Source organism: Nelumbo nucifera, chromosome 2 (genome assembly GCF_055504915.1).
Source record: "Nelumbo nucifera cultivar China Antique chromosome 2, China Antique-T2T, whole genome shotgun sequence".
Taxonomy (NCBI): domain Eukaryota; kingdom Viridiplantae; phylum Streptophyta; class Magnoliopsida; order Proteales; family Nelumbonaceae; genus Nelumbo; species Nelumbo nucifera.
The window spans coordinates 43291781-43521640 of record NC_142650.1 but is presented as its reverse complement, the minus strand read 5'-3'; the positions used below and the strand labels follow the sequence as shown (position 1 = coordinate 43521640).

Genomic DNA, 229860 nt, shown 5'->3' with positions numbered 1-229860 from the left:
TTAAGTAGGGCCCTTAGTGGCAGCATTCTTGTCGTTTGTCGCCTTTGCCTTCGAGTGAACTCAGCTTCGAGACTCTTCAACCTTCAACACTTTACTCTCACACTTTATTCCTCCACATTTCTTAGGTAACTTTAAACAATGTCTTTCTCAGATTTTGGTCCTGAGTGCTGTGATCTTCCGCATGAGTCAGAAGGGAGCTCTTCCTGTACCCCTTCTCCTCTTTCCCCCTTGAGTCCTTCTATTCTTGCCCCCCTTTGGCAGGAGGTCATGGTGCTCAGGGAAGGGTAACCCTTGAGGGTGCAGAAGGCAGCCATCAAGGCGAGGACCCTCCCTGTGAGAGTGTCGCTTCTGTGACACTGAGGGAGGCTGAAGGGGCCTGCCCAGCCGATGGAGAGGGAACCCTAGACCATGTTCCCGGGACGAGGGCTGTCCAGGTAGTAGTTGAGACTGATGTCCTCCGCCTAGGTTTCGAGAACTCTCTAGATGGCGACCAGGTCAAAGCTCTGGCAAGGCAGTACTTCGTTCCCTCGTCCTATGGTATGAGGGTGCCCGAAGTAGGCGAATGGTCGTGGACTCCTAAGGAGGGGGAGATCTATGTCTACCAACATTTTCTCCAGTTCGGTCTCCGGTTTCCCCTTCATCCGCTGATTTCTGAACTATTGATGGCGTATGGGATTACTCTTTGCTAGTTGGTGCCCAACGCCGTTAGGACTATAGTGGCCATGCTGGTGGTGGCTCGGTTCTAGGGGGTGGAGTTGACGCTAAGGCTCTTCCAAGCGTTGTTTGTGCCAAAGAGGCATTCTTATGAGAATGTTATGTACTACCTCCAACCCTGTAAGACCAAGCCGATAGACAACACTTCTTCCATGCATAACTGGAAGGGAAAATTCTTCTTTCTGTCATGCCCCGAGGGTTGGTCCTTCAAGTCGGGGTGGGGAGAGGTTAGCCAGGCTGCGGAGAACAGTGTCCCCGTGCTCACGAGTGCAGAGAATGATGATCTCATGTCATTTTTCCCCTCGGTAGGAGAGACCCTGCGGTCCTTTAACATGTCATTTTTCCCCCTTCCTTTTTCTTATCTTCTCTTTTTTTTTTTGCTGCCTTACTGATGGCTTTACTTTTCTTGTAGAGGTGCCAATGGATGCTCGCAAGGCTGTTTTAGAACGTGCTCGCGCCATGCAGAAGGAACGGGCTAAGACGCCTCAAAGGCCTTCTGATGGGTAGAAGGCGAAGGTCTCTACCCCTGCAAAGGGGGGGTTCTCTCGTCAGGCCCCAGGTAAAGGGACTACTCTAGCGGCTCCCACGAAGGGAGCAACTTCACAAGTCCCTGTCAAGGGGAAGATGCCCGTCGAGGCAGGAGTAGAAGGCCACTGAGGCCGAGAAGAGGGCCTAGGAGGAAAACAAGCGAGCCGAGGAGCTGGCCAATCTTGCCTCTGGGCTTACTTGGACAGGATCGAGGATACCAAGAAGGCACTCGCGGTGGCTCTGCCTAAACTCGACGCCGAATCTTTGGAGGTGATCCCTGATTCTCTCGATGAGGCTGCCAACTATGCTCTTCCCCCTCCTACAGGAGGCAAGGCCTAAGCTGGGCTTCTTCTGTTTTCTTCTTCTTCTTTCTTTTTTCTCCTTTTGACAATGTACATGTATTCGGCCTGAGGGGTCATGAAAAAAAAATTGTTAAGCCAAAGGAATCTTTGTGCATATTGAAAATCAGAGGAATTTTTTGATCTTTCGCTTCGACTGTTGCACTTGTGTTTTGTTGTGTTATCTTTCCTTGTATGTTTTTGCACTTTTACTTTTGTTGCCGAAGGGTCCTTGCCCCTCCAAAAGAAAAAACACAGTATGAGACAAGCGTAGTTCTCTTCAGTTTACTTTGTGTATCAAAAGAGTGGCAAAGGGGTGGCCGAGGCGAAGCCTCCACGGTTAGACCGGGGCTTGCCTGGCCTGGCGCCCTTCTAAGTGTCCACTTAGGTAGGGCCAAAGAGACTTGTGATGGAGGGAGGCTGAAGCAGAGTGTGGGGCTTGCCTGGCTCTCTCCCCTTCCTTATATTTGGATAAATAACAAGATGACCTGTCGACGCGAGAGTGAGGACCGAGGCTTAGTCGAGGCTCACCTGCCTCCCATTCTTCTAAGTGTTGAATTCGGCGAGGCCGAAAAGGCTTGCCGAATTGTGGGGTGACCGAGACAGAGCAGAGGCCTGTTTGGCTCCACGGGGCCTAGACAAAGCCGAGGCTCGTCTGGCTCCATGGGGCCTAGGCAAGGCCGAGGCTTGCCTGGCTCTCGTATCACCGCATACTTGTTTCGACGAGGTCAAGCGAAATGCTCTGTGGTGTTTGTCTTCCTTTGCTGGTAAGACTAAGTGTGAAAGTTCAGGAGGCTAGTCGCCGCCAAGGCGGGGCGCTGAGGCACATGGGGTCCTCAGCCGTCCTGGTGTATAATAACGCACAAAGTCATAGCTAAGGTGTCCGCTACTTATTCATTAAGTCTTGGCGTCAGTCTAGCGAGGAGGTATAGTCTTGGAGGTGTCCGTGTGCCCCTACCAGTAGTGAGGCCAAAGAGTTGTAAGGACTTAGTAGATACACGCGCTGAGCATTGAGCCGAAGAGGAACTTTGCTTCATTCATTCCACAATGTCAAAAAGATGTTACAATCATTTGTATTACATCTGGAGGTTCTCCGAATTCCATGTCCGAGGTACAACTCTTCCATCTAGGTGTTCCAAGTGGAAAGTGTCGAGGCCAACGACTCACTTGATTCTATAGGGGTCTTCCCAGTTGGGGCCCAGCTTCCCTACTCCGGGTTCGAGGACAATGACTTTTCTGAGGACAAGGTCTCCCTCTTAATTGTGACTTTCTTTTACCTTAGAGTTGTAGTAGCGGCCCACTCGTTGCTGGTAAGCGGCTACCCTCATCTGTGCTTGCTCTCGGGCTTCTTCCAGCAGGTCTAAGTTTGCTTTGAGGCCTTCATCGTTCTCGGCTTCATCGTATGCTTCAACTCAGAGTGTCAGCTGGTCGATCTCTATTGGGATTACTGCTTCTGTGCCGTAGGTTAAGCCGAATGGGGTTTCTCCCGTTGCTGTCCGAGGCATAGTTCAGTAAGCCTAAAGTATACAATTCAGTTCTTCAGCCCATACCCCTTTAGCTCAGTCCGTATAGTATTATCTTGTTGGTGACCTCGGCTAGGCCATTTGTTTGGGGATAGCCTACCGAGGTGTACTATTGCCTAATGCCAAGGGAAGCAAATCAGTCCCCGAACTTAGCGTCATCAAAATGCTTTCCGTTGTCAGTGACTAGCATATAGGGTAGGCTGAAGCGGCAGATGATGTTTTTCCAAAAGAAGTTTTGGTTGGCTCGCGCCGTGATGGCGGCCAAAGGTTTGGGTTCTACCCACTTGGTGAATTAGTCTACTCCGACAATGAGGTACTTTCTACTCCCCTGTGGTCGGAGGAAAGAGGCCAAGGAGGTCCATGCCCCATTTGGCGAGGGCCATAGGCTACTGAGGGCTGAGAGAGTGGTGGCCAACCTGTGGTAGAAGTTGGCGTTCCTCTGGCATGGGTCACACATTTGCACCAATTTAGCTACGTCCTTGTGGAGGGTTGGCTAGAAGTAGCCCTGCCTTAAAGCTTTTTGAGCTAGGGCTCTCCCGCCGAGGTGGTTACCGTAGATTCCTTCATCAATTTTTCTTATAGAACATAATTGTCCTCCAAATGGAGGCATTGAAGGTAAGGCAAGGTAAGGGACCTTTAGTACAGCTTTCCCTCCAGTAAGGTATAGTGGGCTGCTTGTCGTTTGAGTCTCTTTGCCTCATTTTTGTCTTCGGGCAGTTGTCCAGTTGATAGGAAGTTGACGATGGGATCTATACATGAAGGTTCGGCCTCTATGGGGAGCACTTGGACTTCTTCGATGGAGGGCCGAAGTAGCTTCCCGACGTGCACGGTCCGGTCGAGGGATTCGCTCGAGGTACTTGCAATTTGTAGAGAGCGTCGGCTCGTGCGTTCTCAGCTTGCGGGACCTGTTGCAGGGAGAAGCGCTGAAAGTGGTGGGCTAGATCGTGGACTTTGGCAAGGTACTTGGACATGGTTTGTTCTCTGGCCTCGTACTCGCCGTTCACCTAATTCACCACCAGGTGAGAGTCGCTAAAGACTTTGACATGTGAGGAGCCAAGGTCCCTAGCAAGCTGGAGACCAGCGATGAAGACCTCATACTCGGCTTCGTTGTTCGATGCTTGAAAGTTAAACCTTAGCGCATACTCCAGGACAATATCATCTGGGGTGAGGAGGATGAGGCCCGCTCCTTTTCCTTTAGCATTGGAGGAACCATCGACAAGGAGCTTCAATCGAGGTTGAGCCTCGTCGTCCACATGATCCCCCTCAGCATTTTCTAGGGACTGGCGAAGGGCTCGACTAAAGGTGCACTCCACTATGAAATCTGCCAAGGCTTGTGCTTTGATCACGGGCCTCGGTTGGTACTGGAAGTCAAACTCCGACAGCTCGAAGGCCCACTTCGTCAAGCGTCTCGAGGTCTCAGGTTTGGCAAGGACGACCTTGAAGGGCTGGTTTGTTAGGACCATTACAATGTGTGCCTAGAAATATGGCTGGAATTTCCTTGCCGAAATTATAAGGGCGAAAAACAACTTTTATATCTCAGGGTACTTAGTCTCAGCGTCGCAGAGGACATTGCTGGCATAGTACACCGGCTTCTGCACGCCATGTTCCTTAATGAGGACTGAACTAACTATTTCGTCCTCGGCCGAGAGATATTGGTAGAAGGTTTCCCCCTCGGTTGGCCAGGCAAGAAGGGGAGGCGAAGTAAGGTACGCCTTGAGCTCGTCAAAGGTGCGTTGACACTCCTCCGTCCATTGGAACTCATTCAGCTTCTTAATGGCCCGAAAAAAGGGTAGGCAGCGGTCAGCTGACTTTGACATGAAGCGATTGAGGGCTGCTTTTCGGGGATGTCAAATCTAGTATGGCCTATATCTTCTCAAGATTAGCATCAATGGCTCTCTGAGTGACGACGAAACCTTGGAATTTGCCTGATGTAACGCCGAAGGCACACTTGCTGGGGTTGAGTTTCATGTTGTACTTTCGCAAGGTGTTGAAGGTCTCGGCTAGGCCTGAGATGTGGGTCTCGGCCTTCAGGCTCTTCACTACCATGTCATCCACATAGGCTTTGAGGTTCCTCCCCATCTGCTCTTTGAACACCTTATTGACAAGGCACTGGTAGGTGACCCCCGCATTTTTTAAGTCGAAGGGCATCACACGGTAGCAATATGTGTCATGTTCGGTGATGAATGAGGTTTTCTCTTCATCATCTGGGTGCATCTTTATCTGATTGTATCCAGAGAAGGCATCCATGAAGTTAAGTAGCCCGTACCCTATAGTGGCAGCAATGAGGTGGTTTATCCTCAGTAAAGGAAAATTGTCCTTGGGGTAGGCTCGATTAAGGTCTCTCGGATGAAACCGACGTCGAGTATCTTTTCAACTTCCTCCTCTATGGATTTCCAATGTTCCGGTGCAAAGTTCCTCTTCTTTTTCTGAATTGGCCTAGTGTTCGGGTCCACACTCAACCAGTTCGGATAGGCTCTCAGGGGGAAGGTTGAACCCGATGCGGACTATTTTGTCGGGTTCGTCCTCGTCTAGGAGGACCGAGACAAAGTCCTTGCCCGGCTAGCCTCGACTTGTTGCCTCCTCCCTGAGGTCGAGACCTTCTGGTGGCAGAGCTTCTTTTTTCTTGCTCTTCAGCGCTGCCATATAACACTGACGGGTGGCATCCTGATCCCCATTAACAACCTCGATGCCACGCTCAATGGGGAACTTCAAGGTGAGGTGGTAGGAAGAAATGGCTACCCGGAGTGCGTGAAGGGTTGGCCTCCCCATGATGGCATTATAGGGTGAGCCAATCTTCACAACCAAGAACTCTGTCATCCTTGTCACATGTTGGGGCTCCGTCCCTACTATGACTGGTAGGGAAATATTGCCCTCTGATTTGATGATGCTGCTAGAGAAGCCGACTAGTGGGGAATCTACTGGTTGGAGGTGCTCCAGAGCTATCTTCATCTTTTCAAAAGCTTCGTAGAAAAGGATGTCAGCTGAGAAGCCACTGTCAACAAGGATCCTTTTGACTACGAAGTTCGCAATGACGGTCGAAACCACCAATGCATTGTCATGGGGAATTGCTACCCCCTTCAAGTCCTCGTCCGTGAAGGAGGGGGGTTCTTGCTTCTGCTTCTTGGGGGCCGACCCTTGAATGTTTAGTTGCTTGACGTAGGCATTGTGAGCCGAGGCTGAGGCTCCACTCGAGGCCGCGCCTCCCACTATGACGTTGATGACGCCTGCTGCTTATTGGCGCTGCTGTTGAGAGGACGAGAGGCCGGCCTCGCCCCCGACGTACTGCTTAAGGTGACCCTGACGAATGAGGGACCCTATCTTGTTTTTGAGATCATAACAGTCCTCGGTGTCATGGCCGGTACATCAGTGGAATTTGTAGTATTTTTTAGGGTTCCCCCGATGGGGGTTCTTCTTCAACTTTTCGGGCCACTTCATAAATTTCTCCTGCCCAATCTGCATCAATATATGTGTGTGGGTGGAGTTAAGTGGCGTATATTGATTATAAGCCAAGGCTAGGGCCAAAGGCTTTCTGTTGTTGTTGTTGTTGCGGCTCTGGTCCCCATTTTTTCTCTTCTTCTCGGGGGTTCTGTCCTGGTGCTCCGCGCCCCTCTCATGGGCATCCGTGACCGAGGCCTCTTCAACCGCAATATACTTCTGGGCCCTTTTTAAGAACTTTAGCTTCGTCTTCGGTTGGCTTTTGGCCACAGAGCATTTGAGGGCAGACCTGGGAGGAGCCTGCTGATAGCGGCATGCATGGAGGCCAGGGGGTCGAGTTCGCGGACCTCAAGTTCCTCTTTCTTGAAGTGGTCAATATATGACCCCAAGCTTTCCCCCCGCTTCTAGTTGAATGGACCGAGGTGGGAGGCTTGAGAACCACTGTCGAGCTACTCCCTTGATGGTTGCCTAGAAAGTTCAACAAGTCAAGGCGTCGGAGTACCCATATAGGATCATGAGTGCCCTGAAGCTCTCCTGGTGGTCGTCTGGGTCAGAGTTCCCGTCGTACATTTCTATGGCGGGGAGCCTTAAAGTTTGGGGGTAGAGGCTCGACGATGATATCAGGGGAGAAGGCATCCATTCTCCCTTGGCATCCATCCTCCTGCCTGGGGGTATCTCTGCTCGACACGCTGTGTCAAGTATTCCAGGCAGTCGAGCACGGCTTGGAACTATTCACTAGTGACAAGATTTTGCGTATTTCTTGTTCTTCGTACCATGTTGATTGGTTGGAGCTTGGGGACTTGTTAGCTTGTTAAAGTCCTTTTAGGAAGTGTCCTAGTGATGTTTTTCCACAGATGGCACCAATTGTTGATGCTCGGGATGGCCGAGGACAACAAAGTAATTTCGCCCCTAGACTCCGGAGGGTCGGCCAAAGGCTTTGAGGGTGTGAGGAGATTTCCGCTGAGGCCGAGGTATACAGGCTGAGGCAAAGAGGGCTCGAAAGACTTGTAGAATCTGAAGGCAGGTACCCGAGGTACTGCAAGACGGAATGTGTTAGAGGCCTCGGGTGAGGACCCGAGGTGGAGTCTCCGATGATCAAGTTAGTACGGAGTACGAAGAGGGGAACCAGGATCTGGTCTGTGAGCCTAGTTCCAAGTTCAGAATGTAAGGTTGAAAAATGGATCGATCCCCTTACCTGGATGGGGGCACCCCTCTTTATACTTGAACCATCTAGAGGTAGGTGGAGATGAACGCCTGAGATGAGTGCCGTATGAGGGCAGCCAGAGAGCTCTACGAGGCAAGTGGGCGCCCCGCGATTGGCTCTATATGAATAGCGTAGGATATCCCCTACGATCTCGCTCCGAGATCTGACGCTCATGGGTTGGGCCTCCTAGCCTCAAATGGGCTAGGTTGGGTCACCCCACATCAGTGAGGGATGCTAAGAAATGTTAGTGTGTCCATTTAATAGTCGATCCATTAATATTACAGGGGATTGTTTGTTGGATGGGGCTAGTCTGGTTTGATATCCCATTTTATTAGTAGAGTCTGGATCTGCTCCTCACAGTCTCACACCAATTTTAACATCTTTTGTAATTATATGTTGTTATTGATGTGGTGGCGGTGTTCGATAAATACCAACGGAACCAAACATCCCTTTAATGTATCGTCACGTGTATCCGGAGGTAAATCAAACTGAGACTGATTGGCTCGCGAGGCTCATTCTACTACATCGGATACATTGGCGTCCAATTTACATTTGCTCCCTTTGACTTTTTTTTATATTTCTTTTTGTTGGGATGGCTTCATCGGGTTGGGTTCAAAAACTTCATGCCAAACCTGACCTGCTGACATCCCAAGAAAATGTCATGTAGTCATTTTGACTTTTAACTTCTCTTTGATAGGATAGAATCAAATACAAATGTTTATAATATTTATTGGATAGACGACTTATGTAAATGGAGGTATTTGGAGAAGCTTCAGAAACTTGTCCCCTTAAAAAAAGAAAAGGTATTTTCACTTGGGATGCACTATATGGCGTCTAATATCGATCCTAAATGAAACATTATGCTTTGTTTTATGCAAAATTCATATTTGAAGAGTTTAAAGCTATTCGGAAACCTTTATTTTTTTATTATTTTGATTTGACACCTTGACAAATTATGGATTGCTCCTCACACAATGCGCCTTACACCGACCTTACAGCTACATCTCATCCTTTATTATAAATATTTCTTCATAAATAATAAATATAAATAGTGAAAATTTTTTCACTGTACGGCCAGAGCAGGCTGTGAAATCAGTGTGAGACACGATCTGTGAGCAGCAGATCCAAACAATATGAACTACTCAACTTGTATTATGAAATTACAAGGTAATGAGATTGTTGATGTTCATTTGAAGAAAAAAGCTATTTGGGTAGGGAGGGAGCTAGTCTTGGTGTGTCGTCGACTGTCGAGTTCCTTATTGTCGTTTCTTTTGTTTCCTTTTGGCTCAACGTCTCCGGTTAATCTTCTGTCTTCTTTATATTTTATATTGTTGTATGTCTGTATTTGGCTTAACCCTTGTCTCCTTATGATCAATGAAATTTTTATTACCAAAATTTAAAAAAGAAAAAGAAGAAGAAACAAGCTTTCTGGTCTAGGTGTTCAGTGAAGCTCCACCAGGGATATATTTCTGTTTTTTACCCCTGGGCTGGGGGACTGGAGTGACAAATTTGTAACGCTACAGAGAAGATTTTCTTGTTTCTGGATCAGTTTTCGTCACCTTTTGCGTCAGATCGATAATCCATTCTTTTTTAACCGTGCACTGTGTTAATCGAGAGACAAACCAAAACAAGTCGCAGGGCCCAGAGCAGAGCAGATTGTCGACATGCATCTACGTAGGTTGATGATAGACGTTGAAGGGTTGAGAAGTTGATATTTTGGCACGAGTGCATTGGTTGATAGCTCCTTCTCGCTGCAAGACACACCGACGGGGCGACGGGCGGCGAGAAGGTTCAATGGATGACTAGGGTAAGGTTGGTGCATGTGATACGAGTCGTGCCGTCGCATTGCTCATCAGCCCATCATCAATCCCTTTCAGCAGTACCAGAACCGGAAGCTCTCGTTTTCGTACGTCTGCCGAGTGCCGACCCTTTGCTTGTCAGCTTTCGCTTGCGTAGTTGTCTCTGCTTCATGAATGTATTTCTTTTCCATCAACCAATCAATCAGTTCCTTTCACAGCTTTGGTTTGTTTGGACTGAAACAGGAATAAGCTTCTACCAGTGACGGGGGAAAATCAAATCAAACGAATTCATTTGATACCTTAAGTGCTCCAATTAGGACCGTCCGTTGTTGCTGATTGATTGATTGGTATGATTCCTCAAAGGCTCAAACTGAAGCATTTTGTTGGGCTATGATTGTCCATGGAATTTTGTTTTTTATTAGGCTTAGTTTAAAAAGAGTATAAATATAAATATATACGGTATAAATACATACAGAATATAAGATTTTGCACTCTACATAGTACTCCTTTCAAATTAAGCCTTAGATATGGGTTGAAGAATCAGCCATGTCCATACTTAATGTGATCCAGCCCAGAATCAGCCCATGTATTTTTCTCATCTTTGAGCCTTTTCTAGTCTTTTAGAAGGCCTCACGTCCTCCAGACCTATTTCATCTCTCTCTCTCTGGCCATTCAACTGGGCTTGCTCTGCCCACAGTTATCTTGTCTGTTTGTGAAAAACAAAATAGGAAGTAATATGGTGGACGCCTACCTTATAATATGCAATATTATGGAGGTAGGAGGATTTTTTGTTTGAGAGTGAGGTAAGAAGCAAGATGATACAATCATTAGCAAAGAGCAAAATGAGCAATTGGAGTTTCTTTTCTTCCTAGTTTGAAAACTTGGCTCATGCTCTTTTTCTATACTTGATATAACATTGCGGAAAGGACTCGCATTCCCAAAATGAAATATGATGAAATTGGATCTCCTTGTCGAAGTCTCTTTTTTTTTCTTTTTACCTCATGGACACGATGAAGGAACTAAGGATCCGCTTGATTCGTAGTTGGAGTCGAAATTGAAATCCTCCAGAATCAGAATCGGAATCGGAATGGTCTATTCCGATAATCTGTTTTGTTTAAATAAGAATGGGAATGAAAATTTAGAATCTCATTCCCAAGGGAGAGGTAGGAAATGGCCATTCTCTCAAATGGGGAATGACATTCTAACAGAAATGAGAATGGAATCCTAATTCCGCCTAACCAAACAATTGAAATTAGAATAACCATTCCGATTTCAAACCCCTATTCCCGCAAACCAAAAGGGGCCTAAATATTCAGTCTCTTAGATAATTTGAGGCAAAATTTTTAAAAATCTAGAAAAGTTGGATAAACAAATGATGGTGTTTATTGTACTTGTTGACCATTGAAGAGTAGTGCAGTCATCCTTTCAACTTGGTCTGACATCAACGAAAACCATTGAAAAAAGAGATCGAGTAAATTACTAAATTTTAAATATATGTAATTCTTTGGATGAGTTGGCTAGTCATGTGTTTGGATTGATTGACAGAAAAGAAGAGAGAAAGAAAGTTGAAAGTTGTTCTTAATGTCGTGTTTGGCTACAGTGAAATTTTCATTTACACCGGTGTAAATAAGCCAATTTAGATTTGACCTTATCTTGTTTGTTTGTGAAAAAGTAAAACTGCAAGTAAAATGGTGGTCCCATCTTATATTCTAGGAGGTAGTAGGATGATTATTTATTTGGGATTGAGGTAGAAAAGATGATGTGGTCCACACAGAATGGAGGTAGGTGGAAAGTGATGTAAATTTTGCATCAGTTTTTTGAGATGTGAAATTGACACTGCCATAAATAAGACAATAAAGTACAAATCACGTATCAGGTAGGAGTTCAATCATAATTGTAAATAAAGAGATGCAAAAGTGAATTGGATGCAATTAATGTATCTAGTTCAGATTTGCACTGCAACCAAATGCAACCTCTAAGAAATTTCACAACCTATCCATGGAGATTTTCAAGTTCTACATGGCAATATGGTTTGTAGCACCTATTCATAGGACAAATTTTAGATTGAAAACTTTACCAATATCCCTATTTCTGTGGGCATTTCCTAACAGAAGATTATTCCCATATTATTTTCTATCCCTGTAACATCTTTAGCAAATACGGATACTTTGAACTTCCATCAAACTGAACTCCATAATCATTGACTAGATAAGCAGGCTCCTTTCTCAAGAACATAGTAAAATCTAGGCTGCATTTGGATTTGTTTGAGCATTTGTTCTTCAGGCTCTGTTTGTTTGGAGGGCAAATCTAAGTGGATACAATTTTAGTACGCAATTCAGTTTTACATCTGTTTGTTTGTAGTTATGATTTTGCACCCCTACTTCATACAATATTTGTATCTTTTGTCTCATTTATAATCATTGGCAGTGCAACTTTTGCATTTCAAAAATTAATACAAAATTTATATCACCTTCCTCCTTCAACCCTCTCTCATATAAAGTGGGAATCGCATCATCTCGATTCCTATTACACTTCCAAACAAATAACCCCCTCTTCATTCTCTTTCATATAAAGTGGGCACCACTTCATTTTACTTCTCACAAACAAATAAAGCAGTCAAATCTGAAACCAAAAAATGAATTTCCACTCTGTCTATTTGCCTTTCTATGCATTTACACCAGTTCCAATGAAATTCATAATACAAACAAACTGAACCCCATGAATATAAAGTGTAAGGGCATTAACACTTGGAATTCATTGCACCCTTTGTGGAAGGGGGATTGACAGAGCCAATGAGGTCCATCCCCCAGCACTGAAATGGCCAATAGGCTTCTACCAGGTTTAGTGGGAGATGAATTATGTTTCCATCATATTGACAGGCCTGGCATTGGCGGGCATATAGCTTGCAATGTTGCACACCGTGGGTCAGTAGGTGTTGATGGAGATGCTTGTCGCCTTGATGTTTGTTACAGACACAGAAGCAGTAGACACACTCGTTGGCGAACCTAACCACCGTGGCCGGCAGCAGCACGCACAGCAACGCGCCGCCTGACAACAGCATGCACGGCAGCACGCACAGCAGAGCGCGCCATCACGCACAGTAGCGTGCATTGCCCGACAACAGCACGCATGGCAATGCGCAACACGCACCGCACGGCAACAGCACTAGACAACAGCACGCACCGCATCGCAGCAGCACACACCACACGGCAGTAGCACTGAGATGCGCGCACCGCTCGGCAGCAGCAGTAGAGCGGGGCCCACACGACAGCTCATCAGGGTGGGTCCACACTTATCTTACCACAACAGCTCTACTCGCCAACTCGCCGCCAGCTACATCATTCCTCATCCCTTATCCTTATCTTATCTTATCTTCTTAGTAAGAGTTCGGTTTGCCACTAGAAGTAGGAGTTGTGTTACCATTAGAAGTAGGTAATTTATTTAGAAGTAGAAGTTTGAGTTTGATAGGGATTACCCTAGCTTAGCCGACTCCAACAAGGAACCCCCTTTTGTAATCTCCTATTTAAGGAGCTATGAGTTGAAATAAAGGATCTAGTTTCCAGTCAAGAGAAGAGTGAGGAGAGTTCGGGTGGTCTCTTGGACAAATCACCCATTCAATTTCCACAATAGGGTCTGCACGCAAGGGAAGGCGCAAGGGAAAGCAGGGCTTTCTCCCTGTGGACCGACCCGTGACGAGATCCTACGCCCGGGCCCATAACATTTTGGTATCAGAGCCAAACGTCATGGGCGATATGGAGCAGCTATCATCCAAGGTCCACGAACTGGAACATAGGCTGGCAGAAACCAGTAGGGAGGTTCGTGAAGTCAAGGAAGATGTCCGGGAGCTGCGATGCCTGTTGGAAGCATTCCTCTCCAACAAAGAAAGGAGTTCTGAGGGAATCGCCAACACAAACAGTCGCCATCCGGACTGGGCTGAGGCATCCAGCGAATAGCAGATCGCTGCCTCGATAGCTGCAGTTATTCCCAAGTATAGCCGTTTGGAGTTTTCCTCATATAACGGTAGCGGCAACCCACTGGAATGGTTGTACCGCTGCGAGCAATTCTTTCGTAATCAGCGCACGGAGGATGAAACTGTAAAGTCTCCTCCTTTGGCCGGGGACAATGTCATGAGCATTATATTGGTACCTGCAGAATGCGGTCCTTCGTCGAAGACAGGTGGACTTGGCGATGTTGCTGGTGCTTTACCGAAGGCTTTGGCTCGGCGTGGACATAGAGTTTTGGTTGTGGCACCACGGTATGGTAACTATGCAGAAGTCCTAGAAACAGGAGTGCGTAAGAGATATAAGGTGGATGGGCAGGATATGGAGGTAACTTTCTTTCAAGCTTATATTGGTGGCATGGATTTTGTGTTCATGGACAGCCCTATGTTTGGCAATATTGAGAAAAATATATATAGGGGAGGCCGAGAGGATATTTTAAAAATCATGGTTATCCTCTGTAAGGCAGCTCTTGAGGTTCTGTTATGTAAGTATACCCAGTGCGTTCTTGTGATCCACAACATAGCACACCAGGGTCATGGTCTAGTAAGCGATTTTCGTTATGTGGATCTTCCACAAAACTACATAGATCATTTCAAATTACATGACTCAGGAGGTAGGGAACACTTAAATATCCTTGCAGTTGGCCTGAAAGCAGCAGATCGTATAGTCACTGTAAGCCATGGTTACGCCCGGGAGCTAAAAACTAAAGAAGGTGGCTGGGGACTGCATCAAATAATAAATGAGTATGATTGGAAGCTGGAGGGCATCGTGAATGGGATTGATGCAAAAGAATGGAACTCACAGTTGGATGTTTACCTGGCATCTGATGGCTACACCAATTACCTGTGGAGACTCTTTAGACTAGCAAGCCTTAACGCAAAACAGCTCTACAAAGGGAGCTTGGTCTTCCTCTTCGGGAGAATGTTCCTCTAATGGGTTCATTGGCAAGCTTGACCATCGGAAAGGTGTTGATCTCATTGTTGAGCCCATTCCTTGGATGGGGGACCAGGATGTGCAACTAGTAATGTTGGGCACTGGGAGACTTGACCTGGAACAACTTCTCAGACATTTTGAGAGTCAACACCATGACAAAGTTAGGGGTTGGGTTGGTTTCTCTGTGAAAATGGCTCATCGAATAACTGTTGATGCAGACATCCTACTTATGCCTTCTAGATTTGAGCCATGTGGATTGAACTAGCTTTATGCACTGAGCTACGGGACAGTCCCTGTTGTTCATGCTGTTGATGGACTGAGAGATAGTGTGCAGCCGTTTGATCCATTGGCCGAGTTCTAAGCCGCGTATCCGGAATTCGAGCTTGAGGACAAGCTCGTAGTCCAAGAGGGGTGTAATGTTACAAACACAAAAGCAGTAGACACACTCGTAGGCGAGCCTAACCACTACGGTCGGCAGCAGCACGCACAGCAGCGTGCGCCACCGCACACAGCAGCACGCACAGTAGAGCATGCCACCACGCACAGCAGCGCGCGCCACCCGACAACAGCACGCACGGCAGCGCACAACATGCACCGCCCGGTAGCGCGTAGCACGCACCGCACGACAGCAACATGGCAGCAGCACTATGAGACGCGTGCACCGCCCGGCAGCAGCAGTAGAGCGAGGCCCACACGACAGCTCATCAGGGTGGGTCTACACTTATCTTACCACAACAGCTCTGCTCGCCGCCAGCTACATTATTCCTCATCCCTTATCCTTATCTCATCTTATCTTCCTAGTAAGAGTTCGGTTTGCCACTAGAAGTAGGAGTTGTGTTACCATTAGAAGTAGGTAATTTATTTAGAAGTAGAAGTTTGAGTTTGATAGGGATTACCCTAGCCTAGCCAACTCCAACAAAGAACCCCCTTTTGTAATCTTCTATTTAAGGAGCTATGAGTTGAAATAAAGGATTCAGTTTCCAGTCAAGAGAAGAGTGAGGAGAGTTCGGGTGGTCTCTTGGACAAATCACCCATTCATTTTCCACAATAGGGTATGCACGCAAGGGAAGGCGCAAGGGAAAGAAGGGCTTTCTCCCCATAGACCGACCCGTGACAAGATCGTACACCCGTACCCATGTTCTGCACATGTGCCCTCATGAGTGGGCTTCTGCCTTGGAAAGGCATCTTAGAAGGAGGCCATCCAGTGATCTCCTGTAGAGAGTGTCACTGAGCACACAAAAAATCATAGACTTTTTAGAGTTCAGTCTACTAATGCATTAGGAATTCTGAGGGGACTGAACTCATCTCCCAAAAAATCATTTAGGTTGCACATGGATTAGGCCAGATGGACTTGGAGGCAGAATTGGGTTTGTCAATTGCATGAATACCAGAACTCTGTCAGAGAGAGAGAGAGACCGGGCATTCCGTGTTTTAGCAAAGTTCAAGTTCCTTCTTAGGGCTAGTCATTTCGTTTGGTGGTATGAAATTCAAATCCACTTTGCTCCTGCTTACTCTCATGCAATAAAAAATGTACATGTTAGACCAAAATGAATTTAAACAGATTGGATGGTCCAGACATTGAATTAGACCAATCCAAATTGGTCCATAACATTCATTAAATTGGACTAGACCTGGTCCATTTATAATGAACTCGCATTGGACAGGATCGGATTGGACCAAATCCAGTCCGATTGATACCCCTAGCTGTACCCCTATCAAATAGTGTAGTGTTTCTCTTTGTCCTCGACTTAGGAGTTAGAAGCATCCCCCCATGGCCATGCCTGATCCCAAACGGCGCTTTGCCTCCTTGTTATCCCTCCTGTCCATTTATTTGCAAGGAAAGCAACTTGAAAAGTAATAAAGGAAGAAGAGAATTATTGATGCGCGTTATTAAGAAAAACCAAGTGCCGGTGAATCAAGTCCGCAAATTTTCAGGCTGGGCCCAGTTCCAACACGTCAAGCCAGGCCCAGCCCGCAAGGTATTTTAAAGTGCTTTTAGGTTTTCAATATATATGACTTGGATTTTCAAAAGAGGAGAACAATGGCCACATCAGAAATATATATATATATATATATATATATATATATATATATATATATAATTTTGCATAGATGCCAGTTAATTCAGTTTTAAACAACAAAATCATACATACTGCCGAAAACGTGCTTATTTTTATCGCATAATCATAACGGTATACTATTTATTAATATATTTATTTGGTCCATCGAACAATAAAAGATGATTTTAAGGAGCTAACGCCAAATTGAAGCCCTGGAAGCATGACGAGGTCTACAAAGAATCTCCCCAACTTGGATAGATTAAGGATATGGTAGGTTCAATAAGAAAGCTCTGTTTGGCATGCTTGACCAAGTATCACTTTTATGGGTTCAATACTCAATTGATTCTTTTAAGCTTAAAAATTCATCTTAAAAAAAAATAATAATCATTTTTTGCTCAGCACTCGATTCTTCAAACAACGATAACTTTAACCAAGCATTGCTTTAACCCTTCAAAATTTGCCTTGTCAGTTCTGGAGAAAAAAAACTTTCAGCTGCATCTGCATCATTTAAGCTTCTACAAAATGCAGTATTTCCTATTGACCAAAATCATGCTACAATCTTGCTCAAAAAAAGATAGTGAATTAGGTAGACACAACATACTAAATATTCATATGAGGAGAAGTAAATCGGTAATTAGAAATTGATTAAAAGAAACACACCATGGATGGCCTACCAAAGAACGAAAGCAAAAAACAACGAGGAACGAGTTAGAAGGCATCTTTTCAGTAATTCAAAACAAGATGGATAAATACCTCAGTCAATCCAGACATGGAAAATGGTTAATAGTAGTTTACTCTATCCGAAACATAAAATTTGAATCCTGATATGAATTATAGGATTGCAATTTCACTACAGAAACTTAGAAGTTTCCAGTCATCAATGGCATTACATATACAGGTAAAATCAGCTAATATAGATCATACACTGGGACAAGAGGTCATGAGATTTCACAACAAAGAGCATGTAGACATCAATTGTCGAGACTAAAATACAAACAGGAAGAGCTCAAGAGCAAAAAGGATGGAAAGTCTTGATCGAACAATAAACCTAATAGGGCAATTACCATCTTCGGTGGTTTAAGCAACTCCTTGCCAACAGCTTCAATATTTCAGACTTTGCAAGGAAACTGACACCAGTCCCTAAGCAGCACCTGAACTGGACAGTAAACCAACACAAAACTGTCAGAAACAAAAAGGGGAAACAAAATATAAGGCAACAGGAATGATCTAGCATTACAGAACATGACTTGCATGCAAGTGCAGGACCACAAATAGGGTGACTAAATATCTGGTAAACTACTAGCCACCAACACAATCGAGTGAAGCTGGAAAAACCTAGTCAATCAACTTAAAGGATGCTCGAATGATGATACTAAAGGTCAGTTTTAGGCCAATGATCATAGACAGGGTTGTCTAATCAAATGTCAACACCTTGTGCCATTATACTGCTAGAAAACCTTAACTTATGCCTCACATTTGCAGGATAAAGGAAGTAGAGAGAAAGTCCAACAGTTTTTTTTAATGAATAAGAGAATGTCCAACAATTCTAAACTAAGAGATCCCATACCAAAGAAATATGAAAAAGAAAAGAAGAGAAACCCCCATATTTGATAATTTCATGCCTAAAGGATAACTTATATGCAAAGAGCTAAATGTTATATAACACCTCGTATGCAAAGCCATATAAGCTGGATTTGGCAAACCACCGTTGTTTCCTAGTTATCAGTATTTCCTCAACAAAAATAAATAAAATAACTTCAATCAGCACTAAAATGAGGTGGAAGCTTCAGATGAGAAGACCAGGACTTACAAGTCATTTCCTTTTGTGTAGAGAAAAATCAAGTTCAATTGCCATCTGTGGAAATTGCAGCTCTTCTACCCTGTATTGTGGCACTTCCTGGCATTTTGGGAGGTGGTGATGATAAATACCTGAGCTGATAGCTAACAAATGCAGATCCAAAGATGCTAAACTTCCCAGCACTACTACAAGCCACTTCTGCATCAGCACGCCTCTTAAAGACCACCTTTGCAGAATTTGTTTCCTTTAAGACCTCAGTTTCTAATTCCTTCAAAGGTCCAAAACGTTTAAATATCTTATTCAGATTCATTTCTGAAGGGACAGAATCAACCTCAGCAAAGTTCAGTATTAATGCTGTTGGGGAGAATTCTTCCTCATACTTCACCTCCACAATTCCTACTGGCTTCTCCATTGCCAATTCATAAAAGCCATCAGAGTTCTGTTGTTTAGGGTCCAATATGGGGCTCAACTGAAGAGAACTTTCTGATTCAGCAATTAACATGTCATTCTTTGTGAGGCTTTCAAGCTGAGTTTCTCCTTTTCTCCTTCGGCCCTTCTTTGATAGCTGCTCCTCAGAACTGATATGAACAATCCTGTCAGTCCAATATGAGTCTTTGACATCTTCGTCAAAATCAAATGCTTCAGCAGAATCAGCATCAGAGGTAGGTGGTTCTTTATTTACATCTTCTGTTTTACCACTATTCACTTTCTCCAAGGATTTCTTGTGTTTTCCTGACCCACGCTTATAAACGATTATTGAATTCCTATAATCTGAAAAGAAACTAAGTATTACAGTCAGAAAACTGTATCCTTTTATGGGATCTCGTGCAGCCAAGCAAAGCTGGGATAGCATCTCACCTGGAGAAGAGCATTCTGTCATTCCACCCTTTTTGGACACTTCATGAGTATGAGAGACATCAGTACCAATTCCTTCAGATTTCTCACTGTTTCGACCTACTTTAGCTGCACTTTTCCTAAGACTTTGACTGCTACACTTGAGGATCGGCGGCGACCCAGTCAATTTGCTTGCTACTCTACGGATGCAGTCCCCAACCTTAAAAGACTGCTTATGATTTGGGGTTTCAGCATCAGCAGCTCCTGGTGAGGAAAGATTTCTTTTCCCATTCTCTACCTTTGAATCCTCAGGAATAGAGTCAGACTTACGTTTCTTGCCAGAAGACAATACCTTAGAAGCAGACTTCCTATCAGACTCATCACCATTTACAACATTTGAAGAAGCCTCCTTCTCATCCATCAACTCCGACAAGCTTCGTTCTTTTTTCCTCGGATATGAGCTTTCCTGTGAAATGCTCCTGCGTTTACGAGAAGAGCTACCTCGACCTGACAACTTTCCTTTTCCAGAAGGCACATTCTCTTGATCGTTCAAATTAACTGGGGTCAAATGCTGAGCTACTTCTTCAGAATAATTTCTCTCCTCTGCAAGCAATAATTCTGTGTCGTTCTCCAACAACCTTCCACAGAACTGGAACTCAGGCAACCTGGTATAACCCTTTAAACGACATAGAGCTAATAATTGAGCCTTAGCTATCACAAGTTCCAGTCTATCAGTTCCACCAGATGGACTACGTGCTAATGCTCTGATATACTCCACAAGTTTCTGAGATTGAAAGGAGCTCACACTCAGAGATCTGTCCACACCATCTCTTTTACTTGACTCTTCCCGTATTCCAGCATTTTCAATAATTTGTGATTTGATCTTTGTGTATACTTCTTCCGATGTGCAGGAACAAGACATCCCCAACTCCACCCGTCTGGAAACCTCATCCAAAGCAGAGTTGACTGCAGTACGGAATGCCACTGAATTGTTCTGCTTCTCCATCTCTGAGAAATGTGTGCCAAAGTGCTTCAACAATGATGCTTCATTCCAAGCAAAAGTTTGGTCCCCAAAATATGCTACAAGAAAGCTATCCTTTTTGCGATATTTCAGTGCTTTCTCTGATGAATCTGAAGAATCAAATATCTGTCCAGGCCACCAGGGATGACTCTTCACTTTGCCCCAAACCAAGTTAGAAACAGCAAAAACACTGTCTTCCTCTAGTGGCAAGTCATAAGCAGTACAGTTATCCTCATCGGAGGTGTTTCCATGATTTAAACCTTCCTTATTTGGAGCAGCCTCCTCCATTTTTTCCTGCTGTTCAACACATGTACCTTGTCCAGCAATCTCTATTTTCTTATTCTCATCCTGGTTACCAGAACAACCAACTGCTTGAGTCTCAACTTCCACTTCCATTGCATGATTTTCCACTGCATGAGTTTCCTGCTCCGATAAAGGTGGGCAAACACTTTGGTCTTCATGAGTAGAACTGCAAACACTAGCTACCCCAGCCTCTGCCCCCAGGCTCCCCTCAGGTAAAGGTTCAATAACTTGATCGAAATCAGCTTCAACCTTATCATGCAGTGAAGCGTCAGAAATTGCAAAAACACTATCTTCTTCTGGTGGCAAGTCATAAGCAGTGTGGCTATCTTCGATGGAGATGCTTTCATGATTTAAACCTTCCTGATTTGGAGCAGTCACCTCCATTTTTTCCTGCTGTTCAGCACCTGTACCTTGTCCAGCAATATCTATTTTCTCATTTTCAACCTGGCTACCAGAACAACCAACTGCTTGAGTCTCAACTTCCACTTCCATTGCCTGATTTTCCAGTACATGTCCCTGATCAGAGAAATGTGGGCACACACTTTGATCTTCATAAGTGGAACCACAAATATCAGCTACCCTAGCCTCAGACTCCTGGTTCCCCTCTGACAAAGGTTCACCAGGTTCAGTAACCTGATCAAAATCAGTTTCCACTTTATCAGGAAGTGAAGCATCAGAAACAGCAAAAACACTGTCTTCTTCTGGTGGCAAGTCATGAGAATTACAGTAATCCTCAAAGGAGGCATTTCCATGATTTAAACCTTCCTGATTTGGAGCAGTCTTCTCCATTTTTTCCTGCTGTTCAACACCTGTACTTTGTCTAGCAATCTCCACATTTTGATTTTCAACCTGGTTACCAGAACAAATTACTGCTTGAGTCTCAACTTCCACTTCCATTGCTTGATTTTCCACCACATGAGTTCCCTGCTCAGATAAAGGTGGGCAAACAGTTTGGTCTTCATGACTAAAATCGCGAGCATCAGCTACCCCGGCCTCTGCCTCCAGGTTCCCCTCTGGCAAAGGTTCAGCAGGTTCAGTAAATTGGTCAAAATCAGCTTCAGCCGTATCATGCAGTGAAGCATCTGAAATTGCTGCTTGAGATCCACCAACCTCGGGAAATCTGTTTGGAGCAGCTTGACCAACCGTATCTTGTATATGGTCTTGCATAGAACTACTCTCTTTGCAATTACCCGGGCTCCCCCCAGTAAGAGCTCTATTATCATCAGCACTCATAAAGGATTGAACACTTACCAAAGGATCTGCATCTCCAGCAATCTTTTCTTCTCTGCATCCCTCAACCTCCAAGCTCGGATTTCTCCCCAGGTCATTGTCTTTGGGTTCTAAATAGTCTGGATTTTGGACTACTGCCTCTGCCCCTCCATCCACGACCTGGATTTGTTCAACAGTTGATTCCATCTTTCCCACTTCAGCATCAGAAGCACAACAGTTACCATCTTCTTCTTGGTAACTGTTGATTCCATCTTTCCCACTACTGCCTCTGCCTGCAGTTACAGTTTTCATTTCTCTCTCCACATCCTCCTTGACCGAACCAGCATTTCCCACCTCTTCATTCGAATTACCATCTACTCCATGGATGACCTTCCCATCAACATAAACGTCAGAACCAAGGGTCAATGATTGCGCATTCCCTCCTTCACCACAAACCCCATGCCCGTTGAATTCTCCTTCACTGGGTGAGTCCTCGACAGGAACATGACCATCCGAGGGCTCCTCTGCTAGGGTTTCAACTTGGATTTCTTGAACAGTTGTTTCGGTTATAGTCTCCTTGAGCAAAACAACAGGAGGTGCTGCCTCTTTCACATCTTCTTCCGCCCCATGAGAGTTCGTTCCCTCGGGATGAATCTCAGAAGCTCGAAGCAATGGCTCTACCAGATTCTCTCCTTCCCCACGAGCTCCAAGCTCGTCACTTTCTCCTTCGGGGGGAGGATCTCCGGTCTGCCCATCACCTTTTGAGTGATCTTCCGTTAGGGTTTCAATCACGGAGGCACTGACAGTGACTGTAGATTCCGTAACCCTAATGCTAGAACTCTTGTCCTGCTCTTCGAGCTGGGCTGCGTCGGAGTTAAGGTCGAGGTTCTCGGAAGGGTCTTCATTCGTGGTAGGGTTACCGGACATGGCGAAACCCTAATGATAGTAACAATAATTATAAAAACAAATCGTTTAGAAGCAGAAGCCCTAACAACAAATCCGTTGAAGATAAAAACCCTAAATTTACACACAGCGAACTGACTACTGAGAGAGGGTTAGAGCGAGAGACATACCTGGCTGGGATCGCGGAGCTTGCGCCTGAGACGAATCTTGAAAGTTTAATTTGGTTGACGAGGGAGAAAAGTAGGAAGTAGAAATGAATTGAAGATTAGAGACTACTTTCGAAAGTTCGAAAGTTTCGGATTAAATTTTCCATAAATAAATCGGAGATGATTTTTGGAGTAGAGATCTCATAAATAAAGATATAACCGTGTATTCTTGTATTTACCAAAAAAAAATTAAAGAGGAACGCTAGTAAGTCATAAACAACGACTTTGTGCAACTCTTTCGTTCATCTCCTTTGTGTGGATAGGGGAATTAGGCTGACGTGGACTGAAGGCACCAATGATTAGATGGCACACGATGAATTGGGATCTGTTATTCATAGAAAGCGCTCCTTACGATTACATCCCACCGTTTATTAAGAACATCTCACATTAATAATAAACATGCTGTAGGGTCGACGTGAGGAATGCTGTGAGGAACAGATCCAGATTCCGTACAATGATCACATTGAAAAATATTAGATTAAAACAACTTGGAAAACATAAAACAACTTTTGATGCAGTTGTTAGAATATTTATTTAGTGCTCATTAAATCTACTTGCAACGTTGTATTTGTATCTACTAGATCCGGATTCTATTTAAGTTGTATTTGGCATTCTTTATTTTTAAGGATTTATCTCTTTCTTGTCGTTCAAAGGAACATTTTAACAGAAAAACGAAGATAAGTCCTTAAAAAAGCCAAATGCAGCCTTAGACAATTGAAATTTGCCATGGCATCCTTATAATTCTTGTGAGTTTGCTTCATTACCACGTATATAATCACATATGGAGTATTTGGATTGCGATTGAAGGTGGAGAAGGGCAACATTAGTGAATTTTTTTGAGTGGTGTTTGGTATGTTGCTTGAAGCAATATTTTTAAATTTGCAAATTATTTACTCTGGTTTAAGAAACCTAGGTGCAACATAGGCTGCATTTGGAAACAATGCAAATAGGTGTGAATGCAAATATGTAGAGTATAAAATGGCTCATATAAGTTGTAAAGTTGGGTTAATTTTGCATTGACAAATTTATCTTCCTAGCAAACAGATTTTTAGTTGTAATGGATGCAAACATAAATTCTAATAAAGCATATGCTTTTTTTATCAAAAGTCCACTTGAATGCAAACTTACTTCTTTTTTATTGATTTACTTTACATTCTTATTATCAATGTAAATATGCATTGGTCTGTCATTTATCAATGTATAAATGTAATGTTATCAAACACAGGCGAAAAATGAACCAGAGTGCAAATTTACCCTGAACCGGGATTTACACTCCATTTGCAATATTTCCAACTGCAGCCATACGGACAAAAGAGGTGAAAACACCTCAAAGATCAAGAAACCTTATAAAGAAATATAACTACTTCTACTTGAATTAGTCTAATCAAATAAGAAGTTGCTCAAAATACTTGCATGTTACTGACATGGCAGTTTTTTTTTTTTGAGAAAACAATCGCATTACCAAACACTAATTGGGGATTCAATTTGATGAGGGGTACTTTGGCAGGTCGCGCATCATCACAATTTTTTAATTTGGGGTGTGCTTCATTTATTAAAAAATAACTAGGGTTGTGGTTGGTTGGTGGGTTATTTTGCTATTTTTGATGTTTAAAAACAAGAATATGTTTTGTGCTACAAAACTATAAATAAATAAAAAATTGGGTTAGATCTGGAAAATTCTAAAAAAATGCTTTTATTCTTCTATGAAATCTGTTTTTTCTACATAACTATCGATACATGCTTATATGGATGATAAAAACAACTATAGTAAAATAATATCTTTTTCTCAATTTTCACTTAAAAATTTTTTGAAAAAAAAAACCAAAGTAGGAAATTGTTTTTTGTAACCTGGCTCTTGGAAAACAAACACATACTGAATGCCACCTAAAAGACTAAGGTGTGCATTTGATAAAACTGAAGTATAAAATCCAAAAACCAGAAAAAAAAAACTCTTTTTTATAGATCTGATTTTTAAAAACAGTAAATGTGATTTTTTTTCTTTTTCAGGGCCCCTGTAATATTTAAATCACTTTTTTGGAGGTATGTTTCAAGCATCAATACAACGAAATCCAACCTCTGAAAAAGATTCTCAGATATCAAACCCGGTTTCAATTGTATCAAATATCACTTTTTTTAAAAGAAACACAAATGTACTACACAACAGGGATAGGGTCTAGATCAGGTTCCAACAAAGCGTCACAACAAGTGTCCAACGAGGCATTGCATCCGTACATTAAGAACATCTCACCATAAATGATAATGGAGATGCTCCTAATGTGCGGCTGTAGTGGCATGTTGGGACAAAATCCAAACTCATAAAACTAACCAAAATTGTATTATTGTCCAAAATATCCACAATTACATTTTTCTTTCGATGTCATACTGTGGGTTTTAAGAGAGTATTGGGTTCACAACTTCTTTTTCATTTCCAACCAAGTTATTGCTCTGGTGTACACAGTTGGAAAAGAGAATAAGTCTGTTTGGTAAGAAAGAAAATTTGTTAGTGCAAAACTAACCTAATTTTTATATGAACCGTTTTATACTACATATTTGCATTTACATTTATTTGTATCTTTTTCAAACACAGCCAATGGAAAAAAAAAAAGATATATGAAGAAGTAAGGATGAAATTGTCTCGTTTCAAAGACATTAGGACAAGTGAATAAATATTTGGATATTACTTTTTGAGTGTGGCTGTATGGGGTGGCGTTTCCCTTGAGTTAAAATTGCCTAATTACCTATATATCTTCATTTATACTATATAAAGGGGGATTATTTGTATTGGTTTTGGTGCAGTTCATAAGGCTGTGTTTGGAATCAGTGCATTGATGACGTTTTACACTGAACCACCATTAAAGACTGTTGTGTTTTTGAAAGACATGATGCAATCAGTATAAAGTTTTACATTGATTCTATCAATGTAGTATTTACATCGATAATTGATGTAAAACTTTACATATGATGAGGTTTTGCATTGATTCACAACGTAAAACTATACTCCACCCAAATGCATATAAAACTGAACCGGAGTGGAGTTTTACGTCGATCATTATTACACTCTTTCCAAATGCAGACAAAAATTGGACTAATATAAATGTTTACATCATTCTTGATTTACACCGACTTCAAGCGCAGCCTAAAAGTTAAATCTAAGTATTATATCATGTACCATTCATACTTATTTGCATATGTACATAGTGCATGCTATTATACTAGCTTTTAAAACAAAAAAAACCAAAACCAAATGATGTATGATTTTGATTATGTCTGAAACCATATATTTTACCACATTAAAGCTTTAACACATTGCTTATATGCTTAGAACCATTGATTTAATCATGGATAGACATGTTCATGGGTTGGGCTCGAGCTTAGCTTTTGCCAAAATTTAAATGAGACCCAGCCCAAAGTCCAAATTCAACACAGTATAGATCAGGCCCAAAGCCTGGCCCGTGAACAGGTCTAATCATGGATGCCACTTTGAAGATCCAGATTTTTATTTACTTTGGTAATCAATTGAATGGATGAGATTAATTCATTGATCTAGGAGATCAATTTAATGACCGTGATTTCTAGGTTTCTTTGGTACATTATTTGAATGGGAGACCACTTTAATCCATTGATCTAGTAAGGCATGTTGAAATTAATCCTTTGATTTTGGGAGACCACTTTAATAGTTTAAATATATTAATTTTACACCTCATTTGAATGGAATAATTAGTTGAAATCAAAATGCATAATTTGTATGGCTGAGATTAATTCACTGATCTTGTGAAGCCATTAATGGTCCCAATCTTTTATTTATTTTGTACATCATTTTATTTAAGTTAGATTACAAAAAATGAAAAAAGAAACAAGTTACGACTTTTTTTTTCAAAAATGCAGTTACGGCTTTATAGAACAGCCAATATTCTTGAATCTTGGCAGATAACTTTTATGCCCTAGGTTTTTTGAGTTTATTTGATAAATTGCTTAGAGTCTTTAGACAGCCTATATTAGCTGAAATTTCGGTACATCAGTTGATGGTTGAGATTAGTTCAAGGGACCACTTTGATGGCCTAGAACTTTTGGTTGATTTGAAGATTTTATATGGGTGGGCCAGATTAGATGAAATCTGGGTATATCATTTGGATGGTTGGAATTAAACTGATCTTAGGATACCATTTTGATGATTGAGATTAATAATGGCCTAGATCTTCGGGTTAGTTTCATATATCATTTGTATAGCTTGTATTTTTTTCAAATTTCTATAAATTGATACATCACATACTATTCCACTTGGTAAGGTACCAACCAGCTGGTTGGTAAGGTCTCCTAGTAGTCGTAAGCTCGTAGCAATGACTTGGGACAGAATCCTGTCTATACCTGGGTTGTGGGGTTTATGGATTGGAGGTAGGGTTGGGGGATGGGCTACCCCCAAATCTATAACCTATGTTCCTTTTTCAGATTTATGTAGAATTCATGAAAAAATTATTCTCCTTCCCTGCATATCACTTACTGACCCATCTCCAAAGTGGGTAAATAACTTTCCTACCTTGGGAGGAGGGGAGGGGTAGGGGGGAGTTTATAATTGTCCTTTCTAATAACGACTTTTTACTGCTAAAACGGTCATTCTCTTATTTATTTGGAAAATAAAAGAGTATGGATAAGTAACTTCCCAAAAAGAGAGGAAGGCCTTAGTGATATTGAATGGGTATAAATGGGTAAAGAGCAAAATTAGCTTTTGAAATAAAACAGCGGCATTTTTAAGGATTTCAAAAATGTGTGACAACACACGTGACACAAATACAAGCATGTTATATCAACTCCCTTGACAAAATGCGAGTGGATGAGGCCATTCCTTATGACAGGAAAGCATGGTTTTCAAATCATTATTGGCCCGAATGGTCAGACCATTTGATCCAAATTTTGTCAAAAAACCATTGACTTGATCAATATTTCACTGATTCAAACAGTTGAACAGTTGGCTCATTTGACCCAGACAATGGTTTTTGGCATTTTTATTTTTTAAATTGCAACTGACTATTTGTTTGGACTATATGATTAAACCGCTGACTCGGAAACCACTGGCCAAGCCGCTAGGTGTCATACCCTCCAACTCCAAGTATAGGGGTCAACATAATTACCCTATTTTTAAGAAATTATGCTAAGATAAGCCATTTTAATTGTTTACAAAGAGAGGCATGGATCAAACCTGTGTAAGTATAGACTCTCCCTGGTAAGGTTAATGAACTGTGGATGAGTGGATGTCACATTAAATAGCTATGTTTAATGACTCGAGGTAGGTTATTTCTACATATGTAGCACTTGGATTTGCATGTGGCAGGGCACGAGGAAATTTCATGTTTCAACATGCGTTTATGGGCGATGGATCAAGGATTCAGTTTTGGAAGGATGCCTGGACTGATAGGTCGAAGAATACACCCACCGCTCTGATGTCTAAAGATGAAAAGAACCTATACCTAACTCATTAAGCCCTCTACTGGTGGTGGAAGGAAGTTCAGGAGGACGTTGGTTTCACAATTAAGACTTTCTAATAATCTTTGACAAGGAATCAAGTAATAACGTCTCAGGTGAGGAAAGTATGGGCTAATCCTGTATTCCTGTTCCTCTTCCTACGGAGGTGGAAACTTCTGTTTGAATCATTTCTTTGGACAGTATCCCAATTCTTTTTGAGCCTTAACCACTTGAAGATGTTTGTCCTCTTTTTATGTTAGGGTGCCAATGTTTGTGTAGTTATATTGCTCTGCACTCATTAAGAGGTTTTCATATCGTCTCTCCTAAGATAAAGATATATTAGAGTGCCACAACTTTGAGTTTATTCTGGGGTTATGGTGAGAGAGGAACGGAAAGAACAGGAATTTCTTTGAAGGAAATAGTATTTCTGAAAGGCGTATTTGTGCTAATAAAAATTAGGGTAAATTTCTTTAATTACCCTGGTTTAGTTAATTGACTAAGTGTACCCTTATTGTTTGAAAATTGATTGATGAGACTCTTATTGTTTCTGACAATTGTCTAAACATTACCAGGGCCGTTAAATATGGACGAAAAAATAAAATGACCGTTTTACCCTTAAATTCAACTTGATGGAGCCACCGGTGACAACGAAGATCTGAGAGAAGAAAAAAGATCTCTTCTATTGTTTCTAATCTAACTCAGGTCTGAGATAACCCCGATGACAGCCACCGGAGATATCAACAGTAGCAAAGATCTGAGATAAAAAACTAATCTGGAGATGAGCAGATATTTATAGGACAAAGGGAAAGAAAAGGTGGGATCTAAAATAATCTAAATCGTCGATGCTAAGAGTTGCAGTGGCGATGAGAGCCATCGGAGAGATCTCAAGACAAATACTAATCTGTGCGGGTATTTATAGGACAAAAGAAAAGAAAATATGAGATATGAGATAACCCAAATCACCGCTGTTAAGAATTGCAATGGGGATGATAGGGGAGGGTAAACAGGGAAGGTGAGATAACCCAAATCACCTTATATTCATTCATTTTTTTTATGTGGTCTTCTGAGAGTTTTGACATGGTTGTCTCGTCCATTCCATCCGTCAATTATGGCTTTTAGAGCACTGCTAAGAGCTAATTAGCGGTGATTTGGGAGAGTTGGTCTTCATTTATTTGTCTTTCCCCCCTTTGAGAACTGATACACTAAAAAATGCAGGGTGGTTGGAGTGCGAGTGGTATGGCGGCAGGAAGACAATCATTCACCATGTCAACTTCGCCGAAGATGAAATCCTTCACATCAACATCTGGTTTTTCTCAAGCTTATCATCAGACCATAATAGGGTAGGCCGTTGTGTTTGTTAGTGTTACTCTTATCGGAGGAGGGAGGGGGTTATATACTTGTATATTAGGAAGGGTGGTGCTACTAGTAGTTTGGTACTGGCTAGTGGCGACTGAGTATTGACACTAGGCAGGGCTGCGAAGGGAGAATTTGTTCCGCTGTACGTGGCAGGGATGATAATATTGTCAATAGGATTTTCAAAGACTTAATGATTTTCTAAAAGAAATCTCCTCCGACCATAGGTAAGAACAAGGTTCAAAGTATCATTTCGTATCGTTCCGGGACCCTTCCGATACGCCCTTATAGAGGGTGTATCGGGGATCTTACCGGTTCTGGGGATGGAGGGGTCCTAGACCAGCTCCCCTGAACCAGTTTTGAAAAAAAATTATATAAAAAAAAGTAAAAAAAAAAACAAGTATCGATATTTTAAACCTTGGGTAAGAGAGAAAAATAGAAAAAAGAAAGAAGAGACCGGAGGTATAAGGAGAAAAGGATTATCAATCAGAAGAAGGGGAGGAGGGAGAGATAATATTGGGCTTTAAAAGAAATTTAAACATCACGTGATCTCATGTGTATGTGAGTTTTAATGGAATATTAACGGATGCTAACATTAAGGTAAAGTTAGTCCATTGTCGAAAACAATAAAGGTAGCATATCAATTTTCAAACAGAGTACAGAACCATAAGGGGGATTTGAGAAATTTACCCTAAAAATTATTTGAACATTTGCGTTGGTCGAGATGCTGTGCGCAACATTCCGTCTCCGTGTCCACAGATCAATGGAAAAAGCATTGCCAACACTTTTCGCATGGGCAAATCATTAGACTTTGGCATCACAGGATAAATGAACGCATCATTGGATAAAGCCTAGCTTGCAATCACTTTTTCACAAAATGTAAGTGGGACTGAACCTTTTGGTGCTTATATTTATTTAATATGCTCGATCAAATGGAGATATACTGGAAGACCACTTTATCGCTCCTTTTCGTTAAATCATAGGCTCAGACGTTCGGTTCTTAATAATTCTTCGTATTGTTGAGACAACCATCTCGTTCTTTCTTTCATTTATTCGCAGTGGTGTCAGAAACAAATCCATGGATTTGTTCTGAAGAAACTACCAACGATAGCTTTTACCCCCAACAAGCCAATCTTTTTAGCTCATGTAAACCTATCTTCGACTTTCCAGATTTTTACCAATCGGACTGAAGTATCATTTTAGCTTTTAGTGGTCCATTGGCGATTCTGATTCTGATTCCACTACAGCCTACAGGTCTACAGTTGAAGCATTGACTCTTTACAAGTGAACTTAAAAGCTTCAGAGCATTCTCTCTCTCTCGCTCTCTCAAACAGGATTCTGCAAATGTCATCATCTGGTGTTAGGACAGAGAAGACTAAATATCTCAGTGAAGTTTGGGTAGCTTTTTCTTCCATCAAATGTGCAATTCAGATGGATTCAAAGATAATCTCCATGGATGATGGTTAGCACAGAAAGACTGGCTGTTGGGAATGTACACTTTTGAATCGATAAGAAAGGGGTGGTAAATTCTTCCATGTACACAGTACACCTTTGCCTCTTCTCTGAAATCTGAAGAACAGTGTACACCACACATGTAATAGGAACCTGTCACAGACAGAATGTTAGTGCAGGACAAGTACAGTAGATCTGGACTGCTTCTTATGGGGTGTTGTTTTTGCTGATCTGGCAGTTATTGTTTTGCAGAACAAAATCATACATATTGAAGAAAATCCCGTTTGTAGATCTAATTTCTAAGGAGTTCATACCAATTAAACGATCCAAAATTCCAATCTACAGCACAAAGATCAGAGCACATTAATCCACAAGTGTAAACACCAAATTGAAGCCCTAGAAGCATGACGAGCGCTAAAGAAAATCTCTCCCCAAGGTATAAAGCTTATAACATTGGTAGATTTAATCAGTATGTCTCCCCTTCAAAGTTTGTCGGTTATAAAAAACCTTTCAGCTGCACTATTTAAATTTTTACAATATGCAGTATTTTCTATTGACTATCTACATCATATTACACTCTTGATTAGTAAAAAGGGCAAATAAGGAGCACAAAACACATTAAATATTTCATATAAAGAGAAGTAAATTCATGTTATATACTAGAAATTGGATAAAGGAAAAAAGAACCATGAGGAACAAGTTATAAGGCATGTTTTTAGTAATTCTAAACAAGTGCCAGAAGGATGGATAATACCTTCTCTATCAATCCAGGCATCCAAAATGATTATCAATTTACCCCATCTGAAGCATGAATTTGAATCCTGCGATGAATTCTAAGGTTGCGATTCCATTAATGAAATTTGGAAGTTTGTATGTCAACAATGGCAGTACATATACGGGTAAATCAGCTAACAGAGATAATACACTGTGCCAAGACATGGTCATGAGATTTCAAAACAAAGAACATGCTAACATCAATTGTCATGGCTAAAATACAAACAGGAAGAGTCACTGAACAGAAAGATGCAAGTCTGGATAGAACAATAAACCTAACGGTGCAGTTACCATCTATGGCGAAGAAAATTTATGCAACTCCCTGCCAATGTCTTCAATGTTTCATATTTTGCATGGGAACTGACACCGTTCTTTGAGCACCACCTGAACTAGACAGAAACCAACACATATTATCAGAAACAACAAAATGAAACAGGGTAGGAAATGAAAGATCCCAGGTAGACCATGGGAATCAAAATAAGGGCATTACAGAACATGATTTATATGCAAGTGCTGGACCACCATTAGGGTGACATCTAGATCTAATAAACTCTTAGGCATACGAACCCAATCAAGTGAGGTTGAAAGAAAAACCAGTCAATCAACTTTAAGGATACCCAAAAGGATGACAACAAAAATCAGTTTTTTGGTCAATGAGTAATTTCGTAAGCAGGGTCATCAGGTAGTAATCAGATGATTTTTTTAGTAGGAAACTGTAACTTTCATTAAAAATATTAAAATAAAACATTACAACCCAAGCATTCCAAAGCTGGAATACTGACCCCGAATTCATAACCACTGTTATAAAGTAGCCCAGAAAAGTTCGCTCTTGTTTGATCCTTGTTTGGCTAGCATCAGCCAGGCCATTTGCTGTTCTTCTAACCCATTGGAAGTTTGCTTCAATTTCCCTTGTAGGGCACCAAACTTCTCTCATAGCTTGCCTGTGGTTCCAGCTTCCCAAACTTCCTGTTTTCATCCAGTCTATTACTAATCTTGAATCCCCTTCCACTTCAATCCGGTATAGTCCCATCTGTTTACATCAGTTGTAATTCAAGTAGTCCCATCTGTTTAGCCAGTCTCAAACCTTGCAGCAGTGCTTAAACCTCAGCTCTTAATGAATTGCCCACTCCTATAGACCCCAAAAAAAAGAGCCAAAGTTTCCCTTCCCCGTCTCTAAAGACTCCTCCTACACCTAAGGGCCCTGAGTTACCAAGAGAGCTGCCATCAAAATTGAACTTTATTTTTTGTTGAGTAGAGGCTGCCCAACTCTCTTGAATTGCTGGACTAGATCTTGAAGAGTTTACTACAGAATGCTGATAAAAAATTAAAAAAAAGAAAAAGAGTTTGCTACTGAATTCCAGCCCATGATAATGATGCCCAGATATGCATGGACATGGACACAGATATGGGTATGAGCATCCCATATAATATACTTGTACAATGTCTTCATATCTAGTTTTAAAGCTAAATGTCATTCCCCAAGACTTAGGTCTTGCCAAAGTTAAATAAATTTTAAACATGTCAGATATTTTTGTAATGTAATTGTTAATACATACCACTTCACATATTTTAGAAAAGTGTTATAGGGTACATCTAGAAGTATCCATACAGTATCTGGTATAGCATCCTTTAAGTATCAGATACGATGCTGGTATATTAGGCATTTACAGGTATCTGGGCATCATAGGTCAGAAGATATCAATACCTTATGTCATTATGCTGCCAGAAACCTTTAAGTTGCGGCTTTAATTGGCAGAGTACAGGATAGACGGAAGTCCAAAAGTTCTAAACTTATGAGATCCTAGATACCAAAGTGCAGAGAAGGAAAAAAAAAGGCAGAAAGTAACACTCCTACTTATTCCTAAAGAACAGTATGAACCCTATCAGCAATTCAGCATCACTTTCTTTCTGTGCAAAGGAAAACTAAATAGGATGTTCAAAGTATCGATACGATATGCCCCGTATCGGGTGTATCATATCGTATCTTTGGGCTTCCAATACACCTATTTAAAGGTGTTTTCAGGAAACTGATGTTTTTATTGATTACACAATACAAAAATGTGTAAAACTGAAATTTTGAAAAAAAAACAAAAATAAAATAAAAAGCATGGGGTAAAAAGAATTGATACACCCCTTCAGCTTACCAGGGTGTATCGATACTTTGAACCTCGGGTATATATATCTTGCATGCAAGCTAATACATGCTGGTTTTGGCAGACAATAACTGTTGTCAAGTTGTCAGTATTTCTTCAAAAAATAACTTCCATCAGCACTGCAATGAGGTGGAAATCCAGATGAGAATACCAGGACTTACACGTCATTTCTTTTCCTATAATGGAAAAATCAAGTTTGGTTGCCTCCAGTGGATATTGCAGCTCTTCTACACCGTCTTGTGGTACTGACTGGAGTTTTAGCAGGTGATGATGACAAATACCTAAGCTGATAGCTAACAAATACAGGTCCAAAGATGCCGAACTTCCCAGCACTACTACAAGCAACTTCTGCATCAGCACACCTCTTAAAGACCACCTGTGCACAGCTTGTTTCCCTTAGTACCTCTGTTTCTGATTCCTTCAAAGGCCCAAAGCGTTTAAATATCTTATTCAGACTCATTTCTGAAGGGATGGAATCAACCTCAGTAAAGTTTAGTATTAATGCTGTTGGGGAGAATTCTTCCTCATACTTTGCCTCCACAATTTCCAGTGGTTTGTCCATTGTTAATTCATAGAAGCCATCAGAACTCTGTTGTTTAGGGTCTAACATAGGGCTCAACTGAAGAGAATTTTCTGATTCAGCAATTAACATGTCACTCTTTGTGAGGTTTTCAATCTGAGCTCCTTTTCTCCTTCGGCCCTTCTTTGATGGTTGCTCCTCAGTACTAATATGAACAATCCTGTCAGTCCAATAAGAGTCTTTCACATCTTCATCAAAATCAAATGCTTCAGCAGAATCAGCATCAGAGGTAGGTGGTTCTTTATTTCTATCATCTGTTCTACCACTACTCACTTTCTCTGAGGACTTCTTGTGTTTTCCTGACCCACGCTTATAAATGATTACTGAATTCCTATAATCTGAAAAGAAACTAACTATTACAGTCAGAAAACTATATCCTTTTACAGGATCTCGTGCGGCCAAGAAAAGCTGAGATAGCATTTCACCTGTAGAAGGATATTCAGTTCGATTAACCCCTCCCTTTTTGGGCAACTCAGGAGTACGGGGAGAGACACTAATACCAATTCTATCAGGTTTCTCAGTGTTTTGACCTACTTTAACTGCACTTTTTCTAAGACTTTGACTGTTACACTTGAGGATCGGCGGTGACCCAGTCAATTTGCTTGCAACTCTGCGGATGCAGTCCCCAATTTTAAAAGATTGTTTATGATTTGGGGTCTCGGCAGCAGCAGCTCTGGGTGAGGAAAGATTTCTTTTCCCATTCTCTACCCTTAAATTGTCAGAAGGAGAGTCAAAGGCCTTACGTTTCTTGCCAGAAGACGACAGAGCCAACTTGGAGGCAGACTTCCTATCAGACTCATTTCCATCAATTACAACATTTGAAGAATCCTCCTTCCCATCCATCAACTCTGACAAGCTCCGTTCTTTCTTTCTATGATATGGCCTTTCCTGTGAAATGTTCCTGCGTTTACGAGAAGAGTTACCTTGACTTGACAGCTTTCCTTTTCCAGAAAACATGTTCTCTTCATCGTTAAAATAAACTGGAGTCAAATGCTGAGCCACTTCTTCAGAATGCTTGCTCTCCCCAGCAAGCAATGACTCTGTATCATTCTCCAACAGCCTTCCACACAACTGGAACTCAGGCAACCTGGTAAAGCCCTTTAAACGACAGAGAGCTAACAATTGAGCCTGAGCTATCACAAGTTCCAATCTATCAACTCCACCCAATGGGCTAAGAGCTAATGCTCTGATATACTCCACGAGTTTCTGAGGTTCAAAGGAGCTTGCACTCAGAAATCTATCCACACCACCTCTTTTGCTTGACTCTTCCCGAATCCCAGCATTTTCAATTATTTGTGATTTGATCTTTGCATATACTTCTTCCGATGTACAGGAACAGGCCATCCCCAACTCCACCCGTCTGGAAACCTCATCCAAAGCAGAGTTGACTGCAGTACGGAATGCCACTGAATTATTCTGCGTCTCCATTTCTGAGAAATGTGTGTGGAAGTGCTTCAATAATGATGCCTCATTCCAAGCAAAAGTTTGATCCCCAAAATAGGCTACCAGAAAGCTATCCTTTTTGCGATATTTCATTGCTTTCTCTGATGAATCTGAAGGATCAAATATCTGTCCAGGCCACCAGGGATGACTCTTCACTTTGCCCCAAACCAAGTCAGAAACAGAAAAAACACCATCTTCTTCTGGTGGTGAGTCATAAACAGTACAGTTATCCTCAATGGAGGTGTTTCCATGATTTAAACCTTGCTGATTTGGAGCAGTCTCCTCCATTTTTTCCTGTTGTTCAACACTTGTACCTTGTCCAGCAATCTCTATTTTTTGATTTTCATCCTGGATGCTAGAACCAACTACTACTTGAGTCTCAACTTCCACTTCCATTGCCTGATTTTCCATTACATGAGATCCCTGCTCAGAGAAAGGTTGGCAAACACTTTGGTCTTCGAGAGTAGAAATGCAGACACCAGCTAGCTGAGCCTCAGTTTGCAGGTTCCCCTCTGGCCAGGGTTCACCAGGGTCAGTAACTTGATCAAAATCAACTTCAACCTTACCATGCAGTGAAGCATCAGAAACTACTGCTTGAGATCCACCAACCTCAGAAAGTTTGCTTGGAGCAACTTGATCATCTGTATCTAGTAAGTTATCTTGCATAGAACTACTCTCTTCACAACTACCCGAGCTCCTCCCAGGGGGAGGTCTATTATCATCAGCACTCATAAAGGATTTAAAACTTACCAAAGGATCTGCATCTCTAACATTCTTCTCTTCTCTGTATCCCTCAAGCTCCAAGCTTGGATTTCTCTCCAGGTCGCTGTCTTTGGGTTCAAAAAAGTCTGGGTTTTTGACTACTGGCTCTGTCCCTTCATCCACGGACTGGATTTGTTCAACAGTCGGTTCCATCTTTCCCACTTCAGCATCAAAAGGACTACACTTACCATCTCCTTCTTGGTCAATGACTGCAGTTACAGATTTCATTTCTCTCTCTAAATCCTCCTTGACAGAATTAGTAGTACCCACCTTTTCATTCGAATTAACATTTTCTTCTTGATCAATGCCTGCATCTACAGATTTCATTTCTTTCTCCAAATCCTCATTGACCGGACCAGAGTGTCCCACCTCTTCATTCAAACTATCATCTGCCCCATGAATGTCCTTCCCATCAACACAAACATCAGAACCCATGGCCAATGCTTGTACCGCATTCCCTTCTTCGCCACAGACACCATGGCCGTTGAATTTTCCTTCGTGATGGGAGTCCTCGACCGGAACCTGACCGTCCGAGGGCTCCTCCGTTAGGGTTTCAACTTGGATTTTTTCAACAGTTGTTTCCGTTATAGTCTCCTTGAGCAAAATAACAGGAGATGCTGCTTCTTTCATATATTCTTCTGCCCCATGAGAGTTCGTTCCCTCGTGACGAGCCTCAGAGGCTTGAAGCAATGGCTCTACCAGATTCTCTCCTTCACCACAAGCTCCAAGCCCGTTGCTTCCTCCTTCGGGAGGAGGACCTTCGGCCTGTCCATTACCGTTAGAGTGATCTTCCGTTAGGGTTTCAACCACGGAGGCAGTGACAGTGAATGTAGATTCCGTAACCCTAGCGCTACAAATCTTGTCCTGCTCTGAGAGTGGGGCAGCGTCGGAGTTAAGGTCGAGGTTCTCCGAGGGGTCTTCATTCGTAGTAGGGTTAACAGACATGGCGAAACCCTAGTGATAGTAATAAAAAATTATAAAAGCAAATCATTTAGAAGCAGAAGCCCCAACCATGCATGTTTTGAAAAGAGAAACCCTAAATTTACACACACACGCACAGCGAACCGAGCCACCGAGGGAGCGTTAGAGAGAGAAATACCTGGTTGGGGTCGCGGAGCTGGCGCCTGAGACGAATCTTGAAGCTTTTATTTGTGCTGACGGCAATGGAGAAAAGAGGGAATAGAGATGAATTGAAGAAACAGAGACTATTTTTGAAAGTTCAAAAGTTCTGGATTAAATTTTCCGGAAATAAATAGGTACGATTTTTCGCATAGTAAACAACGGCTTTATGCAGCTCCTTCATTCTTCGACTTTTTGTGGGTCCCACGTTTTATGTTGACGAACCGGCTAATAAATAGTGTACAGTTGACGACAGAATGCAGGTGCAAAATAGGCTGATGTGGACTAAGCTCGTGGACAGTCAGAATTTGCCATGTCATCCTTATAAATCTTGGGAAATTGCTCAAATTTTCGATTAGTGCCCTTCACTTTGGGTCTAGTGACATTTTGGTCCTTAAATTTTAAAATGCAACAATTTAATACTTGAACTTTCAAAACCTGTCAATCTAATGCTTACCGTTAATTAGTTGTTAACCAGCTTTTAAATGGCATTTGAAAAATACACAAAGCCCTTCAAGTGTCATTTAATTTTTTTATCAACCATCTAAACGTTGACAAAAATTTAACAATCCCAAATCCTTACTTCTTCTATTCAATAAAGTTGGGGTCATCAGAATGGCCACTAAGAGATGACCCCAACTTTTTGGAATAGAAGAGGAAAGGATTTGAGATTGTTAATTTTCTGTCAACATTTAGATGGCTGATAAAGAAATTAGATTACTTAAATGGTATTTGTGTCTTTTTCAAATGTCATTTAACAATTCATTAATAACTGACTAATTGCAAGTATTAGATTGACACGTTTTAAAAGTCTAAATACTGAATTATCGCATTTTAAAATTCGGGGACCAAAATGACCTTAAACCAAAGTATAGGTATTAATTTGGAATTTTATGGCTTGGGATAAGCTTTTTTTTTGAGCTTTTTAACTGTTACTATTAATAATAATTGCTTTTAAAAATAAATAATCCAAAGGGAAACACTTCTAAGTAGTTCAAACTTCAAATTACAAAACCTGAAATCGAAGTGTTGGGCTTTTGGGCTTCAAAAGCACAATCTTAAAGCTTATCCATAAAAAACTCCCATCTAACTTTCCGATGTTGAAAAAAAATAGGGTAGGAAAAAGAAAAACAAAGGAAGGGATGAGAAGTGGTAACCAAAAAGCACTGTTTTTAAAATCGGATCGGACCGGACGATTGGACCAGAAAAATGGGAACCAGTCACTTGACCGGTTCTGTTTTTCTCCAAAACCGCTTTTCTTCCTAAAACTGTTGATTTTGGTCAGCAAACAGCTGAACCGACTAATTAACCGTTCGAACGGTTTTGATCATTTCCCAATTTTTTTAATTTTTAGTTTTTTTTTTGTTAAAACAAATCAGTCGTTCAAGTCGAACAATCAAATCGTTCAAATCGGTAACCGGACCCTGACCAATTCAATCACCAGTTCGATTTTAAAAACCATGCCAAAAAGCGAATTTATAGCGAAGATTGGTAAAATAGGCCTGCCATCATAAAAGTGGTAACCAATTACATGAATTTTTATCAAATTCATAGCGGACTATGATTGGTCTGGTATCATGTTTTTCGGGTATCGTAGGTTTTCCCAAACTTAAACATCATCTAGCATCTAGCATTCATGCTAAGTGCTCAGACCTCCCCTCTTTTCAAGATGACCAAAAAATCCCTCTATTATAGAAAAAGACAAATATACCCTTCGAATAACATCAATCTCCTTTACTACTCCTTGTAACAAGTTGACACCAATGAATTTGTTTTGGTTAATTATTTCATGAATAAAACTTATATGGTTGACCGTCAGCATCTTTCATTCCATTCTCTCGCATTTTTTGGCGATTGTATTATTTTTGACATAGATAATAGGTTGATGTTATATGTTTTGATGATGATAAACTTTATAAGAGTATTAACATTTTAAGTACAAGTGTGCAATTGTGTCAAATGATTCCATGAATTGAAATAAAATGTTGATAACTCTTTTGAGGAGTACAAATGATCTAAGAATAATAATTATGTCAAATGATGAATTGAATACTCTCTAATAAATAAAAATACTATCATAAAGAAGGAAAATAACGATGCATCAAATTTAGAGCTTCAACTTATATTTATCTCTTTTAGGCTTCGTTCGTTTTTTGGTAAGTTATTTACCCTGGTAAATGTAATTATTTGGGTAAGTTTTTCATGGGAAACACTTACCCAGGTAAGTACATTTACCCATGTTCTTTTATTTCTCAGGTAAATAAGGCAATGGCCATTTTAGACATAGAAATCCATCCCGTTCAAGTGTCGGCAACTTTCCCCCTATGTGAAAGTTATTTACCCACCTAGGAGATGGGTATCACTTTCTTGGGTAAGTGATACTCCGAAAAATAAACCTTCCATAGTCACCACATTAATTTGAAAAATGAACATGGGATTCTTGGTTAATGAGAACTAAAATCCTATTGACCAATTTTCCCCCCTCTCCAAATCCAAAAAAAGAACGCCCCCTTAGAATTTGATGTAATCAATAACATGATCCTCATGTTGGGCTCGATACAAACCTACCTTGGTTAAACCCAAACCTCAGTCTTATAGTTAGCATAAGAAATACGTTTGATTATTCTTAAATATTGAACTAGGTGAAAAGGACCAAATCGAGTTTTCTCAAAATTTGAGAACCTAAGGAGTCAACTCCTTAACCTTAGGAGTCAATTACTTTAGCTTTCCAAAGTTGTCTGCAACAAGCACTGGACTACTAGAGCAGTTGACAACAAGAGCTTAGAATTCGATTACTATAACTAAGCAATCGACTACTTAAGAAAGTAGGGTTGTTCATAACAAGACCCAAACCGACCAAACTGACCAACCCGGTCCGATCCAACCCGAGTTGGCCGGTTTTTCTTCAGCATCGGTCGGTTTCGGGTTACAAAAAAACATAAACCGATGGTTCGATTCAGTTTCGGTTTTCATGTGTGAAAATCGAAATCGAACTAACTTAGATATTTTATATATATATATTTCAGCTTTATTTAAAAAATATACATATTATATATAAAATTTATGATATGTAAAATATCAGTTTTAATCCATCAAATCATTTTGAATTTCTAAGCATCTAGCCTTTGCTTTCTTAGACTTGAATCCTTTATCGTTCACACTGAGAGAATCATTCACAAAACCGACCCAAACCAATTCAAACCAACCAGGTCGGGTCGGTTGGAAAAACGCTAGTAAACCGACCCAACCCGACCCATGAACAGCCCTATAAGAAAGCTAAATAGTCGACTACTCCATACAAAAAACTCTCACTTTATTTCTTTTTTGACCGTTTAAGCTATAACAATTTTTTCCTCGTTAAAAATAATCATATTGTTTCCTTGCAAATCCTAGTATAAAATCCTTGATAATGAGAAATAATTTGGGCAAGAGATGAAAGATATAAAGGGTTTAGCAAGAAAAACAAGAGGTAAACATTGGGCAAATAAATGGATAGATCTGTTGAGCTTTCCTTGAGCCGAAAAAGTGAGAAAATCCATTGGAGCTTAAACATATTGATTGAGAGAAGTTGAGATTTCGATGCAATGACAAGAAGCCCAATGGAACCCAAGTATTTATCGTGTTATCTCGTATACTAGGTTAGTTTTATTGTTATATCGGCTTGTTGAGAAGCACTGTTTGTGCATACATTGTTTATATTATATTTGTTCTTGTATAGTTAGTAGTTTGCTAGATGTGTGTTTCGAGATAGAACATGGTGAAGGGTTTGGAGAGGATCCATGAAATTTATTTAAGGGCATTGATTCTTTTAGGTGAGAAGGTGATGGCATGCTGTATGGTTTGGATAGCACTCTTAAGTTTGTTTATCCAGTTAAAGCTTTTATTAGCACCCAAGAAGTCTAACTAGTGTAAAAGTCTTATTGGCATTCGAGAAGTCCAATTGCTATAAAGGTTTTGCTAACACTTGAGAAGTCTAGCTGATAAGGTGGAAACTCTGAGGTGGTATGTATGGAGAGAGGACATGGACTGGATTTGGCATAACCTCTATAAAATTCGTATGCATTGATTGTTTACTTATTTAGTTGTTTTACATTTCTTAACTAACATTGTTTCATTACTTTGTTTTACAACACTACATATTATTGCTTTTATATAGTTATTGCATAACATTTGAAGTTTGAAAATATATTAGTTGGGGAGAAAATTTGTAGAATCCAACTCACCCCCTATTGGGTTAGACTAAATGGGCCAATGGTTTTAAAACTGAGCCAAACAACAAACCGGTCAGGGGTCTAGTTCCCGGGTTGAATGGCCCGATTATTTGAACCAAACAAACAGCCCATTCTGACAAAAAAAAAACAACGGCCAAACCGTTGAACTGTTCAAACGGTTTGACCGCCCAGGTCAGCGATTTACTGACCAAATCAATGATTTCTGACAAAATAATAGTTCTGGGGTAAAACGAAACCAATCACCTGATCTGACCATCCGGTTTAGTCCGGTTTCAAAAACCATGATACGAGCAACTGAATATGCAATGTCATAAACGTTACGCCAATGACTCTAAAAGCCATCTCTCCAATGTTTCAATTCGCTACACTCTTGCGATGTAGGAGTGGGGAGGATCCATTTTTCCAGACAATTATAGCAAACAATTGGTCAGTGTTGTTGCAAAATGTGTGCTAGCTGGGTTCCCCTTGCACAAGTAACCTGTTCTAATTCTATCCACTTTTGGAATGTCTGTTAAGAGATGACAATAATTGTCTAGAGTTTGACCAAAACCAGAATGGCAATCGCGTTTTTTTTGTTGAATATGGTTCAACTTCGTGGTGAAAAAACGTTGGTTCCTCTCTGTACGTTGGATCCTTGATGGTGGTGGTCATCTTCTTTTGCTTCTTATTCCCATCGCCAAAACAAAGGAGTTTAAAATATTTACTATTTAGATCTTTGTTAGTACCACGGTACCACCCCAAGACCCATCAATGTTGTCACTTCTAGTCTGCATGTACCTAGAAGATGATTGATATATGGTCGTAAGATCAAAATCCACCTCCAAGGTCTTTGATGCAATTAGTTGCAATGGTTGCACATGCAAACATGATTGAAATGAACATAAGGCTATATTTGGTTGCAATACAAATAAATTTGTACTGATGCAAAACTATGATAGTGCAAATGATTTAAGTGTAAATTCTGACATATCTTTATTTCAAATTTTTTAGTTTATTTTGTTTGATTGCAGTAAATTAAAACATGAAGTAGAATAGAATAAAACCCAAAACAAAATTAAACTAGAAGTTGCACTTTCTTCATTTGCACTCCCATGCATTTGTACTAGTGTGAATAAAATTGCACAGCAACCAAAACAAAATTAAATTAATTCATTGCATTAATCGACCAAAAAAGTTATATTGGTCCTATTCCGTGAACATAGAAATAGAGAAAAAAAGAAGCAACCAAGCAAAAATAAAATAGAAGTAGAGAAAAAATGTAGATAAAATAAAATAGAAAAAAGTCTTCTTCTCCCATTGCCATTGACGAACTCAATACCTTTTGATTGAATAAGTCATTATGAAGTTCTAATGTTTCATGGAGAGGGAATGAAAACAAGAATTGCAACAAGGAGATGGATAAAATAAATGGTTAGTTTTGGAAAGTTGGAAAAAAAAAAGACAATGTTAAATTGGTTTCAAAGGTGATATGAGCAGTGGTGGCGGAATCTCTATTAAGGATATTTTGTTGTGTGTGAGTCTTCTCTATGAGGGTAGGTCTTCATCCAATGAAAGTTAATCACAAAGAACTAGAGGGATCAAGAAAGGACAAAATTGGGATTTTGAAAAACATTTTACCACACGTGAGGTCACATGCAACTGAACCATTGACAAATTACTAACAAAGGGATGTTTTTTGTTGTCACTCAATATAGGTCTCAGTCCATTTTGAAGGGGAAGTCTTAGTATTTAGCATAAATTAAACTTATTTTCTTAGGAGGGGATATTTAGGTGGTGTTTGATAAATCTAAAAAGTTAAAAATATATTAGGTGGTGTTTGATAAATCTAAAAAGTTAAAAATATATTAAAAGTATCTAAAATCTAAAAAGAGGCATAAGTGCTTTTCTACTTTTTAAAGGCTCTAAATAGATGAGTTTGTTTGTGTTGGATCAACCCTTCAACATCTGAAATTCCCTAATTTTACCATTTTACCCATAAAACAGACTATTTGGTAATTTTGAGTCTAATTTGTATTATTTCATAAAAATAATTTATTAAATTTAAAATAATACTGAAAAATATGAATAAATTATAAAATAATAATATATATATATATATATATATATATATTAAAATAAGAATAAATTGAAAAATACATATAATTTTATAAATTATTAAGAGCTAAAATAATAATGAAAATAGTAATAAAGTTCATGAAGCAATGAACAGATATTTAATAATTAATAATGAACATAAATAAAAATATAAAAGTAACCAAATTATTAAAATAAGAATAAAATTGGAAAATACATATAAATTTATAGATTAAAAATAAATTATTAATAATAAAACATATGAAGTAATTAAAAAATATTTAATAATAAATAATAATTAATTTGGTGTACATTCGAATGTCGTTGTTGAAATAGGGCTGTTGTAACTACGGGAAGACGGGGGGAGAGAGAGAGTGAGAGGAAAATCGACTATTGTTGCTGAGAGTTGCAGCGAAAGTGGTGGGAAGACATGGGGAGAGAGAGATAAATCAAACAACTGAGAATGGAATCTACATTGCCAACGACTATAGGTTTTTACGAAATCTCCATCGCCATCTCCCTCAGAGTTCTCCATTTTCTCCCTTTGCTATCACAATTGTCCATTGTCATTGACCATTGTTGATCACTGGAATCGTTGGAATATAGGTTTTTTCGAGTTCTCCATCGCCGTTGATCGTTGGAATATAGATCGTCAGAAGAATGGAAACCTAGATTGTGAAGAGACTTGATTGTCGCGTCAAATTGGAGCTCAAGTGAGAATAAATCTGAGTTTAAAAAGGATGTCTATTCAAATATTACTAGGGGCATTTTAGACTTTTTGAACACATCTGAAACGCATTTGATCGTGTTCAATGATAATCCGCGGTCTAAACGTTTCAAATCTAAAATGCAATTTCATATCAACCTTCAGACACATACCCAAACACTTATGGAATTTCAAAAGTGTTTAGATACTTAAATCATTAAATTATGAGTGTTTAAGTCAAATTATGAGTGTTTAAGTCATTTATTATTATAGCCCCTTCAACTTGTAGTATACTACTTTCCATAACAAATGTTGTAGATAACTTTGAAAGGGCAAAATGATCTCTGTTCTACGATCTTTTTAGGGGGGGGGGGGGGTATTTGAAGGAATATTCCATGAAATAACTAATGGAATTCTCATAATAGGGTAAAATGTTGGAATTTATAAGTTTATGGGGTCTTATTGCAAGGCAAAGTTTGGGCACCGAGTGTCACTATGCTCTAAGTCTGGGGTGGATATCTATAATTTACCATTTCTAGTAGAGATAATTAGATAAATGAGATATAGTTCATTGATTTAGGAAAACAAAACAACTATAATCACAATATAGAAAGTCTCGGATTCAAAAGAACGAATGAAAAAGAAAAAAAAAATACTGAAAAAGCTAACCTAACCAGTTAATACCTAAGATTGCATTTGGATAAGCTTTAGGATTTGTGCTTTTAAACCATGCTTTGGGGCTTAAAAGTGGCAAGACTAAAAGAAATGCTTTAAATACCTCTTTTTTTTTTTAACCCAAATTTATTTTACATATCCATAAGCTAAAAAACACAACATATCCAGATAGATCCTAAAATTAAATTAACAATAAGTTTAAAATAAGTTATAGCAAAGGAAACCCCTTCCAGCTAAACCACTATCTCCTTCTCCTTCTCCCTCCCTCCCTCTATCTCTCTCTCTAACTATTTGTCACATAGAAACGGGGTGCGATGGACAACTAACAGAAGGGTAGTATTTGCCATATTATGTGATATACAGGCATTTTAATTAGGTTTCAAAACCTCACGAGTACTTAGATTAATTTAGGCTTAAAATTATTTATTGTAAAGAAGGGTAAATTGCTGAAATCTCCCCTTATGTTTTTGGTTGTTCGTTGAAACATTTCATGAAGTTTGGTAATTGCAAGCACCTCCCATGAATTTTCTGACATAGTTGCAAGTAGACCCTTTTTGTTATAATCCTCTAAAAAAATATTAAAATGTCAAAAATACCCATACATTTACATTTAATCAAAATGTTTATTTTCAAAAAAATTATCTCCTTATGAATTGCTAGCCTAAACCCTTCAATCTATCTTCTGAAATTGATTTATTTCCAATTTTCCCTTCAAAATATTTCTCTCCTTATGAATTGCTTAAATTCTCTATTTTTTCTTGTTTATAAAGTTTGTATTGTTTTTTTTTTGTAAAACCAGCCTCAACAGTAATTGTATGGGTATTTTGAACATTTTTTGTGCAACTTGTTAGAGGATTTTAATCATGGTTTTTAAAACAGAACCGGTCAGGGGTCCGGTTATCGGGTCGAACGGTCTGATGTTCGAACCGAACGCTTAACCCGTTTTGACAAAAAAAAGAAAAAAAATTAAAAAAAGGGTCAAAACATTCGAACGGTTCAAACGGCTAACCACCCGGTTCAACGATTCACTGACCAAAATCAACAGTTTTGGGGGGAAATCCGGTTTTTGAAGAACACCGAACCGATCACCTGACCGGTTCCTGAGTTTTCCAGTTCGACCGTCCGGTTTTGAAAATCATGATTATAATATAGGAACCTATTTGCAACTGTGTTACAAAAGATCAGAGGAATTAGTTGCAATTATTAAACTTAAAAGGAGAGATTTCAGCAACGATCAGAATTTTCAGGGGAGGTTTGAGCAATTTATTACCCTTTAACAGTGGAATTGGGAAATCTCTCTCTGTTTTTGGTATGAGACTTGGAACTCGTTTGTGGATTCTCAATATCGGCGTAGCCGCGTAGGAATTAATTAACTTGATGTGTAAAATTATGTCATATAAAGAGTAGTTGATGACACGCTAAAACTTTATATTGTTTTTGTTTTTTTTGTAATCCTTCCATTTGCTCTTTGTAAAAGGGAGGAGAGATTTCGATTCCGGTGGCAGTTGCAGAGCAAAAAACTGAAAACCGAGCGTTGGAAATGAACAAATAGACAGGCGCCTGGTTTCAGATCTGCAGATCTGCATTTCCAGGGAGAATTTCCTTTGTTCATGGAAAATGGATTTCGTCAACAAATTGCCGCCCATGGATTTTCTGCGTTCAGAAGAGATGACGCTCGTGCAGCTCATAATACCCGTGGAATCTGCTCACAGAGCTGTCTCCTACCTCGGGGAACTCGGTCTTCTCCAATTCACAGATGTAAGAGTCGAACCAGATCCGCCAGGTTTCTTCTATTTGATTCGCCTATGTTTGTCATGAAGCTGCTTTTGGGTAATTTATTAATTTGTTCCATTTAACGTAGAGTCGCAATGTTGCATTACCTCTCTTTGATGTTCAACTCTGCGGCAGTTTTTAGCTTCTATTGTTTATTGCATTAGTTGGTGTTCGGATATGGCGCTTGTCAAGCTCAAGCATCATAACTGTGACCATTCACTATTATCTTTTTTTTTTCCACGCAGAAAAATTACATGCTTGACTAATTTTGCATGTTTCATTCGTAACTTATATTGGAATTTCACATTTCATTTCCTTATTTCTGGATGACTGGTGAAGATGCAGATTATTTAGAAATTAGTTAGTTCTCAATGACATCTGTTGGAGACATTTTTTTTCCAAGATCTGCGCGTAAGGGTTTGCATGACGGAGTAATGTCAGAATAGTCAGGGAAACTTCAAACAAAGATATAAAACCAATGATGAAGTTAATGAAAACTGACTTGTATTACCCTCTCAAAAACAACTCATTAGGATCAAGTTAATGAAAACTGGCATGCATTACCTCCCAAAAAACAGCCCATTTGGCACACATTCTCTCTCCATTGCAATACTTAGAGCTAACACGATCCTGGTTTACAGGCACTTGATTGTTCTTTGATCCCTCATAGAATGGTATAGATGCTGACAGAATCTCAGCATTTTCCAATACAACTAATCTGGACAATTACGAGATGCAATATGGTTTGTATGAGTAACTTTGAAGGCAAGTGAAAACTGTATAAAGCAATGCTCCTAATAGATTGTGTCAGCATCAGATCAGTCAGGGAGTACAAATAATTGTCAATTTGATGGTTATATGTGAAGGTCAGTTATTGGATTTTCTTTCTTTTTCTTTTTCACCCAAATGGAGATGCAATTATGCAAACAGTTGCTGAAGCATGCCTTTGAGATTTAGCAGTACCAGCTAAGAGGCTAGATGCACTGATTCATTCAAAATAAAACCAAGGAAACATTTATAGACAACAATTAGTTGTGTCTCTCTTTCTCCCTAGATTCCTGGTGGATTTGGTCCTTCAAGACATTTGTTTTTTGGATCCCCTTAATGGTGTCATACTTGACCCAACTGGCCTAAACAACAAAATCTGGTTCGTTGAGACTAATCATCAACTAGCATTTTGGTGTGATTGAAGAAAGGGATGATACTTCTGTTACCAAGGCAAGAACTGTCCTCTCAAATAAGTTAAATCCTTTTCAACCGAGATGCAAATGGTTGGTTGGGGAATGTCTTAAGTAGTCAACAATTGGTAGACACATGCACTCACTAGTGGAACCTAGTGAGCATGCATGTTAACTACTTACTGACTTGAAGATCAATTTTGAGGAAAATTTGAATAATAATCCAGAATGTTGGTGGATGAGTCGGAGACAGGCTTGCATTGATGGTTCAAGGAATGTCCATATTTTAATTGTTGAAAAGTTATTAATTAACTTGTTGTAACAGTGGGTGAAAGAAGGGAACAGATTTTGAAAATGGTTTTAGGATATCACACTAACAATCTGATTCTCTACTCATTTGTTTGAACTTCTTCAAATCAGCGCTTGCCATCTCTCAGAATTTTCCTGAAGAGCATCAAAGCCTACAATTTAAAGAAAACCTTAATGACACTTTCAAAGAAGCCTGTATTGCATAAAATGTTCATAAATATAATATTGGGTGCTGGAGTATTCCATTTATCAAACACTCAAAGTTTCACTGGGATATTTTATGCACCTAATTCTCATCTTAAGCCAGAATTTGCAAAAAAAAGGGGATCTAAACTCTTTTATATCTATTTCAGCTATAAAGAATCATTCAGCCATGCTTTTTCTTGCACTATTTTCTCTTTGATCAATTGATCAATGCATATTTATTGAATTCCATGCTTATCTGTGAATTATTTTAATCAATATCCTCAATATCCTACTTTTTTCTTTATCACAGTTAAATGCTGACAAAAGTCCCTTTCAACGAACATTTGTTAATCAGGTATGCACTGCTCACATTTTTCCCTCCAGCACATTGAAAGTTTTCCATTTCACTTCTAAGAAATCATTAGTGTTTGCTTCAACTCAAATTTTGAGGGCTTCATTGATATGGCTGGATATATAGGTATTATCCAGAGTCAACTACCTGTTCTTAAACCATATTTTTACCTCTGTATTTTTTAGTTAGTTTGGTATTATTAATAAATAAATCTCTAATAAAGAGTTGGTGAATCCTGAAGAACTGTCTATGTACAATTTGGGATGCAAAGTGTGACCATAACTCAACCCGAAACTGAGAGTGATTACCTCTTTCATGCACAATAAGTTTATTGGGTTCAATTTCTTTATTTCTCTTTTGCATTATTTCTGCTATTTGACGAGCCATGGTTTTATCACTTTACCTTTGCCTAATTTCCTATGTCAAAGACTCACTGAAATCCTTCAATTTTGGCATCATTTGGATGATGATTTGTTTTCTAAGAAGAATAGGTAGAGCTATTTATAGACTGTAGAGTACACTGATGTGGACCCCACTGCTGTGGTCCCCACTATGTTTGTATGGCAGCATATTTTTTGTTAGTTATGTCAGTGTTAGTTGGTAGTTATTTCAGTTTGTTATTACAGCTTGTTATCTCAGCTTTATTATTAGTTTATTTGCCATGTAAGCAATAAGGACAATTCAGCCCTTTTACACTTAGTCAACATATATAAATATTAAGAGTGGGTCGGCAGATCTACTGATCAACCCTCTCTCTCTCTTTTCAAAATCTCTTCGTGTGCTTCTTCTCTTTTCTCTCTCTCTTCTTCTTCTCTTCTGAAATTTCTTCTTTCTTTTCTTTGAATTCAAGACTGATTGTAGTCTTGATCGACTACTTGGTATTAGAGCCGACCTAGGAGCTCTTATGTTAGTCTAATTAGATTGACTACATGAGAATTTCCTAGCTTTAGAAGTTTTTCAACAAAGAAGGAGGATCGACTGATTCTTGGAGGTTACTGGTAGTGTGCGGCTGCTACTAAGAAGATTGTAGAAGGCTGGAGATTAGGGTTTTGCAACAGGAAGAATCAGAAAAGGCTTCGGATCCTCAAGATTAGGGTTTTGCAACAGGCAGAAGGTGGCGACCAAATATTTTCTTTCATAAAGTAAGTTTTTTCTTGAGAATAACCTTGGAAAAAATCTTCTTGGTCTATTCTGAGAGGTGCGGCTGGAAAATCTGTTTTTTTTTTTTTCCTTTAGGGTTTTGAGAGAAAACCTATTCAGAATTGTTGTTGGTTTCAAATCAGATTTTGAACTGGTTTCATACAAAATTCTGTTTTCTTTGTTCTTTGGAAGACCTAGGCCGGCTGTTATTAGTTGTTTGGGTGTTTTTCTATTACAGTAGTTTAAATGGTTTTTTATTATTAATTCTTGACCAAGAATGGAGTTCAAGAATCAGGGAGAAGGTGTTTTTGGGACTAGCAATTCTGGTAACATGTCTAAGAATGCCTTTCAGATTACAACTGTGAACTTTGATGGATCAAACTACTTAGAATAGACTCAATAGGCCATGATGGCCATTGGGGGCAAAGGAAAACTCAACTACTTGTTGGGAGATGTGAAAGAACCAACTAAGGAAGACCAAACTTATACCACATGGGTTCAGGAGAACTATTTGGTTATGACATGGCTGTGCAACTCTATGCAACCACATATCAGCCGAAACTATTTGTGGGCAAAAACAGCCAAGGAAATCTGGGATGTCATGAAAGAGACTTATTCCCAACCCCTTGAAGTGTGAGGTTAACAACCTTAAGCAAGGAGAGAAACCAGTCTCGGTTTACTTCTCTACCTTGAAATCTTTGTGGTATGAAATTGACCACCTAGAAACACTTGAGTGGGAAAGTTAGAAGGATGCATAGACTCGTAGAAAGCAAGTTGAAACTAATAGGGTTTTTGAATTCCTAGCTAGTATGAATCTTGACTATGATATTGTGAGACAACAAATACTAACAAGGAATAGTGTGACCTTATCTCAAGCCTACCTACTCCTTAGTGCATAGTGAAGAGACTAGGAGAAAGGTTATGATGCAACATCAACCCTTCCCACCAGCCTTAGTAGTAGTTAAACCTAAGTCTGGGGGTGATACGGAGAGGGATATAAAGAAGGAAGATAAGCGGGATTTAGTGTGTGAACATTGCAAGAAACCTAAGCATACTAAAGACACATGTTGGAAGCTGCACCCTCATCTAGTCCCAACAAAACTGAGGAACAAAAGGGGTAATGCTCATATAGCTGTTAATACCGATTCTGCATCATCATCGGGCACAAAAGACACGCCTCTAGACACCCTATCTGCTGTCCGGGCTGCCCTAACTTAGTTGGAAAAGGAAGTTGAGAATTCAGCTCAATCATCTCAGCCACCATAAACTCCTCCCATATCAGTCTTTGCTCATTCAGGTACTTGGGCCTCAACTTACCATGCTTCAGCTCCAAGTAACACTGAAAATTGTTGGGTAATAGACTCAGGTGCATCTGACCATATGACTAGCTTGCCATCACTATACACTACCTACCACTTATCTTCTGGTAGAGATAAAGTGTCCATTGCTGATGGTTCCCTTGTTCCCATTTCTGGCAAGGGAGGCATCAAGTTGTCTAATACCACATTTCCTTATCTTCAGTTCTGCATATTTCTAAGCTTGATACTAACTTGTTTTCAGTCAGTAGTATTACAAAACATCAGAATTGTTCAGTAACTTTTTTCCCTGACCGATGTGTTTTTTAGGACTTGGAGACAAGGAAGGTGATTGAGACTGGCCGTGAGACGAATGGGATCTATCTGCTTGGAAAGAGTTCTCATTGGGAAGATCATGAAGATAAGAAGTCTTTTGTTTCTCAGTCTGTTAGTCAGGTTATGCTTTGGCATAATCGGTTGGGTCATTTATCCTTTCGGTCTTTGAAGAGCTTGTTTCCAAATTTGTTTGAGTCTGTTCAGATGTCAAATTTGAGATTTGAGAGTTGTGAGCTTGCAAAGCATTGTAGAACATCTTATTCCTTGAGTAATAAAAGAAGTAGTAGTTCTTTTGATATTGTGCATACCGATGTTTGGGGCCTGTATCACATCACTCCTATGGGGGGATATAGATATTTCTTGTTGTTTGTTGATGAATATACCCACTTTTCTTGGGTTTACCTTATGCGTTCTCGAGATGAGGTTCCTGCTTTGACCCAGATCTTTCATCAGGTGATTTTAACCCAGTTTGGGGTCAAAATCAAAATCTTCAGATCTGATAATGCGAAAGAATACTTTACCAACCCATTAGCCTCTTATTTGCTTGATCATGGGATTATTCACCAGAGTACTTGTCCTTATACACCGCAGTAGAATGGGGTTGCTGAGAGGAAGATTAGGCACATATTGGAGGTGGCTAGAAGCATTATGTTTAACTCCAATGTGCCTATTCGTTTATGGGGAGATGCTATTCTTACAACAGTGTATCTCATTAATCGAGTTCCTTCACGGGTTCTTGACATGAAGCCTCCATTTACCATTCTATACCCTTATAAAGAATTGTTTACTGTTCCCCTTAAAACCTTTGGTTGCACTTGCTTTGTTCAAATTCTTGGACTTCATCGTTCCAAATTTGATCCTAAGGCCTCCAAATGTATTTTTCTCGGTTATGCACAAACTCAAAAGGGTTATTGCTGCTATGACCCTACTTCTGGGAGGAGATTTGTCTCGACGGATGTTACTTTCTTTGAAGAGGTACCCTATTACCCTAGGGTTTCTCCTCAGGGGGAGAGTAGTGAGAGTGGGGTTAATTCATCAGAAGTTCCTTTACTTGTTCCATTGAGTGATGAGGGATGTAATGGGGAGGGTTGTCAGAGGTGTCAGGATTTACGAGTCTATCACAGGCGGTGGAGGCAGGTTGATTTCGGTCATCAGCAGTCCAGGCCAGCCCCAGTTCCTTCTGCGGATCCAGATCTAGGTACCACAGTCCCTTTATCAGATCCAGGTCCCACTGAGATACCTTCCACTATTGCTACTTTACCTCCTTTGGATGACCTTGACCTCCCCATTGCAGTCTGTAAAGGCAAACAACGTTGCACCAGTGAGGAGAAACAAAAGCAAACTCAAGTCTTGCTGCCTTCCCCACCTGACCCTCCTCCATTTCGTGTCTTTCGGAGACAACGTTATAGAAGTCAAGGCCAATAGAGTTCAATAGCCAAGGTACAACCTGAAACTACGTAACCAATGCCATCGAACTGTCAGGAGCTGAATCAATGCCCTCACCCAAGTACTATTATCCCTGTTGAAACTCCTGAACCTATTGATATTAACACTTCAAATTGTGATCTTGACCTTCCTATTGCAAAAAGGAAGGGGGTCAGATCATGCACCATACACCACCCCATGGCTCAATTTTTATCCTATGAAAATGTCTCATCTTCATTTCGTGCTTTCCTATCTGAAATTGATAATGTCCTAGTCCCTAAAGTGTCACAGATGCTCTTCTTTCTCCTAAGTGGATAGAGGCTATGAAGGAAGAAATCAATGCCCTTCACAAAAATGGCACATGGGAGCTGGTGGATCTTCCCGAGGGAAAGGAACCTGTAGGGTGCAAGTGGGTGTTCTCTGTGAAATACAAGGCAGACGTCACAGTTGAGAGATATAAAGCTAGATTGGTTGCGAAGGGTTTTACACAGGTGTATGGGGTTGACTATGTTGAGACTTTTGCACTTGTGGCAAAAATGAATTCTATCCGGGTTCTTATATCTTTGGTGGCAATTCTTGATTGGGAGCTTCATCAACTAGACATTACAAACGCCTTCTTGAATGGGGATTTGGAAGAGGAAGTATACATGACTCAACCTCCTGGTTTCTGTGCTAAGGGTAAAGAGTAGAAAGTATGCAAATTAAAGAAGTCCTTATACGGCTTAAAACAATCACCAAGGGCTTGGTTTAGCAGATTTCACCAGGCAGTTCAACAAATGGGGTTTAGGCAATGCCAATCTGATCACACACTCTTTGTAAAGAAGGAACAAGGGAAAATAACAACTCTGATTGTTTATGTTGATGATATTGTCATTACCGGTGGTTAGGTCTTAGAGATACAAAGGTTAAAAAGGTTCCTAGCTACACAATTTGAGGTGAAGGATCTAGGTCCATTGCGTTACTTCCTTGGAATTGAAGTGGCCCACTCCCAACAGGGCATCTTCATCTCTCAAAGGAAGTACACCCTAGATCTCTTGAAAGATACATGAAAACTTGGGGCCAAACTTGCTGACACTCCTATGGATGTGAATCATAAACTTGGGGACTGTGGTGGTGAGCTTTTGGAGGATCCAAAGCAGTACCAAAGACTTGTGGGAAGACTGCTCTATTTATCCATGACTAGGCTTGACATAGCATATGCTGTGGGGGTTCTCATCCAGTTTATGTATGCTCCTAAGGTAGCACATCTGGAAGCGGTAAACAGGGTACTGAGATATCTGAAGAAATTCCCAGGGACAGGCCTATTGTTCAAGAAGCATGTGCATATGAGATTTGAGACTTACACTAGTGCTGATTGGGCTGGCTCTGTAGATGACAGGAAATCCACCAGTGGTTACTGCACCTTTGTAAGGGGAAATCTTGTTACTTGTAGGAGTAAGAAACAAAGTGTGGTTGCTTGATCCAGTGTAGAGGCGAAATATAGGGCCATGCCACATGGAGTTGCAGAACTACTATGGATCAAGAACCTTTTAAGTGAATTGGGCTTCCAAACTAAAGATCCTATGTCACTCTATTGTGACAACAAAGCAGCTATCAATATTGCTGCAAACCCAGCTCTCCATGATAGAACCAAGTATATTGAAGTTGATAAGCATTTTATTAGAGAGAAACTTGAGAAAGGAGAAGTTTACACCCCTTACATCTGCTCAGAGGAACAACTTGCAGATGTCTTTACTAAGGGATTGAATTCCTTGCGGCATTATGATCTATGTGACAAGTTAGGGATGATTGACATCTATGCCCCAACTTGAGGGGGGTGATGTAATATTTGGTGTATGCCGCAAAGGGGTATTTTTTGTCTTTTCTGCCTTATTTAAAGTTGTACGGTCGCCCTAGTATATATAATAAAAAAGGTTGGAGCCGCTAGCATGAACTTGAGTCTCTCTCAATCTATTCCTCTCTTCTCCTTTTCTCTCCTTCTCTTCTCTTCTTCGCCCATTGCTTTGTTAATTTGAACAACCCTCAACATTTTCAGTTTTTTGTGGAACCACACTCCTTTCCATTTTACAGCCCTCAATTCCTCACTCCACCATTCTCCAACCTTCTTTACAAAATCCGGGTGCGTCAACCACATGTTCTCAAATCTAAAAGGTCTAGGTCCACCACCTAACCGTTCCTGTCCTAACATAATAGGGCAGTGATCAAAAGTGACTCTAGGCAAGGCTTTTGTTACCAAACCCCTCCAAAGATTCTCCCACGCTGCATTAAAGAGAAAATGGTCCAGCTTTGAGTAGGTTGGGTTTTCCTGAAAGTTAGTCCAAGTAAAGATGGCTTGAAGTAATGGGAATTCCTTTAACTCACAAAGATTGACTAAGTCATTGAACTTCCTCATACTGGTTGTAATAGTCTGTTGGGGGTTATTTGATTCCTCTATAAACTTAATTACATTAAATCTCCACCCAAGCACCAAGGGCCCTCCCATAATCCTTTAATTGCATAGAGCTCATCCCAGAACTCATTTCTCTCTCTTTATAGTTGTTGGGCCCATACACATTTGTTAACACCCACATAGAGCCATCCTCCAGGTTCCTAAGTTTCAAAGAAATTGAGAAATTGCCTTTTAATTCCTCTAGAGCTTCCACCACATCCTCTTTTCAGAAGGTGACTAGTCCCCCCGAGGCACCCCAAGAGGGTGCATAAATCCATCTCACTCTAATATTCTAAACACTTATTGCCCACCTTCTATCTAACCCTGGTAACTTAGTTTCTTGAAGCACTACATTCTCTTCTCAACAAATCTTTTATTAGCCTTCTTTTGCTAGAACTTCCAAGCCCCCTCAAATTCCAACTAACTATTTTCATTGGCAACGCATATAGAAGACCCACTTCAGTCACTCTCCCCCACTACTTGGAACCCTTCCTTCTCTCCCCTCTCCCACTAAATTCAATGCCCCCTCAATATCTGAAATTAAGCGCTCCACTTCTGATCTTTTTGTACTTTTTCCCTTCTTTCCCTTCATTGTCCTCAAGGACTCTTCACCTGTTGCTATCTTCTCACCCCCTTTCTCAAAGCAAAAAGGAACCAATTTCTCTGTATTTGCATCCAGAGATTCCTCTTTTTGTTTATATTCCTCCAGCAACATACAAATTTGGTCTCAAATCCTTTCTAGCTCCTCTTCCTTTCTCCTTTTCAGATCGAGTTCTCTCTCACCTTCTCCCAGTTGGAGGCCTTCACCCTGTTGGTTCAATTGGTTTAGTGTTTATGTTAGTCTTATTTATGTTTTTAAGTTCTTAGTTATTGGGCCTAAACTTGTTTTATTCTTTTTATGTCCAGGTGTCCCATCACTAATCAGGGGCATTCTAGTCCATTCTTGTAACATTACTTTGTAAACATCTATATAAGATTATAGGGCCGGCTGAAGTGAGAAAGCCGCCATTCTCAGATCTTCTTCTTCTTCGACTACTGTTCTCTAGCAAACATGGTATCAAAGCACTAATCGGTTTGACTGGTTACAACCGCCTCTTTTCTCCACTTGTCTATTCCTTCTTTTTTTCTCTCTCTCTCCTATCTCGGCCACTGTGAAGAAACCCTAGGGCTGATCGTAGAACACAACAAGGTCTGTATCTAGGGTTTCCCTTGGTTGTAGGGCCCAAGGGGAGTTTGTTCCAAAAGCTAATGGCCTACTAGAAACCCTGCAGCAGGTAGTATCCATTTGGCTGCTAAGAGAGATCTGTGTGGAACAGATCTAGGTGGAAGGACTGAGTTAGACAGTCCTAGTACAGATCGTAAGGATGGTCACAGTCTAGGTTCGACCATCGGAGGTGCCAAAGAGGTATTGCCCTCGGCTACAGCTATGACAGCAGAAGTCAAAGCCCAGTCCAGAAGTGTTCAGCATAGTACAAGGGTGGATTGTTCTTGGTTTTAGACCTGTTACGAGGGGTTCTCAGACTTGTAACAGCTTCGATAAGTCTCCAGTATCGGGAGAAGTGTCTTCTAGGGATAATAGAACTGGTGGAAGGTCTTCTAATCTGGAAAACCCAAATCTGCACAGCTTGCAGATCACCAGTGTATTGTTGGATGAATATAACTTCAGAGAATGGTCTGTTTCAGCCATGCTCTTCATTACTTCCCGGGAACTTACAGGTTATTTAGATGGACAGAAGCAGGAACCTGAAGTGGGTAGTGTGGAGTACGCAATATGGCGTAAGGAAAATGCTACTGTTATGTCCTGGCTGCTTGCTTCGATGACTCCATGAGTGGCCAGGACTGTTCAGCACTTTCTCATTGTTGCTAAGATTTGGGAGAAAGTGTCTAAAACTTATGGACAGAGAAAGAACAATGCAAGAATCTATGGGCTAAACCAAGACATTGCTGCATTGAGACAAGGAGATATGACAGTTGCAACTTATTTTGCAACCCTAGAAGGACTATGGGAAGAACTTGATCATCATCTTATTCTTGGTTGGGAGAATATAAGAGACAAGGAGAGGCATGATAAACAAATTGAAGAAGGTAGAGCCTTTAAGTTCTTGGCTGGCTTAGACCCAATGTATGAGAGCATAAGGTCTCAAATTTTGGGAAGGGATGAAATGCCAGATTTACACCATGTCTACTATCTAGTAAGGAATGAAGAGGTTAGGAGGAAAGAGATGCAAGTTGACACTCAAATACAGCCTGTTGAACATTCAGCCTTGATTTCTTCAAACCAAAAAGGGAGCAAGCACTCGGACAAGAGGCATCTTAAGTGCACTCATTGTGGAGGTGAAAGACATCTAAAAGAGACTTGTTGGCTTCTTTATCCTCATCTGAAACCAGCTGCGTTAAGGAAAGACAAGAAGCCTCAGAGGAATCAAACAACAAGTGGGAACCTTGTTACTAGTCACAGTAGTGAGAGCCCGAACACATCTACAGTTACACCTCCTCCCATGGGATAGATTGCTAATTCCCACACATCCGGGTCCTTGGATTTCACTGCTGATGAGGTAGAGGTCCTTAGTCGGGCCTTAACCTGTCTAAGGACTAATTCCCTTGCTTCCACCTCTCTTGCCAGATCAGGTATTGTCTCTGCTTATAGTGCAACTAGTTCTATAGAGTCTACTTCTTGGATTATTGATTCCGGTGCAACTGACCACATGACACACATGTCCTCTTTATTTTCTTCTTATCATTTGATGTCTGGCCAAGATAAGATGAGAGTTGCTGATGGTTCTCTCTCCACCATCTCTGGGAAGGGGGGGGGGGGTTGACCTAAGCAAGGACCTCTCTCTTAAATCTGTTCTACATGTTCCCAATCTTACTTCCAATCTCTTATCTGTTTCGAAGCTTACCAAGAATTTAAACTGTAGCATAACTTTCTTTCCTACTTATTATGTCTTTCAGGACAGACTGACGAAGAGAACGATTGGGAGCGGTCATGAGTGTGGAGGTCTCTACTATTTTGATGCAGACATCAGTTCGGCCTTACAATCATCTGCTGCCAGTAGTCAGAATAATGAGGAATCAATAGCTATGTTACACTTGTGGCATGCTAGGCTAGGTCATTTACCTTTTTCGTCATTGCAAGGGTTGTTTCCTGAATTTTTCAAGGGTATTTCAAGTCAAAGTTTAGTTTGTGAAGTGTGTCAGTTGTCAAAACAATGTAAAACTCTTATCCAATTTCTAGTAATGGAATTCAAGCTCCCTTTGATTTGGTCCATTCTGATGTTTGGGGCCCTTCACCTCTTGTTTCTGTAGATGGCTCTCGTTACTTTATCAGTTTTATTGATCACTATTCATGATGCACATGGACCTACTTGTTAAAAGGACGTGATGAAGTGCCACGGATAATCATGGCATTTGTAAAATGATTGAAACTCAATTCGACAAGAAGATAAAGCAATTCCATTCAGACAATGTTGCTGAATATTTTGAAAGATCCTTGAACCTGTTCATGGAGGATGTAGGCATGCTACACCAGTCATCTTGTGCTAGTACCCCTCAACAGAATGGGGTTGCTGAGCGCAAAAATAGACACTTATTGGAGACAACTCGAGTTTTACTATTTCAGCACAAGGTTCCCAAGCACCATTGGTTTCAAGCAGTCCTTACTGCATCATATCTGATAAATCGGATGCCATCCAAGGTGTTGGGTATGAAAACTCCTTTCTCTGTCCTTTGCCCTAATCTTCCAGACTTTTCTCTTCCACCTAGAGTCTTTGGTTGTGTATGTTTTATTCATGTAAAGGATCCAAAGAAGACCAAGTTAGATCCTAGGGCTACGAAAGGAATCTTTCTAGGGTACTCTCCTACATAGAAGGGTTACAAGTGTTATGATCCCGTTACCAAGAAGAAATACGCCACAAAGGATGTGGTATTTTTTGAGTCTTAATCCTATTTTCATTCTTCCCAGAATCCTCTTCAGGGGAGACTAGTGGGATGGAAGAGGATTCTTCTTCTCCCTCTTTTTTTGAACCCGTTAGCACTCTTGATGCTGTGAATGTAACTGAGGACACTAGTAGGCAACAAAAAGATATGAGAATTACCTACAACAGAAGGAAAAAAAGATCCTCCAACTCATGGTAGCAACCAATCGGACTCGGATCAATCTGTCTCAACAACTCCAGGTAATCTCATCACTCATATTTCTGATTTGGATCTCTCTATTGCTCTTCGTAAGTCTACCCGTTCTTGTACTATCCGACACCCCATTGCTGAATATGTTTCTTACTCGCGTTTATCTCCTCGTTATTATTCCTTTGTGTCTGCTCTCTCTTCTATGCATGTCCCTACTAGGTACTCAGAGGCAGTGTCTGATCCAAGATGGAGAGAGGCTATGAATGAAGAAATGAAAGCCTTAATGAAAGCCAGGACTTGGGAATTAGTGGATCTACCAGAAGGGAAGAGCACTATGGGATGCAAGTGGGTGTTCACTGTGAAGCATAGGGAGGACAGGTTCATTGAAAGATACAAGGCCAGACTAGTGGCGAAGGGGTTTACTCAAAAGGAAGGGATTGACTACCAAGAGACCTTTGCTCCAGTCGCAAAGCTCAACACAATCCGGGTTCTATTTTCATTAGCTGCAAACTTCTCATGGGAGCTACATCAGTTGGATGTGAAGAACACTTTCCTAAATGACGATCTACATGAAGAGGTATTCATGGATCCTCCACCAGGTTATGGTTTTGATGGGAAAGTGTATAGACTGAGGAAAGCATTATATGGTCTTAAGCAGTCCCCTCGAGCTTGGTTTGAGAAGCTCTGTGGGGCCATGAAGAGAGTGGGATACACTCAAAGTGGTGCAGATCATACTTTGTTCATAAGGAAACAGGATAGCAGGCTTACGACACTCATCGTCTATGTGGATGATATGGTGACTACAGGGAATGGTTTAGAAGAGATAAAAAGATTGAAGAAGTTCTTGGCACTTGAGTTTGAGATCAAAGACTTGGGCCATCTGAGATACTTCCTTGGATTTGAAGTTACTAGGTCACAAGAGGGCATCTTTATATGTCAACGGAAGTACGTCCTTGATCTTCTAGAGGAGACAGGTATGATGGGGAGTAGACCGGCAGATACTCCAATAGAACAGAATCATTGTCTACAGGAATCAGTGGGAGAGGACTACCTTGATAAAGAGAGATACCAAAAACTGGTAGGGAAATTGATATATCTGTCTCTCACTTGACCAGATATTGCTTATGCTGTACATGTTGTCAGCCAGTTCATGCACTCTCCAAAGATTCCTCATATGAGAGCAGCGGAAATGATTCTTAGGTATTTGAAGACTTGCCCAGGAAAAGGAATTATGTTCAAAAAACACAATAAAATTGAAATTGAAGCGTATACTGATGCATATTGGGCTGGTTCTGTTGTAGACAGAGTAGTCGATCAAGACTACAGTCAGTCTTGAATTCCAAAAGATTTCGGATTGAGAAAAGAAGAAAGAGGGAGAAGAAAGCAGAAGTACACAAGGGTTTTGAAAGGAGGGACACCACTCTCTCAATATTTATAGGTTATGTTCACTAAATGTAGGAAAGGGCAATTCTGCCCTTAATGCTTACATGGCAAATAAAACAAATAATAAACTGAAATAACAAGCTGTCTAAGATAACTACCAACTAACACTGACATAACTAACAAAGGTTACATGTGCTGTCATACGAACACAGTGGGGACCACAGCCGTGGGGCCCACATCAGTGTTCTCTACAGACAGGAAGTCTACTTCTGGGTATTGCACGTTCGTTGGAGGGAATTTGGTTACATGGCGAAGTAAAAAGCAGAATGTGGTTGCTAGATCAAGTGCAGAGGCTGAATATCGAGCTATGGCTCATGGTGTTGTTGAACTATTGTGGCTTAGGACCCTTCTTGGTGAGCTCAGGATAAGGGTCGAGTGTCCTCTCAGGCTGTACTGTGACAACAAGGCTGCCATCAACATTGCAAATAGCCCAGTGCAACATGATAGGACGAAGCATATTGAGATTGATCGACACTTCGTTAGAGAAAGAATAGTCTCAGGGGAACTCTGCATTCCTTATACTCCTTCCGAGATGCAGATTGCAGATGTGCTAACAAAAGGACTAGCTTCAATGAAATTCTTAGACTTGGCAAGCTAAACATGACTAACATCCATGCTTAGCTTGAGGGGGAGTGTTGGTTCAATTGGTTTAGTGTTTATGTTAGTCTTATTTATGTTTTTAAGTTCTTAGTTATTGGGCCTAAACTTGTTTTGTTCTTTTTATGTCTAGGTGTCCCATCACTAATCACGGGCATTCTAGTCCATTCTTGTAACATTACTTTGTAAACATCTATATAAGATTATAGGGCCGGCTGAAGTGAGAAAGCCGCCATTCTCAAATCTTCTTCTTCTTCTTCTTCTTCTTCTTCGGCTGCTGTTCTCCAGCAAACACACCCCTTTCACTATTGGCTGTTCTTTCTAGTTGGGAAGTCAGAGCACCTGCTTCAGGCAAAGAACCCAAGATAGTATCTGAAACCGAATGGACAAGCATACCTGGTTCCACGGGAGCTGATGGGAAGAGGTCAGAAGGTGAAGTTCCAATGTTGTGAGTATAGGCAGAATCCTTTCCCTGTGTTTGAACGAGCTGTGGAGGTGTACCATGTTCAGCCAACTCTTTGTCAAACTTACAAGTAAAATCAACCTCTGATAGTTTGTTCCTAGCTGGAGTCTTTGTGCAAAATTGCAAAGTATGGTCCTGCCTCTCAAAATCGGTAGCTATTTCTAACTAAACTCTACTGGGGGACTTGTTTGTAGGAAGAGAGGGAACCTGTGCGGCCTCCAAGTTTATTGGCCACATTTCCTTTTCCTTGTCGGCCAAGAAAGGGAATGAAAAGCTTTCCATTTGAATAGGATTCGAAATAGTCACTCCCAACTGGCTTTCACCCACAATCAACTGTTATTTGCTAATCCTGTCACCCATGGAATCACACGTCTCCTCTTCCAAGAAGGGTTGTTGTTTTGGAATGGTAGAATACTGATGTATTTCATTCTATTGCCAATCGGCATATTTATACAGTAAGCTGCTGCAATAAATAGAAAGAAGAAAAAAAATAGAAAGAAAAGAAAATAGAAAGTAGAAAAATAGAAAGAAAAGAAAATAGAAAGTACAAGAATTGAAAAAAAACTTTCTAAATCAATCCTTCCACAATCCTAGGAATATATACAATTCTATTTTTACACAACTACCAAATATAGATCTGCACCAGTAACCCCACGTTTTCCAACACTCCCCCTCAAGCTGGTGAGTAGAGATCCTCCATTCCCAGCTTGGCTATAATTCTTCGAAAGTCTGTACTATTGAGCCCTTTAGTAAGTACATCGGCCAGTTGTCTTTTTGTAGACACATAGGGAGTGCAAATCAACTTGCTGTCCAGTTTCTCTTTTATAAAGTGTCGGTCAATTTCTATGTGCTTCGTCCTATCATGTTGAACAGGATTGTGAGAAATATTGATGGCTGACTTGTTATCGCAATATAGTTTCTTAGGCTCTTCTCGTGGAATCTTCAGGTCTTCTAAAATTATCTTCAACCAGAGTAATTCACACACTCCTTGTGCCATAGCCCTGAATTCTGCCTCTGCACTTGACCGAGCCACTACATTTTGCTACTTACTCCTCCAAGTGACTAAGTTTCCTCCCAAGAAGGTACAGTAACCGGAAGTGGACCGTCTATCTACTGGAGATCCTGCATAATCGGCATCTGTATATGCTTCAAGAGCCAGCCCCCCATTTCTTTTGAATAAAATTCCTTTTCCTGGATTGGCTTTCAAATAGTGCAGAATTCGATGAACAACCTGCAGATGAACTTCTATAGGATTATGCATAAACTGACTTATTACACTTACAGCGTATGCAATATTTGGCCGTGTATGTGCAAGATAAATGACTTTTCCAACCAGTCTTTGGAACATCTCCTTGTCTACACTTCCATTCTCGCTGGCTTCTCCAAGTTTATGATTGGGATCTATAGGCGTGGAAGCTGGTATACATGCCATGTTTCCTGTTTCTCTCAAAAGATCAACAGCATACTTTTGTTGAGAGATAAAGATACCTTGTTTAGAATGTGCAGCTTCAATTCCGAGAAAATACTTTAGTCTCCCCAAGTCTTTTATCTCAAATTCTCTGGAAAAGGCAGTTTTTCAATGCTTCCTTCTCCTTTTTATCATTCCCAGTAACGATTATAACGTTCACATAGACTAATAGTGCAGTAACTCCCCCTGGGGCTGTGTGTTTGATAAACAATGTGTGGTCACCTTGACTTTGCTTGTAACCTGTACTAAGCATCACCTTTGTAAACCTTCCAAACCATGCTCTCGGAGATTGTTTGAGGCCGTATAGTGCTTTCTTCAACCTATAAACTTTGTTCCCCTTAATGCCTTCTCCAAAACCCGGTGGAATGTCCATGTATATCTCCTCTTCTAGATCACCATGGAGAAATGCATTCTTTACATCAAACTGTTGCAAATCCCAATTATAGTTAGTAGCCAAAGACAGCAACACACTTACTGTATTCATTTTAGCTACTGGGGCAAAGGTTTCCTGATAATCTACCCCATAAGTCTGTGTATATCCCTTGGCTACCAGTCGTGCTTTGTACCTTTCTAACGACCCATCAGATTTGTACTTAATTGTGAACACCCATTTACAACCTACAATCTTCTTGTTTCTTGGTAGATCCACAACTTCCCATGTGTTGTTCTTTTCTAGTGCCTCCATTTCCACTCTCATGGCTTTTCTCCACTCCTTATTAGAAAGTGCCTTGGCTAAAGTATTAGGAATTGGAATGGTGTTAAGGCTGGCTAGAAAACTTTTATGGGATTTAGAGAATCTTTGGAACGACACAGATTTGGCTAAAGGGTACAATGGACGTTTGGTACATTCTCTGGTTCCTTTTCTCAGTGCAATAGGTAGGTCATACTCAGACTGTGAAGGTGCAGGTTCAGGTTCTGCATATCCCTCAGTTCCAGGATTAGGAGTTGAATCTTGGACTTGCACAAGTTGAGGATCTGGATTTCTTCTCCTAGAGTAAACCTGCATATATCTCACATCATCATGCACATCATTGGTGGGGTTAACAGTGTCTGAATTTGGTTCAATGGTCGGGTTGTTTGACTCTTGTTGAGACTCGGGAATGTGGGGCTCAGAGGATTGTGACTCAGAGGGATGTGATTCTTGACGGTTGGATGACTGTGAGGAGGGTAATACATCTAAGGAGAGTAGATCCGAGGCCTTATCTTCCATTAATGAGGGCTCCCCCTAAAGATAAGGTTGAGTGAAATAGGATTGTCCCTCCTCAAATGTGACATCGATGGAGGTGTAGAATTTTCTGGTGGTTGGATGATAATATTTATAACCTTTCTGAGTTGGGGAATATCCCAAGAAGACACACCTGATTGCTCGTGGATCCAATTTTCCCTTATTATGGACATGAACAAAGGCAATGCAACCAAAAATTCTTGGTGTGAGATTATTTGAGGTTTGAATATCAGGGTAGAATTGAGAAAGGACTTGTGTTGGGCTTCGGTTGTCAAGAACTTTAGATGGTAGTCTATTTATGGTGTATGCAGCAGTAAGGACAGCTTCCCCCCAATATTGTTTTGGCACCCGGTTTTGAAAGAGAAAGGCTCGGGTGGTTTGCAAAAGATGGCCATTTTTCCTCTCAGCTATCCCATTCTGTTGGGGAGTGTTAACACAGGAGGATTCATGCACAATGCCTTCTTTCTGAAAAAATGGGGACAAATTCTGATTAAAATAATCTGTAGCATTATCAGATCGAAACCTTTTAATTCTCACACCAAACTAAGTTTGGACCATGTTATGAAAGTTGGGAAGAATGGTACCCACATCAGATTTTGACTTAAGAAGAAAGATCCATGTGACCCTAGTGCAATCGTCAATAAAGGTGACAAACCATCTAGAACCAGTAATGTTGAGAATTTGAGAAGGGCCCCATATATCCGAATGAATCAAATAAAAAGGAGTTGAAGATCTTTTATTGCTGATTGGGAAAGAAACCCTTTTGTGCTTAGCAAGTTCACAAACATCACAATGAAAGGTTTCAACATCAATTCCTTCAAACAAGGAATGGAGCATTGTTTTTAAAACAGGAAATCAAGGATGACCGAAACAGAAGTGATGACGCCAAATTAAATCTTTATTGGAGGTAGATAAGAATGACTCGTGTGTGACATGCATAACAGTGTGAGATGGTTTGCTGGTTGCTTCAAGGTAGTAGAGTCCATCCATTTCCTTGGCAAGTCCAATCTTATTCCCCAAAACCTGGTCTTGAAATATACAGTAAGAAGGAAAGAGCACAACATTGCAGTTCACATCCTGGGTGAGTTTATATATAGAGATAAGGCTAGTGGATAACTTAGGAACATGAAGCACATTTTTAAGCAATAGGAATGGTGTAATTTGAATATTCCCAATCCCTGCCACTGTGGTGAAAGAACCATTAGCAACATAAATTTTTCTATTACTAGGACAGGGTGTATAGGTGAGAAAATGTAGTGAAGAGGGTGTCATGTGGTCAGTAGTTCCAGAATCAAGAATCCCTGGAAAAACACTAGCCGAGGCATGTAATCCTAGAGATAAAGACTCACCTGAGAGAGCAAGAGAGGTAGAACCACTTCCTGGTTTCAAGGATTTCAGGAAGCTCCTTAGCCTTTCAATTTCTTCATCATTAAATGGTCCCTGACTTGAGTGTTCTTGCTGCGGGGTTGTGGAGACATTATGGGCCTGTTGAACTCCTTTTGAAACTCCTCGATTTCCCCATTCCTTGCTGGATGTGGGAGGTTTCCCATGAAGTTTCCAACACCGATCTTTTGTGTGTCTGGGCTTCTTGCAATAGGTGCACCAGAGGTTATCGTTAGAGTCACGGGTAGTTGTGTCACGAGCCAAGTTGTGATTGTTCTCACCCTTTGAACCACTGTAACTTCCTCCCCTTGCCACCATGGCTGAGCCTTCGGGATCTTTAGGCTCAAGCATGATTCCACGACGACTTTCCTCAGCTCTGACAAGGGCTATGACTTCATTCAATGGAGGCACTTCTTCTTTGCCAAGAATTTTTATTCGGACCTGATCAAATTCAGCATTCAGTCCGACCAAAAAATCATACACCCTATCTCTTTCAATAAAATTCTTCAAGATCACAACATCATCAAGGCACTTTGTCTCAAGAACCCGATAATGATCAAGCTCATGCCATAAATTTTGCAGCAGATGTGCATACTCTGTAACACTTTTGCTCCCTTGTTTGGCCGCCACTGTCTTCACTTTGACCTCATAGACACGAGCAGCGTCATGGGCTTTGGAATAGGTTTGTCGGACAGCATCCCAAATAGGCTTTGCAGAGGGAAGAAACATACAAGTATCACTGATCTCGGGTGTCATTGAACTCCACAACCATGACATAATCATGGAGTCCTCTTCGTCCCAAGCATCAAAATTTGGCTTGCCCAACTTTGGCCCTGTTCCAAGAAGGTGACTAATTTTTCCTTTTCCCTTTAAATAGGTACGCACTAGTTGTGACCACTTCAAGTAGTTCTGGCCATTCAGTCTATATGTTGTCTGAATATTCTGCAAATCACCAGTGTGAGGATGAGAATTTTTTGCTCCTTCATCGGTTTGGACGGGAGCACTTGTTGCAGTCATGTCGGACATTGTTAATGGAGGAAAAATAAGGCCAGCAGGAAAGGAGAATAAAAGAGGGAAGAACTGGCCGGAATAAAGGAGAATAAAGGAACACTTCTGGTTACAGATCAACACTGAAGGGTAGAAGAGAAAAACACGAAAAACTGGCAATGAAGGCCGAAAAAAAATCTCAAGGTTGACAAACCTAGAGCTCTGATACCATGTTTTGGAATGGTAGAATACTGATGTATTTCATTCTATTGCCAATTGACATATTTATACAGTAAGCTGCTGCAATAAATAGAAAGAAGAAAAAAAAAATAGAAAGAAGAGAAAATAGAAAGTAGAAAAATAGAAAGAAAAGAAAATAGAAAGTACAAGAATAGAAAGAAAGAAATAAAAAGAAAACTTTCTAAATCAATCCTTCCACAATCCTAGGAATATATACAATTCTATTTTTACACAACTACCAAATATAGATCTGCACCAGTAACCCCACATTTTCCAACAGTTGTTTAGTATTTAAACTTCCCTCATCGAGAGGATCCTTGGGAGCCTGCAACTCCATGGTATTTGCAGAAGCAAAAGATCTCCAATTGGGTGATCCTTTTCCAGAAAAAAAGCTGTACCCACTGGACTTGACAGTGTGAAAAATACATTTAATCCACAGAGTCTGGGATGCAAGAATTTTGGCTAGAGCATCAGCAACAGCACCTTGGAAAGCCATCCATGCCATTCTTCCTTGTTTTCTACCCTTTGTCATGTATAATTTGTGTTCTGGAAATATAGTAAGGTTTTAGGAACATGTGTGGGCGGGGGAGGCACCACTTAAGGATCAATATCTTTCCCTTTTATCCCTTTCTAGGTACAAAAACTTAACTGCCTCATCTTTAGTTTCTTCCGTTGGCCCAGGTCATCAGCTTAATTGGAATTTGGGTTTCAGACGAGGTCTCAGAGATTCTGAGATGGAGTTGGTGTGGTCATTGGTTCAGGTACTTCAAAAGGTTTTCTTAGAACCGTCAAAAGGGGATTCCCGAATTTGGATCCTTTCTTCTTCTGGCTCTTTCAGTTGTGCCTCCTTTTTCAATGCCCTGGCCCATTCTTCTTTTACTCCTGCCTTTTCCTTTCCTTCTAAAGAAGTGTGGGGAAGACCGGTCCCACCTAGGGTTGGAGCTCTTTGTTGGGAAATAGCTTTGGGAAGAATTAATACTTGTGGTCATCTTCAAAAAAAGTGTCCGTTTTGGTGCTTGTCCCCACACTGGTGTACCCTTTGTAAAGCTGATGGTGAATCTTGCTCTCATTTACTTATATCCTGCCCTTTTATTTCTTCTATTTGGGAGTGGTTTCTCTCTTTATTTGGTTGCAGGTGAACTCCCCCTTCAAGCATTCGTGGCCTCTTCACCTATCCAGTTGGTAGCCAGATTAAAAAGAGGGGAAAAATCTTGTGGAGGTGCACTAAGGCAGCAGTTTATTGGACGATTTGGGAGGAAAGGAACCAAAGGATATTTGATGAAAAATAAAGAAGCAGGGACACAATTATAGAAGTGGTTTCTTTGAGGGTAGCACAATAGGTAAAAACAATGAACCTATTTGAGGATACTTCAATAGAGACCATCATGAATAATTGGCATGAGATAGCAGTCTCGGCTCCTAGTAGAGTCAATGTCCATCCGATGTGGCTCCCTCCGATGGAAGGCTTTAACAAACTCAACTTTGATGGGAGCAGTGAAGGAAATCCAGGGCCATCAGGGGTTGGTGATGTGTTCAGAACAGAGGCAGGTTCGGTTATAGCACTTTTTTCAGGACCAATTGGAGTTGGAGATTCTCTGAGAGCAGAAATTCAGGCCCTTTTGGAAGGGGTAAAAAGGGCTAGGGAGTTGAATATAAATAGGTTGATTATCAAAAGAGATTTGCAAGTGGTAATTGGCTGGATAGAGAAGGCAGACAATGGGTTATGGGCATACATTAATGAAAGAAGGCAGTTCAAGTGGATAACCCAAGGAATGGATGTGCATGTCTGGTGGGTTAAAAGATGTGCTAATTCATTTGCATATGCTTTGGCCAAACAGGGGGTGGGAAGAAGTCAATTGTTTTGGGCTACTATGTAATTTTCCTGTTGGGGGGAGGGGGTTAAGAGGGTTTACCTCCCCCCACCTTTGTATTTTAAACTTTTTCTAATTAATGAAAGTTTTCTGTTACTGATAAAAAAAAGAGTGCTTTAAATTAATTTAAGTAAACAACTAATTTTCCTGGAGAGAGTAATTCTAGGCACGTTAATTCATCAAACTTGTAGCTGATATGAGTGAATCTTACAATTTACGTTAGGAATATTTTATAGAGCCCGATGCTGAGTCCCACAAAACATTCTTGATGTTTGCTGATTTTTCACTATAGTTGGTATGCTGAGCTTTTCTCTTTCCCGATTTTTCACTATCTTTTTGATATGATGAATGCCATTTCGTGCAACTATGAGCCATGATCCATGGAATTCATGTTTTGGAGCTATTTTGTAGGTAAAACGATGTGGGGAGATTTCACGGAAGCTACGCTTTTTTAAAGATCAAATCAGTAAAGCTGGTATGGTATCCCCTATTCATTCTTCACCACAACCAGATGTTGACTTGGAAGAATTAGAGGTTTGTTTCTTAATTATATACCAATAAATTAATATTATATTATTATTTAATTATTACTTTTTTTTTGCACAGATAACTTTATAGCGATGAGTTGTTCTTTCTTCCAATGAGGACTACTTCATTCAGAAACGTAATATGGATTATTAATTGCAATATTTTTTTTTTCCAGATACAACTTTCTGAGCATGAACATGAACTTATTGAAATGAATGCAAATAGCGAGAAACTGCGACAAACTTACAATGAGCTCCTGGAGTTCAAGATGGTTTTGCAAAAGGTACACATTTATTGTTTTTTGAAAGAAATCCTTTTTCTTATCTTTCGATAGAAATCATGTTCTAGTGACATCTTAATGATGGTCATTGTCATATGGTGGGGTAAGCAAGGTTGATAAAAGATAACTGATTAGGGGCTTTAGAGTTGGGGTCCTATTGGCTCCCATTCAACTTGGAGCCTTTATTCTAACTGGGGGAATTACAAGTTTTAGAAACAATACCATATCTTCCAGTACTTGTTATTGATATGAGCTTTTTTTTTTTGACTTGTATATTTTACTGATTGTGACTTGTGAGAAAAGTACAATGATAATGTGCAAGATGTACATTCTCAAAATCAATAAAACAGAGAGATTGAATACAGCTAAGACAGTGATAGTCCTTGCTCATTTGAGAGTTCCCCAATCTTACACAGATCAGTTTTTTGCCCATTGGATATTCTTCTCACATCAGAACCTGTATCTCTACTCCCTCCTTGGCTAGAGAATCTGTTATAGAGTTGGCTGATTGAGGGGTCCATAGGACTTCTGCTTGTACTCTTGTACAGAAGTGTCTTGCTTCCCTAATCTGATATTTGAGATTCCAACATCCATCCATTTCTCCCTTTAGCCAGCTGATAATTGATTTTGAGTCTTCTTCTACAAGCATTCACATGAAACTATATGCACTGGCCAATTTCAGTCCTTGAAATACAGTATGCAATTCAACTTCTATGAAGTTCCAAACTCCAACTGGTACTGAGAAAGCTAATATAGCCTCCTCTATATGGTTCCTGACAAGTGACAGCACCTCCAATACCTAACTCCACGGGGTTCCCAATGCTGCACCCATCAAAATTCATTTTTATTCTGCCTAGTAGGGAAGGGATCCACATCATGGTAGGTAATAGGTCTATTACATATGTAGGATGATGCAGCCGTTATGGACCATCCTCTTAAGGATATCTCATCTGTTTAAAAGTTGAACTCTTATTTTGTTTTCACCCAATGAATAACTAATTTTTGTTAGATTTATTACTGCTTCTTTGAATTAGTGTTTTTCTTGGTAACTTCTCACATTTCATTCCTCCCAAATTGTTCATAGCATAGCTGCTCTTGTGTTTTATGGGTATGAAAATTTCTTGTTTCCTTTTCCTTCAATTCAGTTTGTGGTGTTGTTGTTTTTTTTTTTTTTTTTGATGATTAGCCAAACCATAGAGTTCAAATTAATTAGAAGAAAACATAAAAGAGGGAATCCAATCTTATAGCCTATGCAGGGACTTGCAAGGACTCCAGGACTACAGACAAATAAAATGCATTGGGAAATATCCTGGGAGTACAACTATGCTCTCTCCACTCCTTGGGGTCAGATAAACAAACCTTATACTGTCATCGTGTAGCTATGATGGATGAGTGGCGAGATTAGGAGGGACAAGATTAGAAATGAGATATATGCTACTATGTACATTGTATATTACATTTTTTTGGGTAGGGGATAAAAGATTAGCTCAACTACCCTAATACAAGATTATGGAATTTAAGATTCTTTATCTCCTTTAAAATGCCCGGTGAAATAGAAAGTCCTTTCCCTTCATAAATTCCTTATATAATAATTATATACTTTTATCTGTCTGCATATGGAAAAAATGAAAATGAAAAGTAGGATGGGGACCCTGCACACTGTTATGCTAAAGATGACATGGCTATGCTAAATAATGAGAATAATCTGTCTGTTTCTCTCTCAAATATTATCCTCATCATTCACACAATATCTAAGATAGAAATATGTGCATTTTTCTTCATTCTTATGTGCACTCTTAACAGTTGTCTCTTAAGTGATGAATATTATTACCCTTTATAGTTCTTTTTCACATAGACAACATTCTTATGAATTTACAATAAGTTTGTGTTCTTCTGTATTCTCATGCTTTTTGATTCCAGGCAGGTGGCTTCCTTGTTTCTGGTCAGCACCATACGGTTGCACAGGAGAGGGAATTAGATGAAAACTTATATTCAAGGGATAACTATGCGGATATACCATCATTTCTTGAACAGGTGTTCTTTTTCCTGTTGTTAGATGATATCTCTTTACCTTCATAACATAATATTCAAATTAATAATGATTTAATATTTTTACAAAATTAATAATGAAATTATGTACTAATAGTATAAACTTTAAAACAATTATTAAAAACACAAAAAATAATTATAATAGATTTAATAATATTCATATTATTAATAGTTTTATATTTTTACAAAATTCATCATGAAATTATGTACTAACAATATAAATTATGATTTTCCAGATTATTCAAATTAAATGTTATTCAAATAATATAAATTTAACATTAAAAAATAAAATATTATTTCAATATTTCAATAACTGAATATCTTAAATAACAAAATACTAAAAAAAGATAAATAATTACATAGAAAAATGTTTAATTATTTAAATATTTCAATAACTAAATATCTTAAATTCAAATAATGAGTATTTTAAATATTTTATTTATTATTTAAATATTTAAATAACTAAGTATTTAAAATAACGAATTATTTAACATAACTATATTTTAAATAATTAAAATAACGAAATTATGCAATAAAATAAAAAAATCATAACATAATATTCAAATTAATAATAATCTAATAGTTTTACAAAATTAAAAATGCATTTATGTAACGATAGTATAAGCTTTAAAATATTTATTAAAAACACAAAAAAATAATTACAATAGATTTAATAATATTCATATTATTAATAGTTCTATACTTTTACAAAATTCATCACAAAATTATGTACTAACAATATAATGATTTTTCAAATTATTCAAATTAAATGTTATTGAAATAATAGAAATTTAACATTAAAAAATAAAATATTATTTAAATATTTCAATAACTAAATATCTTAAATTAATATAATGAGTATTTTTAAATATTTTATATACTGTTTAAATAGTTAGATAACAAAATATTTAACATAACTATATTTTAAATAGTTAAAATAACGAAATTATGCAATAAATTTAAAAATTTAAAAATAAAAAAATATAACATAATATTAAAATTAATAATAATTTAAATTTTTATAAATTAATAATGAAATTATTTAACAATAGAATAAATTATAATTTTATAAATTATTAAATTCAATTAATAATTAAAATTATAAAATTTAAATAATGATATTATTTAAATAACTAAATAATATTTTAAATAACCAATTTCACTTATATTCAAAGGATAACTACGCAGATATACCATCATTTCTTGAACAAGTGTTCTTTTTTCCTATTGTTAGATGATATCTCTACCTTCTATGGTTTCATTTACTAAACAACTTCTCTTTTTATAGGAAACACGGCTTGGACCATCGAATGAAGCTGGATTGAGATTTATTAGTGGCATAATTTGCAAATCCAAAGCCCTAAGATTTGAGAGGATGATATTCCGTGCGACAAGGGGCAATATGCTTTTTAATCAAGCACCAACTGAGAAATATGCCACGGATCCTATGTCGGTTGAAATGGTTTGTTTGCTTCAGTTTTTGTAAATTTCCCGAATACCTTTTTTTATATCTAATAATTATAATAGCTTTTCAATCTCATAGAAATACCACGTCTCTGGGCACACCATTTCTTTAGGCTTGCCTTCAACTCAATCAGTGAAGGCCCAACCAAAACATTGAATTAACTCAAGCCAGTTTGAGATTTATAAACAAAAATGCTACTCAGGGATATCCAGAATGTTTGCTCCTAGGGCTCAGTTTCAAATATCCTTTTACATTGCCCTTGCTCTTGTGGGATATTTGGCACTTAATTAAAATCTTTAGTTGGCAGTGGGTAATACCAGGCAACCTCTCCTCCTTTGATGCTTGGTCTCCATTAGAGGGTTTATCTTCTTGAAACTTTCTCCTTTTGCTATGTTAATGCGTTTGGAGGGCAAAAGTGAATCTTTGAAGGAAAAAGGTGTATAGAAGCAATGGTTATGGAAAAAGTTGAGCCCTGGTCACCCAGGTCACAATGGAGCAACCCAACCATTGCACCAAGGCCCAATCTCTTTCTCTCTCTCTCTCTCTTACTTATTGTTTGGGTTGTATACATCCATAACCCTTCATACCATTTAACTGCCAATTGAGATTATATCAATTCCTTTGGTTCTATCCATGCAGGTTGAGAAGATAGTGTTTGTAGTTTTCTTCTCAGGCGAGCAGGCAAAAATAAAAATACTGAAAATTTGTGAAGCATTTGGCGCAAATTGTTATCCTGTTCCTGAAGATATTACCAGACAGAGGCAAGTAACTCAAGAGGTATGCATGCTCAGAAGTTTCCATTACCTGTTCTTGTTATGCTTTATAGAATCAGATTCTGTTCACTAGAGATGTTCTCTGGATGAACTCGTTTGGTTACCATGTAAAGTTTAGTATATGCCACAGTCTGTTTTGGTTTTTGATTGTTAATCTGGATTTTTTTTGCAGGTTTTGTCACGCTTATCTGAACTGGAAGACACTTTGGATGCAGGTGTTCGCCACAGGAATAAAGCCCTCACTTCAATTGCTCTCCATTTAAGGAAGTGGACCATTATGGTAAGTTGTTGCAATCATACATGTGCCCTCCCCTAAAAAAACCCTGAAGAGAAGAAGAAGGGCCAATATCTGCCTATGTATTGAATACCAATGTTTTTAAGACTGATTTGGCAACAGAACCTATTTTCCATCCAGGTGGCAGGTCAGTGGTTCAATCATTTGGGTCAAATGTTATAAATTAAATAATAAAAATATAAAAATAGATAAAGCACATAATTCTTTTGCAGAGAAAAACTTTCTCTAAGCCTGATGAATGGATATGGACTCCCTCTCCTTTTAGATCCTTTTCTTGTGCTTTTTTCATGGCCCTAACCCAACCCTCCTTTAACTCTTTGCAACCTTTTCCTGTCAAGGAGGTATGGTATAAGCCTATCCCTCCCAGGGTTGGAGTTTTTTGTTGGGAAGTTGCCCATGAAAGAATAAATACTTGTGATTGGCTCCAAAGAAAGAGACAAAAGTGGTGCTTATCCCCCCATTGGTGTCTATGAAAAGCCAATGGTTAGACTTGCTATCACTTACTAATTTCTTGTTCCTTTGTTGTTTCTATTTGGGAATTTTTTATTCCGTTATTTGGGTGTAGGTGGACTCCTCTGATTGATGTCTCAAGTCTCTTTGCTCCAACAACATTTGCTTAGCAAGTGGTGATAAATACTGCCTTGCTTAGCAAGTGGTGCTGGAGATTTGCTGCTGAAAGAACATCTTGGTGGAGGAACTTAATTGCCTCTAAGTACGGGGTGTATTGGGGTAACTGGAAATCTGAAGACCCTCTCTCTAGTTGGGGCTGTTCAGTATGGAAAGGTATCCTAAAAAGTCAACCTGTTTTCCTGGAAGGTGTGGAATTCAAAGTGGGCAGAGGTGATAGGGTTAAATTTTGGAGGGACCCCTGGTGTTTGAATAGCCCCTTGGCTGAAGCTTTTCCTCAGCTCTTTCATTGTGCTGCAGAACAAGAAGTTTCAGTGGCTGATTCCTATATTTTATCCAACAGCTCAGTGACCTGGTGTCCATGGTTTAGGAGAGATCTGTTTGATAGGTAGCTAAATGAGGTAATGAATCTGCTGAATCTATTATAGGGCCAAAATATTGATATGCTTAGCGAGGACAAGTGGATATGGAAATGGAGTAAGGATGCGAACTTTTCAGACAAGTCCTTGTCTTCTAAACTTAGTGGGCCTGTTATCTTTCCCTGTAAGCAAATCTGGAATGCAGTTTCTCCCTCTAAATCCAATTTTCTGGTTTAGACTATGGTGCTTAATAAGTGCCTATCAAAAGTCAGCTTGGAAAGGAGGGGTCTGCAGCTCTCAAACCTTGCTTGTGGGCTGTGTGGACTGATGCCAGAATGTACAGATCATCTAAGTATCCACTGCTCAATATCTTCTATAGTATGGGAGCATTTTTTAAAGTCTTCTGTAGTTTGTTGGGTCATGCCGAGATCAGTCAAAGACCTCCTATTTAGCTGGAATCTGGCAGGACTGAAGACAAAAGGAAGACTTGTCTGGAAAAAAATTCCTGCAGCAATTCTTTGGTCTTTGTGGTCAGAAAGAAACAATAGAGTTTTCTCAAACAAGTCAAAAAATCCAGATGAGCTAGTACAGCAGTTGGTCATCAAGCTGATCTCCTGGGTGTCGGTTACTGCTGAGTTCAAGTACCTGAATGTAGCTGAGTTGTTTAGTTCTCAGTCCAGTTGGAGTCTGTAATTTCAGTTGTTTTCTGGGCTTCTTTTGTCTAGGGAACTGTTGTACTTTGTTGTTTCTTTGAAATAAAAGGGTAGGTAGCAATGGGGGGAAATTATGTGGACATGTAAAAGGGTAGCAATAAGCTGGACAATTTGTAAAAAAAGGAACTCAAGGATTTTTTTTTTTTTTTTTGGAAAAGGACCAAGGAAGCCATAATTGAAACTATTATGTTTAGAATGGCCCATTGGTTGAAATCTCTAGAAACCTTCTCACATGTTTCATTGGACGATATACTCTGGAAATGGAAGCAAGTAGTGGATTCAGCCATCAATAGGACTATAATCACACCTTCATGGTCTCCACTGGAAAAGGGATTTGTTAAACTAAACTTTTTTTTTTTTTGATAATTATTTGTTAAACTAAACTTCGATGGGAGTAGTTTGGGAAACCCAGTAATTTCAGGAATGGGAGGAGTGCTCAGGGATGAGGAGAGTAAGAAAATTGCCTCACATTCAGGCCTAGCTGGTGAGGGAGATTCCCTAGGGGCTGCAATCATGGCATTGACGGAAGGGCTGCAAAGGGCAAGTAATTTGAATATTATGAAGCTAATTGTCGAAGGTGACTCCCAAATTGACAGCAGCATGGCAACAAAGTAAGGAGGCAAAAATGTGGAAATACAACAATGAGAAGAATAAGTTCATGTAGAGAAGATGGTCCGAATGGCCCATAGGCTGTTACTTTATGTTATCTTTATGTTCTTCTTTGTAATGGGCCTTATTCTGGGCCCATACTCTTCTATGCTCTTTTTTTGTAATTTCTTGTCCAACCAAGGACCTCTCTTGTAATTACTCAAAGATTAACTTAATAAAAGTGTATTCGAGTGTTAGAGGGAGGTTTAGTTCGAACCTCTCATTCTCTAACCCTCCTTGCCGCAACTCTCTCTCTCTCTCTCATTCTCTAATCTTCTCTTGTTGTTTTTCTGGTTTTCTTGCACAGTCCCATACTTCTAGGGCTGTTTTTCAACTTGGTATCAGAGCAGGCCTGAGCTTGGCGTGGCTCTCATGTGGTTATAGTCCAACCGACTGCATGAGGGTGTTCTAGGGCTGGAAGTTTAGACTCATTTGCCTGACTCTTGGAGGTCATTGGAGGGTGCCCAAGACTCTATTCGCTTGGAGAATAGTTCGGTGACTAGGAAGAATCAGAGAAATAGGTTGTTCGGCCTGATTTGAAGCTCAAATCAGAGATTCATACAACTGTAAGTTGCTTCAGTTATTGCTGGGTTATTATTATTATTTTTTTTTTCTGATTTGGGGAGCTGTTAAAGTACTCGAAACCCCTCTATATCTGCTCTACTGTTCGGCTCTTGCTGGACTGATTGAACTCAGAGATTTCTGGGTTATTTTCTTATTTTGTTGGACTGCCAAGTGGCCGAAACTTGTTTAGACTCAGTGGTACGAGTCTCTACTTCATTTCAGCTACTTCTTGGACCTATACAGAGTGTTCTTGAAGTGATTCCTGCTAGTTAACAGTGGAGTGTTGACTGCTGCATACATAGTGTTTGTAAAAAGGCCTCTTAAGTACTGTGGACTGTATTTTTGCTCTCTTTGGGAAATTATTGTTGGGAACCAAGAATACATAGTGTTTGGAGGTCTGCTGATTGTTTCTTGAAGGCTGAATCAGGCCTTCTTCTTCTTGAAAGTGCTGCCACCGAACTTGGCTCTCATGGCTGTCAGGTCTGAACTGAGTTTGTGAGTGGCTGTGTTTGTTGTTGATTCAACTCAAACTGAGTTCTTCAAAATCAGTACACTAGTGGAGGCTTGCCGAAACCCTAATTGAAGTTTTTACATAATGGACTTCTCAGATACTGAGAGCAAGAGTACTGCTGAATATGGACATACTTTGGGAACCACAACTAATTCTTTGTTGGCTGTAACCACAGTTAAACTGGATGAAACCAACTATTTGGCCTGGTCACAATCCGTAAAATTCATATTTGTAGTAGAGGAAAGTGGGGGTTTATCTCTGGGAGCAAGAAAGCTCCCCTAGAGGATGATCCCTCTTATGAGAAATGGGTGCAAGAGAATTACACCGTGATTGGGTGGCTTGTGAATTCAATGCAACCACAGATTAGTCAACATTATCTCTGGATGAACTCGGCTAAGGAAATCTGGGATAGTGTTGCAGAAACCTACTCCCAAAAACTGAATGTAGCCAGAGCCTATAAACTAAGGAGTGATGTGAAGAATCTAAGACAGGGGGAGAAATCCCTTGCGGCATATTTCTCAACCTTGAAATCTCTGTGGCAAGAAATTGATCTGACAGAGGTTGTGACATGGGATACTCCCAATGATGCAGAAACCTACGGGAAATTAGTTGAAAGGAACAGGGTTTTTGAGTTCCTAACTGGGCTAAACCTTGAATATGACATCACAAAACAAAATATTCTGTCCAAGGAAAGTGTCTCACTATCTCAAGCATATGCTTTAGTCAGCAGTGAAGAAAGCAAAAGACAGGTACAGGTTCAAGGAGTTGGTACTAATGCATTTGCAAATATGGGGGTTAAACCCAAAGGAGTTATAGGGGCTCCCAGTGGCACTGGAAAGAAGGAGGTTGTCTGTGAATATTGCAAGAAGCCGAAGCACACCAAGGACAAGTGCTGGAAATTACATCCCGAACTTGTTCCTGTTCGATTCCAGAAGAAAAATGATAGTAGGAAGATAGGGAGTGCAAATGCAGCCACGGGTACAGATGCTGAAATTGAGTCTGCCTGTGCACAGTTGGCAGCCATGAAAGTTGAGTATGAAAAGTTATGAAAGATGATCAGCCATCTTGAAGGAGTGACTTCATCATCCAACCCTTCAGGAAATTCAGCCACCACTGCATTTGCTCACTCAGGTATAAGAGCTTCTGCTAACCATGCAACCACCTCAGGTAATCCTAAGACCCCTTGGATCATAGACTCAGGTGCTTCTGATCACATAACCAATCTTTCCACTTTGTTTGTTTCATATGATTTGCTTCCTGGTCGTGACAAAATCACATTAGCCGATGGCTCTCTTGCCTCTATTTCTGGCAAGGGAACTGTCAAGGCTACGAACTCCTTACTCCTATCCTCCATCCTTCATGTACCTAGATTAAATACCAATTTGTTATCTGTAAATAGCTTAACCAAGTTATTGAATTGTTGTGTAACATTTTTTCCTTCTCACTGTGTTTTTCAGGATCTGGAGTCTCGGAAGGTGATTGGGAGTGGCCATGAAGCAAATGGAATATACTTGCTTGACACTCCTGGACAATGCCTTGATCATCCTAAAAATGCTGCCTTTGGATCTACCTTGTCAGAGTCTGTCAGTCGAATCATGTTGAGTCATTATTGTTTGAGTCATTTGCCTTTTTCTGCTTTAAGTCATCTATTTCCTGAACTGTTTAAGGGAGTCAGTGTATCCAGTCTTAATTGTGAGTCTTGTCAGTTATCAAAGCATTGTAGAAACAATTACCCTTTGAGCAATAAAAGATCCTCTTTTCCTTTTAATATTGTGCACTCTGATGTGTGGGGGCCTTACCACTTATCTTCTATGGGGGGCTACAGATATTTCATCCTGTTTATTGATGATTTTTCTAGATCCACTTGGATATACCTAATGAAATCTCGTGAAGAAGTTCCAAGACTTGTGAGGCAATTTCATGAATTTGTTTTAACTCAGTTTGATACTAGAATCAAGATTTTCAGATCTAACCATGCAAAAGAGTATTTTGAGAAGAGTTTATCCTTGTATCTCTCTGATATGGGAGTTATTAATCAAAGTTTCTGTGTTAGAACCCCTGAACAGAATGGAGTTGCTGAAAGAAAAAATAGGCATATTGTTGAAGTTGCAATGAGCCTTTTGTTTGCCTCACATGTTTCCACAAGATTTTGGGGTGATGCTGTTCTCACTACTACCTATCTCATAAACCGTATGCCATCCAGGGTTCTAGGGTTTAAATCCCCCTTCAGTCTTCTTCAACCAGACAAGGATCTCTTCCCGATTCCTCTCCGTGTGTTTGGCTGCACTTGTTATGTTCACATTCCAAGTGCCTAGAGACATAAGTTTGAACCAAAAGCCCACAAATGCATCTTCCCTGGTTATTCCCCCACACAAAATGGTTACTGTTGTTTTGATCCAAAGACTGGCACTCGATATGTCTTAATGGATGTTATCTTTGATGAACTTTCTCCTTTTTATGGGTCTTCTCAGGAAGGACATTTTCAACAGGGGGAGAGCTTGTCACAAGTGTTTGCTCTTCCTCTCCCTGTCCCAGTTGAGTCTCTTGGTGAGCCTGTGTCCTCACCAAACGAATCAAGGGAGGACCAGTCACTTCATTCTTCTTGCCCTAGTGCCCCTATCTCTTTACCTCCTCGTCCTACCCACAATCCCAAGGTGTATCAAAGGCAAAGGTCCAGGAATGAGCAGGTTGTTTCCCTTACAGCAGATGAGCCTCATACACTTCCAATCACAGATGAGATAATAGGTGTTGTTTTAACGTCTTTGGAACCATCTTTCATAGATCTTGATGTTCCTATTGCTGTTAGGAAAGGAAAACGGAAGTGCACTGCACACTGCATTTCCAAACACCTTTCTTATGACCTACTTTCTCCTTCATACTTTGCCTCTCTCTCTTCAGTTGCTTCTAATCCTATTCCTAGATCTGTGTCAGAAGCTCTTGAGATTCCAGAATGGAGAGATGCCATGAAATCTGAAATGGATGCCTTACACAAAAATGATACTTGGGAAGTGGTGGATTTGCCTAAAGGGAAGGATCCAGTTGGTTGCAAGTGAGTCTTTACCATTAAATACCGGGCTGATGGGACTATTGAGAGGTATAAGGCTAGACTGGTTGCCAAAGGCTACACACAGACGTATGGGATTGATTACCTGGAGACCTTTGCTCCTGTTACTAAGATGACATCTGTGAGGGTTTTCTTATCTCTGGCAGCTCACTTTGATTGGCTCCTTTATCAGTTGGATGTAAAGAATGCGTTTCTGAATGGTGACTTACATGAGGAGGTCTATATGTCTCTCCCTCAAGGAATGTATGGAAGTGATATGCAAGGAAAGGTATGCAAATTGAAAAAATCTCTTTATGGCCTCAAACAGTCTCCTAGAGCATGGTTTGAGAAATTTAGAACATCACTTGTTAAATTTGGCTACACTCAGACACAGTCAGATCATACTTTTTTTGTGAAGAGAAGTGAATCTCTGGCAATATATCTCATTGTGTATGTTGATGACATTGTTGTGACTGGTAATGATGCCTCAGGAATTCGTGCTCTTAAGTCTTTCCTTCGTACATAATTTGAGATTAAGGATCTGGGGGAGTTGAGATACTTCCTTGGCATAAAAGTTGCTAGATCCAAGGATGAGATTCTTATCTCCCAAAGGAAGTATGTCCTTGACTTGCTCTCTGAAACTGGGAAGATGGGTGCTAGACCAGCTGCAACTCCTATTGATATGAGTCACAAACTTTCTGCTTCAGACGGGACATTGTTGGGAGACAAAGGGGGTTTTCAGAGACTTCTTGGGAAGCTCCTGTACCTGTGCATGACTCGACCAGATATTGCATATGCTGTTAGTTGTATTAGCCAGTACATGCATGCCGCTCGAGATACTCATATGGCAGCTGCAGAACGAGTTCTGTGTTATTTGAAAGGCTCTCCAGGAAAAGGGATTCTGTTTACCAAGCATGGACATCTGGAAATATTGATGACAGAAGATCTACTTCAGGGTATTGCAGTCTGGTGGCTGGTAATGTTGTCTCTTGGAGGAGCAAGAAACAATCAGTTGTGGCCCGATCCTCAGCAGAAGCAGAATATAGGGCCATGGCACATGGAGTCTCTGAACTGTTGTGGCTAAGTTCATTGATGGAAGAACTCGGGATTGATTATGACAAGCCAATGATGTTGTACTGTGATAATCAGGCTGCCATCAACATTGCCCACAACCCCGTACAACATGATACAACTAAACATATTGAGGTTGATAGACACTTTATTCGAGAAAGAGTCTCTTCGGGTGAAGTGTGTCTTCCATTCATTACATCTGAAGGACAATTGGTAGGTTTCCTCACCAAGGGTATTCCAAGGCAAGGCTTCAGCATGACACTAGCAAGCTGGGCATGATTAACATCTATGCTCAGCTTGAGGGGGAGTGTAGAGAAGATGGGCCGAATGGCCCATAGGCTGTTACTTTATGTTCTTCTCTGTAATGGGCCTTATTCTGGGCCCATACTCTTCTATGCTCTTTTTTTTTGTAATTTCTTGTCCAACCAAGGACCTCTCTTGTAATTACTCAAAGATTAACTTAATAAAAGTGTATTAGAGTGTTAGAGGGAGGTTTAGTTCGAACCTCTCATTCTCTAACCCTCCTTGTCGCAGCTCTCTCTCTCTCTCATTCTCTAATCTTCTCTTGTTGTTTTTCTGGTTTTCTTGCGCAGTCCCATAGTTCTAGGGCTGTTTTTCAACTGTTCAAATGGCTCACAAAGGACATGGATGTGAGGATGCAATGGGTCAAAAGGAGTGCAAATTCCTTGGTAGATATTCTAGCAAAACAAGGGGAGGGGAGAAATCAAATATTTTGGGCACAGTTGTTAGAAAACGATAGTATCTTGTAGGGAGAGATAATAGGATTTATCTCTCATTGACTTTCTTCTTTATTGTGTTCTCTTTTTAACTCTTTAATATTAATGAAATTTGCGGTTATTGATAAAAAAATTTGTAGAGAAAAATTGGGTATGTCTTATATTATTTATCCATCATATTAAATAAAAATGAGTTATAAATAAGTATTATTGTTATTAATGATGGAATTGATAAAATACAAAAACAAAAAAGAAAAAAGAACAACCCATGACCTTCTGGAGTCAAACGTTTTAATTGGCTGAGTTACCAGATCATTGACCAAGTCAACATTTTTTTTGCATGTGTGAATGGTTCAGGGTGAAAGAGAAACAGACCCAAACTTATTGCCATGTTATGAGCCAACTTTTCCAACCGCTGGTTGAACACAATGTTGAAAACATGACCTCATATGAACAATCACTAATGTCAAATAGTGAAATGGAACATTGGTTATTCCTTCTCTCTTTTTTCGTTAAATATCTGGTTAGAAGATATGCCATGTTGATGCCCTTCTCATTCTGAAAAATGGGCGGAAGATTGTCAAAGGGTTTCAGTTGCTATCAGATAAATGGGGTTACTTTGGAGTCCCACATCATCTTGTTGTTGTAGATATTCATTTTTCCTGGGGCCTGAGCACTTTATAGATATAGATTCACAACCATTGGACATAATGACCATCAGTTCCATATCTTTTTTATCAGTAATGGACCATTGGTTCCACACATAATAGGGTTGGGTTGTAGGTGAGATCCCCTTCATTCTTCTTATGACCCCTAAAAAATCACACATGGGTTGGTTCTCTACAATATTCAACATTTTCCATCAACAACATTCAACCTTTGATTTCAGAAGGATCAACCACCAAGTTGCATCAACTCAAGTAATTGGTTTTGGAATCCTCCAGTCCAGTTGGAGGATAAAGAGAGAGCCCCAAATCTTTTTTTTTTGTATTTTTGTGTTGCTAGAATAAATGACTGGCATCCTCCTTGGCTTCTTTGCACATAATACACTTGCTTGTTAGGCGGAATTTTCTATCATTTGAGTTGGCATGCCTAGGGATTTTGTCAAGTGCTGCTAGCCATGTGAAAGCCTTTAGCCTTGCAGGTACAGATTTCTTTATATACTTGCAGCTGGAAAATATTTGGTTATAGAGTCCTGGGTTAGAATGCCATTTTTAAACATCATCCAACTTGCAATCAATTTATTTTCAAGGACAATGCTGTTGTAGTTGTGTTTGGTTGTGAGTGTCCTTTCATCAGCATTCACTATCATCATGTTGATTATTTGTTGAGAGTTAAGGGTTGGATGGGGTTGAAAAGTGTTGAGTTGTGGGCCAATTTTATTTGTTTTTATTTACATGACTTAGTTAGGTAGTTGTTGGGCCTTAGGCCCATTAGTTTATGTTTAAGCTAAGTGTGACTTTTCAACTTCTTACAAGTAGCCGACTTAGTAAGGGCATACTTGTACTTGTACACTCTTTATTTATGAGTCTAATGAAAGGGGTGGCCAGATTTGATTTTGGCTTCTTCCCCATTCTCTTCTATCTCTCTTCTCTTTCTTTCTAGCAAAAACTTTTTCCTCTCTTCTTTCTCTTCTATCTTTTACAGATTTTATATCAAAACAGGTTATCCAAACCTTTCTACTAAAAGAACAACTGAAGACCTATAAAACTAGAGGTCCTAAGTAAAAGTCGAGGTTTTCTTTAAGTTTATCCAGGTTGTGGAGTTGGTTTCCTATGTTGTTGCTACTTCAAAAAGTGAGGAAAAGGAGTCATGCTCTTGTGGAGCATGCAATGGAATTTACTGTGAGGTGAATCATACACTTGATTCTTCGAGTGATAAGATGGGGTATAGGATTTTGAGGGCTTGAATGTTATGTGTATTCTTTAAGAAGCTAGAAGAAGGAACCAGTTAGTAGCTGGAGTTGGAGGAAAGAAACATGCAAGGTGGTCAAAGTGATCATTCTTCCATGGGGGAAGAGCTTCTTCAGTGGTGGTGGTGTTGGTGAAAGGATGAAGCAATCATTAAAATCCTTATCTTTGCTGGAGTTGGAGTTAGAGACTAGAGGAAGGAACCACTTAATAGCTGGAGTTGGAGGAAAGAAACATGCAAAGTGGTCAAAATGATAATGCTTATATGGGGGAAGAGCTTCTTTGGTGTTGGTGGTAGTGGGGGTATCAGTAAAAAGATGGAACTATCATTGGAATCCTTATCTTGGCTGGGAAGGTAGGGTTTAAGAGAGAAAAGCACAGGGGTGCCTAGAGCAGGGTTAGGGGTTGAAGGACTGTTGAAGGAGAGAAGTAGTGTAGTTGCTTAATTTCTTATGTTTTTGGGAGTGTTGGTGACATTGGGGCAATGACATGGAGATTTATGTCCAATTGAAGGGGCACATCACTTTGTGTCTCATGTTTTATATTTGTTTTAGCTGGTACTGTGCTTTTGGTGGTGGGATCTGGGACTAGCTCTGTGCTGAGGGCATTTTGGTTTTTTATGTTTATGACTTTTTCTCTTGGGTTTGCCTTTTTTTCACTCTTGCACCAGAGGGAGGGGGATTATTAAGGAATGCAAGGTGGGTATTGTATTTGATAAATCTTCTTTTATTTTTATTTTAATATATTATATGCTTTTGTTCTGATTTAAAACAAACAAACAAACAAACAAACAGGAAAAGCAAATATGTTGAAATTGAGATGTAGGATTTAGAAACTTATCTTTAATAAATATTCCTTCTTTTTCCTATTTTTACTAGTTTTTGCTATTGAAGCTTCCTTATCAATTTACTATTTTTTACTAGGTAAGAAAGGAAAAGGCTGTATATGATACTCTCAATATGCTCAACTTTGATGTTACAAAAAAATGCCTAGTTGGAGAAGGCTGGTGCCCTATATTTGCAAAGCCTAAGGTAATGTTTTGACTTCTACCACATCTTTTTTTTTCCCTCTTTGATGGATAGCTGTGCCATAAGACAGAAATTAATATTTCAGTACTTAAAAACCTTTACACATTGACATTAGCTTTAAAGGACAGTGTATTTTATTATGCAACAGATTCAGGATATGTTGCAACAAGCAACAATTGATAGCAACTCACAAGTGGGGATAATATTTCAAGTGATGGATGCTGTGGAATCACCACCTACATATTTTAGAACCAATTGCTTCACTAATGCATTTCAGGAAATTGTTGATGCGTATGGGTACGTTATTGGCATTTGCCAAACAATTACTTTTTTTGATGGACATGATATTTTTGTTTGTAATGCTATCCAAAAAGGTCATTTTGAAATTGGAGCACCAAGTGTGTAGGATAATCAAAGAGACATAGGTCTCTTATACTTTAAGGAATTTGATGATTAAAAGGCTGAGAATCTAACTGAAGAAATTAGGGAAAGAAAGCAAGAATGTTCAACTGGGGGTATTTTGTTAACTTCAGGTGTATTTAGATGGGCTAAATTTGGAATTTGATTGGATTGGTAGTTAGAGCAAAAGTATAGAGTTTGAAGAATTTAGAGTATTAGTAAAAACTGGAATATCAGTCAATCGCTAAGATTAAGCAATAGTAATAATAATAAATGATCAATGTTCAATTAACTAAAAGAAGAATCTCTGGGTAACAAACACCTTCTTACTTGTTAAGGAAATAAAAGGATTTCCGTGAATACATAGATGATACATGTTCTCCTCCCCAAATGCTAGATTGTCATTAACCTTCAATTGAGGTCCTTGATGGAGTCTTCACCACCAAAAATGCATGGAGTCTCACCAAGAACAGAAATTTTCATGTAGAAAACATAGTTGTCAAGGCGACGCTTAGGCGATAAGGCACTCATGGAGGGTCACCTTGATTAATTGCCAAGATGTTTTTTACATGGTGCTTGTTGTAAGGCTTATTTAATAGCTACAGTTACAGTTACAGTTACAGTTGTTTTTTTTCTTCTTTTCTTTTTTCTTATTATTTTATTTCTAGGATATGCCGCCAGGGGCATACTTGTAATTTCAGACTCTTTTATGAAGTTAATATAAATAGAAAACTGGCGGCTGCCAGTAGTGACTTTTTCCTCTCAACCGTACCTCTCTCCCTCTCTCTCTCTTTCTCTCTCTCTCCCAATCCCCACGAATCACCACATGGTATTGGAGCTGGTTCTCTGGGTTGAAAAAGACCTACGATCCCTCCTGCCCTGTTCTTAAAAGTGTTTGGATGTGGCTGTTTCTGCAGAAACCCTAGCAGGTTTTTGGCGGCTGGTTCTGCAGAAACCCTAGCAATGTCTGGCGGCAGTTTTTTTTTTTGGGAAACCCTAGTAGTTTCTGGCGGCAGCTTTGTGATCCCTTCTTCCTGGCTGTAACTGCAAGAAAACCCTAGTCAGAGAAGGGTGATGCTGGTGCAAACTCCTCTGTTCGATGCTGTGAAGTCAAGTTCAGATTAGCACCTTCGTACAAGTGCTGAACAGGTGTGTTTTTTTGTTTCAATGTGTTTCAGCCTTCTTTGGCCAATGGTGTGTAGGGTTCATGCCTTGATTATATAGCTATTTGTTTGGATGTTGGATGGTTAGAGTGTGTGAACTACAGTCAGACTGATTGTAATGTCTGTATTGGTTGTGCTGAACCGATTACCGGACTGGTTTATTGTTCTGTTTGGACGTTGTGTTGACTGAACCCCTTGTTCTCAGCAGTATTCCCTGTGTTCTCAGCAATATTTAGTGTTCTTTTGCTCACTTTCTAGGAGTAAAACCTGAGTTGTTCACATTCTGGTTGTGGCGGCTGTGTTTTTGGGTGATATTTGGACTGTTTTTCAGTAGTATTCAATGGCAAGTCATGAATTAACCTCATCAGGGGCTACACCAACCCGCAACACAACGGGGTTGGGAGGTGAAAACATGGTTTTTCCCATGCCAATACCCCTTTAAACGGGCTGAACTACCTGGAGTGGGCTAAGAGTGTAAAACTCTATGTAACGGCAAGGGGTAAAGATGGTTACATCAATGGAAGGGTGAAGGAACCCAAGGGTGAGACGGCTGAACATAATAGGTGGGACCAAGAAAACAGTATGGTGATGTCTTGGCTCCTCGCAGCCATGGAACTTGATGTGAAAAATAATTTCATGTGGGCAGACACCGCCAGTGAGATATGGGAACAGGCCAAAACTACCTATTCTGAGCAAAGGCATTACGCCAAGGTTTACCAGTTGCAAGTTGAATCCTCAACATGTAAATAGGGAAACCGTAGCTTGTCCTCATACTATTCAGCCCTTACCTCCATATGGAAGGAGTTGGACCATTATCAGGCCATAGAGTGGAAGCACGATGATGATGCTAAGGCCTACAGGAAGCTGGTCTCTCAGCAACGGGTGTTTGCTTTTTTGTTGGGACTGAACCCTACATATGAACCGTTGAGGGTGCAGATCCTAGGAAGCAAAGAGTTGCCTACGGTTCACGAGGTATACTCCCTTGTCCAATCTGAAGAAAACAGGCAGAATGTGATGGTTACAGCTGAGGGGGAGTAACAAGTTGCCTTGGCTGCAATGAATAATAGCTCAACAGGAAAGAAAAGTGACCCTAAGAAGGCGGATGATAAAGATAAGCTATTTTGTACCCACTGTAGGTGTTCTCGACATACTAGTGACACTTGTTGGGACATCCACGGGAAACCCAAGTGGGCAGCAAAGAATCAAGAATAGGGTAAAGGTCATTTGAAGAAAATGAGCACAACACATGTGGCAACCCAAGACACTCAAGCTGCCGGTAGCACCCAGGACCACCCTAATAAGTCTGACCCCAAGGAGGATATAATGAATTCATTCAGAGAGCACCTGGAATCTTATGGTAGGGCCTTGCGGCAAATGGACAGCTCAGTCACTGGTACTCCCTCTACTTCATTTGCATCTACTTTAGGTAATATGGCTTCTGCATTCCATGTCACTCCCACAAATTCCCCTTGGATCATTGACTTAGGGGCTTCCAACCACATGACCGGTAAGCCTAACTTATTCCAGTCTTATAGCCTTTTGTCAGGAGGGATAGAGTGAGACTTGCAGATGGTTCTTTTTCTTCCATTGCAGGCCAATGATCCATATCCCTTCCCCATGGCCTTAACCTGAATTGTGTATTGCATGTCCCTCAGCTTCCCATAAACTTGCTTTCAATTAATGGCATTACAAGCTCCTTGAATTGTAGTGTGACATTTTTGCTGACTCATGTGTTTTTCAGGATCTAACTTCTGGGAGGACGATTGGTAGAGGAAGCCTAGTGGATGGTCTCTACATTCTCGACAACAAAGCTGGTCTCTCGGTTTCATCCTCAGAGTCGCATAGTCAGTCAAATAAGAGTCAAATCTTCTTGTGGCATAGTCGTTTAGGTCATGTTTCTTTCGACATAATAAAATGTTTGTTTCCAGTTTTATTTAAGTCATGTTCAGTGTCAGAGTTCATGTGTCAAACGTGTCAGTTGAGCAAACAATGTAGAACAACTTTTCACTCAAGCAATAAAAGATCAAATGTTCCTTTTCATGTTGTGTATTCTGATGTATGGGGGCCTAGCAATGTAATCTCTGAGGGCAGATATAAGTACTTTGTTACATTGATCGATGATTACTCTCGCTATACATGGGTGATTCCTATGCATAACAGAGACGAGGTTCCGAAGATAGTGAAAGACTTCCAAAGGATGGTGTTCATGCAGTTCCATGTTGAAATACAGATCTTCCAATCTGATAATGCGAAGGAGTACTTCCATGGGGAGCTCAATGAGTTCTTCGCCTCCCACGGATCTATTCATAGGAGCTCATGCGCCAGAACATCACAACAAAATGGTGTTGCAGAAAGGAAAAACAAACATCTTCTTGAGGTAGCTTGCGAGATGATGTTACACATGAATGTCCCAAAGAGGTTTTGGGTGGATGCTATATTTGCAGCTGCGTATGTCATCAACCGCATGCCCTCCAGAGTATTGAACTACATGGCCCCTCATAAGTTGTTATACCCTTAGTCTCCTTTATTTTCCATCCCCATGAGTCTTTGGTTGTTGGGCCTTTGTCCATGATTTGTCTCCATCCCGAGATAAGTTAGACCCTCGGTCCATTCCTTGTGTTTTTCTGGGGTACCCCTCCTCTCAAAAAAGGTATCGGTGCTTTGACCCAGTTAGTCGTAAAGTCTTTGTGTCTATGGACGTGTCCTTCTTTGAGTCCGAGCCATTCTTCCCTCCTTCTCCTCAAGGGGAGAGTCGTAGTGTGGAAGAGGAGAAGCAGGTTCAGGTATCTCTTCCTTTTATTCCGGACCTTACTCCCTTCCGTGTCTTCCAACGTACACGTCGGAGAGATCAGCGGGGTGATAGAAATGTGGAGCAGCCAAACACTGAGCAACCGACATCATCAGACTCCCAGGAGGTAAGTCCATCCCCTCACCCTACTCCTACTGTGGATGACCTTGGCATCCCTCTTGCCCAACGAAAGGGAGTCAGGTCCTGCACTACCAAACACCCCATTACCCACTTTGTTTCCTATGACCACATTTCTCCCTCGTACTGAGCCTTCTTATTGGCAATTGATTGCATCCATGTTCCCAAAAATGTTATAGAAGCCTTAAAATGCCCTGAATGGGTAGATGCCATGAAGGAGGAGATTAATGCCCTCCACAAAAATCAGATTTGGGAATTGGTGGATCCTCCAGAGGGGAAAGACCCCATGGGGTGCAGATGGGTGTTCACAGTTAAGCACAAGGCAGATGGAACAGTTGAAAGGTACAAAGCAAGACTAGTAGCCAAAGGGTAAACACAAGTACATGGGGTTGACTATGATGAGACTTTTGCCCCGGTGGCTAAGATGAACTCGATTAGGGTTCTCCTGTCCTTAGCTGCTAATTTTGACTGGGAACTGCATCAACTGGACATAAAGAATGCTTTCCTGAATGGTGACTTAGAAGAAGAGGTATACATGGTTTAGCCTCCTGGATTCTGTGCCAAGGGGAGTGAAAATAAGGTGTGCAAGCTACGAAAGTCTCTCTATGGCTTAAAACAGTCTCCCAGAGCCTAGTTCAGCAAGTTTCACATGGCAGTTCAAGAGATGGGATTCAAACAATGTCAGTCAGATCATACACTCTTTGTGAAGAGATGTTAGGAGCAGGTTGCTGTATTGATAGTGTATGTAGATGATATCATCATTATAGGAAGTTGGAGCTTAGAGATACAAAACTTGAAACAATTCCTTGCATCAAAATTTGAAGTGAAAGATCTAGGACTCCTGAAGTATTTCTTTGGGATTGAAGTTGCCCGCTCAGAAAAGGGTTTCTTTGTCTCCCAAAGGAAATACACCCTTGATCTATTACGGGACACAGGTAAATTAGGTGTAAGGTTGGCAGATACTCCTATGGATGTGGATCACAAGCTAGGTGACTGTGTTGGTGAACCTCTGAAAGATGTGAAGCAGTTCCAAAAGTTAGTGGGAAAGCTGATTTATCTGTCCATGACCCGTCCAGACATTGCCTACTCCGTTGGGGTCCTGAGCCAGTTTATGCACTCTCCTAAGAAGCCACACATGGAGGCAGCAGAGAGAGTTCTTAGATACTTGAAGAAATATCCAGGAACAGGCCTACTATTCAGTAAACACAATCACCTAAAGGTGGAAGTCTTTATAGATGTTGATTGGGCAGGAGCTGTGGATGATAGAAAGTCCACGAGTGGGTATTGCACATTTGTAGGAGGAAATTTGGTGACCTGGAAGAGCAAGAAACAAAGTGTGGTAGCAAGGTCAAGTGCTGAAGCTGAATATAGAGCTATGGCACATGGGGTGGCTGAAGTCCTTTGGCTAAAGAACCTTCTAGGGGAGCTTGGAGTTGTTGTTCACAGTCCTATGTCCCTTTACTGTGACAACAAGGCTGCAATAAACATCGCCAGCAATCCAGTCCTACATGAGAGGACCAAGCATATTGAGGTGGACAAACACTTCATAAGGGAGAAACTGGAAAAAAGGGAAATTTGCATCCCTTATGTCAACTCCAAGGAACAACTTGCTGATGTCCTTACAAAGGGGCTTCCATGCTCACGGCACAATGAGTTATGTGACAAGCTGGGCATGATAGACATCTTCAGCCCAACTTGAGGGGGAGTGTTGTAAGGCTTATTTAATAGCTACAGTTACAGTTACAATTACTTGTTTTTTTCTTCTTCTTTCCTTTTTTCTTATTATTTTATTTCTAGGATATGCCGCCAGGGGCATACTTGTAATTTCAGACTCTTTTATGAAGTTAATATAAATAGAAAACTGGCGGCTGCCAGTAGTGACTTTTTCCTCTCAACCGTACCTCTCTCTCCCTCTCTCTCTCTCCCAATCCCCACGAATCACCACAGTGCTCTTGTATACTTTTATATTCCTAACTTTTTAAGATTATAAAAATAGAATAGACATTATTAAACTAAATTGTTCAGTTTTAATTAGAACAGTAATTCCTTTTTTTGTTATTTTTCTCATTTGTTAGTGTTCAATCAACATGTACATTACTTTGGACCCTTGGAGAATACAAAACTTGAACTGATAAGCATGGAAAAACTCAAAATCTTATCCAATCAACTCATATTTATTTTCATCATCTTCTTCCACCCTTTCTTTTCTTCTTCTTTTCCTAGGACAAAAATAGAGGCTTAGACCCTCTATTTTCTGAAATTTCTTTTCTTCCATTTTTCATGAATATGTTGATTTTCTATGTTTCAAATGAAGCTTATACATTTTTTTGTGAAGATTATAGACAATTAATAGCAAAAGATGGTTGTTGCTTGCCATGAAACCTAAGGAATTACCCTAGGAGGCTAGGATTCATGGTTATTATTCAAAAGAAAAAAACATCACCTAGGAGGCTAGGCAACAATTAATAGTGAAAGATGGGATTTATTCAAAAAAATAAGAAAAACTATCACCTACCCTCACCTTGATACCTTAAAAACTATGCCTCTAGGGTCCATTGCCTTTCAAAATCAAGAAATACAAAGATAGCTTAACATGTGGAGCAATGAGTTTGCATGGCCACAACACTTTCTTTTGGAACTCTAATAAAACACGACATGCTTGGTTTTTCCTTTCTATTGTTTTTGGGTCTGGGAGTTTGTTTTTTCTCTTATTTCTTTTGCTTGTTTTTAGTGGGTGATATCTTATCACCTTTATTGTACTTTTTTTTTTAATAAAAATCCTTTTATTTTACTTCCCCTCCCCCCCCCCCCCAAAAAAAAAAAAAAAAAAAAAAAACGACATGCTATCAACCAAATGAAAAAACAAATAACCCAGTGAGTGCTTGCTTGGTTGTTTTGGTTTTGATGTGTTTACATGATTACAACACTTATTTTGTGGTCCTCTAATAAAACATAGAGATGATATTAACCAAATGAAAAACCAAATTATCTAGTGAGTGCATCCAGCTGCTGCTACCCCAAATGACACAATAACAACCCTGTAACATATCAAAAAGTAAAGATTGCCTCTATGGTTTACCGCCTTACTATGACAATTTCGAAATATAAAGGTAGCCTAACATGTTTTTTTTTTCTTTTTTTTATCAATAACAGAAAATTTTCATTAAAAAGTAAGAATCAAGTACAATGGTGGGGGGAGGTAAATTCTCTTAAGTTAACTCTCCCCCAAATAGATACAACATTATAAAGTAGCCCAAAGCAACTGATTCCTTCCCACCCCTTGTTTAGCGAGTTCATCTGCAAATGAATTGGTGCATCTTTTAACCAAATGCACTCTCACCTTCATACCAATGGTTTAATCCACATGCTTCTTTTTTTTAGTTTGTTTTCAAATTTTACAAGGGGCCAGTCTTAGCAAGGCCCTACCCCTTGAAAATATTAAAAATATAAAATACTTAATATTTTGTATATTGGGTAGGGCTTATACGTCCGATATGTGATGAAATTTTGTACCTTGTGTACATGTACCATGTGTATATATAGTTTATTTTAGGTTTAGTTTATATTTTTATTTTAGATATTAAATTTTTTGTAAACTAAAAAAAGATAAAAATTGAAATTTGAGGCCAAAAGTTTTTTTTTTTTGGCAAAAATAGTGAGCCAAGGCACTTTTAGCTCCTTGGGAGCTCATAGATCTTGAAAAGTTACCCAAAACTAAAAAGATCACCCCAATCTAATAATTGAGCGCAAAGTTATGGCCTCTAGAAGTTTCAATACATTTTGGTATGCAACCCATGACTTGGCGACTGGGTTGAATGGGTCAATGGTTCAACTGCCTGAATTGGCATGTTTCTAACCAAGTCATTGGTTTATGACTGATTTGTAGGTTATGGGAAAACTAGACCTGGAAAAGGGGCCAGGTGATGGTTTGGATGGTTTGACTGTTTAGGCCAATGACAGGTTGAAAACATTGACTATGGCAGTCAAGTAATGCCAAGGTAGCCTAACATGCAAAGTGATGAATTTAACATTGTCACAACACTTCCTTGTGACTCACTAACCAAAAACGAACATGCTGACGTCAAATGAAAAAAAACAAACCACCCACTAAGTGCATTCTGCTGTTGTTACCACAAATGGTACAAAAGAAAAAACCGCTATCATATGAAAGAAGAGACTTCCTTTGGTCATAGTTGTCAAGGTAATTCCTAGTTGATAAGGCACTTATGGAGGGTTGCCTTGCTTAATCACTTTTTATAGGGTGCTCTTGGGTACTTTATATTCCTAACTTTTTAAAACAAACATTATTAAACTAAATTATTTGGTTAAACTCTTCCTGATATTACGAATAACTCTCACTGAGATCTCTTTGGTTTCATTTAAGAAACTTCAAATCTCCAAAGACCTTTCTAAGAGCTTAATAATGTATAGACTGCCTTGATAAAACTTTTGTACATCTTTCCCTTTCTTTTGCAATAAAACTTATCCTTTTCTCAAAAAATTATTCAGTTTGAGTTAAAATACTAGTTTCTTTTTATTACCTTATTTGTTAGGGTTCAATCAACATTTACAGTGTCTTGAACACTCAAAGACTTCAAAACCTGAACTGGTAAACATGAAAGAACTCAAAATTTTGTCCAATCAACACATATTGGTTATTTTCTTCTTCCTTTTTTTTCTTTTCTTCCTTTTGTAGGACAAAAATAAAGACTCAGCTCCTTTATTTTCTGAAATTTCTTTTTTTTTTTCTATTTTTCATGAGTATGTTAATTTTCTATGTTTTAAATGAAGTTTATACATTTTTTCATGAAGATTATAAACAATTAATACTGAAAGATTGTTGCTGCTTGCTATGAAACCTAGGGAATTGCCCCAGGATTCATGGTTGTTATTCAAAAAAAAAAGTCATTGCTTAGGCAACTAGGCAATAAGCCACCCCCCTGTCGCCTAGCCTCATGGTTTTTATTCAATAGTGAGATGCTACTTTTTAATTATTTTAAGTTAATCTCCATGTGAGTGTCCATCTACTTCCTCATCAGTTAAGTCAGCAAGTTTGATTAGATCTAAAGTATGTTTCTGTTGATTTCACAAAGCATCCACAGTGTGAAGTATAAACCTCCAACCCAAGAAAGTAATTGGTCCAAGGTCCTTCATCTTGAAGGAACAATATAAGAGCACTTTGAGGTGCTGGATACCCTCCTCATAATCATCAAAAATAGGATGTCATCCACATTGCTGTTGATCAGTTGATGAGACATAAATAATGATGAATCATGACTATTGTTAATGGACTCAACATTGTTAATAACCTTAAAAAATTCTCTATGTGGTTTTAAGCAAGCTTCAAGAGCATGGTTTGAGCATTTCTAGACCAAAGTTTTGTCAATTAAATAGCCAAGTTGAAGGTTCATGTACATGGTTTCTCTCAACATGATTATGGAAGAAACCATTCTGACATCTTTCTGATAAACCATCCATTGAGTGGGACCCTGAGAATGGCCACCTTGACTACTGAGGTCAAGTCTCATCATAGGCATCTCTAATATTCCTGTTTGTATTCCTAAGCTACTCAATGTGTCTTATACCAATAAGCAGTCCCATAAAACTTCATCTTTATGGAGATCTATTTTCTTCCTATTACAAATGCACCTTGTGAGGAATCATCTCCTAGTTATCATTATTCAAGAGCTTGCATTTCTACAGTAATGGCTTCTTTCCACCAAGGGATAGATGCTACTTGCTAGCAAGTGGTAGATGCATATATATGGAATCAAGAATAATAGATAAGGAGCTATCAGTGGAAGGAAACCTATAGCAATCTGGAGGATGAGAGATGCAGGTAGAGGTAGAATGATGAACCATGATAGAATACTCATTCAGGAAGATCAAAACAACTTATTAAAGGTAAAGAGTATTACAAGGAACCATCCATTGGTAGTTAAGGGTAAAGGCCTTTAGGTGGATTAAGTAGTTATTGCTAGCAAATTAGTTGCTTCTTTGGAGCAAGAGAAGTGATTTCCAAAATGGGCTCTAGGATTTCTAGGACATCAAAGTTGTGAAAAATAACTGTAGGTGTAGTAGAATACTTTGCAATAGACCCAAAATAATAAACTTGTTCAAGAAAGACCAAATCTCCAGAAATATGAATGCAACAGATGGTAAGATCATAGCAGAGAAATCCTTTATATTCAAAATTACATGCAACAGGAACAGACATAACAATTTGTGAGGAAAGCTTAGTGCATACTTATGGGGGTAAGCGCACAAACTGAACACAACCAAGCGCATGGAGCATGGAATAGTTAGTAAAATGATGTAAAAACTTAATTTGCACTGGGAAAACTTGTAATCTAGCAATACTAAAGCAAAGATTAGGGGATAAGGATGCAGGCAGCCTATATACAAGGGATCATTAGCATATTGTATTTATATCTTTCTTTCATATTAGATTAATAAAATTTCACTGTTACTGATAAAAAAGGAAAATCATACAACACGGAAGAAGAGAGGTAATTGATGAAGCACAGAGGTGTGGAGACTGCTTCCACCCAGAAGGAAGGAGAAAGTGAATTAAAAGTTTGGAAAGTAAACTGTTTCGAATGCTGCTACAGTAACCCGAACCAGGAAGAGAAGGAAGAAGAAGAGAAGAAGAAGAAAGAAAATAAGGGTCTGTCGAAATCTGATGGACGACCCATTCAGTCGACCCCCTTAATCTTTATTAGATTCTAATGACCTTTACAAAGACTAAACTACCCTTAAGTGTGGGGCAGAGTGTCTCTAATAAAACTGCCACATAAGCAAACTACTTAACAAACATAAGATGACTAAACTACCCCTATTTGGCTCACTTTAACACTCCCCCTCAACCTGGAGAATATATGTCATATAATCCCAGCTTGTTACATAGATAGTTCACTTTACCTAAGCTTAGAACTTTTGTAAACAAATCTGCCCACTGATCATTCGAGCCCACATGTTCTGTATTTATCTCTCCAGCAAGAACCTTCTCCCTCACAAAGTGGCAATCAACCTTTATGTGCTTTGTTCTCTCATGAAAGACAGGGTTGGAAGAGATATGGAGTGCAGCTTGATTGTCACAGTACAATCTCATAGGTTTATCCAAGTGAAACCCAATTTCTTGTAGGAGATTCCTCAACCACACTAATTCACAGGTAGTGTGTGCCATGGCCCTATACTCGGCTTCAGCACTGCTTCTGGCCACAACCGTCTGCTTTTTACTCTTCCATGTCACAAGATTTCCTCCAAGAAATGTGCAATAGCCTGTAGTAGATCTTCTGTCATTCACTGAGTCTGCCCAGTCTGCATCTGTATACCCAACTACTTCAACTTTTCCTCCTGGTTTATACAATAGCCCACGGCCTGGAGCTCCTTTCAGATACCTTACAATTCTAAGAACTACATCCCAGTGAGGTATACGAGGGTTCTGCATGAATTGGCTCACACACTGACTGCAAAGGAGATGCCGGGTCTCGTGATAGTCAGATAGTTCAGCTTTCCCACTGGTCATCTATACCTTCCAGGATCTTCAAATACTTCTCTTGTATCACTGCTCAACTTAACATTTGGTTCCATAGGGGTCTCAGCCGGTTTTGCACCTAACAGTCCTGTTTCTTCCAATAGATCAAGAACATATTTCCTTTGGCACAGATTTACACCTTGTTTTGACCTGACAACTTCTATTCCCAAGAAATACTTTAATGTTCCAAGGTCTTTTGTTTGAAAATGATTTTGCAGAAATACCTTTAGTTTGCCAATCCCCAATTTATCACTGCCAGTAATGACAATATCATCCACATAGACCACTAATAAGATCTTCCCAGCTTCTAAGTCATAGCTGAACACTGAGTGATCAACCTGGCATTGCTTCATTCCAAAACTCTTCACCACTTCGCTGAACTTCCCGAACCAAGCACGTGGTGATTGCTTCAACCCATAAATTGCCTTCTTCAGTCTGCACACCTTACCATCCTCCCCCTGAGCCACAAACCCAGGTGGTTGCTCCATATATACCTCCTCCACCAGATCACCATGGAGGAAGGCATTTTTTATGTCAAGTTGAAACAGAGGCCAATCATACATAACTGCCAGGGAAATTAGTACACGAACAAAACCAATCTCAGCCACCAGAGAGAATGTATCTATGTAGTCCACTCCATACAACTGTGAGTTAGCTTTAGCAACAAGTCTGGCCTTCAGACGCTCCACACTACCATCTGGCAAGTATTTCACAGTATACACCCATTTACAGCCCACAACATGCTTACTAGGTGGGAGAGTAGTAAGTTCCCACGTTTGAGTATGTTGAAGAGCAGAAAGTTCCTCATCCATTGCCCGCCGCCATCCAGGTGAACTAAGAGCTTCTTGAACATTGTTAGGTATGGAAATAGAGGACAAAAGTGAAACAAACTGGCGATGTGAGGTAGAAAGACGAGATAATGAAACAAAATTGGAAATGGGATGGAGGGTAGAACTGCGTTTACCTTTCCGTAAGGCAATGGGTAGGTCAAGGTCTGAAGGTTCAGCAATAGGAGCCATGAGAGGATCCGCAGATGAGGTAGAAGCTGGAGGAGGGGCCGGTGTCGTTCAACGTGTATACACTTGTCGGATCGGTGGTCGTTCGGTGGTGATCTGCACTGGATGAGGTGATGAGTTTACTCCAACAACAGCATTTGGAATTGGATCACTGACAGGAAGAGGAAGGGGAAGGGTGGAGACGAAGGTGCTTCAGGACTTGAGAAGAAGGGTACAGACTCAAAAAAGGTGACATCAGGGCAGACATAGCACTTTCGGGTAATGGGATTATAACACTTGTACCCTTTTTGGGTCCGAGAGTAGCCAAGGAAGACACATTTAATTGATCGTGCATCTAGCTTGTCTATTCTAGCACTCAGATTGTGAACAAAGCACACACAACCAAAGACACGAGGAGTTAATGGAAATGGAGATAAAGTAGGAAACAAGAGAGAGAAGGGTGACCGACCTTGAAGAATGAAAGAGGGCATCCGATTAATGAGGAAACATGCAGTGAGTACAGCATCACTCCAAAACCGTTTAGGAACATTCATGTGGTGAAGAATAGATCGAGCAGTTTCAAGAAGCTGACAGTTCTTCCGTTCAGCTACCCCATTTTGTTGAGGGGTGAATGCACATGAGGTCTGATGAATAATGCCATGTTCTAAATACTGTTGAAATGAAGTAAGAAAGTATTCACGACCATTATCTGAACGGAGAACTTTGATTGGAACACCAAATTGTGTGCGTATTTCAGCATGGAATTTTTGAAAAATGGAAAGTAATTCACTTCTTTCTTTCATTAAGTAAATCCATGTCATTCTTGAACAATCATCAATAAAGGAGACAAAATACTTGTACCCATTATAAGACTCTATTTTGATTGAACCCCTAACATCTGAATGAACCAAAGAAAAAGGACTCAACATAGGACTCTCAACTCTTGGACTGAAGGACACACGACGATGTTTACCAAACTGACATGACTCACATTGCAAAACTGACAACTGACTCAATGACGGAACCAACATCTTGAGAGCCTTGAGAGATGGATGTCCCAGTCGGCAATGCCATTGTAGAGGAGTAAGTGAAGTCTGAAGAGCAATTGAAGATCCACCACCGTCAAGATAATACAATCCACCAGCTTCATGCCCCCCACCAATCTTCTTCCCCGTCTTGAGATCCTGAAAAACACAAGTGGAAGGAAAGAAGGTAATAGAACAGTTAAGAGCTTTGGTTATTTTACTAACAGACATAAGATTGAATGGAAACTTAGGTACATATAAAACAGATGATAAGGGCACAGAAGCCATGCCAACATTACCAACACCAGAGATGGGAGATGAGGACCCATTGGCAAGTGTAACAGTTTGTGATGTGGAGGTTTCTGAAAGAGAAGAGAACACACCTGGAGTCCCGGTCATATGATCTGAGGCTCCAGAGTCAATAATCCAGGGAGAGGTTTTAGATGACATGCAAGCAATACCTGAGTGGGCAAGTGTGGCAGTGGTATGCTGTGAAGTAGTTTGAAGGAATCGTTCATACTCATCATGCGGTACACTCACCATCTGGAAAGAATGGTAGGATCCATCATATGGACACCAAAAAGGTTACGGAATGGGTGGGCGAATGTCAAAAATTTTCCTACCTTCTTCCAACTGGGAATCATATTCCCTAAATTTAGAATACAATATTGAAGGATCCTACTTGAACCATAATCGAACCAGATCTGAGCCAAAAGACAAGGGAGGAATTATACCTAATCCAGAGAAGCAGTATCTCCCAAAGTTGGTGTTCACGCCCAAAGAGGACACCAAGATCTGCTCCTGCTGAAGATGGCACAGCAATGTGTGGAACAGAACCAACAGAGTGCGTCCTACACACTGAATCCTTCACAAGAACCCTCTGGAAACTCTGAGCACCAAATCTTTTCAGTTCTTTCTGCAAAACTGATACCAAGAACTAAGTTCTTGATTTCTTTTCTTCAAAGATCAAATCTTTTCAGAGAATGGCGGTGGCTGGAGGAGAACTCCTGAGATGAAGATGGCAAAGATTGCTTCTCTTCTCTCTGGAGTGTGTCTGAGATCCTATCTCAATTCACAAGATGATTTCTTGCTCAAAACCCTAGGTTCGAATTCTGTTGTCTCTCTTTTAGGTTTCTCCTCTTTTCTTCTTGATTAAGAAATCTCCTAATTAGGAGTTATCCCAATCCAAATCAGCATCTGGATAGGGGATGATCTTAATCCTATCTGCAGATTAGGTTAGATAACTCTTGATCTTATCAGGAGATTACCATATTCAAATCTGATTTGAATTTGGTCTCCCAGAGTGGATTAGGTTGAAGGCCCAATCCTTTTGCTAACCTTAATCTCAGATCCGCCCCTTAAGTGGGTGATCATATCAGCCCAGTTCGAAATGGGCTTTTGGCCCATTTAATAATCAGTGCTCAATTGGTTTCCAATTTGCTGCCCAGTTGGGCTTCTTTGTATGGCGTGGGACCCAAGCATTGATCTACACACCAGCCACATGGGTTCGGCCCAGCCTTTATTACAAGGCCTAGCCAAATTCACTGAGAAGCCCAGTGAACCCCTGAGCCCATCACATGGACCCTATGGGCCCAACACTTACACTAAGTGGTCCCTGGGCCAAACCATCTTATAAAAACCCAGGGACTGTGGGCAGGTGCAAGATTATCCCATCAGGTATTATCTTAAACGGCCTTACATTTAATTTCTTAGCCCATAATGATTAAGCACTGCCTAACAAGAGAGGACCTCTCCCTCGGCTGCAAGGAATAGTGCTGCACTCTCTACTCACATGGATTCTAGGAATTAAAACCATTTGCAAACATTTTTGGAAACATACTTAAATATATATCATATACATAAATTTTGCAAAAAACAAAATTCCAACGATTTGAAATCAACTGTCGGTAGTTTGGTTTCCATCAGAGAGAGTGCATTCCCGATCATTACCTTTGTCTGACAAAGGGGCTGATCCTGCCACTATGATCACCCACTCAGATGAATTCTCAGACTGCCCCAACATGCCCAGGTTTTGACCCCCGCTAAGGATCTCACTGATTGGCATATCAAAGACAGCCCAATCCGACATCTAGTGAAGTATCATAATCGAGTCTAGGGGTCAAGTGTAACTTTTCAGTTTTGCCCATCTATCTCTAAGGTCCAGGGCAATACTGGAAATCTGGTCCGGTTCAAGGATTTGAGTAATCCCATATTGCACGTGCCTTGGGTCTTACCCTGGTGGCCGAGACAGGCCATCCCAACAGTTGGCGGCACACCAGTATCAGCCTTGGCAGGATAAATCTCCCCAAACTTATCCAATGGCTGTGAACATTTAAAACTAACACGAGTCTCAATAAGTGTCCAGTTTTAGGGTCTTACACAGAATCATACAAAACAACATGAATCAAACATGCACTTTATTTATTTACATTAAATATCGAACATCAAATCAGATTGAAGCTAAGGGCATACAAAACTGTCTAACACATCTCCCTCCCAGAAGTAGATGTAGATGTGGGAGGAGTTTGGTCTACCTATTTACTGTCACTGATGTCAACCTCACCTGCTACAACATGATTAGCCCATTTAGAGGGAGGGCCATGTAGGTCATAACAGAAATTCACTGTGTGTCCTTCCCTGCCACAATGAGTACACTTCCTTGCAGAGTGCTGATCTATCAGACTGTGTGGGATTCTCTGTCTGTCCCAAAGAAATTCTGCGAAGCCGTGAGAATACTTCCTAAAGTGTAGGAAGGGTGGAGCTCCCTAATATTTGGGCACTAACTGGTTCATACTCCGATTTCGGCCCCACCAAGAATCTTGTAACATCTAGTTGTTCCCTTTGCTGTTGCTGAACTTTAATATCTGGAGTGAGGGGATGATAGACATTGAGTTCATTCCTTATATTCTTCATGCTGGCATAGTACTCTTCTAGTGTTTTGTTTCCTTGTTGCAAATCAAAGTACTCCTGATAAAGTTGATATACTCGTTGTATTATCTTGTCCAGAATACAACTTCTTAGCATGTTCCCATATATCCTTAGCCATACCAAGAAACATGAAGTTGGCACTAATTTTTGGTTCCATACTGTTCCATAGCCAAGTCATGATTTGAGCATCTTTTTGTTCCCAATCATCAAACCCTGGGGAGTCAGCTGGTGGTTTCTCATCTTTTATGTGCTTCACTTTCCTCTTTGCCTTGAGGAAAACTTCCACAGATTTAGCCCATGGAACATAGTTCTCCCCATTCAGTTTAATTGATGTCATCTGTACACCTAGGTAGTCAGGGGAAACCACCACACTAGTTTTCTGATCATTACACCCATCTCTGCCATGGTACCTTTCACAGTTGCCTCAACCTGAATTCTCAGCAACAAGCTGACTGCTGTTATCCAAAAATTGATGTTCCAGCACTTATAGCAACCCCTAAACACAACAGTGGATACACACGCCTTGTTCTTATTCACACTACTGCTGATTTCACAACACCACGAACCACATAAGAATCAATTTAACACTCACTAATCACATGTAAGCCCTCTTACAACCACTCAATAAAGATTGTGCAACACAAGCACCACAACATAGTCAAACCTGTTACACCCGGTTCAGACTAGTTTAACACTTTTAAGAGGGCACTACACAACCACAAAAGTTCGGCTAGGTCACAGCATTACACCTTACACCACTCGGCCACTTACAGCAGCCCTAACACCACTCAACAACTTACAGCAGCCCCTACACCATTCGGCTACTGTACACACACCCCGTTCTAGGGCAACAATGAACCTAGTTCTCTAGGTTCTGATCAGTACTAACAGCTTCTTGAAGGGTTTCTACCCAGAAATACCAGCAACACAAGAAGAAGAGATAACCGACCTTCCTTTGAGAGTCTCAACCAACCATTCACTGCTGAAGTCACTTTTCTTGATGAAGAAGATTATGCGCAGCAGAGAGAGACGAGCTGTGATGTTTCAGACCTAGGTCGAACCAGTTCTCTCCATTGACTGATCAGAAACGAAGGAAGAAGAGTCACGAACACTGCTGTGGTGCTTTACCAACTGAAGTAGGTCAGGAACATGGCTCTGATACCATGTTTCGAATGCTGCTACAGTAACCCGAACCAGGAAGAGAAGGAAGAAGAAGAGGAAGAAGTGAAGAAGAAGAAAGAAAATAAGGGTCTGTCGAAATCTGATGGACTACCCATTCAGTCGATCCCCTTAATCTTTATTAGATTCTAATGACCTTTACAAAGACTAAACTACCCTTAAGTGTGGGGCAGAGTGTCTCTAATAAAACTGCCACATAAGCAAACTACTTAACAAACATAAGATGACTAAACTACCCCTATTCGGCTCACTTTAACATAAACACATTAAATTAAATCTATTTTTTCTTTTCTTTATTTGGAGTGTAACCAGCTAGAATAGGTTTGCATATTGTAGCTTCCAGAAGGGAACCATCTAACATGTGCCTCTTATAAGTAGCTTTTTGCTCATGTGTTCCATGTGGAGTGGAAGCTTTCATTTGGGCTCATTTACTTGGACAGTATCCTCTTTTAAGACTTAACCACTTGAAAAGTAGAAGGTTGCTAGCAAGTATTTGTGTCACATGCAAGCAGTTCAAGGAGGGTTTTGTCTTTTTATCTTATGTAGGGTGCTAGTGTTTTTTGTTTTATTGCTTTGCACCGTTTAAGAGCTCTCCACATAATCCCCCCAAGCTAAGATCTTTTAGAGCATAACATCTTTTGGTGTGCTGGGGGTTATGGTGAGAGAGGAACAGGAATGCCTTTGACAAAAGTGTATTTCTGAAAGGTGAATTTGTGTTTATGTTTGATGCTTGATTAATTGAGGGGATTTCGTGCAGTTTTTTCCTGAAAACCACTTAACTGCTCATTTTTGTTAAATTAAAAGTGCAGTTCTCAATAATTCTTCAATCGTTAAGACAACAATCTTTGTTTTCCTTTTTTGCAGTGTTGCTGGATACCAGGAAGCAAATCCTGCTGTTTATACTGTTATTACATTTCCTTTTCTTTTTGCCGTGATGTTTGGGGACTGGGGGCATGGAATATGCTTGCTGTTGGGTGCAATAATTCTAATCGCTTGTGAGAGCAGGCTTGGTTCTCGGGTATGCATTCTTCTATATATAGTGAAATGAAGAGTACTGTTGTTGTCTTGGTTCATTTCTTAGTCATATTTATTCGTCCTTTTACTGAAAACTTCTGCATTGTGTTTCTAGAGTGTAAATGGGTTTCATGACAAGCCTAAGCTTCAAGAAATAATAGGTTCTTTAAACATTAGTTTTATAACTGTAATATATATTTTTTTGAGCAAAAGATAAACTAGTATTATATTCATCATCTAAAACACCATGGACAAAACATGTATAGTGAGTCACTATACATTTCTGCTTGCTGATCTGTTTGCCCCTTTTTGTGTATCCTGTATATATTGTTATGTTACTCACTTTTTGCCATACACAATTCATACAAATGCAAAAAGAAAAGAAAACTAGGACCTGGTCTAATTGATTTGAATAGCTGGAATTAGATAAGTTATGAGATTCACAAATTGAACATAAGATTCAAATAGTAATTGTAAGATCTTTTTCCATAAAAGATTCAAATTGCAACCCTTGGAATTTGTGATTGTAATCGTGAATCCTATTATAAATGGTAAGATTTTTACAATCATACTTGATGGAGTAGATAGATTCTTTTTTAAATATTATTTCCACAGTTGTTTGTACCAACTTGAATGAAAATTTTCTGATGGGAAAATTTAAAAAAATGATGAATAAAAAATTTTTAAAAATATTTAAGAGAAAGGATTGCAAGAATTACTCATGAATTGGTGATTTAATTTCTTGGAGTTTGAATAAAGATCTTGAGATGGAGGCAGATGAAGGGAACATGATATTGGTTGTAGAGAGACTGGGCCGAATGGGCCTTAGTTCTTTAGTGTCATTCTTATTAGTTCCTTCTTGTTATGTTTTCTTATTGGGCCTTCTTTCTTTATGGGTCTTTAGCTTCTGTTTTGTTTTTTAAGTGTATTGCTGATGTGGACGCCTACTTAAGGGCCTCCTTGTAAATTATGTAACTTAAGTAAGTTTAGTAAAAGATTAGAGTTGGGGAAAGAGGAGATTATCGAACTCCTCCTTTCTTTCTCCTTTCTTCTCCATTTTTCCTTCTTCTTCTTGCTGTCTTCCTCTTCTTCCTTCCTTCTTTCTGCTCTAACCTAAATATTTCTGCTAATCTTATTGGTCTGAATCACATCTTGGTATCAGAGTAGGTCTTCCTTCATTTTCCTTTTTTTTTCCTTTTTTTCCCATACACTTTTTTTCTAATCGAAAGGTGTATGGAGAGATAAATTGCTGATCAATCAGAGATCTTGTTTGCCTAGTTGGTAGAGGGTTTGGAGAGTCAAAAGCTGGCCGAAGATTGCCAAGAAAGTGGGCTGCAAAATTTTTCCCAAAACCCTAGCCGACTAGAGAGTTTCCAGTTACGGGTTTAAGAGGCTGTTTGGGTGTGTCGCTCAAGGCTTGGAGGGTTCCTTTTTTATCTCCAAAAGTGGGCGGCTGCAGTTGGAAGTGGTTTGGATTGCTCTGGTTTGAGTGGCTACTTCTTCTCTCTCTCTCCAGAGGCCAGGTACGGTGAAACCCTAGTTTTGGGACTTTTGAGTGTTTGATTGACCTTAGTTAGGTCTATAAAGTTTGAAAACATTGTTTTTTGATTTTCATTTGATTGATGGAGCAATCTGGAAGTGAGATGAAGCCGATCCCGGTGTCGGGGGTTGGTCCCGTAGATTCCATTTTGACAGGAGTCACTACAATTAAACATGACGGAACAAATTACCTTGCTTGGGCATAATCTATTAAGATCCATGGCTGTAGTAGAGGTAAACTAGGGTTTCTCACGGGTAGTAAGGTGATGTTGGAAGAGACTGATCCTACATATGAAAAATGGATGCAGGATAATTACACAGTTATTGGGCGGTTGGTAAATTCTATGCAGCCCCACATAAGTCAACACTATCTATGGATGACTTCAGCCAAGGAGATTTGGGATAGTGTTACAGAAACATACTCTCAAAAATTAAATGTTGCAAGGGCCTACAAATTGAAGAATGAAGTGAAAATTTTAAAATATGGGGAGAAGAGTGTGGCTGTCTACAATTCAATGTTAAAGTCACTATGGCAGGAGATAGATGTTATGGAAGCAGTCGTATGGGAAAGCACCAAAGATGCAGAAACTTTCAGAAAATTTGTGGAAAGAAATAGAGTGTTTGAATTCCTTACAGGACTCAATCCTGAATTTGATATTACAAGGCAAAATATTCTAGCCAAGGATGAAGTGTCACTTACTCAAGCGTACTCTATGGTGAGTAGTGAAGAGAGCAAGTGATAGGTATAGCTACAGATCCCACCTCCCCCAGAACATTTTGCACATGCTGGATTAAAACCAAAGGGGGTAAATGAAAAAAAGGGAGGTTGTTTCGAATGCTGCTACAGTAGTCTGAACCAGGAAGAGAAGGAAGGAGAAGAGGAAGAAGAAGAGAAGAAGAAGAAAGAAAATAAGGGTCTGTCGAAATCTGTTGGATTACACCTACAATCGACCCCCTTAATCTTCATTAGATTCTAATGATCTTTACAAAGACAAAAATGCCCTTACTTAAGTGTGGGGCAGAGCGACTCTAATAACACTGCCACATAAGCAAGCTACTTAACAAGCATAAGAAGACTAAGCTACCCCTATTCGCCACACTTTAACACTCCCCCTCAAGCTAGAGAATATATGTCATAATCCCAGCTTGTTACATAGATAGTTCACTTTCCCTGAGCTTAGAGCTTTTGTAAACAAATCTGTTCACTGGTCATTAGAACCCACATGTTCTGTATTTATCTCTCCAGCAAGGACCTTCTCCCTCACAAAGTGGCAATCAACCTCTATGTGCTTTGTTCTCTCATGAAAGACAGGGTTGGATGAGATATGGAGTGCAGCTTGGTTGTCACAGTACAATCTCATAGGTTTATCCATGTGAAATCCAATTTCTTGTAGGAGATTCCTCAACCACACTAAATCACGGGTAGTGTGCGCCATGGCCCTATACTCGGCTTCAGCACTGCTTCTGGCCACAACCGCCTGCTTTTTACTCTTCCATGTCACAAGATTTCCCAGTCTGCATCTGTATACCCAACTACTTCAAGTTTTCCTCCTGATCTATACAATAGCCCACGACCTGGAGCTCCTTTCAGATACCTCACAATTCTAAGGACTGCATCCCAGTGAGGTATACGAGGGTTCTGCATGAATTGGCTCACCACACTGACTGCAAAGGAGATGTCGGATCTCATGATAGTCAGATAGTTCAGCTTTCCCACTAGTCGTCTATACCTTCCAGGATCTTCAAATACTTCTCCTGTATCACTGCTCAACTTAACATTTGGTTCCATAGGGGTCTCAGCCGGTTTTGCACCTAACAGTCCTGTTTCTTCCAATAATAGATCAAGAACATTTTTCCTCTGGCACAGATTTACACCTTGTTTTGACCTGGCAACTTCTATTCCCAAGAAATACTTTAATGTTCCAAGGTCTTTTGTTTGAAAATGATTTTGCAGAAATACCTTTAGTTTGCCAATCCCCAATTTATCACTACCAGTAATGACAATATCATCCACATAGACCACTAATAAAATCTTCCCAGCTTCTGAGTCATAGCTTAACACTGAGTGATCAACCTGGCATTGCTTCATTCCAAAACTCTTCACCACTTCGCTGAACTTCTTCCCAAACCAAGCACGTGGAGATTGCTTCAACCCATAAATTGCCTTCTTCAGTTTGCACACCTTACCATCCTCCCCTGAGCAACAAACCCAGGTGGTTGCTCCATATATACCTCCTCCACCAGATCACCATGGAGCAAGGCATTCTTTATGTCAAGCTGAAAGAGAGGCCAATCATACATAACTGCCAGGGAGATTAGTACACGAACAGAACCAATCTTAGCCACCGGAGAGAATGTCTCCATGTAGTCCACTCCATACAACTGTGAGTAACCTTTAGCAACAAGTCTAGCCTTCAGACGCTCTACACTACCATCTGGCAAGTATTTCACAGTATACACCCATTTACAGCCCACAGCATGCTTACCAGGTGGGAGAGTAGTAAGTTTCCACGTTTGAGTATGTTGAAGAGCAGAAAGTTCCTCCTCCATTGCCTGCCGCCATCCAGGTGAACTAAGAGTTTCTTGAACATTGTTAGGTATGGAAATAGAGGACAAAAGTGAAGCAAACTGGCAATGTGAGGTAGAAAGACGAGATAATGAAACAAATTTGGAAATGGGATGGAGGGTAGAACTGTGTTTACCTTTCCGTAAGGCAATGGGTAGGTCATGGTCTGAAGGTTCAGCAATAGGAGCCATGAGAGGATCCGCAAATGAGGTAGAAGCTAGAGGAGGGGCCGGTATCGTTCGACGTGTATACACTTGTCGGATCGGTGGTCGTTCGGTGGTGACCTGCACTGGATGAGGTGATGAGTCTACTTCCACAACAGCATCTGGAACAGGATCACTGACAGGAAGAGGAAGAGGAAGTGAGGGTGAAGACAAGGATGCATTAGGACTTGAGAAGAAGGATACAGACTCAAAAAAGGTGACATCAGGGTAGACATAACACTTTCGGGTAATGGGATTATAACACTTGTACCCTTTTTGAGTCCGAAGGTAGCCAAGGAAGGCACATTTAATTGAGCGTGCATCTAGCTTGTCTATTCCAGGACTCAGATTGTGGATAAAGCACACACAACCAAAGACACGAGGAGTTAATGGAAATGGAGGTAAAGTGGGAAACAAGATAGAGAAGGGGGACCGACCATGAAAAATGGAGGGCATCCGATTAATGAGAAAACATGCAGTGAGTACAGCATCACTCCAAAACCGTTTAGGAACATTCATGTGGTGAAGAATAGACCGAGCAGTTTCAAGAAGCTGACGGTTCTTCCGTTCAGCTACCCCATTTTGGTGAGGGGTGAATGCACATGAGGTCTGATGAATAATGCCATGCTGTTCTAAATACTGTTGAAATGAAGTAAGAAAGTATTCACGACCATTATCTGAACGGAGAATTTTGATTGGAACACCAAATTGTGTGCGTATTTCAGCATGGAATTTTTGAAAAATGGAAAATACTTCACTTCTTTCTTTCATTAAGTAAATACATGTCATTCTTGAACAATCATCAATAAAGGAGACAAAATACTTGTACCTATTATAAGACTCTCTTTTGATTGGACCCCTAACATCTAAATGAACCAAGGAAAAAGGACTCAACATAGGACTCTCAACTCTTGGACTGAAGGACACACGATGATGTTTACCAAACTGACATGACTCACATTGCAAAACTGACAACTGACTCAATGACGGAACCAACATCTTGAGTGCCTTGAGAGGAGTAAGTGAAGTCTGAAGAGCAATTGAAGATCCACCACCGTCAAGATAATACAATCCACCAGCTTCATGCCCCCCACCAATCTTCTTCCCCGTCTTGAGATCCTGGAAAACACAAGTGGAAGGAAAGAAGGTAACAGAACAGTTAAGAGCTTTGGTTATTTTACTAACAAACATAAGATTGAATGGAAACTTAGGTACTTATAAAACAGATGATAAGGGCACAGAAGCCATGTCAACATTACCAACACCATAGATGGGAGATGAGGACCCATTGGCAAGTGTAACGGTTTGTGATGTGGAGGTTTCAGAAAGAGAACACACCTGGAGTCCCGGTCATATGATCTGAGTCTCCAGAGTCAATAATCCAGGGAGAGGTTTTAGATGACATGCAAGCAATACCTGAGTGGGCAAGTGTGGCAGTGGTATGTTGTGAAGTAGTTTGAAGGAACCGTTCATACTCATCACGTGGTACACTCACCATCTCCCTCCCAGAAGTAGATGTAGATGTGGGAGGAGTTCGGTCTACCTATTTACTGTCACTGATGTCAACCTCACCTGCTGCAACATGATTAGCCCATTTAGAGGGAGGGCCATGTAGGTCATAACAGAAATTCACTGTGTGTCCTTCCCTGCCACAATGAGTACACTTCCTTGCAGAGTTATTCTTCCCTCTGCCACGGCCTCCCCCTGAGTCACGACCACCCCGCCCAATCATGGAACTGCCACGGCCTCCTCGGGAGGCATGTCCTCCCCCTCTTGTACTGTGTCCACCTAGCTGTCACAAGTGCTGATCTATCAGACTGTGTGGGATTCTCTGTCTGTCCCAAAGAAATTCTACGAAGCCGTGAGAATACTTCCTAAAGTGTAGGAAGGGTGGAGCTCCCTAATATTTGGGCACTAACTGGTTCATACTCCGATTTCGGCCCCACCAAGAATCTTGTAACATCTAGTTGTTCCCTTTGCTGTTGCTGAACTTTAATATCTGGAGTGAGGGGATGATAGACATTGAGTTCATTCCTTATATTCTTCATGCTGGCATAGTACTCTTCTAGTGTTTTGTTTCCTTGTTGCAAATCAAAGTACTCCTGATAAAGTTGATATACTCGTTGTATTATCTTGTCCAGAATACAACTTCTTAGCATGTTCCCATATATCCTTAGCCATACCAAGAAACATGAAGTTGGCACTAATTTTTGGTTCCATACTGTTCCATAGCCAAGTCATGATTTGAGCATCTTTTTGTTCCCAATCATCAAACCCTGGGGAGTCAGCTGGTGGTTTCTCATCTTTTATGTGCTTCACTTTCCTCTTTGCCTTGAGGAAAACTTCCACAGATTTAGCCCATGGAACATAGTTCTCCCCATTCAGTTTAATTGATGTCATCTGTACACCTAGGTAGTCAGGGGAAACCACCACACTAGTTTTCTGATCATTACACCCATCTCTGCCATGGTACCTTTCACAGTTGCCTCAACCTGAATTCTCAGCAACAAGCTGACTGCTGTTATCCAAAAATTGATGTTCCAGCACTTATAGCAACCCCTAAACACAACAGTGGATACACACGCCTTGTTCTTATCACACTACTGCTGATTTCACAACACCACGAACCACATAAGAATCAATTTAACACTCACTAATCACATGTAAGCCCTCTTACAACCACTCAACAAGGATTGTGCAACACAAGCACCACAACATAGTCAAACCTGTTACACCCGGTTCAGACTAGTTTAACACTTTTAAGAGGGCACTACACAACCACAAAAGTTCGGCTAGGTCACAGCATTACACCTTACACCACTCGGCCACTTACAGCAGCCCTAACACCACTCAACAACTTACAGCAGTCCCTACACCATTCGGCTACTGTACACACAGCCCGTTATAGGGCAACAATGAATCTAGTTCTCTAGTTTCTGAACAGTACTAACAGCCTCTTGAAGGGTTTCTACCCAGAAATACCAGCAACACAAGAAGAAGAGATAACCGACCTTCCTTTGAGAGTCTCAACCAACCATTCACTGCTGAAGTCACTTTTCTTGATGAAGAAGAATATGCGCAGCAGAGAGAGACAAGCTGAGGTTTCAGACCTAGGTCGAATCAGTTCTCTCCATTGGCTGACCAGAAACGCAGGAAGAAGAGTCACGAACACTGCTGAGGTGCTTTACCAACTGAAGTAGGTCAGGAACATGGCTCTGATACCATGTTTCGAATGCTGCTACAGTAACTCGAACCAGGAAGAGAAGGAAGAAGAAGAGAAGAAAATAAGAGTCTGTCGAAATCTGATGGACTCACCATACAGTCGACCCCCTTAATCTTAATTAGATTCTAATAACCTTTACAAAGACTAAATTGCCCATACTTAAGTGTGGGGCAGAGTACTCTAATAAAACTGCCACATAAGCAAACTACTTAACACACATAAGATGACTAAACTACCCCTATTCGGCTCACTTTAACAGTTCTCTTCTTTGTTTGGTTACAAATGGAACCCCCCCCCCTCAGTTGTGCTGAACGTTTTTGACTCTAGCTTCTTCCGACAACCAAGGAAAAGGGGCAGAGTAATGTGGAGAATAACAAGAGGTGCCATCCTATGGTCAATTTGGGAAGAGAGAAACAATAGGATCTTCCTAGGGCAAGAAAAATCCAAGGAAGCACTTGTGGTGGTTGTCACCATCAAGGTTATGCACTGGCTGAAAGTACATCATATCTTCAAGGATTTCTCCTCAGCGGACTTAATTAGAAATTCGAGTGTTATAGCTATATCCTCGCCTTCCTCCCCTGTGGTACAAAATTGTTGGGTACCACCGCCTCAGTTCAAGGTGAAGCTAAACTTTGATGGAAGCTCCTTGGGTAATCCAGGTCAGTCGGAAGTTGGGGGTGTGTACAGAAACGAGGAAGGAAAAGTGTTGGCTCTTTACTCAGGCCCAATTGGGGTGGGAGATTCATTAAGGGCAGAAGTAATGGCCTTACTTCAAGGTTTAAAACTGGCGAATAATGGGGCATGCAGCAATTAGAAGTGGAAGGAGACTCCAAGCTGGTAATAGGGTGGATGCAAATTGAAAACCTGGGAGTGTGGTCTCTTAGACAGCCTCTAAGAGAGATTATTAGCTTAGCAAGGGAGATTGGGGTGCACTTTAATTGGGTAAGAAGGTCAGCAAATGGAATGACTGACAGTTTAGCTAAGCAAGGAGTTACTAGGGAGGCTTTGTTTTGGGCCTGTTTGGAAGTTTTTGATTTTCTTTTTCCATCCATTTTGTGGGTGGTAAGCCTGTAATCTTTTCAATTATCTAATGAAAGTTACCGTTTCCTATAAAAAAATAATAATGCTTATGACAAACTTTATATAATGTTGTAAGATAACTGAACAAAAATATAATGAGGATTTAGAAAATAGTTATACCCTTGTTTCCTTAGTGCTTGAACTGTTGGTTTCTTGAAATCTATTTTCATACAGTTCTTTTTGTATCAAGGAATTTGAAAGTAGATAAGTTTGCACAAGTAATCTTTAAATTATTGTAAAATATTTATTTCTATTACTATTGACCATTTCTTATTGATTATGGTGCACTCTTAGAAATCGGAACACATGCAATTATTCACTCACACCAAAGATGAAGATCTATACTTATTTTGAATTGAATTTGTCTATTATTTCCTATCAGAAACTAGGCAGCTTTATGGAGATGGCTTTTGGTGGGCGCTATGTAATCCTTTTAATGGCATTATTTTCTATTTATTGTGGCTTGATTTACAATGAATTCTTCTCTGTTCCCTATCATATATTTGGTGGGAGTGCTTACAAATGTCGGGATGCTACATGCAGGTAAAAATAGTTGCTTTGTGCCTTGTTTTTCGATTCAGAAACAAAATTATCAGCACTCTGCTATAAACTATTAACATGCCAAAATTTTGTTGGTCTGTTTCTTGAGCTTTTTTGCTTTGTTCCCTCCATTGCGACCTGTGTTCATATTTGTATATTGTGATGATGAAACAATTTAGGGGACCCCCATCGACCATGTACAGTTGAAGATGAAACAATAATGAAACAATATCCGAAAATTGACAGATGAAGAGCATCTGCTTTTATAGTTTCAAAAGTCCTCTGGCAAGTACTTGCAGAATCATGAAGACTTAACCAGGGGATGTTGTTGATGAAACCATGATCATGGGTATGATGTAGGTGTTAAAAATCATCTAAGTGATGTTTCTTGCTTTGGGTATGGGATGTACCAAATTTGAGGGAGAGACCTGCAAAAGTGTTATCAAAGGATCGGCGACTAGTTAGATGGCTAGACTGGCTACATCACTGTCTAGTCAGTCAACACTCATGACGTGTTTTCTTAGGAGAACTAAGCATTGACTAGGCTGACTAATTGATAACCACTAATTAGAAAAAAACTTAGAAAAATTTCACCGCCTTATTTTATTTTATACCTTTTTTCTATTTTACATACCATCATCTAATCATGTTCCATCACAAATATTTAAAGCAACACAATGAATATAGCAAAATACAAACATATTCTGGGTATTGGGAATATAAGGTTGAAGAATATGGCTTTGTTGAGTAAATGGCTCTAGAAATTCTCTGAAGAAAATGAAAAGTTGTGGCATAGAGTTATAACAAGTATCCATGGACTGTCAAATAATGGGTGGGACGCAGGCTGCATCCATAGAGCTACTTTGGCTGCTCCTTGGAAGGCTATCCATGACAATCTTCCTGTGTTCCTCAATCACATTAGGTGTGATTTGGCTTTGGGTCAGGAAATTAGGTTTTGGGAGGATATTTGGATAGGGGAATCCCCTTTATCTGAGGCCTTTCCTTCTATCTTTGAACTTCTAGTCTCAAACGAAAACCTGTGTCTGAATTTGTCAGCTCTTCCTCCTCCCATTCAGGTTTGGATTGGAATTTGGGCCTTACTAGGAATCTTAGAGAGTCTGATATTCCCAGTGTTATTGTTTTGCTCAGCTTGTTGAATTTAGTGGTCCTGGGGGATAGTGGTTTAGATTCTAGAGTGTGGGCTCTTGATCACACAGGTTCATACTCTTGTAAGTCATTTTTGACCTCTCTTGTAGCCACCCCCCACTCTTCTTCTTTCCCTGTGAAGGAAATATGGTTTTGGCCCATTCCTCCTAAAATCAGTGCTTTCTGTTGGGAAGTGTTTCATGGCTCCATTAATACTTGTGATTTGCTTCAGAGGAAAAGACCAAGTTGGTGCTTGTCCCCAAGCTGGTGTTTCTTATGTAAGTTGTTTGGTGAAACTGCTTTTTACCTTTTAGTTTCCTGTCCTTTTGCTCTCTATATGGGAGTGGTTCTCTTCTCTTTTTGGTTGCAGATGGCTTCCCCATGATAGCTTGGAGGGACTATTTAGATCTCCTTTTTTACAGGCTCTAAAAGAAGAGGCAGGATTTTGGCTAGGTGCACTAGAGCAGGGGTGGTTTGGACACTTTGGGAAGAAATGAATCTAAGAATCTTTGAAGACAGGGAAAGAAGCAAGGAAGCTGTGATAGAAGTAATAACTTTAAGGGTGGCTCATTGGGTGAAAACTTTAAAGCTCTTTGCAAATTTTAAAGTTGAAGAGTTTTTCAGTTTGTGGGGTTCAATTGCTGTTTCCTCCTCCAGAAGACAAATTATTATAGAGGTCTGTCACCCCTATGTGCTGGGTGGAAGAAATTGAATTTTGATGGTGGCTGTATGGGAAATCCTGGCCCATCGGATATTGGTGGGGTTATGGAAACATCCTAGCAATGTATTCAGGTCCTGTTCAGCAAGGTGATGTGGTGATGGGGTGGAGAAGGCTAAAGAAATGGGGATTGAGAGACTAATAATTGAAGGTGATTCAAAAATAGTGATGGGCTGATGAGAAAAGAGGAAGGGGTAATTTGGCAGCTAAGGAATGATTTCAGGTGCTTCACCCAGCTATCTAAAGATATGTTCATCCAAATAAGATGGATTGGAAGATCTGCAAACAGCATGGAAGATGGCCTAGATAAACAAGGAATTCAGGGACAATCCATGTGCTGGGCTCATTTGTAAATTTGGGATGGTTTTTGGGTTTGCTGTTTTTTTCACAACCTCTTGTACCTTTCTATTCTAATTTAATTAATCGATTTTTTATTGCTGATCAAACCAAAAAAACAAGCATATTCTATATTATTATGAATAATTACAGATGTAAAAATAACAAATAGTAACTTTAAAATTGTTGTAACATGTTATGTTCTAGCATAGGGGTGTTTCTGGTATTTCCTCTTTTATTTTGTTATAAGCTGTCGCCCTAAGTATAAATACAAACTTGGGTGCCGCCAGTTTTCTACTTCCTACTATAAAATACTTTTTTATTCATTCTTTTTTGAGATTATAATTATAAAATAGACATTATTAAACTAAAATAATCATTTTGTATGTTTATATACTAATTTCTTTTTATTATTTTCTTATTTATTAGGGTTTAATCAACACAAACATTGCTAAATGCTGTATTGAACCCTCAAAGACTTAAAAACCTGAACCAATAAGTAAGGAAGAACTAAAAATTTTATCTAATCAGCACATTTTCCTCTTCCATATATTCTTCTTCTACTTCTTCTTCCTCTTCTTCTTCTACTACTACTACTACTGCCAATACTTTTTATTTTCTTCTTTTCCTATAACAAAAATAAGGGTTCAGCCCCTATATTTTTTTAATTTTATTTTCCTTCTTCCTTTTCTTCTCATGAATATGTTGATTTTCTATACTTTAATATGAAATTTATACTTTTCTTATGAAAATCATGAATAATTATAAAAGAAATATGGTTATGGTACCTAGGGAACTACCCTAGGATCTATGTTTTAACATAAAAAATCCAGGTGCAAGCTAGCTTGCTGGTGAAGATTGTAGCTGGCTGTACTCAGCAAAAAGAAGGCAGCTACTTATCAATAAAGGGCCGGTACTTAGGTTTAACTTATGTCCTGGGGCAAAAGCTGAGTACAATAACTTGGAGAAAAGGTTTAACTTATTTGACGGAAAAATTAAGCACTTAATTCAGCTATAAGCATGATGCCATATATAAGCAGGTATAAGTGATTATACATTCTTGCATTTATTTATTTCCAAAGCACTTGTTGCTCCAAGAAAATATAATTGCAATGTTACTTTCTGACATGCATTTTGTTTTAATCTGAATATTTGATTTCCTTGACAAGTCCAGTAAATAGGAGTTTTTTAAATTCAGGGTTTTCTCTGTTTGATACTTATATAGCTAAATTCCTATGGCTTAATCAGGGATGCACATACAGCTGGTCTAATCAAGTATCGTGATCCATATCCATTTGGTGTGGATCCCAGCTGGCGTGGAAGTCGTTCAGAGCTGCCTTTCCTCAATTCCCTCAAAATGAAGATGTCTATTTTGTTAGGTGTGGCCCAGATGAACCTAGGAATAATTTTGAGTTACTTTAATGCAAGGTTCTTTGGCAGCTCATTGGATATATGGTTTGTACTAATTTCTTATTTCTTTTTTCCCATTTCCCCTTTCAGTTTTAGCTCCTATCCTATATCATTGCATGCAAATTTTCTAAAAATTGACAAGCATAATGATTTCATTCTAGCCTCTAAAACTTTGATTTGGGTATTAACTTGATCCTTATTGTGAGATTGTTAACATTATGAAAACTAAGCTACTACTATGGGAAACACTGAAAATCTAAGATCCCCCCAAAAAAGAAATGGTATGATGTGCATCAATGTGGTTTTTCAATTGATTAAAAAACTGAAACAACCATCTGCAATTGGAAATGCATGATTACTAACAAGTGACATGTATTATCTTGTCTATCTGATACAGTAAGATTTGACTTATAATTTAGTAATTGGTCAATGCTCATGATTATAAACTAATACATCCTGTCAAAGAAAAGGAGTAATATTGGCCAGGAGACATTGGATAATTTTTTTCAATTTTTGTATCTAAATCATTTTAGAAAACTAGCACCGTGTATTATTTTAATTATTTTACAATAAATTGCAAAATACAATAAATAGTGAAATATATACATGTTATAGATGCTTTTAATGTAATGGGATGTGGACCAGTCCTTGCCTGATTTTGTTCAGCAGTCTAATTGTGGGACACCAGCTGAGGCTGTAATGTCAGATGTTGTCATGTGTAAATAATTTAAGAAAAAAACAAGGAGAAATTATGAGAATGTCATAATCTGGCTAAGCTGTAAACTTACCTTTTTGCCTATGGCTAAATAAAAAGTCATGATCTTTGCTGAATATAGATTTGAAACCAAAAAAAATGCAGAGATACAATATCAGATTTAAGCCCCAATACCCTCACAAAAAAAAGGAAAAAGTTGCAGAGAAATAAACCAATAAAACAGGGTTTTCCTATAATCAATGCATGCATATTTGAAACAGAATAGATAGAGTAAGTCACCATGCAGGCAGGAGGAAAGAGGTTTCTCTATAATCAGAGAACTAAACTAAAAGATCAATGTCCGGAGAACCGGACTGGGCATAGAATCGGAAAAGAGAGAAGTTCATGGGTTAGAATTTCAACCATGGTCAAACCGGAGGTCGAACCATGATGACATAATATATATGTACATATATATTTTAGGCCAATAAATACTATATATAATATACTTCACAAATATTGTCGTACTTGGATGTGATGGATAAATGGCTAGGTTCCTAATTTTTAAAGCAAATGACCAAGGTTCATGTTTCTCAACTCACATTTTCTTTAAAATGTGTGTATTAAAGCAATATATACATTAAAGAGGCATAAATAAATACAAGTAAAGAGGTTGATTAACGGTAACAAGATAATTTGTACAAATAAAATGTCATGGGTTCGAGTCTTGTTATTATCATTTTCAAATTGCCATTCATTTAGAGACCGGGCAATTTTATAAAACCGGGACCGGTTCATTGGTTATCCAGTTAAACCAGCCAGTCAGCTGGTTCTGATTGGTTTTTCACAAGTTGCAGGTTTTAGGATATGGTCGAATTGGCCAAGGGTCTGGGTCACAGTTCAACCAATCTGACCGGTCGGTCTGGTTTGGTTTTCTACACTGTAAAAGATAATTAACAAAAAAGAGTTTCTTTACAACCACTGCATACAGATTTAGGTATGTTTCCAACCTCTGATGTCCTAAAAGCAAATTTTTTCAGACTTCAGGCTGTTCTTTTAATACGTCTTATTTTCAGACTTCAGATGTCAGACTTGACAACATTCTTATTGTTTATCCCCAGAATGCCCTTCACACATTTTATTCATTATTTATTATTAGTAACACACTCCTACTACACATTGCTAAAAAGCACCAATTTCCAAAGTATTTCTTTCAGAGATTTTTTTTGCTTTTCAGACTTTAGACTAACAGAATGATGAGTAAATAACCTAATGTGAAGTTTTTCACCAATTGAGATTTATTTTTCTTTTGTTTCACCTAGAAAAGAAAGAAAGAAAGTGATCACTCTAATTGCAGAACCCTGGGGGGGCGGGTAATTTGCAGATTTGACTTACTATTATTTTTTCCTTATGTGCCTATTCCTTCTTCAGTTCTTCCCATCTCAGTCCATGATGATTGATAGCTCCAAAAGAAAATAAAGTAGTATCTGTTTGAAATGTTACATCCCCACTTGAATATGGCATCAAAAGTTCTTTCTTTGGTCACTCTCATTAAGTGTAAACGGAAATGCTAAAAACTTCACCTTTTCTAGCTGCTGAAGTGTCTTTACTTATCTTATTTTTCTCTTCTTTCTTAGTTAGGGGTGAAGTTGTCATTTGTTATTTATGTGTAAATCAATAAAAGTGGGCGGAAATTAGAGAGACAAAAGATTCTTGATATCTACTGCTTTCAGTCCTAGTTCTCATTATCTCTCTTTACTCTTTCTCTTTCAGGCTGAGACTTCTAGGGAAGATTTCTACTGGTTTTCCCTATTATTTTATTCTACTCATTTAATTTAAAGACTAGTGATAAAATTCAGATATAGTGTCCGTATGGTTTCAGATAAGAAGGAAAAGAGGAAGAAGGAGAAGGAGGAGAGAAAGAATAGTTCCAGTCGAACTAGAGAGAAAACATATCTTCTCTAGTCGGCCAGTCTTTATTTATACTTTTCTAAATAAACATGAATTACTATTATGCCCTCACTTAAGTGAGAACCACATCAGCTAAACAATTAAACATATAACTTAATATAAAAAGTCTATACTACCCTTCTACAGCCGACTCTAACAACTAGCAATAACCTATATGGTATTTATTTTAAGAGTTTTTTTATTTTGTAAGAATCTGTTGAAACAAAGAAAAATCATTTTATTATGGACAAATACCTACAAAAAAGGAAGCCCTATTCATATAACTTTGTTATATTGTTGTGTGAAAAATAATATTTTTTACCATCTATCATCCAATTGAAACCATAGAAACTTTCCAATGGGTTGAGAGATTGGCAAATGGTCTAATAGATGCTATTTTCTAGACAAGTTCACAGATATCAGCTGTTTAGGGGCTTTGTGTCTTAAGGAATAACATGTAGGGGAAGGAAGAAAGATGTAAACAGGTAGGTAGGCTAGACCTATCCTACACAAGTGGGGTGCTTCAGGGTACATTTCAGACTTGTGTACATTGTGACACATATTTTTCCCGGTATTAATAAATTGATTTTTTTATGGTTGCTGATAAGAAAAATAGAAGTTTACCAATATCTAGTTGTAGAGGCCGTAGTATATCATAGGCTTGGGAGTATGGTTATATCTTGTATTATAAGCATTGTATCATATGTAATGTTTTTGCTCTCTTTTCTCTCTCTGTTACTTATGGATGGCATATTTGTCCTTTCAGCCTCTTGTAACATTTTGATTTTAATATAAATACAAATTCTTTCTTGGGCGTGGCTTACTGTGAACACACCCAGAAACCCTATTCTTTGTCTCGTTCAAATGGTGTTGACATGGTATCAGAGCAGGTCCATATGATCTGGGTTTGATTCTTGACATTCAAAGGGAGATTTAAGGACTACAGATTGACTGCTGTGTACTTCTCTACGAGACTTTTGGAGCTGTATTGATCAGTCATCAGTACGAAGCTTCACCTTTTTCTCAGGAAATCGCAGGTCAGATCTGTATTTTCTCTCTTTCTCTCCTTTGGACCGTTGGATCTGGCTAGGAATGTGGATTCTATGTCGCTCTAGCCTTCTTCTCTTTCAGACTATCAGATCTGGTCTTGTTTTCAGTCGAATCTTGTAGGGTTTTGATCCCTCTCTTCCTGCTGACAGTGCTAAAAGTTGCCTTTTTTGGACTGATACATATTGTTTCTTGGTTATTTGGGTTTTCCTCTAGAGAAGTGAGGGATTTTGGTGCTTGTGCTTCTTCTCCTTGCTGGTTCGTCTTGTAGTGTCCTTGTTTGTTGGTGAAAACACTGTTTTAATGGCTTCGAACAGGAAAGGAATGCTACCAGTTAAGTTCAATGGAAGTAACTACACATTATGGAAGTTTCATGTTGAGTTTTTATGGAAGGACAAGGATTGTGGGGCTACATTGATGGTTCAATACCTAAACTAGGTGAATCTGATGGTAAGGGGCTGAAACAATGGAAATTTGACAATGCTAAAATTGTTTTGTGGTTTCTTGGATCGATTGGGACAGATATTGCCATTCCGATGAGAGGTCTAAGGATGGCTAAGGAGATTTTTTATTATATGGAGAAGGTTTATCAGCAATCAAATCTATCTAGACAGTACCAGATTGAAACTGAAATCTTCTCCTACAATCAAGGGGAGAAAGACAATATAGGAATACCATGCTGGGTTTGTAAACTTGTGGACTAAATATGAATTGGTCCATCTGGGACAATCTTTGACAGCTTATTGTGTCAGCAATGAAAGACTATGTTGATAATAAAAAGATTATGCACTTGAGACCTAAATTTGAGGCGATTAGGTCGCACTACACCTAATCTTGATTCTATCTTGGGAGAGCTTCTTAGAGAAGAAACAAGAATGATTACTCGGTCCACCATTGATGGGAAGCATGACATTGGTGCTGAAACTGTCTTTCTTGCTAATGAGTCCAAACTCAAAAGGGACTTGTCTCGGGTTCAGTATTATGAGTGTAAGGAATTTGGCCATGTAGTTTCCCACTGCAAAAAGAAGAACACATGTACCTATTATAAACAACAAGGACACATTATCACTGAGTGTCCCACTCGACCACTTAAGGGACATGCATCAACCCCAAAGAAGAATCTGCACAAAGCCTATCGGTCTACTCTTGAGGGTCCAGATGATGCATTTGTTTCTTTCCAGACTTCAGCTAAGGGAGAGTCCTCTAGTGCCCTGACTGAGGAAAAGATGCGGCAATTGGTATCTACTACAATTTCTTCTGCATTTTCAGCCATTGGTCTGTCTGGTAAGTCATCACCTCATTGTCCTAACCGAAGCCACCTTTGGATATTTGATTCAGGTGCCTCAGATCATATGACAGGGGCATATTCTGGTCAGTCTCTTAAACCTTTATCCTTTACTAGACACATTGTTACAACCAATGGTGAAAAACTTGAAATCATTGGATGTGATGATTTGACCTTGCCTATGTCTACTAGTTCTCACTTTCATCTGTTGGTCAATTAGTTGATGATGGTAACATTGTCTTTTTTTCTTATGATGGTTGTTTAATCCAGGACCGGCACACTGAGATAGTGAAGGGGAAGGGGCATAGGCTTGGCCGGTTATTTGCTCTAGAAGTCAAGAATATGAAGACACCATCTACCTCACCTTGTTTGCTTTCTAATTCTTCTAATTCGGGTATTGTTTGCAAAAATAATGAGTGGCATCTTTGGCATAGACATCTTGGCCACCCTTATCCTAAGATACTGGAGTTTTATTTCATACTAGCTGCCTATCTTCTAAAGCTACTACTTTTGTTAATGCTGATAAGTCTTGTATTACATGTTGCTTGAGTAAAAGTCATATATTGTCATTTACTTTTGTTGTTGAACATTTTACTATTCCTTTCAGGTTAATACATAGTGATGTTCAGTCGTCTCTTTTAACTTCTACACTGGTTTGCAAATATTCTTTTCTTTTCATTGACGACTGCACTTGATTCACTTGGATCTATTTTTTGTGCAAGAAATCAGATGTGTTTCCCTCATTTAAATTGTTTCAGGCTTTTGTTAAGAATCAGTTTAATGCTACCATTGGTACTTTATGTTTAGGTACAGAGGGAATACTATGATGGGGAGTTTGGAGAGTTTCAAACATATTTGAAAAAAAAAGGAATTGTTACTCAAAAGTCATGCCTAGGAACTCCACGACAAAATGGGGTAAAGCATAAGAACAGACATATTTTGAGTGTTGTAAGAACCCTTCTCCAAGATTCCCATGTTCTTACTTCCTTTTGGGTGGAAGCGTCTGTAGAGAAGATGGGTGATGGCCCATAGGCTGTTTATCTTTTTTTATGTTTTATGTTCTTTGCTGTAATGGGCCTTAATCTGGGCTTTATTCTTTCTTATGTTATGTTTTTTAATTTTCCGCCCAATTAGGGGTCTCTCTGTAAATTACTAAAGTTTAACTTAATGAAATAGAACTAAGGGAGTAAGAGAGGAGGTTATGTTCGAAGATCTCTCTCTCTCTGAACCCTAGTTGCCACCACCTTCTTCTTCTCTCTTCTTGAAACCTGATTTCTGCTACTTTCTTTTGGTTTTCTGCAACTTTTTAAACAGTTCTTTCTTTTCAAAAGGTTGTTTTTTCTTCTTGGTATCAGAGTAGGCTCGACTTTTCCCTCTTTTCACCCCTTTTTTTCCCATACACAGTGTGTATGGAGAACTGAATCGTATGAGTAGTTAAAGAAACCTTTTTCACCCCAGTTGTTAGTGGTTTCTGAAGAGAAGGGGATTGGTTTTGTCGTCCTCCTGACAAATTCAAATGTGTTGCTTGAAACCCTAATTTTCTAGAGAAATCTGATTGCGAGCCCCACAGGGAGTTTGACCCGAGCGCTCAGTGACCGAAGGCCTTCTCATCCTTCATCTTGAAGATCGAATCAAGTGGATTGGTGTTCTATGAAGTCTACAAGGAGCGGCTGAGGTTTCTCTGTTTCTCCTGGCTTCCGGGTGTGACGCAAGTAGCTGGTACGGCTGCATAGAGGTTGGCTCATAACACAGTTTGTGTTCTGTCTTCATTTGTTGTTATTTGAAGTTGTTAGAAGTTATTTTCGAAGTATTTAAGAAGATGAACCCTTCAGAAGTTGAAAACAAGCATGTTGCTAAATCCGGACAGGTTTCGAGAGCCTCTATAGACTCTCTACTGGTTGTGACCACAGTCAAGCTGGATGGAACTAATTATCTAGCTTGGTCACAATCAATAAAAATTCATATCCAAAGTAGAGGCAAATGGGGTTTTATCTCCAGGAGAAAGAAGGCTCCTTCGGAAGACGATCTACCATATGAAAAATGGATGCAAGAAAATTATACTGTTATTGGATGGCTTGTGAACTCAATGCAACCGTAGATTAGTCAACACTATTTGTGGATGAATTCAGCAAAGGAAATTTAGGATAGTGTTGCTGAAACCTATTCCCAGAAATTAAATGTGGTTAGGGTTTACAAGCTGAGAAGTGATGTGAAGAATTTGAGGCAGAGGAAGAAACCATTAGCTGTATATTTCTCAATACTAAAATCTTTATGGCAAGAAATTGATTTGATAGAAGTTGTAGCCTGGGACACCACTAATGATGCTAAGACCTACAGGAAACTTGTTGAGAGAAACAAGGTGTTTGAGTTTTTGACAGGGCTGAATCCAGAGTATGACATCACAAAGCAAAATATTTTATCCAAGGATAGTGTTTCATTGTCTCAAGTCTATGCCTTGGTAAGTAGTGAAGAAAGCAGGAGACTTGTCCAGGTCCAAGGGGCTGGTCTAAATTATCACTTTGCTAATATGGGAGTGAAACCCAAGGGAGTTGTAGGGACTCCAAGTAGCTCAGGGAAGAAAGAAATTATTTGTGAGTACTGTAAAAAGCCAAAACATACTAAAGACAAGTGTTGGAACTTGCATCTTGAGCTTCTTCCTCTTCGGTTTCAAAAGAAGTCTGATAATATGAAGGCAGGGAGTGCCAATATTGTTGTTGGTTCAAATAGTGATAGATACCAAACTGAAGAGATGATTCCTAGTGAGCAGTTAGCAGCTATGAAGGCAGAATATGAGAAGTTTGGGAGGATGATCAGTCACCTAGGGGGTGTGGCCTTTTCTTCCAACCCTCCAGGAAATTCAACCTCTTCTGCATTTGCTCATTCAGGTATACAGTCTTCTGCCAATCATGCAACTATTTCAGGTAATCGTAGGATCCCTTGGATTATTGATTCTGGTGCTTTTGATCATATGACCAACCTTTCCGCTTTGTTTGTTTCTTATGATTTACTTCCTGGTCATGACAAAATCACCCTAGCCGATGGCTCTCTTGCCCCTATCCCCGGCAAAAGAACCATCAATGCTACAAATTCCTTGGTACTTCCTTTTGTTCTTCATGTACCCAAGCTAAATACAAATTTGTTATCTGTAAGTAGCCTAACTAAGTCATTGAACTGTTGTGTAACCTTCTTTCCTTCCTACTGTGTTTTTCAGGATCTGGAGTCTCAGAAAGTAATTGGGAGTAGCTATGAAGCGAATGGAATATATCTGCTAGACACTCCTGGACAGAGCCATGAACAACCTAGTAAAGCTGCTTTTAGGTCTACATCTACAGAGTCCATCAGTCGAGTCATGTTATGTCATTTTCGTTTGGGTCATCTTTCCTTTTCTGCACTAAGTCATTTATTCCCAGAACTTTTTAAGGGAATTAGTCTATCCAGTCTTCATTGTGAGACGTGTGAATTGTCAAAACATTGTAGAAGCAGTTATCCTTTAAGCAATAAAAGATCTTCTTCTCCTTTTTATATTGTGCACTTTGATGTGTGGGGGCCTTACCACTTACCTTCTATGGGTGGCTACAAATATTTTTTCTTGTTCATTGATGACTTTTCTCGATTCACTTGGATATTTTTGATGAAGCCCCGTGATGAAGTTCCCAGACTTGTGAGGCAATTCCATGAATTTGTCATAATCCAGTTTGATACCAGAATTAAAATTTTCAGATCCGACAATGCAAAAGAATATTTTGAGAAAAACCTGACCTGCTATCTCACTGATTTGGGGGTTATTCACCAAAGCTCCTATGTTAGGACCCCAGAACAGAATGGAGTTGTTGAAAGAAAAAATAGGCATATTGTTGAAGTTGCAAGAAGTATTCTTTTTGCCTCACATGTCCCTACAAAATTTTGGGGTGATACTGTTCTCATTGCAACCTACCTAATCAACCGTATGCTATCCAGGGTTTTGGGGTTTAAGTCTCCCTTCAGTCTTCTTCATCTGGGAAAGGATCTTTTTCCTATTCCTCTTCGTGTCTTTGGCTGCACTTGTTATGTACATATCCCAAGTGTCCAGAGACATAAATTTGAACCAAAATCCCACAAGTGTATCTTCCTTGCTTATGTCTCCATGGATGTCACCTTTGATGAGCTCTCTTCCTTTTATGATTCTTCTCAGGAGAGGCATTGTCCAAAGGGGGAGAATTTGTCACAGTTGTTTGCTCTTCCCCTTCTTGTCCCAATTGAATCTTCTGTTGAGACTCCTCCTCCTTCAAATGAGTCAAGAGAGGATTAGTCATTTCTTTCTCAACGACAAGGAACCAGAAATGAGCATATTGTTTCCCCTACAGCACATGAACCTCCTGCACTTCCAATCACATAAGAGAGAACAGGTACTGGTGCAGCCCCTTTGGAGTCATCCTTCCCAGACCTTGATACCCCTATTGCTATTAGGAAAGGAAAAAGGAAGTGTACTGCACATTGCATTTCCAAACACCTTTCTTATAGTTTGCTCTCTCCTTCATATTTTGCCTACCTTTCTTCTGTTGCTTCTAACCCAATTCCCAGGTCTGTGTCAAAAGCTCTTACTATTCCAGAACGGAGGGATGCTATGAGAACAGAAATCGATGCCCTGCACAAAAATGATACTTGGGAAGTGGTCGATTTGCTTGAAGGGAAGGATCTAGTAGGCTGTAAGTGGGTTTTTACTATTAAATATCATGTTGATGGCACCATTGAAAGGTACAAGGCTAGGCTGGTTGCTAAAGGTTATACACGGACATATGGGATTGATTATCTAGAGACCTTTGCTACTGTTGCCAAGATGACTTCTGTGAGAGTTCTGCTATCTCTGGCTGCACACTCAGACTGGCCACTTTATCAGCTGGATGTAAAGAATGTGTTTCTGAATGGAGAGTTACATGAGGAGGTCTATATGTCTCTTCCTCCAGGGATGTATGAAACAGATATGAAAGGGAAGGTCTGCAAGCTAAAGAAATCTCTTTATGGACTTAAACAGTTCCCTAGAGCATGGTTTGAAAGGTTTAGGACTGCCCTTGTTAGCTTTGGCTATGTACAGACACAGTTTGATCATACCTTCTTTGTGAAGAGGAGAGGATCCTTGGTCGTTTACCTGATTGTGTATGTTGATGATATTGTTGTGACTGGTAATGATGTATCAGGGATTAATGATCTCAAATCCTTCCTTCATACAGAGTTTGAGATCGAATATCTGGGGGAATTGAGATACTTTCTTGGAATAGAAGTTGCTAGATCCAAGGATGGGATCCTTATCTCTCAGAGAAAGTATGTACTTGATTTGCTCTCTGAAACAGGAAAGATGGGTGCTAGACCAGTTGCTACTCCTATTGATATGAGTCATAAACCCTTTGCTTCATATGGAATATTGTTGAAAGATAAGGGAGTCTTCCAGAGACTACTTGGAAAACTTTTCTATCTATGCATGACTCGGCCAGACATTGCATATGCTGTCAATTGCATTAGTCAGTTCATGCATGCTCCCAGGGATACTCACATGGTAGCAGCAGAAAGGATTCTATGTTATTTGAAGGGTTCCCTTGGAAAGGGAATTCTATTTGCTAAGCATGGCCATATGAAACTTGAAGCCTACACAGATGTTGATTGGGCTGGAAACATTGACGACAGAAGATCTACCTCTGAGTACTATAGCTTGGTGGCAGGTAATATTGTCTCTTGGAGAAGCAAGAAACAATCAGTTGTTGCCCGATCTTCAGCCGAAGTTGAATACAGAGCCATGGCTCATGGAGTTTCTGAACTACTATGGCTTAGATCCTTGATGGAGGAACTGGGTATTGAGCATGATAAGCCAATGATGTTATACTGTGATAATCAGGCTGCCATCAACATTGCTCACAATCCAGTACAACATGACAGAACTAAACATATTGAAGTTGACAAACACTTCATTCGAGAAAAAGTAGCTTCTGGAGAGGTGTGTCTACCTTTGATCACTTCTGAAGGACAGTTAGCTGATTTCCTCACCAAGAGCATTCCCAAGGCTAAACTTCAGCATGATACTAGCAAGCTTGGCATGATTGACATCTATGCTCAGCTTGAGGGGGAGTGTAGAGAAGATGGGCCGAATGGCCCATAGGCTGTTTATCTTTTTTTATCTTTTATGTTCTTTGCTGTAATGAGCCTTAATCTGGGCTTTATTTTTTCTTATGTTATGTTTTTTAATTTTCCGCCCAACTAGGGGCCTCTCTGTAAATTACTAAAGCTTAACTTAATGAAATAGAATTATGGGAGTAAGAGAGGAGGTTATATTCGAAGATCTCTCTCTCTGAACCCTAGTTGCCGCCACCTTCTTCTTCTTCTTCTTCTCTCTTCTTGAAACCTGATTTCTGCTACTTTCTTTTGATTTTCTACAACTTTTTAAACAGTCCTTTCTTTTGAAAAGACTGTTTTTCTTCTGTGTCCAACATTGTTGTGTACTAATCAACTTACTCCCATCTTCTATCCTTCATAACACCTCACCCTTTCAATGCTTATTTGATCGTCCACCAGACTTCTCTTCACTCCATGTGTTTGGATGTGTTTGCTTTGTTCACCTTCTACCTTATGAACACATTAAGCTATCTTCTTAGTCTGTCTTATGTGCTTTTATGGGATATGGTTTAGAACATAAGTTATTCCTCTACTATGATCCCTCTTCACGTTGCATTCGCATCCCTAGGAATTTTATTTTTCTTGAGAGTGTTTCTTACTTCCACCATATTGCAAACCTTACCCTTGACCAAGAAGCCACTATTTCTTCTTGCCTCCCAAACCAAACTGCCAAGAATTCTTTAAACCTCCACCTCAGAAGACCCCTAAGGGACTCGGAGATTTCTGATTTAATAGCCCTAATCCAAACCCTCAAAGATGCCTACATATCCCCCTCTCATTCCGACACCCGAATATGGACCTTTCACCCAAATGGCGAATTCTCTTCTAAGTCTATGTTCAGGGCTTTGATTGCTCATGATCAGCATTCCTCTTTTCCTTGCAAGAAAATCTTGTGTAGCCACATCCCTTCAAGAATTTGCTTCTTTGTTTGGGAAGCCTGTCTCCAGAAAGTTAATACTTGTGATCTCCTACAGAAAAAACTTTTGGGAAGACCACATTATGGACATGTTTGTATTTTGTCTCAGCGAGGGTGAATCTGCAGACCACATTCTTCTTAACTGCAGTTTCACGCAAAGGACATGGTCCCACTTCTTGAATATGGCAGGTTATAGCTGGGCTTTTCCAAAACACATTATGGACATATTGAATCAGTGGCAAGGAACAGGGCTAAGCAAAAGGGGTAAAGTCTTTTGGCAAAATCAGTGCTACATGCAGTGTTGTAGGGTGTTTGGGATGAAAGAAACAACCGCATTTTTGACAATAAAAGCAGAACTTTGGAGGAATTAATCTCAGATATTACCTACCTTTGCATCCTTTGGACTGTGAATTCAGCTCTGTTCAAAGGACTTTCAGTCGATGATCTTATCAGAGATATTCACCCCTTTCTGTTTCTCCCTCATCCCCAGCAAACATCCTTGAGACTTCCCATACCCATTAGTGAAGGAGTAATAAACCTTAATTTTGACGGTTGTGCCTTAAGTAATCCTGGCCTTGCAGGTATTGGTGGTACAGTAAGGGACAAAAGGGGCAATATTTGCTGGACTTTTAGTGGTCCAATCGGCTGGGCTGACTCCACTATGGCTGAAGTGATGGCTGCTCTCACTGGAATCAGGACAATAAAGAATTTGGGAATTCAGAATTTGATCATTGCAGGTGATTCAGCAAATACGATAAAATGGTTAAGAGACAAAGAGGGCCCTTGGAGACTGAAGCTTGGGATTCTTTGGATGGTTTGAATGTTAATTTAGTTTGGATTCCTAGGGAACACAATCATACTGCAGATGGCCTAGCTAAATTTGGTGTGTATTTGGAGCATTTGTATAGCAACAAGCTTCCTCCTTTGTAACTTGTAGGGGTTCCCCCCCTGCTTTGTATATCTCCCCTTGATCCCCCCCCCCCACTTATTTTCTTAATAAATTCTGGTTAAATTTTCTCAAAAAAAAATATTGCAAAACTTCCTACTACTTTTGTCTCTATTTTGCATTCCTTTGATACTGCAGGTGCTTCCAGCTCATATCCATCTATTCTTACACTTCTCTGACTTTATACAAGAAGGTGAGCTACTATGCCTAAGCCTATCCTCTCCTCTTCTTCGCCTCCAACTGCTGTTCCAGCACATCTTCCCACTTACACCATAAGTGCTCCACCCCCTCCACCTTGTGATTCCTTACCATCACCCCCTCCCCCTTTATGTAGATCATCTCGTGTTTCCCAGTCTCTTGATCGCTATGGTTTCTCTACAGGCTATAGTTCCTTTCCTGCAATTTTGTCCTCCACAAATGTTCCCCAAACTTACCAACAGGCAGTGGCTGTTCCGCATTGAAAAGAAGCTATGGATACTGAGATACAATCAATCTCTCCTTGAAAATGATATTTGGGATCTAGTTCCTGCCCCTCCAGATGCTTCAATTATTGGAAATAAATGGGTTTATTCAGTGAAGCTGAATTCTGAATCCTGTAGCCAAGACGACAATTGCCTGTCTGATTTTTGCTATTTCTGCTATTAAATAGTGGGACATTCATCAGATGGATGGCAAGAATTCCTTCCTTCATGGTCAGTTGAAGGAAACTGCCTATATGAATCCTCCACTCGGTTATTGTGATGATCCCAATCTAGTCTGCCGCCACGAGCCTGGTTTGAAAGGTTCCACAATGTTATTACTACTGCTGGATTTTCTCAGAATCCTGACTATTCAGTATTTCTCATGAAGTGGCCTCAAGGTCTCACACTTCTATATGTTGATGACATTCTCATTACAAGGGATGACAGTATGACACCGAAGGATTACAAGGGATCTTAGGAACCTCACATATTTTCTGGGGTTGGAAGTCTATCGCTCTTCCCATGGATACTTTATAAATTAGCAAAAGTATGCCATAGATCTTGTGAAACTTGCCAGTTTAACTGATGACAAGCAAGTTGATACTCCTATTTAGGTTAATCTAAAGTTGTCCAAAGATGATGGTGAACCTCTACATGATGCTACACTGTATAGGCAACTTATTGGCAACCTCATTTATCTTACCATGACCAGATTGGGCATTTCCTATGCTGTCCAAGTTGTTAGCCAGATTGTCTCCTCTCCTAGACATCCTCACCTAACAGTTGTTCTTATGGATCATTCATTAAATACGAGGTTCCTTATCTCATGGACTGTTTTTCTCTTCTTCACCCCCCTTTCACTTGACTGCATATGCTGATGTTAATTGGGCCGGATGCCCTGACACAAGAAGGTCCACTACCAGGTGGTGTGTTTTCCTAGGAGATTCCCTCATTTCATGGAAGTGTAAGAAGCAATAGTCTGTTTCAAAATCTTCCATAGAAGATGAATATCAAGCTATGCATTTGTGTGCAGTGGTCTGATCTGGCTCCGTGCTTTACTTCATGATCTCTTTATGGATATACCATCCCCAATTCCTCTCCATGCAGATAATGTTAGTGCCATCAAGATTGCCTCTAATCCAGTCTTCTATGAGTGTGCCAAACACATAGAGGTTGATTGCCACTTCATCAGAGACCAATTTCTTGTGGGCTTATATCTCTCCCTCGTGTCTCCTCTAGTCTTCAGTTGGCTGACCTTTTCACTAAGGTTATGACTCAGGCTCGCCGTCAATTCTTAGTTGACAAACTGATGCTTACCTCAGCATCAGTTTGAGGGGGGTTTAGAGATAGTATATTATAGGCTTGGGATCATGGTTATATCTTGTATTATAAGCTTTGTATCATATGTAATGTTTTTGCTCTCTTTTCTCTCTCAGTTACTTATGGAGGGCAGATTTGTCCTTTCAGCCTCCTGTAACATTTTAATATAAATACAAATTCTTTCTTGGGCATGGCTTACTGTGAACCACACCCAGAAACCCTATTCTTGTTTCATTCAAATGGTGTTGACAATTGTATCCTTGCAAACTTTACATTGTAGGAAGGTTTTACTTTTATTAAGACTGAAACTGACATTTTGGACTGAATTAGATTGAATTAGTTTGGTTTCAAATTTATAATTACTTTCATTTTTTATGGTTTTAGGTATCAATTTGTGCCACAGATGATCTTTCTTAACAGTCTATTTGGGTATCTTTCCCTCCTCATTGTCATCAAGTGGTGCACAGGGTCTCAAGCAGACCTTTACCATGTGATGATTTACATGTTCTTGAGCCCCACTGAGGATCTTGGTGAGAACCAGTTGTTTTGGGGCCAGAAGCCACTGCAGGTATCAGCTGTTACCTCCTTACTAATTCCGAAGTGCTCTGTTTGTTACTTTTATCACCTCCCTCACTCTTGTTTGTCTCTAGTTTTGTTTGGGTTGATCGATTCCAAATTTTTCTTGCAGATGTTGCTGTTGCTTTTGGCTGTTGTAGCTGTTCCTTGGATGCTCTTTCCAAAACCTTTCATTTTGAGGAAGCTTCATCTAGAGGTATACTATATGTTGATCAATTTTTTATGATCTTTCATATAATATTCAACATAATTCAATTAGAGCCATTCTATGATTCTATCTCCATGTAGTTACTAATTAGCAAATAATATCAGAATTTTCTAATTCTTCAACTCATTTTACTCTTTTCCTTGCTACCATTTCCTCCTTGATGCTTCATTGGTGGATGACACTATCTGTGGTTACTTTGACCTTGTTAACAAATAAAAGGGTTTAGCTTCTGTACTTGGGCTGCTTATTAGGTGCCTAGTTAAGGGCATCTTTATAATTTTATCATTTAATATAGAAGTTATGATAGAGGGGCATGAGAACCAAGACGGATATTTGTTCTCTCATGTTGTCTCTTTTCTTGCAAATATACATCAAATCTTTCATTGAAATCTAGTATGTTTATCAACATGATCCATCAAACATAATCCTCATCATCTTTCATATGTATATTTAATGTATTTTATTATCATTTATTGAAAATGAACATTTAGAGAATCTATTTGGTTATTTCCTATGATACCTAGATAACTATACATGCCTAGCATACCAGTGTTGGATACAATACCAGACACTGCATGGGTACTTCTAGATGTACTTTGTAGCATTAAAACTTCTGCTTTGACGAAAAGTGATTCTTTTCATATTTTAACAATATTCTTTGCCCAGTATTTTGTAGTTTGTGGTTTTCTGTCAAATTGCTTTGAGGGCTGGAAACCTATTATTGATTTTATTTGTGATATTTGTAGAGATTTCAAGGTCGTACTTATGGCATTCTTGACACCTCTGATATGGATCTGGATGTTGAACCTGATTCTGCAAGGCACCATGTTGATGAATTTAATTTTAGTGAGGTGTTTGTGCATCAAATGATACATTCTATCGAGTTTGTCCTTGAAGCAGTGTCGAATACTGCATCTTACCTACGTCTCTGGGCTCTAAGGTACATCATATTTGGCCCTTTGTTTCCATCATATTCTTTTCAAAACTTATATTTTTTTATCGATTACCCTGCTCTTATAACAGTTTAGCCCACTCAGAGTTGTCAACTGTATTCTATGAGAAAGTTCTCCTTCTAGCCTGGGGGTGAGTTTGAATCCTATCTTATGGCATACTCGTTTTCTTTTTCAGATTTTTCCTGTTCAATTGCTGCTCAACATGTGCATTGGAATATTCTGTGCAATCACTAGTAGCCATAAAGAAGAAAGCTATGAGCAATATATATATATATATATATATATATATGTGTGTGTGTGTGTGTGTGTGTGTGTGTGATTCATTGGAGGATTAAGGAGTTTGTCTGTATGGGGGGTGTGAACCATTGTAAGAATACAACAAAGTAAACTTAAACTATTATAACATTCATTCTGCCTACAGAGAGAAAATTACCTAGGTGGTTTAACATGAAAAATATTACCTAGATTTATTGGACCAGATAAGGTTTCCAGTGTTGGCTATGTGGCAAACTAAAAAATTATCTTGCTTGAGTTATTTTAATATATTAAGTCCAGCTAATATTGAAGGGTACCAATGATTACCGTTTTGGGCTAAAAGTCCTTTATGGTCATGAAGGATGCAACAAGTATTAGTATACCATGTTATTTGTATTAAGGAAACAATTATTCAGATTCTTCAGAAATTTAACTAGTATGCCTAACGTTGGAAAAATCATTACAATAGTCAATATTTTCCAAACCAGATTGCATCTGAAATTACAGGTTAAAACAATTTGTATGCAATTCTTAAGTGTGAAACTGAACTGATGCCATTTCAGTAAGCAGTGGAAGAAAACCCAAGAAACTCTAACTTGTTATAGGTTATGAAATGTGGAATCACAGAGTTAGCATTCATATTCTTTGAAGAACAATCTTTGACTAGTGACTGCAGAAGTCTGGTGCCAAGATTTTTTCCAAATTTCTTGGGTTGGTTCATCATCATCATCATCTAAGCCTTATTATCCCAACTATATGGGGTCAGCTACATGAATCCTGTTTTGCCATTCCATTCCATTTATCCATTGTTAAATTATGAATGCTTAAATCATTTCTTACTATTTCAACCCATGTCCTTTTTGGTCTGCCCCTAGCCTTCTAGCCCCCTTCAACTTTCAACTTAAAACAGATTGCTTCTCTGGTCTAGATATACTTTTTACCTATTTAGTAAGTGTTATCATGATCTAGAAATACTTGAATAAGTTTTGGAAAATGTATGAACATGGTACAAGTTTGTGGCAGAGGGGTTTGTACCTTTTGGTCAATTGAGTTAGTAAACTGGTCTTAGGAAGCGTTATTACCCAATGCTGGTCCCAGCTATCTGCGGTCTTGGTAGGGGTAGACTGGGTACAGTCCTAACCTTTATCGGCCATTATGAAGTATTTCCGAATTTGGTCATATGTTGAGAGCGTTTTGTACTTCTTAAGGGTGGCTATTTGATAAGGAGTTCAGATCTGCTGGCCACATTCATCCAGCCCCACATTGAAAACATCTCTTGTACCATATATAGCCGATGTTCCTGTTGTTGGCTGGATGAATGTGGCCAGCAATGTGTTGTGGTCAGCAGATCCAGACTCTATGATAAGGGGACTACAAGGGGAAACTTCTCTGACAAAGGATTGGAATCTATTTGACACCCATATCCCCCTTGTATTGCCATTATATCTAACATCTATCCACTGGTGAATTACGTGAGTTGTCCCTTCCTTAATGGTGACCCATCCTTAAATGGAGGAAAGAAGTCTCTATAGTGTCCGCAGTTTAAATTTTAGAGAAAATGTTAGCTTTGGCTTTGAGCTGCTTGGCTTGGATTAGTCACTTTGAAAAAGGTTCATTTCCTTTGGTTTCCTAAGGTGGATTAAATTAGCATAAATTCATCATTATGTAAGCCTTGTCCCAATTATTTGCATGCATTTTCTGGTGCACCGTGCACGCACATCCATATTAATAATTTTTTCATTGGACATGCATTGGCTTGTGAATATCATCCCTATTTGATGATGGCAATGACTATGGCAGGTTTGACAGCATTCTTATCCGACTGGTAGGGCTTGCAGTTTTTGCCTTTGCGACAGCCTTCATCTTGCTCATGATGGAGACACTCAGTGCGTTTCTCCATGCCTTACGTCTACATTGGGTGGAATTCCAGAACAAGTTCTACCACGGAGATGGATACAAGTTCAGACCCTTGTCTTTTGCTTCGTTGCCTGATGATGAAGATTAATCTACTAATTTCCCTTGGGGGTCACTATTTTTGAATTTTGATCTTAACATTTGAAAGTGGAAGTACAAAGACTACAAGATATAAGGATCTGATTATTGCAGCCCAGACTGGATTTTCTTAAGCTGATATGAAAAATCCTGTTTGGGCTGCAAATGTCAATATCTTCTCCTAGCTGTACCATTTGCAGCTTCGCTCTGAAAATGTAAACATCCCTGTAGAGAAGTCTGTATGACCCGGTCAATCAACAATTGAGCCCTGTAAATTTTCTTCAACAAAGCAATTAAATTTCATTGCTTGTAAAGAGGGGTCCAGGATTCCAGAATTCTTAATACCAAATATCTTCTGTTATCAAGTGTAGCAGATCATAGAATCTTGTCATACGGACAGAAACAGGGGTGGATTTTATAGGGCATTGCCCTTCATATAATTTATACTTTTTTGGCAAGAAACATCACTCATAGTCACTGTTTTTTTTGTTTTGGTCTTTTTCATAACGACGAAAGCGTTTAGGCTGATTAAGGTGATCTTCATTAAGAATGTTGAAAATAAGGTGTGCTGCGATTGAGAACGCCAGGCCCCACTATCGTGTGGTTGAAAATTTGTGTTTTTGAACCCATTTTGCTGTACGCACAGGAATGGGAGTGGATTTTGCAGAAAATTACCCTTTACATAAGTGGTTATATTCTTATCCTTTTCTCTTCTTTCATCTAGTTAATAATGAGCTTTGTGACATCACAGTTGTGCAGTTGCTTTTCTTCTTACACATAAAGTTGGGGGAAGGTCTTAATGTCTTATCCTTCTCTCAAGTGGAAAACTTACTGGTTTTCAATGGACGAAAAGAATGTAGGTAAAAATACACTGATTTGGAAAACACTTACTGTTTAGTCGAAACTTACGCAGGAACAACGATCCCAATCCTCTCCAATGATATTAATTACTTTAAGGGCCCATTTGGTTTATGGGTCTGGAATCGAAATCGGAATAGGCCATTAAGATTCCAACTGTTTGGTTGGGCAGATCAATGATAATCCCCATTCGAGGATTCCATTCTGATTTCTATCTGAACTAAACAAGTTATAAAAATAGACCTTCCAATTCTCATTCCAAACAAATTTTGATACTAATTCCGATTCCAATTATAAAGCAAATTATAGGCAGTCCAACAGAAACTATAATCCAAGGCCCAAGCATTGATTGAACGACTCTATAAACCCATCTTGTCATGTTTACTCATCTTTCTAGTGATTTGAGTAGATGTCAATTTTGCGGGATCGTTGGTCAAATATAAGTGTTTTAAAAGAAACAAAATACTAAACACTAACCACATGACTAATCCAGTTTCAGTTTGCTTTTATTTATAAGAAAAACTTGAGTCTTGATTCTTTTCATTTACCGGTCTTAAAGGAAAGTTTGGATGGGATGGATGGATTCAGTCTCTAGTCTCTGTAAAAAAAATCAATTTTATTCTGTAGCCATGTCGTCGGCCACTGAAATTAGATCGAGGCTAAAATGGGACGGGATACCATTGGCAAGGCTCCGAAGAAGAAGGGATGAAATTCGGCGAAAGTTTCTTTATCTTTCAGATGATCAAGGAAGCTCTGTAATTGTAATGATTTAATTCAGGCTGTGTTTGGATTCACTAAAATTAATTGTTGCTTTTTTGAAAATAGTGACGGATGGAAGAGTGTAAAGTTTTACATCGATAAAATTGATGTAGTTTTACATATTATCGATATAAAACTTTAGAGCTAGTGAGTTATCGATGTAAAACTACACTCCATCTAAATGCACACAAAACTGAATTGGAGTATAGCTTTACATCGATAATAATTTTATATCAGTTCTTGATTTACATCGCATCCAAATACAACCTCAGTGTTTTTGAACTGCCACTGACCCAGATGGTCAGACCATTTGGCCTGGAAATTGTCCAGGCAATTGGTTCCGTTTCACCTTCAACTCGGTTCTTGGCCAAAAACTGTTGATTTGGTCAATAACCCACTAGCCTGGTCGATCCACTGACCCATTTGATGGTATTTTACCACTTATTCATTTTAATTATTTTTTTCAGTTAAAACAGGCCATCTGTTCAAATCGAACTATCGACCCAGAAACCAGTGGCCATAACGATTTTGGTTTCAAGTCAGTTTTTAAGCCATTACCAAATAAGAGCTGTTCTGTTCAGTTACATGTGTTGCCTATTATCTTTTCATCCGAGAAGTAGTTTCAGAAATCTTGAAGGGCATGTTCGTGTTCGTTTTCCAGTAAATGAAGTGGGTAAGTCGGTGGGTCTCACACTCTTACGGAAAAGAACGATTCATTAATACCCGTTTGAGATTTGGATGAATCATTTTCCTGTCCTATGAAAATTGTTAACATATGATAAAACAATATTTTCCCTTTCATAATGGTTCTTTCATGAATAAAACAATATTTTCCCTTTCATAATAATACTTTTATGAATAAAATGATCATTGTATAATTTTACATGAAAAACAAAAGAATACTATTAAATATATTTAACTAGTAAAGTATTTTCGAAGTTACATTTCTCTTCTGATTAATCACATTTACTAGATAAATAATTTAGGATTTAATTTAATAAATGAGGTTTAAGAAAAAAACTATGGGAGGTATCTAAATGAGATTTTAAAAGATAATGGCAACTTTTTGCCCCTCATATCAATACAAATGGCATTCTAAAAATAGTATGTATTTGGTATAGCTTTCATTTATTAAATAAATATTTGTACTCCATTTGTCTTCAAAACAGAAAAAATGAATCTTCTCCAATAGTTAGTGTGCACAACCCCTGATATCAATACAATTAGGCGTCATATCAGCGGAGCAATAAATAAATGCTCGACTGTTGATAAAGCGTTAAAATGAATCTTCTCCAATAGTTAGTGTGCACATAAATCAAGACCAAATTTTGTGAATACCAATGTATACGGATGAACATAATTGTCTAAATGATAATTTGACGATGATATGGCACTGTTTATCAAATAAACGGAAACCATACACAACACCGCCATAATAACCAAAACAGAAAATTTTTTTTGAAAAAATATCAATTAAGAGCACATGTATCACCGTATAAGATATCTCGTATTTATTTTATATGGGTATTGCTTACCTTTTCCTCTGGAAGAACGAACAGCGGCGGCAAACCTGTTCTCCTTCTTATCGGCTAGAATCCCTCCACTGGACCACGTCTGCCCTGCCCTATACCTTAGTTTTCTTCTTCTTCTTCTCTCTCTCTTCCTTCCTCTTCCCTCTTCTTTATTCTAGATGGAATATACCAAAATCTCTAGAAAGTTGATGCGAGCTCGTCTTCTGAAGTTGTAAATGGAAAGAGAGGGGCGTTGCAACGTGGTGTTAGGTTATTCTCGGCCTCACTAGCATCGCATGAACTATGGGTTGTTGGTCACTGGATTCTATTGCTAGGGTTGGGGGTTCTTGACTACCCTTTTGCTTTTCAGTTGTGCTCATCGCATGAACTTTAGATGCCATTTCTGACAAAGACGTATCAGCTAGTGGAGAATGCAAGCATGGACGATGCAATCTCGTGGAATGACAACTGCACCACCTTCGTTGTCTGGAAACCTGCAAATTTTGCCTAAGATTTTCTCCCTAAGTACTTCAAATACAATGACTTCATGAGTTTCGTTCCCCAACTTAACACCTACATATGTTATCACTCTTTCCTCCCTCACTCCTCTCTTTCTGTGTAATCGTAATTTTCTTCGTTACGGTCATTTAATTTATTATCGATTATTGTTTTTGCTTTATATTTATTCCAAAGTAAACGAGATACTATTAATAAATAATAATTTTTTCTTCGAGGATCTGGAGTGATCGAATATCTCCGGTGACTTCAGCGTGCATTTGAAGAATTCCGCTTTCAGTGCTCAAGTTTAGATTGATGGTGTGAATGGATCATTCGTCCAAGGAAGCAGAGTCGTTTAATACCCTATGTATTTTATACATGCATACATCTCGTATCATAATGCCCTTAACTGTAATTTTTTTTTTTTCAAACAAACTATCCTGACCTAACTATTATATTGAAAATATTATTTTTATTGATACTATGGGGCCAAAAGTTGCCCTTATCGGCTTAGAACTCCTGTCCAAATACACGAGAGAGACAGTGTGCCTTGAATTTCGACCGTAGGATTGTTTTGAATCTTTTGACAAAATACTTTAGGGGTTTTTATGATTCAGTCCACGCTTAAGTGGAGCTAGGATTTTCTAGGGGTGGACTAAATCCTGCCCGTGGATTGATGTTAAATTCATGGGCAGGATGTGGTTTATAGGGGGGTTATAGTAGACTAAGAGAAGGCTGCAAAAAAAATTTCTGAGGGGTATTGCAGTCCAAAAATCACAATACTTTAAGGTCTTCTTCGCTTTTCAGTAAGTTATTTACTTGGGTAAATACATTTACCTAGGTAAGTTTTTTCTGGGAAACTTAAGTGTATTTACCCATGTTCTTTTGTTTCTCATGTAAATAAGGCAAGGACCATTTTATCCATAAAAATCCATTATTAAAAAGGGCATTTTTATCCCATTCAAGTGTTGGCAACTTTCCTCTTAGGCAGAAAATTTATTTACCCACCTAGGAGATGAGTATCACTTAAGACCCAGGTAAGCGATACCCATGAAAATAAACTTCCCCTGATCCCCATATAAACCTGAAAAAAGAACTTGGGATTCTTGGTCAATGGGAACTAAAATCATATTGACCAATTTTTCCCCTTTCAAAATCTGAAAAAAAAAAACACCCCCTGGCATGGTTGGTTCTTAAAGAATATTTCAATCTGATGCCAGAAAAAACCACACCCCTCCCCCCCCCCCCCCCCCGTCTCGTGCGAGTGCCTCCTCAATGCTTTGATTTCATGTGACACGTCACTACAATATGAGTTGAGTTGATGATCGAGTTGAGACTTGCAGCCGACAGGGAGCTCCTCACACCTGGTGCTTCACACGCACATCCTACCATGCATCGGAAATATCTCTCGTACTTATTAGTCATTATTTACAAGAGATGTTCCCAATGCACGGTGGATGTGCATGTGAGGCGCCCAAACAGATCCCATCACGCATTACGCGACATCACATTGGGCGCCCCACAGTACATCTAAACCGTGCACTGGTAGGAGATATTCTCAATACACGCTTAAATGTGCATGTGGGGCGCCCATGGGACGCGCTACGTGAGGCGCAGATGTAAATTCGCATTGTGCGAGTGTGCATGGAAACAATGAACATCGGGAGAGGTAAGAAGATTAGTTCGATGGGGCACGTGATCACGCAACTGTGATCTGATTTCTACGTTTCTCGATTTGGGCACGAACATCCGCATGTAAGCACGTCAGCTAGTGCAGTCTAAACTCCAAAACAACTCCATTATCATATCATTTGATTCCATATAACTGGGCTACCCAGTTTCTTTATAGCCCCATATCCTTCGCAAAAGGCGTGGGGCTCAACTCAAATCATGTTCATCGTCTCTCAACACTTAGATGGATTGAAGGATCAAACGCCCAGTGTTGATCCCTCCTGCTGATGAATCTGGAGGAGGCAACGAAACAATATTTTATTGGTTTATTTTATTTTTTGATTTTTCTCTAACTGTTCCCTCCTGCTGATGGTCTCTCATGTCGGTTAAATCCTAATGACAGAGAGTTGTGATTTTCTCTAGTTCCCTTCGACACCAATGTGTGTTGATTGTTGAGTTCCAGAACGCTTAAGGAGCTCCCAAATTAGGAAATTCTTTGTATGAATGGATTTTCTTTCGAAGGATTCTCACGGTTGGTTTGCCGAGCTTTGGCGGAGACAGATAGGTCTATCTCAGCCCAGAAGCTTTTCCCGACTAACTGGTGGTTCAATGGTCTGGATCCTTACTGTCTTTCCCCCCTTCCATTGTTCTTCATTTATTCATTTTTTGTGTAATTTCTTTTTTTTTGTTTGGAGAACGTGAAGTCTAAGGTTTGGGATTTCGGCTGAATTGTGGGTTCTTCTTAATGTCTTTTGCTTTTCAAAATCGCTACTACCTAATCTGTTGTAGTATTGTAGATAATCGCTTTTTCTGCATAACTGTGAAATCTGGAAATCTTAAATTCCTTTTTTGTTTTTCGTTCGTGCATTTCTGTTTAGGGTTAATGATGAAGCAGGCGTAGAAGATTTTGGTTTTTGCTTTTCATACTGCGATATTAGAAGACTAAAGATTCAATTTAGAAATCCATTAGGGTAGCCTTAATCACTAAACATGTAAAAATTAAATCCTTTTAGCAACCCATTAATATATTTCGTACTTAAAATGGCAAATCTTCAGGGAAGTGAACACCCTTTCTTCCCGACTGGTCATAAGTTCAATATGCTAAAGAAGTATACGAATGTTATTAAATGTGGTTTATTGTTCTTATGTAATCTTCTTTCCTGCAACAGGTGCTTGTAAAGAAGATTGATCTGTATGGGAAGCTAGATGGCCATGAAGGTTGTGTAAATGCATTAGAGTTCAACTCTACTGGCGACCTTCTTGTGTCAGGTTCTGATGACACAAAAGTTATATTTTGGAACTGGGAAGCTAAAACTAAAAAGTTCTCATATCCCTCTGGCCATACAGACGATATATTCCAGACCAGAATTATGCCATTCACTGATGATCGGACAATAGTTACTTCTGCCGGTGATGGCCAGGTGAATTCTTATATACATTCCTTTACTCAAAGCCTTAAATATGATATTTTGAACAATTCACTTTCGTATTTATCATGTCTTGGTGCTTGACCTGACTATCAATTGCATTGCAATTTTACTTTGGGGTGGTGTTGGTTGAACTTTGATGATAAATAGTTTACATATTTTAACATTCCTGCTGCTAATTTTTAGGAATTTGGTATAGCAGCCTCAGAAATATTATGTTGCTTCAGCTTTTTTTCTGCTGAAATAACTTCTCTTAATCCAATGAAATCCCATAGAGGTGGTTAGTTGCTATTATGGTTGTTTTAATGAGTTGAGCTTGTAACTACATCCACTGAGGCAATGACTTTACTAGCTGATTCTGCTGGCACTTTTAAAACTTGTGTTCATTTCAAAATTTTCATTTATCTTCCTACATTATTAGATTATTTGTATATGTATGCTCAATGTTGGAAGCACCTAATTTTGATACTTAGGTTGAGTTTAACATAGCATATCCATAACTTGTGTCCATATGATAAGGAGGGTTTGCGCCTTAGGCTCCATTTGGAAGGAGTACAAATACAAATATGTAGAGCGTAAAACCTTATATTTTGTATATATTTGTACTGTACATATTTGTATTTGTACTCCTTCCAAACTGAGCCTTATGGATAAAATTGGAATGGATGGGTGATACTGCAGTAGTGGTGGGTGAAATTGATTCCTTGAAAATATAAGGGGCTAATCTGGTTACTCCAAAATTGTAAAAAGGTAAGCCATGTGTTTAAATTTTTATAATAACTTATAAGGGGCTAATGGCCATAAAAAGGATGTTTTGTATTGTGGCTAGATGGTGTTGTGGGCATTTTCTGAACTTCAGTAAGGTTAGGATCTACGTAAAACTCCAGTCCATGAAAGGATTTATCAAGAAAATGAGTTTTCATCTCCTTAAAGCTTACTTGCTAAAAATAACTTTGGCACACCTATATGGATAAGAACTTTATTTTACAAAATGATTGTAACCATACTTCTCTCCCTTTTTTTTATCAATAACACTTTCATTAAATCATCAATAGAAGATTTACAAGAGGAAGACAAACACACTCATCTTCCAAGAGCAACAAAGGACCTTAAGAAAAGGAAAAAGAAAAGGAAAAAACACTAAAGTTATAGCTTAGCCCAAAACAGTGAATCCCTTTCTGCCCCTTGTTTAGCTAAACCATCAGCTAGGGAATTAGCCAATCTTTTAACCCAACACATCTTAACTTCCATCTCCCACACCAGCCACTTAAATTTCCTCCTTTCATTGTTGTACTTCTCTCCCTTTTTAGGAGAGATGCCTTATCTTCGGAACTAAATGTTGAATTCAAGTGGGTGAGAAGGACTGCAAATGGGATTGGCCAATTCCCTTCCTAAGCAGGGGGTCTTAAGACAGCAACTGTTTTGGGCTTCATTGTAAAATTGTTTGTGTTCTCGTTGGGTTGGCAATCTTTTCATGTGAATGTATTGATTTCATCCATCTCCTAACAAAAGTAACGAAATAATGTTCTTTTTTTTTGCTGATCAAAAACAAAATATAAAAGAAATTCTGGGACGATTGGCACTGGAAACTCACTGAAGGCCGAACTTTTGACATACTACAAACAGCTAGGATACAGACATGTTGAGTTGGAAGGGGACTCAAAAGTAGTAATTTCCTGGGCAGCAAACAGCAGCCATACCCCATGGACATTTAAGCATGTGATTAGGGAAGTGGAGAAGATTGCAAAGGAGGTTGAGGCTGAACTTAAATGGGTCCGAAGGAGTGCAAATGGGCTAGCTGATTGTTTAGCAAAACAGGGGGCATTGAGGCAGCAATTATTTTGGGCTGCACTGTAATGACTAATGAGGGATAGAATAGAGTGATTAAAGGGACCAACAGAAATGTCTTGTCTTCCAGAGAGCAAATTGCAGCCTTGGTCTATAACTAAAATGAATATAATCAAGTGGAACTATATCAAGTTAAATACTCAAGTGTGTTTCGATTATATATAGTTTTAAAGAAATGGTCATAGGTCTACATTTTCCATGTGTAACTTGTGTTGTATAATATACCAAGTTGTTCTCCCTTTTAACAATGATCTCCAAACCCATTCTCAGCCGCTCCCTATATAAACCCACTAACCAACTTGCTTGCCTCTTTTCCCCTTTTTCTTGACAAAAAAAGATTAGGAAAAAATAAATAAAGGTTTGTATTGTGAATTCTCTTAATCCAGATCAGGCTTGGCCATATCTTGGAGGATGGACAGGTTGATACAAAAGAGTTGGGGAGCCACCAAGGTCGTGTATACAAGCTTGCCATCGAACCAGGAAGTCCCCACATATTTTACAGCTGTGGTGAGGATGGTTTTATCCAGCATGTAGGTCAAGTTCATATTATTAAGTTTCAGTTATTTCCATTTGTTTTGAAAATAAATTTTTTTAGAACCCTGAATTTGCTCTTGCAGTTTGATCTAAGAAGCCACTCTGCTACCAAACTTTTATGTTGCTCTTCCTTCACCGAAAACAAGCTACCTATCACCAGCATAAGATTAAATTCCATTGTTATTGACCCACAAAACCCAAATTACTTTGCTGTTGGTGGATCTGATGAATATGCACGTGTTTATGACATCAGAAAATATCAGTGGGATGCATCAAGTAATTCAGATACACCTGTGAATACCTTCTGTCCTCATCACTTGATCGGCTCAAATGTTCATATCACTGGATTGGCATACTCAAAGAAGGGCGAGCTGCTCATCTCTTACAATGATGAGCTTGTCTACCTATTTCAAAAGAACATGGGCATAGGCCCTAATCCACGGTCTATTCCAGCTCAGGATATCCAAAAATTGGAGCAGCCACAAGTGTATACAGGGCATAGAAATTCACAAACTGTTAAAGGAGTCAACTTCTTTGGACCCAGCGATGAGTATGTTATGAGTGGGTCAGACTGTGGTCATGTTTTTGTCTGGAAGAAGAAGGGAGGTGAACTCTTGCGGTTAATGGTAGGTGATAGGCATGTAGTAAACCAACTTGAGCCCCATCCTCACAGTCCTATTTTTGCCACTAGCGGGATAGAAAAAAATGTCAAGGTCTGGGCTCCTTTGGCTAATTGTCCCATTCCATTACCTGACAATGCAGAAGAGGTACTTTCTTAAGTTCAAACTGGAAAGTTAACTCAAAATGTCTGCTGCTTTTATTTATGCCTTATTCTTGGTTATCTTCTGACAGATAATGCAGGCTAATAGGCAGGGTAGAGAAGATCGTGCACGAATTACACTTACTCCTGATGTCATCATGCATGTACTGAGGATGCAGAGAAGGCAGACATTAGCTTACATTGAAAGGAGATACACCAGACTTGATCTTGAGAGCGATGAAGAAGATGAAGGAGACACGTATACTTTTGGATTGTCAGATGGTTATGCCTCTTCTGAAGAAGGCTTAAATTCCAGAGAGTGCAACATTAGCTAATATATGTATGGTTGGTTCATGTGTAAGCCAATGTTCACCAGGGCCATTTCCTACAGTCATTGTAAGATATAGCATCAGAATGTGGGTTAAGGTAGCCACTTTGTACCCAAAAAAATGTCGGGAGTTGGGACCATGTCTCTTCCACTCCTTTTCTATTGCTTTCTTTTGTCTGCAAATACCATGGTATGACTCATGCCATAAGATTCAGATTTAGTTTTTCCTTAAAACAGTCGATTACAGAATTGGTTAGGAAGACATAGAAACCTTCATCACGAATCATGACATGATGCTTGAACCCACTTGTAGAACATGAGTTTGTAGTGGACTGTGTTTTGGCAAAAAATTGGACAAACTGGTGCCTTGTTCATCTCTCTGCTTCAGCAGTAAAAAATCACCTTGTGGTTGGTATGAGTTCAAAGCATTTCAAAGAACTATTCATCAATGATCGTTTGTTACTCAACATCACAAGACTACATAGCAACACTTTTTCCAAATAAGTAAAGATAAGCTCATGCTTCATGTATACTTATAGAGTCCACTGCAATCCATATGACCAAAGCACACACATCTTTCCAAAAAACAAAAAAAAAAGGCTCATGCCTTATGAATACCACATTTGACATCAAGTTTCCAGCTTGTCACCTACATTAGTTCAGGTCATTTTGCAGGGGCTTTAAATTGAAGTTCCATAATTGTGATTTGTGAGGGATTTCCAAAGCAGACATCTTTTGTGATCTTTTTTTTTTTTTTCAAAGCAGCCATGGTGCTCAAAAGATTAATAAAAGAATGGCCAGTACCGAATGTTGGTCCCAGACTCCCAGCTGCTATATTGGGACGGGTCGTGGGTGAACTACTGGAGTGGATATGGCTTCTTTTTAAACAAACTTTGGATTGGCCACTCTCAGACAGTCCCCTGCCTACCTAAGACTAAGAGATTCTTAGCCATACATACCAAAATCAACGAGACCATGAAAATGCTAGTCATCTGATATTCCTATATCAATGCTGGAGATCTCTTAGAGTTGGAACATTCCCCAATCATTCGATGAGGTTTATCGGGCGTTTTCTTGAACCCTGTACATTTAAGCTGTCCTATCGGCTACAATTCTGTCTGTAATAACACGGGGCCACGTCAAATCTATTTCTATAACACCATCTGAAAAATCTAATTTTTTAAAATTTATTCTTATCTTGGACTATATTTGGTTTGACTGAAATTAAGAGAGACCCTTTGGCGAAAATTAAAAAAAAAGACACAGCTGAGGGAAAGTTAGGACTTACGAGCTTCACAAATTTCCAAATTTCTGTTAGAGAGAGAGACATTTTCTTATTCCAAGTTTCCAACTAGTGTTTATGCATATTTAGCAAAAAAAATCGAAGTTCCTATGCAGCAGACTGAATGAAGCCATTAAAAAGCTTACCGAAAAAATACATGGGTAAAAAGTCATGACTTCTGTAACATTTTTTTTCTTGTGGGGGAAAGGAAAGGTAGCATTTCAAGATGAGATGCATGTTAGAGAGAATGAATGAATCTTACGGAAGCCTAATTAAGAACTAAAATAAGAAGGAAGAGGAAAAATAAATAAATAGAAGAATCACAGATCAGATAATAATATAGTTGGTCTTGATTCTTGAACAGTGGCCTTAACTCTTAAGAACTCTTGTCCTCCTCCTCCTCCAAACATTCCGCCTGCGTCCGACCACCTATTCCACAGCCAAACAAACTGTTTGTAGGTATCAGTTAATGAGATTGAAAATACTCACGGAGCCAAACAAAACTTAACATCAAAATTCCTCAACAAGTGATAGAAGTAACAACCCTCTGATGCATAAATGGACAGCCAGATAGTCCGAGTGGATGATCTCCATCCCGTTTCTGGAAACATTGAATCGTGCTATGTGGTCCATTTATTGGATCAGGTCAATCCATCTGCTAGATTTTCTACAGCTACTTACATGGGGGCGGCCCACTGTCACAGTGAGCTTGAGATGGATGATCTCCATCCAGATTCCTTTCTCTCTCTTCTATTTTATATGAAAAAAGAAAGAAAGATGATTACCTGAGTTAGGGGCCATTACAGTCGGCTTCGAGATGATAGTTGGGACGTTGGTCATGGGTCCCGCTGTTGTTGGTGGGAACATGTGAGCAGGGACTCCCATCGTCTGCGGTTGATGGAAATGATAGAATGTATACATTGGCATCATACTGTTGGCGTTCACCATGCCTTGCCCCGGGTACACCTGCGTGTAGTGCCCATTCACGTAGGACCCACCGTTGTATCCTAACTTCTGTACATCACCCAAACGCTCACAATCAATCAAAGACCCCCACTCCAACGGATATTCATCATCCGGCTGAGATGCGTTGGCCCCTGGATCGTCGCCTAAAAGACGATCTGGATCCCGCCAAGCTGCCGGAAAAACAGGATCACTGATGAAGATGAAGGGCTAGATGTTGCGTATGTTGCGTTGTTGTTGATTGGGGAAATGATAAAAGATCGGCTTTTACAGCCTTGCATCGGGAACATCTCCTCATGGGAGATATTCCCAATGCAAGGCTATAATGGCTGTTGGAACGGGTTGGGGTTTTATTCACAACTTATGTATCATGAAGGAATAAACTACTTACAGGGTTGTAGCCGTAATCAGTGGCGATGTAGGTCGGAGAGTACCTGAGGGGGTTTTATTCAATGTAAGCGAGCTTATCTTTCTAATTGTAAATCAGACATCAGAGGCTTGATCGGACCGTGAAAGAGAAAGGCCATACCCGTAGAATGGAACCGCATGATGATGATGATGGTAAGGCGAAGCTGGGGTTGCCGTCGGCGTCGGGTAGTACCATCGGACCGGATTCGGTGGTGCAGATGACGTGGATCTCGGCCCGACGTTAGATCCTTCATAATCAAAACCTTGATTAAAAAAGCCAAATTTTACGAAAATTGCCACTGTGTGTTCGGTTGGCACTTCCGTAACAGAAACGATAACAATACAGACTAGAGAGAGAGAGAAAGAGAGAGAGAGAGAGAGAGAGACAAAGTACCTTGTTGAGGTGTTGACGACGACGGCGATGACCTCGGGCGACGCGCCCCGAGGGAAGCCAGGTTACAGTTAGCTCGGCGGCCATTGATCACCGGCGTCGCGTCCTCACAAGCCTTCTTCGCCGCTTCAGCATCCTTGAACGTCACCTACATACAAAAAAAAAAAAAACATCCCCAGCGTAGATTAGCTCCGGCAGCATCGGCGTGCGGTATCAGACGCCAAACCGAAAGATCCAATTCACTTACGAATCCGTAGCCCTTGGATTTCCCGGTGACCTTATCGGAAATGATGACAGCCTCCAAGATCTCGCCGTACTTCTCAAAGTGCTCTCTCATGACCTCCTTCTGCGTCTCCCATGCTAGCCCCCCGACAAACACTTTAGTAAGCGTCGTGTCGCCGAACTGACCGATATTGTTACTCATCGTCATGCCTGCCGATACGTATCCGGTATCACCTGAGCTTCGATCACGGTTACCAACTAAACTAGAACTGAAGTACTAAGCTTTCAACTCAGCTCCATTTCGTTCTGGGAAAGAAGCAGCTTTAGCTTTAATTAAACATCTAGAACTGAAAGCAAGCCTCAAGTGCAGATTACAGAGAAGCAGAGAAGACGTAAGCGGGATCCGTTGGGCTTGGACAACCAAGGAATATAAGGAGAGAGGAGAGGGGGGGTCTGGGTCTGGCAGCGAAAGGTCTTACAGCTCGGAATGGAAATAAAAAAGAGGAGGAAAAAAACATAGAGACAGACAGGCAGACAGATAGACTCCCCACGGCCATCAACGTGGTCTTGAGTCCTTTTTAACTCCTTTTCTTCGGCTCTGTAAACAGAAGCGAGATCAACACAAGATGGACCAAGTTGACGGTTGAGATTCACTGATATATTTAATTGACGAACAGGGTTGTGTCTGGAGTCTCTGGGACTCATACATCGAACTCGGCGTGCACTGCCATTTAGGACGCATGTTTTAACAATATTAAATTAATTAATAACCTCTTAAGAATTATTACATCCCGCTTAAAAAGTTGTCTATTTATTTATTTACTAATGGGTTACGATGATTATGAAGTCCAAGAGTCACTTTGTGATTATTCAGGTAAAATTAATTTTTTTAACTAAATTACAGATTACTATTCTCTACTTTGTGATAGTGACAATTACCACCTAGCTTAAACTTTCAAATTCTGATAAAGACCCTTTCCTTCAAGGCCCCGTTTTAGTTTGTGGGAATAGGGGTCTGGAACTGGAATCGAAACGTGCTATTTTGATTCCAGTTGTTTGGTTGGATGGAATCGGAATTTCATCTCATCTTAGCATTTTTTTTATATAAGGAAATTCCCTTTCTCTTTTTGGGGCATTCTTGTTGTTTTCTAATTTCTATTCCCATTTTTTTCTAAGCCAAACAGACTGAGAATGGAACATTTCAGTTCCGATCTTGGAGGATTTTGATTCCAATTCTGATTTTGATTTCAACTGCGAACAAAATAGACCATAAATTAATTAAGCGATATAAGAAATTAGGCCCCATTTGATTTGCAGGAATAAGGGTTTGGAATTTGAATCGGAATGGGGTATTCCAATTCCAACTGCTTGGTTGAGAAAAATTGGAATCTCATTTTCATTCCTAATGGAATGGCATTCCCCTGTTTGAAGCAATGGTCATTCCTTGCCCCTTTTTTGGGAATGAAACCCCATTCTTAGTGATTCTAATTTTCATTTTCATTTATGTATAAATCAAAAGAATTTTAGTTCCAACTGCAAACCAAACGAACCCTTAGTTTATCAAAATACCCAATAAATTTTTATAAAATAAAAATTAGGGATGCAAATCGGGTGGGTTGGGCCATTTTTATGATTAACCCAAGTCTAGACTGAACTCTAAGGTTTGTGCCTAAAGCCCAAGCCTAGATTGAACTCGAGATTGAACCTAATCTTCTCAACCTAAGCCTAGTCCTAGTACCAAAAAAACCAAGCCCAACCTAAGGATCAAATATGTAATGGATCCATTAGGAATCAAGTTGAGTCCGCCCAAGTTGAACCCCTTGAATATTAAAAAAGGGAGCGGATTAGCTGGAGACAAAAACATATACACCCGGCTGAACTACCTATCACGGTTGAACACACCAGTGCTCAGTATAACTGAATCCTAGATGGGGCCCACAGTGAGTACTGATGTGTTCAACTATGATAGGTAGTTCAGCCCGATGTGTATGATTTTGTCTCCAGCTCATCCGATAAGGAGAAAAAAAAGCCAAAAAGCTTCTATAAAAACCTTAAATTACAACAATTACAATATGTAAATATCAACTAAATCAATAATAAATGAAAATCGAAAAAACAAATGTTAAACTGAAATCTAATGCTCTGTTATGAGCTAATTAAAGAAATCTTTTTCAAAGTTAAATGAAATGCTAATAAAAGATGTTCTTGGTCGAAATCTGAAAGTTTTGGGGGGATTTTCATTACAATTGAAAATTCAGGGGATAATTGTCTCTACCTGAAATACAGGGTAGCAATTTGTAATTTAACTTGTATTTATTGGGAAACTTGTAAGATTAATAATAAGAGTGGTTTTAAAGAATTCGGCTTCAGTCAGGGCAATACCCGTTCGAGCACCCTTTACTGCCTTGCATTAAGAATATCTCTATCCTTTACTAGAAGATATTTACAATGCAAGGGTAAAAACGGTGTGTACACAACTTTGCCCTGATAGAAGCCGATCTCGGTTTCGAACGACAGCTAAACCCGTACTGTTAATGCGGTGCAACGATAACGGATTTATCGTACCAGACGTGCAGCCAGAGCCAGTCTCACTTCCAAAAGGCCAAATAACGTAGTCCCAGAAAACGATAAGGCCGATCTTTGGGTGATTAAAAATTTCGCTCGGGCGATGGACTTGTCCTCATCTAGTGAAATTAAAATCGTTGGATTAGCTTAAGATCCGGAGAGGACTAATCTCAAGTAGAGTTCAACGGTAGAGATAACACGGAATATGTGATCGTCATAGGGACAGTAACAGCTTACGAAATTTGGGAACTTGAGATTCTCTCAATCTCTTCTTCTGTTTGGACGGAGTGGTCAAAACGACAGTGGAACCTCATAAAATACAGGAAGGGGCCTACGTAATCCAACCGACCAAAACGGGCTCGATGCCCAACCTTCCATCTGGGGCATCGCGTGGCCCCAGTGTTTAGTGGTATTGGCGACGGTTCAATGGGCGCGGGCCATCCAATATTCCCATTCCATCTAGGATTTTATTTTTCCTATTTGTTCGAAGAAGATCAAAATCTCAGGCTCGATTGGACCAAGAACTACTATTGACTATTGGCCATCCTCCTTGTAAGTAAGTAAGATCCAACGGCTGATGTCATATTATAGATTGGAGATGTTGTATGATATTATAGTATCGGTGGGTATTTTGTTTTCGTGAAGGGGGAGATTAGTCAATTTTAGAGCGTTGACTGGCCGCTTGGTCCTGATGCTTGACAGCATGGTTTTTAAAAACGAACCGATGATCGAATCGGTCAGGGGTTCGGTTACCGGTTCAAACGGTCCGACCGTTTGACCCATTCTAATAAATAAATTAAAAAATTAGAAAATGGTCAAAACTGTTCGAATGATTAATCGTCCGATTCAGCGATTTGTTAACCAAAATCAATGATTTTGAGAAAAAAAAACGATTTTAGAAGAAAACGAAATCGATCAAGTGACCAATTCTCGATTTTTCCGGTTCAATCCGGTTTTCAAAACAGTGCTTGACAGGAAACCGAGTGAGAGAGACGGATAAAATAAAAAGGCGGGAGGCAGATCGCAGATATGGTTCTCTCTTATCTACACTGCAGGGCACTTGGGGCTGGGGTGGGGTGATGAGTCGAGTGAACAAAGGTCACGTGAGGGGTGGAGTCTCGAGTTTGTCTGTCTTCTCTCTCATGTATTTAGTGGATCACAACGTGGCCAGCTGTATAGCAAAAGGGGGCATTCTAGTATTTTGTCAAATGGAGAGGGTTAAAGTTGACCGGCAAATAAGAACCCCTTTGGGAGGACGATGGTGGTGTGAGCTGGAGCCTCACTGGTTGTGAGTTGGCCAAGGAGACAGCTGAAGCTAATAATGTTTGTTTAGAGAGAGAGGGAGAAAGAGAAGATATGTGGGCAAAAATACGAGCCAGGACGAAGAGGGGGGCCAGTTCAATGATGCCCATGGGATTAAGTTTTTAGAACAGTTACAATGTTTCATCATTAAGACAATGTATATATTTGGTTTCGACTTTCGTGGTTGTTTATTGACAGTGTTTATCATTTAAAAGTTTATTTGAAAAATATTTCCGTTGCGTATAAGTAATATTTTATAAAGTAATTTTTCTCTTCAGTTTAAAATGCATCATATAAGCATTTTGTTTCAATAAATACAGAAAAAAAAAACAAGAATTTGAAATTGGACAGATTTTTTAAGTTATTCCTACTGTTTAGTTAATTGATTAATTTTATCTTTATTATTTAATTATTGTCTTAAATCACCCCTGTTTTTAACCAATGTTATTATCGGTAAATTTTGATGAAAATGATAAAATATCAATTTTACCCTTCAATTAAATCTTGTGGGGAATAACCCTCCGATCTCCCTTCGATTTGAAAGTTACAGCTAGAGCAGTCAAAATGAGAGTGATGGAGGCGGGTTGGAGCCTCCATTCCCAGCCTTCACACATGCAAATTTATTAGAAGATTAGATGAAATATTTGAATGTCATCCAGGGAGTGGAAGGCCTTTAATCGAGTTAATATTAGCATTGTTATTTCTTTCTATCTTTTTTCTGAATAAGTAGCATTACTGTTTCTTCACTCATTAAAGTTGCCAAACCTGATGTCAAGGCAAAAAATAAGTTCCGAGCCACATCTCACACCAGATTGCAAAAACCATAGGGCCAGAATAAGCAACTTTCCTCTTAGGTCTCTGTTCAATTGTCTCTGCTAAAGAGAAATTCAATCAGACTTTTAGCTGTTACAATGTAAGAGCTGGAGGTTTGCTGCTGAAACTAACAACTTAAACCTATAAAAGACAATACTCTTGAGCTATATTTGGAAACAATGCAAATAAGTGTGAATGTAAATATGTAGAATATAAAAAGGTTTATATGAACTGTAAAGTTAGGTTAGTTTTGCTCTGATAAATTTATCATCTTATCAAACAGATTTTTAGTTCTAATGAATGCAAATATGAATTTCAATAAAGCATATGTTTTTTTATCAAAAACCCACTTGAATGCAAATTTACTTTTTTCATTATTGTACTTTTATATCTTATTATCAATGTAAATATGCATTGATCTATCATTTATCAATGCATGAATGTAATGTTGCCAAATACAAATAAAAATGAACTAGAGTGCAAATTTACCCTGAACTAAGATTTACACTCCATTTGCATCGTTTTCAAGTGCAGCCTTAGATTGTCGAGGTTATGTGAAGGACTACGTTAAGGGCGGGGATTACTTTGTTGATCTTGAAAGGGTCACGAAGGAGGCAATTGCTGATGCGAGAAGTGTCCAGTTGATTGGGGATGGGAAGGATGTCTGGTTTTTAGATATCGACAAGACCCTTCTCTCCAATCTTCCGTATTACGCCGACCATGGCTACGGGTGAGATTCTTTATCCATGGTTGCAATTCAATTTGGTGTTACTGCGATTGGTTCCGATGGATTTGATTTCTGATTATTGTTTCTTCTTCTTTTAAATTGGGGCGATGGGTTTTTGTAAGAAATTGGGTCCTCATTTGGGTTTTGGTGGGTTCCTTTAGTCTGGAGGTTTTCAATGGGCATGAGTTTGATAAATGGGTTTCAAGCTCCGAGCCTCTATTTCTAACGTTTCAATCTTGCTGATTTCCGATTTAATTATTTTTAACAACAAAAAGAAAGAGGTGTCTTGGACTTTGTGTATAATGATGCAAAGGGAATAGATCGGATTCAAATCAGGGTATATCTGAATCTGATCTGACATTATTCATGTTGAATCTAATCTGATTCGAAGATTCGATCAGATCTGAGAGGCCTCGATTTGAATTTGAATCCTATCGTTAAGTTGAATTTTCGGATATGGTCTAATTCAACTTACTTTTTTAAATAATAAATTATTAAAAGAATAATAAAATATACCAATTTAAATAAAGAAAAAACAAAAAATACAAATATTTTTTAATTATTTTCATTATATATACATGTTTTTATAAAAAAATAAATATATAACAAATTTATAAAAATACAATATAAATAAATAAATAACATATATATAAGTGATCTTCTCGAATGAAATAGGAGTGATCTGAATTTGACCAAATAGGATGAAATATCGGATCAGCCGATCCATTTGTGCCCCTATTTGCACATGCACTCTTAAATGGCTTAATTTTGAATTCTAAATTATGGTGATCGGCCATGTGCAACTCTAAGGATTCTGCACAGTGACATATGTAGGTTGGGAACAGGTGGAGAGGTGCGAGGTATTTGGGAAGTGGCATGTGAATGGTCGAGTTTGATACACCAGGTAAATTGCAGTGGGTGGTGCGCCGATGGGAGAAGAAAACTGAAACAAGGGCAGCCGTTGATGCTTCGTAAAATAGGGGATCGACCCTTTTGATGCACCATCATAAATTGCAATGGATGGTAGCTGCTCCAGTGGGAAAAGAAAATTGAAATAGGGCAGTCGTTGATGCCCCATTAAATAGGGTTTTGGCAAATAGTGACAGTGATTCTTACCCGATTTACATAAGAGGGCCAGAGGGTAATATCGGGTTTTAAAAAATATATATGTTACGTGGTATCACATATGTACAGATTTCTTCAGAACATTAATAAACCCTAATAATAAGAGTAGAGTTAGTCAATTGTAAAAAACATTAAGGTGGTTTAAAATAATAATTAAACAGTAAGGGTAGAATTATTCAATTAGGTAAATAGTAGGGATAATTTAAGAAATTTGCCCTTTGAAGTTTCTCCAATGCCTCGTGCATATATATTAAAGCACTTCTGTTTTTTTTTTTTTTTTTTGTGTGTGTTTCTTTGAGGCAATGTTTAGCATCAATGCCGCTACCCCAGAAAACGATGCCACATCAGGAAAAGTGGTGTTCCAAAAAACAGCCTCTTGTTTGGTTTTGTTTTTTTTTTTCGGGAAAGTGTGGTCTAAAGAAATGCCAAATTCAAGGTTTTCTCAAAAAACAGCCTATTGCTGCCAATGGTGCAATGGCATGACACCAATGTGGCATCACCTTGGGCGTTGGATAATATAGACCAATGCTGAAAATGGTTATAAAGCACTGTCACCAAACAAAACCAGTGTTGTTTCCCCAACAAAAATTCCTATGTGGCAACATCAATGCCAAAAGAAAGGAGTCTCTTTTTAAAAAGCACTGCAACAGACCCTCACCCCTACAGTAGTTTTCTCATAAAACATCTCTTAAGGTTGTGTTTGGAAACAATGCAAATAAGTGTGAATGTAAATATGTAGAATGTAAAACGTTTCATATAAATTGCAAAATTGGATTAGTTTTGCACTAACAATTTTAACTTCTTACCAAACAGACTTTTAGCTGTAATGGATGCAAGCATGAATTCCAATAAAGCATATGCTTTTTTTTATCAAAAGCCCATTTGAATGCAAATTTATTTATTTTTTATTGATGTACGTTTACATCTTATTATCAAGGTAAATATGCATTGATTTGTCATTTGTAAATGCATAAATGTAATGTTGCCAAATATAGGCAAAAATGAACCAGAGTGCAAATTTACCTTGAATTGGGATTTACACTCCATTTGCATTGTTTCCAAACACAGCCTGCAACAGCATCAATGCCAAACACATATTCAAACTAAATAATGGGTTTAAGCACAATAAACGCCAATACCTATATAACTGGAGCACAAAGCCAAGGACCAATAGATTCCGACCTCGTGTCTGTTACTTCTACTCGACCTCGCATCTATTACTTCTAGCTTGAGAATGGCTTTGTAAGTTCTATTCAACAGCTTTCTCTTGATCTCCATTCAAACGTTTTCCATAAAGTTCTCCGACCACCTAGTTTTTATCTAGATTCCCAAGTTCCCAGGTAAGTTTTGCATCGTGCTGCTTGTCGAACCTTCTCACTATCACTGCGACATCAGTTACCTCTCTAATAGCTGTCGTTTTCCTCTATTTTTCACTAAGTTCCCCTGAGATTCCTTATTCCCTGTCCTAGCATCAAAAGACTAACTTTGGTGTGCCTGTATTTGTCTCCTTATTGAGTCAATCACCCGTTTTCTTACTCTACTAGTTTCTGCCTTGGATTCCAGGTCCTAGCACAATGCATCTACCCAGGCATAGTGGCAGCCTTCTACATGGATCTCAGCCATGCAGAAGCTAGCATCCAAAGGAAATAAAGTTATTGCCGAACCATCTACTGTGCAAGCCTCAAAAGACATAGTCCCTTTTTTCACATGCAGTAAATGTACGCATTGATGACCAACCACCATCCTCTGACCCCATTGAAGAAGCAGAGCAAGTTGTTGCACTAATCTTAAAAGGTAGAATATTCCTACACCGGCAGATAAAGGAAGAAATCTTGGCTGCTCATGTCCAACAACAATGGAGATCCTCGGGTCCAGTGTCGGTGAGCTTTCTTGATGAAGGAAACCTAGAGTTCTCATTCTCAGACCAGAGAGATCGAACCACTGCTCTTGAGGAAGGCCCCTAGTTCTATCGTTCCAGCTGGATATTGTTGGAAGAATGGTCGGATTCCCATATAGGAGTAGTCAAAAAGGTTTGGACCCAAAGAGTGTGGCTTCAGATTCATATGTTACCAAGAGGTTCAGTAGAGGATAGCAGAGTTTGTTTTCTTGCAAGCGCCGCAGGTTCAGTCATCCTAAATCAGGAACGTGTTCCTACTGGCCATCTCCTCCGAGGCATCTTTGTTCGTAAGAAAATCTTAATAGATAGCAAACATTCCCTTCTACCAGGTCGCTTCATCTTCTACAAGGGTAAACCTATTTGGTTAAGATTCTGTTATGAACAACCGCCTCGCACTTGTGCAAATTGTGGCCTCATTGGTCATATTTGGCATAACTGCAAAAGATTGGATCCTTCCATATCGGATTATAAGAGCTATTTGGAAGGGCGTACCATAGACTTTCCGGGAGAATGGCTCTGTGCAAATTTTAGACCAAAAAGGCCATTAAACCTATCGTTTATTCTTCTACAGCTAGACCATTGGGGTCTTGTAAGACGAGACATAGTGAATTTGGTTCTGATGAAGACTCTGAGGATGGCTCCGGTGGCCACAAGCAATGGTGTTTAGATAAAAAAAGTGACTTACTCGCTCTCATCTCCGGTCATCCTTCGTTGCCGGCAATCACAAACATTGCCGACAACAACCCCAGTGGTACGGATTATCATCATTCTTCACCAGTGCCTATGGAATCGTGCTTGGCCTTGCATGTCGAGAATTTTGGTGAAGAGCCACGGAAGGTTCATGCATGCGCCCTACATCAGACAAATCCTCCACGTCTCTCGCATGCAATCGACACGCAACTACTTGCCCCCGCCTTGACACGTACCATGCATGCACCCAGGCAAGACTCTTCAAATCTGACCAGTCGGAAATCGGCCATCATTGTCCACTATTTCACTAAAACTGGAGGTTTAGGTTCTATGGACTTCATGACAGGTTCAGATCTGACCAATCATCTTTGATACCGGCTAATTCTTCTAGCATCCTCTCTCAATTGTCATCTTCGTGTCCACATCTACAGGTACGTTTATTCATTAAATTTTGGTCTCTTAGTTTCCTAACCCACTAGTGTCACCATGAAAATCATTGCATGGAACATAAGAGGAGCCAATGATGTCAAAAAAGTCAGGGAGCTCATAAAATTCGTCAAAAAAAAAAAAAACAGACATCTTATTCCTCTCGGAAACTAAGCTCATCTCAGAGAAGAGTTCTCGTTTGGCAAACTTGATTCAAGCCAATGTTGAATATAAATCCACCCACCTCATCCACTTACACATTCTAAATTACCCTTGTCAACCTCCCTGGCATATCCTTTTCTTTTATGGTCATTCCAATAGGAGTTTTCGGGGCAAACTATGGGAAGACATTTGTCATCTGTAGGCTCCCTCTCAATCACCATGGATCATTATGGGGGATTTAAATGACATCTATAAATCAAAGGACCACAAGTCCTTTAGGGGCAAACCCCCTCACCTATCCAAGCAACTCCAAAACTTCATACAATTTTTTAATTTAATTGACTTTAATCCGGTGGGGCCGCAATTTACTTGGACCAATGATCAAAAGGGTGCTTCTAAAGTGCTAGAAAGACTTGACCGTGCCCTAGCTACCCCTACTTGGTGTTAGTTATTCCACAACACCATCCTTCGCCACTACCCTATTATCAACTCTGATCACGGCCCTTTATTTGTGGATACTTGCCCAGTTCCCCCTCACAAGAAACCCCATTTTCATTTCATGCCATTCTGGGTTGGCCACCCTGGTTGCAAAGAATTAATTATTGACCTGTGGAATCAGCCCATGCATGGTACACTAGGTCACCAAATTGTTAGCAAACTAAAATCCTGCAAAAATGCGCTCAAACTCTGGAATAAAACCCAATTTCGGCAAATACAAAATCACATCCGAGGGATTTCTAAGAAAATATCAAATTTACAAATGAGGGCTCTGTCAAGGGAAGAACAACAACAACTACACTCTCTTAAAAGCCAATACAACTACTGGTTGGCCAAAGAAGAGCAGTTGTGGAGAGTGAAATCAAGGGAACTATGGCTTAGAGAAGGTGACATAAACACCAAATACTTTCACCACATGGCTAATTTCAAGAACTCCAAGAATACCATTGATTGGCTAAAATGTTCAGACAACTCCTCGTCTTCCAATAAGGACTCTATAATCAGCGCCTTCAAAGAAGCACTTCTACAAGTGGGAGGCCTTCCCGAAGACTTTAACCCAGATCAACTTAATGATCTGAATCTCCCCACTCTATCCCCACAACAACTGGACTCACTTTTAATTCCCCCTACCTTTGAGGAAATTACATTAGTGGTTCAAAAATTTAACCCTCATAAGGCCCCAAGTCCCAATGGATTTACCCCTTTCTTCTTCTAGTATTTATGGAATATAATTGGCCAAGACATTTATTCCATGGTTCTAAGGTTTTTTAACACTGAATTTTTGCCTAAAGCAATAAACAACACAAATGTTGTCTTTGTTCTTAAGAACAACAAGGCAGTTGATGTCTCCAACTTCAAGCCAATCAACTTATGTAATGTTCTCTACAGGATTATCACAAAATGGATGGTGCAACGTCTACAACCGATTCTGCAAGACTTAGTCTCACCCAATCAATCGGTTTTCCTGAAAGGGAGACAAATTACAGACAATGTCTTGTTAGTGAAGGAGATTTTGCAAAAAATGAAATCTCAGTCCAAAGGTAAGAAATACATGGCTATTAAATTAGACATGTCAAAAGCTTTTGATCGTATGGGCTGGTCTTTCTTATTTCATCTGCTTGGTAAGATGGGGTTTCCAAATAAATAGTGCAATTTAATTCATCAATGTATATCCACAGCCTCCTTCTCTATAAGAATAGCAGGTGAATCTCATGGCCATTTCTCTCTGAAAAGAGGACTAAGACAAGGTGATCCAATCTCTCCATATTTGTTCATACTAGGGATGGAGGATCTCACTCAGCTACTAAGCAAAGCAGTGTCCTTGGGTCAGCTTAAAGGAATAAAATTAAGTTGTTCTGGTTCTCCTATCACTCACCTTCTCTTTGCTGATGACTATATCATCTTTTGCAAAGCAGAAGCCAGGGAAGCAAGATCTTTGGTTTTAGTTCTGCAAGAATTTAAAGAAATGTCAGGCCAAAAAAATAAATTATTCCAAATCAAGCCTATTCTTCAGCCGAAATGTCCCCAGATATCACAGAAGAATTCTCTCCCACATGCTTCACATATCCCGATCTATGATTGGCTCTAAGTATTTTGGTACTCACATTGATTCAAACCAATGCTCCTCACACAAGGATATCATAGAGAAGATTTCCTCAAGAGCCTCATCTTGGATCTCACAACTTCTCTCTCAAGCTGGAAGAACTACTCTAGTTCATTCAGTACTACAGGCTATACCAGTGTACACCATGTCCACAGAACTAATCCCTCAATCAGCTTCGGTGAAGTTCGAAAAAATCATAAGATCATTCTGGTGGGGGAAGTCGAATAAAGCCTTTATTCATACAAACATCACTTTAGAGCTTAGCTCCTCAAATGACAATATGATCTAGAAAGGCAACTCCTTGGGGACTTACTCGGTGAAATCAGGTTACAGACTATTCGTATTAGAAGAGGGTTCCACATCTACAACCTTTTTTGAGTGGAAACTAATATGGAAACTCGAAATTTCATATAGATTCCAACTATTCTTATGGAAGCTAGTGTGGGAAGGCATCCCAACTAAAAATAAATATCATGCTTGGTTGCGGGAAGGCGACCAATTATGTGTTCTCTGTAAGTCCCAGGTAGAGACATCCCATCACCTCTTCTTTCAATGCCCTTTCGCTAGGGCAGTTTGGTGCGAAGCTCAAATCAGGTTAAATCCATAATCCTTGACCATGAAACCCATACGTCAGGTCATTAAGGAGTGATTCCGTGAATTAACTATTCACTTCAGTAAGCAGCAAGCTGTAAATAGCTTAGCCCACTTCAGCATCCTAAGCTATCAGATCTAGAAAGCTAGGAATAAAAAATTATTTGAATTGGTGGATTCAGATCCAAAACAAAAAGCCAGCCTTGTGTCCCAGTTTCAGTACGAGGAAACATCAGCACAGACCTTTCTTGACACAACTAACCGAGCTCTCAGTGGCATGGATACATATACACTTTTTGTAAATGGCTCTTTTGATTATTATCTTGGCTATGCAGGATGTGGGTTCTACATCAGCCACTCCAATCACTACCTGGTTTTCGCAAGAGGAACACCATGCTGGGCTATCAACAGCCACAACGCTGAAGTTAGAGCACTCTTAGTTGGTTTACAGGATGCCCAGGTGTTTGGCATTTCTCATATGAAGGTCTTTTCTGATAATGAATCTTTGGTAAATATGGCTAAGTTTGGCACATCAAGTCATTGGTTGATCAGCTACACATAAGCCAACTTAAACATTTAACATCTACTTTTAATTCTATCACTTTTGAACATGTACATAAGCAGTATAATCAATTGACCCACACATTTGCTTACTTATCATGTAAGGGTCAATTTAAATTACATTTCAACTCATACTTATCTCCTCATGTAACTTTCAGTTTATAAATATATATTACATATTTTCAACAAAAATAAATAAATAAACGCCAATACCTATATATGATACTGATGTGGTAACATTTTTTCAATAAACACCCAAAAAACTAAATATAGGCATTTGTATCGATACCTCAGTCTCTCTGAAGCCAGGCCGAAGTGGGGTGAGTGGTGAGCCTCTTGTTGGGGTGTAGGTTAGCGAAACTCGTGTCATTGTGTCAACATGAAATGATGGCATATTGGCTTTGGCCACGTCGGGGGATCAGAACTCGGAAGATGGTCGTGCTAGTGCTACGCTATCCTGTTTTGAGTTGATAATGATGTTGCCAAGGCTTTTTGGGCCGACCTAGCCTTTGAGTTTTGAGAGTTGAGAGTTGAGAGTTGAGACCAGCAAGCCATAGTGCGATATGGGTGAGTAATGAAATCAGAAATCTATCTTGTATTGCTTTGGGTTGAAGTCATCATCTGCTGTAAGCTGTAAAATTGAAGCTCCTGAGTCCTGCCGTTGCTCACCTGCAGCCTGCAGGTGCAATTGGATCTAGTCGGTCGGTCCCCCATTGGACTGAATGCAGCGCTGAGTGTGGCATGTGCCCCGTGTGTCCTCTGTATATCATTGACAGTGTCTTGTTAATTTCCAACTGGTTGGGACGGTATCTCTTTTATGATAGATGGCAGACCAGCCACTAATGTTGGTTGTAGGGTTATTACCATTTCCTACGTACAGTTTACAGTAAAAAACTTGTGGTCATTGCGGGAGTATTGGGACTTGGGAGGCTCCAATTCTCAAGAAATTGGAGACATGACGAATTATAGAGGACCCAGTCACCCCAGAGGCCCAGATTGTTTTACGGGTTCTGCCACGGCCACCCCGTCCCAACCCCCAATCTCTTGCCTTGGTTTTCTAAATGCCTTAATCAAGGTCCTGGGCCTGTGGACACAAGCACAACACAACACAACTTGTATAGAGGCTAGGGCCCCATGTTTGTAACATCAGAAATCAGGGCCCATAGTCAGAATCAGATAGCTACTACTTGGAACATCAGCTGGAGCAAATATCAACTCTCACTCTCGCAAGATTATATCTTCTAATGTTTCTGACATGCAAAAGTTAAAAATGAAGTTTTGTACACGATACATCGATACCCCCGTCATCAAATGATTTAAAACCAGCTCATCGTTTTATCAAAAAAGAGCCGAGTCCATATCACTTGTCGACAAAATACGTTTTGATACCATCCACAAGATGTCAATCAGCTGATTGGTAAGGTCTCTTATTCTTCTTAGAGAAGACTTGGGATCAAATCCCTTGCCTCTACCTGGATTGGAAGGTTATGGGTTGAGGGATGGGCTACCCTCCGTGGCATTATCTCATATTGTGTCATTTCACCCAATTTAAGATGGAGTCACATCAATAGAGTGTTCTTTTTTTGGATTTAGAGATGGGGAAAGTTGGTCAATTGGATTTTGATTTCCATTGACCAAGAATCATATATTCATTTTTCAAATTAATGTGGAGACCATGGAAAGTTTATTTTCCTGGGGCTGGGTATCACTTTACCTATCTCCTCACTTTACCCATCTCCTAAGTGGGTAAATAACTTTTCCACATAGGCGAAAAATTGTCAATACTTGAATGAGACAAAAATGCACCTTTTGATAATAGATTTATATGGATAAAATAGTCATTTCCTTATTTACCTGAAAAACAAAAGAACATGGGTAAATGTACTTATCTGAGTAAGTGTTTCCTTGAAAAAACTTATCCAGATAATTGCATTTACCCAAATAAATAACTTATCGAAAAGCAAACGAATCTCAAAGACCATAAACTGATGATTCATGGTTTTAACTAATTTGAAGATCAGATTAACACTCCATAGAGTGTGCCCCACATGCATTTCTCAACATAGGACATACATTAAGGATATCTCCATATTTATCATGAAGAGATTAAAATTCCTCGTATGTATGTAATAAGGCTTCAAAGCATAACAGCTATTAATGGAATGGACTGAAACACAAGGCCTCCTTTTGTTCATAGGTAAGTCGAGAGAAAATCAAATTTCCATTGTTCTTTTATTGATAAATGTATGGCCCACAAAATTCAAAATTTCCTCACCTGGGAACACTTACCACTTTCTTGGATGGGCGAGTTACAAAAATATCTATTAAGGTTATGGGTATTATACCTTCAATACCCACCAAACATAACTGGATTAAGAAAAAATTAAAGTACTTTGGAGAACTGGGGTGGTGCTTTGGGTCCTCCAGTTGTAGGTCTAGGCAAGTGAATAAGGATGTGACGGAAGCTGTTAGAACAACACTGAAGTAGTAAACTCACAATATTAAGAAGCTATGGCCAGATTTAGTGCAACTGTGCGATCTAATGGTTTTTACTTAGATTGTGTTTGGTTTGAAGGAAAAGGTAAGGAAATCTGTACAAGGTTTGCATTAGTTTTACCTATCATTTTCTTTTAAACCAAACAAAGCCTTAAGGTGCCAAAAGATTACCATAATGCCAAATAAGGGGAGGGTCTTTGATTTCACATATTTGGTGAACGAAATAGAAGATAATTTAGGCCCTGTTTGGTTTGCAACTAAAATCAGAATGATCTATTCTCAGTCTTTGGTTCCAATAAAAATAGAAATGGGAATTGAAATCAGCAGGAATAAGATTTCATTCCCAAAGGAAAGACAGGGAATGGCCATTCTCTCAAATGGGGAAATGTCATTCCAGCAAAAATGGAAATGGGATTCCCTCTCCATCCAATCAAACAGTTGGAACTGGAATACGATTCAGATTCCAGACCCCTACTCTTGCAAACCAAACGGGGTCTTAATTGGGAATAAAAGAAAGAATATAAACACATGCCAAACTTCTCTAGATAGTTGGGCTGTTTTCGATTAAGTTGTAATTGAAGGGACGATTTATGCCAAACATATGTCACAAACACTTGTGCGCTCTAGCAAGAAAGTCATGCATTCAATCTGCATTTGGATAATTTTTTTTCACTACTTCAACGTATAAATCCTTTGCGGATTGAATACATTCAGAGTGAATAACAGGAAAGAAGGGAGAAGAAAATTTTGAAAAAGGGCTGCCTTTATAGCGTCGGGATCTGCTGGTCAGCTTCTAATCAAGAGAACAAACGCATAGACAAACACCAACCAGAAGAGAGCTTGGCCTTATCATAATGGATTCCACTCCACCCACAATACCATGCACGATGCACCCTTCCGATTTCACTCTAGAGTAGACAGATCGAGACTCGAGAGAACAGCTGCTTCTGAATCGCTATCATCATTCATTTACAAACTTCCAAACAGGACCTGATCTAACTACCTACCTATTGAAACTTTGTATCGCTGAAGGACAGAGTTCTCTGTTTGTAAGTGCTCCGAGTCCGGACGCATGTCACGAGAATCCTGAATCGGGGCCCCCCAGATCTAGAGGGACTTATGTATCAAGCTTTTGATTCCAAAATCCAAATTACTCGTACTTCGGCTACTCAAGCCACATGCCCACGGTTGGATGATTTTATTCTTTTTTGGGATATTTATAGGATTCTCACCACTCACCAGTTTTCTCTTTCAATCAAATCACATGTAGCTTGCCACATGTCGCATGTATGGTGTTAACACTCCCAAGCAGTGCTCTAACATCGACCCAGAAAGCTTGCCAGGTGGCATACCCGCCATTACTCCAGTAAAACATTCAAAACCCAGGATCAAATTTTCTTATTTTTCACTCTATCGCGTAGTTTCATATATATTTGCAGGATGTGGTTGAAATCGTTTAGGAATCTCTGTATGATACTTATGTGGATGGAGCATGGTATAGTAGATTTTGGCCAGAGTGGGAATGTGAGTGAACGGAAAGAAGCAAAACGATTTCCCAATAACCTCTACGAGCAAATAAGCAATCAGAGTTGCATCAGAAGTCAGAACTACAGAAGGGTTGCTTTTCTGTAAGCAGCCTCGCTGCCTTATTGTTTATTCCAGATCCCTTTTCCCCTCGAAATGAAATTAAATGATATGTGATATTGTGTACCGGGAATATACAGTTTTGCAGATAGGATTGATCCAAGAGTTGCAGAAATTGATACGTTTGTTGAAAACTTGAACAGGGGAGGTTGGTTATCTACTTGAAGAAAGGCCAAGGAGAATATCAGGTGCTGTACAGATTTTTGTATAAGATGTGGAAGAAAACCCGTAGTCCATCAAATGTCTAAAACCAATATCTTGCACTTGTTGCTTCAATTGTAATCCAAATCATCTGCCTTACATTACTCATAGACGAGTATCTTGGTTAGTTTTGTAGATAACCCTGAAAACAATGACATTACTTTCACACAAAACTTACTTATGTATTGTCTGACTCAAATCCAATCTCATATTTCAGATTAACTAGGCTCATTCCATTTCCTAATATCATCGGCACTCACAAAAATATCCTTACTACTTTTTGGGCTCATGCAACCTTATTCCAGTGAGTTCCAATTAAAAAGAAGGGAAAAACTTGTTCAAGTGGGTAGGGTACCCCATAAAATCTCAGACATGAATCTTACTCTTGGAGTCAATTATCAAGGTAAGGTGCTAAAGTTCTGCAGAATAGAAACAGAGTCGCCTTTTTTCCAGATATGATCGTCTTTTTCCTCTGCCAGGTTGGATGAAAGCAAGCCCTATCATTTCTTGTATCATAAAGTGATGGCATAAATACCAAATCCATACTCAACCAAGTTCTTGAGATAGTTGTGGTGCTTGTGTTTCTTATTCTATTCCTTTTGGGGTTCCCTTTTCTGGTGGGATTTGCAGGTTTTCACATGGATCCTAGCTTAAGGAAACCCGTTTGTATATAATAATATTACAGTTGAAATCCAAGTTTCAGTCACAGAAATAGTTCTTTGTAAATATAAGTTCCTTCAACTTTCCCAATTGAGATAAGTTCTTTCAACTGTGCAATTGAAATATATATAAGATCAAATCGAAGTAACAGATTTGGATTTACATTTCTATCTTTCATGTGCTCTGCATTATTGTATTCATGAATTAAATTATAGGCATAACTTCGTACTCCAGTTCCCTAATTACAAAGCACCAGAATATCTCTTACAGTTAAAAAGAATCCGTGGAATAATCATCCCCATCATCCGGTTCAAGCCGCCATTCACTACCATAATAAGAATTCGGGAGTCCCAACCAAAACTTGAAAGCCTCTGCAGCCCTCTTCCTCTCCATCCTTCGGTCCTGCCTAGCCTTTGAGGCATGCTTGCTCGTGAACATCCTTGAATGCATCTCCACATAGATTTTTGTGAATTTGGTCTTATTTGGTGGTATCCCATTTTCTTCCATGCAAGCCACAATCTCCAAAGCCTTCTTGAAGAAAGCAGCTCTCACACATATATCAGCCAGAGTATCAAGTAGCCCTTCGTCAGGCTTCAATGGTGGAGCAGAAGAAGAAGAGTCTTCTACCTTCTTCTGTCCACATCTCTCCTTTACCTCATTCCAAAGCAAAAGAGCCTCTCCTGGCTTTCTAGCCAATGCAATCCCATTTGCAAGGCTGCCATAAGTAGCGACATCGGGGTAAAAATCATTTTCTTTCATATTTTGAATGATCTTCTTCGCTTCTTCAACCAATCCCAATCTAGAGTATCCTTCAACCAACATATTCCATGCAACAAGATCTACTTTCACTCTCGGATCTTTGAGCATCTCATCAAACACCTTATGAGCTAGCTTCGGTTGACCTGTCAATGCGAAGGCTTTCATCAGAGTTGTGTAACTGACTTTGGATGGAGCAATTCCCCGTGTTCGCATCTCGTTGAAGTAGGCAAGGGCACCTGCACTGTCATCAATAAGTATGCATCCATCAATTAAGATGTTGTAAGAAACAACATCAGGCTCAATACTTGCATCATCAGCCATCTCTCGAACCAGCTCCTTGGCCTTTTCTAACTGGAGCTGTTGGCAATATCCCTTGAGGAGGATGTTGTAAGTGATACGGTTTGCAGGCACCCCAACTCGAGCCATCTCAGCAAGTACCTGTCGTGCTCGATCCATCGAACCCGCTTTGACAAGGGTAGAGACAACAGTGGTGTATGTGACATGGTCAGGATGGCTGGTGCTGTCCCTTTGATGCCGCATCGCCTCAAGCATTTGCACCACGTCACTGACACGGCCTTCTTTCATGTACCCCTTCATCAAGGTAGTGTAGATTCTAGAGTCCGGAGCATACTCTTTAGGCAACAAAGGTGGGTCGTGGTCACTCGATATCTTTGATCTAGGAAGCAATTTCACAAACACTTCATCTGCGTTCTCTGAATTCTCCCAATTCGAATCCTTGAGGATTCTACAAAGATCCCTCCTACCTTCTCTCATGGCCTGAACCATTTTCTCTGCGGTCTCCAAATCGCCAAAACCAACATAGGCTGCAAGAAGTGAATGAAAAGTGGTCATGCAGGGATCAATCCCTTCATCAAGAATCCGATCCAAAACAAAGACAAGTAAGTCTTTGCGATCAGCTCTAGCACAGAGCTTGATCATAATATTGTAGGTGAGCACATCGGGCTTGACATCGAATTCAGGCATTTCGTCGAACAACTGCAAAAATTTCCCAGTGTTGCCGAGATTGGCACAGGCATTAAGCACGGCATTGTAGGCAGCCGTATCGGGCCGGGCATCAGCGGCTATGGCAGGGTCGGCAACACGCCGGACACGCCGGATTACGGAATTAAATAGTCGTAGAGCCTCGGTAGGACCATCATCACCGGACGCGGCGAGACGACTAACGACGGCGCTCCATGCCTTAACATGGGGAAGATAACCAGAGCGAAGCATAGACTTAATAATGGAGGTAGCGTAAAGGGTGTGGCCAGCCTTGACGGCAGACACGGCAAGGAGACCGAGGGAATTGGCATCGAGACGGTGCAGCTGGCGCTCGTCGCGGAGGCGTTGGATGATGGTTTGGGCCCTGGTGAAGCCTTCTTTGGTGTTCTGGTAGGACAATTGGCAGACCAGCCGGCTGAGGCAGGTTGAGCCGGGGAGACGGGTGGACTGAGAATAGGTAAGCCATGCTTCCTCTGTCTTTCGCTGACGGAGAAGAAATAGGAGTGGCTGGTCCTCGTGGGATGTGGCGGAGAGCTTGGGCTCGGCGTGTTTGGTGCTGTAGGTGTAGGCTGTAAGCGGGTGGGTATTATGTTTGGAGTTGGCGGAGTTGAAGGGCGTCGGAGGGCTTGGTTGAGCAACCCTATGAAACGTGAGAGGGTGATTTACTGGAAATGGGTTCGTTGTTATTGTAGTCATGTTTGCTCCATTTAGCAGCTGCAGAAGAAGAGAAGGCGGTATACCTTATTTTGAGCCAAACAGAGTTGAGAGTTTGAGAGATCTTTCTATATTATTTTAATTTATTGGCTCTGGTGGACCTGGATTGTACTACGTTGAGTATACTCTGTCCTCTTGTTTGGCAACCCTTTTGCGTGTGGGATGTTTTGATTTTTTTTTTTTTTTTTTTGAATGGTATACGCTTTTTAGTTTACAAACCTTTACATGGATAAGGAGAATTATCCTATGCTGCTGGTTCCATCATTGCTTATGGTGCATGTACATCTCATGTTTCAGAAATTAAGACCACCTGTCTTATGTTTTCAATTACGCGGTTGAACCATTCAACCCATCACCTGGCATCAATTCTGGTCATGGGTTTATCATATGGTCAGCAAATAGGTCGGTTCGTCTCGGGTAAGGTCCGGTCCAAATTTTGGGAATCGACCCCTATACAAGCCGGTTCTAAGGTCTGGAGGTTTACCCATCTGACTCCAATAACCAGCCTTTATTGGATATATTAGTGAGGCATTTAGTGAAGTGATAGATCAAAATGATAACCCCAGTAATTACAATCTATATCTTTAAGAATTTCTCTTCAATTGAATTTTTTGGATTGGCATCTAATGGGTAATTACAACCTCTATCTTTAAGAATCTCTTCAATTAATTTTTTTTAATCGCCATCCTTTTATTTCATTTGTCGCTACAAATATGATGGGCTAATATTTCGTGATTGGTTGTGTTAGTGGCAATGAGATTTGTTCCTTTTTCTTGGCTACGAGATTTGGCTTTTAGCGTAATTTGAACTTGGTGTATGCGTTTGAATGATGAATTATGTATTATTTATATTGATTGTGGATTATATTCTATTTGCATTGAGATATGGAGTTTGTCTTAGCTATTTTATTTCTCCCAAATTTTTATTGAGGTATTTATGCTTGCAAAATTGATATTTGTTGGTAGGGATGTAAATGGATCGAATTTGAATTTGAATCGAATTAAATCAGGCAATATATGAATTTGAATCTGATATTCAACGGATATTGAAAATTAATATTCAGATTCAAATTTGATTAAATATTTGAATATTCAATTCGATTCAAATTTGACCAATTAATTATTTAAATAATTAATAATTATATAAAATAAATATTTTATTTATATAAATTATTTATATAAGTTAGTTATTTTATATATAAATTATATAAAACATTTAAATATTTTATATATTATATTTAAGAATTAAATAATCAATTGAATTCAGATATTTATCGAATCGAATCAGGTCATATCTAGATTCAAATCCGATTAACTATTCAATATGAATAGAATATCTAAATTCGACCGATTAGATATTCGAATGATCCGAATCCAATTCGATTATATCAAACCTTGAATTCGAAGTTGAATTTTCAAATACCATTTTATATCCCTATTTGTTGGATGCATCTTGTCCTTCTTTTTGTCATTTCATGATTTTTGTGTCACTTGTAGATGTTTCATGAGCTATTAGTCTCTTTTCTTTTCCATGGGGCTAGACAGTGGGGGTAGCCCATCTCCCTCTCTTAACCCCACCCCCCTACCATAATTTTTTTATGAAGGGGCCAAAACCTAAAATGGATTGAGGAGATGGGGGAAGGGGAATACACATGAAAGAGTGAAATTTGAGTGGGAATTTTTTGGCCATTTGGGAGTGCCCCCCCCCCCCCCACCTCTAGCTTTACCCCTATTGGTGGCTGCAGGATTTGTGATTTGATCCCAGGTCTTTACTTGATGAGTTAGAAAACCTACCAATTAAGCCACCATCAATTGGTATGAGCTATTACTCTCTTGGTGTCCATGATTATTTATTAATAGCTAGTTTAATTTGTTGTTAGTGTTTTATTTTTCCTTTCTCTTGCTGTTTTATATTACCTGGTTTTGTAATCTATGCATTGTTGAATGAATTCTGCCTTTATGGTTTATGGTTCAGAAAAAAAAGGTTTGCATTTAACTAAATTGTGGAATGTATATGAATCTGAGTTATGTTTTATTTTGTTTGAATTGAATGACTGTATGGATTTAAAATGTGGAATGGTTATGATAGATTGTAATCCCAAAAGGGGAAAATTAGCATATTATTATTCATTTTAAAAGGAATAGGTTCCACAAGTAGATACTACAATCAACCTTAGAACAAATCTTGATTACATAGACTATAGTTTGGAAAAACCATAGTCAACACCTATAGGATAGGTTCCATGTTTTGTCATGGAGTAAAACCAAACTGACCCATGCTCACCCCTACACATGAGAATGCAAATGTGAATGGAGACCTCTCACAAAGTATGTTTTTGGTTACGTAGGCATTTATAGATGGGGTGTTTCTCAATTAAATGTTTTATTGAAGAATGTCACTCCAAACGTTTATTGTTTTTTGTTGTTTGGTTGGGCATTTCAAGTAACACCCTATAAAGTTATATTCCACCTCAGCTTACAATGCATCAATCTACATTGTATTTCAATAAACACTGGGTCATTGGGAGAAACAAAAACTCGAAGTTTCCCCAACGGCTCATGCATATAAATGCAAGTGCTTATGTTTTTAATGTTTATTTAATAAACATCGAAACCAGACAATGGTTTCATGCACAATAAACACCAATGCCTAAGTGGCGCTGATGTGATACATTTTTCAAATAAACGCCCATAGAACTAAACATAACCAAACTGAATAGAAAATCAGATTGACGCCCTACTACACTTCCCACCCATGTATTGGGAACATCTCCCCATGATAAGTACCGGAGGTGTTTCCAATGCATGGTTAGATGTGCATGTGGGGCTAGGGGCGTAAATGGATCAAATCTGAATCAGACAAGGTAATATTTGATTCGAATCCGATGGATATTGAAAATTAATATTTGAATATTTGGTTCGATTCAAATTCGACCAATTAATTATTTTAGGTAATCAATAAATACATAAAATAAATATTTTATTTATATAAATATATAAATTATTTATATATTTTAATTATTATATATAAATTATATAAAACATTTAAATATTTTATACATTATATATAAAAATTAAATAGTCGACCGAATTCAGATATTTATTAAAGCGAATCACATCATATCCAAATTTGAATTCAATTAAATATTGAATTTGATTCGATTATATCAAATCTCGAATTCAAAATCAAAATTTCCAATACCGTTGACATTGGGGCGCCCTCTATCCGGTGCCAATGTGATCTCACTGAATAAGAATGTAGTAAGGTTGATCAACTCTGCCCAGGCCCACATTGCCCAGCGTGGCTCAGACCAAAATTTTCTGGCCTAAGGCAGAAGTTTTTCTTTCAAGCTCAATCCTAGCCCTGCATCAAGCCCAGCCCATGATGTGGGCCGAACCTGGGCCCTAAAATTGAAGGCCCCAATGGCCAAACCCAGAAGTTTAATATAAATAATACAATATACATGCATGATATTTGGAATATAAACTCAGATTCAAATTTTAAAATTCAAACAAAATTATGTAGGTAAGTCTCGATGTCCAGTCTGGGCCCGAGCTTCAACATGATTTATCAGGCACAGGCTGCAGATTGGATCGGGCCTAGGCAACCTACAATGCTCTTACTACCCTGTAAACACCTGAGGTTACCCATGATCATCCCAACAGTGTAAGAGTGAGTGTAAGAGATACGACCATTTTCCACCGTCCGATGCACACAACCTGATGCAAATCGGAAGTGTTTGGTCAGTCATCCCAACTTGATGTGTGGCTGTGGGTAGTTGTAGGTTGTAGCCTATAGGTAGGAGATACTAACGTGTATTTGATATCATGTTTGAATTTAACATTCAAAAGTTGAATAGATCTAGCTTGGGATGGGGACGGTGCATGTTGCACTGGATTATAACGCCCCACACTAATCATAAAATATATCGGACTCATAACCTCTCAATATGGATCCCTAATATTTTTATGATTCTCATGGACATGAAATCAGAAAGGGTTCATTTGATTCACAGCTCGAATCGGAATTAAAATTAAAATTAGAATCGGAATAATCTATTCTTTCGCCTTTTTGGTTCAAATGAGAATTAGAATCATAATCAATTAAAATAGATTTCTATTTTGAATGGAGGGGAATTGACTATTTCCTCAAAGGAGAGAATATCATTTCATCAATAATAGGAATGGGATTCCAATTCTGTCCAATCAAATAGTTTAATTATTTAAAAAAAGTTACGCCTAGACTTGAAAAAAATGGAAAATTCCCGATAAGTATCATGTACTTTGGGCTTAGTACTTTGGTTCCCAAATTTTAAAAGCGACCAGCCGTTAAGTGGCATTTGAAAATACATAAATGCCCTTTTGAGTGTCATCTAATTCTCCTTATCAACCATCCAAACTTTGATAAAAAACAAAGTCCCAAATCCTTACCTCTTTTAACATTGATGGATTGGTTAATGACTACTACTAGATTGGTAATGTAGGGGTGGATTTGAGTCAAGCCAAGCTGAATAGTTAGCTATTCAAGCTCGGTTTGAGCTAGAACCTTGAGCTTGGGCTCGACTCAAGTCAAAAGCTCGTAAGATCGAGCTCGACTTGAGAAAAATGTTTTATAAAAATCATATATATATGTGTATATAATATTTTTATTATATATTATTTATTATTATTATTATTATATAGCTATTCAAGCGGGTTTGTAGGCATCACAAGCCAAGCTTTATTAGGCTCGAGCTCGACTCAATTAATAAACAAGCTTGTAAATTGGGCTTGAACCGAGCCGAGTTCAAATAGCTCGTAAAGAGCTCAATTCGTGGCTACCCCTATTAGTATGCTTTAAAAGTTTGAGTACCGTATTTTAAAGTTTGGGGACCAAAGTGGATCCAAAATTTCCCCAAAAAAACAAAAAACTCTCTTCAAAATAAAGATTTTACATTTTATATTTTTATCCGACAATAAGCACGAGGCCCACCGTAGGGCTACATATGCCATTAGATTTACGGTCACGTGCACTTTCACGAAGTCACGTTCATTTTCCCGCTTTGGCGCTCTCTAATGTTTTCAAAATAAACCCTCCACTTCAGATCTGAGACACTTGAGATGCAGAGAGGGAGAAAAATGGAAGTCGGTCTCTCGCTCATAGAAATCGGCGGCGAGGACGATTCCCTGCTACAACCTTCCGTCAACGACAAAAATGACGACAAGCATTGTTCCGATGTCGGAATCGTTGATTTCTCTTGTTCTCCTCTTATGCCCTTTGGATCTAAGCGTTCTGCAAATCATTCTCGAATTCCTTCAACTGGTAAGGGTTTTTGATTCTCCATTCTCTTCTCTTCCCACATTAACAACTCCATGCTCTATATCTGTTCTTCGTGTGGTTCCAATTTATGCTTGGAAGAATTCCTATGTAGTTACAGCGTTCCGACTTCTGAAGAGGTTTTCGAGGTAAACGGGGATAGAGAGAGCTTTTGTGTTTGTTCTTCCCACACTAACCACTTCATCATTGATTTGTGTTTATCCTTGGTTCCAATTTATGCTTGGAAGAATTTGTGTTTGTTCTCCCCACACTAACCACTCCATCCTTGATCAGTTGATTCTGATTTACGATTGGAAGAATTTTGTGTTTGTTCTTCCCAAACTAACAACTGCATCCTTGATTTGTGTTCTGTACTTGTATTATATAAAATGCAGGAGTTTTGGAGGTCAATGAGGATAGAGAAGAACCTTGCCGTTCATCATCCGAAGACATCGGAAACAAAGAGAATCTTCATGGGAACAGTTCAGGTGCGCCGAACTTAACTGAGGAGCCACAGCAAATGAAGAGAAGAAAAAAGGGCGGGATGTACAACTTGCGGAAGAGCTTGGCTTGGAATGCAGCTTTTTTCACTGAAGAAGGTGCCGTGATATACCTTTGTTGGGCTACTTCCATTTGTTCCTTTTCACATCTAACTTATAAAGCGGATTAAAAATAAAAACAACCGCAATTTCCTTATCGAGTAAATGTATTTACTGTTTTTCTATGTCAGGCGTTCTGGATCCCGTCGAATTGTCAATGCTAAGTGGGTCTTACTGTAAAAATAGTTTGGAGCCCTTGTCTAGTGTTCCTGAAGAAACAAGAACATCACTATCGGATTGTTCCGACTTAGGTGGTGATGCATCGGATTTGCAGGATCTTGAAGAGAATTTATTTAAAAAATCGCCTTCAAAGCATCCACAAGAATATCAAAAGCTCAGTGGTGGTTTATTGCCCAAGTCCAAAACTTCAGAAAACGAACATTCATTCCCATTACCTTCGGTTAGCGTCTATTGAACTTGAGTATATTCTACCTTTTCTTTACTAAATCAATAGGTATTCCAGGTATCCTGCAAATTGAATGTACTCTCATTGATTGACCATCAATTGTTATTACATATCCTCTCCAGGCATCACGAAAGACCAAGATACCCAAAGGTCTTAACGGAAGTGTGTCCCGCGTTGGAGGTTGTCCACGGCCTTCGGTTTCATCATATCCTTATCATTTGCTTTTCTACCATGTTATTTGTGAAATTTGATTTACTGGTTTAGGTGATTCTTTCCGATTTTGCCTTGTTTCTCATTATCAATTGGTCTTGAAATTGAATGGAGATCTTAACTCGATTCTACTCAAAAAAAGCTTCCTAACAGAAATACAACAACAAAAGAATCAAAACTGCCTAAGTTTCATAATCCAAAGCCAGATAGTGCTGCAGTCTCAACATCTTCTAAGAATGCTAATCTGTGTATTAAGCGCTCGAAGTGTAATCAGAATGGGACACCAGGTTTCTTTCTGCACTTTACTGTCCTTGAAGGGGCCCAATAAGAAATGCTTACTTGTTTTCTGGATGCAATTTAGGAACTTACCACTTCACTCAAACGAAACATATTTGTTTATTTTAATTATTATTTCTTATTTTCCTTAGCGGTCAATGCTGAAAGGAATGCTGGATCAAAAAGTTCCTCAAATCATATAAAAAACGCCTCCACTTCTGCATCCTCTTCTTTGAAATCTTCTGTGCAATGTTCTGGGAAAAATTCGGTAAGAAATTGGATATTTATTTGAAATCTTCAGTAGGAAAGCTTATATTTGAACTATGCAGTTCTACTTAATCATTATCAATTCAGATGTTTTTAATGACTTGCGGAGTTCTTTATATGACAATGCTATTTTCCTTTAAAATAGATCAATTCACTTTCAAAGGCACATTTACCAACCAATCCACTGCCTCCACCAGTTAGCAAGGGTAGTTCCACTAGCATAAAGGTGACTGCAGAGCCAGCCCTTCCAGCTGCTGGCATGCACACACCAAGTGGCGATGCTGATCCTAGCAAACCTTCAGTATCACTGCCTCCACCGGTTAGCAAAGGTAGTTCCACTAGCATAAAAGTGACTGCAGAGCCAGCCCTTCGAGCTGCTGACTTGCACACACCAAGTGGCGATGCTGATTCTAGCAAACCTTCACCATCACTTCAACAAAATGCCCTATGTATCAGTGGCAGTATTCAACATGCAAAACTTCAACCAGCAAAACCTTCAGGTTTGCGGATGCCTTCACCATCACTGGGATTCTTTGGTCAGGTATCATGCCAAGTTTGTCAACTTTTTGTTAGATGCAGTGCAAGTGGGACATAGTTACTCAGAATTTGTTTTGATTCTGTTGAAAATGAAATTTTAATAGCTTTACTGTCGTGTTCTTTTCTGACACTGATTTCTACAGCCAAAAGTATCTACCTTTCATACTGTCCAGTCTCCAAGGAATGCTCAGCCTTGTGGTCTTCCAGACTTTAATATTACTAATCTGAGGAAATTCAGTAATTCAGAACATACCAGTGGACTCCACCCTCTTCAGGAACCTTGGAGACCGCCTAAATTGGGCACTTATTGTGCATTGACCGACACAACGGAAGCCCTGAGCAGAACTTTTTGTTCCTCAATTTCATCTAGTATGATTGCTAGCACACATCCAAATGCGGAATCAAAGTTTGAACTAACGAATTCACGGAAAATGAAAGCAGAAGTTCCATCCAATTATAGCTTTCAATACCAAATAAATAGACTGCAACCGCAGTCATGTAGAGTTATTGACAATGTTGATGAACACTCTAGGAAACAGGCTTGTCTACCAAGGTCCAAGCCTGATGAAGTTGTCCATAGCCCTTGCAAGGACAATCAAAGATTGCAGAAGGATAATAAAACATTCATGCATCCTGGATCTCTGGGTCAGTCTTTAAAAGATAATGATCTTGAAAACACCATTGCCATCAGCCCAAAAAGCAACAATTCCAGTGGAAGTGTCTTAGAAACTTCACATATTCCTCGTATGAGCTCTGCACTTGTAGTGGAAGAAGGTGATACTGCCATAGACAATATGGTCGAGGAACTAGCTGAAGACACAGAGTTGGGGTCCAAAGATTTCACCCAATTGATTCCAGATCCAGATTTTGCCTCTGAGACAAAATTGGGAGATGCCATGGAAAATTGCAAGTCAGGTGCTTCAATGGTGCATAGTGATAACTTACTAATGGGTCATGACGTCAATGAAGAGTCTACTGAACGTGTAGAGATGATACATCCGGGCCCTGATGAAGCAACTGGAGTTTTTAATTATAATAAACAGGGATCACAGATGAGTGATAGCAATTTGCTTGAAGAAGGCAGCTACTTCAATGAAAACCAGGAAGATAATGAGTGTGGACATGTTACTGCTGTTAATCTGCAAATTATAGATGCCAGTGGAAACGAGTTTCAGGGTCTGAATGTTCCATCTCAACTAAGTTATCCATTGCAACTGGATGAAGGTACAGCTGGGTCAGATAAGCTGATCAAGAACACAAATGAGGTGGATACAGGGTCCGGTAGTAACTTAATAGTTCAAAATCATGATATTTTTCATGAGTTACAGTTCAGACATGCCACTGATGGTTGCAATCTGGATACTCCACTGGTGCATGGAAATTGTTTGACTGAAAATACACAGTTCACATGTTCCACCAGCGATGCTCAGTCTATGGATGTTGTAGCTGAAGTGTCTTCAGTTCAGACCATGTCAAACAGGGATAGCCCTCTTGGCAGAGTAGAGAATGGGATAGAGAGTAGATGCCAACATAAGACTTCAGATGGTAAACCCTGTTGCGAAATAGAGAATAGCATGTTAACCTCGAAAGTTAAGGATGCAATGATGCCACCGTAAGTATTTTAAGTTCCAGCATGGTCTTAACCTTTTGAAATTTAAAAAGAATACATATACGTGAATAGAAAATAAAAAACCACCTGATTGTCTTTCTTGGCAGCAATAAAACTATGGAGGAACTAAAGGAGGACTCACTCACACTGAAGTATCAGATGAATGCTGTTCCATTCTCGGATGAATGGTTAGCAGCTATTGAGGCTGCAGGAGAGGTAACTTGTTATTTCTTCTATGAATAGAGCGTCAAATTCTAAGGCCTGCTTTTCTCGATCAATAGCAGTGTATATTTACTGTGTGAAGGTGAAAGTTTGTCAATACAACTCCCTATTCATCAGAAAAAAGCAGTCTAGGGCAAGACTGTGTTACTTGGATGTGGCAAGGACAGCTGGGTACGGTATCAATTTTATTAAAAAATAAATACCCTTATACAGCTATTTATAATAGATTGATGATCTGTTGAGTACTTGTCCAAAATATCCAAAAAGATGTTCTTGCTGATTGTGTAACACCATTTACTTAACTGGGATCTTTATTCATCGTCTTGTATGCACTGGATAAGGAGGGCTTTTGGAAGGTTATGATCCAATCTGGTTACTCCCAACAAGCCTATTCGTTCATCCATGATTTTTTTTTCTCCAGTTAAGGGCTCTTTGCAAATTCATGCAAAATGTGAAGTAACAATTGTTAACAATTTGCAAATAACCATAAGAAAAAAAATCCCAACCATTTGTACAGTTCAAGCTGCTATTTCAGCATATTGCAAGTATAATTTATATTGCGCCAATCATAGTTTTGAAAATTCTTTATGCATTTTAAGGAAAAAGTGGAATCTTGTGGGTAAATTAATTGCTTTAGTTAGTTATTGTTGCTATGCTCAATGAAGTTCCTGACATGACATGCATAAATATCTTGGCAGGATATCCTTACTAGGAAAGGAGGTGCAGTTCAAAACTCCCCACCAGAAAAACCTCTTCTGGAACCGAATCCATGGTCCCCGGTATATCCCTTTTTCTTTTCCTTTGTCACTATTTACAGTTTAATGTGAAAGACACTATTGTATTGACACATAACAGCCTTTAACTATTATACTCTTTGAGATTATAACAATAAAGCAGGCATTATTATACTAATTTATTTTTTGTGGTTTTATATACTATTTTTATTTGTTAATGTTAGGGCAAGGGGTAGATTGAAGCAAACTATTTGCAAGCCATTTGAGCTTGGGTCGCGACCCAAGCTCAGTTTGGTTCGCAGTCCTAGTCGAGGCATATATATTTTTATATTTTTTAAATTTTAATATGTATAATAAGAAATAAAATAAAACAATAAAAAAATAACGTTTAAATGTTAATTAAGCAAGTTATTGTTAGTTTGATGAGAGGAGGCAATTGTGATGTATTTTTTAGTGGTATTTAAATGTAAAACAAGTAGGACAAGCATTGTGTTCGAGTTTGGATTTGTGCTGAACTAGGCTTGGCTCACTAGTCACTATCAAGCTCGATTTCTAGTTCGAATCTAGTTCAAGCCTAATGCTTTTCTGTAGAGCTGAGCTTGAATAGTCTATATTCAGCTTGGTTTGGCTTGTGTCTACTTTAGTTAGGGTTCATTGGCACATGTTGTTCAATGCTGTCTTCAACCCTTGAAGACTTCAAAACCTAAACCAATAACTAAAGAATTTAAAGTTTTTTTCCAAGGTTCTAAATATCGGGCAATATTGATAGTGTTTTTTTAACTTTTTTTTTTTTTATGTGTTTTTTCAAAACCGGTTCAGGGGGGTCGGTTTAAAGCTCTTCCACCCCTTGAACCAGTTAGAACTGTATCGGAAAACTCTCCAAACAATACGTATTAACTAATACGGGATGATACATGTTGATACTTTAAACCTTGGTTTTTTCCCATCAACGTCATCATCATCTTCTTCTTCCTTTTCCACCACCTGTTATCTTATTTTTTAATGTATCTTTTTTCTTTTGCTTTTTTCTTCTTATGAATATATTGATGTTTTATGTTTTAATATAAAATTTGTACTCTTTATAAAGGTTATTGATCACTACTAGTGAAAGGCTAGGATACCCCTCCCAAGGCTAGCTCTGTTCCCAGTCTAGCCCGCCAAGATACCAAATACCTGGTGACCTGCATTTGGTAATGGCCTTTCATGATTGATAGTTTCTGGTGAAAGATGATTGTTGGTTGCTGGAACCTAGGGAGTTATCGTGAGATGCTGGATTATTTTAGAATGAACCCATCGCCTTGTTATCTGGCAATGTGACAAGGCTCTCGCCTATGAATTGATTTTATATTGGAACATGCACCCCAAAAAAATCAATAATAAATCAAGTGTAATTATTGTCATATGATAATAACTTCACTTTTGGTGGAGACTTGCCCGCTTTGGAATTAAGCTGGTCCAAGCACTCATGGTAAGTAATTCAAGGAGGCTGATGAGTGGACAACCTTTCAAATGACCAACAGACGATTTAGGCTCTTTGGATTTTTCGGTGCCTTCAGTGGCACTGGGCACTTGTTATGGGCGAAAGGCCCTGGGTTAGGAATTTGGCTTTTACACATTTAAGCAGAATGGTTCTTGTTTTTTTAGGGACTTGTTAGTGCAACAATTTGACCAATACACGAATGATAGTTTTTTTTCTTGGGGGGGGGAAGGTATTACATGACCACCTATTATACCTTTGTTGCTAATGCTCAATTTCTGGTTTTGTCAGGTTAAGCGAAAGAGCAATCAAGAGATAGGGCCGTTCGACTGTACAAAGTACACCAATCAGTAACACTTGAAAAATTTTCCAATAATTTTTTATTCTTTGCTCACAATTAGAAGTGATTTACGTAATATGTAAATCTAAATCTGGCCTCTAATCATTCCCCCCGCCCCCGATTCAGTACGTAATTCTTGCATCTTCTTTCCTTCTTCAACGAGTGGTTGAATTTTGTACTCAGATCTCTCCCATATTGATTATGTACTTAGAAATAAATGGTGCCCATCGATAGGAGCATTTCATATAATGATTAGCAAGTAAATGGATACTTCTTATTTTAAATGATTCAGGTATAACATACAAACGCTGTCAAATTTAAGGATAGGATTGGATAAGATCTTGGTATTTGACATCATTAATAAATTAAATTATAAATGATGAGATTATGAGAATGTCGCTTTAATAACTATAATAATTTTGAAATTACTGATGTTAATCACATATAAACATAAAATATATCAACCTAGATTTTGGACAAAACGGCATTGGTAAATGGTGAACCACATCAGCTATGAAATACTTGTATTTGGAAACTTCTGGTAGCTCCAGTAATACATTGCGTTAGTCGTTAGCCTTAGGATGTAAATGTGCATGAATTACCAAAAAAATGTGCGTCCATTTACGCCAGGCAGTTCCTTGTTTGTTTTTTTACCAATAGAGTATTATTTGCAAATTTTCCTATTATCGGTTATCTCCATCCACATGAACCTCTGAAACAGCTACTAGTAGACTAGGAGGGATGTAATTTTAGATTTATGAGGTGTCAGAAGTTTTTTCTGATTTTCACTGTAAAACTATAAACATTTAGAAAATCCAAAAATCACAATTTATTTACTCATACCCGCCGGTAAATTAACATCAATTCCGAATGTGCACCTACCCCAGATATAAAACTATCTGCATATTTTAAAGAATGCTCTCATTTCTTGGATGAATGAAAGGTGACGCAGTATCCTGACATAAATTGGTGATGAAGTTGACATGCAATATAATGGAGTTACCGTATAGCCTTCATTGTACCCAAATCATATTCCCGATATCTGTAGTCTAGCAATAGATCATTCGTAAATCAAAATCAGCCATTGGGAACCCACTGCCCGAAACGCTAAAAATGAAAGCCAGATGTAACGAATATACTCTCCGCTCGTTAGTTCAACAGTATTTTACATTTTTACCTTTGTAACTATAAGAGGTTTAACACCATAGCCACGACAGGGGCGAAGCTTCAGATCAACTGTTTTTTAATGAAAACCAGTGACGGTTTCAGGGGCCCACATTTTTTCTCAGAATTGTCTGGTCTGAAGTCTCACAGATGGTTCCAAGTATCGATACACCCGTGTATCGGCAGGGGGATATCGGAAAAAAAAACAACCGCTTTTTTTTTTGAAAAAAAACTTGATATTTGGAAATGTTTTTTAAGCCTTTTTTATTGAAATTAATGAATCCCAAAACACTTATGTATCGAAACCAAAAATACGATACAATATACCCAATATGAAACATATCGTATGGCTACTTTTGGCTACACTAAAATGAAAAGGAGAAAGGAGAGAGGTTTCACCTACCCACAACCAAGTTCAACATAGAACACAAGCACCTATGGGTAAACGACAAACAATCCTGAATATTGTAAAAATTCAAGGACAAAGAATATCTGATAGAAACACAAAATTGACAAGCAATAAGTTTTTAACGAAAGAAACAGAATAATAGCTTTTCATCCATCCACTATAAACAACGAAGAAAATCACATAAATAATTCTTCCACACGTCTCCAGGATCTTTGAAGGGTTAGTGTACTGAAAGAAAGCACTCAAATATACAGACTTCAAGAGTAAATTACTCGCTACAGGAAAAGCAACACCGCCCAAGGGGGTGCATTGATCTGACCAGAAGGATATATTAGATGTTCCTTGACATACTTCCCAAGGAGTTCGAAACAAGGGAAGTGGTCAAATAGGAGATGGCGCCTAGTCTGACCCTTGCATGGGAAGCATAAGATGTTGACCTTGAGACTGCAACATTTCAGGAGGCAACTACATCAGCATCAATATCCAAAATAAATGAGCTCAAAATATTATGCCTAAATAGGAAAAATGGGAAATTTAATATGTAGGGAATAAAAGGGGAGCCATCGACTGAACTCTACCCAAACCAGAAGAGAATTCGCATCAGTGCCCCAACAGAACGGGCGTGCCCCACAGCACATCCCTCCCGTATACTTGAACATCTCCAAATGACAAATACGGGTGATGTTTCCAATGATCGCTGAGATGTGCATGTAGGGTGCCGACGTGAACTCACCAGAAGAAACTAATTTGCCCTTATTTGTAAAGACTTGTTAGTTTGGTTTGATAGTGGTGATACCTGAGAATTTCTAACATCAAACAATTTTATAGGTTCAACAACCATGACCAAAATACATACATGATTTATTACAAAAATCATCATTCTTGGGGCTACTTGAATTTTTTATTTGGTTGCTACACTACTTGTTTTGGAATTTGTCGATTGCTGATTACTCCATCAAAAACATTATTAATGTGATTCCACTTTAGTTTGACTCCCGCAAATAAATCTCAAAGATGCATGAAATTCATTCCATCATCTCTGGTGACAATAAAGAAACCAGTAACGCTAACAAGCGATCAGACTATAATTCTAAAATATGTAGATTGTGCCACTGCTTCCTACATGCTATATCATACTGTATTCTTTCTTTCTTATTCAACTTGATAGAGTTTTTTTTTTTTTTTGTGCATAATACATTATTAATCCAGATAATAGTTTCTCTTTTCCTGTCCCTAATTCTACAGTATAAACCATTGTCACCCAAGACACAAACTATCCCCCATTAGTTACATATATGATCACTAACAAATCAACCGCAATCAAACAGCCACTTTAGCCCCATGTTACCGGTATCTTTGAGCCATAAAATGGTGAATGTGCAGGCCAGCCAACATGTTAATAAAGAAACCCTGCACAAAAAAACCTGCTATCCCCGCACCCCCATCAACTCCCCGCGAAAAAAGAGTAAAGTGCAAAAGCGGTGAGCTTTTCTCGATTAATATGATCTGGTTACTCTAGCTTTATAACCTCTCAATAATAAAAAAAAAAAAGCAAAACTTTTCCGATCCTTTCACATCAAGGAGCCTTTTAGGCAGAAAAATACTGTACAGATGGCGCAAAAACCACCAAATTCCAAACCATAAAAAAATGGAATCCTGCCTAGGTAAAAAAAAACATCAACATCATCCATGCATTTTCCCAACCATACGGAAACTACAACCATGATACAACAAATATTATAATGAGGACCTTTTAATTTCATAGGGCTAGCCTATGCTATCGGAAAGACATCAGAAAAGCTTTTGAACAATCAACTGGTGAAAACACTTAAGATATCTTTCCCGCATCATAGTTTCTCCTATTTAAAAAACACCAATACAACCATCATCATCATCATAATTATCTAAACCACGTGACCATGTCACAACTCACAACTATTAGGGCCTTCAACAAGACTCCTAACTCACCACACCACTGTGTTCACTGACATCCATCATTAAATTATGAGCACTTAAATCATTTATCACTACTTCAACCCAAGTCCTAAGAAGGTAATACTTCTCTATTGTTTGATTTTTTCTCCAATCGCCCCTACACCAAGTATGTTGCATCTGATGAGTCTACGCAGGAGTTCATAACAAGCATCAAAATATAGATATTCCCAATACCACTAAAATGGGTATTGGTGCATATCTATATGACCGATACCCTTTGTTTTTTTAATTTCTTTTTTATTTTATAAGCAATAGAGGGATGGTTAACAGCCCCCGCTAAAGTTTTGAAACCCCAAATACCCAAATTCTTTTTTATTTTTAGTTAAAAGTTTGCATTCAAAAAATTAAATGAAAAAGAAAAAATAATTTCTCTAAATTGGTTTAACACTTAGCTATCTATTTGAGTTGAAATGAATATAAATCTATTTAAGAACATATACACAAGTGATATTTTAAAATATTTAATGTGTATATACATTTTCAAATGTTAAAGTATAAATAATAATTTTAAAATATTACAGTCAGGGTTGGGTAAGGGCAGGGCAGGGATTTAAATCCCCATTCCCATCCAGCCTGGTCGGGTATCTGAATTAATCCCAGTCCTTGACAGAAAAATCTCCATACCCAACTCGACCGCATCAAGGAGGCTGAGTATCCATCAAAGAAGAGGAAATTTTCCATTCCTAGTTTTGGGCCCACCAATATAGGGCATATTGTATTGATATTTTGTTCTTTGGTACTAGGAAAAACCACTTCAGTTAATCAACCTATGTCAAGACAAACCGTTTGCCAGATGACTGACTAGAGGGATTGAATAAGCTAAGAACTTGCAAGTATGGAGATCATACCATTATGAAAAATACAAAAATAAAGCCAAAGTTTCAAGCTTTTCTGGTGTTACTCATGGAAATTGACGGGTATCCAGAAATTTTCTATTGGCTACAACCACCAAGGAAACACTATAACAAAGGTAAAAATATACGACATTGTTGTCAATGCAGTGAGGCCTCTCTATTCAACGCAATTACTAGATGGAAAAATTAAAGATAAAAAGATATAGTCGAAATTTCACTCTACCAGTGTAAGCTTGTCTTACACTGTTGATCCCAAGACCGGATAAAAGAAAGGTTGCATCAGATTGGCAGCCAGCACTAAAACTTTTGTCAAATTCCCAAGATCATGGATCCTCATACTCTAAATTTCAGATATTGATGCAATCTCAAATAAATTCATATTAGAATACAATAAAGCAATAAAAAGGATGAACTTTAGCATTTAGTTTGGCCTTTGTTTTGCAATCATAAAAAAGTTAGGCTGGGATGCCCTCTCTCTCTATGAATGGATGTTTTCTCTCATTTTGTTTGCATGTAGATAGATCCCCCAAATAATCTAGCAGGTTCCTTGTCCATTTTTCGCTTTTCTGAGGAGAGGAAATATATTGTGGAAATGCACCAGGGCAACAATACTATGGGTTGTACAGGAAGAAAGAAATGGAGTTAAAACAGTAGATTGGGTATAGTTACCTATTTTCTATAGATGGCATCTTGAGTTGCAATTTGAGTTGCCCACATTGAAGAATTTCAACTACATTGGGCTCAGGTTAGGGTTCAAGCCCATCGAAAGTTCAACAAATTTCAAAACCAACCTGAGCCAAAGTTGCACTCCTAATAAATGATGGTCAACACGGCAAATGAAAGGGTTAGAGCTCAAGTGCATTGGAATTAGCAATCCACTAGGGAATAATCAGTAGAATTAAATTTTGATGCATTAGAAACCCAGGACCATCAGGTCTAGGTAGAGCTTATAGAAAATGGAAATAATTTTTTGATCAATAGACAAATGAAAATATATTTGCAATGTACTCTTAGGTCAGCCAACTATGGAGACTCCATAAACGCAGAACTGCTAGCAGCATTCCAAGAACTAAGAGTGGGAAGTCTCTATACTGTAAAAATGTAGCAAGGGAAGGGAATTCAGAGGTAGTTATAGGGTGGATGAAAGAGATTAGCCAGCCCAAGGGTTATGACAGAACAAACACATAATGAGAGAGATAAGACAATTGGCATTGGAGTTGGACTCCACCCTCCTTTGGGTGCAAAGTGCAAACATCAACAAATAGTTTGGCAGATGCTTTGGGCAAGTTATTCACAGTTAAGGATGCATGGCATAATGTACATACCTCATTCATTTTAAATCTAATAAAGCTTTATGGTTACCAATAAAAAAACAAAAACAAAAAAAAGTTAGGCTAGATAAGGATTTAAAGCCTTTGCTGTATTGTTTAGCCAAGCAAGGGGCAAATAGGGAGAATCTGTATTGGGCTGGATTGTAATCCCTTTTTAGTTCTTGATGGGTTGGAGAGGTTGCAGGTAGTACCTCTCCAAGTGTTTCTGTAACAGTATTTTATTCCATTAATAAATTCTTCATTTATCGAAAAACAAATTTAAAGCCTTTGTGATTAACAAAATAAGGAATTGAACACTAGACAGTATTATAAGGGAGAGGTAACAACCATCTATTAATCAAGTCAAATTAAGCATCAACACATGTCTTTCTAAGCAACTAACAATTTTATTAAGCATAAACAAAAATTAAAATAGCTACATCCAGAGTTTGAGATGCCCAGATCAAAAGAAAAGTACATTAAATTGTTCTCCCATGCCCCTAAAATAGGCTCCCTCATTCCACCCCTTGTTTGGCTAACCCATCAACCAAACCACTAGCTGACCTCTACACCCAATGCACACCAACAACCCTGCTTCTTTTTAACTCTTTTAACTCCCTTCAAAAAATTCTTATATATCCAAGGGCGCATACCCTCATGGACCTCATCCTGAACCCATCCCCCACCACACCTTGGAATCCCCCTCAACCAATTAAGCATCACTACACTCACAAATTAGATGCAATATCACACATGTCCTCCCATAAATGATTATAAAGTACCACATCTATCATTAAAACAAAACATAAAATAGATAATTAAACATACATTTTATAGCTTGTTATTGTTGCTATTTTCTTTAAATTTGTAAAGCATGCTTAAGCATTACGTTTGCCATTTAAAAGTCACCTAAAAATAGCATGCATTTTGTTCACAAACTATGTGGGTGGCTTAAGCACAGAAAAATCCATGCTATAGTTAGATGACGTTTTTTTCAGTTACACTGTTAACAAAATATTTCCACATGATTAGGCCATATCGTTTTATTTCTCTCATTCAGTCCTCGTATACACAGTTGTAGTTTACAATATTTTCTTGAAAAAATAATTAATTTTAATTAAGAACATCTACTATCACAACGTTCTGTGAATAATGAAAAACAAAAAACTATAGCTGCAACTTTGGCTAAATTTTTCTAGGATTTATCACTTCATTACTCACATAGCACCAAAAGAAAAGAAAGCAAAACACTGAGAGATCCTAGAGAAGTACCAAGAGAAGGCACCTTTGAGCATTCTATGGGTGCATTGTCACAAACATATTTAAAATGTGGATATTCTCTATCAGAGAAAGGGAAAATAGTTTATATTATAGAAATATCACCAAGAGGCAGCTAGGTCACGAAAAACAGCATGTAAAAAGAATGTAATAAAAATACCAACAGATAAAACCCACAAAAAAAGGGGCCACTGGAAGAGATTACGTAGATTCTAAGTGTCAGAGACTAACCCTAATAAAAACTAAATGGGCTAAGAACATGGCCATGAGACCATGAGTAACTAACCATGTTTTTTTATGAATGAACTAACCATGTTTCCACATTAGATTGCATTTGGCAAGTGTGCAAATGCTGAATCAAAATGGATTTTCCAGTTCAATTTTGCAGGTGTTCGGTAAGAATACATTTTTGTACTGAAAATGAAAGTAAATATGTTTTTTCTAACATTTTTTTAGCCATATAGAAGCAAACTTTTGCACTCAAAGTTGGTCTATGTAAAATGGTAGATTCGTCTGAATATTTGTGTTTACACCCATATGATCAAATACACTTGGTAAGAATGCAAAATTTACCAACGCAAAATCAAACCAAGTTCCATTTTTCACAATCGTGCATATTTGCTAATTTGCATTCACACTCTTACCAAACGCAACATTAGAAAAAAAAAGTGCTCCAATGCCAAATAAAAAAATACAAAAATAACATGAATAACGTCCTGCAATGTATGATTGACCAAAAAAGGGTCAAATATGCAAATGCTTGTGCTCTCCTATCTACAGTGTGGAATATAGCAGAAACAAGAAGGATCAGTGCATTGCATATAAACTTGTAAAAATATTGAGAGAGAAATATTACTTGAGAATTCATATAGTTCACGCCTTGCGTATAAGATCCCTGATGAGTAATCTGTAAAATTAATTCGCAGACACAGAATGAATGTGATTTTTAGCTTGTGCTTACCAAATTATTCTGTAAATGCTGCGACGCAGGGCTAAATGGAGAATCTATTACCTGGGGATTTGAAACCTGCTGAATTCCAACTCCATCTTTTTTATCTACACTCTTTGCAGATCCTTTGGTATCACCCTGCCAAAAGCCATAATTTTTCAAAAAAAAAAAAAAAAAGCAAAACGATTTGAAGAAGCTAATGAAGCAAACTTAATAAATGAATAGAGACTAAAGATCGGCCTAAAATAACAAATACCTCCATCTGCAACATCGTGTTCGAACCGAAGAGTCGACCAAGGAGAAGATAAAAAATGATCAGTATAAGCTTGTCAGATTATCAATACGTATAGAAGGGGCTAAGGTTGAGAGACTCGGATGGAGACAAGACTTACCTCTCTGTACCTATTCAGGTACACCTTGAGCGGATCAATATAGTCTTCGAACCCTAACGTTGCCATTGCCCAAAGCAGATCATCACCATTAATCGTCTTTCTCTTCTCCCTCTGGCATTTATCACTTGCCCTACACCAGCGATTCGAACACTAGGTTAAAAGAAGGAAACCCTAATTGTCCAAATCAATCACAGGAAGACGATGCCGTACTCGCTAGTGATAAAACTGATGAACTCTGACACACATTCCTGCACAGTTTCCTTGGCATCCTTGGCGATCTTGCCGTTAGCTGGAAGCGCCTTCTTCATGATCCGGCTGACATTCGCGATCGGAAGGTACCTGTCCTGCTCCCGAACATTCGAGCGAGGGCTCTGCTCGCCGCTCTCGTGGCTCCCACCGCCTGGACTCGCCGGAGCGTCGGCCATGACCGTCGAAACCCTAGGTTAACAGAGCGAGCGTTGTAGAAGGAGATCAATAGAACCGGAAACCCTAGCTCTTGAAAGTACGGAAACCCTAGTTCTGCCATGGCCATAGCGGACGAGAGAGAGAGAGAAAGAGAGAGAGGGAGAGAGGGAGAGAGGGAGAGAGAGACGTGGAGGGAGATGGAGAGGACTAAAAGGAAAAACTCACCTGAGAGGAAGGAATGAGAGATTTGTATTTGGCGCGCGTCGAAGAAGAATCGGTGGATTTTTTTCCCTCAAAGAGGAGATCGGACGCTGGAGAAGAGAGGAGAAAGGAAACGACCGAGATGAGAGTATGAGCTCCCACTTTGCTTATCTGCACCGTCCGTTACTCGATCCTTTTTATAACCCCCTCCCCCTTCGCTGTTGCTTCCGCGCGCGCTGTCTCTCTCTCTCTCTCATGTGCTTCTTTTCCTCTTCGGGGATGAACTCATCTGCAACTCTCCTACACCTATCACATCTATAGAAACTATCCTCTCTCTCCGTCCAGTTAGACACGTTGGTGATTGATCTCCTTCATTAAGTCTGTGGCCCACACTACCCTAATCACCCAATTACACCTCTTATTAAATCCAGCGCAAACTCTTCCTTACTTGTATTAGCGTTGCATTATTATTATATATTTTTTTTTGCTGACTAAAATAGAGTATTTCTTCTTCTCATGAAAAAACCCGGTCTCGCTGCACGATAATAGGCATCCGTCCGTCAGGCCCCACAGGTCCGAGTAATCGCCCGTGGATATTACCCGAGAAAATAAAACTGGTCCATGGACATGAGTTGGGAATTGGGATGAGAACTGCCTATTCTAAATGTCATCGGACTGGGACGCCGGGGTCCGGGGATCCACCGCCTACAGTCCGAATATGAACTCCCGTATAGGAAGTAGGAACTAAGAATGGAAGGCTTTCAACGAATCGCAGCAGCAACATATGAACTACCGTCTGGGAAGGCTTTCACTAAACTGCAGGAAGTACTTTCTACCGGAAAGTTCTTGGCTGAATGAAAATTCGGGCTTCCCGGATTTTTCACCAAGCATTGATTTTGGGATTTTTATTTAGGTTCTGTTTGTTTGTAATACAAACATTGAATTAGGGTATTTATGTACTGTCATTCAATTAGGGTATTTATGTACTGTCATTCACCTTTGTTTGACATAAAAAATTAATGATTATCATATCAAATATCAAAAATGTATTTTCTGACATTTTTTTACGTATTATTATACTTATTTTTTAGATATAATTTTATATTTTTTTGATAATTAACTATTTTAAACAAAGTTAAGACATTGGAGTATAAGGTAATTGGAGCATTTAATAATAGAGGCATACACTAGCACTGATTTCAAACAAATAATATGAGTGCAAAAACGGTTTAAAATTTGAATCTTATTTGCATTCATGAATCGAAAAAATGATAAATATGCAGTATACATATTTGCATTTACATTGCAACCAAACACCTTATGGACTTACAAAGTCAAAAGGCACCCCATGAAAACCCTCCCAAACAAGCACCTAATCAATGTCATATTGTCATTGATTTCATGGGCTCGCCCATATTAGATCGCATGGCATTAGAGAATAAATTTTAGGAATAAGTATAACAAATCAATGGAGCACAAACATACTTGTAATTTAGAACCATCATCCCCACCCCAATGGCAAGACCGCATCAGTAGTTACTTAGACCCTCTAATGGTGGGGTGGGATTAGTAATGGCAGCGGGGCGGGTTTGGGGTGGGATCATATTCCCCGTTCCCGACTCTGATTATGAAATTAACCTCCATCCCCGTCTTTGATCCCCATTGGGGATAAAATTTGTCCTTCATCCCCAATCCCTGATGGGATGGATTCCCCGTGGGGACTCAAATTCCCAAAATTTTTTAGATAACAATATTTATTTGAAAATTAAATTTAATTAAATATATATATATACATATACATACATAATCGAGGTTGGGGTGGGGCGGGGACCTCAATCCCCATCCCCGATCCCATCGGGTTGGGGAAGTCGGGGATGGAGAAAATTGCCATCCCTAGGTGGGATGGGGAGGAGAAGGAAGAGTGAGAGAGGAGAAGAAAAGGTAAAAAAGATGAGAGAGAGAGAGAGAGAGAGAGAGAAATGGCTATGCACATGTTTAAACAAGTATTAATCATATATGATATATGATATTTGAATTTAATTTTTATGATTTGCATGAAACTCAAAATAAGTATATCTTTATCCCCTTGAATATAGGAAATAAGAACATTTGAAAAAATGAAATAGAGAAGTTGGACCAACGCGAGAACAACCTTAGATTGGATTAGAGTTTGGGTTGGAGGTTCAATAGCTCGGTTTATATTGGGTTGAGATCAATCCTAACCTAATGCAGCTCACCTATAACCACTTATTATGGTCTGAAGGTTCCCTTATTTTTCTAATTTGTTTGCTTTTATAGGTAGAAAAACATGGAAGGACTAAACAAAGTATTGGAGAAAGTTGACCTCAAAGAACGCTACCATCAAAGTACAAACCCTTTCACAGCACCACCATCAAACACCTGGCCACATCTTCCAATCACACCTTATGCGAGAATATATAATACAACCCCTAATTCTACATATGGGTTCTTACAAAAACCATGACCAAAAGAACCAATCGAGGTGGTCAACAACCCCTAATTTTACATATGTATGTAGGTGGTCAACAAGCTAAAGAATATAACTTAGTTCTCAACAATAAGTATGAGGACGACGAAGAAGAAATTAATATACGGACTGAGAGGAAAGAGGAGGATCAATGCTGCAACACCAACAACCTCCTCTTTGACGAAGCAAGAATAAAATAGGCCAAGAAGCAAAAAATAATTTAAGTACTCGTATTCAAGTTTTTTTTTTCGATAATCAAAAGAATCAATTAGCGAAAGCATGGAAACCAAACACCTAGGTAAGGGTGTCAATGGAATTCAAAAATCCAATTTTGAATTCGGTATTCGATATAATTGAATTAAATTCGGATATTTTATTCATATCAAATAATTAATTAGATTTGAATTTGGATATGACCTAATTCAATTTGATAAATATCTGAATCCAATCGATTATTTAATTCTTATATATAATATATAAAATATTTTATATAGTTTATATATAATAATTATATTATATAAATAATTCATATATTTATTAATTATCTAAAACAATTAATTAATCGAATTAACTACTCAAATATTTAATCGAATTCAAATTCGGATATTAATTTTCAGTATCTGTTTTGAGTATTAAATTCTCCAATCGAGTTTGGATTTAAATATTGCCTGATTCAATTTGAATTCACTTAGGACATCTGAAAAACACGAAAATTAAATTTTATCTTCACTTCACCCATGCTTGGGGGAAGCCATTTCACCTACAAGATTCCTTTCTCTTTTTCTTTCATAAGGCCCATAGCTTTTTGGGCCCGATATATTTGAAGTAACCGTTTCTGGTCATGTACCAATTTTTTGTGATGTATCAATTTTTTTGGTTAAGTACCTCGTCATTTGACCTAGTGGTGAAGTGCCTGGTGACGAACTGCTTGGTGGTGAGCTACTTGGTGACGAACTCCCTGGTGGCGAGCTACTTGGAGACGAACTCCCTGGTGGCGAGCTACTTGGTGGCGAGCTCCCTGGTGGTGAGCTACCTAGTGGCGAGCTACCTAGTGGTGAGCTGCCTAGTGGCGAGCTGCCTAGTGGCGAGCTGCCTGGTGACGAGCTCCCTGGTGGTGAGCTACCTGGTCCTAGGCGGCCTGTGACTTAGAGAATGGTGGAGCTCCCTGGTGCAGCGCAACCCGACTGCCCTCTGCATGAGATAATCTTCTCTCCTTTGTAGGCAGTGGGAGTTGAGGGACCTGCGAGAACTCCATCTTTTCCTCCTCTTTGTAGGCGGCGGGAGCTGAGGGACCTGCGAGAACTAAATCAGAGGACCTGGGGGTATTTTCCCGGCGGGGACTCTCCGACGCTTAAGTTAGCACTCTTATTGTAGAGAGCTTGAAGACGATATTGGAGAAATGAAAGAGCTAGAGAGCAGGGATTATCTCCATTTTTTCCATTCTCTCCCCCTTTGGCTTTGGGGGTCGGAGTCCTTATATAGTGGTGCCCAGTCACATCAGGCGTAACCGCCACTACCCAAGCCATTACTACTAGGACCGAGGTGACAGGTGCAGGCTGCTGCTGCTACTGGATACGAACTCGTCAGGCGTGCCATGCTTTTCAGAGACGGCAGGCACGCCGCCGCCTGGCAAGAGATGTGGGTGCTGCCACCAGATCTGTCAAGTACGGTTGTCAGGCAGGAGATCTTCCTGCGATATGTCGAACTGCTCTTCTGTACCGAGCTACCCTGCAAGTGGCGAGCTGCCCATGGCGACGAGCTCCCTGGTGGCTACTTGGTGACGGGCTCCTTGGCGAGCTCCTTGGAGAGTTGCCGAGCTCCTTGGAGAGCTGGCGAGCTGCCTATGAGAGCTGTCGAGTTTATCGGTGGGCACGTCTTATGGATTGCCAGGTCGCGTAGGCTGCACAGGCCGGCCATGCCGGTGCCCGGGTGGGACACCAACCTAGTAAGTTGTTGCATGGGTGTCGCCTATTTGTCACGAGGTGCCATGTGTCGCAATTTCACTGGAGGGCCAAATCTGCCCTCATCAATATTCTTTACCGCTTCAGATATCTTTGCTAACTACCTCCCGGGACTTAGTTTTGTTTTGATTTGTTTCTTTTTTTTTCATTCCGCTCCTTCCATATGTACCATAGAATGTAGCTAATCTTCTCTCACTAATTTTCGATGGTTTGGCCCACTTCACTCTTTATAACCATATCCCACAATCCTTAAAATTATTTTGTAATTAGGGTGGGGACTAAGTTTTCAGATATCCTCCAAGCATGAGCAGCAATCAAATAATTGAGAAGGATATGATTTTCATCCTCTTTCATTCCACGCGTTTTGCAAATTGTGTTTATATTAAATCCTCTTTTTTTTTTTAAGGTTTTCTTTAGGCTCCATCTGGAAAGAGTACAAATACAAATATATAGAGCGTAAGATATTGTATTCAAATACAAATATATAGAGCGTAAGATATTGTATTTTGTATTATTTTGTATGTATTTGTATTGCACATATTTGTATTTGTACTCCTTCCAAACCGAGCCTTAATAAGTAGCTTGTTCCTTGTTAGTAACCATAGAAAAAAATTGATTTTTCGATCTTCCTTAGAATCATCTTTATTTGATCATTCTCTTCCCCTTTCATGTTAAGCAAATCATAGGCTGATTTTAGTGTTAGCTCTCTACATGTGCTGGGCCTAGGGGTGATTATTTCAGCCTGGCCTGGCCTGGAAATTCTGGGCTTGGGCCTGGGTTTGTGTTCAGGCTCGGCTTAGGGTCGGGCTTGGGTTTAATACTTTAAGCCCGACCCGGCTTGGAAATTCCGGGCTTGGGCCTGGGTTTTGTGTTCAGGCTCGATTTAGGCCCGGGCCCACATCAGGCCTGTAAATTTTAGGGTCAGGCTTGGGCTTAATACTTCAAGCCCGACCCACATATATTTAAACTTACACATTTTGTGTATAATCTATACTACTTTAAAAAGTACGAATGGCCTCAAGAATATTTTTGGAATTTTTTAAGGACAATATTTACCCCTCTATATTTAAATTTAATAATAAAAAATGAGGGCAAATAGGGGTAATTGGTTCTTGATATTAAATGAGTTGAAAAGAGGTAATTTAAAGATATTTAATGCATTCAATCCTCTCTCATTAAATCCAACATTTAAGTTATTAACTTGCATTCATGTTCATTGAATCATATATTTAAGTCATTTTTATTTCTTCTCATCATTAAGTTCTATTAATTAAATCCATACTTAATAAATTAATAATTCCAATAACATAAAAGCTTATACCTTTAAAATCTGCCTAGCAAAAATAGTGTTTTCATCTAAGTGGTGGTAAGAAATTAAATCATTTTGGGTCAAATGGGTTAATCCATGTTGCCAGGATTAAATAATAAAATAAAAAAATAGATAGAAAAAAATATAAATTAAAAAAAATTGGAAACATTTTTAACATACACATATTAAGCAATGATAAGTATGTTAAATAAGAAATGTTTATATTTATGATGAAAATGGAATGTAAAATTTAAAACCAATTGGGAATAAAAATATTTTCCTATTTTTTCTCATTAAATCCTATATTTAAAATATTCTTTCTCATCATTAAATTCTTGTAATTAAATTCACAATATTAATTTTAATAGTATAAAAATAAATATTTTGAAAAGTGATTTGAAACAAAACCATTTTCTTACCTCCCGGTGGTGGGCAAGCAATTTGACCATTTGGGGTCAAATGGATTAATAAATAATGCCATAGTTAAATAATAACAAATTAAAATAAATAACTATGAAATATAAAAAATATTTTTATTAATGACGAAAATGGAAAAGCAATTTCTAAATCTACCTAGAAATTAAATGATGTCATAGTCAAATAATAAATTTTTTAATAATAGAAAATACAAAGAATCGCAAAAATTAAGAAAATATATATAAGAGAAAATTTTGGCCACATATCTAATGTTATATATTTATAAAAAATAAAATATTGGGGACATCTCTAATATTGTACATTCATTATATTGAACAAAAATAAGTTTTATACATAAGAAATAGTTTTATCAATGATGGAAATGTAATACAAAATTTAATGTCAACCTAGAAATCAAACAATTTTTATTTTTAGATGGTGGGTTAGTGGTTTGAGTAAAATGATACCATAGACAAATAAGAATTAAATGTGATAAGTAAAAATATTTTATATAATGTAAATGAAATATATAATTTAAAGGGAAAATTATAGTCAAAGTTGGTTGTGCATTTAAAATTAGGTTGCAGGTTGGTTATTTTTCTTTCCCTCTCTCTCGTACTCTCACTCTCTCATACTCCCTCTCTCTCTCTCTCTCTCGCCTCTCAGACTCTCTTTGGTTCTGGCCTTTGGTGCTCCGCCCTTCGACTGATTTACCGATGGCCTCCGACACCGACAATCCACGACATTGGAGGCTCGGCCTGCGGGTTAGAGGCTAATGCATCTCGATGACACTAGCGATCCCAATTACTGTGTTTTTCCTTTTTTTTTTATTTTAAGGGCATAAAAAACCAAAAAACTGAACCATGGTTAATCGGTCGATTGATTAATCGGTTGTATTGGTTCAGTTTCAGTTCAGTTGAATATAAAAACCGAACCTATCGATTCGGTCCAGAAAATTACCCCAAGGTTTGATTAACCGAATCATGAGCACCCCTAGAAGGAGAGGGAGAACGATAAAAATTAAGGGAGAAGGAGAGATCAACCAAGAAAGAGAATGAGATAGATTGAGGGAGAATGATAGGTAGAGAGAGAGAGAATGAGAGAAATTGATATAGAAAACGTAAATATAGAAACCAAAAACCATTTTTATTTATTTTGAAATCACATAGTCGTTGAACAAATAAAGATGACTATGAGTGAAAGAGTGTGAGGGAGAGAGAGAGAGAGAGAGAGAGAGAGAGAGAGAGAGAGAGAGAGAGAGAGAGAGAGAGAAACTATAAACCCTTTTTATTTTCCAATCACCCAACATTAAAGGGCAATTTCATATAAGATTTTTATTGTGTCCAATATGGACTAAGAGTCCCATGTTGGTAATAGTCACATAAGCTTTTTAAATGTACAACCATCTCTGACTATAATTTTTCCTAATTTAAAACTAATCCAAAAGCAATGCTATTTCTTATCTAGATGGTGGGTCAATGATCCAACTTTTCAAAAAAATAAAAACACATGATGTCACAATTGGATAATAAATATTTAAGTTTATTTTTAATCATATTGTTACTTTTTTTTTAATTTTCAATTTTTCTTTCTTAACTATGATATATCTAAAATTCAAGTAATTAATATGAAGAAAAATTTCTCACGTGCAACGCATGTGCTTAATTACACATGTATACATATGTATACATGTCATTTTACATTATATTATACATTTTATATATAAATATTATAACATGACATGTGTAATTTATATAGTATGTAATATTTTATATTATATAATATATAAAATAAGTTTATATGCATGTTATGTCATTTAATATATAGATATATAATGTTTTATATAGACCTGGGCTAGGGATTATGTTTCAAGCCTAGAACCCTGGGCCCGGGCCTAAGCTATAGCCCTTATCATAAGTGTAAAGCCGGGCCCAGCCCGAACCATGATCACCCCTAGCCTGGCCCCCCACATTAGTTCATCCTCCTTGTCCCAGCTCCTTGTTGTAAGAGGGTGGCCTTACATAAGTACACAATTTGATCGAACCTGGGTTAATTTGGTCCATTTTACTAATTAAATATAACAGTTGAATATTTCAGCACAATAACAACTAATATTGTTCAAAATATCGACGATGTATCGAGCGAATCGATACCCTTTTTTTATTTTTTTTTTGAAAACGGTTCAAGGGGGGCGGTTTAGGGCTCCTCCACCCCCTGAACCGGTTAGACCCCCGATACACCCACTATAGGGGTGTATCGAAGGGGCCCCGGAATGATACGTATCGATACTTGGAACCTTTATAATAGCCGTTCACGGGTCGGGTTGGGTCGGTTTATTGAGGTTTTTCCAACCGACCTGACCTGGTTAGGTTACCTGAGATGGAAACCGAAATCGACCTAGTGTTAAGCAAAACCGACCTGGTCGGTTTGAGTCGGGTTGGGTCGGTTTGGGTCGGTTTCGGCTCTAAGTTCATCCATGCCCCCCATGGCCCATGTGCCTGTGTGGTGCAAGTTTGGGTTGTTAGATATTTTAGTTTTTATGTACAACTGAAATATCTTTATTTAACAGTTTTAAATATAAAATATATTTAAATTAAAATTGAAATATATATTTAAATAGATTATATTTAAATAGTTAAGTAGGAACTAAGTCGGTTTGGGTCGGGTCGGTTTCGGTTTTCACACAAGAAAACCGAAATCGACCCGAACCATCGGTTTATGAATTTGTACAACCCGAAACCGACCGGTGTTGATGAAAACCCGGCCAACTCAAGTTGGATCGGTCCAAGTTGATTGGTTTGGTCGGGTTGGGCCTTCTTATGAACAGCCCTACTTGATAACAACATTAACTAAGTGATGAATATTCTAAAAACCAAGAGAGCATTCTTGAATAAGAATAAACATATCCGCGCATAACAAGTGAACATTCTAGAAATGAATTCGGCTAAGCACATTTGAAAATGGAAATACACATGTGATTTAAATGACAAATGGGTAAAACCAAAAATGACAATTAACAAGATAATTCTGTAACGATATTTAAACCACGTATTTTAAATGTGTAAAAGGAACATTCTAGAATGAGAGGGTAAAATGGAAATAACGCAACTTAAAAACTTTTGGAATATATGTCCAAAACCTATAAATAGGTTCTCTCCATCCATTTCAAGGGGCCTTGAAACCATTCCTAACCCATTACCTTGATGTCGGTTCTCTCTCTCAATCCATATCAATTCTTCCTCATCTTCTTGTGCAGCCATCCACCATTTTCTACCTCTTATCATTAGAATTCTAGAGCCGACAAACTACAACAGCCTGATCCCTCGCTGGAGGGTATGTAGGTATTCGGCCACTAAATCTTCCTCCCTTCCCTCTTTTCTGTTATATACTCGAACAAGACCCTTAGATTTTCATGTTCAAGCTGTCTTTACAGTGCCCACCTTACACTTGTATTTTCATTTATAATACTACAAACTTTCTCCTCCCTATCCCCTAGACCATCTTGTCTCCTATTAGTGTCACTAATGACCTAACTGTTAATCCAACTATCATTCTAAAATTTGCATGTCCTTCCATTGCCTATTTTCCATGATAATCCTTTTTTTAGATTGTCTAACTAATTTATGACATATCTTCACGCCCACAAGGCTCTTTTGGAGGCCGTAGCTTGGAGGAGATCCTTGTTCTTTAGATATTTTCCTTTTAACTATTTCAACCAACAAGGCCATGTTTGGTTCAATTCTCATTCTTTATCATTCTTATCCAAGATGAAATTATAAAATGGATAAGAATGGGTAAAAATAGGCAGAATGAGAAAATATTACCATGAACCAAATGTTTTTTTTCCAAAAAATGAATTATTTTCAAGCTGACAAATGTCCTATGTTGCGCATTTTTCTTCTCCATTTATAAAAATGAAGAAATGGATGAATCGTCAACACACCCTGATTTCGTATTTCCAGGTTTACCCTTTTTGAAAATACCCTTCACATGCCATGTCAGTTGCCCTTTGTATTGGGTTCAACGGATGAATCGTCAACACACCCTGATTTTGTATTTCCAGGTTTACCCTTATTGAAAATACCCTTCACATGCCATGTCAGATGCCCTTTGCATTGGGAAGTGTGTACAATTATATTTCCAGGTTCGAGTCCAATTATATTTCGACATGTTATCGGGTGCTGAGTTGAAGTAAACCTGCAACCTGCTAAAATGAAAATTCTCTAAAAATTTTTTCTTTGTTAAAGAAATATCTTCTCCATTTATAAAAATGAAGAAACGGATGAATTGTCAACACACCCTGATTTCGTATTTCCAGGTTTACCCTTTTTGAAAATACCCTTCACATGCCATGTCAGCTGCCCTTTGTATTGGAAAGTGTGTACAATTATATTTCCAGGTTCGAGTCCAATTATATTTCGACATGTTACCGGGTGCTGAGTTGGAGTAAACCTTCAACCTACTAAAATGAAAATTCTCTAATTTTTTTTTCTTTGTTAAAGAAATAAACATAAAGGTAAAGCTTTCAACCTAGAGTTCGAAAACCTTTTGGCTTCTGCCTCAACCCTTTCCTCAAATCTGAACTCTCTTTGTAGAAATAGTCACCAAGAATTTGTTAGGATGAACAAATGACCTAGTGGTCGTGGTTTTATGAGGAAAATACAGTAAAAACCTCCCTTGAAAATGGTGATTAAACATTGAAGTGCTAACAAATGGTTTACAATTATTACAAAAATATTGAAAAATATTGATAATTCAATAATAATTACTGATAATTATTTTGTTTATTCAATAAATTCATAATGATAGTAATTTTAGTAGTTGTTATTATCAATTTTTTATTTGTTATTAAAAATAAAGTTATTTTAAAAATCACTGTTATTATTTTGAATTATCAATAATTTCCAATAAAGTTGAAATTATCAATAATTTCTATGGGATAATTATAATTGTTATTGTTATGTAACTATCATTTTCGAAATTATTGTAATTACTATTATTATTTAATAACAATTATAATTATTCAATAATTATCATTATTATTATGAAATTACGAAATTATTGAATAAAAAATAGTTATCAATAATTGTTTTGAATAACAAAATTTAAGTAAATTTTCATAATTTCTAATAAGAAAATTAATGAAAATTATTTTACATAATGGTAATTATTGGAATTGGCATAATTATAAATTATCAAATTATTGGATAACAAAATAATGGTTTTCTTATGGCATTTTTAGGGTGTTAGTAAGGATTTTCAATTTCTTAACAATTTCTGTGAATTTTTGTACTATTTTAGGAGGATAGGAGGATGGTGTTTTGTTTAGAACATGAGTACGTTAGATATCACGACTGAGGGTTATGATATGTTGATTCAGATAGATTTCAAGTTGTCGATGTAGGCATGGCAGAACAAAAAGATGCTCTAGCAATTCTTCAATTTCAAACCAATTTAGTTTAAAGGTCCTAAGAATAAGTGCTTAGTTGATGATTTGGGTCACAATGGAACTATTGAAACCAGTCAAGTTGATCGTTTGAGAATGAAAAAATGAGAAAAAAGAAAAGAAAAGAGGGGAAACCTTACCTAGTTAATTGGTTGAGTTGTAGTTCTACCATTGGTTGAAGAAGATGATGGAGAAGAAAGTGTCGAAGAGCCTAACCCTATGTTTTTGGACGATTGAAAGGCATAAGTGGCATTTTGAAATCTAACTGGGGACAGTTTTGTAATCAAAATTTTGAATAAGTGCTTATTGTATAAGCACTTTAAAAAAATTGAAATATTAGGCTACTTCAATAAGCATTTATTTTGAGCTTATTTCCCAAACACTAATAAGTGCTTAATGGTATGGTCCCGACCCAAAATAAGTTCTTATTCAAATAAGCACTTATTATTAAGCACTCCCAAACTTGGCCTTAGTAGTTGATGAGCTTTAAAGTTGACTGCATTGGGCATTTTTTGCTATGAACATTCATTGGGTTATTTATATCTTCAATCATAATTCATATCATCATCATAATCATTATTATCATCATCATCATTATTATTAGTTTGAATAATGCAAGATAAACTTATTAGAAAAAAAAAACAAAGTATACAAAACATATATGAAAAGTAGAAAACAGAGACAAAGCAAATCCCACAAGCCACTCCAACAAAACAAACTTTGAGCAAGCTTGAGATGGTAAGAACAAGACCTAACAAAGGCAGCACCCAAACACAAAGACCTTGGTTATCCTACCTAAAGAGGCCCAAAGCACCCCCTAAACCATGAAAAAAAAAAAAACACTAGCAGACCTAATTACTTCTGCCTTTACCTCTTCTACCTCTCCCTCTAGTGCTACAAGTTCCACAGGAAGGAGGACAACAATTGACAGGTCATAATAGTTCATTAGCAACTTGGACAAAGTAGATCCCACAGTCCATTATTATTTTTGTGTATTATTTTTCATACTTGAAAATTTCAAATTATTTTATAATAATTCAAATATATTTTTGTAGCAATAATATGATAAACAGGCACGTGCAACGCACATGCACCTCACTAGTATTCTTAAAAAATTGTGTCGATATTCATAAACTGCCAGCCTAGGTCTCCAACAATCAATGTTTACCAGTTGGCATATATGTTTTGTAAAAGTGTTATTCTAAAATTACTTTCGTAAAAGTGCTTTTATAAAAGTACTTTCATAAAAGTGTTTCTATAAAAGTATTTTCATAAAAGTGCTTTTGTAAAAGTGATTTAGTAAAGTTCATTTGTAAAAGTGCATTCACAAAAGTGTTTTTATTAAAGCGATTTCATAAAAATACTTTTATAAAAGTACTTTATAAAAGTGCTTACATAAAAGTGCTTTAATGTAAAAGAACTTTTGTAAAAGTGCTTTAATAAAAGTACTTTACTTTCGCAAAGGTACTTTTCATAAATTTACTTTTACAAAAGTGCTTTTATAAAAGTGTTTTCATAAAAGTGCTTTTGTAAAAGTGCTTTCGTAAAAATAAACATCTATGACAACAGTTTTGTGGGCAGAGTTTTCTCAAAGAATGAAAATGAGCAAGATGGGGCATGATTGTTTTACATGCTGCAGGCTACTCAATTTTTGTGCTATGGGGTTGATTTTTCATTCTAAAAAGAATGTGGCCTATGGCAAGAATTTTGTAACCAAACACTCAATGCTATTCATTCTTGCCCATTCTTACCTAGAATGAGCAATAATTAAAAGAATGAGGCACAGAGCAGTGAACCAAACATGGCCTAAGCTTCTATCATTTTTAAGGATTTTCCATCCCAATTTCATGAGGTTGGCCTTGTTGATAAACTCCATCTTAACTCCTAGACAACCTTCTTATTTTAACATGGTTACTTTCTTCCAATTTGCTAAACAAAAAGGCTTCTTGTCATGATTCTTGGCCCAAAAAAAAACCTACATTGGAGCTTGTTTAGATCTTTGATTGAACCTTTGGGAAAATAAGCTCATTTGGTACTCCAATGACTTCCCTTAGCATTGCTAGTCTGCCCCTAGATGATAGAGTTTTGCTCTTCCAGCCTTCTAATTTATTCCTAATTTTCTGAATGCAACCCTCGGAAGTTGTCTTAGTGATTGTACCATTTATCATTAGGGTCACCTAGATATTTTCTTTCTATTTCTTGTTTGGGATTTTTCATTAATTTAGCAATGATTTTTCTTATCCTTTTAAGTATGTTATTAGAGAAGTAAATAGCTAGTTTTTGATAGTTGGGGAGCTAGTCAGATGCCTTAGAGTAGTCTTTGAGAATGTTTTTAACTTTTAGGCTATGTTTAGTTTGAAGGAAAAAGGAGGGAAAGGAAGGGAAAGGTAAGGAAACCTTTACAAATCTTGTATAGGTAGGAGTGTAAACGGATCGAATTCGAATCGGATTAGGCAATATCTGAATTTGAATCCGATTAGAAAATCTAATATCCGAATTCGATTTGATATCCGACGGATATTAAAAAGAAATATCCAAATTCGAATCCGATTAAATATTCGAATATTCAATTCAATTCGAATTCGATTAATTAATTATTTTAGATAATTAATAAATATATAAAATAAATATTTTGTTGATATAAAGTATATAAATATATAAATTATTTATATAACTTAATTATTATATATAAATTATATAAAATATTTAATATATTATATATAAGAATTAAATATTCAGTTGAATTCGGATATTTATCAAATCGAATCAGGTCATATCTGAATTCAATTCGATTATGTCGAATATCGAATTAAAAATTGAATTTTTGAATACCATTGGCACCCCTATGTATAGGTTTTCTTACCTTTTCCTTCAAACCAAACATAACCTTAGAGTTGCACTTATGGATACTTAAAAAAAAATCATACAATCATCTACAAATTGTAGAATGGGGATGATTGGGGTATTTCTTGTAATTTATAATCCTAGGCCAAATTTCTTACTACCAAAGTGTTTCGGAACTTGTCGTGTTAGTGCTTCACTACCCAAAACAAAAATATACGGGGAGAGTGGTTATCCTTGTCTTATACTCCTTGACGGGTAAAACTTATCCCTAGAACATCCATTTATAAGGATTTAATAGCTTGTAGAAGTTATACATTCCATGACAAGGTCAATGCATTTTTTATTCCGTCCCATTTTTCTAGGCTTTTCTGAATAAATGGCCACTCTAACCTATCATAGTCTTTTTCCATATAAACTTTATATGCCACCAAATTAGTATTACCCTTTTTGTTCTTCGTATTATGGAGGATTTCATGTGTTTTTTTTTTTTTTTTTTATAGATAAGAGGATTTCATGTGTTGTTAGTATGTTATCACTAATTTGCCTTCCTGGGGCACATGGAATTTGATATTGGGAAACTAGTTTACCCATAATAAGTATTATTCTATTTACTAGGGTTTTTGCTATTAATTCGTAGATGACATTACATAGGCTAAAAGGCCTGTAGTGTTCTACTTATTTTTAGGTTATTATCTTGGGGATTAAAGTGATAAAGGTGTTGTTTTGCTCTTTAGGCTCAGTTTGGAAAGAGTATAAATGCAAATTTGTAGAGTATAAAACCTTCGCTTTCTTCGCTAGTAACGTTGGATCTAATTGATCCTTGATCCTGATTCAGGAGCTTCTCTTGCACTTCCTTCCAATTTCTCCAAGAAGATATTTTCAAATTTAGTTTTGTTCTGTTTTCAAAAATTCCTGGCCATTAAGTTAGACTTTGAATTGAACTGGGCACCTCTAGAGTCATGGTGTTCTACCTTCCAAGATGACTAAAAGCCTTTCCAATTTTCAGGTCCACATTCCACATTGATTCAAACCTAAATGGCTTGGGACCCCGGTTGTCCAAGAGGAAAATGTTAAGGAGGAGAGGGGCATGATCTGAGCTAAGAAACAACAAATTCTCTAGCATTGCATTTGGGTGGATTGCTCTTCCTTCATCATTTGATAGAACCCAATCTTTTTTTTTTTTTTTTTTTTTCCCAAATAGGTTGCCTCTTTTCCATGTGAACTGATTTCCTTTAGGCCGTGTTTGGTTTGAAGGAAAAAGTAGGGAAAGGTAGAAAAATCTTTACAAATCTTGTATAGATTTTCTTACTTTTCCCTTCATTTCCCTACTTTTTCCTTCAAACCAAACATAGCCTTAACTTTCATATCGATTAAATTGCATTTTGTCATTAGATCATGATTTTTTATTTTTTTATTTTTTGCTTGGAAAGAGTTAAACCTGCCCATATTCATATCCTTTGTGGATTTGAAGTTATTGACATCTCCAAGATAAGGCGCCATGGGAGCTGCATGTTTGAAGTTCTATCATCATCTAGCGGACCACGTATCATTGGATGAATAATATTTCAGATTGTGCACATACATATTAACATCAATTTGACATTTCCTCCAATATCTTACGATTTTCTATGGTGACTGTTGCATTATTGCATACATGTTTGAATCCGGATTTACTCATCGCAGAGATGCTTTATGTCAATCTCATTGTACTTTCAGCTTTGCATTGAGAATATCTCTCATACTTGTATGTTGTCATTTATATTAAGATATTCTCAATGCACAATGTATTATGTTGTGAGGGACAAATCTGATTTCAAATGTTTTGAGTCAAAATGATTACTAACAAAACCAGATGGAGTATTGACTGTTTCACTCAAAATGCCTACTTTAAATGATGTGGAGCTGTCAATTAAGTCTCCTAGCTACTATGGTAGCATTTAAGCATTTAAGCAAATTTAATAATAAAACAAATAATAGGGTTATATGTATATACACTATTACACTTACATGTCTAACTAAGCCAAGAAATGCTAGAGTACTAATAAAAGAAGTGATGGAGGACAAATCACTTATATTAAATAAATGATGATAAAGAACAAATCACTTATATTAAATAGATGGAAAAAGCTCAAGAAAAAGAAAAATAAAGAAACATCATTATTTCAATACAACAGATGGGGAATCGGGATTCATGGAGTCGACGGATGATGATGGTGACGATTCTTCAAAGACACCTTTATTTAAGGATTACAATTATAATGGCTCCCGCTTTTACAATTATAATCAAAATAGAAGTAAAAAAAAAAAAGCAAAAACATGAGTGAAGAGATTCTCAAACTTGAACAGCTCGCTTAAGTCCAACAAAACCCACTTGATCGGTTGATCCCATACCAGGTTGTCTCAGGTTTGGCTTAGGTGGGGTTTAGGTTCGTAAAATTTGGGCTTTAAGCTTGATATGATTATAGGCCTGAGGTCCGTGTATCAGGCTGGGTTTCAAATTTTCAATTGGCCATAAATCCATCCCAGAGAGGCAGAAAAATGATTTAGCTAGAGAAATTTAAAGAGAGAAAGGGGGATTTAATTGGGAGGTGAGAAGTAATATTGGTTAGAGGGAGAAGTTATATTAACTTGTTTCATTTGATTTTATGTTTCATAAAATAATCTGCTTTTATGCCAAAAATAAAAAGAAAGACAAGCGTCTGCCTGCTATAATTGACTTCATGCTAGTATAGTATGCTTTGTTGGACTGGGCCAGGCCTAATTGTGAGCCCAGGAAGAAGCAGACGATTGTTCATTGTTCATGGGTTTGGTCCAGGCCTAGGAAATCCAAATTCTGTGATTTATACGTTTTAATTTGGAGATGGGATTAGTTGAACACAATAACTGTTCAATCGAAACTGAAACAAGAAATTGGTTATCCGAACCAGTCGGTTTGGTGTTTTTAAAAACTCAAAGATACTGGTTTGGTTTTGGTTAACCAATATAGAAAATTGGCGGTTAATCGAACCGACTAGTATATATTTCTATATATTTATGTATATTATATATTATAAATTAATAAATATCTATTATATATAAATAAATATATATTTATAACATATAATATATTATTATTATTATTAAAAATATATATATATATATTTATAAATATTTATTATATATATATATATATTTTTATAATATATATTGTAAAAATTAAAAAACTAAAAAACCGACGAATCGAACCGATGGTCAACCGAACCAGTTAACCGATAGGTTTCAGTTTGATTTCAATTACCGGTTTACCAAAAATCGATACTACCAGTTCGGTTACAAAAAATGCCCCACGATTCAGTTAACTAAACCATGAGAGCCCCTAAGTGGGACCATTGATAATGCCCCACATCAGTAGTTTAATAAATGGGACCCAAAAACATCCAATCTTGAGATTGGGTTAGTGCTCACAAGAGACTGAACTTACATAGTCCTCACAACCACTTGGACCTTTCACCCAACTGGCAAGTTCTCAACCAAGACCTTTTTTAAGGCAGTAGCTGTTGAAGAGCAGAACACTCTTCAATTTCCTTGCAAAAAGATTTGGGTTTCCTACATTCTTCCCAGGGTATTCTTTTTGTGTGGGAAGCATGCTTTTTTAGAAAGAATTGCTTTCAATGCAAAAAAAGAAAGTACATGATGAAAAGTACAATATAAATAGAGAGCAATGAAACTCCATCAGAAATTACACAGGTAGGTGCGGATTGCTATACAAATAGTTTAGATGAGGACCAGATTTTGTAAAGCTATCTACTATTACATACAATTCCCTAGGAATCCATCAATCATCAGAGAGAGATAAAAAGTCTCTTGCCTCAGTCAGGTAATGAGCCAACCTCCAAGGTTTTCCATCCTTCTCTCGTAGCCACTTGATTATTTTTGTGGAACCACCTCCAATGGTTAGGACTGAGATACCCAAGTCTATGGTTATGTGAATACCAATGATAATTGCCATCACCTTAGATTTGATGGAGCCACCTATTCTAATCGGTCCGCTAAATTCCTAGCAAATATTTCCCTCCCCAACCCCCATTACTTCTATTCCAGCTACTCCCACATTACTTGCAACACTTCCATCAAAGTTTAACTCCAACGCCCACTCCAATCTAAAGGAGATGTCCTGGGAGCAAGTATTACTAAGAGGGAAAGTAGAAAATTATACACATTTCTATGTAGTTCATTCAAAGAAAATCCTTTAAAAGTCTAAAAATTAATAGCCCATAAATTATATTAGTGAAAAATTATGGGAAGTTAAGTCTTTGAGAGATTTTAACCTTATTATTAAATATGTGGCTATTTCTTTCCTCCCATTCCCCCACATCACTACATGAGCTATTATTGTTTTCTGATAGACTTTTCCTCTCCACCAAGGCCTCAGGCTTCTCCCTTGCATTGTGAGGGAAAGTCATCAATATGTTCAAGAGAAACCGAACTACAACCAATCAAGCTTAAGAAATAATACCAAACTATCCTAGTTTTAGATCAATGAAGGAGAAGATGCCCAACTAATTCCCCATCCTAGAGACACAAAATGCAAGTGTGAAGAGAATAAACACTTGTGACTTTATCCAAAAGAAGAACAAAGGCAAGTAATTTCGTTCTCCACGGATGTCCAATTTTTGTCTTAGTGATGGGGAATCTTTAGATCACCTCCTTCTCCATTGTCAGAAAACTAGGAAAAGTTTGCACCATTTCCTCAACCTAATTGGGTATAGTTAGGTTATTCCTGAGCTGATTACAAACTTGTTCTAACAATGACAAAGCAAAAGACTTAGCAAAAGAGGTAATATCTTTCAGCAAACAGTTAGTCATGTTCTTGTGATATGATGATTGTGGGAGGAAAGAAATACCAGATATTTGAAAATATGGCCAAATCTCATGAGGACTTGATTTCTCACATTACTCATAAATGCTTTTTGTGGGTTACCAACTTAGAATCTTTTGAGGGTATCTCTATTAATGAAATGAATACAAAGGTTGTGAACTTGGTATTCTCCTCTCCTATGCCCCTGACTCTCCCTTGGGTCCCAAGTAACCTGGAGGAAGAGGTGATGATTCTTAATATTGATAGAAGTGTTGTTGGTAATGTGAGTGTTGCTGGAATTGAAGACTCTGAGGGGAAGTAGAAAATTATACACATTTTTATGTAGTTCATTCAAAGAAAATCCTTTAAAAGTCTAAAAATTAATAGCCCATAAATTACATTAGTGAAAAATTATAGGAAGTTTAGTCTTTGAGAGATTTTACCCTTATTATTAAATATGTGGCTATTGTTTTCCTCCCATTCCCCCCCACATCACTTTATGAGCTATTATTGTTTTTCGATAGACTTTTCCTCTCCTACCAAGGCCTCAGGCCTCTCCCTTGCCATTGCAAAAGAAAGTCATCAATATGTTCAAGGGAAACCAAACTATAACCAATCAAGCTTAAGAAATGATACCAAACTATCATAGTTTCAAATCAATGAGGGAGAAGATGCCCAATTGATTCCCCATCCTAGAGACACAAAATGCAAGTGTAAAAAGAATAAACACTTGTGACTTTATCCAAAAGAAGAACAAAGGCAAATAATTTCTTTTCCACAGACTTCTAGTTTATGTCTTAGTGATGGGAAATCTGTGGATCACCTCCTTCTCCATTGTCAGGAAAGTAGGAAAAGTATGCACCATTTCCTCAACCTAATTGGGTATAGTTAGGCTATTCTTGAGCTGATTGCAAACTTCTTCTGACAATGACAAGGCAAAGGACTTAGCAAAAGAAGTAATATCTTTTGGCAAACAGTTAGTCATATTCTTGTGATATGATAATTATGGGAAGAAAGAAATACCAAATATTAAAAAAAAATGGCCAAATCTCACGAGCACTTGATTTCTCACAAATGCTTTTTGTGGGTTAACAACTCAGAGTCTTTTGAGGGTATTTCTGTTAATGAAATGTATAGAAAGGTTGTGAACTTGGTATTCTCCTCTCCTATGCCCCTAACTCTCCCTTGGGTTCTAAGTAACTAGGAGGAGGAGGTGGTGATTCTTAATTTTGATAGAAGTGTTGTTGAAGCCAAGGATATTTTGAATTCTATGGTTATAAACTTGTATTGGATTCCTAGTGAACAAAATACAACTACAGATGGCCTAGCCATATCTAGTTCCCATATGGAGTTTTTTTAGTGTGATAGATCTCTCCCTATGTAGCTTTGTGGTTGTTTGTTTCTGTCTTCGTACTGTACATCATCTCATGTGCCTTTGTTAATAATATATTTATATATAGGAAGAATGAAGTATAAGTCATGTAATGATATTTCATTTGTTTTTACTTTGTAAGTATTGCATATCAAGATGAACTCAACCTAATCCAAGTGAATTAATTTGTGTGATCATCCAACATGAGAGGAAATGTGTTGAGTAATTGCTTATAGGATTTATTCATCTTAGGACCCTTGGGTCAAATGAGTTTAGAGCTTGACTACATTGTTCATGACCTTAGGCTTGAAATCCTAAATCAACTACCTCAATTGTACCCTTACTTGTGTGGAAAAATGAGAAAAAAATATTCAACTTAGTAAGTATATTGTGGTAGTAGAAGACAAGATTAGCCGTATAAGTAGGCCAGATGCATATCTTTAGTTCGTTAATCAAGAAATGGTGCTGCACATTCCAACTGCTGTGACAACACCATTATTATAATCGCTCTTTTATCTTCAATGGACAATATGGTGACTACTAAAATATATCAAACTCACGGAATGCCTTTGTTTGGGGAGGGGGATGGGAATATGAATAGAGTTAAAAATGAACAAAAGCATGGGACCTTGGAATTGCCCCCTCCAAAGACCAAGAAAATACCCAATTTTGATTGTGAAAAGGTAACATTTAGAACTGCATGTTTAAAAGTTCCATTAAACACAAGATAAATAAGATGGAGACACATAATTATAGTTAATATAAATCATATTTTACCTTTTAGAAGGGGAAGAACTAGAACCCACATATTAAAAGACCCCAAAGAGATGTTGAAATTAATGAAATTCCCAACTTGATTGATACCGTTATTGAGGTCTACATCCCCCCTCCCAGGAGCAAGTATTTCTAAGAGGGGAAGTAGAAAATTATACACATTTCCATGTAGTTCATTCAAAGAAATTCTTTTAAAAGTCTTAGAATTAATAGGCCACAAATTACATTGGTGAAAAAATATGGGAAGTTAAGTCTTTGAGAGATTTTACCCTTATTATTAAATATGTGGCTACTGCTTTCTTCCCATTCCCCCCACATCACTACATGAGCTATTATTGTTTTCCAATAGACTTTTACTCTCCTACCAAGGCCTTAGGCCTTTCCTTTACCATTGCGAGAGAAAGTTATCAATGTGTTCAAGGGAAATCCAACTACAACTAGCTTAAGAAATGATACCAAACTATCATATTTTCAGATCAATCAGGGAAAAGATGCCCAGATGATTCCCCATCCTAGAGGCACAAAATGCAAGCATGAAGAGAATAAACACTTGTGACTTTATCCAAAAGAAGAACAAAGGTAGGTAATTTCTTTTCCACGGACTTGCAATTTATGTTTTAGTGATGGGGAATTTGTGGATCACCTCTTTCTCTATTGTCAGTAAACTAGGAAAAGTTCACACCATTTCCTTAACCTATTTGGGTATAATTAGGCTATTCCTGAGCTTATTGCAAACTTTTTCTGACAATGACAAGGCAAAGGACTTAGCAAAAGAGGTAATATCTTTTGGCAAACAGTTAGTCATATTTTTGTGATATGATGATTGTGGGAAGAAAGAAATACAAGATATTTGAGAATATGGACAAATATCACGAGGACTTGATTTCTCACATTACTCACAAATGCTTTTTGTGGATTACCAACTCAAAGTCTTTTGAGGGTATCTCTGTTAATGAGTTGTATAAAAATGAATGTTGTGAACTTGGTATTCTCCTCTCCCATGCCCCTGACTCTCCCTTGGGTCCCAAGTAACATGGAAGAAGAGGTGATGATTCTTAATTTTGATAGAAGTATTGTTGGAATTGAAGGAGTAATTAGAAGTTGGGAAGGTAGCACCTATTGGGTTTTAGTGGACCAATTGGGATTGTCAACTCTGCAATATCTAAAATCATGTTTGCTTTGACTAGTAAACGCATTGTTAGAAATTTGGGCATCTGACATCTAAGCATTAGAGGAGACTATGCAAACACTACCAAATGGTCAAGTGAGGAAGAAGGTGACCCTTGGAGACCAGCACATTATGAAATTGAAGCCAGTGATATTCTGAATTCTATGGTTATAAACTTGTAATGGATGCCTAGGGAACAAAACACATCTACAAATGGCCTAGCCAAATCTAGTTCTTATTTGGAATTTCTTTATAGTGATATATCTCTTCCTATATATCATTGTGGTTGTTTGTTGTTTCCCTATTGTATATCATCTCATGTATTCTTCTTAATGAAATTTCAGTTGACTTCCTTTCAAGTTTAGAATTTCTGTTAAACACAAGATAAATATGATGGAGACACTAAAGAAACCGTAGGAGATTTGTAAGATGAATTGATTACCTTGTTAAGAATAAGGAGTAAATTAAAACACGAAGGAAACCATTACTAGTTAGACTAAGTTAGCTTCCGTGCTATAAAAAAAGGAAAATTATGAGAAATAAATTCAAGAAGCCAACAAAAGAAAACCACACGATGACCTCCACGTTACTGGGTTAGAAACTTCCAAAAGAGATCCCATATGTAAATTGGAAAGGCATCCATTCATTCGTTATGTAATAATTCTATACTAATTGTCGAATAAACCAACAATTAAAAGCTATAAATTCAAAATAAACAAAATGCAAATCAAAATCAATAAGCCATTGAAACAAAGAAATAATATTACCTCAGTTCAGATCACACTATCGTCCCGAAAGAAGATACTCCCATTGACGAGAGAATTGATTGAAATACAGAAAACCAGATCCAATTTAAAACTTTGTCTAATCAAACATCTCAACAAGAAGATGATGACGGGGAGAGAGAGAGAGAGAGAGAGAGATCAAATATCCAAGAAAGGATGAAACCAGAAAACCCTAGACGTAGAGAATAACCTGTCTTTCTTCGCTTCCCTCCAGAATGTAGGAGAGGAGAAGTAAGTTGAACAAGATAAATGAAAAAATGAAGCTTTCGAGTGTGATCTTGGAATAAAGAGAAACGCTCGCACATGTTCGGCCTCGAGCCATTGCCTAGAAAAGCTCGAATTCATCAAGAATTGAGTCGATTGACATGCAACGTTTTCTTAACAGTTCGTGGGAAGTTATGGAATAGAGAGAAGTTCAATTCCTGGAGCTGGAGATCATGTTCGGAACCATTTGATTGGAGTACTCTTAAATGTTGATAGAAAATAGAAAGATTGCATTCAAGGATCGCGGTAGCCGATAGGGCTGTAAACGGATCAGATCGAAACAGTGCAGGAAATAAGATTTGATTTGTTTATATATCGAATCTTAATTGCCCAGTTATAAACGGGATTCGAATTAGATTTGGGTTGCAATCGGATATTGAATTAGGGTTAATTAATAAATTAGAAATGCCGAAACAGTAAAAAATTATCTTATTAAATAAGGGGTAAGTTGCTAAAACCTCCCCTGAACTTTCTTACTTTTTCTGAGACCTCCCCTGAAGCTTGCTAATTGCAATAACCTCCTCTGAATTTTCTAAATAAGTTGCAAGTAGACCGTGTCTCCTATAATCCTCTAAAACGGGTCATGAAAATGTCCAAAATACCCATGCAGTTACTTTTGACCAAAATGGTTATTTTCCAAATTCTTTTCATATCAATCGCTACCCTAAACCCAATGTTTAAAATATCGATACAGCCGATACACTGGTAGGGACGTATCGACCTGTATCGAGATTCATTTCTCCTTTTTTTTTTTAGTTTTTTTAAACCTGGTTCAGAGGGGTTGGCTTAAGGCTTGTCTACCCCCTTAACTAGGTTAAACCCCGAAACACCCTGTAGGGGCATATCAGGAAGCCCCCAATACGATATGTATCAGCCGATACGACCCAATACATATCAAAATTTTGAACCTTGCCTAAACCCTTCCAAAAATTGATTTATTTTCCAAATTTTCCCTTCATATCAATTTCTCAAAGGTAAAGTTACAACTTTAAACTCCCTTTTTTATTGTTCATAAAGTTTGTATTGTTTTTTTTCCCGAAAAAACCCACCTCAATTGTAATTGCATGGGTATTTTAGACATTTTTGTGCCTCTTGATTGAGGATTCTAACAGAGGAGATCTACTTGTAACTATGTCAAAAAGTTCAGGGGAGGTGATTGCAATGACCAGACTTCAGGGAGATTTCAGTAACTATCAAAAACTTTAAGGGTGGTTTCAATAATTTACCCTTAAATAAAATAGGGTAAATTGCAAAGACACTGATAGGGTTAATAATAATACCCCTGAACTTTCATTTGTGACAAAGACCTCCCAAAACTTTCATTTTGCGATGAATACCCTTCTTTTAGAGTTCAGTTGGCTAGCTTTGAAAACGATTCTCATTTAGGTATTTAAAAACTTATAGAGAACTTTAGAGTTCAGTCCACCTCATAGACCTTTGTTATTTTTCTGTTTTATTAATCAACACCTTCACCTATGATTCACTACCCCATTGAATTTTGATTCATTCCCCCACTTCTCACTGCTCCAAATGTATAAATTGTACTAAAGTTTTATGGGGTGGACTTAAAAAAAACCAATTTTTTAAATCTCTAAACTACTCAATTCTTTTTGATAGATATAAATTTATGATTTCATTTGGTTTTAATTTCCTGGTTTATTAGAGAAAGGACTAAGAAGTGAATATTTTTTATATTTTAAGATGAAGAGAGACATTAGAGTTTAAGAGAAAAGTTATTAGAGTTTAAGAGAAAAAAAAAACTTATTAGAGTTTAAGAGAAAAGGGCAAGAAAAAATAAACAAGGAAATTTAGGTGGACATTTTGATAATTTAATGCATTCCAAGACTTAACGGTCATGTTGCAAAATGAAAGTTAATGAAGGTTTAGGGAGGTATTTATCACTAATCCCTCCTTAAAGAAGAAAGATAATTCTTTTCAAGGGCCATCCTCTTAAAGAAGAAAAATAATTCACACAACATTATTAATGGAATGCTTTTAATGGATGTACAAAATGATGAGCCAAAAAAAAAGATTCCATTTATTATAATATCTCCTCATTTCTCTCTAAAAAAGTTAAATTTCTAAAACTATATCTAATATTTAGTTAATTGACTAACTCTATTTTTACTATTTAACTGTAAACCATCTTTATCTTAAATAAATGGTAAAATGTCAATTTTGACCTTTCGTTATCCGTCGCCGTCCACAGAGATGAGAAACTCTTACTACCGCTGCAACTTCCGACCAGCGATGACAGAGAACACGAACAAATCTCCTCAGCTAATCGATCCAGTGATCTTCTAGAACTCGCTCTACCCGAACATCTACTGATCTTTCAGTTGCAATACCTGACGAGATTTCCTTAAGTCCGTGGTGGAAACAACAACGACGCTTGCTGAAATGGGTTAAGAATTTGCGAGGAGAAGGCATGACAGGTAGAAGGTGGCGAGTAAGGCACGATGAAATCGAGCTCCTGGTTGTCTTCCATGGTAAGAATACGGGAGGGCGATTCCAGCGGCGAATGTTCTATGGAGGATTTTTGTCTAGATTTGTCGGTATATCAACGATATCGATTTTGAAATTTTTTATAGGAAGGAAAAGCACGAAACGAGAGCCAATTGTATTTTGACGATTCGAAGTGGGTCAATAGTGATTGAGATCCCCTTTATCCTTACTCACTAATATTGTCCCCTTTATCTTAAACTTTTCAACTTTTATATATAATAAATTAATATAATATATATCATATATAAAATATATATTTTATAAATTTAAATATAATTATATAAAATTTATATATTAAAATTAATAAATATTATAATATAATCGGATACGTATTCTAATTGAATCAAATGTAGTCAAATCTAAATCCGATCCGATTACATAAATATATCATCCGAATCTGAGATAATCAGATTAGACCTTAATTATGGAGACCACAACCTCCTTAAAAATCATATGTTTTCTAGTTTAGTCACTTCAGCTGTTATCAAACAGAATAATCTCAATTATTACTGATGATGGATGATTTGGCCTGACCTATTCATGAACAGACACGTGGATACGACTTGTTGATTGGACTCAGCAATTCCTGCCATCTTAGTAGGACAGGTCACCTCGGGTACCTCAGGCACTTTGGCCAGGACCGAGGTCCGAGCAGCTCGTGATGGCCCGACCTGCTGAAATGACACGTATCCAACTTCTAGAAATAAGCCAGCTGTCTCCGACCTCTTCGGGGTCATGCCACACACCTATAGGTCTTATCATTATCCCGCCCCGATCGGGCAGACTCGATAACCCTTATCGGCTAGCACAAAGTTCACCTTCTGGTGCGGAATGGGCTCCTAACAGCGTGGGCTGAAAATCTCGGAGGTGTTTTGTGAGATCTACGACAACTCACCTATTTAAGGGCATCAACCTCAGCGACACAAGGGACATGCAATTTATTGCTTACTAGCATTCTAGCATTCAAGTATTCTACTCGCTCAACAAGAGTACTAACTTAAGCATCGAAGTGCCCACATCGGTAAGTCACCCCCAGGTTCTCTAAACCTTTCTTTCGCAATTTGACCAACCAGCTAAACAACCGACGTCCGAACTACCCTTGAGGTAGGAGCAACCAGATCATTCACAATCAATTGCAACCTAATATAATCTCAAATATTATTACCTAATAAATGAATTAATTTCCTACGCTAGTGGCTAGTGTCTTCCAATACAAAGTAAATCCATCATGAACATTATCATGATCGTTTTAGGTTGTCATTTTAGCTGAAGTGACTCTCGTATATATACGTCACGGGACAATACATACATACATATATACCTCACCACCAATTCATCAATTTGTATTGATTAATTCAAAACCTTTCATGTAAAAACAACAAAATTATCAAAAACAATCATAAATTGCGAAATTAAGTAACATAATAAAGAGATCGGCTTCGGTCAGGAAAATCCTGTGCTCACACCCTGCGAACAGCCTCTTGCAACTTTGTATCTGGAATATCTCTTCATCAAATAAAATACACAAGTGAGGAGATATTCCCAATGTTCTAACAGGCATTGCCCCGACCGAAGCTTGAATTCCATAAAAAAAAAGAGAAAATTCATCTTACTTGAAGTCTGAAGTTGGAGGTGAGTATGACAGTTTGGTAAGCTGATCACCATGCCCGTAATAATAATCCTGGCTCTGGATTGAGACTGCAGCCTTCCTCTTCAGAATGATGGTTACTACTACTCGTGCTAAGCTGGTGAATGGGCTGCTTCCTTTGGGCTTGACTGTGGCATGACGATAATAGCATCTTCCCAACAAGAAGAAGAGCAGGCCAAAGGCGTTAGCACCGACTGCAATGCCATAGCCCAGGCCCCAGCCCAGGTTATCGTCAACATAGACGATGACGGTAGTGCCGAGGGTGGACGCTCCATACAATGTGAAGAAGTACCAGTTGAAGAAAATGCTTTGATCCTTGGCATTATTGAATTGATCGGCGCCCATGGTGGCAGTGGTGAAGCGCGTTCCGCCCAATCCTACCTGATGTTGCTGTTATGGTAAAAACTATCACAGCCTACATGTGTATATGCATGGCCAGATGCTTATGTTAATGATGGTGATGAGTAATTACTTTCTATAATTAAAACTGTTCTAGTATCTCAATAAGTCATGATAGACTTGTATATCTCTGATAGCTATCTTAGATAATTAATCGCCTTATCTCATTATCATGTAATTTCCTAGATAAACTCTAACTCTGTAATTGTTATCTTCTGTACATAGTTATCATCTTGTAACTTCTCTATTTAAATGATTCAAGAGACCAGTCATTCTTGACTGAGTCATTCCATTCTCATTGTTCTAGTATTGCTCTTATATGGTATCAGAGCCATTTGACAAACGCCATGGCTTTAGAAACAAGCACCACTGTTCATACCGTCCAGAGACAAATGCAACCTGGATCGACAGATGGTCGAACCATTATGGTGGTCTCCCTTTCCAGTTTTATGAATGTAGTCTCAATAAAACTGGATCGTACTAACTTCCTGCTTTGGAGCTCTCAAACTACACCAGCTCTCAGAGGGCATCGTTTATATGGCTGTGGACGGATCTTTTCCTTGTCCTCTACTCTTCTTGGAAGATGACAATAGCTAAGGATCCAGCCGCAGCAACCCGGATCATGTAGCATGGATCGAACAAGACCAGTTGATCATAAGCTAGTTATTATCTTCATTAACAGAGCCAGTTTTGGCTCAAGTAGTTGGCTGTAAGACATCTAGAGAGATATGAGATCGACTTCATGTTCTCTTTTCTTCTACCAGTAAAACTCGAATCCATGATTTAAAATTATAATTAACCTATCTGAAGAAGGGTACTCTCACTGTCACTGATTATGTTCAGCAAATTAAAAGTTTATCTGATGCTTTAGCTGCTTCTGGACACTTTCTCACTGATGTTGATCAAATTCATTATCTTCTTAGTGGTTTACCTGCTGAATATGATACCTTTGTGCTCTCTATGACTACTAGACTAGACATTCTTTCTTTTTCTGAAATTCAAAGTTTGTTACTTACCTTTGAAAAGCGCTTAGAGTGTCACTCTTCACAATCTATGCTGGATCATCCTTCTGCTAATTTGACCAATAAGAAGAAAACCTTCAATCACAATCAGTCATCTTCTTATAATCCTCGACAATTTAATAATGATGGTGGTTCTGACAACTCCAAGAAAACTTCCTATAATAATAATAATCACAGCAGATCCAATTCCAAGAACGCCACTATGGTTTGCCAACTCTGTGGGTATCCTGGCCATACAACAACTACTTGCCGTCGTTATCTGGAACTCACTGCTAGTAAGCTTACCAAGCAAGCTCATACAGTCTCATCTTCACGATTTGCTCGTGATGAAAATTGGTTTCTTGATTCTTGAGCAACCAATCATATGACTTCAGATCTTGGGAATCTCTCACTTCACGATGAGTATCATGGAACAAATCATATCATGGTCGGCAATGGTACAGATCTAGACATTTCTCATATTGGCTCTTCTATTTTGAATAGTGATTTTGGGTCTATTGTCTTGAATAATATTCTCAGAGTTCCTAATATATCTAAGAACTTGCTCTCTGTTAGCCAGTTTTGTAAGAATAATAATGCTACTTTTATTTTTGACGCTACTAGCTTCTCTGTTAAGGACAAAGCGACCAGGAAAATTCTCCTCCAAGGGCCGATTAAGGCATGGCTCTATCAATTGAAGACAATTGCACATCTACAGCTCCATCGGCATTCATTGGTGAGAAAGCATCGGTTTCAGTATGGCATCAGTGACTAGGACATCCCGGCAAACGAGCTTATCTTCATTTCAACTTCCAGTTTCAAATAAGGACATCTCTTTTTGTCCATTCTGTACACTTGTCAAGAGTCATACCTTGCTGTTTTCTAGTAGTACTTTTGTTGTGAAGTATCCATTAGAACTTTTATTTTTTGATGTTTGGGGACCAACCCCTATCTCTACAAGACATGGTTTTCGCTATTATTTGATTTTTGTTGATGCTTACAACAAGTATATATGGATTTTTCCTATGACCTCTAAAACTTAGGTTGTCTCTATTTTTGCTGTTTTTAAGAAGAATGTGGAGAATTTATTGAACACCTCTATCAAAACTCTACAAACAGATGGAGGTACAGAATACAAACCACTTCTCCCTATTCTCTCTGATTCAAGCATCACTCATCGTCTCTCATGTCCTCATATTCATGAACAAAATGGGGCTGTAGAACAACGCCATCGCCATATTGTAGAAATGGGTTTCACCCTCCTGGCTACGGCTTCAATGCCTAAACATTGCTGGTATGATGCCTTTGAAACTGCAGTTTTTTTAATTAATTGGCTCTCTTCTCTAATACTGAACATGAATTCTCCTTTAGAGTGTCTATTTGGCACTAAACCTGATTACACTATGTTGCACACTTTCGGATGTGCTTGCTATCCGCATCTCAGACCCTATAACCGTTCTAAGCTGGAATGTCGATCCAAATATTGTTTATTTCTGGGTTACAGTTTACATCACAAGGGGTACAAATGCTTGGACTTAACATCTGGACATCTATATATTTCCCGTAATGTGTTTTTTTATGAACATACCTTCCCATGCACTTCCAGTAGCCCAACTCCACTTCCCAAAACGGCTATCGATACTATGGTTGGCCCTCCTATCGTCACATATCCGTGCCCTTCTCCTCAGACCATTACCATACCCACCGCCCCTAGTCCACCTATTATATCTACTGGTGTTAGTTCTGCCGACTTGATCCCATCATCATCAACCTCATTAGATACACCTTCTTGCGACCCCACTTAATGCTCACCCCATGATGACACGGAGCAAGAGTGGCATTCGCAAGCCAAACCCTCGGTATGCTTTGGAAGCCTCTGTTGCCCTGATGTTGAACCCTTTTGCTACACTATTGCCAAGAAAGATCCCCATTGGGTACTCGCCATGGAAGATGAGTACAAAGCGTTGTTGCACAATGATACCTGGGATCTTGTATGATAGCTATGATTATAACACTAGCAAGTGCACTAGTTATCAAGTAGTATAAAAATATCGTTCCCACGGGGATTTAACAAAATAAGTATTAGAACTACAACATTCCCTAATTATTTGGACAATCAGAATTTCAGATTTGAGAATAAGAACTAATGAAAAAGCAGAAAAAGGAAAACAAGAGCAGAAGTAACAATGCTGAAGTATGCAACGATTGGTTGAATTCGCTAGGGCTTTCGGTCCACCTAACCATTCCAATGAATATTAATGGATGAGATTATCCAAGATAATTTGTCATTCCCATAAGCTGAAGTCTTTCCAATTTTATTTAATATTCTCTCTCGAGATATACTAAAACTACTTCTATCAGGTAACCCCTCGATCTCTCGACTAGAGTTCTCAAGATAGAAGCGCATTAAGTCCAAGGAAAAACTATTATATTCAGATGAATCATGTGTATATACCCCTATATACCATTCAATTCACACCATGAATTATGTGGTCAACTATGTGAATTCCTCTCTCGATTCATTCACATACGCCTGATCAATTAAGAGATGGTCACTCCTAATAGCATTAAGCAAGATAATTCATAGACTATATGGAAATCACGATATTGAATAAATCAGAATAAAAATATATTCATCGATATGATTAGGCTTCCCACAACCCTAACTACAGATAAATTAGTTCATACTAGCAGAAATAAAACAAACAAGAGGAAAGAAAGAACTCATGGTTTCGCCCTTGGAGTTGAGATCTCCTCTTCTCCTTGCCGCCACCTCCTTCTTGCAGACTTCTTGCTTGATAGCTGGATTGCTCCTTTACTTCTTGATTGCCTCTCTAGTCCATCCCCTATCCCTTTATATAGCTTAAAGGGGAGGAGGTGGTCTCCAACTCCTTCTTGGAGTTTATCTTTCAAAAATAGAAAGTCCTAGTCTAATCCTACTCTTATCTCTTTATCTAGTGAACTCAATCTCTTTATCTTTCTAGGATTACATCACAAATTTAAATCTGGTAGGACTCTTCTCAGTTTCTTGCTCTTGAATTCGTATTAGGCTTCTTCTGCGAATTGGGCTGCTGCAAGTCTTTTCTGCCAGTTGGGCTTCAGCTGCGAATTGGGCCATTCTACGAATTTACCCCGACGTCGGGCTGGATTTGACTTCGATGCAGGCCGAATCTGCGAAAGCAAAAAACATGAAAGTTGTAGCTTTCTCTCTTATATTTCCAGTGAGTCTTGAATCATCCCAATCGGACCTCGGATACGAGAGTTAGACCCAGATTACTAATCGGTGCCGAAACTATGAAAAATCATCTGATTTGCCTTGCTTTTCTCCTGATGCATTCTTTCATGCCCTGAACCGAAATACAAGAGTAATGAGTCCATTTAAAAGTAAATTAAGTGTAGAAAGATTGAATTTTCATAGATAAGAATATGATAGATTTTCTTCGCATCATTGTACCTCCATCTCCTCATAAAAACATTGTGGGAAATAGATGGATTTATAAGATTAAGAGGCGTCCAAATGGGTCCATTGAAAGATACAAGGCGCAATTGGTGGCGCAAGGTTTTACTCAACAAGTCGGTATTGACTTTGCTGAGACTTTTAGTCTGGTGGTTAAACCAACCACTATTCATTTAATAATATCTCTCGCAGTTCACTATGGCTGGAATCTTAGACAACTTGATGTGAGCAAGGCCTTCCTTCATGGCTACCTTAGTGAAGAAGTTTTTATGAAACAACTCATGGGTTTCGTTGATCCAACACGACCACATTTTGTATGTCGTTTTAACCGTTCCCTTTATGGTTTGAAACAAGCCCCACGGGTCTGGTTTACTCGATTAAGGGATCATTTGGTTCACCTTGATTTTTTGGAATCCCGAGTAGATAGTTCTTTATTCATGCGGCGGACTGGCACTGATGTCATATTTCTTCTTGTATATGTGGATGACTTATTGATCACTGGATCTTCTTCTTCTGCACTTACTCAACTCATCTTTCAGCTCTCTACCACTTTTGCTCTTCGAGATCTTGGGGAAGCTCATTACTTCTTGGGTTTGGAACTACATTGCAGTTCAGATGGGGTGCACCTATCCCAACGTTAATATATTCATGATCTTCTCGTCAAGGCCAAGATGCATGAGGCTAAACCGGTTCATACACCGATGGCGGCATCTACCAGACTTGATGTGACCAATGGTTCTTCTCTTCCAGATGTCATCGAATATCGCAGTGTGGTAGGGGCACTACAAAGTTTGCCAGCTTATGAAAGAACCCACTGATGTTCATTGGAGTACAGTCAAGCGGATCCTCCATTATCTTAAGTCCACAATTGATCATGTCATTACTTTTCGTACTTCTCTAGAATTGGCTCTCGAAGCCTTTTCTAATGCTGACTAGGCTAGTTGCCCAATTGGTCGTCACTCCCAAGAGGGTTTTTGTGTTTACTTGGGTCGTAATCTGATTTCATGGAGCTCTCGTAAACAGTCCTTGGTTTCTCGCTCCAGCACAGAATTAGAATACCATAGTCCTGCCTCTATTGCCGCTGAAATTCTTTGGCTCCAGATGTTACTCACGGAGCTTGGATTGAAGCTCCCCCGCCCACCTATCATCTGGTGCGACAATTTGAGTGCCAAGTTTCTCTCCTCCAATCCTGTCCACCATTCTCGCACCAAGCACATAGAATTGGATGTTCACTTTATACGGGAAAAAGTTGCGACTGGCCTTCTACTGATCAATCACATTCCCAGTCATGATCAGATTGCAGACATTCTTACCAAATCGCTGCCATCAACAATGTTTCATGACCTTACAGCCAAGCTTACCGTCTCCAAGAGATCGCTAAGCTTGCAAGGGGATGTTAGAGTATCTCAATAAGTTATGATAAACTTGTAACTGGGATGGTTATCTCTGATAGCTATCTAGATTACTGATCATGGTTATCTAGGATAGCTATCCTAGATAACTAATCACCATATCTCATTATCATGTACTTTCCTAGATAAAGTCTAACTCTGTAATTGTTGTCTTCTGTACATAGTTATCCTCTAGTAACTTCTCTATTTAAATGATTTAAGAGACCAGTCATTCCTGACTGAGCCAATCCATTCTCATTGTTCTAGTATTGCTCTTATAAAAACTTATTTCCATCACTACAGGCTTTAATTAATAATTATATTTACTCATTAACATGATTAATTACTTACTTGATAGAATTGCTTATGGGTTTAGAAATTTGGGAGAAAATCAGCAATACTTTAAAACTGAAACTAAATCTAGAGATATTTTATAATTTATTGGCAGGTTCAGATACTGGTCCCTGCCTGTTAGAGAATAGGTTGAGATTTTCTAACACGCCCCCTCACACTAGAGCCCATTGGGCTTGAAGTGTGAACAAGCACAAGCCCACCCATACATTGTGCTAAAACTTAATTAATTACAATGGGGTAATGAGGATCGAACACTAGACCACTTAGTCAAAATGGCTCTGATACCATCTCAATTCTCAAAGAATCATACAACCTAAAAGCTTAAGTTGTTAGGTGAGGTCCTTGAATAAATTGATATTCTCTAACACTGCCTCATCCTTTGATGATTAAGGACAAAATACTTTTCCCATCCCCACTTAATATGAGAAAAGCCCACTTCAATGGGGGCAGGGCATAACCGATTTTATGAGAAAAAATTGCCATTGATCCCTAAGGCTATGTTTGGTTTGAAGGAAAAGGTAGGGAAAGGAAGGGAAAGATAGGAAAACTTTTACAAACCTTGTATTGATTTCCCTATCTTTCCCTTCCTTTCCCTAAATTTACGTTCAAACCAAACATAGCCTAAAGTTTAAGAAAGTATATTAATTATTATAAGTGGAAGAGACGCAAGAGAATATACTTGAGGCGATCGAGTTATTAGTCCATTACTACCAGCAAAGAGATGAGAGAAGAAACAGATATGACGGAGAAGCAGCCCAAGAAGGAGTCAGCGATGATGGCTCCTGTGGCTCCTGCAATCGGGAACAAAGTGGCACAACCGCTGGCTACGTTATAGACTTGTGCAGCATCGATGCTATTCACGTTGAATTCTTGAATAAGATATACAATCAAATTGGCCAACCATCCACTGGATGCAAGCGTCAAATCCAACAAGCTAGTTGCCAATTCCCGGTGCAACAACAGCCAAACAGGTGTTAGCTCCAGGGAGAGAGAGAAATAATCCAACCTCCTTGTTTTCTACCTGCAGCAATGGTTGTTTGCGCTTCAACTTCTAATGTGGGTTCACTGGAGAGCTTGCTGTCAAGTTGTGGTAGTCTAGCTCCTGCCATATTTCCCTTCTCCTAGGAAGGGAATAAGAATTTTACTAATCTAAGGGTACCGATTACTGAATGGATTAATGGAGAAGGGAGTTGAGGTTGTTATAAAGACTTAAAAAAGGGGAGCTGTAGATTAATGTAGACAGAAGACACCATTAAGTGTTCGTGGGGGCTTGAACCCTTGAACCTGCGGCTTATTAGTCCATGGTCCTCTAAGCTTTTGATTAAGGCTATGTTTATTGGAAAAATGATGTCACATCATCACATAAATCACAGACATTAGGGTTTATTGTGTATGAAACCCTGTTTGATTTCAAAATTTATCAAATAAACACTCAGAATGGGCATGAATAGACCGGGCAAAAAATTGACCCAATCAATGAACCCAACCCAACCCAATCTGAAAAAATAGAGTTAGGGTCTCATATTTTTGCTATCTGAATTTGAGAATGACCCAACCCAACTCAACCCGGAAAAAATTGGATTGGGTTGGGTCATTGGGTCAACCCATTTGACCTAATTGCTGGAGGCATGAGGTGTTTTTCAAAATGCTTATGTGATACACTTTAAGCTGAGGTAGAAAAAGTAACCAATCAAGAAAAATAATAAACAATTAAAATAGTGTTTTTTCAAAATAAACACTTATCTCATAAATACACCATCAATAAATGTCCATTGAACTAAGTTCAGTTTGAAAAGAATACAAATACAAATACATACAAAATACAAGGTTTTACACATTACATATTTGTATTTGTACTCCTTCCAAACTGAACCTGAAGACATACTAATTCAGCACAAATTTCTTTTTACCCTTTATCTACCTATAAAGCAAATGTAGTACGTATTAGTTGAGTATAAATTTTTTACTATCATGGCGCTCTCTTTGCTTCTCATTTGTCAATCAAGTTTTAAGACTTTACTGTAGCATTTGCCTTTTAATTTTCTACACTAATTTGTAAAATTTAATACACATGAAATTTTCCTTATTTTGTTTTTTATTCATTTTCTCCTATCATTAAATCCGTCATTTGCTATTATAAAACATGTCGCAGAATAATTCCACGTAGGGGTGTCAATTGCATTGGATTTGGTCCAATCCGATCCAATCTAATGAATATTTTGGATCATTTTTGAACCGATTCAATTTGATGTTTGAACCGTTCAATCTTTGTAAATTTTATTTTAATGGATCAGATATTGGCTTAATCCAATCCAATCTAATATAAATTTATCATGGACGGACCAAGTCCAATCCAATGTAATAAATATTTTATACTGAATTGGTCCAATTCCTTGTTGATCCATCCAATACGTTCTAATTGATTTTGGACTGAACGTATCCAATTCAAAACAGATCCATTGACACCTTAATTCCACGACTCTGCAGCAGCGAACTGTGAAGATGCAACCGTTTGAAATAAAACATCAACTGATGTGATATGTTGAATTAATTGCAAATGTGAGGTGTTTGGTTTTCATTGGGGTCACTGAACTGTTCCACAACCACAACCACAACGACAAGTAATGCGGGCTCGTGTTTTATTGAATTTATACACGAGGATTATAGTCCAACTCGTAGTTGGGTACACCATCATTAGTTGAGGTTGGTGTGAGGAAAATTCGGTGAGGAACGGATCTAGACTCCAATCAAATTTCACTATCATGTTCATTCAATTCACCATACGATTTGTTATCCAGCTTTTGCAAATAAAGTGTATGTTGTTGATGTGCCGTTGGAAGCATCATTTTCTTAGAAATCGGTGCTTTTATTTTTGTTTGGAATCGTTGTTGTCAGGTAGGACGTTTTCTGGAGCAACAACAACTTTTTTTGTTTGGTACCATTGCTCCAGGAAACGTTTTCAGCACTGGTACAAATTATCCAGTGCCACATCACTGCCCTGTTGGCAACAACGAACTGCAGCTCTAGGAAATGCCAAATTTGGCGTTACTCCAAGCCATGGCTTCCCAATTTCCGAGGCGTGACTTGGAGCACCGTTTTTTATGGAAAAATGGTTATAAACAAATGCCCGTTTCCTGGAGCACTGTTTTTTCCGATGTGGCGCTGATGTAGTGCCCTTGCTCCAGGAAACGGCAATGATGCCAAACAGCCGCCAAATACCTACCATCTTTCCTCTTTCCCTTCGAAAGGAATAATCACAAGTTATTATCATAGAAAGAAGAAAGAGGAGAGGTGAAGAGTCCTCCCACCACAAAGTTTACACGGATTCTCTATTCTTGTTTCTTGCAAATGCGACTATTTATCTTTAAATTAAATAATTAAAAATATAACGAATCAAAATTAAATCATCATGGGTCTTTATTGTCTCTCATAAAATCCTTTTTTTACTCTCTCTAATGATATCATTCCTCTCTCTCTCTCTAATTAAAGATGGATTGGGTTAAGTTAAGGGCCAAATATGAATCCTAACAT

At 38.8% G+C, this 229860-nt stretch overlaps 9 protein-coding genes and 1 pseudogene across 25 annotated transcripts; 4 read left to right on the top strand and 6 right to left on the bottom strand.

Annotated features, from left to right (window-relative positions):
- Positions 1-5662: 5662 nt before the first annotated feature.
- LOC148802151 (uncharacterized) lies at positions 5663-6052 on the bottom strand. The gene has a single exon (XM_088897832.1). It carries the CDS (start codon positions 6050-6052, stop codon positions 5663-5665), a length of 390 nt encoding a protein of 129 aa, XP_088753958.1.
- Positions 6053-12358: 6306 nt separating this feature from the next.
- On the top strand, positions 12359-14836 carry LOC104588678 (granule-bound starch synthase 2, chloroplastic/amyloplastic pseudogene; annotated as a pseudogene).
- Positions 14837-17338: 2502 nt separating this feature from the next.
- LOC104588660 (uncharacterized) lies at positions 17339-22958 on the bottom strand. 4 transcript variants are annotated; one of them, XM_010246681.3, is made up of 4 exons: positions 22774-22958; positions 19192-22636; positions 18346-19104; positions 17339-17691 (listed from the first exon to the last, which is right to left on the bottom strand). In XM_010246681.3, exons 2-3 carry the CDS (start codon positions 22625-22627, stop codon positions 18380-18382), a joined length of 4161 nt encoding a protein of 1386 aa, XP_010244983.1. In that variant the 5' UTR covers positions 22628-22636; positions 22774-22958; the 3' UTR covers positions 17339-17691; positions 18346-18379. The 4 variants fall into 4 exon arrangements, with proteins under 4 accessions (XP_010244983.1, XP_088754624.1, XP_010244981.1 ...); XM_088898498.1 differs by having other exon boundaries at positions 17339-17686; XM_010246679.3 differs by having other exon boundaries at positions 18346-22636.
- Positions 22959-30790: 7832 nt separating this feature from the next.
- On the bottom strand, positions 30791-38042 carry LOC104588661 (uncharacterized). Of its 10 annotated transcripts, none has more exons than XR_016082736.1 (5): positions 37883-38042; positions 34160-37737; positions 32137-32234; positions 31826-31892; positions 30791-31224 (listed from the first exon to the last, which is right to left on the bottom strand). XR_016082736.1 is itself a non-coding variant. In XM_088898678.1 (4 exons), exons 2-3 carry the CDS (start codon positions 37726-37728, stop codon positions 34189-34191), a joined length of 3453 nt encoding a protein of 1150 aa, XP_088754804.1. In that variant the 5' UTR covers positions 37729-37737; positions 37883-38042; the 3' UTR covers positions 30791-32229; positions 34160-34188. The 10 variants fall into 10 exon arrangements, 3 of the variants coding, with proteins under 3 accessions (XP_088754804.1, XP_010244985.1, XP_010244984.1); XR_733830.3 differs by having other exon boundaries at positions 32137-32229; XR_016082735.1 differs by having other exon boundaries at positions 30791-31892.
- An 8939-nt stretch (positions 38043-46981) lies between these two features.
- LOC104588665 (V-type proton ATPase subunit a1-like) lies at positions 46982-137457 on the top strand. 3 transcript variants are annotated; one of them, XM_010246689.3, is made up of 18 exons: positions 46984-47346; positions 49345-49389; positions 70224-70346; positions 70516-70623; positions 72541-72654; positions 73958-74131; positions 74774-74911; positions 75080-75187; positions 86309-86416; positions 86562-86710; positions 105430-105583; positions 114573-114733; positions 118179-118385; positions 133485-133668; positions 133789-133872; positions 134631-134824; positions 134908-134967; positions 136893-137457. In XM_010246689.3, the coding sequence occupies exons 1-18, from the start codon at positions 47206-47208 to the stop codon at positions 137095-137097; spliced, it is 2457 nt and encodes an 818-aa protein (XP_010244991.1). In that variant the 5' UTR covers positions 46984-47205; the 3' UTR covers positions 137098-137457. The 3 variants fall into 3 exon arrangements, with proteins under 3 accessions (XP_088753604.1, XP_088753603.1, XP_010244991.1); XM_088897478.1 differs by lacking the exons at positions 134908-134967; positions 136893-137457 and adding an exon at positions 135013-135253 and having other exon boundaries at positions 46982-47346; XM_088897477.1 differs by lacking the exon at positions 134908-134967 and having other exon boundaries at positions 46983-47346.
- Positions 137458-142537: 5080 nt separating this feature from the next.
- On the top strand, positions 142538-147667 carry LOC104588666 (uncharacterized). The gene is made up of 5 exons (XM_010246690.3): positions 142538-142993; positions 143551-143802; positions 146043-146186; positions 146274-146957; positions 147043-147667. The coding sequence occupies exons 1-5, from the start codon at positions 142886-142888 to the stop codon at positions 147283-147285; spliced, it is 1431 nt and encodes a 476-aa protein (XP_010244992.1). The 5' UTR covers positions 142538-142885; the 3' UTR covers positions 147286-147667.
- Positions 147668-148607: 940 nt separating this feature from the next.
- On the bottom strand, positions 148608-151101 carry LOC104588667 (putative RNA-binding protein ARP1). Of its 2 annotated transcripts, none has more exons than XM_010246692.2 (6): positions 150570-151101; positions 150326-150470; positions 150053-150179; positions 149915-149957; positions 149346-149574; positions 148608-149009 (listed from the first exon to the last, which is right to left on the bottom strand). In XM_010246692.2, the coding sequence occupies exons 1-6, from the start codon at positions 150750-150752 to the stop codon at positions 148990-148992; spliced, it is 747 nt and encodes a 248-aa protein (XP_010244994.1). In that variant the 5' UTR covers positions 150753-151101; the 3' UTR covers positions 148608-148989. The 2 variants fall into 2 exon arrangements, with proteins under 2 accessions (XP_010244994.1, XP_010244993.1); XM_010246691.2 differs by having other exon boundaries at positions 148608-148989; positions 150570-150949.
- A 17507-nt stretch (positions 151102-168608) lies between these two features.
- HCF152 (Tetratricopeptide repeat (TPR)-like superfamily protein) lies at positions 168609-171140 on the bottom strand. Its single transcript, XM_010246693.3, has one exon. The coding sequence runs from the start codon at positions 170960-170962 to the stop codon at positions 168776-168778; it is 2187 nt and encodes a 728-aa protein (XP_010244995.1). The 5' UTR covers positions 170963-171140; the 3' UTR covers positions 168609-168775.
- A 4920-nt stretch (positions 171141-176060) lies between these two features.
- Positions 176061-183236, top strand: LOC104588669 (uncharacterized). Of its 2 annotated transcripts, XM_010246694.3 has the most exons (12): positions 176061-176281; positions 176671-176874; positions 177006-177274; positions 177403-177485; positions 177623-177777; positions 177919-178034; positions 178179-178574; positions 178714-180182; positions 180287-180395; positions 180484-180572; positions 181100-181180; positions 182904-183236. In XM_010246694.3, the coding sequence occupies exons 1-12, from the start codon at positions 176080-176082 to the stop codon at positions 182929-182931; spliced, it is 3201 nt and encodes a 1066-aa protein (XP_010244996.1). In that variant the 5' UTR covers positions 176061-176079; the 3' UTR covers positions 182932-183236. The 2 variants fall into 2 exon arrangements, with proteins under 2 accessions (XP_010244996.1, XP_010244997.1); XM_010246695.3 differs by lacking the exon at positions 180484-180572.
- A 1404-nt stretch (positions 183237-184640) lies between these two features.
- On the bottom strand, positions 184641-192221 carry LOC104588670 (nuclear transcription factor Y subunit B-1-like). The gene is made up of 7 exons (XM_010246696.3): positions 191934-192221; positions 191514-191741; positions 191304-191433; positions 191168-191173; positions 190975-191049; positions 190819-190869; positions 184641-184969 (listed from the first exon to the last, which is right to left on the bottom strand). The coding sequence occupies exons 2-7, from the start codon at positions 191726-191728 to the stop codon at positions 184925-184927; spliced, it is 522 nt and encodes a 173-aa protein (XP_010244998.1). The 5' UTR covers positions 191729-191741; positions 191934-192221; the 3' UTR covers positions 184641-184924.
- Positions 192222-229860: the final 37639 nt, after the last annotated feature.

Coding starts and splice junctions, on each gene's coding strand:
- LOC148802151 (XM_088897832.1), bottom strand. CDS start 6,052: ATGAAGATAGCTCTGGAGCACCTCCAACCAGTAGATTCCCCACTAGTC.
- LOC104588660 (XM_010246679.3), bottom strand. CDS start 22,627: ATGTCCGGTAACCCTACCACGAATGAAGACCCTTCCGAGAACCTCGAC.
- LOC104588661 (XM_010246683.2), bottom strand. CDS start 37,728: ATGTCTGTTAACCCTACTACGAATGAAGACCCCTCGGAGAACCTCGAC.
- LOC104588665 (XM_010246689.3), top strand. CDS start 47,206: ATGGATTTCGTCAACAAATTGCCGCCCATGGATTTTCTGCGTTCAGAA. Junction 74,132..74,773: donor ATCCTATGTCGGTTGAAATG/GTTTGTTTGCTT, acceptor CTATCCATGCAG/GTTGAGAAGATAGTGTTTGT. Junction 74,912..75,079: donor AGAGGCAAGTAACTCAAGAG/GTATGCATGCTC, acceptor TTTTTTTTGCAG/GTTTTGTCACGCTTATCTGA.
- LOC104588666 (XM_010246690.3), top strand. CDS start 142,886: ATGGATTTTCTTTCGAAGGATTCTCACGGTTGGTTTGCCGAGCTTTGG. Junction 146,187..146,273: donor AGGATGGTTTTATCCAGCAT/GTAGGTCAAGTT, acceptor TTGCTCTTGCAG/TTTGATCTAAGAAGCCACTC. Junction 146,958..147,042: donor TACCTGACAATGCAGAAGAG/GTACTTTCTTAA, acceptor ATCTTCTGACAG/ATAATGCAGGCTAATAGGCA.
- LOC104588667 (XM_010246691.2), bottom strand. CDS start 150,752: ATGACGATGAGTAACAATATCGGTCAGTTCGGCGACACGACGCTTACT. Junction 150,471..150,569: donor AATCCAAGGGCTACGGATTC/GTAAGTGAATTG, acceptor TTTTGTATGTAG/GTGACGTTCAAGGATGCTGA. Junction 148,990..149,345: donor TGTAATGGCCCCTAACTCAG/GTAATCATCTTT, acceptor GCTGTGGAATAG/GTGGTCGGACGCAGGCGGAA.
- HCF152 (XM_010246693.3), bottom strand. CDS start 170,962: ATGACTACAATAACAACGAACCCATTTCCAGTAAATCACCCTCTCACG.
- LOC104588669 (XM_010246694.3), top strand. CDS start 176,080: ATGCAGAGAGGGAGAAAAATGGAAGTCGGTCTCTCGCTCATAGAAATC. Junction 180,396..180,483: donor CTATTGAGGCTGCAGGAGAG/GTAACTTGTTAT, acceptor TACTGTGTGAAG/GTGAAAGTTTGTCAATACAA. Junction 180,573..181,099: donor GATGTGGCAAGGACAGCTGG/GTACGGTATCAA, acceptor ATATCTTGGCAG/GATATCCTTACTAGGAAAGG.
- LOC104588670 (XM_010246696.3), bottom strand. CDS start 191,728: ATGGCCGACGCTCCGGCGAGTCCAGGCGGTGGGAGCCACGAGAGCGGC. Junction 191,434..191,513: donor ATCAGTTTTATCACTAGCGA/GTACGGCATCGT, acceptor TCGCTGGTGTAG/GGCAAGTGATAAATGCCAGA. Junction 184,970..190,818: donor TGAACTATATGAATTCTCAA/GTAATATTTCTC, acceptor GAAATGTTGCAG/TCTCAAGGTCAACATCTTAT.